This window comes from Chionomys nivalis, chromosome 20 (genome assembly GCF_950005125.1).
Source record: "Chionomys nivalis chromosome 20, mChiNiv1.1, whole genome shotgun sequence".
NCBI lineage: Eukaryota > Metazoa > Chordata > Mammalia > Rodentia > Cricetidae > Chionomys > Chionomys nivalis.
The window spans coordinates 24,031,377-24,288,783 of NC_080105.1; the positions used below are offsets into that span (position 1 = coordinate 24,031,377).

Here is a 257,407-nt window from a genome sequence, read left to right on the forward strand (position 1 = left end):
TATGTTTTTAGAATCTGGTTTGTCTGCTTTAAACTCTAGCTAGCAGGGAAAGCAAAGCTATTTTTAAGTTGCAGAGGCCATTCAGGAAAATTACTGCCTTGTTACGCTTCCTTCGTATGCCCAGAACACGTAGTTCTCACTTCAAAATGTTATTGTATTTGATTTCAAAGGCTTGATATCATCTTACTAAAAATAAAACTTTAAGGAAGATGATAGATTTTGAAATTATTTTAGGCACTCTGTCTATAAAAAAGAATATGTAGATTATAATTGCCATGGCAAATAAGTCTGAGATGGGTTTGCTGGGTCACTAAAGAGTGGACACCAATGGGGAAATAGGAAGTGAAATAGAGGCCTTTTACTGATATAATCTTGTGGGTGGTTCTAGCTTCTCTATGAGTCCTTGAATAACGATGATACTTTTTAACATTCATTGTTTCTGGAAATCATTTTCTTTTATATATGAAGAGCTAAGCTTATATCTTCTTGCCAAAATCATATACATATGCAAAACAAGTGCACATATAATTCTGTAATTTATGTAAGAATGAGTAGATGTGAGACTTTAAAATTTTTAAAAGACCTAAGTGGAAATAATGAATTTTTATTTAATAGAAAGCACAAAATACTACATTTGCATTTTCAGTAGGTCATTTGGCTGAGCCTACAGATTTGCCAACAAAATCAGTTAATATAATTATTTTCTAAAGTAACTTATATAATTTTTTTCTAATAAAAAAGCACCAGACTCATTTGCACATAATAAAATACAGGGAAAAAAACGAGGCTATAAAAAAGAAAATGACAGACAAAAAAAATCTAGGTGGGGTGACACATTATTATAATCCCAGGACTACAGAGCCAGGCAGCAGTACCCTGAATTCAGAGTCAGCTGGAATACAAAGTAATAGACTTGTCTGGGCTATGCAGACTGCGTCTGTATTAAACTACAGAAAAGAAAAATGAACTCCCACCAAATGAACAAAGTTCATATAGTCAGCATCCTAAGTGAATATCACAGAAATTTCTGTCCTACATTGTGGTACATTCTCTCACTTAGGTTTTTAAATTCCTTCATTTTAATTTCATTTTATTCTCTCTAACATTTCCACACATTGTCGAGATTTCACAGGCTGTCAATACACATACCAAGGTGTCCTTTCTGTTTCAATGTTTAATTAGCTCATTTAGAAATTCTTTTTAGATTTAAAAAATAGCAGAAAATTATTGAACAATGATAAAAAGCCCTAAAGTTCTTTTCATGCTAAGAAACTTTAACATCTCGATTATATGTGCTACTAGCAATTGTTTATATTTGACTTGGTAGAATTTTACTCAGATTTTCTTACAAAGCCTTAAAATGATCTGTTGTCTGAACACATTTTAAGATATGTTAACGTGTTTCTTTATGACATTGTATGAAAATTCAAATTTCATTAAAGTAATTACATTTTAAGCTATGCATTTTCTTAAAATAAATGTACTTTAAACTTCTTTAGGTAAATTTGGTTAAGATAAAAATAAAGGCAAATTTATTTGATTTTTCTGTAAATCTTTTTCTATCTCTTAATATTAATAAACATAAATATAACTTAAAGTTGACGAGTACATATTTTATTATTGTAACTACTAATTTTTAATTATTAACATTAACTATATATGTATATACTTCAAAGATAGGCTTCATAGTTTTTATAAAGTTAAAAAATAAAGAATGCTTCATTTAAAAAATATTACAAATAACAGATTAAAAAAAAGTGGCCATGAGTTTGAAGCAGAATGGGGAAAGGTTTATGGAAATGTTTGGAATGAGAAAAGGGAAGTTAGAAATGTTCTAATTAAATTATAAACTCAAACAAACCTTAACATATACTGCAATTGCAATTGGTTTTTCACAAGTGTGGTCCAGAAACCCCTCATTTTGTGAGGTTTTATGTCAGTTACTCATGTCTAATCATGGCCAAAAATAATTGCAAAAAGTTTCCGAAATTCATGAATTTTTAACTGCTGTTATGAGTACTGTGATGATCTGCATTCCACTCTGAATCACTCATTTGTCCTGTGTAATCACTGTGTACACACAACCCATTTGTCCAGTGTATCCACAGTGCACACACTACCCATTTTTCCAGTGTAACTACTGTGAACACACTACCCATTTGTCCAGTGTTACCACAGTGCACATACTACCCATTTGTCCAATGTATCCACAGTGTATATACTATCCATTTATCCAGTGTATTCACAGTGTACACACTACCCATTTGTCCGATGTAACCACAGTGCACACACTACCCATTTGTCCAGTGTAACCAGAGTGTATTTACTACCCATTTGTCCAGTGTATCCACAGTGTACACACTACCCATTTGTCCTGTGTATCCACAGTGCACACACTACCCATTTTTCTGGTGTAACCACAGTGTACTTACTACCCATTTGTCCAGTGTATCCACAGTGCACACACTACCCATTTGTCCTGTGTATCCACAGTGCACACACTACCCATTTGTCCAGTGTATCCACAGTGCACACACTACCCATTTGTCCAGTGTAACCACAGTGCACACACTACCCATTTGTCCTGTGTATCCACAGTGTATATACTACCCATTTATATACATACACACACACACACACACATATATATATATATACGTATATATATACTTACACACACATACATATACCAGTGAATCCACAGTATATGTGCTTCAACAGTATGGCAATTGCTAGAGAAGGGAGAGGGAACCAGAGCCAGAGATAAGAGGCAAAATACAGAGATTATATTTTCTTAATTATTATATTGCTATAGCTGTCCTTTCCATTGTTATTTTACTAATTTTTCATTTATATGACATGTATCCCATATCATAGGTATGCATATGCAAAGGTGAAACATAATGTATATAAGGTTCAATATTCTACAATTTCAAATATTCCTGTGGAATCTTATAACCGATTTCCCAGGAGTAAATTGGAAAGACTGTATCAATGTGAAGTTTTGTTCACATTGATAAATTAAAACAAGTTATCTTATTGTTATACTAAAATCAATAAACTCTGAAAGATATAAAAGCATAAGTATCATTTAATAGGATTATGGAGGAATGACTTTTCTATTACCTTAAAAATGATTTCTACTTGTATAGATATACTTTGAAATATTGCACATGCTTTTCATGGAAGTTCTTGACAGTTTCATCTTGCAATATACAGCAATGCAAGAGCAAAGAATGCAATTTTCCACATCTTATAAAATTAATTGGTAACTCTGATATAATTTCTATGTGACTTTGGCCATAAGGAGAAAAATAATTTACATCTAAACCAAAAATTCTAGAAAATGCAGTTTTTCTATTTCATTGCTCTCACCTTGATAGTTGAAAGGGAATTAAGAAACTATTTTTTTTTTTTTTGCATTTGACTTACATTCATCATTCTTTTTGTTTGTCTCTAAGTCTGTGAAACCCTAGGGAAAGCACAAAGAATAGAAATCAGGCAAGAAAACAAACATGAAAATAGGCAAACAGCATTTTTCCACACAAAATAGCTACAAAGATCTTATTTGTTGACCGTTTGTCAGTCTTACCTCAGTGCATGACATTCACACACAAAACTTTTATTGTGTTGAAGATTCAGATTCCCCTCAACTGAAATAAGACTCTTCCTGAGATAGCAGCTTCTGCATTTGAAAGGACTGCACACACAAGATGAGGAGGAATCAAGACAAACAAAAAAACACCACAGAAACAAAAAATAAGTACACAAAGTACACAAGAGTATTTATTACATTTTGCAAGCACTTTGTTCTACATTTCAAAATTGCCACCATCCAGCTGTCGGCACATATATGTACAAAACAGATCACTCGTAATGCCTGCTACAAAGCACTCCGTGAAAATACAAACCCTAAAACCAGAAATGAGAGCCAAAAGGTCAACATCGTTACATAAATTTAGGAGACAGTTTTAAAAATCATCACAAACTGTAGACACAGAACTGAAACACTATATAATATAGAATTTAAAGAAGCCCATTAATACTTTTGCTGAATATCTTTAATACTGCACATATCAGAAAAATTGTTGAACCAGTAAGATAATCTAAGTGTTAAAAAGCAAAATACCCCCAAATTAATATTATAGAATGCATAATCATGCCACAGATAACGCTAGTAATACCCCCTACTTACTACAAGAACTTGTAAAATTACTGATGATGCATGACTAGTAGTTGTACAAAGATTGTTTCACTCAATAAATTTTATTGGGAATGCACTTACACTGAGGGAGGATTTCACAATGGTCAAATCAGTGCACAACACTACCTAGGTTTATACACTGACAAAATGTCTTGTCAGGCTACATCATTATTTTAAATGACACGTTACAGCATTCTTGTAGCATTAGAAAGAATCAGAAGAGAGTCAAGGTTAAAATAAACACCGAATTTGGTCCAGTAACACTGATTGTTTTTCTTTTCAAATTTACTTGATATAGGTACTTCTTATAAATGAATATGAATGAACATTCGGTTAAAATGACTTACTTGAAATAAAGACACAAATATATCACTACACTCCCAAACAATACATTCTATAGTGGCCTCTGACCACCCTTTAGAAAACACTACAGGTAAACCAACATAGATTAGAAAGCTGCAAGCAAAGCTATTATATTAATGGAAGTCTTTTCAAATATATCATACACATTTTAAGAAATAGCTTACAGAGGTGCAATCCATTAAAAGTTTTAAGTGGGTAAAACAAGTCTTCAGGGGGATAGTGTGCTTATGTTTAATATATCACCTTCATAAAGGTAATTAATTTTCCACATTAGCATATTAAAAGATCCAATCCAGCCACTGCATAAATCACAAAAAAAAGAGATCATTCTCCAACAGTCCACAGGAGTTATTTCCATGATAATTGTTTCTACACTAAACTTTAAAAGGTAAGCCTGGTGTCACAACCTTAGAAAGGCAACTGGCCATGCATTAGCATCACTGTTTCTACATGCTCACAACATAAACATGTGTAATCAGAGAAATACCTTTTAAGTACATCAAGGAAAAAAAAATACAATGTTAACAAAGATAAGAAGCACTTTTTTTTAAAACCTACTCTTATAAATTTAGAAATTGCACCTTAGATTGATGAAAACCTTAACCAGGGCCTATAGCCATGTGGCCACTGATCTCCAGACTAGATTTCCCTATTTCAAGAAGAGTCATCGTGATGCCATCTCTGTCTCTTGTTTATAATGTACAATGGTCCCTTTGAAGGTTACCTGTAGCTAAACTAGTTCCCGAAATCAAAACTAAAAAGTATAAAAAGTTATCTTCTTTTCAAAACATAAGAAACAATGCAAAAAGAGTTATGTGTGATATGTGGGAGGTGATTAAAAATCAAATATTTGCATTTGACAATGTTAATGTCATTGATCTTACAGAACTACTAAATCAGTTTGAGAAATTAAAAAAAAGGCTGAATAGGAGCTTGTAGAAGAGATTTGGTTATTCCAATTTAACAAATTAGGAGACGCAAATGCTAAACAGCAAAGAGTTCTGCTCTGGTGATTCTTTGGTCACCTTACATCTCTTTGATGAGAAGCACTAAGATTTTGCTTTTCACAGGTTGGATGGTTGGATGGCCCTTAATTAAACACCAATGCATTCGAATGGTAAGGAACAGAGAAACTTATTTATGTGTATGCATTGAGCCGCTCTTTGGAGCGAGTGGAATGAATGTCATGAAGCTCTTGCTCCTCCTTCGACTTGATGTCTTCATACTTCTGCATCCGGCAGGCATCTTTCACATAGGCCCAGTTGGCAGACAGAACCATAAGGTAGTGGACCTGTTGGAGATAATATCATTTACACTGGAAGTCTGTTCACTATCAGTATATTTCTGCTGCGATTAAATAAATAACTAAACTATATATCTATACAGGGAAGTTTCACAATTTAAAAATAAACAACATTTGTGTGATAAGGACACTATGACTAAAATGTATTTTCTCAGCGAAATATCTCTTACTCTTTTTCAATTTTGAAATAATCCAACTCTGATTATAAATGCTCTTTAATATTTCCATGTCTATGCTATCATCATATACCCAAATCCTAAGATTGCATGCTTCATATTCATATATCTGTGAAACATACTAAATAATACATAAGCAGAATTACTCTATTATGCAATTCGTATTTTGAATTCATATTGTGTAAGAAGAATGTTCTCAGAAATTCTAAAACAAATTTGTGTATTTAATTATCAAACTAGTTTTCTTTACATTGATTTTGATTGCTTAAATATGACTTTAGGTACTACAAGATAGTACATATTTTAACTTATGGATCTTCTAAATTAACAAGTCTCCCCAATAAACAGAAAAGTATATATAGGAAGGCATTATGTTAAAAAATGAAGCTCATAAGCTAACCCTGGAGGTATAGGCTATATTCACAGCTACTCAGTGAGCTACAGAGGGAAGATTACAGTTTTAATAAATACCTGGATAAAAGTTCAAAGTCAGCTTGTGAACTTTACTTAGACTTTCCCCTCACCTAGTTTAAGGGTCAAGTACTTGCATAGCATTCACAAGTTTCTAGATTCCAGTCTTTATGTGCAAAATTAAAGGTGTCAACATGAAAATTTTTGGTAGATGAGTTAATAACTAAATTGTACTTTCTTCAGGATTAAAAGTGTAGAAAATGTTTTTATTACACATTTAGAAAACAAAATACTAAGTAACTTATTGCTCAACCACAAATATTATCAAAGAAAAATTGGCTATCAATTTGGGAGGGATGGGTGTTATGATTTGAATGAAAATGACCCCATATGTTCTTATATCTGAATGCCTGGTCTTCAACTAGTACAACTATTTGGGAAGGATAAAGAGGTGTGGACTTGTTTGAGGGGTTGTATCACTAGCAATGAGCTTTGAGGTTTCAAAAGCCCTTACCATTCCTATTTAGTTTTGTCTGTCTCTCTGTCTCTGGCTTTCCCTCTCTCTGTGTGTCTATGAATCAGACGCTAAGCTCTTAGCTACTGCCCCAATGCTTGCTGCTATACTCCTTGCCATTGTAGTCATAGACTCTAACTTTCTGGAAAGGTGAGCCCAACCCCAATTAAATGCCTTCTTTTATAAGTTACCATGGTCATGGTGTTTTGTCATTTCAATAGAAAAGTAACTAAGATAGGGGGCATGGGAGGTGTTTGAAAGAGAGTAACTGGAAGGGAGTAGAGGGAGAAAAGTATAGGGGTAGGTAATGTAATTCTATCTCAATTAAAAATTGATTAAAAATTACAAGACACGAGACCAACTAATATTAGAAAGTAAAAGTATACATATACAGTAAAAACTATCCTAAATACTAAATATTATAGTGTATTAGGTGTTTATATTATAACAAAATATTAATTAATTAATTGTAATGTTAATGATCAACCCAAGTTCTTACACATGCTAGGCAAGTACTCTATCACTGAACTATATCAACAGCTCATGTTCCTAATTTTTGTGACAGGAAAATTTAGGAAAAAAGCATAATTTGTTTTGTCATTTTTAGAATATTCTGTTTTTTGAATTTTTACATTTTGTCAAGCATAAGCTATAAGCCTCTTGAGAAAAGGGACTGTGAATAATATTCCTGTATGCTGTGGTATAGATCTTATGTTATGAAAGCTTAAGAAGCTTAAGAATTGTCAGTGTGTGTGGATCAAAGAAAGCTTCCAAGCCCTCAGATTTATGTGAAATTTTGATAGTGTAATTCACCATAAAATGATAGTAAGTCTGATGAAAGAAGAAAATTCTGTTACTAAACTAACACTTTGATTATATTTAGACACAATCCAGGACCAACCACAAATATTTAAAAATTGCAATATGCTCAATCTAAAAGTTTAACTTGTGGTAGAACGTAGAATGACCCAGGGTTTATGGAGACTATAGGAGAGATATTTTATGTCAAAGGACACAAAAATGACCGGAGAGGAAGAACAGATCTGTTCTCTGGCATGGTGAATATGGTTAATGATTGTGCTTTGTATCCTGGAAAAATCACAGAGTGATAGAAAGTATATTTGTCCTTTTACCGCAAAAAGCAAATGAGGTAATATACATGTTCATTAGCTTTAATTTAGGATTTCCAAAACCATTAATGAAATAATATATATTGAGTTTCTATCAACTTCTAAAAGTAAATAATTTATATGAAACAAAATCAAGGGCTAAATACATAATTTTATGTGTTCAAAACCTTCCTCTTCATTATATGAGAAAATATTATCCATAAATTACTAAACTATTAGTTTTCTGCTTGCATGTAACTTATTAAATTAAACATATATGAGTAAAATAACGAAAAGAAATCCAGGACCATTTAGTTCTGAAGTGAGGGAAGAGTTTTAACCCTGATGCCATGCTGTTGCTACCCTTCCCTGGTTGCAGGTGGTAAGATTATCTCAAGATGACTCTAGCATGTGGTCCTTAGATTGTTACAAAATAATTGAGTAGAGAAACTGCTGATTTTAACATTAATCCTGTAACCCTGCCTTAAAATTATAGATGGTGTCATCAATATTTTAATAGAATATAAATCATCTTAATTTTCTCATCTATTTTGTGGAAAAGATAATAAGTATATGGCAAATACAGAACAAGATTGTATCAAGAATTTTTGCTACAAATATTGAATGGACTTGTGTTCATAAATTATTAAAGTACTTTAAAGGGAGGAAAATTTAAATATATGTTCTTAGTTTCAGAAATAGTAGTAGTAGTTATGTTAATCCTGCCTCCTATGACCTGAACTATTATCAAAGTGAAGAAGTCATAAATACTGTTGACATTATTTTATGGTAGCCCAGAATCTTAGAATAATACTAGCCAGAAAGAATTAACCTTAAAAGAATTTAGCAGGGAGGTGGTGGCACAGGCCTTTAATCCCAGCACTCAGGAGGCAGAGGCAGGTGGATTTCTGTGAGTTTGAGGCCAGCCTGGTCTACAAGATCTAGTTCCAAGATAGGCTCCAAAGCTACAGACAAGCCCTGTCTCAAAAAAATATTTTTACACATTTTTTTACATTCTTTCTATTCAAAATAATATTTATAGGTCTAGTGAGATGGCTCAGTGACTAAAAGAGATTGCTGTCAAATCTGATGACTCAAGTTCAAATCCCGTGATCCCCATGGTAGAAAAAGAGAAAACATTCCCCCAAATTGTCCTCTGACCTTCATACTGACCTCACTGTCCCACCTCCTACCAGCCCCTAAATAAATCAGAACATATATTCAAAAACTCTCCTTCCTTTCAAAAATCAGATTTAATTTTATTAGAGTATGAGTATCTTCTCTACATGCATGTGTACCACAAGGAATGACTGGTGCCTATGGTGGCCATAAAAAGGTGTCAGATCCCCAGCTGTAAGCTACCATGTGGGTGTTAGGAATTGAACTCAGTTCCTCTAAAATAGCAACCAGTGCTCTTAACCACTGACCCACATCCCCAGACTCCTTTTTTACTATACTGATGATAACATCTTATAAGGAAAATGTCTGAGAAGCAAATAGCATTGCAATTCAAGTTGTTAAGTCAATCATTAAGCTGTGAGGGGCTTACCATAGCAATAACTGCTGCTCCAGCTCCAGCAAGTGCCACGATAAACAAGTGGAAGGTCATATTCAGCTGCAAAACAAAACAAAACAAAAACCGAACAGAACAAAACATCACACACACACACACAATAAATATAATAAAAAAAACAAGATGAGTCAGTTACATAGAGAAGAGAGATTGGGACTGGCACTATCATATAAAGATGACTTAGTATATCATTAATAGTTAAGAACTCTTGACAAGTAATGCATTTTATCAACAGAAACTTTCAAATATCCTTTCTCTTTCAAATCACTTAAATCATCATAACTGAACTATTTTACTAATATTCTTTATAAAGATGAGACATTACATTTCATAATGTAAAATCCATTGAAAATGATGGATTTTACAATATGGATTTAATAATATATATTATGATATATCTTTATAATTTTCAACCTCTATTGAAATGAGTTTCTATAACAGCTCAAACATTTAGAATAACTGTATATAATATACAAAATAGTTTTTATACTTGTTGTTTGGTAACCTGTAAAACAGTAACAAGTAAAACAAACTGTGACAGGAAAAAATCAATATATTTAATTAGAATATATTCTTTAAGTAAAAAACTGTATGCTAAAATTTTGACAAAACTTTAAAATACTCACCTCAGTAGATTCACACATCCTCATGAAATTCTCAGAGACAGTACAAATTTTCTTTTCCTCTCCAATTGTCACAATCCCTACAGTATGTAGAAAATTATAGGTTAACATTAAATATGTTTTAAAGATCCTCAAGAGAAAATCTTTTGACTGTAAAAAAATTATTTCTCAGATTTTATTTCGATCATTACTGCACCCAGGCTTATGAATATGAGATATAAAATTAACTCAGCAATTTAAAACACTTTTCATGAGGACTGAAGTAATTCTATCCCCTGGATTGTTCAGATTTGATTGTAGCTAGTTCATTAATGTGAAGCATCATAACTACTTGAGTGATTATGCCCCCAGATTGTACTAAGTCAGGATTAAATTTGTTCAGCTTGATCGAGGCTTCTGTTAATTTATAGACATATTGCTCAGAAGAGAGTCCCTTCTTATGATGTTCCTTCTTCTATTAGCAAGTGGTAAAGTTGGGCCTTGATGTAGATTGTTTCCTAATTTTCAGAGAAATCGACAGACTCATTTTCAAAGAATCTGTACAAGTTTGCATTCCTACCAGCAATGGGGAGTGTTACTCTTACCCCACATCCTCTCCAACATAAACTGTCATCAATGTTTTTGGTCTTGGCTATTCTTACCAGTATAAGATGGAATCTCAGAGTTGTTTTGATTTACATTTCTCTGATGGCTAAGGATGTTGAGCATTTCCTTGTCTTTCAGCCATTTGAGATTCCTCTGTTGAGAGTTCCCTGTTTAGTTCTGTAACCAATTTTTATTTCATTATTTGTTATTTTGTTGTCGAGTTTCTTAAGTTCTTTGTATATTTTGCAGATCAATCCTCTGTGCGATGCAGGATTGGTAAAGATCTTTTCCCATTCTGTAGTTTCTTTGTCAAAAATCAGGTGATCAAAGGGTATGACATAAAAGATTTATGATGTGCATTAAAAAGTACTTTTCTCTCATGTGTATAATTGTTTTTTTCTACATGAATGTCTTTGCACTATGTGTATGCAATGCACACAGAAGTCAGGAAAGACATCATATTTCCTGGAACTAGACTTACAGAAAGTTATTAGTCAATATGTGTATGCAGGAAATTGAACCTTCGTTCACTGGAAGAACAGCTAGTACTCTTAACTACTGACTGATCCTTCTTTCCAGCTTTCTATGAAAATTTTAATTTCTTTTTCAGTTATTTATTTTGCATGTACTAACACATTAAGTGTAAATGAAATTATAAAACATTAAAACATAAACAAATATATAACATTATAAATAATTATCCCATATATGTATGAATAATAATTATTTCTATATGAGGAGTAAGTCTTAAATAAGAAATAATAAGGCCTAGAGCATAGCATGTGGTAGGACATTTGTCTGAAACATGCATAAAGTTTTATGGTTCAGTCTTTAACAAGTCAAAAAAAAAAAAACAAGTCAAGTTTTGTTTCCCTCCTGTTCCTTCTCTTTTTTCTTCTCTAACATCCTGTAATTTCATCATTTTTAATGCTAGCTTTTCTTTTCTTACCTTAGAAGACAAAGCAATATGTTATTCTTGGTGATATTCATACTAGATATTTTTCTCAATTTATATATTTACCATGGATCAATGAAATTAGAACACCAATATCAGATCAAACATGAAAATGACTGCTGAGATTAGGAAAAAGAAACCAGTTTTGACCTGCTAATTCCAGAAAATGCATTTTGACAGAACATTCCAATATGAATGTCTATGTATAATGATAACAATTACCTCTCAGTCTTGAATTCCTATCTATTTAAATTTACAGAATGCTGATGGAGGAGGGTCATCTGTCTATGTGTTACTTACATTGGGTAATAAAGAAACTGCCTTGGCTTTTTGATAGGGCAGGATTTAGATAGGTGGAGTAGACAGAACAGAATGCTGGGAGAAAGAAGCAGGGTCAGGCAGACATGATGAAGCTCTGGCCCAAGATGGACATAGGCTAGAATCTTTCCTGGTAAGCCACCACCTCGTGGTGCAACACAGATTATTAGAAATGGGTTAATCAAGATGTGAGAATTAGCCGATAAGAGGCTAGAACTAATGGTCCAAGCAGTATTTAAAAGAATACAATTTGTGTGTTGTTATTTCGGGTCATAAGCTAGCCGTGCGGGAGTTGGGCAAGACGAAAAGCAGGCCTGCCCACAGCTCCTTACTACAGAAGGCCTTGAAGTGGATTGTTGGATAAATTTATCTCTGAGGTAACAAACATGTTGGTTTCAACGCAATTTACAATATTTTAGAGTTAGCTAATCAAAGTAGTTTTGTACTTTGAGACTCTCTATCTACCTACCAAACTGACGAAGGTCCAAGCACAGGTTTGCTCCCTCCACTAGTGTGGTATTTCGGCAGATGGTCCACAGGTTGAAATACATGTACACAGGCAGTGAGGTGAAAGCAGTGACTCCAAGCCAGGCCAGCATGAAGAGGTATGTCAGCATGATAAACTGCAACAGAGAAAACAGACAAAGTGAAAATCTGTAAGCTACCAACAAACAGTTCTGCTTTTAGGCTTCAAAACAAATAACCCCTGCTTAGAACCTTGGTGCATAAATGCTCAAAAGAATGCTGTTAGGAATTATACTAGAATATGAGAATTTGAGAATTTATCTCATACATTTTACATGAGAATTTAAGAAAACTCAAAAAATTACTTTGTCCAATAAAAAGCACGAAGCAGTTTGAAGAGAACTGTGTCCATATTCCCAAATATTGTTTTTAAATGTTTATTTACATTTAAAGAGGGGTATGCTATAGAGCTTTCCATTGGTATGGTTCTTGCTTTTTGAATACAAATTTAAAGTCAATTATGTTAAATGTATATTTCTGCTCTTGATTAAGGTATTGTGTTCATACAGCTCATTTAAAAATGCAATGAGGACTACTGAGAACTTAAGAACAATGGCAATGGGTTTTTGATCCTACTGCACGTACTGGCTTTGTGGGAGCCTAGGCAGTTTGGATGCTCACCTTACTAGACCGGGATGGAGGTGGATGGTCTTTGGACTTCCCACAGGGCAGGGAACCCTGATTGCTTTTAGGGCTGATGAGGGAGGGGGACTTAATTGGGGAAGGGAAATGGCAGGTAGTGGTGGGGAGGAGGCAGAAATCTTTAATAAATAAATAAATAAAAACAAAAAATGCAATGTATAATTAAAAATAGGGTAATAGATAATTATCTATAATAGCCAAGCTTGTAGTCATGTTAGTTAAATTTGCTAGATGTATAGGGATGTATTACATATGGATACAAATTCTTCACATTCTTCAAATTTTTCAAAGATGATAGAATGTGGCGTTAAAAATGTTTAAAGAACTTAGGACTTTTATAGCAGAAGAAACATAATACCAGAAGAAGAGAGAACCAGAATTTTTCTGTTCTCTTCTGATTCAATACTGTCATAATTGTCAGGAAACAGGCCTACAAGATCAAATGGAGTGACATTTGCTGTCACTACTTCTTGGGCCCTGGAGTTGGTTCTTTTCACACGGTAGTTACTGGCCTTACTCTATAATGTGCTGAAGATCACAATTTCTGCTTCTCTCAGCTCTGATCAAGCCTAGATTCAGAACAGGTGCTACAGGAGTGGGCAGGCAGATCTTTGTGGGCTGCCTACCTGCTGCAAAGCCATTGAAGCTTCTTGTGCCAACCTTCTGGTGTGTTAGGCGTGACTGATGACACAGTTGCTACTATTGTAGAAAAATAGTGCAGCTCATGATTTCAATTTAAAAATAGGTATTCTAGAATCTTTTTAAGACTGAATGACAGGCAGAAAACTATCTACATAGATGTGAATTTTCTCTGTGATTATTCTTACTGTGTGATGAATTTACTATTCTGAATGAAACGTCATAATTGACTTCAACTGTGCTGCCACTGGGACATTCTGTGCCATTAAAAATCAGCTTATAGACCCCGTTCTCTTGCCCTTTCACTTCTGTAACACGAACTCAGAACTTCAAAGATGATCTTGATTTTGGTCAAATAAGTCTACACTGACTCAAAGAAGAAAAATGACTTTCTAAGTCTCCCCAGGACACTATCATGAGTTATCTGAATAATAGAGAATCTCATCATTAACTGAATTTATTATACATTACTTGCAAACTAGAAATTAAATTAAGGTCAGAAACTTGTCTTCTGAAGAATAATTGTCTAAATGTTACCATGAACGGAATATGCATACTTCTTAGATCAGTCTAAAATCTTCATGTATATTACTTCTGAATCTGAAATTTGATATTGCCAATCTAAGGAATTTAGGTGGAAATCTCTTTTTTTACAGCCCTGAAGTCGTATTATTAAAATTACAGCTTTCCTCACAAACGTCTATATCACATGGTAGGAATTGCAATATTTCCCCTAGACAGAAATATATGTCCACAACTCATCATAAATTGGTTATAAGTTGTTTATTATAAAGGCTTGCTGGTAACATGTATGTTTATTTTTCCTGTGAGACTGAAGTAATTAATTATTCTCTATTACTAATCACTATCATGTTATAACTTATTTTGCTGCAATTAAACACATGGTCTTATATGTCATGACAAAATAGAAAGGCCAGTCAAGGATGGGTGCTTCCTTGATTCATTTTGGAAAAACTAATCTGCATAAAACATGACACACCACCTTCAACCATATCACATTTGAGTTTTCACTACTCTCATGCATGCTTTGTATCTAATTAATTCTATGTTATGAATATTGATCTGGTTTACTACTCAACACCCCATCAATAAATATTGAAGACCAACAGTAATGAGTTCATAAAAACAGAAATTTTATGAAGTAGTTGTCCTCAAATATATAGCTTAACAAAAAATATTTAAAAGTATTGACAGAAACTTTCATGCATATATATAGGCATTGCCTATAGATGAGGGGAAGGATTTTCTGTTATTTTGTATGGTAACCCAAGGTTCTTTAAAATAAATAACAATAAATGTTTCCTCATGTACAAAGAAAATTAGTTGCAGTGCATAGAATTTGAGAATTTAAAATTGATATTTCACAACAAATACTATTAATTTAGAAATTTTATTTTGAGGTTGTATGAAGAAAATAACAAGAAAATGTTATTACATTAAAGAATGCTTCAGCTATCTGCAGGTGAGTACAAACATCTGCGTGCTGTGGAAATTAACCCACATTTCATACTGAGTGCAGAGAAATTACATACCCAGGCGCTCACACATCTGCCACAGGTGGTGATTTTGAAGTCCCCATAGAGATCCTTGATGGCCCCAGTTGTAAAGAAACCTTCCACCATCAGTAAAATGCCATAGACAAAGAAAGCAGCCGCAATGCCATAGATCACATACTTAAAGATGTCAATCCTGGAGACAAAAAAAGAACCAAAACACACGATTCATTTCAATGCCTTTTTGTAATTTGATTTCAAAAATTGAACCTCATGTGTTCATAGATCTTTGGAAACGAAAGCAGAAGATATGTATAAAATGAAGCATCCAAAACCTCTGCATGGATTTAGGAGGAGATGTTGGCAGTTCATGCCTATTGGGAGAGGGAAAGTCACTTTTCTTCAGGGACATGATTTCTGAGACGTTAGCTAGGCTCCAGTATATGGTCCCACACCCATGCACACGCAGGCAACATTAAATGGACTCAGTAAATATTAAATTAAAGAACAGAGAATGAGAGTACATGAAATTCAGAAGAAAAAAAGTAGAGAAAATGAAAGACAGAAAGGAAGGATGGACTGAATTGAATCCCAACACTGTATTAAATGAAATATTGGATAATAAAACTAAAGTAAAATAACTTTGGTATTCAAAGTGATAGGTGGCTTACAAAACATTTGTGTTTTATATGTCTAATGTTTACATATAAATTCTGCTCTGCCATTTTTAATATTTATCAACAAGGAATCTGAGTATTTTGTATATGTAGACTTTGTCCTCTTCCTCTACAGTCTCTCTTATTCTTGGATCACATTGATAATTAATTATGTAGATAATTAAGAGTTTGCTCAAAGTAATTTGATAAGTGGGGTAATCATACTAATGAAAAACATATCAAATTAATTTGACCCTCTGACTAGCTCCTTTCAATCAAAATTCTTTTTGTTTCTATGAGACAGACTATGCTATGTATCTAATCTAATCAGTGTTCTGTCATATGTAGCTTTTTTCACTTAACGTGAAACTTTTGCAATTCATTCACATCTTAACACATGTCAGGATTTCTTTTCTAATGGTCAACAGTAGTTCATTACCTATACACTATATTTTCTTTACCTCCATATCCATCTTTGGAATTCAAGTTGTTTTAACACCCTGGACAGTAAAAGTTGATGCAATAAACATGGTAGTTCAGCTATTTCTTCAAGATTCCTGTTTCAATCCATTGGAGTAAACGCTCAAGTTAATGCTGGCAGATAAGTAGGGAGGCATCTTTAGAGGTATATTTCTATGTTAATGTAATTTTCAATTGTCCCATGCTTTGGCTGAAGCTAAAGTCTTATCAGGTAAAACAAACTAAGTTTATCCTAAGATACTCTTTTGTTGTAGGTTTAATACAAACAGAAATGTGTTGAGTTTTCCTGTAAATTATCTTTCCGTACTGAACTGAGTTTAAATTGAGCATACTCAATAATGTACATCTTGAATTTAACATGCTTAAAAATCTACCCACTCAGAAAGAACTTTCTTATATATAAGAAAATACTTTTACCTATAATTCATATTTTATATAAATTTTCATATATATAATTTCTAATACATATCTATATTATACGAAATATATTTATATTCATATATAAATATATTATGTATCACATATATTTTCAGGTAACATATACACATGTATTAAATGATTATATATATTTTTTTAGTTGAAAGAAATCATAGGAGAGAATATTGATATGAAGCTAAATCTCATGCCCTCTTTATCTGCTGCATGTAATAAATATTTATTTGTTCTTGTATCTTACGTGAGTTGTTTTGGATTTGCATTCACCAAGATATGAACTCATTACTGTCAATTACAGACTGACAATTTATAATATTGTACTTCTCAGATATTTTGTCTCCATGTAAATCCTTTCAGATTTCTCAATGTTTGTTTATACAACTTTCTAAACAACAGCACATATTTTTACAGAGAAATGTGCAAAAAGAAAAACAAAATTATCAGTGTTCATTCTTTCAATGTATTAAATAAATTTTAATTAAATTCCTTTGAAAATTTTCTTCTTAACCAAAGCATCATAGCTACTGAAATGGAACATATTTTCAGTGGTCTTCATATTTTCAGTGGTCTTTAAAATTATGTCACAAGATCTCCTGAGCAAATTGGAAGCATGGGGACCATGGGAGAGTGTTGAAGGGAAGGGAGAACCAGGGAGGGAAGCCCAGAAAAATGTATAGCTCAATAAAATCAATAAAAAACAAAAAAAATTAAAACTAAAATTAGGGCCATAAAAAATTATGTCACATTTTATAATACGGAGACTCACTTCCCCAATTCTCTACTTTTAACAATGGTATAAAAAATAATGGTCTCTACATCCTACTTCACAGAAAGCATTGTTGAGTCATTTTTATCATCAAAGAGATTTTGAAGAATGTGGTTAATGATCTCCAGATAGAAATATTCTTCTGGAGAAAATCGGCGAGTTCAATGCAATTGTCTCAATCTTTAAAATTAAAGATGTAAGAGTGTCACTATAAAATTCAGAGAGAGATTTCAGGATGCCACATGGCTGGCTTTGAAGATGGAAAGAAATAAGGAGCCAAGAATGCAGGTGGCTTTTGTAGGATGGAACAACTCCAGAGATTCCAGATGGAACATAATTTTGCCAACATCTTGATTTCAGCCCCTTGCAATAAACCTAGTAAGACCTGCTTCAGATTTTGACCTTTGAAACTGTGAAATAATCAATTTCTTAGTTTTAAGAAAAAATAGTTTCTGATTTAGTAAAATGTCTTTAAGAATTAGAAGCCTGAAAAAATTGTTAGTAAAAAATGCGCATCATTCAACAGTTATTTCTGAACTCATCAAGTCAATAAGATTTTGTAGCACAAGTTTTAACTGTGATTTAAAGTGTGCTCCGATTTCTAAGACTAATGAGAAATCTCCCATCAACTCTAACTAGCCTATTCTTGAAGCATTATTGAAAGTGGAAGGTGAAAATGTTTGGGATAACTCTCTATACTGTAGATGAGTAGAAAGAGCTTATAGGCTGCCATGGTGTCTAAGCCTTAGATAGTCATCCTTTGCTATCTTGTTTCCTTACTTCAAACATTAAGATGTTGTTAAGTGCTTTGTATTTCTTTAATTTTCAAAGAATAAATGTGAACAATAAAAATCTTAGACATTATAAATTTATAATGTTACTTTGAATAAAATTAGTCTATCTCAGGTTACTGCTTTTTTTTAAGTATTAAATAGTTCATAATCTGGTAAATTAATTTTTGATATAGTAATGTAAAGTCAGTTATATAAATTTAAAAATAAATTCTATTCTGTCTGAAAGTCAATGTTATCCATCCTGAATATTTATTATTACTGTTTAAAATTCAAGAGTCATTAAGAAATAAATTATATAGAAAGCTTTATTTAGTAGTATAGCTAGCATGTGATCAAAGCTCAGGATATTTATTCAAGATGCCAAATCACTTAATTAATTGTCTTGGTCACCTTTTGATGTATGATTTCAGCCATGCTCTACATTTCATGTCTGAATAATTGTGTTGTGCAGTGGTAAATACTTATCTGCTTCTTGTTTGCTTTGTCAAATAATGATTTAGAATCACAGCAATACCATACTGTCAAAACTTTTTCTCAGTTAAGAGATTCTGAATCAGAAATTGGAAGAGTTACTCTTCCTCACGCAACAAGCCATTTCCTGAATGAGGGAGCCCAAGTGGTTGGTTGTGCTAATATGTAAATGTTGTTGAAGTAGGGTACTAATGGGAGAAGTGGATTAAATTATTAACATTACAAGTTTGGAGCCAACATATGAGCTGGATTTTAGGAACCAAATTGACATATCAATGGCTGAAAAGAGCTTCTGAGAAACCAATGGGTAATGATAGACAAAGATGCTGAAAATTCTACCAATAGATTTAAAACCTATTAGAAATTCTTCCTCTTCTTTCTTTGAAGGATCTGCCACATTGACTGGACCATGCATGACAAAACTGCTTATCATTAACTGAGAAGTTAGAATGTAGAATACACCAATGACATTATTCATGATTACATGTCTGAAACACAATGCAGAAGAAAGAAACAAACTGCAGACTTATCTGTGCAAAGTAAAATTTCATGCCTGGAAGGCAACTAGTAAAACACAATGGTAACATTTCATGGCTACATAATTGCTCTTTTTTAAATTAAAGACTTAGATTTAGTCTTTAGTCTGGATTTTGTTTGAAAACTTGTATGTATTTAGGGAGTTGGGAGAGAAATAAGGGAGAAAAGGAGGAAAATGTAGAGGGAAGAAAGAAGATGGGAAGGAGAGAAGTAATGGAAATTATGTAGGAGGGTCTTCTATCTATCTGTTGCTTTCATTGGTTAATTATTAACAAAAACTGCTTGACCTGATAGGTCAGAACATAGATAGGTGGGGAAGACAGACAGAATTGTGGGAAGAAGAAAGCAGAGTCAGGCAGACGCCATGATTCTCCTGCCCGAGACAGATGGACGCTCGTTAGACTCATCCTGGTAAGCCACAGTCTGGTGGCAATACACATTAATAGAAATGGCTTAATCCAGATGTGAGAATTAGCCAGTAAGAGGCTAGAACTAATGGGCCAGGCAGTGTTTAAATGAATACAATTTGGTGTGGTTATTTTTGGGGTAAGCTAGTGTGGGTGCAAAGCAGGATGAAAAACAGGCCCACTGCTCCATTTACAGGAAAAGAGGGAGGGGAGGGAGGGAGAGGGAGAGAGGAAAGGAGGGAGGAAAGGAGAGAGAGAGAGAGAGAGAGAGAGAGAGAGAGAGAGAGAGAGAGAGAGAATAAATGAATATAAGGATAAAGAAGAAAGTAACTCCTTGGATCCTAAGGAATGCAGGTGGAAATTATGGGTCTTCAGAAATCGTTTTACCTTTATCTTTTAGCTCACTTTCTAATTAAACAGGCCTCTTTTCCCTTTTAAGTAGAAGACAACATATGGATAATACAAGAATTTGTAAATCACTAAAGTTGGCCACATGCTTTCTCTATGATAATTCTTCTACACATCCTTTTCAAAGAACATATTTATAAGCAATACAAATCACATATACACCCCACATTTGCTCCCCAGTGCCTTATAGTTCTTATTTTGCATTCTGTATCTCCTTTACTATTCTTGTTCCTTGGACACCCATCCCTGTAGGCAGCCCTGGTGAGAGTGATCTTCACAACCTTAAAATCTTTACATAATTTATGAATTAATTAGTTCTTTTTCACCACACTTAGAGTTTGATAGTACAACAATCCTCTTTTTTGTTTCAAGGAGCAGGATTTAATCCATTTGGAAGCTCTATGAGGCCTATAGAATGAATTTAAATGATTTTGAACTATGAGAAGAGAAATAATTTGAACCCCCATCAATATACTATTCTTCCTATTTCAAACATACTTTACTGCTCATTCATTTAAAAGATTAGTCATATAGAAGATTAAATGTAAAATTATAAAAATGCATATTCTAAATTTTTTTTCTAAATTCCTCTTCTAAAGCTCCTACAGATATTATCCCCAGAGCTTCTGCAGAGATCTGTGGAATTTGCAAGTTTGTTGTCTAAACATCAAGCATGTAACTTTATAATTTCTAATATACATAGTCACTTATTAGATTTATGGCTCCTTACAATCTTCATGTGCTATAACTGAATAAAGCAGTTTGAATGCAGACTAAATATAGAGAAGCTGTGGATTCAAGGACATCTGTGGTAGCTTAAAATAATGAACAGTGAGAACATATTTTGTCCAGCTATGCTAAGATATAGCTGAAAAGAAAATGTCAGTTTTATCACATTAAAATATATCCATGAAATCATCTTACTAAAACTCTCCAGAACTAACTAGCAATAACCCAGTTGGATCTTTTCTTTTCTTTTCTTCTTTAATTTCTCCAAGACAGGGTCTTACTATGTAGCTCTGGCTGTCCTGAAACTCACTAAGTGGACCAGGTTGCCCTAGAATTCATAGGAATCAGTCTACTTCTGTCTCCTGAGTCCTGGAATTAAGTCATGCCCTACTACTCCCTCATAGACCAGTGGGGTTTTGAAATTACGTTCCATAGGATGAGTATGAGTAATAAATAAAAGCGATTCTGGAAATCAATTAATCATTAGGTAATTTATTTTATTTTGGGTTCTCTCTTGACTCTCCTACTTGATAGACTTTAATCTGTAAGACAAATAAACCCTTTCCTTCCTCAAGTTGCTGGTAGTTAAGGTGTTTGTTATGGCAGCTTAATGTAAACCGGACCAGAAAGAGGCCAGTTCCAAAACAAAATCCAGTTTGACATCTTTTTGAAAATGTGCTTAGAATCTGAGGACCCTTTTCCTAAGGCTAAATTGATTTAAGATGTTTTGTTTTAAAACATCTGGATTGAGCCCGACGGTGGTGGAACATGCCTTTAATACCAGTATTCTAGAGGCAGAAGCAGGCAGATCTTTGTCAGTATGAAGCCGGCCTGATCTACAGAGTGAGTTCCTGCAGCACAGGCAAACCCTTTGAATTGAAATACAGAGAAAAGAAGAAAAGCATTTGAAAGGTTTAATTAATGACATCTTACATCTCGCCAAAATGTCACTGCTATACCCAAAGATTTGGTAAGCGCCTTGTAAGATTGTCAGTTCTTTTGATTAGTGATATGTCAGTGATACAGCAAGCTGACCATGGCATCTGAAACCATGTGAGCTTTAGTTGTCTCATTGTGAGCTTTGTTTATTTCCTTCTGCTGTTTCTTCCTATTCCATCCCTTTCTAGGAACACAATCAGGTTTAATCTACTTTTGGAACCCATACGAAACCTTCCTTGGCAGTCAAAGCGATTTTTTTTCTAAATGAAAATAGGTTCTCCTGAAAACTTAAATCTAAGGTGCTGATAGCTATCAAGTTTTGGTTTTATGTGCTTGCTACTTTTTAACTCTATGGCAATGAGTTATGGAAATACATACTTATTATCCACTTAAAAGCATAGTGATTTGTGAAATAATATTACAATATGAAATTGACAAATTTTAAACCTGCTAAAAAGCATTCATTTGCAAGTTTTGGGGGACATTGATACTTCAGACTTAAGGACTGTAGTTTTTAATTATTTTCTACTTCTTTCAGGTACTATGGAACTGGACCTCATATATATTAGAAGATGCCATCATGCATGCAATATAAGTGTTACAAGTATTCAACTACTGAGCTCTACTCCAGTCTATTTGTGCTTTCAATGTTGAGAGAGACTTATGCTAGTTTTCCTGGGCTGGCATTGAACTTACTCTGCAGTCCAGGTGGGATTTGAATGTGCTCTTCTGCCTGCCCTAGCATCATGAGTAGCTGAGCCCACAGAGCTGCACCACATGCCCTGACGTCTCACAGCTTCAGCAATAACGTCTTCTTCTAGTTGATGCTGGTGGAAGGGCTATAGGCTTCATTTATACTCTTTTAGTTCTCACTGCTTAGAAATTATCAGTGTTTAAAATCTTCAAATATTTCAGATAAACACAAAAGCTAAATATCTTTTCCTTAAAATTTCTGTTGTTTCCTGTTTTCGAAGAACATAACCTTTGCCTCTAAGAGTAGAGAATTGTGGTTTTATTATGTAACAGCAATGTGCAACCCCATTTTCTTCTTTTTCACAGAGAATTATTAATTTAAATTAATCAAAAGATGCAACTTATTAAAATGATTGCTGAAAGCAATGTTTTTTTTAGCTTATGGAGAATAAAGAAATTTAGCCATATTATATACTGTTTTTGAGACAGTCTTTTATATAACTCTGGAACTTGGTATGTAAACCAAGTTGGTTGGAACTCACAAAGATCAGTCTGCTTTTGTCTTTCAAGTGCTGGGATTAAAGGTGTGTGATACCACACTTGGCCCATAATGTTACATACATTTGATTTTGTAGTTGTAAGATCGTTTTCTTCTACTAAAAAGTTTCCAAGGGCACCAAGATCATAGGAACAAGCTTGGATCCATCCGATTTGCACTTGATTATTTATCTGCAAGGATCCGAATAAAAAGCAATGGTTTCATAGCTAACTAGATAACCATTAAGATTTGAAAGTATCAACAATATGATTCCAGAAAATGTGGATAAAAAGAAAAACAACTGAGTATTTTAGAAAGACAAAAATTAAAAAGAAAATTTAAAACACATAAAGCCAAGCAGCATGCCGGGCAATGGTGGCGCACGCCTTTAATCCCAGAACTCGGGAGGCAGAGGCAGGCGGATCTCTGTGAGATCGAGACCAGCCTGGTCTACAGAGCTAGTTCCAGGACAGGCTCCAAAGCCACAGAGAAACCCTGTCTCGAAAAACCAAAAAAAAAAAAAAAAAAAAAGAGCCAAGCAGCATGAAATACATGAAAGTAAATGCAAGTAATTTCAAAGCTAAAAATTTGAGTGGTTTTGGGGTCAGATAGTTCATATTTTAAATAAAAATTTCATAATAAATATGGTATTTATGTCTATGATTATTAAATAACCCGACAGATGGCAAGAATTAACAACTTATTGTAAATTAATACTAAGTACTTGTTCTCTATAACCTTAATAAAAGATTGATGTCAGGACTAAAAACTTTCACTTCCAGGCTGCTAAAATTCTATTTACAAAAACATTATTTCTACATCATCAAGATTTTATAATCCTAGTAGTTTATATTTTAGAGGATCAAAAACATAATTGACATTTTCAGAGAGAAACTTTTAAATATGTAATTTTTGTCTTACAAAAGCCTCTAACAATATTTTCTAAAGTCTCTTACTTTCTAAGGAAGGTAATATATGCATGGCTGAGTTAAAATTGTGAAGCATCTGATTCTCATTAGAATTTTATGAATTTTCTAGGATTAACATCAAAGTCTAGATGGGTGCTTGCCTCTGTCATCTGTCTTTTCACCATTTTGGGAGGAGTCTATGCCCACATTTGAAGAGCAAGGCAAAAATTCCCTGTTTATTGGTAATTTAATTCAAGTCACAGTCTAGGGTAAACCTCTGTTAATTTGGCCTCGTATTCTATGCAAAGTGCCTTGGATTGGTCGATAGATCAATGCTTTTCAGAACCATGTTTGTCTCATGAATTATTTTTCATTCATCATCACCTTACTCAGACACCTCTTTATTTAGAAAAAAGAAAGAGGAATGCAATGCAAACATAAGCTCTCTACAAAACGTGGACATAAAGGCTGACTCACATGGTGAAAACATCCAGGGTGTCTCCAGCAGTCCGTGCCATCTCAAAGTAGGTCTGCAGAATGTTGACGGTTCCAGAAAGGGCTTCATGACCGCAGCCACAGAACAGGGCAACGCCCGCATACAGCAGGATGGTGGCGATCAGAGAAGCATAGGGAATACCTCCCAGGCATTTGATACAGCACTCAAAGCACCCTATAGAAAAGCAACAGAAGAAAAGGTGAAAATTCAGGTTAATTACTCATCTTAGTAAAATATTTCTGTGATCTCAACAGTATAAGGAGTAGTATTGGCACTGATAAATGATCTTAGGTCTACTTTAAATCAAGTCCTTGAGGGAGCTCGAAAGAGTAAAGATGAGGTCCATTCTTACAACCATACTCACAGCCACATGGATGCTTACAGAGCTATGATCGCATCCTCTACTTCTATTCCAACTGATGCCCTTCTTTTCTAACCAGACTCTCACTCTAAACCACTACACAACAGGCATTGCTTTCTTCTTCAAGGCCATTTGTCTCATATTTCACTTTTTATTTTACTTAAGTAATATCTATTTCTTTGAACAATTTGTACATTTTTTTCAGATAATTATTTCAAACCTGTAGTGTTCAATTGTAAGCCTCACTAACTAAATTTTAATCTACAGATTCTGAAAATAGAGAAAAAATAAAAGCAGACAGTATTTGAATCTACAAATATATTTTCATATGAGGCACTGTATAAAGAACACACATATATGAACTCAGAATTCATCTTTAATTCCTTAAATATTTGGAATGTATTCATATACTGTCTCATTTTCTTTCTTCTCTATTTTCAGAAAACATGAACACAGTAGAAAATAGAAAACAGCTCCATCCATTTTCCTGCAAAATTCAAGATGTCGTTATTTTTTTCTACTGTGTAGTACTCCATTGTATAAATGTACCACATTTTCCTTATTCACTCTTCTGTTGAGAAGCATTTAAGTTGTTTCCAGATTCTGGCTATGACAAACAATGCTTCTATGAACATAGCTGAGCACATGTCCTTGTGGCATCATTGAGCCTCCTTTAGATATATACCCAAAAGTGGTATTACTGGGTCTTAAGGAAGGTTGTTTCCTAATTTTCTGAGAAATTGCCACACTGACATCCAAAGGGGCTGTACTAGCTTGTATTCCCACCAGCAATAGAGAAGTGTTCCTTTTTTATTTTGAGTGAGGTAAACCAGACACAGAAAGACAATTATCACATGTATTCACTCATAAGTGGTTTTTTAAACATAAAGCAAAGAAAACCAGTTCACAAATCATAATCCCAAAGAACCTAGACAACAATGAGGACCTTAAGAGAGATATACATAGATCTAATCTACATGGGAAGTAGAAGAAAGACAAGATCTCCTGGGTAAATTGGGAGCATGGGGACCTTGGGGGAGGGTTGAATGAAAAGGGAGAGTCAGAGAGGGGAACAGAGAACAATGTAGAGCTCAATAAAATCAATAAAAAAGAAAACAGAAAACAGGCAGATTCATCCTTTTGATATTATCTTGCAAAAATGGTGAAAATAAGCACACAGTCCCATACTGTTCTTGTAATGATTAAATGAGCCAATATGTAAAACAATACCTGTGAGATATAAATGTTCAGTGCTTCATATGTGTAAGCTGTTATTGCTAGACTTGATTGGTTTGTGTTGATATTTTGTCTCTGACAAAAAGAACTTGCCTGTTGATCAGATGGTGGAACTAGGCACTAATTAACCATAGAGGCCAGGCAATGGTAGCACACACCTTTCATCCCAGCACTTGGGAGGATGAAGCAGAAAGATCAGGAGTTCAAGGCCACCCTGGGCTACAGCTACTCAATCTAAAAAAAGAAACAGAGCCCTACAGTGGTGTCTTAAGCCTTTAATCTCAGCACTAGGGAGGTGGAGACAGGAAGATAAGGTGGGTGAAGGCAGGATTTCAGTGCACTCTGTCTGAGAATTTGTAGAGACAGTATCTTGCCCAATTCGGTTTGAGGTAAGAAGTCTCTCTAGTGGCTGCTGCTGCCTTCCCTGATCTTTCGGCATTCACCCTCGATATCTGACTCAGGGTTTTGATTAATAAGATTAATTAGAATTGTGTTACAGCTGATACTATTATTATTCTTTCATATGGTTGTCAAAAACTCTTTGACCATAACAAGCACTTTTAGTTTTTGAACTTCATCACTGATGCCTCATTTGAAAGAGAGTTTTGAGCATTTAATCTGATATATCACAAAATATATTTGCTTATGCTTAAATGCGATGCCAACATTTTCCTGGTAAATTCCATATACGTTCAATTAAATTAACTAGAAGGTTTGAAATGGTTATTTTTGGCAGTAAGAAGTATTGGTGAGACACTATATGCTAAGCCCTCCTCAGACTTGGTATTTGAAGCTTAGCAACCTTCTGAGATGATCTCATATGTTCAGCTTTACCCCTGTCTTGCCACACATATCTCCAGTCCAGAGATTTACCATCACTCCATTTGAAAATAATTAGCTCAATACCATTTGAATAAGAAAGCTGTTTATGTTATTGATTATGCTTCCCTTTTCTCCAGAAATAAGTAATAAATAAGAGTTTAAGTGGATTGTGATTATTATACTTAAGTCAGTCACAGGGAAAGCTAAGCATGCATTGCGTAGAAGGCATTTAAAGGTTGAACATCACTAATTTGGAGTGCTTGAGGTTAGAAGTGCTTTGGATTTAACAGGCTGGTTTTTTTTTTTTAACTTTGGGATATCAGCATATACACAAATAGCTTGAGGATTAAATTGATTTCCCAACATAAAATACATTTGCATATATACTTTATGTACTTGGTCTTAAAGTAATTATATAATGTTTTAATAGGTCTTCATTCTAATTATATCTTTTCATAGAGGTTAATTGTGGGACTTTATACTGAAGCACCATATCATGGCTGAAAAATTTACATATTTGGGTATGTTTTGTCTTTCAAATTGCATTAGTTTTTGGTTACAGACCCTTGATCTTTATGAATCTATGTCTATACTTATATGCAATAGCATATAAAACAAGAAATTTAAAAGTTTCTGTATGAAATGACTTTATATTTGGAAAATGAACTAGTCTGTTATTTTGATATTGCTCATTAAACAGGTCGTGAGAATTACAGCCTATATCAACTCCCTCAGAAGAAGATTAATTGGGAGCCTGAGTACCTCGCCGGTTTTTTTGCTCTTTCTTTAATAGAAAAATCATTTTCTGAACTTTTTGTACACACACACACACACACAATGTGGGGAAGAGGGAAAGGTTAGAACAGCTTGAAACTTCATACAGTAGAAAAAAAAATTCACCAACAGATGGCTGAGACCAGTGTGTGTAGTATGTGAATGTCATTGAGCCCAGTTTTGGGCAGAGACTAACAGGGTGGCAGAAAAAAAATTAAACCACTTCATTTCGATATTCTATCATTCCCAACTCACTTATTATTTGAAATTAATGGGGGAAACAAATTACAATGGCATCAAAAAGCAAAGATTCAAACTGGCTGGCGGTGGCACGTGCATTTAATCCCAGCACTTGGGAGACAGAAACAGGCAGATTTCTGTGAGTTCAAGGCCAGCCTGGTCTAAAAGAGCTAGTTCCAGGACAGGCTCCAAAGCTACACAGAAAAAAAAAATCCAAATGAACCAAAAAACAGGAAAAAAAAAAAAAAGATTCTCCTAATTTGTCAAGTTTATCAAATGGTCCCAATGACTTCAAGTCCCAGTTTTGTGGTTCTTCTCCATTCCTCTTCTCAAAACATTTGATGGCATCAAGGAAACATCCTATTACAGACATTTGAAATGTCAAAACCAAATTATCATGCTCAACACAATCACCTGATTGTAAGTTCAAAAATAGTGAGATGATTCTAAATTCAGAATACCATCACCTTTATTTTACCCTAGAACACAGAATTTACAGGTGAATAAAATATGACATCAGAGTTACTCAAGAGCAGATAAAATTTTAAAAACCATAAAAGTCATCACCAAAATGGCCATTTAGAACTTCTGGTTAATTTTATTTCCAGTGTGGAACTAGTCTGTACGTAGGTCACATTTTGCCTACAGAGGTGTATACGATCAACATTAGTTTCTGTGCCAGGTTTCATCTCCTCAAGAAGAAATCATGTGCTCATAGACTGAAGCACTATTTGCAAATTTAACTTACTATTTGTTTTCAAATTTAGCAACATATAAGGTAAGTTCTAATACTAGAGAAAGCTAGAGTTAATGATTCTGAGTTATTACACATTTTCCAAATTAGTTTCAGGTCTCCAAAAGATACTGAAACATATCCTTTCTTTCCATTTAAACATTGCCATAAAAATTATTCACAATTATGTTACCTTTGCTGACAAATACAAATTCCTCTAAGTTTTTGTTTCTGCATGGTCTGGGTAGAAAAATTTAATTTAAGTGTTGACCCTCTGTAAAACTTTTGTTCAAATGAAAATCCTTAAGTGTCTCATTGGGAACATATTATGCTTGTCATGGACTACATCCTAATCAAACCCATTCTTTCTATGAGTCTGAGCGGAGTTGCCTGCTGCATTTAAAGAAGTCTCTTTGAACTCACATATGGAGAAGGAGCACATCATTTCAACATTCTCTCCAGCTGCCAGAATCCCACATAGTTGCTGGCAGGGGAGCTTCTTTCCACCCACAGTGAGAAACAGCCTTGGCAGATCAGTAGCATCTCCATGGCAACCATGCCCCTGGGCCAGGATGCACTCCCAATAATCACCCTTGCAGGCTGAGGATTCTGCTGTCCCCCATCATCGTGTGTTTTTACTGAACCGAAAGTGCAAAAACACTCTATTAAATGAATATTAATGAGGCATAGTAAGAGGAGTTCTGGTCCTGGAGGACAGATTTCTTGAGAAAGAGCTCAATAAAAGCAGTAATGATGATTTTGTATATTTTCAACAGTGTAGATTATGAGAGTAGGACCGTTTAATTCTCGAATAAAGCTAAGGTTCAGATATTGACAGGGAATTTGCATGCTATAGCCATACATACACACAGAAGCATTTATTAGGTCTTGTTTCTGGGTGTAGCCTCTCAAGTGAAGTAATGTCTTGTTGTCAGGTTTAAGATGAAGGCGAATACTGAAAGAATCACAAAGCTGTGTCTTCAACACACCTTGCAAAATACTAGCATTTTGCCCACTATTTAGTGAGGGTACAAAACTGACTTCTTCCAATGTAATTTTGCAAGGGAAGCAGAAGCTCCCTTGATACGGCTGTTTTCAAAAGCTGTGCGTTTATCTTTCCGTGGAGTATATAATGCTCTTGTCTCTACTTAAATATTGACAAATAAGCACAATCTTTGCCTACAATTAACTTCCCAAACTGTTCCAAAGTGAAAAGCAGGAAGATAAATGAACAAGAAGAAAAAAGTGCACCAGACAACAGTAAGGTGAGATCAGCAGACTTATGAGTTTTAGAAAATAAATTGGAAAGTGAGGCTGACAACTCACTAAAATTTTACTCACTGATTTTTTTTTTCAGTATCACTTACTAAGGAGATGATTCTTTCTGTATTAAGAAATCCTACCTCAGTCATGATCAGCTAGGCAGAGAGCTGTTTTGGCTTACGGGCCATCTAGTCTCCTAAACGAGTCATTGTCTCTCTGTGTCAATACCCACCGTATCTCAATCATATCATACATCATCACACCACATTAATTACCACATCACATCTCTGTCTTGATTTGTGGTAGAGAAAACTGCTCCAACATATTCATTTCCCATTTACTGCTCACCTGCTTTGCCATATGCATGTTAGAAACCATTTGATTACATATACTTCTTCGGTAGACTCTGGTTGCAATTTTCATATTTACCTCAGAAAAACAAACCTTAAAATATTTTCTAGATTCTAAGAATTCTTTTGCAATGTTGGATGATTTTGCTGATAATCACAGCATCTATGAGAACTTTAACATCTGTGCCTTCCCATTTTTAATTCTTGCTGTCCTCTGTTAGCCAAAATCTCTGATGTGTGAAGAGAAAAGCACCATTTTGTGTTTTGGATGGTAAGGGAGAAACCATGTTGTATTAATAAGTTAATGTTGGCTTATTTATTTAAATGGATCTCTTTTGTATTGAATTCTGTAACATGATTTTATGTCATATATAAAATCAGTTTATGCTACTTTGCTACTTTTCTGTTACCAGCCTTGTCTAATTCCTCCAAATTAAACTTTTATTATTGAAAAAACAGCTGGCATGCAAATTATTTAATATGTAACTGAAATTCTCACCTAAACATTTTATTGAACACTATTTTTTTCATTAATCCATTAAGTGTCAGATTATTGAATTTCTTGATCTTAGTGCATTAAGTATATAATTATTGAATCATTATAGAGATGCCAGGGATTATGCTAATTGCTGGAGAGGCAGAACAGGACAAAATCAATATTAAACATGTTGGAGACAGACAATGAACAAGTTGTTAAAATAGTATTTGTGAGATTATGAGAAGTCTGAAGAAAATTTAGACAGAGAAGACAGATCATGAACGTTGAAATATTGATATCATACTTTAATAATGAGGCCAGGGAAAGACTAAATGAAATTAAGTTTATAAAATATTAAAAAATGTGAAGTTATATTAAATAAAACATCATAACAAAATTCTTCCCTTTAATAGATGATTAAAAGGCAAAGGAAGAAGACCTATGGTAGAGCACTAAATTAAAGACGGAAATTGGAAAGAAAACACTTTGGGAGATGTAAGGACAAGGATCAACACTCATCAGCAAATGGGGGGGTTTATCAATATCAAGCATTAAAACAGAGGTCGGAACTTCATAAAACCATGAGTACAAAAGAGTTTCCTAGCAGCGGAGAGTCTGAGATTCCAGCTAGGCAGAACTCACTAAACTTCCCTTGGCTGGTTGCCTGCCTAGTGGTTGGAAGGTATCACTAGAGCTTCTGGGCACTACGCTAAAACCTAAAGAGCTTGAAGCCTGCTGCTGGATTATGCTGCTTCAAAGATTCTTCAGATTTCAAAAAGACGACTCCAGAAATCATTTCGGGTGTTAGACAAATCTCAGTAATCAATAAGGGCCTCATCATCATCTTTAGAAAAAAAGAAAGGAATATTATCAGCTAAAGGCAAAATATTAAAAAACATGCTTTCACATTCTTCAGCTCTTTTTAGAAATGTCACCTCAGTTTCCAATTTAGCCTTCGGGTGTATTGTGGAAATCTTAAGGGAGTAGAGTCCATCCGATTATCTGCTATCATGTTATATATGGAAACGTATCCCCTGGATAGGAGTGCAGGAACAATGAACCGAACTTATCTGAGCGAAGCTTATTTCATATGCGCACCCCTGTTCTATATCTGGTCATCAGGGAGACAGAGTCACTACTTTAAGAGTCAAAGAAAATTTTCTTGAGTGCCTATTAGCTCTATATGCTTTTTATGTAAAATTTATTAAAACTATGACTTGGGAATTACTTGTTCCTACATATTGATGAGAAAAAAATTTAAAAATTATTTAATGCTTTTTCAGAAACTTCAAAAAATATCATATCAAAATATGTATTAATTAATATGCTATCTTGTGACATTATTTAGCAAATCAGATTCACTGACAGTAGGCTTAAAATTTATAAAGTATAGCATAATTGAAATATAAACAATAATAGTTCAAAATTAAACTTATGAAAAGTATTTACAAGTGAAATGATTGTCATTTTATTAATTGTTAGTATGGGCCATAATTCATGTTTTGCAATATATTAGGTTATGCATCAAGTAATTAAGAATTCAAAAATATTGTCTTTATTAATATTTTTAAAAATATTTCTTTCCTTAAGTCACAAAAACAGAACTGAGCATATCAATAAATCTGTGGTCTGTCATTACAATCATAACCGGCTTCCATACCTACGCACAACCTACTCCATGTTGAAAGTACTATCTAGGCCTTGTAACCCAACACACAGGCAACAGCACCTACCAAAATGAAGCAAAGACGTAATACAGAAAAGCCTATAGTTCTGGGGAAGTCTGTAAATGTACTAACCTTGCTTTTTAGCTTCTGCAATTCTGCTTCTGGCTGTTTGTGCTAGCTGAGGTTTGCTATTTGTTTGTTTGTTTTGGCTTAAAAGCTCACCATGAGATGAGACAGGAAGCTTCAGGATTGCATAGTGGTATGACTGTCTAATAAAGACTGGCTGCCTAATAAAGACTTTCTATTGTCTTAAACCTATGTACAAGTAATCTTCCCTGCAGATATTTCACGATACCATGTTTGTACATGATGTACAAAATAGCATACTCCAATGACAAGTTTGGATTTTAAATATTTTAGTCATTGCTATAATACTGTATTTAAACTACTTTCTAAGAAAAAAATCTAGAAAATGATCTTCTAAATTTGGAAGTTTTCTTTTGTCCTCTTAACTTTGTAGTTACCTACCAAAACCACCAGAAATTATGCCATAGCTAAGTGACCTCAGATTCCCTTTTATTGTGATTTCAAGATTTTTATCTAATGTTTTAACTGATTCCGATGTACAGATGTGGCCCCTACGAACACAAGAAAGCATTGTATGAGAGCATTCATTGTCATGAACTTGCAATGCTTGACAATAATGAGACGTTAAACAAATATCACGATGAGAAATTTAAAAAGCAGTCAGTTGGAATATACAGCATACAACAGACAACTAATGATACTACTGAGTTTTCTGTGAACACCTTCTATGTCACAGAAACATTGTGAAACTAGTCATAACCACTGCATTGACTAGTGAAATTTCCCAGCCCCATATGAGCTATATGATAGCTAGATGACTATTGAGAGTCCATACTAAAATGTATTTCAAAGCCTGATTACTGTGAAATTTTTTTTTCAGAAAGCATTTTCTTTTTATTTGGTAATACCATCACTATTTAAGCTACAGATAGTTTGTTGCAATTATATTCAAATTGTGGAACATTCTGTACTGGTCAAAGTGACTTAGCAAGAATGTTTTGATTAATTAGCTTGTTTCCTCAAGGCAGGAAGCTAATTGCTTCATTAATGATTAGAACCATACACTTCTAGCTGTGATAAATAAGCCCCTGGGGTAAAGGAACAATCAGATGGAGACATGTTTCAGAATCTGAAGAACAGCAACCAAACAAAAGATGTTTTGGGAGGAAAAATGTTTGGAGCATATTAACTCTGGTCTGGCTTCCAAACACATGTAAGGTTTTCATGGACCACCGATTGCTTATTTACACGGTATCTGGAGATCCAGTCAGAATTCTCATGTGTTCCTGAAATGTATTGATTCTTGGGATAAACCATCCAAACTGCATGGCTTGCTCTCTCATGACCTCCAGGCATTTGCTCAAACTATTGCTCATCTATTCTTTTGTTCATCCATGCACTTGTATACTTGCTCTTTTGTTGCAGTGTCCACTGCCTCACAAATTCTGTTAATATGTTTTATCTAAAAACAATCAATTTATTATCGTCTCATATTTTGTTGGGTTTAGTGAACTCAGCAGGGCTGCTTTCTCTGCATACCATTGTGGCTAGGGGGTGCTCAGACTTTGAGTCATTGAATGCAGTAGGTTAAGCTGGATGTGCATGACAATCTTCACCCCAATCACGAAAACAGAGCTAGCATGTGTGGCAAGTCCGAGGTCTTTCTGCTTTCTGTAGTCCTTCCAAACAAAAGGGTAGTCATTGCTCTTCCAATGTGATGAGATAGATGAGATGAATTACAACAGAGTAAGGGAAAGCACAGCTTCTCATCTGCTTAAAGACTGAGCCTGAGGAACGACAGAGCAAATCTCAGCCACCTATTATTGTCAAAGGAGACACAGGTATTTGTCTGAGCCTCTCAACTCTGAGAAGCCTAAACAGCATGACTCCAAAACTGTGTGCAAGGGATGACTGCGTGTGCGGTTATCTTTAATCTGATGTGAGTTTATCCCATTTAAACCCGAACTCTAGATAAAGACTGAGCAGGAGACAAAGATCCACAAGCCAACCCAAGGATCTCTGTCTTGGGACTGGGAGGAGAAAACACAGCACAACCAGTGCCTGGTGGTACTGGGCAGTCAGGCTTTATTATGGAGAACAAATATATGGTGTGGTAAGAAAGAGAGAGAGACAGATCCGAAGAAGCAAAGGGAGTGAGAAGTGGACTGAGACCGGTTGCCTGCTTGCCACCTGGGGCAGTGATGATATGTGGATCTGGGTTGCAGCCAAGGCCCATGTCTGTGGCCCTTCTGCAGCCATGGTCTGATTTGATTTCAGTAGCTCCTGTTACCACCAAAGGCCAAGAGGATAGGCTGGACAGAGTTGGCCCTGCCCATAGCTAGCGGCAACACTAGAGAGAGCAGCCCATGCATCTCACTTAGTCAGTAAAGCAGAGCTGACCCTGTTGACTAGAGAGCAGGTGAGCTGGCCTGGAGAACAAGAGTGAGAGATATAGACCCGCCCTCTCATCTGCCATATGGTAGCATGGGCAGGGGATAGACACCCCCTCCCCACACACATACCTGTCTTGGATGGGAGAGCAGTCCCTGTAGACATGTCCCTATCTCACTAGCAGCAGCACTCAGCAGGGTGGTACCTGCACCTCTCCTGGGCAACACATTAGAGCTGACCTGGTGGTTTAGTTGTAGGTGAGCTGGTCCAGAGGACATAAGAATAGGAGAACTGCCCCCTACCCTTTGCTGATTTCTTCATAGGGTGAGCTAGTCAGGTTGGTACCAGAGACTTTACCCTGGTCAGGAAGATGAGGGAGAGCTGGTGGGCTGGCCAACCCTTCAACCACCCAAATATCACGAGTTGGCCCATTTCAATAGTCCCCTCATCTATGAACTGCTGGAGTACATGTAGGGGTCGGTCATGCAGACCCAAACTTGCAGGATCTCCATGACCTAGGACAAAAAGAAGATGTCCAAATAGTGTAGCAGCAGTGAAGGCCCAGTAGCGACTGTATAGCAGAAACCAGAGGTCTCAGACCAGGATCAATGACTCATTGCAATGAAGACTTGCAAGCAAATTGTATGGACCAAAGGGTAAACTGTGTGACTCAGTGTGTCACACCACAACTTTTATGATGCAATATGTTTTTCTTCTAAACGTTATTTTGTTTTGTCTTGGGTAAGGTATTGCAAGGGCAAAGGGCAGATGGGAAAAGACAGAAGAGATGAGGGGGCTTGAGATGCATGCATGATGTGAAATCCACAAAAAAATCAATAAAGTTAAATTTGAAAGAAAAAAAATGAAACTCTACTTGCTTTCTCTACACAACACTAATCATCATTCAATATATTACTTATTTTACTTATTGATTTGTAAAGCTATGATGTCAATAATTTCTATTGTGTCAATTTCTTTATGCTCGATTCCTAATCTAATATCAAGTATATAATAAGTAATCAATTTGTTGAATAAACTAATTGGAATTTTTATTTCAAAGATAATTGCACCAAATCTGTCCACTCTGCAGAATCCTGACATTGTCTTACTTTGGAACCAAAGATGAGAAACTTTTGCAGTGGCTCTTTAGTTAAAACATTAGTTTTCACTTATTTACCTCATATTTACTTAAAATCACCTAATTTGTATAATTAGTCAGGTTTGCTAAGGAGATAATTTAATAGCTTTCTTGTAATATGTCATTATCTTAAACTTATAGGAGAAAAAAGCCAGAGATAAGACACTTTTTTCAACCTGCTTTGGATACATTTGCTTTCTGCTTTGGTAATTATACCGTAGAGAGGAATTTTAGTATGACTCTGGACAAAACTCAAAATAAAACACAAAACTGTACATCAAGACAGCAGAAGAGCATCTACAAAGGACCTGAAAACTTAGAACACTTACATTCTGAACGAGAAAAATCTAACAACAAAAACAAAAACATTTGCCTCTTAAGACAGCTAATTTAAGAGATAGTTTTTCTTTTTACCTAAAGGAATTTACTACCAACAGTTATTTATTAGTAGTCAAGACAATTTTACATGAGTCTGAAATCCAGTAGTAAATATTGCTGCAGATCACTGTGCCACCTAGGGGATAAGTCTCTTGGACTCAGATACATGTGCAAAAATGGCTGTCCTTTGGCTGATCCCACATGGCACCAATTCAGATCCAGGAACAATATAAAACATTCTACTACATAAATGTATAGCAGAAGACTTATCTTCTTGGTAATAAGGTAGATGTCTCATAATAAGAATCTGTCTTATAACCTATTATTTGCTAATACAAATTAAATTTTACATTACTAATTTTGTTCTATGGTACTGTTACTAACGGTGAGCCTCCCTAGATTTATAAATTGTTTCTTTGAAAAAAATTTTACAATATAGTAGAGAAGTAGTAGATTTAAATTTAGTTTCCACATATTTACATATACATGATAAATTAAAGCAATTGATCATTATTTAGTAGTCTTTTGAAATATATGTTTTGCAAGGAAACTTAGAAACTTAGCAGAACCTATAATGATCCTCTGTAAAGTCGAAATATATTATGCTGATATCTAGACTATTTCATGAGTCCAGCTTGGTCTGCATAGCAAGTGTTAGGACAACCAGGCTACACAGAGAAACCCTTTGAAAGAACAACAACAAGAACGTCATAATAGTAATAATAAGGTTAAAGTTGCCTTGTATACATCACTAAGCTGCTATAATTGTGAACTATTTTCAGTATGACGAGTAAATATGTGAACAAGAACCAATATCTTGATCTGTATTTCTTTGTTACTGTAGTTTGTATTACATTTATGTAATAAATTTTATTTATTAATATGTGTGTTTGTATATATGTGTATTATGAATGCCATGCTGTATGAGTGTGGAGGTCCAAGAACAACGAGGAAGTGGGTTCTGTTTTCCCATCATGTGGTTCTGTGCATGGGACTCAGACACTCAGGATTGCTGGTAGAGTGTTCTACTCTGAACTCTGAGGTCCATTATGATTATTTTCAAACAGTGAAAATAAACACACACAAAAAAATTGAAACTAACTCCAGGAGAATTTTTATATTCTTAAAACCAAACTTTGTCATTGTTCAGGCCATATAACACAAGAGAAAGATATGTGAGAAAGAGAGAGAGAGAGAGAGAGAGAGAGAGAGAGAGAGAGAGAGAGAGAGAGAGAGAGAGATCCATGGACCAGTTTTCTACCAAAATCTACTCTTAACATGCAAAATAAGAACTATTAAGTGATTAAATGTAAATAAGTTTAAAAATTGGATTATGGTTAATATATCACTGAATAATGTGAAGCTATTCTTAAATATAAAAATATAAATTTTGAATCTTAGTGGTTTAAACAGCAAGAAAATAATTCCCAACCATGCATAAAAGCTGTGAAAGTATAATTTGAATTTAAAAATATGGAATGCCTTTTAAATGCACATTCCTTGTAGAGAGTTTGTTCTTTAACATAGCACAGGGAATTAATTCACTGTAGTAGTCACAGATCTAATCATTTTTTCTCAATTATGTCTTCGATGGAATGTGGAATTTTTGAACTTTCCCATTTATTCCAAATTTAAAAGTCTACTTTTTTCAAGGAAGTAGATAGTTAAAATTTTCTTTCATAGTTATTTATTACAGTGTATCAAAGCTGGCTACCAGGCAAAAATTTAGGCTATATTTTCAAGTATTTCTTATATTGAAACGTTACTTCAAATATATAGCAAAGAAAATAAATTTGACCTGATGACCATTATTTATGTTACTTTAGCGTTAGATTGCAGATATAATAACTGGTTCAGGGCAATTAGAATCAAATTTCCACAATTTGTGTTAAAAAGCAAGCCCCCTTCCCTCCTACTGAAGCTCTGTCTGAGAGAGCCTAAAAATAATCTCAGCTCATTTGAACCTGAGAGAGGCTGACGGCAGCCCTTCAAGGTAGATGTGCTGTGGCAAACAGACTTTTCTCAGGAACCAGAGCCTCTGAAAAGCTAAATTGCATTTTGAATCAAGAGAATAATTTTCTTATTCTCTCTCCAAAGCACCCCTTTCCCTTTGCTCATTAAAGGCTCTATTGCCAGATGCCTCCTTCTTTAAAATTCATTCAATACGTTATCTTTTTGAAGGTTTGGAGGAAACATTGGTTTTATCTGAGCCTAGCCTCAGACTGTCATTTTGTTGCTTCTCTTGCAATTTGAATCAGTATCATGATCACAAAAGACAGATGCATGCTCTCTTATTGCTGCAATTTCACCCATAATTTATCCGATACCCCAAATGCTTGATGCCGTTTCCTTCTTTTGATCATATCCCTTCTGCCCCTTAGACACCATGGGCTGAAAAGGGAAGGTTTAGAGAGATGAGAGTGTTACAAAACAGTCTGTGAACATGGCACAGCCGAGCCTGCCTTGTAGCTGTTTTTATATTCTGCTCACCACGGGGCGCATCTTTAGGAGAGCTCAGCCTATGGATGAAAACCTGCTCTCCACATAGATCTTTTTATTTTGAGTTACTAATCCCCAGAATTCATGAATACACACAAAGCTTATTTTCAGCTCCCTCTAGTCACCTCTGGTGATGGCAAAGTATTAACAAGAATTGCTGTAAAGCTGGTAGGAGAATGACTATGGACTATGTGACAAAGCAAAAATATTAAATAAGATATTCATTACTTATTACATCTAAGAGATATAGTTTGGTTTGATTGATAGTTCCTGAGACCTGGGTCCATGTTTTACACATCTTTTTATATGCATCATTTCAAACAGTGTGGCTCAGGAAGATGGAAACCCTAGTTAGCTGTAAGGAGAATGTTCAGCATTTGTTTTGTTGCTGTTCCTTCTGTTGCTTCCTGTAAGTAGGAAGGAACATCAAAATGTCTGCCCATCAAGGTCAACACATAAACCCAGATTGTAATGGGATGGAAACATGTTGATATCACAGAAATTGAATTGAATCTTAAAAGTATAGATCATGTAAAATAGGTAATTTCTGCATTTAGCCATGATTTGTTGCTGAGCTAAGATAAAAGTAACTCATAGACAATAACAAGATTGTTTTGTATATTTGCCTTTCCCAACAGCTAGCCGTCACTTAAACCTCCTTAGCATTTTGTTACTGTTTTAAAGTTTAAATAGAAAAACTGAATTTGGATACACCATTAAAAATTTTAAAAATACAGGCCTGGTTTTATGTTCTCTAGAGCTCTTCCACCAAAAAAAAAAAAAAAAAAAGAAAGTCTTGCCTCAGGTAATTCTTTTATTTTTCAGTTTTTCTTTTTAAATTATTTAGATTATTTTTTGAGAATGTGATATAATTACCTTATTTCACCTTCCATTTCTTCTCTTTCAAGCATTCCATATGCCTTTCTGGTCTTTTTCAAATTCATGGCCTCCTTTATATTAATTGTTGAAATATATATGTGTATATAATAAATATATATGTACATATACATAAGATATATATTTATATAAGCATGTATTTCTAAATGCAGAAATATAGCCTCCTTTGTCTACATAATGTAACTTGTACAGGTAGGGTTGAGACCTCATGGCTTTTCCCCAATACATACACAGAAAGGTATGTTACACGAGGGCCTGCTTGTTGGGGTTTCTGTCCTGCCCAGTTCCCACAGTCGATATGTCCCAAAGAAAATCATACAGAAAGTCTACGTTAGTTATAAACTGATTGGCCCATTAGCTCAGGCTTTGTATTAGCTCTATAACCTATATTACCCCATTATTCTAGTATATGTTAGCCACATGGCTCAGTACTTTTTTTCAGCAGGACAGGTCACATCCTGCTTCTTTGGTGTCTGGACAGGACTGGGGAGGAAGGCTTCCTTCTTTCCAGAATTCTCCTGTTCTCATTGCCCCACCTCTACTTCCTGTCTGGTTGTCCCACCTATACTTCCTGCCTGGCTACTGGCCAATCAGCATTTATTTAAAACATGATTAATAGAATATACAATTGTCCCACACCACAGGTATGAATATTTTGTTTTCACATAATAGACTACAGAATTTCAAGTATTTCACAACCAGGACGGAATCAAGAAAATTCAGGGGAAATATGGAACACAACTGACCTTGATCCTCTCATGATTGTAAGCACCCAGCTCAAGAATATGGGGGCTATGGCTGACCTCAGAAAAACAGTGGAAGTAAAAGCCACTGTCAGAATCCCTTTCTCTTTTATTGTCCTGACTCCAGTCTCAAATATTACTTGATAAACTACACAGATGTAGCCAGTTAATCAGAGATATATTTTCTTGAAATTTTAATTGATGCTGATGTGTGTGTTTCAGATAGTTTGCTAGAAAATTGTATTTAACCAAAGTCCCAGAATTTGACCTTTAAAACTTGTACTTTAATCATCTTAAAATTAAATTAAGATAAATATGAAATATTCATGTAATATCTTCCAGAATGAATATTCTTCTATAGTGAAGACTGGTGGCCTTTTCATATTTAAAGCTATATTAACTATAAATGTTGAGTCTGCTAATGAATAAAAAGAATATTATGCCCCCATTCCTTGCTGCAGGCTGTATTGGATGAGCTAGCCAAAGCGATGCTGGAGAGCTCATCCATGTAGTGATAATGAGGGAAAGCTGGCAGGCTGACCAACCCAGTTACCACCCAGGTCCAGAACCATGGCTATGAGCTGGCCCACTCCAAAAGCTAACTCATCTATGAACTGTGGAGAAGGTGAAGGGGATGAACCTATAGATCCAAAACAGCAGGATCTTCACAGTATAGGGCAATATAAAAATATTCAAGAGGAGCCCCGGGGAAAGCCCATTATCAGTGGTGTGGCAGAAGGCAGAGCCCTCTAGTCAGACCAATGACTTGTGGCAATGAACACTTGCAAGTAAAGATGACTGGAATAAGGGTAAACTGTGTGACTCAAAAGGCCACACTAAAGCTTCTTCCATAACAAGACTTCTCCCCACCCCTCTTGCTTTGTTTCATTTTGTTTGACTCTTGGTTTTTACTTTAAATTTGGTTTTGCTTTGGGGGATGGTTGGCAAGGACAGAGAATGGATGTGATAGAATAGGGAGATAAGTGGGACTGAAATGCATGATATGAAACCCACAAAGAATCAATAAAATTGAAAAAAAATTTAAAAAAAAGAATATCACAAGGGACTGGACAATGATCCTGGTATGCCTGAAAGTTAAATATTGAAAAATCATATTATAAATACACTATTCACGAAATGTGCTATTTAATCATGAGTAATGCATGCTCATGGCAATAAAATTGAACTAGAGTGAGAGTCAGATGCTATTAGAAACAAGCCTGGGCAGTGGGTGATTTACTCCACAAAATGCAACTTGCTATTCTTCATAAATCAATATCTTTATGTGGTTCTTTGGAACCCTGTGGATCTTCTTCCTCATCACCTCTCTGATCTCACCTGTTCACAAGTTCTGTCTCCCTTTATATACTGCAATGACATTCTTGCTGAACAGGAGCACCCTCACGAATTCCTATATGCTGGGTGATCGGTTGCAGGCCTTCCTGGAGATAGCTGATTAACTCCCTAACTCCTTACATGCTTTTGCTAAAACTTCATCCAGTATCCCATTTGCAGACTGCATTCTATTGTATTGCCTGTCTTTCTTCAATTCTACATCACACGGTACTCTTTAAAAAGTGTTTAAATATAACACACTGTATTCGTTTTTAAACGATATATTTTGTGTGTATGTGAGTAGATCTATGCAGTCATGTGATCCCTGCAACAGAAATTACAAAAAGTTGTGAGTCACAATGTGAGGACTGGGAATAGAATTCAGATCCTCTTCAAAAATAACAAGAGTTTGTAACAGCTAAGACACCTCTCTCCAGCCATGGCACACCGTATTCCTGACACTCCGTCTTACTTATTGTTTTTGCATTTCTATGTTTACTTAATTGGATAATAAAATTCATCATTTGCTGAGAGTAGTGTTGAAAAGACTTTGAGGAAAATAGTAGCAGAACTATGTTGTATTTTTTGTGGGGTTTTTCTGCAGTAACTAGAAGAAATTTTAGCTTTTCAGTATCTTTTTTATTCTGAATCCTTTAATGGTATAGCTTACCAGAAAACTAGGTATGAAAAATACACAAATGTTGTTCAATTAATATTTGTTGAATAATATTATATTTTACCTATAAAAAACCTGAGCAAAGTATTAACAATTAAATTTTATAGTTCATATTCAACAAGGAAGAGATCATAAAGAAGTAGTTGAGTATATTAAGTTTATGTAATATTTAATGTTCATGTATACTTGATAATAACACGTATCTTGATTTTAGTAATAAGAACTATATTCATTGTAAATTCATAGAAAACACATGAACAAAAACTTCAACTATGAAAAAAATCAGTAATCATGGAATAAATAATAATTTCACATTAAAAGATGTGACATAACCACAAAGGAAAGAAGTCAAAATCATTTGGATTCTGATTTTCAACAATATTGCAAAAATTATCACAAAACTCCTGGAAAGTGAAATTGCATCAATTGCTGGAGACAGACACTATTGATAATGGAATCCACATAGGAAAGTTCCATTTTTCAGTTTTTCAGTCATGAAATTAGACTGATATGGCTGTTGTTTGAACACAGAGCAGTAAGCATGAAGTTTCTACATTTTCATTCTCTCTTTGTAGAACATTTTTATAATGGGTTATAAGAATAAATGATCCATGAACTCAATGTGTAGAAAGCAAAACACGAGCTACTTAAGAATGATGGCTGAGAAGGTAAAGAAGGCAGGACTCCAGTTGCCAACCGAGGCATGTTAGAATACCCTTTTGTGATAATAGGTAAGTCTCTGAAGGTTCATTGAACAGTTCATGATTCAATTGGACTGAAAAATCTAAGTGTTTTTCTGTATGTACTTTTGATATTTATAAAAAAGAGAACAGGTTTAGTCTTCTAAAGAATGGAAGGTAAACCAAAGTGAATTAGGAACCACACAATTGTTAATACAGCAACGAAGAAGAGATCTGATCAGAAGTGGGACAAACATTGTGTGCATCACTGTTTTCTAATTATCTGTGCACTCAGGAGTCATTCAAAGCATTAGATAAAAGAGGTTGTTAATAAAGTTGGAAGGTACAAAATGTACCAAAGAAATTCAGAACTGAGATAAAAATAAAAAGTATTATGACTATCAAACATGCGAATTTTAAAATATATCCTGCTGAGTACCAAAGACACAGTCTGGGGTGGTAAGAATAGAAGAAATACAAGGATGAGTTAGAGAAAATACTTCGAGGAAAAAGGACACAAAAATTATCAGGCTGAAAGATGAAGGAATCAGAATAGACTCCCTTGTTTTTCTCATTGGAAAATGTTAACAGCATGATACAAACAGAAACAAAGTAGAACCACACATTATTGTTGGGAATGGGTTTTGAATCACTATTAAACCATTGCTGTTACTTCCTTTCTTTTTACTCCACAGTACTTTTATGTAGGATTTTAAAAATAAGCCCTCACAGTTAAGTATGAATAAGTCTTGATATCCAGCAGTGTTTTATCCACTCAACATTGGTGTACTAATTAATTAGAATGATTGACACCGAGGCATCACCACAGTCCTCTACCAAACCAGACCTCAAGATTCTTGACTTTATATCACTCAGCTTTGCCAAACACTGGTATCTTGAAATCCTCTTAGGAATTTGGTTTCTGGAAAGCTCTTAAACAAAATAAGAAAAAAGAAAATCTTGAAGGAAAGGCATTATACAGTAAAATACTATCAGTGAACACTGCATGATTTGTCAATCTATTGGTGTTTGGGATAGGCTAAGGTTTGAGTCACATATACAATAACCTAATATTTCTTTTCTGTCTTCGTTACTTAAATAAAACAAATAGCTTGCAATAATCAGACTACATATAAATCTTAAACTGACAATCAGATTTGTTAACATGACACACATAATTGTAAATAGTTATTTTTGTATCTAAATTCTTCATGGAGAATGTTAAAGTTATCTTCGTGAATCATATTATACTTTGCAAATATCCCATATTTTCCTTAATGCAACTAAGATATCACTGATCATTCAAAGCCATATGTATCCTTAGTTTACTAAGTTTAATTTACTCTCTGTATTTACATTAAAATTTTGCTAAAAATCCCTAAAAGTTGTAAAGAATTATATTTCCTTTTTCCAGGAGTGTTGCTCCTATCTGGGAGAAAACTAAACAAGAATATATCCCAGTTCAGAGTTGTGTGATTTGATCTGAAATGTATTTTACAATCTGTATCTTAGTAGTTAATTTACTAAGACACTATGTTGAAGATGTATATTTTTAATCATTACTCTACACATGTATTCTAGAATTGACTTTAGAGTTTTGTCCCAACAAATGAAATTCCAAGCCCAAGCCATTCTTCTAATTTATTATAGAGAGATGAATACAGATCAAGCATTAGGAAAAACATGCTAGTTTAATTTTATGCAAGAAAAAATTTCCCATCATCCCTCATTCCAATGTTCAGCCCCCCCTCAAAAAGAACTTGGTTAGAATATTCCAATACTATATTTTCTGAAACATGGAAAAACAATATGAGATACTTTCAGTCAGTATAACTGAAAGATAACTTGTTTGAAATCAGTGATGCATGCCATCAAGAAATCACTTACTTTCAAGACACAAAGAACAAATCTTAATTTAATAGCTAATGATAATAAAAGTAACACATTCATTCCTCCTGCCTTTTTTCTTCACCATCCTTAACCTTTCACAAATAGGAGAGAACAAAGGGCAATTTCTGGCTTCTTAAATTAAATACTTCATTTACAAAAGTACTGAATAATCTATGGGGAAAATGTTTAACTAACATAGTCTGGTTTATTATGGATTTTTGCCTAATGGTTAATTGATTAGAAAGCCCATTAGTCAGTTACATAATGCCTCATCAACATTTCTATTAATATATTATAAAGTCTTCCAACCACATTTAAAGAAAGCATCTAAAACAAGTTTGGTTTATTTATTTCTTAAATACTCCTAATAATAATAAAACAAATATTAACTCAGTCTATTTATTATTGCTGTCAAAAGATGATTATAATACTAAATTATGTCCAAGTATTTAAAAATAGCCTTTGGTTATAAAACACACAGACATATGCAAGTATATTGAAATAATTTTCCTATCAAATCATTTTCCCATAAAATATCAATTCAATTTCTCTTTAAAATGACAAACTATGAATGTTCCAGCCAAAGGTGGACTATTCCCTTTGCATGAATTTCCCAATGTCTTTTTAGTATATGGAAGAGAAACAGTATAAGATCTAGTACACTAAGACCTTTCCACTTTCAACACATGATGCTTCTCTGACATTTTCATTTACAGATGTGAAACTCACATGCATGTCGCTAACCCCACTTGCCTTACTTCTGCTTAAAAACAGCAGGTACATTCTGATCTCAAGAGCTTTTATTGGTCACTCCTCATACTTGTCATGCTCATTCCTCATATACATATGACTTCTTTCTACAAGTCTTTACAAAAGTGTTATTTCTATGGTAGTATCCAGTTTCTATGAAATCTTCTGATATTTGTTATCCCACAAATTCTCTGTTATTTTGTTTCTAGAGTTGTCTTGTCTTATAGTTTTATGTTCTTGTTGGTCTGTGCCCTCAAATTCATAAAGACTTTTTGTTTTCTTAATTTTAGCACAGTATTTCTGAATCTTAGAATGGTGTGTGGTTCAAAATATATATTCAATAAATCCTTGTTGATTAAGTTGAAAACCATACTACTGAATTCATTTCTACTCTCTTGGTTTGGTAGTGACGGATCTTATGCGGTAAGTAGCAAATGGATAAGATGTATCATTGCAGGAAACAACATGGTTTTATTTACTTGTTTTAGTTGTGAAGCTGTTATATTTTTAGATAAGTACATCAAATGTTTGTGTCCTCTCTACCAATAAGAAACAAAAATAACCCAAAAAGAGAACCTAAAATTTCATCAGCGTGTAAACTCAAAAATAAAGAAAAGAAAACATAGATTTGGGAATCCACAGCCATTTTTATATGAAAATTAAACACAAAGGAATGTTAGGACATATAAATTTTAATAATTTTAGAACATATTAATAATAAATTTAGGAAAAGTACGATTTAATAATTAATAACTAAAATTAATGAACTTCAATAATTGATAGTTATGCTATTAGTCTTGGCAAATCTGGTTATATAACTAGGCTCTCTTAGCATTCTTGAATGGTATAGGTCTAGGCATGAAAAAGTGGATGCAGAGCGGAAACAGATATTCAAACACACAGGTCAGAATCTTGGGTCAGCCATTCACTTGACAAGTGAATTTAAATCAGCTCTTTGTCCCATTTCAAACTATTTTTCTTGCATGTAATATTCACCTTCAAGTTTTTATAAGTATGATATCATGGTTAATTTTATCTTCACCTTTCATAAGACATGAATAATATGATATTTTTATTAATAATTAAGACAGGGAAGAATCCAAGCAGTTCTAATTTTTTTTTTGATAAACTTACACTGCCTCCAGAACTAGGACATATGTTCATTCCAATTAAATGACACTTTTTGGAAAATCTTGCTGTGCTCATATTTTCAATATGTACTTGTTCGAAACAGGTGCAGCGACTAGTGACTAACAAAGTATCTGCATGACTCTAAGATCCTTGCTTAATTTTCAAATTCTACAATTTCCATGCCTTTTAAAATGTGTAGATAAGCTTATTTATGTAAATGTGTTTATCAGGTGCTTTTCTGTTCCTATGATAAAATACATGACCAAGGCCACTTAAAGAATGAGTTTACTTGGGCGTATGGCAGGGACAGCATGGCAGCAGGCAGCAGGAGCAGGAGGAAGCTGAGGGATCACACATGAACTTTGAGCCCAATGTTGCGAGCACAAATTGAGCTCCCAAACACAAATTAAATGAGGTTATAAACTCCCAAAGCTCATCGCCAGTGATATGCTTCCTTCAGCTAGGGTGCACCTCCCAATGCTCCAAAACAGAGCCAGAAGTGGGGGGCCAAGTGTCCAAATATCTAAGCCTATGGGGGACCTTTTCTTTTTCCTTTCTTTCTTTCCTTCCTTTCTTTTTTTTACAATGCTTATTTAATTCATATTATTTATATATTTTCTTTTCTCTCTAACTTATTTCTCAAGAATTTCATATTTTAATCTTATTAACTGCCCTCCTCAACTCCCCACAGTGCACTTCTCACTACCTTACCCAGCTAAATTTTTTTTTCGAGACAGGGTTTCCCTTCAGGTTTGGAGCCTGTCCTGGAACTAGCTCTTGTAGACCAGGTTGGCCTCGAACTCACAGAGATCAGCCTGCCTCTGCCTCCGAGTGCTGGGATTAAAGGCGTGCGCCAATACCACCTGGTTTCCCAGCTAACTTTGTGTAGTGTTTTTTTTTGTTTGTTTTTGTTTTTTTTTTAAACTTGCTAAATCCAATTTGTTCTGCCCATATACTCTCGAATGTATGGCCTTCCTCTGGAGCATAGTTTATTGAACAGGAGCTTCACTCACAAAAATGCCTCTCCTCTCGTGGCAGCTATCGAATGACAGTAGTCCCTCACCATGCATCTGCTATCACTTCCATTGTCCCACAGGCTTAGCCACATGGTCTGGAGAAGCAAAAAGAGTTGGAGACTTGATAAAAGATTCTGTCAAGAACAATATTACCTAAACAACTGAAACCCATTATATGATATGTCTTTACAAATGTAAAAATAAGGAAAATACTCTGATCTGAACCCATGACCCTCTTATAACTAGCTCAAATCCATAATGCAGTGCTCTATGCCTTGCATTATCAGACACTACAAAAACTTACAGTTTCTGCCTAATATTTCTTTGTGAAATTGATCGTTACTGGCATTTATCTCAGAGGAATATTACAAAGTAATACTCAGATTTACATTTATATTGAATTTGAATTTTGGAGAGATAGCATCTATTAAACCAACTTCTAGGCAAGATTTTTGTGCCATTGTCTGTGTTTTACACCCTGAGGAAACTGAACCACAAAAGTATGAATTTCTTTGCCTAAGGCATAAGCTCTCAGCAGCAGAGGGACGTTATAAGCCAGATGAATTATGAATCAGACCCGTGTCAGGGACTCACAGTATACAGATCAGCGGAATTGACATAACTCATCTCTCATGATGCTGTGGTCCTGTGGCAAAATGGTTTTTTACTGTACAACAGTCTTTTCCACAAAAAGGAAACTGCTTATAAAATAAAACAAAAAGAAATAAAGTTACTTAAACCGTTTAAATTATTACTAACATGATAAGAGCAACTGTCTTTTCTGTTGCTGCTGGTTTACTTCCTTGGGAAGACAATCTCTCAGATGGAGTTTGCTCACCTAAACCACTCCCCTATTTTTAAGTTGCAGTGTAGTTCTTATCAATCTAACTTATTCTACCTCTGAGAGGCTATATAAATATCATAACCCCAAAATACAGATGAAAAAATAGGAGTTTTATATTTATGCAGGTTTTCAGCTTGATCATACATAAGAATTAAGAGTATATAAGTAATTAATTTTGATTTTAAAATTAAATTAAATATAAAATTATAAAATGTTTTATGCAAATTTGAAAAATATTTAATTTGGAGCAACAAAATGTTGGCACAAATAATTATAGTATCTTGGCCCATTTTGTATTTTGTGTGTGTGTGTGTATTCATGTTCTTTGCTCCCATAGGGCACCCATTACCTTCCACATTAGTTAAATATGGCTCATCCAATTTATTATGATGAAATGTGGGTAGAAAATGTTTTGCTGAGAACCTGGCACAATCTACAACCCATAATCTTTATATACCTCAATTTGTAGATGTATAAATCAGACTTCAATAACCTTAAACAAGTATGTTCAAGATTTCAAATGCTTGTGGCTGGGAAGAGGGATGAGTGGCTTGGAGTTCCTACTATTCTTCCATAGGACTCAAGTTTCAAGAACCCACAAGGAGATACTCATAGCGACCTGTAACTCCGACACCAGGAAAACTGGTGCTTCTACCTTCCATAGGCATGTGAATGTATGCTTGTATACACACACACACACTCATAAAAGATAAATAAAGCTAAATAAAAATGGATAAAGAGACAAAGCAGAGTTTGTTACCCATAAGTCTAGATCAAAGTCTTTGTTCTGAAAGCCTGAACAAATTTTGTTCCCTTTACTTAGAAAGTCACAACCATCAGCCATTCCAAATTTATCTGCTCATTACTTTTTACTAAGTCAAATTCATCCTTCAGACACACCGCTCTCCCAGGAAGCTTAATCTGGCTTGTGCTTCTAGAAGTGATTTGTAATATCCTGACATTAACAATAGTGCAATCGTAAGTGTTCTGTGTGATTCTCTAGTTTGGAGAAATTAAATTACATCAAACACCATTACTTTTTAAGTATCAATAAATGTTACTAATATTTATATCAAAACTTGAATAAGTAAAACAGAGTCTGAAGAAAATCTCAAAACTTAAGAGCAAACACAGTTCCATGTATTGTATTTCTATATCAGCCATTTTAAAACATGAAATATTCATGTTTTAGAAGAGGTAACAGGTTTGGAACACCTAATTCAACTACAAATAATAGAAAATTTTATATTTAAATGCTTTGCATAGGAAGCAATTTAGTACTGAATGAACACTGAAATAAATAAAAGGCCTCATATTATTTAAGATGTGAATGAGCCCATGTGTTCTTGTGGTTTTTATAACCCCCCCCCTTTCCTTTCTGTAGTGGAGAGAAGGTTTATGATAATACTAAGTGAATTTACCATTAGCATTCAAAATTAAAATGATTCTTGTCCTAGAACAGTGGTAAAACCATGTGGAATTATTTACTAAGCTTTCTCATAAGCCATCTTGGACTGTCGTCACTGATTATTTTATCTTCAAGGCTAGGACAATATACCCTGCAGACAACGTACGCATGATTCCTGTAATTTAGATTAGATTACAAACTTTTAAGTATTTTGTTTTAAAATCATCATAGCAACTATTATAATTCTCTAGTATTAGTTTTCTTGTTTTGTTATGCAACAGAAATATATATCTTCAAATGTTTTGAAGTCAGTGGATAAGTAATTTAAAAATATGAGCCATTTTTATTAGTTAATTTCTAAAGCCAAGCTGAAAATAATAGAAAGGCTATGATCATAAAAGTATTTGATTTTTTGACTTTGGTCTCTCGGGGATAGCTGATAGCAATTGTGCATTACCAGTCTCGTTTAAAAGGAGCCCAGTAATTAGAAAGCTGTGGCATAATGTCAGTGGTAGATCTCACTTCAATGCCTACCTTTCAAGAATCATTTGGGAACATGGAAATGCTCCCTGGTTTTTCACACTGGCACCCCCAGACATTTTGAGGCCATCTGGCTAGGAAGTAGCACCCACCCCTCATTATTTATTGACAGTCACAGACAGCTCTTCGGAAAATATTTGTCTCTGGTAGTACTCTATTTTGTTTTTAGTGGTAGTGTAAACTACCAATAAAATATATTTTGAATGTCTTTTCTTAGTTTGTTGCAAACAAATACACACAGACATGAAGTAAATAGCAGATGAATTAGATCTTTCATTCCTGACACTCATCAAGAGCATAATGATGAAAGAAACAGTAAAAATGGGGCAAAAGAGATTTCAAATAAATAGGATAAAGTATTTAGAGATAGAAGTTTCCATGACTTGATACTATTTTTATTTTTTACAAAATTTCTTATACTGGAAACCATAGCTTTTGATAAGTAAACTAATGCAAAAACAATTATTCAAAATATAATTCTATTTAAAAGAAGATAGCTTATAAATAATTTAAATTCCAGATAATTTAACCTAAAGGAATTCTATCAATTTTCATTTCAACTGTGTTCTACCTTCCTCCCATACCTACACACCATCTTAGTTCTGTTTTAGATACATAAGGTTATTGGTAAAATAGATATGAAATTGATTTTACAATGTTTATTTTAAAAACTCCCAGTGTATTTTTGAATCCTAGTAGCTTCTACTTTATGCAAAAAGAACATTTCACTATTAAGCTGACATAATTTGTGGAGGTGTTCATATCTTGTTCTAAGAAACCGGAGCATGTGGCGAATGTCTCCCAACTGTGACTGACAGGGTGCTCGGCGAGGAGATGGCACTTCATTTTAGATTTCAGTTGACAGCATAAGTACCTCATGACTCTAAGCTCCTTGTCTGGATTTAAAATTTGGAGGATCGGTTGTTCTATTTACCATATTCAAGTTCAAAATTCCATACTGTCTCCGCATACTCTCTAGATTTTCTCAAGGACATGGAAATTAAATATAATAAACTATCTGAGATTTATCAAATACTTATAGATGAAGGTTTTTTTCCCAGATAGCCCCATATATGAGTGCATCTAGATATTCATCAAAAGAAAACAAGAATATTTGTCTATTTCTAAAAGTAACCTTTTCCCCCAGCTTCTTAATACCTAACATCAATAGCATAACATCACATTTCCAACCTAAAAAACGGCTAAAATTAAGAATAATGAGTTTCTGAAAAGTATGGACTGTTCCTGTTGGGAAAATTCATTATTATAAAATTTAAAGTTGCACAAAGTGCATGGCCTACAGGAAAACATATGTTAACCTGTTGTTTTTCTTTTTCTTTTTTTTTTTTTTTTTTTTTTTTTTTTTTTGACAAGGGGTCTGTAACCTTGGATGGCCTGGGATGGTGGATGGGTAGGAATGGCATTTCTCTAACATCATCATGTTCGCCTGAAGTGAAGACAGAAGTTTACTGATATTTGAGAATAGTAAGATTATATTGGGAAGACTTCTGCAGAGACCGACATAAATTGATATTTGAGCATTCTGCTTATAGTGTAATTGATGGACTTAAGCTGGCATAAGGCCGGGGGCAGAACCTGGTGTCATCGTTAATAATCCAATGAGTGATGACAGGAGCTCCTGTTGGGACAAAAGAACCAGCAACAGGAACTTAAAAAGGAAATGAGTTTCATCATCTGTGTAGGTAAAAGTGGACATTTCTGCAATTCCAGACAGGCTAAAATTTCCATATAATTCATAAAACATTAGCTTTCCCTAAAAATAGCATGCATTCAAATTCAGGTAATTACGAGTTCTAGACTGGTAAATGAGAAAGAATTGGCATATACTGAGGGAGAAGTATGACAAATAAGGAAAAATCTACATAGGACAGTCATAGGAAGAATTTCTGCAGCTTCTCTTGGTTAAGGATTTATTTTCTTTAGTGGAGATGCTTTTAGTTAAGATGACAATGACATTATTTATTAAGATGCTGCTTGGAATTCATATGCTATGGTGAACTCAATCATTTAAAAAAATCCAAAATGGTAAAACATTTAGCATTGTGGTAGGCAATATTCTAAGGTGCATAGTTCTGATAGAGTAAAGCTCTGATATACTGAACAGGAAGTTAAGAAGGATGGAAACCTGAAAAAAATGGACTTTAATATATTTATTTTGTTCCCAGATTTTGGTTTATAGCCTTAAACCTTTCCCCCAATCTAACTTCGTATAAAAGAATTAAGTATACTCAGATAATGATTTAGCCTATCCTAAGAAAATCTTAACTGTTAGCCATGAGAGGAGCTCAGTCTTCATAACTGAGATATTGTGTATATGCATATACATACATATGTGTGTATCAATGCAATAACTGAAGTGAAAATGAAGCCAGTGTATTCCTCTGAAAGGTGACTTATAAACGCCTTGTCAAACTACCAAAATACTCTGTATAATTTCTTATTATACAGACTCTAAAGGAGCAAAACATAATTACAAATAAAATAAAAAACAACGGTGTGTAAAGACAACCAACTACCTGTAAAAATATAATTTGAAAGCTGCATATTCAATAAGGGGTTAATATCCAAGATTTACTATGACCTCAGCAGCAAACAAGGAAAATATTAAAAATTGGCAGAGGTCACACACTTCAAAAACAGACATATGAAAAATGGTGAATATTCCTAATCATGGGAAAATGTAAATTAATAGCACAATGGGTTAGGATTTCACACCTATCACAATAGCTTTTATATTAAAAAGATAATGAGTGTTGATGAGAATGTAGGGACAATGGTATCTTTGTTCATTGCTAATGAAAACATAATTAGTTCAACTATTTGGTAAATGTTATAGAGGTTCTTCAAAAAAACTGAAGAAAAACTTACTATATGGTATTACAATCGCTTTTTAGGGGTTACTTTCTTAAAGGCTTGAAATCAGTTATGTCTAAGAGATGTTTAACTGTCATGATCACTGTATTTCATATTTACATCATATTACAGAATAATATATCATGGCTCTTCAAGAAAATTCATTATATATACTTAGCTTGTGGCATGAAGATTGATCCTTCTGGGAATTATAGTCACAGCCAACAGTATTTTGCTTTTGATTTTAGCTTAATTGTTTAGAAAGCTCTGTTCCAGAATAAGTTGGAATAAAGAGATCCAAATTTTTGATAAAAAATGCACTTGTATAGGTTCCTTTGCACTATGTTATTGACTTTATCTAAAACAGTCCCCAAGAACTCTAATTAATCTAAGAACTTCAGTGTACACGACCTTCTAGGTCCCAACAAGTCCAAGTCCTAACCTAGGAAGGTTCAAGGACCATAGTTTGTGGAGAAACAAGCTCAAACCTTCAACTGGACCTTTGGAGCTCAGTCCAGTGCTCCAATGTAGGTCTCTGTCTCTATCTCCATCTGTCACCAGAAAAAGGTTCTACAATGATATTCAAGATAGTCATCAGTCTGACCACTGGACAAGGCCAGTTCAGGCACCCTCTCCTCCGCTGCCCAGGGTCCTAGCTGGGGACATTTCCGTGGACACCTGAGAACCCCTCTAGAGGTTGAAGAGAACCCCTCTTGCCAAACCCAAAATGTCTCCCTTAACTAAGATATCTTCTTCCCTGCTCTCATATTCACCCTTCCTCCATCTCAACCATCCCACTCCCCTAAGCTTTCCTCCCTTCCCCTTCTCCCTTCCCCCCACCCCACCCCTGTAAGGAAGGGGACTTGAACTTCCCATAGGGCAGGGACTGGAGGGGGGGTGAGGGTGAATGGGGGAGTAGGAGGGAAGTGGGAGGAGAGGAGGAAGTGGAAATTTTGAATGGTATTATTTATAAAGTAATAAAAATTTATTAGAAAAAAAAGAAACAAGTTCACTACTGGGTAAAGAATAGTAAGTTATTTTTATCGGAAATGTAGTTATAAAATCTGACCTTCATGTGCAGAGAAAAGTTGTTGATGCTTTGATAACTGTCCTTCAGGTGTGGGTGAGAGTTTCAGTGTCAGAGAAAGTACTTAGTACAAAGGGCTGGGAAGGCATAGATGATGTGGGAGCTATTTGACAATTAATAAGGGATGTTATTATAGGGATGTTGTTATGAAATAGCTGTCAGAAAGTTGTAGTAGAAGGAACTTACACTGGAATGAAAATGACATTCTGTCTAAACACTGAAGCAATAGATGTGAATTGTTGGTATCTAGCATATTTTACCTAAATGTTCATTTTCGGGTTGGACATAACTGTGACGTTACAGGGATTACAATATGATGCTATGCTCTGTGTTAAATATTTAATCACAGGAAGATTTTCACTTCATGTAGATTATTATTTTAAAATATCATGAAAAATACACTAACACACTTTAAAATGATTTGCTAAATAGAAAGTTAAATGTTTCAAAGCAAAGTAGAGTTATTTAAGGCTCAGAATATACCATTTGTTATATGTATAACTTCCTGTATTCCAAACTTCCTCTTTCAGTATTTTCACTCTCTATTATTGCTTATTTTAAATATGTATTTATCTATGAATCAATATTTATAATATATGTGGTGCAAAGTCACGATTCATGAGTATCATGTGAAATGCACACCAGGCTAGTTAAATACCCATCATTCTTATGGTGAGGACATTTACTCGCAACAATTTTGAACTGCACAGTTCTCTAGTGTTTACCATCTTCATCACTTAGGACACTAAAAACCAAAGATATTTCCCTTTCATCATCACCTTGCATTTCTTGCCCACCTGTGGCCTCTGTAACATGATTCTCTGCTTTACTACACTTAAATCGTATCTCTATTTCCATGCCTTGCTCATTTTATTTAACGCAATATTTTTTAATTCAACTCATGAAAATTGCAGGATTTCGCTTTAAGGATAAGTGTGCATGTGTGTGTGAGTGTGGGTGTGTGTACTTGCATGCACTATGTGTGTTTGTGTGTGTATATACTTTCTTTATACAGTATCTATTTTTGATATTTAAGCTTCTTTTTGTTTAAGATGATCTATAGGAATTGTAAAAATAAAGAGGAAACTGACATAGATTTATATGGTTATACCATGGCCATTAATGGTAGTCAAATTTATATAAGGCATTAATGTTTGCAAGTCAGGTGAAATAAGTTTGTGTTTTATCAGTAATGGTGGTGGAAGGTCTTAAGCATTAGAGAAAGATCAATGAAGAGAACAAGCTCAATGGTTTTGTGAAAAATAAAAAATAAAATACATAACAAATATTAGCCCTATAAATGAGAGTCAAAATATTGTTCTGAGCTTAGAAGCGTTTAAAAGAAGATTCTAGATTCAGCACAATGCCAGCTTTTTCTTCCCAATGTTTTGTATTCTACAATACAAAATTTCAGGAAACATCCAGTTACTAAAAACTATAGAGTATGCCAAATTCTTTTCTTCACTTTAATTAAAATAACCTGCTCATCATATTAAATCTGTTCTATCTAATGATGCTTCCTAAATGGTACTTAACTTCCCTGTCCTTAATTTATGCAGATAATTTGCTATTTACAGAGGGCTTTGCTTCTTTCCTCACTTTCTGAATATGTGCTCTCTTACCAGTCCTGAATAATCATTTAAAAGATGAACATTGTCAAATCTTTCTCTCTGTGAAGTTCTTTCAAGTCCTTCCTTGCCTTCTGGTTACCCTGAGGACAGAATTTAAGCTTGTCAGTGGGTAGCACATTGAATGATTCCCTGATTTAGACAAGTTTATTTGCAAGCCTCTGCTTTTGAACATGCTGTTCTTTCTGCTTGGAGTTCTCCCACGTTTGCTATTAAATAGCGTAGAATATGAGAAGCCTTCCTTTCTGTCATAACGAAGTCTTCACCAAGAAGGAACCATTGGACCAAAGTAAAAGCCCCCACGAGAGACATGCCTTCTGAAAGACAAAGTTTTATTTAAAACTCTGGAGTGCCAAGAATTCCCAATGTTAATGTATTATAATGGAGGAAAGAAGCCTATATGTACTCTGGTCCTTCTGCTTGTTTATATAAATCCTATATGAAAGTACAACTTAAAAGATGTAGGCCTCTTCTTATCTCATGACCGATACTCAGCCTCAATTCTCTGTTGATAACAACAGATGCTCCCTTTCCTTTAAGGGGTTTGGGGACTTAGTCCTGACTGGTCAGGAAGCTCTGTGAAGGATCCATCTGTGAGAAAAGGGAACGCTGCCTGTCAGACCAAGAGTTAGACAGCAACGTATCATGTTTGACAATGTGTGAACAACTAAAGACAGAATGTTCGGTAGTTTCGAAAGCTCCCATTTAATTAATTCCATTAACATTTCCATGAAGTGAAACATAATGTCTGCATTTCCCATATGGGACACGAAGTTGGAGCCACAGAAATTAAATCCTTCTGTGTTAGATCTGCACCCGTATGCCTCTGTGTGCTTCAGTAAACAATCCTGGATTTTTTAACACCATTAATATTTAATCTTCCACATCACCATCCATCAACTATCCTTAGGTTTATAATAGAGTTCATTCGAACATGATGTTTATATATACACATTACAGAAGTAGGTTGGAGAGCTGGTTTTGCAGTTAAAGCATGTGTGCTCTTACAGGGGACCTGGGTTTAGTTCCCAGCATCCACATGGTGACTAACAATTATCCATAACTCCAGTTCTAGGGGATCTGGTGCCTTCTTTTGACCTCCATGGACATCAGGCATGTTTGTGGTTCACAGGCATACATGCAAGCAAACCAATCATATAAAGAAAATAAAAATAAATAAAATTGGACCAATTATTTGAGGAGCATGTTTTAAAAAATAAAATAAAAACATTATCCAGTGATCTCTTACATTTATGATGAGAAAGATGCACTAACATTTATTTGGAAACAATTGTAAAGTTAATAACATAGGTTACAAAACTTCATATATGAACAAAGAAAATAAAAACATATTTCCACCTCAGATTTCAAATGAAAGTAAATTGCATGGGGTATAATTACACGAAGTGAGTTTTGAATACTTTGATGACATACTGACATCCATCTTCTTTTTAGCTCATTTCTGCCATCTGTGTATGTCTTTGGGCAAACTGTCTATGTAAATGTATAATCCATATTCAGATGGCTACTTCTTATGGCTGAATTGTAAAGTTGTTTATACCTACAAAATGGACATAACTAAAGCTGAGTGAAATCAGTGAAACACAGGGATGCTGCCGGAAATGCCTCTGATACATTGTATGTTTGATTCGGGTTAATTGTCAGTTTTTATTTGTCTACACTCCTCATACTGTTGCTGAAATTTCAAGATTACTGTACTTAGTTATGTGGGTGCATATGGGGTCACAGCCCACAGTTTAGGGAGCTGGGGTTTAAGGGATGGCTGTGCCAATTAGGTCAATGGGAAATATAGTTCACTGAATTATAAAGTCACTTCCTTTTGAGGTTTTAATGGGCACAGAAAATCATATATATTAATGAGGTATTATTTGATGTCATGACACATGTCTGCATAATGCAATGTTCAAGTCAGATTGAATAGAACTCTTATCATTCATAAATTAGTCTGAGTTAAAAACATTTTCTTGATGCTTTTTGGAAATATCTAATATGATATGACTTCTTATGTTAATTCTACTTGATCAGTCACTGGTTGGTCACTCCCTCAATCTCTAGTCCACCTTTACCCCAGCACATCCCATAGGCAGGACCCGGTGGAGTCCTGTCCTTTCCTGAACAGAAACATGGGAAGAGTGGACTGGGGTGTTGGGAATAGAGGGAAGTGAGATAGGTGAGATATTGGGAGGCAAGAGGAAAAGGAAACAGCACCCCGTATGTAAAATAAATTTTAAAAGTAATTGATAATATATTGAGGCAAAATGCAGAGAGAAAATTCTTTATAGTGACTATATTAAAGCATACAATTCAATGTATTTAGTATTTTAAATATATTCATCCACAGGTCCTCCAAATAATTTTTCCCAGACTTATCCAAACTATAAACTTAGTGCCCCCTTTATATTTTTAATTGAATAACCCGTTGACTCCAATTTGTGTTGTCCACATACATTTGGGGGTGGAGCAAGTTCAACCTACTACGAGCTACATCCTTAAAGAAAACAAACTCTTGCTGCTCTGGAAGCCACCAACTGCCCACAGTTCCTCAGTCTTCATTATAATTTTTTTAATTAAAAACAATACATTTTACTTCCTTTGCAGGAATGTTTTGCCTACATGTATGTCAGGGTATCACTTGCGTGCATGGTGCGCTGAGAGTCCAGAAAAGAATGTCATATCCCTGGAAATGGAGTAACAGTTGCTTGAGAGCCACCAGCTGGGTGCTGGAAATTGAAACCAGGTCCTTTGGAAGATCAGTTGGTGCTTTAACAGCTGGTCTATCCCCCTAGCACCTTGATTATTTTCTTAAAATCCCAAAATCTAAGCTGTATTATCTACTTTGTTATCCATATTGATCTTTTCTTCAGCATTCTCTAAATCGGAGTGCTGGTCATTCCATTCCTCGTGTGAGGAAGACCAGAGTGAGAGCTATACTTAGCACTTACAACCCTCATTAGTAACTAAAGATAATACAATTTTTAAAATTATGGTAAATCCTTACTCATGGTGTCTCGCATCCTCTTCTGGCCCCTGAAGGCAGACATTGATGTCCACATAGGAAAAACACTCTTGTCAAAGTGTGTCCTCAGGGCTTTTGCATTTGATATGAAAAATATTCAGAAATGGTCTACCTTTCCTATTTTTGCAGGACTTATATAAAACCACTTATCACTTTTGCTCTACACTGATCCTTTCTCTCTTCGGTCTATTGTCTACAAGAAATATTGGAGGAACTCTCTTAAGAAACAAGTTCGTGATAATTCCAGCCACTGTGGCCCTGCTGGTTAAGTGGGTTTCCATGTCTTAGGAGAAGAGCACAGGCCAGAAGCATTAGAATTAGTATTAGGTCTGTGAGAGGACTCTGATTTTCATTTAGTTTAGACAGAAGAAATATTGTTTAGTTTGGCAGCACTATGATTATTAAAGTTGAAGATACCTTAGAGGAAAATGAATTTACATAATCTGCTGTAAATTCCGTGGAGGTTCTTTGCTATTCCTGAACTGGTAACAGGTGCAACTTGTGGTGAATTCTTATCCTCTTGGCTTTCATAGAATGTGGTTTCTAACTTTTTCTCAAGTCTTATCTACTGTAATAACATGTTTTTTATTTATTTTATATATTTCTTTTATTTTTTTGATATGATATGATGACATTATTTCCCGTTTCCCCCTTTTCTCACCAAACCCAGCTATATGTTTTCTTATTAGTTGTTGTAATATTCAGATATGAAATATATATATATATATATATATATATATATATATATATAGTGTGTGTGTGTGTGTATGGATTCCTGATACTTGAATACACCATACTCATCCTATAAAATGCTACTTGTATATGTATATTCAGAGCTGATAATTTGGTGTTGGATTGGAGGTAAAATTCAACTGCAACTTAACTAAACCAGCATAACACCTAACTGATCTAAACATTTGTCCCGGTATCCACAGATAAGTATAGCCCTCGCCCCTCAACAACGTTATCGTTGCATTGCATCTTAGTGTTCAAGAACATTTATAAATAGCTGCAATGATCCATAGTCACTGAAAAACCCTCCATATATCCATTCCCTACATTCTTTCAGGCCTCTACACGTATGATCTTCATATCAGCTTCTAATGTTTCCAGTGAAGGGCAGCATATCCAAATGCTTCTCCTTTGAAAGACCCTAAATCCATGTGTTACTGTCACTAAACTTAGTTATTACTACATATCTGACTGATTATTCATCCAATCTAGTTTTGCCATAACGGACTACAAGATCTCTGGAGATTTCACAGTAAGAAATAAATATTCCTCTTTAAGGTGGTTATATAAATTTTAGTCAGTATTATCCTTGGTTTCAAAAAGAAAGACATCCTACATTTTTAAACGGAAGAAACGATTAGTATTTCATTATTTTTTTTCTTTAGCTGCTCAGTTTTGACGATAATAAAGTCAAAAGGTTTCCAAATAATGGAATTTGAAGAGCAGCAGGTCAACATTTATAGAGAAAGTGGTGCAAAGTAAGATCAGCAAGAAAAAAATTAAAACGAAAAAAGATGTCAATCCAAACTGCTAGAGTGATTCCAGTTAAAGAAATTTTAATTGACCCTAATCAGTTAGCTTGGGTCACTAGCTTCATTTTCCTGTCTTTCTTCTTGTGTTGTAACATGAATGTATTGAATGTTTTAATGTACCAATTTTTAAGTTAAATGGACTTGCATTGCTCTAAACTGCTGTCACCAACACAGGCCATCTGCACCCTGTGCTTCCTGGTTGTGAGTTAGCATCACAGTGCCCCACTCGCCCTTTACAGCTGAGTATCCCATCTAATCAGAGCAGGTTCCAGCAGTTAATGAGACAGTCCCACTGGCTTTCAGCCATTGCCTTTCAGACAACAAAAAAAGAGATACAGCAAATTCAAAATGTGGTGGCCCTTCTTTCTTTCTTCTCATCCTCAGAGAGTCTAGCATTGTTCCTTGAAATAAAATCATAATGGCTTAAATATTCAGTAACCACATCAGTTCTCCTAAAGATACTGACTATTCTTTTAGGAAAAATTAGAGAAAAGAAAAGCTCATGAGCCACAGATGGAACAACTCTTGAAAGCCAATCTGGCCCCCTCTTGGCAGAAGAGAGCCACATATGTTGTAGGGAGGGGACTGCTGTGGGGGACAGGAAAAGAGTTCTCTATACATGAAGATGACTTGTAATCGAGCCGAAGAAAATGTGCTTGGACCAAACAAGAAAGTTTTTGTCAAAACCAGAAGCCTGACTTGGCTGGTCATGTTTTCTAACCAAAGTGACTCCCCATACTCCTCAAATTCATGGTCTAGTCTTAGCAACCAAAGTAGAAATAAGTCTTAGAAACTTATTATCGGAAGAATTTTTTTAATTTTGTTTTCATGATAGATCATCCATAGATCAACTATGTAACCACATGAAACTGAATATATGACTTTATTCATGACGTCAGCCATTGTGAAACAACTCACTTTGGAAAGTTAGAATTTACCTAAACGTGTGCCGCAGACAGGAGACCTGCCACTCATTTATTAAGAGTTAAAATTCTGGTGTAGAGTGAAAGATTTATTCTGGAACATTCAAAGTCCTCCCACTCTGCCAATGGAAGAAGCTACAAACTTGTATGAAACAAATGTCTTTCGATGCCTCCTTTTATACAGATCAAGTTACAGAGGAAGCAAGCTCCCTGCTAGACAAGCTGAGGCAGGTGTAGTTTGGTGAAGTAGAACTGCACCCTTCAGTTCAGATAGTGTGGGCAAACAATGTCTTCAATCTAACCTATATAAGGCCAAAGTGAAATACAGCCAAAAATGAGTCCTCTTTTCATTTATTTGCAAAGTAGAATTTCTGTTACAATTCTCATCATTTAAAATTATTCCTTAACCTCAATATGATAGCACCAAGTTTAACAAATACAGCTCTAAGATAAAGCGACAATACTACCTCGTCAAAAGTGACTTAAAATTCATAATTTTAATCACTCTTTGAAAGAAATATGAGAGTTTTGTGTCAGCAATTAGGCATACTATGCCTTCTGGTTTTCCGCTACTGGAATATATATATATATATATATATATATATATATATATATATATATATATATATTCCTCTGTATACAGTCTTTAAGATGTGATTTATTCTAAATACAGGAAAAACAGTTACCTTCCTGGGGAGCTAAACTCCTACATAATAGATAAATGAGCTGTTCCAATAGCTAGTCTTTGAAGGCTGGGAGAATAAATAGGAAAGGGGGGAGAAGTAAAAAAGGAAAGAGTTGTATACAATTACTAATTTATGTTTTGGTTTTTGGAGACAGGGTTTCTTTGTGGAGCCCTAACTGTCCTGGAACTTGCTTTGTAGACCAGGCCTCAAGCTCAGAGACCCGCCTGCCTCTGCCTCCTGAGTGCTTGGATTAAAAGTGTGTACCACTACAACCGGCTACAATCACTTAATTTAAGTAGCGCAAAGTAGACAGAAAAAGACTGCAGCTGGGTGAGAAGGCCTTTACTTAGCATGTGTGAAGTCTTGAACTTAATTTCCAAATACAGTTACAATGAGATTAGAGAGGCACATGACATAGCTTGTTCTCACTATGTTAAGATCAGGAAACTATATCACTTGTCAAAAATAATTTTAAAATAAACTACTTTTAAGTTTATTTAATTTATAAAATAATAAATGTAATTTATTTGAAGTTTTTAGTCAAAAAACTCTCTGTAGCATATCACAAAAGTTGAAGCTATTTATCATTCTGAACATAAACTTGTAAAGGTAAATGCCGACAAGCATTTTTATTACAAATAAACTGTCTGAATAGTAGTTTTAATGAATATCTAATATATTACTAAATAACAGGACATGAGTTGAGGAACCAGGGGTGTATATTACCATATTTCAAAAAAGTTTTACTTTTTAGTGTCATTTCTCAAATTAATAGTAATGTGAATTTTGATAAGTCATATAATCTTTCGATTCTTAAAAACAGATGCTTTGTTTGTAGGTCTGAGCACAGGTCTCGCTATATAACCCTACTTGCCTGCAACTTTCTATGTAGACCAGGCTGTCCATTGACTTACTGAGAGCTGCTCATCTCTGCTTCGTAAGTGGGAGTGCTGGGGTTACAGGCATGTGCCACCACATCTGGTATGTAACAGTGGTAGTTTTAAAGAGAGGCAAGGCAAGGCACCAAAGCTCTTTGAGAGTATACAATTGGGTCGGGCAGTGGTGGCACACCTTTAATCCCAGCACTTGGGAAGCAGAGGCAGGTGGATCTCTGTGAATTTGAGGGTAGCCTGGTTTACAGAGCAAGTTTCAGTAGAGCCAGGGCTACACAGAGAAATCCTGTCTTGAAAAACCAAAAAAAAAAAAAAAAAAAAAAAAACCAAAAAAAAAAAAAAAAACAGAATCAAAACATAAGAAAGTGTAGATCTTTTTTGATTTAGCATTACTCAAAAAAAATTTTGAAGCCAGGTGGTAGTGGGAAATGCCTTTAATCCCAGCACTCAGAAGGCAAACATATCTCTATGAGTTCAAGGACAGCCTAGTCTACAAAGCAAGTTCCAAGACAGGCCCAAAGTAACAAAAAACCCTGTCTCAAGAAAAAAAAAGCACTGTTGAGGGTTGAGGGTTTTTTTCTATTTGTGTGTGTGTGTGTGTGTGTGTGTGTATGTTCATGTGTTTACAGGAGTCCATAAGGTCAGAAGATGGTGTTGTATTCCCTGTCATTAGGATAGCAAGTGATTTTGAGACCCCATATGTGAGAACTGAGAACTGATATCTGTTCTTTGGAGTGAGCAGTAGCTTCTCTTAACCACAGATTCACCTCTCCAGTCTCTGATGAAATCATTTTAGCATCTTCGCAATTTCATTTTACTTATAGATTTTAGGAAAGAGATACTTACATTGTTTAAACAGCACTCTTGGCTACCTATTTTGCCCAAGTTTAGACTCCCAGCTGCTAAAATTTATCTCTCTGTGGCTATAGTGATGTTTTGAAAATGGTAAGTGTAACATATCACTCATATTATTCCTTTTTCTAAGTATGCCTCCAAACTTGAGAATGAGTTCAAGAATCATAGACTGCCTTAAAATTTCCACTATGGTCTGTTGGTTGTTTAACTGTCTAGCCTCTCTCTCTATTCTGCAATTTATCTTCATTCTTATAGTATTCAATTCCTACTCCTCTATTCAGCACTTTTCTGATATTGAATTTGTGCTAAGACAACTTCTTGATTCTTCTACACCATCAATGACTTTTCTCTACAGTTTTCTATGATCTCTTTTGACATTATACCTTTCTACTAATTCACTGACCATACTTGTCATATACAAAGAAGCATCTTTGCAAACTATTTTAACATGTTTTCACAAAATATTCATACAGTTTTAGCTGATTTTTCTCCCTTACTTCATCATGGTGCTTCAGCAATTAATCATTGCCAGTTTGAGAACTGCTTTCTGTATTAAGTGTAGAATGAAACAGAAAACAGGAAGGAAAGAAGGAAGGGAGGGAGAGAGGGAGGGAGGAAGGGAAGGAGGGATGGAAGGAGGGAGAGATTGAAGAAAAATAAAAATGTTTGTCAAAACATACAGAATATCGAAGATATCTATTAAAATTATGCAGTATTCCTTTTTTGCTCCTGAGTATATGAGGAGAGGCATGCTTTAGAAAGTATTTACCCACTGCAACCCCATATTGTGTTGATTATGGCTTCAGTTTCTCAGTTCTTGCTTCTTTCTCTGCCAGTGTCCGGCCGGCCTTGTTTGTTTGTTTGTTTGTTTGGGGGTTTTGGGGAACTGTAAAGTGATGGTTACTACATGGCGTTTCCCTAGACAGAAAGATCATTTATTCATCCACTAGTTTAACGTGACTATTAATTACTGCTTCTGTTCACGAGACATGGTGTTGGATATGCAGTCGCAAACAACATTGACAGGATCCCTGCTTGACTCTTGGAATAATCAGTACTGCTCCTCTCTGCCTTCCTCTACTCATTCCATTCACCGAATCCTTGTGAACTCTTTACATCCCATATTTTCAATTTGAAAGCTAATTTTATTAATCATTAATCTGAATTAGTTTCTTTTAATGTGTGAGCCCACCAGGTTTATTTCAGACACTTGCTTTGTCATTTGCTCATGAACATTACTAGCAAGTGCCTCTCCTGTCATGCTCTTTCCCATGTATATGTGCTGGTCTTACCAGGCCACTCACAAAGAGAAGGGAGAATGGTCTTCTGAAAGCTTCCTTATTGTGAATGCAGACAGAAGGGATCATCCCACCAACCTTTTAATGGGAGGTCAGTGTATCTGTCAATCAGTTACCACCAGTTACTGCAAATGGGCCACTGCTCCCTCACTTATGCATAATAAGAGCCAGTTTTAATTGGGAGGAAAGTGAAGAAGCCTGAGCAGAAGCCACTTTGATTATAATAAAAGCTAATGTCATCAGAAAAGTCTTAGGACGTTTAAAAAAATGAGGGACAATCATAATAGTGTGTACAGTATCACACTGGCTACTCATTGGGAGAGCATTTGCTCAGCCTGTGAAAGCCCCAGATTCCTCACCCAACAGAAAAGAAAGTAAATTAAAACATACAATCAAGATGGAGTAAAAATAATAAAATCATCACACTGATATAAAGCTTTACTTTGTCTTTTCTCACCAGTATTTCATCTAGATATGACAAGCAGTCACATAAGAAGAAATTTCTGCTCTCCCCACTCTAAATCTTCCCCCTATAGACTGGCCAGCATTTCTTCCCAACTATTGTGCTGGATTTTTAGCTTTTGGGTTTCTGATTATTGACAGAGGGAAGAGGAAGCAAGGAAAACAAGGAAGGAGGTAAGATGAGTCACATAAAAGAATCTACTTCTACTTTGAGTTATTTATCTTCCCTTTTCTGTTTGCTATAATCATCCATAGATTTCTATATTTTTCCCTAATCTATCTTTTATTTATTGCAAAATTGGGGAAGGGAAAGAGAGGAAGAGAGGGAGAGAGAGAGAGAGAGAGAGATCAGAGATTCATCAACATAATTATTCAGTATTTAGAAATCAAATAGAAGCAAGAAAACCAATTAATGTAAAATAACATCTTTAAGGCTCAATTCCCTGAGCCCTCTTCATCAATAATTCACCTTGGATTTTGAATAGAACTGCTGGAATTAATCACCATACTAAAAGCTTATTAGGGCTATTCACTTCCCATTAGGACACTGCATTTTGAAAATCTGATATGAACAAAATGAAAATTCTCAACGTAGATATGAATTTTCACCAAAACATCTTTAATAATTAAACACTAAATAAAGACTTGATACCAAATATGTTTAAATTAGTTAAATTGTAAGAAAATTATTATATTTCATTTACGGTTTGTAGTGAACAACATAAACCAGAAGTATGCATTAAAAATTGTGAACGAAACTAAATTGATTGGGTATCACTGTGAATTGTTGGACCAAATCCTGTCTACTTCAGAATCCTGCATGGTTTCCATGGCAACACAGCAACAGCTAGTCTAAAAGCTATAGTTATCACTAGACAAAAGGCTTGCCCGAGCTTTCATTTCAGTACTCAGAAAATCTGAAGGACAAACCTGAGGGACCTGAAGAAAGAATTGAAAAAAAAATCCATTCCTTTCTAAACAAAATGGAAAATCTTCAATATGTTTAAAGGCAAAATACAACCCTAGCTTGTGTCATGAATACCTTTTACAACATGTTCTTAGAAATCAATGCAAAATACTCGACATTCTATAAAGATATTTTTCTAAAGGCATGTCAGGACAAAACAAAGAAGAATTTTTTGTTTAGTCTTTTTTATGATCTTTTATATCTTTTTATGATCAATTAAAAAAATCTAGATTTTTCCATTAATCCAAATCCTTTATATCTTATTTTAAACTGTCCACTATTCATTGCTAGGTATCTCTTTAATTTCCAATGTTTATTTTTAATCCTAGTGTATATGCTTGGCTGTCAGAACATACATGTGAGTGTGGTGTCTGTGTAAAGCAGAAGTGTTTGTCAGATTGCCTGGAACTGACAGGTACAGGCAGTTGTGGGGCTGTGAACCAAACTAGGTTCCTCTGCAGGAACAGTACTTGCTCTCAACTACTGAGCCGTGTCTCCAGGACTCACTGCCCAATAGTTTATTTCCAAAGTCAAGTGAAAAAAAATGGGACAAGTGAAGAGGAAAAATATGACGACTTTCCCCCAAATGTCTCGTTCTTATATTCTTTTTTTTTGTTTTGTTTTGTTTTTTTTTGTTTGTTTGTTTGTTTTTCGAGACAGGGTTTCTCTGTGGCTTTGGAGCCTGTCCTGGAACTAGCTCTGTAGACCAGGCTGGTCTCGAACTCACAGAGATCCGCCTGCCTCTGCCTCCCGAGTGCTGGGATTAAAGGCGTGCGCCACCATCGCCCGGCTGTTCTTATATTCTTTTAAAGGACTAGGTATTTCTTTTCAAAACCATTAAATGACAAAAATCAATAAATTTCTGGCATTACAAAATGCATGCAAATTAAAATAAAGTAAGTCATGGGTGAGATTCACTAAGCAAGTTTCTCATTCTAATACACAAAAGTTTCTTACGTCAGGGACCTTTTTTTTTCTCTTCTCCACTGTGAATGGGTACACTGGAGAAAATTAAGGTACTTTAAACCAGCCCATTGCAATAGAAGCACAAAAAGAAGGACAATATTTTACTCTGAACGGACTGATAGTGGCCAAGAATACTGAAGAGAAAACTGCGAGGAAAAGTAAAAATGTCAGGAAACACTAATCAATTGACATCTGGTTAAAGGAAACCTTCAGGTTGTGAAAAGCCAAGGACACAATACACATGACATGACTATTAATTTGTGGTTTGAAAACTACCATGAAAATTGTCAGACATTGGAACCAAATGTTCACTCTAAAGCAACAATAAAAGATGATGAGACTGGGGTGTTGATGAGAAAAGACTTTTTCAAAAACATTCTGTGGCAAGAGTTTTAACCAAACTTTCTCAGATTAGGTTTTCGATTCAATAATGTACTGAAAACCTATCTTAAAAGTGTCTCATTTTAAAGAGACTTTGCCCCCTGTGCTAAGTCAATTTATATGTAAATTCTATGGAAAATTAGGTTAATGTGCCTTTTTCATGTAAGAGCAAATGTATCTTGCCACTTGGCTTCCAAACAAAGACACAGCCAGACTGATTTGAGGAAGTTGTACAACAAGCTCAAATTCTGAAAGACCAAACTGTGGCCATTCATGAGGTCAAAACTTGAGCAGCTGCCAAAAAAGTCAGGTGTACGAGGGGTCTCTGAGCTCCTTTTAACTTGTGCAGTCTCTAATATATTCAACCAGTGATCTTGGAAGCAACCACTAGGAAATCAACTGTATAAAAAGAAAATAAGTAATACTGTTGGATAGGATATTTTATTGCTAGCAAGTTATAGTTGCCCCTCTTAAGCTAACTGGTAATCCAGGTTATTTATCCAAATCCTTCACACATTTAAAACACTCTGCTATATTTAAGACCATACAAAGTACAAAGTAGTTGAAATACAAAATAAGTGAGAATGTTAGGTAACAAGTTGGATATTAACAAGTTGGGTGGTCACTGGTTTGTAAATTTTTTTAAAGCAGGGGCAGAATTGGTGGATTCTGATTACTGGCCAAAAGTACGGTATCTACATTGTATATGTGTCCCTAGGTAGAGATTTGATATTCTGAGATGTCTAGAGAAGACGATGAGAAAAATTCACTTACTGTTTAAGAGAAAGGTCATACTCCCTCTAAGAATTATTCTAAATGGACTTGCTAATCACATGGATTGGAAAACTCTTTTCAGGGAAATAATTTATTTTGGAGACTTGAGATTTGGTGATGGTGCAAAGCTTACCTAACATGTAGGTTCAGCTTTTCTTGAGATCTGTAATGATCTATTTGGCTATAGTTCATTCTCACCTGCCACCTCTTGGCAATTCATGTCTGTGCTATAAACATGGGAGGATAAAAGATAGCAAGGAAATTCTTAGGCCCAAGGGGAAGACCTGTTGACGTTGTTTTGCTGAATACTCATATTTCAAATTGCCTTCTAAATATTTATATTTACATTTATAGATTTGTGCTGTTCATGATGTTGGGAAACCTGTCTTATGATAGTGGATAATAGCTAATGAGGAGACTCATAACTGTTTAAAGAATAAAAAACAGAGTACTTAGCCATGCATATGTGGAACATCCATTTCAAAGTCCCCATCCCCAAGTAAGAGAAAACATCTCAGAGGAAGGGACAGAAAGAATGGAAGAGCTAGACTGTGAAGAGGAGTGCTGTGATAAGCTGCCTTGTAGACTTGACATTGCTGCTGCAAACAGGAGCTCATGGCAACTGTGATAACCTGCACAAAACCTACACTACCTCATGCCAGGTGAAATGCCATCATAGAGCTGTTTACCCACTGAGATCACAGTAGGGCTTTTATCAATAGCATGAGGAGTGAGTGTTTGCCTTGAGGACACTGTCAAAATGCATTTCCTCATGTCCCCTAGATCTCAAGATTAAAAGCTACCAATGTAAATCTGAAACAAAACACTCTGAAACCAAGCATGGAAGGTTCTTTATCAAATTTTAAAACATTTTTCTATTAAACACAAAAATTAAACAATTCTCTGTGTGCTGCCATTAGCCATAGTATGCCAATCTGACAATTGCATCATTTTACCTAACAGGTGAGGGTTTTGTAATTCTAGACAAGGAAGCAACAAGGAAGCATGAGGGTATAGTTTTAAAGGAAGACAAGAGGAGAGTATGAGCTCGGAATTAGCAGAAGGAACAATTTGCAAAGAGGAAGCTATGATTGCATTCATTCTGGAAAGCCTAAGAAAGCTGTCATCATATATGGTTACTTAGTGATGACGGAAGAGTTGGTGAAAAGAATAGTTTGAAGTAAGAAAAGTATTTTGCTCTCTCACTTTTGATGAATCACTGAGTGAGCTTCAGGTTTTCTGCTCCGTAAAACAATGCATTAAGACAGCAGTGCTTTGTTTCATCATCTTTGAGAACTTGAAACACAGTAGACATGGAACAAATAATTCTAAGACAACTAAATAGCTAAATTTACCACATTGGTATAGTAAATATACTAATTCCTTTTCTGCAACTATATCGTTAAGTACCTGAAGCAGAGTAAAATGTGAGAAGATGAGCTTTATTTGGCTCATAGTTTGTACAATGGAAGTACAAATAAGATGGTGTTGGCTCTGGCAAGGATCTCCCGTGGCGGCACTGTATGACATTATGGTGGATGGCATGAAAATGCCAGAAACAAATTTAAGAGGGAGTGATCACAACACCAGGTTTGAAGGTAAAGTGTATGGGAGCTATCAATACTGTGACTTCCCACTAATCCTTGGCTATTAGTATCTTAGTACTGAATGAACTCTAAAACTGTAATGTCCATCTTGTCAGCAGTAGTTTTTTGACATAATACTTTGTTCATATCAAGTTGATAAAACATAAATATAGTTATGTTTTCCAGACTGTGCAGTTGATTACAACAGTTTGACTAGGAGAAGGAAAATCTAAACAAGAAAGAGTATTTTATTGTGCAAATTATTAACAAGTATGGGAATCATAGATATGTTATTTATACACTAAAACAGTTCCCATTCTGTTAATAGTACATAGCACATTAAAATATAGCACATAGGTTAAAATAGAATTGATCAATGAATAATTGCTAAGGCTTCTAAAATAATTACTCTTAGTTACTCTTTGAATATATAGTGCAATCATTTGATGACACTGTATATGGAAAGAGACTCCTGAATGACTACTTTTCTAACATGTACATATAAATTTATTTTATTGTCCATGTATTAATTAAAACCAACTCATGGCTAGTTATATTCAGGTCTTCAATATACGCTTTTTAGATTTTATTTCTTTGTATGTATATTATCCATGAGTAAAACTGAGCTTGTGTGTACGTGAGCTTGGAAGGATTAGAAGAAAACATTGCATCTCTGATGCAGTTGCTCCAGGTGGCAGTGAGCTGTGAACTGATTCCTGGTTCTCTACGAGAGCAGCACACACATCTAACCACTGAAACATCTTTCAACCTCCCTATCCAATGCCCTTTGAAAATCACATGTTATGATTTGTAAATAGGTGACTTCTGACAACGCACAGAAAAATAAAATTACTGAGGGTGTTTCCACATAAGCATGTCAGTCAATAATCGCAACAATATCTACACATGTTTGATGGCTCTCCCTCCAAGAAGGAGAGCTTTTTCTGTCCCTTTTTAGGTGTAAGATGTATCTAATGACTTAGTTCTAATGAATATTATATGCCAAGAAAAACCAGAAATTTACTCTGAAACAGAATGAAAGATATTATCCAAATGATCAATATTAATTTTTCCAGTACTAAGTAATACTAATAATATGCTTTTCCTGATACTATGTGATGAGATGTACACTTCAAGTGCTCTAAACTCATAGTCCCAACCTAGTCATGAAGAAGTATATATCACAAAATGTGGGAAACTCTACAAATTCTTTGCCAATAAGCTGAGAGGAAAGAATCATATAATAAAATAATGAAGGATAGAATTACATTCATTTTACAGATGGAGTAAAAACAAGGATATGATTTCTAAGTGCGACACAATACCACTGATTGGATTGTAACACCAAACAAAATCAGTGGACAGAATTAGGAATTTCCGGGTGAGGAGGCTGTCTTCAGTTGGCAAGCACTGTATTTATATAGATTGATTGGTTTTGATTAATTCACAATATGCTAAATATATAGATTTACTAAATTTGTGAATAATTTGTTTTGAATCAGTACCATCATTTCCTCTTTTTTAAAACAATAAAAATAGTAGTACCTACATGTATCAGAAATACTAGAAACAGCTAGAGAAAGCTGCTCTAACAAAAACAAGCAGTAGGGAAGCTGAGTGATGTGTATGTGTCAGAACTTCCTCATTATCTTTGTAACACTTCATAAACTTAAAATTATTTCAAAATTAAATTGTTTCTAGAAATAACTACTCCATGAATCAATAAAATAATGAGTTAGAGCTATAATAAGTATTATTTTATTTATTTGTTATGATCATAACCATTAAGAACTATCATATATTCTCTCTCTCTTCCTCTCCCTCTGTGTGTGTGTTCATGTGTGTTCATGTGCATGTGTGTTCACATGCATGTGTGTGTGTATGTGTGTGTGTCTGCAAGAACAATATTACAAAAAATGAAGCAGTTCTGCTATTTTGAAAGATTATGGAGTGTTTTCTTTTGTCACTTGTCATCTACAAATCCGAGTATTGGTTTTTAAATATGAAAAATAAGAGTATCTAAACATAATAGTCAAAGTGACCTACTCCCAAGTAATTTTCTTCAGATATGTGCATTATTTCTATTATATCAAAAGAAAAATGAAAATTTTCTGATTTCTTTCTCTTGAATACAGACAGTTTTAGGGACTTGTCTTTGCAAATGTAATGTAGTAAAGGTCTTAAGTGTGTAGGGTCACATAGCAAGATGTACAGGAGCAGTTATCTGAGTCCCTAACAGCACACTTACTCTAGTCTTGCTCTCTTTGAGTCCAGCCTCTATCCTTGGAGAAATCAAAGTTCCATCAGAAGTCACATATGGATGTTCAATCACATGCCAAGCTAAACTCAGCCGCCAGCCAACATCAATAGAGACTCTTAAGATATTCCCACACAGTAAACTCCCTACATACCTATACATGCTCAAGTATCTTACAACTAAGGTCACATGGAACAGAGGAATGAATGAACTAGCTCACATAAGCATTAGAATTTTTTTTAAAGAAAATGTTATCTTGAACATTTGGGAGTTGTTTTTTTACGTCAATACTTCCTACAGCTGTCACGATAGCTTTAACTTTTCTTATAGTAATTCTTATCCCCAAATTTTTCTTAATAGTTACCAAAACTGATTACTCGTTTTATCTTCTTCTTTCTATACAATCTAAAATGTTCTTATAATTGAAGATATTACATTTGCAATATGTTTCACAAGGGCAACTAGACACCACTACCAAATAAAGATGTGAGAAATTAATTTTGAGTTTGAAAAATACATGCAGATAAATCAACACTGTATATAATGATTAATTGGATTAGCTCACTCTTGCTTTTAATTAATTAAACAACTAATTATTGAACATCTGCCACTCCCCAATCACCATGCTAGGCATGCTAGATGAAATGGTGAACAAGGTGGGCTTGGTGCTTTCCTTCTGTAGATTGTAGATGCAGTCCAGCCAAAAGACAAACATTACATGAGTAATTATGACAGAGTAATTATATATCTCCCTATACAAAAGTTGGGAAAATATGAGAAGGCTTAACACAAACCGATGGCTTGTAACATGTCACTCAAAGCATAACCAAAGTCTTTCATCAAACCCATAGAATAGTGCTGAGTATTTCAATTTTTAACAGAAAACACAGTGGTATTTGTTAAGATAAAAGTGCTAGGTACTTCTGTTGGTTGAGAAACCAAAAATTAATTTATTGGGACACTAAGATCATTAGTTGGGAAGGGGTAAGGATCTCAAGAAGAAAAACTTAGTATTGATAATTGTTTAAGTCATTAAAGGTTAATTATTTGTTCTCTACTAAAACTAATCACTGGTTAATAGTCAAGATCTGAAAGGTATTTTTCCTCTCCCCTTTTATTGAGTTTCCTCTATCCAACTACCTAAGTGTGGGTATCCATTCCATTACCTTCTCATCTGGGCTTCATAGAGAAAGTCCCTGGGTGAGTATGTCCAGTCTCTTGGTCTTCTGTCTTCTTTCAGTCCATCATTGCCTACTGCTTATTCTCACCACCATGTACTTTGCTAGTGTCACTTGGAGTTAAATTATCTACAGCAAGTTATCTTCCCAAAGACTCCATGACTTCTTCCGCCATTTCTGTTCCTTTCATCACCTATTTTCCATATCACTCAAGAAATGAAAGTATATGCAGTCAAAATCTCCTTTCTCCAGAATGACTCTGATATGTATTTTATCAGTTCTCCTTTCCAATATTTCCTAGAACCAATTTAACTTCCTAGACATTTCCTTTACTTGGTCCATTCCAGCATTTACCTTCCTTTTCTCATTCTCCACTCTACACAACTTTTTCTCTACCAGAAAAATATATACAAGTAATGAATATAAACTTCAGCTAGACAGGGAAAACTTTTTGCAGTCTTTTTTCTATTTTTTGTCCACACTCTCCTGTTAATTTCAGTCTTTACTTTCTTTTACACAACTGTGTACTTATATGTTATATGAATAAATTGTTTGAGAATTTTATACATTATATTTTTCTCATTTTCTCTCAGAACCAGCATCCTATTTCTTGCCCATTAACTTTGAGTCCTCTTTATTGTTTTATTTTTTAATAACCATTAAATTATATTAGTGCAAGCTGTATCTTCTTAGGTGTGTGACATTCTATTGCAACATATTTTACCTACCAAAGGCTACAGCCTTAAAGAAAACTGACGCTCACAGTAGCTATCAAATACAAAGATCTGAGGGGAATTTGGGACTACCTCCTCTCTCCAATCTGGGGATTTTTTTATACGTAGAGCTTGTTCAAGTCTTGAACCTGTTGTCATAACTACAAAAGTCCATATGGGCAACTTCCCTGAAGTATCTAGTAAATGTTTCCGTGTAGTCATCCACCCCCACCACTTCCATTCTTACAATCTCTGCACCATATTGTTCACAAAGAACCCTGAGCCTTGGGAGGAGTTGCTGTGACATAGATGTCCACATTAAGACTGAACACTCCATAGTAGAGTAAAAAATATGTAACACTGTTCAATCCAATTGCTTGAAATTTTTAATCAAAGAGTCATGATAGATGAACAACAAAAACAAAAGCAATATTTGTTCCCAAACTAGACAACAGAATGACAGATGTCCCTGAATTCTTATTAACAGTTTATCAGTACCAACTATATTCATTAGTGTTAGTGATATCCATTGTAGAAAAGTAAAATCTTTCAGAATGCATATTATTGTAAGCTATTTTCAAAACTAGATTTTTAGTTTTAGAAGTTGATTTTTAAAAATAATCCAGTGATAGTTAACTATCTTCATTCATCTTCTAAAGTTGTTGATTGATTTAAATGTAATAAAATATAAAACATGGATATAACAAAATTTAACAGATGCAAAAATTAATGTAGGTGGTAACCTGTTAAAACCTCAGCTATACACAAGCACCCTGAACAAATGTGGAATACTGAAAGAAAACTTATCGGAATCAACACAGTTTGTTATGTTTATATTAAGTGAACATCACATTAAACTGGGAGTGTCATGTTTGACTGCACAGAGACAGGAAGTGGGATTGGAAGGACCTCATCCTGACATTGCATAAAGAATTGCCTCTGCTTGGTGCCCTTGGGGCTTTAGACTGAGACCTGTCCCTAATTAGTTTCTTAATCCTATAGAGTTAATCTCCTCCGGTAGCAAGATGATCTGTTATGCTCTCCTGTCAAAGATTGCTAACATGGACCCTGGTTTTAAATTTCAGCAACAGATTTTTGTAAAAATCTTGAAATACCTCAACATGTTTTAAGAGCCTATATCCATAGTCTATTTATGGACTTGAGTTTTAATATCCATATACATGAAAAGAATAAAATTAAATATATTCCTTTGATTTATCACATATACCAATTTTCTTAGCTTCTAAGTCAAGGGCAGATGAGCAAATCTCTTTTGTCTCCTTCACCTTGTCTTTTGTTCTTTCCTTCACCAGACAGAAGGCACTTACTATCTAAAACAGATGCATGTCAAGGAGAGAACTTCTCCTCCTACCCCAATTCAGCAAGATCTTAGAAATCACAGAAAATGAATGAAAAAAAATACTGCCTTCCATAAAAAATTAACCTATTTTTTATGTTAATAGTTATGCATAAGCCAAAGAAATGAAATATAACCTTAGAAGAAAAAAATACACCTATATGTCACATTATCAGTTTCAACCCACCACTCTCTTTCTTCAATGATCTAACCCTTCAATATCTTCCTTGTCCCTAAACCTGGTTGTGGAGCTCCCGACCAGCAAAGGCCCTGTCTGAGTGCCAAGATGCTTCTGTGAGCCATCTGCAGACATCATCTGCCATTCATTGCACAGAACAGTTTAAAGGGAGAAAGAGCTAAATGCAAATCATTTATAGCCACTGCATTTGTATTGACTGATAATAGCATTAACTACAACAGAGTTACTTAACATTGTAATGCTGTTTCAATCCTTTTATGTCCTTTGAGTTGACTTAAAATTAAAATTGTGTTTTGTAGCCACTAAAGTGAGTTTTAGGCATCTGCTTTTTTATATGTTGTAAGTTTAAGTTATTAATGATGCACAAATAATTACATAATGGTGTCTTTAAAGAAAAATTTTTAAAAATTTCTGCCCAATTTAACATTATTAAGACAGTGTTTTATTCTCCATCTAGTTAACGGCTTCTGAGAAGCCCAGGTTCCCAATTTCTGAGCTTGTTTAATCGACCACTATGGTTGTCATGACAACCAATACAGAGAATTCTGAGCTTACATGGGGCATTTCAATACAGTGACCCAGTTACTATCTGTCAACAAATCCAGCAGCAGAATAAAGGGACTACCACATTAATGAGGTTTCCTGAGTCTGAATGAAATTTTTGAAAAGTGGCCACAATGCAGTAAGTATCACAATCCCAATGTTCTTGTTCCCTTCCTTGGATAGTGTATTTATCAACTTATTTTCCAGAAAAAAAAAATATTACAGCCACTGTGTTTGAGCTGCTTTGGCTTCAAAGCAAATACCTTTGGAGATAAATGTTCTAAAACTAGCAAATCATTAAATTTCAAAATTAACTAAGTTGTTCAAATAAAAAAGAATAAAAATCCCTGAAGCCATGGGTTAAAGAGAATAATCCTGTTATAATCCTGTTAGCTATTGTTTATGAAGCTCTTCTCTCTAAAAAGCTAGAATAGTGTGTGTTGTGGGTGGAAGTCTTTTCATCGAAAGGAAATGTTTTGTTTGTTGCTTATAAAATGTTTCTTTGTTTCAGTGACGAAGACAATAAGCTGAAATATGCTTATAATGTGATGAGATAGCTAACTAATCTTTTACATGTGTACCATATTTTGTATTCATTTGATAATTCTTATATATATGATAATGATCAGCTTTGGGGAAAGAATTCATGTATATTTTATATGTATGAGAAAGCTGGATAAATTTGTAAAATATGAATGCTTCTGCTTTCTGGTAAATTTTTGTTTTGTGTTTTTAATATAATTTATGCATAAACTTTATCAAGTAACATAAATTGCTATTCAGGCAGGTTTATTTTTTAATAATTTTGAATTCCAGAATACTTATTTTATTTTAAAATGTAAAATATGTATAATAAAAAGATTATATTGTTACTGTATTTTTTCTTAAAAACATTCAATTAAAGAATGTGTGATGGAGGAAGGTCATTGGCTAATAAAGAAACTGCTTGGCCCATTATATCTAGCCTCTTTTTGGCTAATTCTCACATATTAATTTAACCCATTTCTAATAATCTGTGTAGCACCCAAAGGTGCGCTTACCGGGAAGATTCTAGCCTACGTCCATCCTGGGTCGGAGCTTCATCACATCTGCCCTGGGGAAGAGCGGCATGGCATCTGGCTCTGAGAGGAGCTGCCCTGTATCTGAGCTCACTTCCTCTTCCTCCCACCATTCTATTCTGTTTACTCCACCCACCTAAAGGCTGGCCAATCAAATGGGCCAAGGCAGTTTCTTTATTAGCCAATGACCTTCCTCCATCAAATGTGTTTAAAATTAATATAGATTTCTAGTCTGACTCTTGAACATTGCAAATAGAAAATTAAGGTCATGGAGTCTTAGTGACTTGCCACATGCTGTCAAGTCAACTGGTGTCAGTCACAAAATGTGGAATATTGCTTCATTATTCAGTATGAATTTTAAAAGTTTAATATCTTCTATTATGTGTTTTATTATATAAAGAAAAGAATTTATAAACGCTAACTTTACATGTTTAAAACTACACTTAGAAATGAAATATGTTCTACATATCATAGCAAAGACTCAAGTACCTTCCATCTAGTGACTATTACTCACGGATGACTGTATCCATATGGAAGCCCTAGCCAAAGCACAAAAATGTATTTAGTACACAGTGACACACACATGTGTATGTTTGTCTCACACTAGTCTAATAAAATAGTGTTATAGTCTCAATATTTTGTGGTCTTGATTATTTTTGAAACAATGGTTTATCCTCCAAAAATCAAGAAAAAATGTGAATCCCTCTTAAAACAATGTGTGTGTATGTGTGTGTGTGTGTGTTATGCATGTGTGTACATGTGTTTTTGCGGTTGTACCCATGTACAACATGCAGGTGGAAGTCAAAGGACAACTCCAGATGTTGCTTTCACTTTTTAAGACAGAGTTTCTCATTGGTCTGGAACTTTTCTTTATACTATAGGCTAGGCTAGCTGGCCGGTGAGCACCAGGGAGGCTGTCTCCTTCTCCCTTCTAGCCATCACTGAGCTTACAATTGTGCTGCTGTGCCCTGATTGTTATATTTGGTTTGGAAATCTGAGGTAAGGCCATCTTGCTGCAAGGCATTCAATTTACTGAATGACCTATCGTCCATCCCCAAAGCCTATTTTTAATCAAATTGGTACCTTGATATCATAACCTCTGGTCATATTCACATATTAATACTACATCTAAGAGTCTTCAGACAACATAGATATCAGTAAAACTGCCATGAAATCTAAAGAATTTATTAATGCAGGTAGCAATGCTACCGACACTAATTATATTTGTTTTGCTGACAGAAGAAAAATAAGTTTGAATGAGTAATGTGATATCACTAAAATGTACATTTATTTAGTTTTCATTTAGAGTTTAAAGGCCTTGTTCATCGCTAGGAACATACAATGTTTGTTTCTTTGGATTATGAATTGGACAGATATCATTATGCCAAGGTGAAGCCAAGTCAAACTCGGAGATATGTTGATTAGGGTAGGGCTTCATCAGTGATTTTTTTTAAACTGGGAAATTTGTCACAAGAGATTTGCTATTGAGTCTTCCAATGTGCATTAATAGAATAAGATATGCTTAAAATGAAGTAAGAAAATGTCAAATAATTATTGTGTAAATTATGTGATTGAAATAAGGCTAGAGAGTTTATTTTGAATCAAATGGTGAAAAGACTGATACACTAAAGTAAAGATGATCAATATATCTTAAATGTATTAAAATAATGTTAGCTATTTAATTATTCATCTATTATTTACTTTATTTTTTACCGTGAATGGGGATAAAAACCCAGGCTTTATTCATGCCAAAGAAACACTATACCACTAAGCTATATTGTGATCCCTAATGAAAGTCTATAAATGACAGAATTCATAGATATACTTAGTTTGACAGTGGAAATAACTCTTTTATGTGAACAGAGACTGAATGAATTGAATCATGTGAGTGAAAACTAAAATATCTCAAGACAAGAATAAATTAGTAGTATTAGCAAATATAAAAAATAAAAAAAATCACTATTGGGAGAAATGACTGAGGAAAAGAATTTGATTGCCTCTTAGATATTGATCAAAGGAAGAAGTTAATAGTCATTAACAATTAACAGTTATTCATAATGGCCCACTGGCTTCTAGCTTGGGAAATATATGGAAGAGATGACTGAAGTGATAAGATCGGAGAACAAAGAATATAAATACATTCAACATAGTAAATTTCATCTGAACATCTTTCAGCTGAGGCACACATTGACATGCATGGTAGGCAGCTCTTAGATGGTATCCAGCAATGAGGCACAATATAGGCCCTTTGCAATATCTTTTACTTGAGTACGTGCTGTGTGTAAAATCTTGTTTATAAATAATAGTACATGGCAAAAATAATGGAATGTTGCTTCCAGTAAAAATATACTGTAGGCTCAATTTTGCATCTCTCTTCTAATCTCTTTTAATCTTTAGAGAAGCCCAAGTCAAAGACTATGCATATAACCCCCCTGCCCAATGGAGAAGTTTACACCAGCTAAGGTACTGTCAAAAGATATCCTGTTAATCGTCTATCAACCCAATACCCTCCTTTACCTCAGCTGAAGTTTACACAAGATTCTGGCCACATCCAACTGCTTGGCTAAACTATTTAATATTTTCATGTATTGCCCAATTTGTTTCAAATGCCACTAACACATTCATAGATATTTACATATGGAGATCAATCTGTAATTTAGTTCCACTTTCTAAAGCTTTATTATCTAGTCTGCTTATTGACAACTGGGAGAATATTTCTGGCTGGTAGCCACCCTAAAATAACTATTTAATTTATTCATTATTAAAATTTATACTTCTGTTACATATCCTAGCAAAATTTTGCAATGGATTTGCAATAGTTTTACAATGCACTGGGACATAATAGTGCTCAATTAATATAAAATACAATCTAAAAGATAAATGTATCATAATTATTTCAATAATCAAGTAGAGAAATATTACCTCATTTAGCAATGCAACAAGTTCAATATATAAACTTTATTTTCCTTGCTGTTTCAAGACAAGCTTTTAATTCTTTGAGAATTTCATACATGTATCAATGTATTTTGATAATATTTACATCACCTCCTCTGCCAAATCCTACTGAGTTTGTACCCATCCAACAAACCCTTCTCAACTTCCTGTCTCGCTTTCTTCTCTCTTTCTCCCTCTCTCTCTCTCCTCTCTCTCTCTCTCTCTCTCTCTCTCTCTCTCTCTCTCTCTCTCTCTCTCTCTCTCTTCCCTCCTTCTCTTTCTTTGATATAAAATCTGTTGAATCTAACTTATGAGCTCATGATTGTGGAGTCATTCACTGAAGCATGTTCAACCTACCAAGGGCCACACCCTGCAAGAAAACTGGCACCCTCTCCTTTAGCAGTCATCAACTGTCAATAATCCTTAGCAGGGGGTCTAGGGCTTATGTGCTAGCATTATTTATCAATGCTGGAACGTTTAGTGACTTCATTCTGTGCTCACAATCCCAGCTGCTATGAGTACATGAGTGCTGTCATGATGAAAGTCAGTCCTACCTAACTCCAAACTCTTACACTAATTCCACTCTCTCTTCCACTACGTTCCCTGACACTTGGTGGGAGGGTGTATGATACAGATGTCAGGATTAAGACTGAGCACTCCCCAAACACTTTTGATATCACAGGTTGCCATATAAAAAAGCACATTTGCTAGATATATTAGTCAGGGAGGCTCCAGACGCTTCAAAAACAATCTAGAATATTAACATTTGTTCTTCATTGTCTGCCAGAGATTAATGGTAAGAGTCTAATGCTGAAAACACCGCTGACTTTGGCCACAAAATGTGAGGAAATCAGGCTGTTACCAATTTGCCAGCTTCCTCTGTGGCAGCCTAGCTTTCAGAGACATGGAAGCTGGTGTGCAGGCTGACAAGTAGAGAAAAGCCAACAACAGTCTCACCCAGCTGTGAATTCTGTGACCTGCCTGGTAATGTATGTCCTTGGGTGCAAAGTTAATGAATATTATTGGGGAAAACATCTACTTTCTTATTAAAATTAAGGCCTGAACTGCAGGAGAAAGTCCATGCCTAGCTCTGTGAATTTGTCTAAGAATCTATGACTGTGAAAAAGGCCCCAGGGGAGAACAAAATGCTATTAATTTGCGGAGTGGACATACTATTATGCTAGCTTCTAAATAAATATTACTCAGTTTTCAGTCTTCTTCAGAAAAATGTCTTTCTGCAGTGGATGGCAATTAATACAAAGACTCACAACTGAATGTGGACAATATGAATCTCTGAAACAGTCAGCCATGAAAGGCACATCCATTTCCTCGCTTTCTACATGGCCAGTATAAGGAAGAATTCGGTTTCCTATCAATATTGGAATATTTCTGCTTACTTTTTTTCTATGCTCCAGTAAATAGTTTTTCATTATGAATAGGTAAGAGTAAAAAACAAATACAAATCATTCCCTTCAAGTTACTGACTTATGCTGTCTTATCATGTGTGGTATTCACATATGGAATTCTGGAAGAAGTACTAAGGTATGGTTCTCAGGGGAATTTCAGAGGAAAAGACAGTTTCTAAGTTCTTCCACTGATGCAAGCTGTTTGCTTATTTGTTTTAGCCTAATGAAGATATGATGAGTCCCCACAGGCATTTTCTTTTTCCCTGAGGAATTTGCTTTGAAAGTTTTCAAATCCAAAACAACAGTTTCAAGAATGGCTATCTGTATTTTGAGTGAAAATCTTTTTTGCTTCAATAATTTTCATAATGAATTTTTTTAATCCTCTCAGATAACTTGGTGTTATCTTCTTTAGAAAAATCAGAGAATTTAGTGTCATATCAATATGACAATCCTCAATTTTACTGCATTTTTATATAACACCTTTATTAATAAAACAATGCCAGAAATGTGTTTCTCGTGTTTTTTTCTAAATTTCTTTTCTTTTTTGAGACAGGGTCTCACTATGGATACTTGGGTGGCCTGGAACTTGCTGTATAGATCAAGCTAGCCTAGAACTCACAGAGATGCACTTAAAGACATATACCACTACAACTGGCATCAAAATGAAATTTTGAAGATATTTTTCAGAATGTGCTTAAATTTCTTATTCTAAAAAATTTCAGTATCTGACTATGTATTTCCCTCAAAACTTAAGTTTTAAAATACATTATTTTGTGTTCAAATATAAATTTAAAATGTCTGCTGCAAAATTTCTTAGAAATGTTATCAATTCTCTAAGTGTGATATAGGACATAACAAGTATAGCATCACCTATAAAGTGCTAGAGCTGAAAAGTGTTAAGCCCTGACCCTTAACTACTGAAATACTAACTCTAGGTTTGTAGACAATGAATCAAAAAATATACTCTAACATTCCACCAAAATATGTAAGACTAATAACTAGAATATGAGACCTACCCCTTTAGATGAAAGTGCTGAATATACTTGTTGAATTAATAGGGATAAATGGATCTCAGAGTCACAAACATTTATTGAAAAATCTAAGTAGTAATAATATGTTTTCAATTATATATTATTCACTTCTAACAATTTAGAAAATAATACTCGTCCTTATTTGTCAAAGGGTAATATTAAATCATTTGATTGATATTAATTTAAGTTTATAATAATCCTAAATACAGATGTTTTAACTACATTCCATTCACCTGTTTAAAAATAATAATACTCTACCTTTGTCATTTTCATTCTAAATACACAAAGGATAAATGAAAAAGGCCCGATTGCTGAAGTTACCTAATAGAACATGTAAAAATCAAAATACTAATTTTTTAACATGTCTTGAGTAATTGCATTAGTTATTGCATCTCCCAAATTTTATATGAGAAGCTTCTTTTTTGTACTAGATGACGAGTAACACAGAAAGCCATAAACTGTTTAGAAGAGAAAAAAGCATAGTGAAATGCTCAGTTCTGAATATGACAGCTCTATCAAGCTCCTTTCCTCTAGGAGGAAAATGGAGCAGAATAATGTAAGAGCATGGTGGCAGATGATTACAAGCAGTGTTTTAGACAAGGTAGGGAAATTGCACATGTGTACTCAAAGCGATTGTGACAACACACACAAGATCTGTTTAAGATCAAGGCAGAACAAACCCAGCATGAAGAGGGCAAACCCTTGGGGGAGGGGGGGCTGTTGGATATTGATAACTGCCAAGAGTGGTTTTCTTTAAGGGTCTGGCCTCTGGTTGCCAACCAAACTCTAGTGGAATACCACTAGACAATAATATTTGGACAGTACAAATTGGACTGGAGTTTAAAAAAACAAAAAGAGGACACAGAGTTGAGTGGGAAAAGGTGGAGGATCTGGGAGAAGTTGAGTGATGGTGAATATTATTAGAATACATTGTATGGAATTCTTTTAAAAACTTAAAAATATGATTAATAAAAGAGAGTGAGATAAAAGGAATCCAGTACAGATAAAGATCTGAGGCTAATATCTTGTGGCTAGATAGGTCACTATTTACTTATTATTTTGTTTTTTACTTTACATTTGCTAAAAAATAAAAAGCAACATTTTTTTCCAAATAACACAGCATAAAAGTTGTGCTGTAGAATGAAGAAAACTTAAGGAGTATGTATTGGACTAAACAATGATTAAAAATAGAGTGACATGTTGCCAGCTACCTTGTATATTTAGAAAAATTCATGCTTCCAAAATCATAAAGAGAAATAAAATTTTGAATTTTTTTTAGAAGAATGGGAGGCAAAAAACTCTTACTCACATTCGGACTGAGAAAGTTTGATTTTTTGCAATTCTTCTTAGTTTCACATTCACTTCTTCAACTTGAATGAGTTCTTCTACTGAGCCAATATCGCCTCTAGCTAAATGTAAAGATTTTGTTTCTTTTTGGCCCATTATAAAGAATCAATTATACAAAGAGTTGGATAGTTTTTTTTTTTTTAAATATCATCAAAACTGACAAAGCTTTTAGCAAATAAACAAAAACTGGAGAGGAACCTACTTAATAAAGGCAGAGATGAAAAATGAGACATTACAACAGACACCAAAGAAATTTAGAGACTATTAGGACATTCTTTTTAAAAAAAATTATATTCCATAAAATTAGAAAGTCTAAAAGAAATGAAGGAATTTTTAGCTATATTTGGTACAAAAATACTAAGTCAACATGAAATAAATAATTTAAATAAACTCATATATTGAGATAGAAACAGTAATTTAAAACATACTAACTAAAAACTACGCCCTGAGACCAGATAGATTCAATGTCGAATTCTACCAAGTTTTCAAAGAAAAACTAACAGTAAAATTCCTGAAATTATTACATAAAATCAAAAATGAAGGAACCCTTCCCAACTCTTTCCTTGAGGCCAGTATCACCCTGATACTAAACCAAGACGAAGACCCAATAAAAAAATGTATGGGCTAATATCTCTGAAGAACACATACACAGACATTCTCACCCCCTCTTTGCAGTGCAGTGAGTTTGGTCATGCAAACAATTTTCCCAGAGGAAATACAAAATGCATTTTCATCCCAGAACAGAAAGAAATATTCAGATTTTTGTCTAGCATGTCCTAAGTTTCATTTCACATGAAAACCAAAAAAGAAGGCAATTGCAAATGTTTGCCATAGGGAAGTTATAATAAACAACTCAAAGATTCCAATGCTCTGATATACAGTGATTAAGATATAGAAGAGTAATACCCTCTTTATATTTTTACTGTTCATTTTGTGAATGAATAACAATATTCCCCCTGAAGCATACTTCAGTGTTCTGCTGCACCTGAACATCATGGAAGTACTCATCAAACTCTTGGTCAGTTACTCAAGGAAGCTTCAGTCAGTATGCTCTACTAGACCCTTACAATCACCAGCACTCTACAAAAATGTATACAATTTGACTTTGGGCTAAAAATTTATTCAGTTTTTAATTCTGAGTCAATGTGATTTGGGTGCAATAGCATCTGACAGAGATGAAGAGTGAGCAATGGTTATAAGTTTTTCAATATAAGGAGATAAGTGAACACATAAATTCTATAACATTTTCCATTAAAAGTTCTCCCCCCTACTTTGCTGAATACATATTTGGAGAATTAGTTGTCTAAAAATAACTCAGTAACCCCATGTTGTACTGGTGTTTTCATAACTGCAGAATTTGAAAGAAAATGGAGTACCAAAGTTAAGACGAAATATTACATTGGTGATATAAAATTTAAATAGGACATAAACATTTATACAATTTTACATGAAGAAATATTTTAAATAATCAAATAAAATAAGCCATAGTTTCGATGTAGATATTATTAAGTATTTTTATGAAAGAGATACATAGACACAGATTAATAACTCCTATTATCCCTTTGTGGTAGACAAAAATATCAGTAATAAGTGTTTGGCACCTCTTTTATGATTAAGTTCTTATCTGGTGTTTCAGAAAATCTCTATTAAAAATAGTTTTTATATTAATAAACATTTTCCAAAAAGTATCTATTTTTTACTTTAACATATAACTGACATCTAAATTATAAAATTATTTTGACTTTTCAAGATTTCATTTTCAACTTTATAAAGTAGTGATTTCACTGGTTCTAAATGTGTACATTTGTAATTACTGAAACAAAATATTAGTTACAAAAATGAGAGGGAAAAGAGATGAACATTAAAATGTACTAAATAAATTATCTTAACTCATAATTGACATGAAATTAATTGCTATGATTTCATAACACCTTTTATTTGATTTAAAACAGCAGTTAATTCCAGAAATTGAAATAATGAAACATGAAATTTAGATCAAGCATAAAAGAAGAAAAATTACATTGTTGACATGGTATTTTTGGAGCTTATTCCCCCAGAAATTGATTCATTAGAAATATTCCATGAAACTCTTATCTTAAAGCTGTCCTCGATAATTTAATATGGTATTTCTACAATTTTGATTCCTTTTATCAATACAATAATGAACAAAGAAAGCCCATGAACAGCAAAATGTTTAAATTGTTGTTCTATTGTTCCTTAATCAACATTATAAAAATGTTTTAAGATCTACATTTTGTTCTAAATTTATGTAGCTATCTGAAGAACTTGACAATTCAATGTGTTTTACTTAATCGCTAGACTTGCAATGCTAAAAATAGGTGGCTTCTTTAATAACAAAAAAGGAAAAAATATATTCAGTCTGCTGAAAGCTGCTATCAAGCTGCCGCATATTATCAGGTTGAAGAATAGGAAATTATTTTAGTTCAAATCTAATGGCATAAAATAGAGTCGAAGCAGAATTTTCCTAAGTCTTTAGCTACTTTGTAAGAACTGAGTCTGGGAAGAGATTTGTTCTATTTTCTTGATTGCTTGACATTATCTTCATCCACTTCTCTTCCTTACTCCATGTTCTTTCCCTTCTCTGTCATCTATTATCATATCTTCATCACCAGATATGAAGGGACATGCTTTGTCAGTTAGACGCAAAAAGAAATACAATTCTTACCTTTAAGTAGTTTGTACTTCAAAACAGCAGAAAAAAAGAACACTTATACATAAGAGTATTAATAATAAGACAGTCTCTGTACTAAATGTTAAACATTTAGAAAACAGCTTTTAGGACAACTCCAAAGAGTGATGTGTTTTTTTCAGTACTTACTTGAGGAAAAGAGCATTATGAAGAGAGGAACAAAGAAGTGGAAAATGAATTTGATTAGTAAACCTTTATGTGCAGAAACAGCCATAGTTCCAGTTGTTCATGATTAAATTCAATGCAGTAAAATAACACGCAATGAAATCAAAATTATAAAACTAATTCTGAAAATGTTGAGTTCTGAAAATGAAAAAGAGTGAATACTCCAAAACAGGAGGCAAGATGAGTGTATGCGCCATCCTTCTCTTGCAGAGAACCCATCGTGGCCCTCTATTTTGTTCAGTTAAACATTCTAAAGATTAATCATATCTTACATGTGTTTTGGAAAGTAATCTGGTTATAACAGCATCCAATGTTTTAATATGTTGAAATTTTTTTTTGTTTTGTTCTATTTTTTTCGAGACAGGGTTTCTCTGTAGCTTTGGAGCCTGTCCTGGAACTCCCTTTGTAGACCAGGCTGGTCTCGAACTCACAGAGATCCGCCTGCCTCTGCCTCCCGAGTACTGGGATTAAAGGCGTGCGCCACCACCGCCCAGCGAAATTTTTTATTTCTAAAGGAATACTTGGCAATAAAGCCAACAGTCCCCTTCCCTTTGTTTTGGGTTCTCAGATTTGTAATATTATAAATTACACCTCAGTGAATTCCATAAATGGTCTCCCATAACTGACTGGTTTTATGCTAAGATCAAAGTTAAACTTTCTATTCACAATTAGAGAAAAATCAGCCAGCTATCATCTGTCTTTCTTGGTTTACAAGCAAAAAGGAAATTTGGTTCAGATAAGATTATACAAGACGAAATTCCTTGCTCAACTTGAGAACAAGTGGGAAAGCAAGAATCTATTTTGTAATGTCAGGAATCTATACTTGTGGCACCTGTTAGCAAGGACGCTATCCAAAGTGAGTTATGAAAATAATTTGGGTTTTCTGCTTTCTATGCATGATAACATTCATTATTTAGAAAACTGAGAAGCATGTGTTTAGGCAGGGAGTGGCTAGGAATGAGAGATGTGGAGAAAGGGAAGCCAAAACTGACATCCTAGGTATATTCTTTGTGTTAGGAATCCACTATGGGCTATTGTCTTCTGGACAATGGAGGAATAATTAATTTCTAAGACACACCACTTTAATTACTTCAGTCTTTCACGCTGTTTTATAGTAACTGCTTAAATACTTCAGCTTAAGTCCAACTTTAAGCAGTTAATGCAGTAATGTTGATACCTTTCACTTGAAAGAGTGAGTAGACACTCATTTTGCTGAACTGGATATGCGTTTATAACAATTCTGCACCTACCCTCCTAACAAGAGATTGGAAACCTGTTAATAAGTATCTTAGGCCGGGCGATGGTGGAGCACGCCTTTAATCCCAGCACTCGGGAGGCAGAGGCAGGCGGATGTCTGGGAGTTGGAGACCAGCCTGGTCTACAAGAGGTAGTTCTGGGACGGGCACCAAAGCTACAGAAAAACCCTGTCTTGAAAAGCCAAAAAAAAAAAAAAAAAAAAAAAAAGTATCATAGAACTGAGACTTTAGAGGTAACACAGGTAGAAAAAGCTTAGCTATTAATTCAAGCAGTAAAATTTTAGAGCACAAAATTTTAAAAAGTATTATATCTAAATGAAAGCAGCCAGCATAACTATAAGAATGAGCATGTTCTGGGAATTGGGAATTACTATTAAATCAATAGTACTTCTAATTTCTTCAACTAAGCATTATCTTAGAGTAACATTTGATAGACGAAAAGGATAAAAATACTTTTTTAGACAAAGGACATTCCTGGTTGGGCCCATTATACTAGTAAAAACAGGGGCATCAAATTGCAGGACAGACTTTTTATATGTTTCATAAGACATGAATTTTGATGGACTTTTGAGGTTTGTTAGCCAAATACTGAGATGACAGCTGAAAAGATGATTTGTGACAGTATTTGTTGAGATGAAGGTTACCCATTAGGTAAACAAAAACAGTTCCATTTTAAATAAGTCTAGGAGTGGTCAACATTGAAAAAGAAAAGGGGTGGTAGCTAAATCCAACATCTTATTAATAACTCAAATTTTTTTCACCTGGTTTGTTACTTTACATTTAATGGAGTAAATAATTCAACATACTAACAATTCTAAATTCAATAATATAAAAGACATATTTGACTGTTCTATAATATATTCTAATTATTTTCAATAATTATAAAAGTTTTGTACCATCAATGTTTATTTGTAAGCACTGTTATTTTTGTGTAATTGTGAATATACTATTCAGTTTATGAAGATAAAAGATGAAGGATGGAAATAATTCAAACTATTAAGTATATGCTAAAAAGCAGAGTTAATTTAAACATCTACAAGGAATACATTTAGTTAACTATCACTCACAAAATTAAACTAAGTATATTCTTTACAGACTTTATACACAAAACCCCTTAATTAATGTTGGTCTTGGTTTCAATTTGAACTGATCTTATGATAACAAATAGAGACTGGCTTGGTTTTGCTGAGGATGAACAACAGTTATGAAAATATGTGAAGAAATCAAGAAATGAACCAAACCATTGTTTTCTGGGTCGCAAAATGAGAGTTAAATTGACCCAGCTTATCTTTTCAGACAACGGTTATGGCTTTCATGTGGTAGGTTGGTGGCCCATATCAATTTCTTTTGCCTTGTGAAGCAAGAATGAAGAATAAGAAATGTAGTTATAAATTCCAGAACATGGCTGATGCATCTGCTAGAAGTGTGTGTTTGAAGCAATCACTATAGAAGGCATGAGGCAGATAGGCAATTATTGGCCCTTAGTGTGAAGTAGCAGTCACTATGGGGAGCATGCAGTAGATAAGCAATTATTAACATTTAGTATGAAGCAGGGTATATTTAAAAGCTCAAATTCTGGTCTCAGCTGTGATGGTATTGAACCCCACTTTAGTACTACTGTCTACTGTGTGAGTTGGGTTTAGTTAATTAACCTATTTGATTTTTAGTTTCCTTAATATAAGTACCAATTAAGGTTACTGTGAAGAGTCAATGAGTTAATTTATGTTAAGTCCTTAGGCTAATGTGTGTTTCTGAAATCACTAGGCAATTATGTCTGCTAACATTCTCTAGTATGATAAAGCCAAGGTTGCCTTCTCTTTTCATAAATCTTCCCATCAGGAATTTTGAAAAACCATCTTTCAATTAAAAAAAATTAAAAACCTTTTGCAAATATTTCAAAGACTTTCAGTCAGCCTATATATGATATATATAACATTTCTGTACAGACTAACTTTTAATTTCAGGTATATCTGCATGTATAATGCAGAACATAATTATGACATTGCATATCAAATGCAAGTGTATATTTTTAATGTTGTGGCTACATTGATGTCATATACACTTTGGTAAGTAACCTTTCTCTTATATTCCTGAAGTTAACCATATACATTCTCTGGTTTGTCTTTGTGGTCCTATCTGGGGGGGAACAGTTGTTTACTAACTTCTCACCAAGAAAACACAACCCTTGACACCTGAAGAAAGTAATGACTTAACCAAGCATGAGTTTGGCAAGAGAAACTGCATGGTCTTTGTCTTGGATAGAAAGACATGCCTCTAAGGGAGAACTGTATCAGGGGCAATAATGAAAATTAAAAACAAAATAGTGTATATTATTCTTAATTATGTGGTTAAGAAATACTAGTATTGAAAATAAACCAAAAGAACTTGGACACTGTTCTTCCATGTATGTGTTGCTGACTTATAGATGTTAAGTGTATGCTGACATACATTAGTTGATAATGTTGGGTTGAGAGAAGAAGTAAGAATGGTGTATGAGAAATCACCACACAGATATCCAAAGGGGCTGTACCAGCTTGCATTCCACCAGCAATGCAGAAGTGTTCCCTTTATCCCTCAACCTCTGCAGCATAAGTTGTCATCAGTGTTTTTGATCTTAACCATTCCTACAGGTGTAAGATAGAATTTCAGAGTTGTTTTGATTTGCATTTCTCTGATGACTAAGGATGTTGAGCATTTCCTTAAGTGTCTGTCAGCCATTTTAGATTCCTTTGTTGAGAATTCCCTGCTTAGGTCTGTACTCCATTTTTTTACTAGCAATTTCTCAGAAAATTAGGAAACAACCTTCATCAAGACCCAGCCATATGATATTTGGGTACATATCCAAAGGATGCTCAATCGTACCACAAGGACATGTGTTCAACTATGTTCACAGAAGCATTGTTTGTCATAGCTAGGACCTGGAAACAACCTAAATGTCCCTCAACTGAAGATAAGGATAAGGAAAATGTGGTACATTTACAAAATGGAGTACTACACAGCAGAAAAAAATAATGACATCTTGAAATTTGCGGGCAAATAAATGGAGAAAGGTAACTCAGACCCAGAAAGAAAATTATCATATGTACTCACTCATAAATAGGTTTTAAACATAAAGCAAAGAAAATCAGCCTACAAATCACAATCACAGAGAACCTAGACAACAATGAGGACTCTAAGAGAAACATACAAGGATCTAATCTACATGGGAAGTAGAAAAAGACAAGATCTCCTGAGTAAATTGGGAGCATGGGAACCATGGGAGAGGGTTGAAGGAGAGAGAAGGGAAAGCGGTGAAAGAAAAATGTATATAGCTCAAAAAAATCAATAAAAACAAAATCAAAAGAATGGGTGTAGATGGAACTGAAATGGGGAAACTGTACTTCATTTATATTTAATTTGACCTTTTATGTCTACTAGTGATACAGTATTTGGAGGTTACCCAAGATTATTGCCATTGAGAAGGCAGAGCAGGCATCAGTGTTGAATAGGAAGCCTGTGGTTGATTGGCTTGTCTTGAAAGTTGGAGACACACACTCATGAACCACAGATACTTTACAATAGGAAAACATGGTGAACAATATTGTGACTGCTGCCGTCTGTATGCATCACTTCCTCTAACCACTGTCTCATCAGACTTCCTCTGTAAAATCCTAATTCACTAATGTCATGACAGAAATTGTTTACGAGCTAAGAGTTATCCAGTTATCTATGTACCTAAATGTGCACCAACTAGCTCAGTGATTATCAGAAATGCTTTAACCTCTTATGCATTTTCCTATTAGGAACTGACAAAATGTCTCAGACATAAATGGGTGTTTACAGATTAAAAATTATGTTCAGTATCCCCTTTTTATTATGTGTGTTTGTGTATGTGTGTTTGTATTTCTCTCTGTGTGGTTGTCCTGATATGTGTGTATGTGTGGTGTGTGCACATGTATGCATATATATGGGGAATGCACATGCCCATGAATGGATGTCAGGTAGCTTGCTCTATCACTCTCTGCCATATTCCTTTTAGACAGACTGTCCCTGAACTTGAAGTTCAGTGTTGCAAGGGAGATTCTGGATCTGCCTGTCTCTACCTCACAGTACATGCCATGCTTTGTTTTTATGTGGATGCAAAGGACTCCTGGCACAGCACATGCTCTGACCATCTCCCCAACCTAGTAGCCCCTCTTATCCAAAGTGTATATATTCTAATATCTGCAGCAGACATCTAAAATCATGGACAGTAGTGAGCCTTATATTTAGAAAAATGTAACAAATAAACAAGGAACATTAAGAGGGCAACAATAACAAAAACTCATAAAACTATTAATATAGTATAACAATCTATATCTTGCATTAAAATTTATGAGAATTCAGTGTTTCTCTTTGTGTGAGTCTCTCAGAATAGCTTAAAGCACTATACTCATTCTTCTCCATGTGACAATGTGAAATGATACAATGTCTATTTAATGAGATGGAGTGGAATAAAAGACTAAGAACTTAGCATGCACTGCAACTACGACTTTTTGTGTGAGAGTTGACAGCAAAACTACACAGATTTTGTACGCGGATGACTCTACATTATCATCAATCTTAGCAACACTGAAAGATGTTAAGGGTCTTCACCTTTCACTTTAAAGATGCCCTTAACAGATTTCTTTGGCTTATATGGATTGCCTGCATTATTCCTTTTGATTTTTGAGATTATTAAGCAAAGTAAGGGTTGCTTGGATACAAGCACACTGATACTGTGATAACCAGTATCCAATATTCAATAGCTAGTCTGCAAATCCAGAGGATGACTGGTGGGTTTGCGATACATACAGCATGAATATGCTGAACAAAGGGAGATTCATACTCTAGGCAGGAGGGGTTAAGATAGTGTATAGTTTCCTGATAGTCCCAGAACAACAGGAAAATGAAAGCTTATATTATTTATTTCTGAAATTTCCCATTTAATAGTTTGGGACTGCAATAGTTTATTAGCATGCGTACTTATACACCAGACTATAGTTGATCATAAATAACAGAAATTATACAAACTTAGTTATACATAAAGAGGATATTATTATGTCTTTTAAATAGTCATAAAAACATTTTCAACCATTATTCAATATCCTTGTAAAACCAGAAGCATCTGATGCCATGACAAGGCCACCATTTTGGCTTTTGATGGCAACTATATCAGTTTATTATAGCCATACCCAAAGGCAAAGTACAAAATAGTCTACTGCTATGCTTCCCCATGTAGTTCTAGAATACTGCTTCTCTGGTTGAACACATGTTTAAAGAACTGGATTTCACTTAGAGAGCATGTTTTACAAAAATAAAATTTTAAAAACATTAGAATCCCAAGGAAGGAGCAACAGATTAATGAATTCCTTGTTAGAACTGTAACAAAGCATGGACTCGTGGAACAGAATGTCTGCCTAAGCCAACCATACTCTTACATTATTCAGCCTCCTGACCTGAATAGTCATCAGCATAGAAATCATCATTGTTCATTCTTGATTGACTTTTCCAGACGTAGGAAAGAACGTATAAGTGTAAAGAAAAACATATTTCTTATGGAGGATCCTTGTTATTCCTTAAGCATCAACTACACATGCGTTTCTGCTATAATCAATTAAACTATTGGATTCAATTTCACAGTCTAGTGGAATGTAAAAGGTGTTATAAGCAAATACTAAAGCAAATTATTCTTATTTATATCAAAAACATAGTTGTCGCTGCTTCCCCTGCAGGAGAACAATTTTCAAAGTTGCTGGAGGAAAATAGGATCACAAATAATGACATCACTTTTCTTGCTATCTGCAGCTGCTAAGGCTTGCTCAGACACATTTAACCTGTTACCACACTCTGCGATTTAATTCAAGCATTCATTTGCTGTATTGCTTCTCTATTTAATATAATCAGGTTTATCTGTGGTTTATAGACTGGTCAAGAAGCAATATCATTAAGTACAATAAAAGGCATTAAATTATAAGAAGTACTGGAAAACATCTTTCAACTGGAAGAGAATGCTGGTATCAGAATTTGTGTTGAAAATCCTACGCCATTTAACAAAATAGGACCAGAGGGAACATAAACTGCTGCCTTCCTCTAGAGTGGAAGGATCATTAACTCTGTCTCCCTGAACTCTTAAACATTTCCAATGATTTTGTCTGCTTATCACATAGTTTTTTTTTTTTTACATTGATCAGTGCAAAATTTACAATTCGTCCTTCCCCATTCCTGGAGAGATTATGTAAATGTAACTTGTCAACATCCAACCTGTTAAAAAGTGTCATGGGTATAGCTGAGGGAAACAGGCTACTCAGGAAGGAAGAAAATGAAATCTTTCCCCTAATTCTTCAACAAGTCAATCCGTCGATATTTTACTTAGAACCTTCATGTACTTTTAGGCAGCCATGAAGATGTTTTTAGTGCATTGTTTTCCTTCACTACTGCTGATTTACTTGTGCATAGGTTCGTGCTGAGACATCCACTGTGACAGATTGTCCTGTCGGTGCACTTCTGCTTCCCCTCTATGAACGATTTTCAGTATTGCCTGAGAACGGGAACCATCATAACATCATTACATCATTTTTCTTGTGCCTGCCTCAACCGTGGCTTGCTGCAAAACATTCAACCTGTTACCATGGGCCATATTTTAACTCACAGTTTTATTTAGTGTAATGGGTGTCATTCATCTACTTAAAATGATTGACCTGTTTTATTTTTGTTTATGAATAATATAACTGTGTAAAGTAAAAAATACATAAGAATAAGAGATTTATTGATAAAATGAAGCAGTCCATTGAAACGTTTGGTACAGAATAGGACAGAAAGTGCTAAAAACAACCTTATGCTTTACAATCTCTAATGAACCCTTAAATTATTTATGGACAAGATAAAGATGTAAATACTTTTATTTTAAAAAGCTCGTGTTATAGTCATGTTGATTTTTTTATTCTCTTTAAATGTGTCATTAACAGGGAAAGCATAAATTTTGGAGATCTCCATTATGTTTATTGTAAATATAACAAACATTTACATACTTAGTCCTGAATGCAAGTGGATATAGCATCTATACCCAATTGTGTGTTTGTATACGTGCATACATGTGTGTTTGTATGTGTGAGTGTTTGTGTGTGTGTGTGTGTGTGTACACTTACAGAAGAGGACCAGCATACTAGAACATTACAACATATAAAAAAGCCTATACTGCACCCTAACCTACCAATGATATCATTTACAAATGCAGTTTTAAAACAAAAAAAAATGTGTTTATATACCTTCAAATTCATTCTTGGAACTGTATCTGTTCCAGTAATTCTCAACTATTTTCTTTATATGTATTATGTAGTTTTATTCTTTTATTCTTAAGAAAACAAGAGTGTTTTCTCTCGCATTACATAATCCTGTGCACAGACGTGAGAGCAAACGCTGCCTCTACTGGGGTAAAACCAATTCCTCATGAAATCCCACTTGATGTCTAAAAACATTCAGAAGCTTCTTGAATCATTTGAAATGGGCAGCATTTAACCAATTTTAATAGGAAAAAAAACCATTTTGCTCCATATACCTAGATATGACTACAAAGCTTTAAAATGCATCTGAAATTTAACATATATTACCCATAAGTCGATTATAGTCAGCCATACAGAAAGGAAAAACTAATATCACTTAATAACCCCCCAATCCATGAGTTTTTGCTCCTTATTTATTAAAATAACACTATATCCGTGAAATGAAATAATTTAAATGAGTACCAACCAAATTATACTAAACGCTCTTGTTCTTTGTTCTATCAGTCGGTTGTGCAAAGGTATTGATAAAGGTTACATCATCGAATTTTTAACTGCAACTTGTGCACCAATTTTGCTTGTGACTCAAATCTGTAATATCTGAACTGAGCTTGACAAACATAAAAACATGAAATAAATGAAGTCTAACAAAGACTAGACTAAGGAATCGTTCACCACACTGCACTCTTCTTATCACTGATGCCTCAGTACGCATTTAGATACTTATACAAGATTTTCAAACAACAACAATCACAGACATTATAGCAAGTCAAGAGCATAGGGAAAAGGAAAGGGAAAAAAATGCCTTCCAAAAGAAAAAGATTCATTAGCCTTCCTGGCAAGTGTCTAAAGCAAACAACGAAAGCGCAAAGCGATCACTTAGTTACAAATAAACCCTTTTAAAAGCACAGTACCTTTTTGTGTCTGTCCTTCTTCCATATTCTCTTCCATGGCTACCTTTCTTCGGGAGAATCTGGCGCACGGAATTAGTCAAAAGCTCAATTAGATGTTGAGAAAGCGAGTGCTTTTTCCCCCTGGGCAGCTCCAGCAGCAGTGGCTTGGGCAAGTCCTTAGAGCTTAGCTGAGGCTCCCTCGCGCCTCTTGTTTGCTTGGAGACTGGCTGTCAAGTGTAATTTCATTCAAATTACTCTTCCGTGAAGATTATCAATTTTTCTTCTCAAAGCTGCCCATTGTGTACCACAGCAAGCAGGTACTCAAACAAACAGCCGGATAATTTGGGGAGGGGGTGTGGAGAGTGGTATTAATTCTAGGAGCAGAGACACTATGATTCATAAGCCTTGCTTTGCATTTAGAATGGGGGAAAGAAATTGAGGTTTGTGTCGAAATCTCAGCTTTAAATTGGAAGCACGCTGAACTGTGAACAGATGGAGGGGTGTCCTCCTAACATGAAGCGGACCACCAACCCATAATTCCCCCCTTTGCTACCACAGTGGGAAAGCCCAGATTCTCGTCGTGTCTTTCTGCTGCAGCAGTTTCTTCTCACCCAGTCAGATTCATTACAAAAATGCCCTTTCCTTTTACCTCCTCACGAAGTGTCTAGTTAATTTGATTTAAAGATGCCAAGGAGGGATGCAATTAGACTATCTCAAGGCTGGTCTGTTAAAGGTTATTATTAAGAAAGGACCTTTAAGCTCGCATATTTTAGAATCAAGAAGGAATAAAGACACGGCTTTTAAACGAGTAAATATAAACCTTTTGTTTTATTAAGTATTTTATTTATTGGCATATGATTTTTACACAATAAAAAGAGAATAAATAATCTATTGATGTCTTCGTAAAATATTATTGGTTCAGTCCAGAGAAGCTGCTGATTCCAGGTGGGAAACTCGTGAAAGGAGAAATTCTAAGGGTGATTATTGGGGACAGGGGGCGAGAAAAAAAAGCGAAGGGATTCTAGATAACGGGAGCATGTTGCAATGGGAATTTGCACTCTGATTTGGAATACAAATCACAATGCTGCAGTCTGACAAGAAATTAGCAATCGTGCTCAACCTATTGAGTGACAGGACACAACCAGAGCCTCAATACTCCACAAAAGGCAAAGGGAGAAATAAACAGTGTCAGGGCTCTGTCAAGCTTTACTGGAGGATAAACGAAGACTCTCTTGCCTGTGTTCATCTCAAAACAAACATGGGGAGACGCACATAGAGATGAATAAGCTCTTGCCCTTAATGGAAATACGAATGTCTTCATGATTCATATCATATACTTCTTGCATTATAAGAAAACTTTCACATAGATTTTTAAAGCATGTCAGCAGCATACTGCACACCGCCCTCTCAATAAAAACAGTAGCCCATTCCAAAGAAAAATGATCAGACAACCCTCCAGTTTATTTACATAAATGAAGGTCTACCTCTCTCTAATAATTGTTATTTCTGTTCTTTTTGTCAAATGGGTTTAATCCAAAGGTAACTGTGATTATAAACTTCTAACCTTCTCTATCTGAATATATATATAAATTATTTATATGTAACATAATATATATTTATATATGTGTCTGTATATATATATATATATACAGACACATATATAATTTTGGGACAGTTGCTTGTTCAAGGCAGATTGAGAGAGAAGCCATAAGGGACATCAGAGCAGCCAAATCATAGCAGTCTCTCTGTTTCAAGCCATCTCAGTTGACATATCCTGGCATACAGACAGAACAGAGTAGAGCCTCCATCCTTGTTTCTTAGCTTTATTCACCTCACGACACAGAAAGAATCAGTGAAGCAAATGATTAACAGTAGCACCTACACTACCTTACACTATCTTATATTTTACAGTTTTTTTTATAATCTTTAAAATATTTCCAAGTGTATTACTTAAGGTAAACAGGGAAAGAATTACTTTCCCCCTGTCAGTTGGAAAATATTTCTGCTACTCAAGCATATCCAGGATCTGAGATAGTAGATGAAGAAGAAACTCTTAGAGCACACATTATCAGCCAATTCTTTGTCTAATACTCCAATGTTTTTAGAACTGTTCTACATTACTACTTTAATGCATCACAGGTGTCTTCAGTGTTCTTTAAAGATCACCTCAGTTCATACCAACTTTTTAGCCACACATATAGAGAAATAAAAAGAGGACAGAATTAAAAATAAACAAATAGAAAATGTTAAAAAAAAAATATTTGCTAAACTGGAGAGATAGCTCAGAGGTTAAAAGCACAGAAGTAGCTCCAGAGAAGCTAGGGAACAAGGAAGACCCTAGAGGGACACATGGATTGCCAGGAAAGGGGAATTACACGAGATCTCCTGGGTAAACTGGGGCGAGGGGCATGCGGTAAAAAGGAAGGGATGGGAGGTGAGAACAAGACAGAACTAGATGGTCAAGGGGGAGAAGGACAGAGTGAGAGAGCAATGAAAGAGAGATCTTGATAGAGAGAGCCACTACGGGATTACAGAGAAACCTGGTGCTAGGGAAATTGGCAAGAATCCACAAAGAGCCCAGCTAAGACCCCTAGCAGTAGTGAAGAGAGTGCCTTAACTGGCTTTCCTCTGTAATCAAATTGGCAAATATTCCAACTATCATTACACAGTCTTTATCCAGTAACTAATAAAACCAGACGCAGAGATCCACAACCAAGCTCCAGGTATCCAATCAAATAGTGGGAGGAGGGGATATATAAGCAAACAGAGGTCAAGATCATGATGGGAAAATCTACAGAAACAGCAGACCCAAGCTCATGGAAACTTGTGAACTCGAGTTGTGAAGCCTCCATGGGTCCAAACTAGGCCCTCTATATGTAAGAGACAGTGATGAAGCTTAGACTATCTGAAAGGCTCCTGGCAGTAAGACCAGGATCTATCCCTGGTGCATGAGCTAGCTTTACAAAACCAATTCCATATGGTGGAACGCCTTGCTCAGACTGAACGAAGTGGGGAGGGTCTTGGTCCTGCCCCAACTTAATGTATCAGACTTTGTTGACTCCCCATGGGAGGCCTTACCAGTTGGGAGTAGGTGGAGGAGGGGTGGGTTGGAGAAGAGGAGAGGGTGGTGGGAAGAGGGGTGGGAGGGAGAACTGTGGTTGGAATGAAAAAAAAATATAGAAAAAAACTAAAATATATGTTGGGCAAGAACAATGGAAAGATGGCTACAACTTCTTTCTTTTGAGGAAACTGCAAGATATCAATACATTTTATGATCACCTTTTTCTCAGGATGGTTTTCGCTATAAAACTAAAGCAACTCATATTTATTTTTAAAATAGACGAAGCATATTCACATGTTGGAGATAATGGAGTCCTTCCAAACTGATGAGAAGAAACAGTGTATTCTTATATCAATAGCATGTAAATAAACTAAGGCTAATTTGTTAATACAGTCACAAAGCTTTTTTCATGAGAGCCATTTTGGAGTCTATACTATTATGGATTTTCAATATATACACAATTATCTGGTATTGTTTCCACCATTCCTTTCTGAAAGCTTTTAATCTCCCCAAAGTGAAGTTCTGTACCCATTAAACACAAATTCCCCATAGTCCCTTTCCCATTTGACAGTTGGAATTGGTGTAGCTAGTTGGCTATTTTAGGACCATTTGTAAAACCTTTTGTCAGTTGAAGTAAAAATACTTAAATATCCAAGTATTTTAAAAGTAGTTTATGAAGGAAACTATACAAGATTTATTTATGAATTTTAAATATAACACATTAACCTTAGTATTAACCTGTCAACAATGTTTTCTCTGTAATCCCGTGTGGTGGTGTAAATGAGAATAGCATCCATAGACTCAAATATTTGAATTCTTGGTCCCCAGATGGTGGAACTCTTTGAGACAAGGATTAAGAGGTATGGCATTGTTGATGAAGAGGTGTCATTGAGGGCAGGCTTTGAGAGTTTCAAGTCCACACCATGTCCAGTTAGTGAACCGTATCTCGTGCTTATACATCAAGATATAATCTCTGAAAAACTGCTCTAGCCTATGCCTGCCATGTGCTGCCATCGTCCATAGCATGATTTCTTTCTTTTTTTTTTAAATTTATTTATTTGTTTATTATGTATACAATATTCTGTCTGTGTGTATGCCTGAAGGCCAGAAGAGGGCACCAGACCTCTTTACAGATGGTTGTAAGCCACCATGTGGTTGCTGGGAATTGAACTCAGGACCTTTGGAAGAGCAGGCAATGCTCTTAACCACTGAGCCATCTCTCCAGCCCCTCATAGCATGATTTCTATGGACATTCTGAAACCATATTCACCAAATTAAATGCTTTCTTTTATAAAGCGCCTCGATCAAGGTGTTTTTCCAAAGCAACAGAAAAATAACTAAAATACTCATTAAAATCTATAAGTTAAAATGATGTTGGTGCCTCACAAATATTCCTCAATTACGCACATTGCATTTTACTTGACTCTGCTTTAGTCCTACTATTAGTATTTTTAAAAGATAAAGGCACACCAAAAAACTATGATCATTAATGCTAAAAGACCATTCTTTGAAATATTATCTGAGATTATTTATGATATGTATTACTTTTTCTGTATAAACTAAAGGACACATTACTTACTTAGCTTAAAACTGTAAGTTCCTCTCAGCCTTCCTAGCTTTAGTTTAGACATATCTGCCTTTAAGAAATGATATCAGCTGAGAAAATAGCTACATATTTCTCAATTATACAATGTATTTATCTTTGTATTCAACTACTTTTTCAAAACAACTATAGATTAAACCTCACATTAATTACTTCCAAGCAAATAAAAAACTAGAAATGTTCATGATCTCAGAGGCAGAGAACAAAGAGGACATGTAGAAAAATGATTATATGAACCAAGTATAGTGCACAGAACCAAAGAACATATACAGTATGGAACCTGTTTTTTGTTTTGAAATCTTTAAAGCTAGACAAAATATCATCTCATGAATGGAATATTTTGATTGGCATTTTTGCTCTATTTTGAAAAAGAAAAAGAAACAAATTAATTGCTTCTATAAAGTAGAGGTTGAAAATCAAATCCAATATTTTCTCCTAGATTCAAAAACTTTAATGAACCAAAGAATATTTTAAGACTATTAAAGAATAATCATGACGGTCCTCAGGGCTATGTACTTATTTAAAACAATCCTTCCATAGAGTGATCACAGCTATCACAAGTCATTGTAAACTTACTTTTCATAACACCTACATTTTATTCTTAATCATACAAATATTTACTAAGCATTCTTGCTCACATTTGGAACTGGAGGTAGGTAAAAATGTCTCTCGCCTTTTATACACACCTCCTAGTAGTTAAGACAACCCCAGATTACAATGATGTATGACAAACACTATGTAGTCAGGGCAAAGAAAATGCAGGAGAGATGACATGAGCCTACTGGAAGAACATCTCACCTACTCCTGATTTTTAAGTTTTTAAGCTTTTTTTAAATTAAAATATATTTACATCATTTTCTCCCTTCCTTTTCTTCCCTCCAGCCCTTCCAATGCACCCTTGCTCTCTCCCTCACTTTCTCTACTTCTCTCTCATACATTCTCTCTCTCAAATTTATAGTATCTATTTAATTAATTATTTTATATTTATTATCACAATTATTATAAAATATATTACTATATTTATATAACAACCTTCTCAGTACATATAGCATTGTATGCATATGATTTCAGGACTGGCATCAAAGAGGCTTCTTATGGAGTTGGTTAGCCATTTGGGCAAGAAACTACTCTTGCCTGGACTGATGCATAAACTGGACACAGAGAACCCACAGAGAGAGGACTGCTAAACTTGCCTAAAGGTGAGATGATCTTTCGGGGTTCCTGATTTATAAAAGAGTCTACGAGACATTCTGCAGGACACAGCAGATAGTGACTAAACTGTCTTTAAAATTTCCTGCTTCATGAAAATGTCTGCTAAATACTATGGCCTGTAGGCTAAAGATGGATGCCCCAATGGTACAAAAGAACTTTGGGTGACTGTCAGGCAGTGAGATGTCTCTGTCATTTCTAGAACTTTGGATTTCTTGTTTGCTTAGGTAATATTATATCCTTCTGGAGTCTTTGATGGAGTTTAAAAAATGGTTAGTTATAGTTATAGTTTTCCTTAATTATGATAAAAGATAAAATAAATATAAATATTGTAACTGTAATTCTTGCTTGATAACTATTTTGTTATATGTAATCTTACTATGTTAAAGTGAAAGCCATTTTTTGTTTAAACAGAAAAAGGGGAAATAATGGAGGTGGGTCATCTTTCTATCTGTTGTTTCATTGGTTAAGTAATAAAGAAACTGCCTTGGCCCCTTTAATAGGACAGAAAATTAGGTAGGCGGAGTAGACAGAACAGAATGCTGGGAGAAAGAAGCCGAGTCAGGAGTCGCCATGATTCGCCCACCAGACACAGACGCAGGTTAAGATCTCCCTGGTAAGCCACCAGATCGTGGTGCTACACAGAATATTAGAAATGGGTTAATCTAGATATGAGAGCTAGCCAGTAAGAGGCTGGAGCTAATGGGCCAAGCAGTGTTTAAAAAAATACAGTTTCCGTGTAATTATTTCGGGTAAAGCTAGCCGGGTGGCGGTGGGAAGCAGCCCTGCCGCTCATATTTCAACAAATAACAAATGAAGAGAATGCACTTAATCGTTTAAAATACATTTTCTTAATTTTTTTTTATTTTCTACTAAATACTAATTTGAACTTCTCTTACAGCAAATCTCAGAGAAATTGTCATGTTTGTATGTAACAAATATTTTTTTGAAGTGTTGATAGCAGAACAATGAAAAAATTTCACAAAGTAGCAAAACAAAAACAAAACAGGAAGATGTTGTTTGACATGATTCTATACAATGGGAAAACTATAACTTCATAATCACTGATTAAGAGAAAAACAATGTAATGACGGCACTCCAGCCCAAAGAAGCCATTTTAAAACAGAATCACTCGTGAATATCAATGCATTTGCACAATAAAAATTTGACACAAACTCTAAAATTTCTATATAGTTTCTATTTTATATGTTCCCAAATTATTAGAAAACAATGCCTTCCTTTAGCAATTCTGAATTTTCTAAAATATAGTAGAAACATACATGGGTGAAAATCTAACTTTTCTGTAGAGAAATGACTAGAACTGGATATTATCAGGTGAGTTAAAAAGAAGCTAAATGCAAGAAAGAAAATGCATGTTTTCTTTCACAGACTGATTCTAGATTAAAGAAAAAGAAATGAATGGGTGTTATTATGGAGCAAGAAGAATAGTCCTACAAGTAGATAATTCATTCATTGGTTAACTACTCAGTAGTAAGGCATTTTTATACAAGCACTTTGTTATTTTTGGTAAAGTTTTGATGTTATGCTGATGGCAATAGAACAAGGATATAGCTTATCTGACAAATGAGTAAAATATTGCTTCCTTCATTCTAATCATAGTTTGATGGTTTAGAAATCCCGGCCTTACATATCCATTGGAAAATGCATATGACAACCGCGTATGAGTAATTCAATAATGAAATAATCCAAAGAGAAAGGTGGAGAGAAGACAGGGAGATGGAGAGATAGGGAACTTGTATAGAAGGAGAGAGGGGAATGGGAAGAGAAAAAAAGGTAGTAGGGGGAAAGAAAAAGAGAAAGAGGGGGGAAAGGCAGAAAGGAGGAGACAGGAGATAGAGGAATATAGATGGTTGGAAGGAGAAGCAGCAGAGAGGGAAGGGAGGAAGAAAGAAGGAAGAGAGAATGAACTTTGCAGAAAGCTGAAAGCCTGTTATGCCCTCTAAATTGTTGAGCAGTGACTTCAGATCTCTGCCTTAGGTCTTAGATGCTTAGATGCAGATGGTAGGAGAGAGCCTCCACAAAACTGACCATACTGCATAGTGCAGAAAAAAGTGATAAGGACGATTAGGATTCAAGTTTCTTAGCTTTACCATGAACATTTTGATATTATTGTTTATGTCTTAGACAGCGAGTTCTTTTGTGAATGAAAATGTGTGCTGAAGTGTGCTCTTACAGTCCAAATAGAACCTTCTGTAACCTAGAAATTCTTATCTAAAAAGAAAACAGATGGGGCTGGAGAGATAGCTCAGAGGTTAAGAGCATTGCCTGCTCTTCCAAAGGTCCTGAGTTCAATTCCCAGCAACCACATGGTGGCTCACAACCATCCGTAATGGGGTCTGGTGCCCTCTTCTGTCCTTCAGGCATATACACAGACAGAATATTGTATACATAATAAATAAATAAATAAATACTTTAAAAAAAAAGAAAAAAAAAGAAAACAGATAACAGATTGGGTACTTTTCTCATCCTTCAATTTGTCCTCGATGACAATATCTGAACTTCTGACTAAATTACTGGACTTTTCTCAAAAGACAGAGTGAATAATCAATCCTTTCTCCTGAGATAAATATGTTTTTAAATGCCATTTTAATGTATGTATGTATCACAATTTTCCCATATGTGCATATGCATTTGTGTACATGTATGTATAAATATGTGTATATAAAACCTCCATTTAATGTTGTTCTAAAAATATGCAAGGCTGACAATAAAGGAAAATGTGCATTGTGTCCAAACGTTCAGAGGTTTTAAATTCCAAGCTCCTAGGCTATCTCACAACAGTGCAAATGCCATCACATAATGTGGGCAGTGCGAAGCTTCCAGGAGCAAGTACAGAAAGACCAAACATAAGCTCATTCTGTAACAACCTCTTTTGTTAGGTAATTGAGTTCTTCAAGATATAACCCACTTCCAAAACGCATAATCACTTTTAAAGATTGTTTCATCAATAACTTATTACTTTTTTTAAGTTCTACTGTTCAAGTTTCAAAAATAACAACAATAATACACACACACACACACACACTGCTCACTACAGTGGAGACTAAGCCTGTAGTGCATTGACTTTTGAGAGAAGCAAAGCATATTCAAGCTATTCCAATGTGTACACATATTTGCAGGATTGCTATTATTCAGCAACAAATCTTCCATTGTGATCTGTTCTGCATTAACGGGGAAACACAAGTGCCCAAGTCCTGAATGTACTAGAAACAGCTAGACAACATATTCTGTGTTTTTTCAAGAAAGTTTTGTTGTTGGTGCAATATGTAATCTATTTAGATAGACATTTGATATTTCATAACTTCAGGAAGATCAAAGCACTAAAAAATTCAAAGAGTACACATATTTCTAGTAGGAAAAGTTTCTTTTCTCCTTGTGTACTATTAGCTTTGATGAACCCTGCAGAACACTGCTAAACTCCATCCCGAGTTTACAGCAATGGCACAATCCATCAGCTTGCAACAGCTCTTCATAGCATTCAGCAGCATACTCAGGTCACCAATAAACATCCCACAACAGTTGTCCTAGATAAAATGCAAAGCTGTTTTTAGCATTTAATTTCACAAATGCTAAGGAAGACATGATTTATTCCTCCCTCCATTCTGTAGCCTGAATTTCAATATATCTGTCTACAGCTGTTATGTGGCAGGCATCGCACATTGTATCAATATTTAATACTTCAGTGTGCATGATATTCATTTCCCTTGCCTATCATTGGGAGCAGAAGCTATGGGATGCAATTGTCTCTCCCTCACAGCTCATGAAGTGAGCCAGAACTTACTGTAAGATGTTCAGTTTTCTGGTTAACTCTTCTCATGTGTGCATGTGGTTCCCTTGTGATCATGCTAGATACATGTTAGGTTTCACTAATTGTATTTACAAACCTGAAAGCGTTTAGTATTTCTTCTAAGTGTTAAGCCTGAAGTTCAGAAAAGAAAATTATCTTCCAAACCCCGTAACTGTAAGCATTTTAAGTTTCATTAGAAGTCTTTTATATTCAGCAATGACTCAGCAATGACTAAATGACAGAAACTTAATATGAAGTTAACTAATTAATTCCTGCAAACACATGCTATAAATAAATATTTAAATGACATTTTTATTTAACAACCTAAAATATTTAAAGGTAATGAATAGGAAACTAATGTAAATTACAAAGTACATATGGAGTGTTATTTCTCTCAAACATTCTCCAATGCATTTTTAGAAATATATGTATATATAAAATATACATTTGGATATAGTAAATTTTGTTAAAGCATTTTTTAAAGAAAAATGAGTGTTACCTCATAGGATTTAGCACATAATGATATTGTATTATGATAAACTGTAGAATTTTATCATTGAAAGGACATTGGTCTAAACCTGAAATATTAAACAGAACTGACAAATATTATTATTTATTTTAAAGGAAATATAAGGTATCTAAGGAAATTCTGGATGTGCATATTTTTTAGCAATTGATTTATCAGCCATATATTGAGAGCTTATCATTGCCCATAGTTAACCTATGTTCTGGGACAAGTCACTGAAAATATGTGATATCAGCAATATAACTATTTTTATAAATTTTATGACATAATAAGGAAAGAATGTAAATATGGGGCTCTGGTATGTAAAATGATAAAATAAATCAGAATAATATATTAAAAATCATTTCAAGTATTAAGATAGTTACCTTAGCTTTTGTAATCAATAAAGACTGTCTTTAAAAAGCCATATGGAAACTTAATGGTAGAAGCTTCCTAAAATCATTTATATACATATGTTAAAATATTTAAATGTAGTTATTTTATAATGAGGTACCAATACCCTTACTAAACACCAGAGGATAGCAAACAAAAATTCCAGTTCTGGGAACGAATGGCTTAGCTATTTTGGAGATGTTGGCCAATGACATTCGACAGACTCCAGATATTACAAGTTATTGATAATCCTCTGGGAGACCCTCCAGAACATGACAATTAAAGCCTTATTGCTGAAGAAGATAACACATACTGGAATCATAGGACATGGAGAAATCAATCTGGTAGAGGGCTAGAAGCTTCATCTTTATATGACTAGTTTTCATAGCTTTTGAGTATGCTATACATGCCTCTTGAGGAGAGGAGAAAAAGAAGAAACAGCCTATCCAACCTAAACGCTGAGAGAAAAATAAGTGACTAGATTGACAAGACATGCTGCTAATACAGTGTTGGCCCAGACATTGTGGAGAAACAAATTCATTTCTGATTAAATTTATAGCTCTCTCTACATGATGAGACACATAGCTGGCACATTATTGTTCCAAAAGTACGATTAGACAGGTCATAAGTCTTAGTAGAGAACCTATTACTATTATTTTCTAAAGTGACAAAGGCATCCAAGTTCATAAAAGAATCATTACTACAGCCTGAATCACCTATTGGTCCTCACATACTGATAGTAGTAGACTTCAATAGTTCGTGGTTACCAATAGACAGGTCAACCAAACAAAAATTAAACAAGAAAATCCCCGAGATAACTGACATTATAAGCCGAATGGATCAATGAATATTTATAGAACATTTCACCCAGACACAAAATAATATACCTGATGGAACATTCTCCATAACTGACCACAAAATAGGTCAAGTCATAACAGATACAAGAAAATTGAAACAGTACACTGGATACTATGTTACCACAATGAATTAAAACTGAATGCTAACAACAACAAAACAACAGAATGCTTACAAACTTGTTGAAACTAAACAACTCATTACTGAATGAAAAAAATTGTCAAAACAGAAATGAAGAAATAATTAAAGACTTTCTAGAATTGAAGGAAAATGAATATACAATATAATGAAAATTATGGAACACAATGAAGGCTGTTCTAAGAGGCAAGTTCATAGCACTAAGTGCCTACACAATAAAAAAAAATGTGGTGTGATTTCATATTAGAAATTTAGCAGCATGCCTGAAAGGTCTGGGACGAAAAGGACTCATACCCAAAAGGAGCAGACAACTAATCCAACTCTGGGGAAATCAATAGAGTAGAATCAGATAAACAAAAACCAATACAAAGAATTAATGAAAGAAAGAGTTAGTTCTTCGAGGAAAACCACTGCACTAGTGAAATAGAAGCGGTCATCAAGAGTCTCCCAAAGCCCCCATACACAAAAAAAGCCAAGGGTCAGATGGTTTTAGTGCAGAATTTTACTAGATTTTCAAGGAAGAAATGACAGCAATATTTCTCTAATTATTCCACAATATAGAAACAGTAGAAACATTGCCAAATTCATTCCACAGGGTCACAATTTCCCTGCTATTCAAACTAAATAAAGACTCAATAGAGAAAATTGCAAACCAATTTGCTTTATGAACATAGATGCAAAAAATACTCGATAAAGCACTTGCAAATAAAATCCAAGAACATAAAAAAAGAGGATCTACCATGATCAAGTATGTTTCATCCCAGAGTTTCAGGGATGGCTCAACATGTGTAAATTGATAAATGTAATCCACCATATAAACAAACTGAAAGACAAAAACCATTCAATTACCCCAATAGATACATTAAAGGCTTTTGACAAAATGCAACACCCATTCTTGGTAAAAGTCCTAGAGAGATTAGGGGTACAAGGAACATACCTAAACATGATAAAGACAGTTTATAGCAAGGACACAGGCAAGAACAACTTAAACAGAAGGAACTCAACACAATTTCACTAAAATCAGAAAGTCTACCAGATCTTCAAGGAGGAACCAGTACCAATACACGTCAAGCTATTATGAAAAATAGAAAAAGTCAGAACATTTTCCAATTTCTTTCAAGATTCTCAAACTTTCAATTAAAGAAAAAGCATAGATTATTGTACCTGTCTTCAAATTATATAGTCAACAAGCTACATCCTGGGGCTTAGAGGACCCATGTGGTATCAGTTTATACAGAAATTCATCTCTGACTCATGTGTATGTGGGAGGGGTGAGGGCTGGGGGATTATGCATACATGGCAGCATATCCATACATAAGCATAGCATGATAAAAATTTTAATGCAGGACGATGTGATTTGAAAGTATCCACACTTTCTATCATAAACTGTTATGTTTTTAGTATATCATCTATCTGATGACTGTTCAACAATTCGGAGTTAGTAATAAAGTGATTAAAACATTTGTTGACTTTTGATTATGTCTAAAACAAAGGATAGTAAATCTGTAGAAATGAATCTTAGAAGCTGATAATGACTAGCCATCTATGAATAGTTTACAGAAAAAGCAAGCAAAACATACTCTTTGCTGAGTAAGATTCAGAATGCCAAGTTAGAACAAATCCAAGCAAGTCTCTCATGGCTCAATAGAACTCCCTGAATTTCTTACTAATAAACATGTCTTATAATAGGCATGCTCATATGCACAATTCAGGAAGTACAGGAACAGAGAGAGCTCATTAGACTCAATTCTAATACTGAATTTTATTATCAAAAGCAACATTTAAGGTACTCTGTTATATAAGAATGTGTATTCCTAGCACATTATATAACTGTAATCAAGGAAGTTTTATCTCTATTTTCTAAAAGAATGAATATATTGATGTGTGTCCATCTTCTTAAGACATTCATACAAGATGCTAGGTACTACCCTCAGGTTTTTATAAAATATCTCATTTTATGCTTCATGTGCCATATCATTTCACAAAGACTCATAACAAAATATGTAACATGATATTATGTTTATATATGATTATAATTTTATAACTGTAGTTAAATATGAAGAAGTACATCATGTACATAAAAATACAACTGTAATTGTCCATAATAATAGAAATCATTAACTAAGTACTACTATTTGACTATCACAGTTCTTAGTATTTTTAGTAACTTTGGGTCTATATAGTGTATCATCCTCAACTTACAGAAGAGAAAACAGATGGGCAAAAATGGCAGAGCCTGCATGAGAATTCAAGTAGTCTGGTTCATAAGCCTGTGCTACGGCTATAGCACTAAAATACTTTGAAGTAAAATGACTGCAAATACATTTGGCTACATCAACAGACTTGGGGAACAATTGGTTAGATTATTTTCCTCACTTAGGTGGCTTTCAACCATTCTCTATGCTCTGGTTAGATGATAGGAATTCAGGTACAGCAGAATTCAAATGATAGCTTTGCTAGCCAGCCCTGCACATTCTCTGCAACCTCTTTACCCTTCAGGCTCTCATTTGTAAAGAAAAAAGGAAGCTTATTCAAAGGTGATTTGTTGAGGATCAAGTGCTCACACAGGTGTGGGCATGACCACAGGTGGCATTTAATAGTTCAAATTCCTTTTTCAAATATCAAAAGTGTTGTCAATGTCATTGATTTACACCCCCTTGAGATGTTTAAGGAAAGATAATAAAGAAACCTCAGATAATGAGAGACTAGAGTTTAAAACAATTTATGTTTTCCTGACTCATTAAGTGAATTGTTTTTGTAAAAATAATAACATATTATCTATAAATAAGTTTTTTTTCTCTCCATAAACCAGTCTGAAATTATTTTTTCAACAGATAGTATATTTGCATAAGACAGGTAGAGAGTTTTGGTTTATCAATTCTTGCATCAACTTTTATGCCTTAAGTTTTCTTAAACAAATTTCTTAAACAAATTTGGTCACACAGTATAATTGTCTTGTGTTATTAGACAGTGGAAGAATATTTAGTACAGTCTGCTAATAAATCACATCAAACATATGTGAATGTTATCAATATTGTAAACTGTTTCCAAGATTTAGTAGAGAAACACTGAAACATAGTATATTTTTGGAAGCCTTTATGACCTTACTTCATTTTAAAAACTTCATTTTTAAAAAACTAAGCAGATACCAATCACATTTTTGTTGTATCAAGACAAGATGGTGCGGGAGAATTGTGTGTATTTTGTCAATCATGTTTTGAATAAATGCTGATTGTCCAGGCAGGAAGTATAGACAGGTTAACCAGAAAGGAACTAAAGGCAGGGCAATGAGAACAGGAGTATTCTGGGAAGAAGGAAGCTCTTCCTGCAGTCCAGCCCAGACCACTGAATAAGCAACATGTGACCTACCCCACTGTGAAAGGTACAGAGCCATGTGGCTAACATAGATAAAAATAATGGGTTACTATGAACTACAAGAGCTAATAAAAAGACTGAGTTAATGGGTCAATCAGTTTATAACCTAATGTAGACTCTCTGTGTGATTTTCTTTGGGACTTGCCGGCTGTGGGAACAGGGAAGGACAGAAACCCCACAAGCCAGCCTGCATGTTACAAGACAATTATTGTTCCTTGAAAAATTATTTTGCCACTTATAAATAAAACACCTACTACAAGAAAGCTATTTTTATAAATTATTGATATCCTTAAGTTGCATTTTTAATTAGAGTCAACAAAATACTTATTCTGCACCAAATTTAGAACCTATTTGTTTATATTACATTTCTAAACCCTAAATCTGTCAATGATTCTTAGAATGCTCAGGTAAAACAACAGTTCAAAACAGTCACTAGCACAGTAATTATTAGAATAACAGAATAACTCATAAAGATTGACCAGACACAAAGTTGTATAACTATAGTTCCATCACTCAGGAATGTAAGACAGGCATTCAAGAACTGCCTGGGCTAACACACACACACACACACACGTGCGTGTGTGTGTCTGTGTTTATATATAAACTCTATATTAAAATAAATTTAAAAATCAAAAACAAAAAGACTTTGGGGCAGTGGTGGTATGTGCCCTTAGTCCCAGTACTCAGGAGGCAGAGGCAGAAGGATCTCTGTAAGTGTGAGGCCAATCTGGTAGTCAGAGTGAGTTCCACCAGAGACAATGCTACACAGAAAAACCATGTCTCAGAGAGAAAAAAAATAGATTTTTTTTAATTACTGACATGTATTAAACATTTTAAGAATGTACTTTATATTATTTATGAGAGGTTGGCATCTTCAAGTAGTTCTTAGTTACAGATACTTAATGATTTCTAACAGGAAAAAATGAAACAAGCTAACTTTAAAATTTATTAAACGTTTCTGAGGTGGTGTTTAATCACTGTCTGATCCTAACTAAGCATAAAGCATGGGCATATTTATTTAATCATATTTGTTATATACATAAATATATAAATGCTGCTTATAAATGTATATAACTATTTAGATCATAAGATAGAAAATTTGATGATTATAATGATATATATGATACAAATCATTATATTGTTCAATTTTTAATTTTGTTTTTATTGAGCTATACATATTTCTCTGCTCCCCTTCCTTCCCCCACCTCCTCTTCTACCCTCTCTTGTATCCCAAAGCTCCCAGTTTACTCAGGAAATACTGTCTTTTTCTCCTTCCTATATAGATACATGTATGTCTCTCTTAGGGTCCTCTTTGTTTTCTAGATTCTCTGAGGTTGTAGAGTGTAGGGTGGTTTTTCTTTGCTTTATGTCGTCTAAAAGTCACTTTTGACTGAATAGATATTATATTTGTCTTTCTGGGTCTGGGATACCTCACTTAGTATAGATGTGGAGTGGAACAGTTTAAAAACATAACATGTTTTATCTCATAGTTAATCTCCCACAGAACTCTGTTAGGTTGTTGCTGACATTAACTCATTTTTCATTGTGTTGAAAGTGGGATAATTTTCCTGAGATTGTTCATAAGTTTCAGAGCTGAGATTCAGATCAAGACTCTAGGGTCAATAACTTCCATCAATTTTGAATAAATATAGCATACACAAAAGAGAAGAGAACAAAAATTAATTATTAAGTAAAATTCAAGATCTCTTTATATGGTGTCCTTTGTTTATGGTAACAACTTTTGGACATAATTTTTAAAATTAAAAGTTAAAACATTAGGGTTACAAGATATAAGTTATTTGATGTCTGACCCTAGAAGGCAATTTATTTTTTACCAAGGCCCAGTGAATCAAATACAAATTCCTTAATTAAAATTAAATTGAAATTTAAAATACCCAATTGAGACAGATGTCAGGAAATAAATATCTTTTTAAGTTTTCCAAAATAAATATGTGTTAATTGGACTTACTATCTTCCCTTTTTATTCTTCTACACTCTTGGGAAATTCTCTGCAATTTTATATATATTTATATCATTGTTTTCATAGAGCCCTTTCAAAATTTATGGGTGACCTTCGAACTTTTCAGGGCATGACTTACCACCTTAATGGTGTAGGAGTTCTTTTGTTTGCGTGTTGCTTTCATTGGTTAATGAATAAAGAAACTGCCTTGGCCTAGCTGATAGGGCAGAACTTAGGTGGAGAAGACAGAACTGAATTATTCTGGGAAGAAGAAAGCAGAGATAGAGAGAAGCCATGGATCTTCTGCCTGAGATTGAAATTTGTTACAATCTTGCTGGTAAGCCACAGTCAAGTGGCAATACACAGATTAATAGAAAGGGTTAAATTAAGATGTAAAAATTAGACAATAAAAACTAGAGCTAATGGGCCAAGCAGTGTTTTAATGAATACAGTTTTTGTGTGATTATTTTGGGTATAAGCTAGCCAGGTGGCCAGGACAAACAAAGGGCCCCCTCTCCCTGCAACAGTTTGACCCTAGTGTATAAGTTCCTTTTGTTTGCGTGTTGCTTTCCTTGGTTAATGAATAAAGAAACTGCCTTGGCCTAGCTGATAAGGCAGAACTTAGGTAGGTGGAGAAGACAGAACTGAATTCTGGGAGGAAGAAAGCAGAGTCAGAGAGATGCCATGGATGCACCATGGATCCGAGGCCAGATGTAGATGTGCTGAAACATTCCTGGTAGGCCACGGCCTCGTGGTGATACACAGATTGATAGAAATAGGTTAAACTAATATGTAAGAGTTAGCCAATAAGAAGTTAGAATTAATGGCCAAGCAGTGTTTTAATTAATACAGTTTCTATATGATTATTTCAGGTGTAAGTTAGCCATGAGGTTGGGAAAAACAAGCGGGCCCTCTTTCTTGTAACACCTTAATTCTTTTCACTTTTCCAAACCTAGTTGTTCGCTCATTGATGGTCTCTTGGTGATGTCATGATCTTTCCTCTGATTATCAAAGACCTGTTTCTCCACCACTTTTTCCTACCTTAAAACAGAGCTTTCCCATCTTTCTAGTCTCTTTATCAAAAAACTCAGCAGTTCATTAAGCAACAAAGAAACAAAATGAGATTAAACCAAATTAAGTTTCCAATCTTGATTTTTACAAGCATTTGAAATTGAAAGCCCAGCTCCAACTTAATAAAAGGAGCTAGAAAGAATGTAAAAGTGAAGCTTTGTCTTCTGGTCATGACATGTCTATTGCTGTCATCAATTCCTAGTAGGTGTGGATACCTGCAAAAGATTTACACAAGATCAAACTGGCCAAAAGTCCAGCATGGTTTGGGGAGGAACTCAATAAGTCTTACTCCAGAAAGGAGTCATTGGCAGTTGATGACGGCTGGAAGAGAGAGAGTCATTTTTGTTTGGAGGGGATGGCCACTGTTTAACTGACTATACATCAGCTTGCCCATGTGTATAGTATATGAGCAGCAGTAATTGGATAAGTTAGAATATACTACAAAGTAAGAATTTTGGTGGACACAAAGTTGAGAGGATTGGCGATATTACAAGAGGATTTGGAGTCAGAAGTGGAGTTGTAGGATAGATACGATCATAATACATTGTATAAATGTATAAAAATAGTATTATGGTAAATTATATTTAAATAGAAATAAAACAAGCAAAAAAGAAAATATGATTTTGATGTCAAATTAATTATCTGACAACAAAGGATAGAGTTATTGCTTTTTTATAAAGACAAGGTGTTGGGTCTCAGGAGGCCCAGGCATGAGGCCCAGTGTAATTTCCTGAGCCTAACTTGAGTTGGCATGAGGCCTATGTAACTTCTTAAGCCTAGCTAAAGTTTGGAGACCTGTCTCTGGCTACCCGACCTAGACCCACCTACGCCCAGCTCCCTCTAATGTGGCAGAATATTATTGGCTCTTGTTCCCTGCTCTGCCTTCACCCATTCCTGGCTTCTTCACCCCCATCACAACCCTATATAAGTCTCTGCTGATACCATTAAATGAGATCCTGTTTTGACAGACTCCCGACTCAGTGGGTATGTTTCTCCCTGGTGCCCGGGGTGGGCTGAGTTGCGACACTCACCATCGCTGCAAATCTCATCATTCCGGTCAGCCCCAGGAGAGTCTGTCTGGTGGATCCTGCTCTACCCCGCTTTTTTTTGCCAGAGAACCCAGCAACAAGGGACATGTAATACAGCATTACACTGTATAATGTAACATAAAATTGTTATTCTGAAAATTTTACTCAAGATAGTACACTATTTCTCTTCAACACTATTGATATGTCTCTTAATATGCATCAGAACTTGTGCTCATTATTAAGACACAGAAATAAACAAAGCATTTTTTACTCCGGCAACTTATAGTCTTTTCAAGTCTTGAAAAGAAAACAGTAATAATCATATCAGTAAGGAAAAAATTAAGATGTATTGTTATTTTCCTATAGTATTTTAATGTACTTAATAGAGACTAGATAATTGGATTGTTTTGTGCCTTGATCTCTATTGTATGATTCTAAAATTCATGTAAACATTTCTGTTCTTTTACATTTTAAGTCATATACAATATATCTGTAATGTATTAGTGTAAACAGCTCTTTTGTTGTAATAGAAGGAAATGCAAACCTAACAAGACTGAAAAACCAAATTGAAAGATTTTTGTTAATGCACATTCACAAAGTGGACAGTCAGAGAAGGAGATTGTCACAACATGCCTGTCCCCCAAAATGCTGAGGAAGGGTCTGAACTTCGGATAATTTCATACAGTAATAGTGCAGTTCATATTCCAGAACTCTTCTGAGTGAGAAATGCCGTTGCCAACAGCTTTTACCTTCAATAGCTATACTTCCAAACAGCATTAGAAAGGCTAATGTTGCTCTTTATGTTGAAGAGAGGATAAAATCTTGGTAAGCAATGATAAATGCATCTGTGGGATAGACTTTCACCAAATGAGAAAAGGTGATAATCACAGCAATGTGGATTAAAAAGTTTTAGAATGAATAAAGAATCTTGCAGGAGTTGTGAGCAGAATATAATTAAATAAAAAAAATAAGAAGAAAAACAAAGCAGAATAATAAATTAAGAACCAATCAAAAACTGACAAATGAGAGAAGCAGCATGTCCAGTAAACCTTGGCCTCGGTTCTCCCCCCACCTCAATTTCTAACTGCTGAAGGAACTCTATTCACACATTCAGAACCACTATATTAATGTAGTCTGTATATGCAGTTTGATTTTGAGTCATTTTTAATACAGCTGTATCTATTCAATAGATAATTCCCTTTGAAATAAGAGTGTATAAACATACAGATAAATTTTTATTCTGGTGGAAGCTTCACCCCCATCCCTGGCATCCATATACCCAGAGTCTGGATGGACTGCTGTAAGTTCCACCCTAAGCCCTCTCTCCCATCTCTTTCCAAATTCTACCGCATCTCAGAAAGCCTGTCAAATGACCCCTCCCCGAGAGATGCTCAAGAACACTCCCACAGGGTATTTAAACTGCCCCCTCAGAAGACATGTGGTTTCCAGTCTCTCTTTCCAGTCTCTTCTCTGGGGAGCTAGAGAGCGTTTTATCCATTTAATCTGGGCTTTTTCTAATGTGGTTTGGTTTGGTCTAATTTGGTTTGATGCGTTGGTGGAGAAGTTTATCAAGGTACAAAAACTTTCTAATTTTCATCAGCCTTAATTGAATTTTCCACTATTTCCCATGGAATTTCTATTTTAGAGAGTCTGAGATTTATCATTTTCCATTTATTGAATAAGAAAATTGAGGGACCAAATAAATTAAGCTGTGTGCCTGGATATGTGAATCATAGGAAGTCACAGTAAGGACTGATTAATCATGAATTTCCAAACTTTTTTCTGTTTGATTATCCCAAACTAATTTTCGTCCCATGTGAGCACCTGAAATCGCTACACCCATCAGTAAACAAACAGGCAGTAGTCAGGTCTAAGAAAGGAAGAATCATAGACAAGATTAAGTTCATAAGGCCTTGCCTTGGCCATCAAGATTCAAACATAGTACCGTGACTTATAAACGAGGCAACGGTGTAAAAGGACTTCAAGATCCTTCCAGGGGAGTATTTGAGCTGCAAGCAACTTTCTAGAGAAATGTTTGAGCAGCAAGGGATGGGGCTTGTGCGCTTCAGAATCTCTAGTCCTGCTGGCTGGAGCTGGTATGCTTCGGAGCACCTGACCCTCCCGAGATCTGTGCTGCTTTCCTCCCAGGGGCATGTGAAACCAGACCTTCTGCGGCTACAGTGGACACCTAGAGCTGCCAGAGACACTGATGCCCACTCCCTGGAAAGGATGTGCTGAGCTTTGCTCAACTCTTTATTTGCCAGGACTCTAATCCGAAAATAAGAGACTGGTCTTCACAAAGCAAAGCGGAAACCTACGATAGAATATCCCTGATGTCTCAATTCTGGCATCCAGCCCAGCACAGGGGAAGGGCTAGCTGTCACTTCTGAAGGACAAAAGACTTTGCCACCCTTAGAATTGCTCAAGTGCTGTTTTTAGTTTGCTTTATTCTTAGCTTGTTTATTTGCTAGGGTAGTTAGAAAAAAGAATCTTTAAGAAGTGAGAAAAGATGCAGAAAGCTGAGCACTCCTACTCAGGGATGCAGTCTGCTAGTAAATGCGCAATGTTCGGGTGCTGACCTTCCCAGATTGCTTTCCCCTTTCCTACTGTTTTTCTATTGAGGGTGTACCGTAAACTTACACAGCACAGTTATATACACAATGTCCCCATTGTGTTTCTAATCCAGAGAAGAATGGATTAAACTATAAGTATTCCCTTACCTGTCCACGGTTCCCTTAACAGGAATTTAAAACAAGGAAAGAAAAAAAAAAAAGCAGTTTTTTTCTAAGATTACACTAGCAAGACCTGAAAGGACCCACCATAGAAAGTGATAATTAAATATAAATTAGAATCAATGGAATCAGTATTGCCATCATTACTATTAAGGCAAAAATCCCTTCTTTATTTTATTGAAACTCTGAGTATTTTACATTACATGTCTCTCCCAAAGATAGGTTAGGATAAGGAAACATAAAGATGAATTGTTTGCATTTCTCTGTAATCTTTAGGTTGCAAACTAGATCAAAAGCCCCAAATCGAGGCGATGATAATCCTGCTCTTGTTGCTTCCTGTCACTCTCTATGAATTAGTTATCCCCTCTTATATGACTCTCCAGTACGTCTTCCCGGCTGGTGAAGGCAGGGCCACAGAACTAGGTCACATTGTCTTGACTGCTTGTGAGCACGGCCAGGTGTCTCTGTTCTGGTAAGCCACAGGTATAGGGTTGCACCTTTGGAGCATACCAACATGTAAACAGCATGTGAGGGTATCATTCACTGAGACCCATTTAAGTGATTAGTAGTCAATTTTGTAGCACGGTGGAGGTTTACTTTCTTAACTCCTAGCTTCTGTATGATAACTTTCACAAAAACACTTTACTCCCTTGGAAAATATAGCTGCTGGAAGACAACACACACCTTCTATTTTATTTTTTAATGTGTGTATATATTTGTGTACTTTTGTGTAAGTGCACCACATGTCTATATATATGCCTATGGGGGTCAGAAAAGGACTCCCAAACCCCTAGAATCAGAGCTAGAGGTGTTTGTGAGCTGCCATGAAAGAGGGTCCTCTGCAAGAGCAGCAAGTGCTCTTAACTACTAAATTATTTCCAGTCCCACATATCATCTTCTTTGGATATTTTATTTCTATTATAAATGTATAGGTGCTTTTTCTGCATGTATGTCTTTGCATGCAGTGTGCACAGGGGCGAGAAGATGGTGACAGATACTGTGGGCCTGAAGTTGAAGATGGTGGTTAGCTGCCAAGTGGATGTTGGGAATCCAACGGGGATCCTGATGAAGAATAACCACTGCTCTTATTCACTGAACCATCTCCCCACATCAGTGGTTTATATAATAATTAAAACGATGTGGGCAGTGTCATCCCTAGGCTGGTATTCCTGGGTTCTATAAGAAAGCAGGTTTAGCAAGACATGGGGAGCAAGCCAGTAAGCACCATCTGTCCACAGCTTCTGCGACAACTCCTGCCTGAAGCTTACTGCCCTGTTTGAGTTCCTGCCTTGATTTTCTTGATGATGAACAGGAATATGAAAGTATAAATCAAATAAACCCCTTCCGCCACAACTCTCTTTCTGATCATGATATTTAGTTGGAGCAACAGAAACCCTAACTAAGACAAGTAGGTACTAATTTTGTGATGTATTGCTGTGACAGACCTGACCATGTTTTTGAGAGGACTGCGCAACTTTTGAACTTTTGGCTAGAAATTACATTAAGTCTTGAAAGCTCAGCGGGATGTGCTGTGGAAACTTGGAAGAATTTCAGAGAAGTGGAGAAGATGGAGGCTTGGCTTGTGATGTTTCAAAGAAAAGTTTAAAGACTCTCAGGACTGTTATTTTGATTTAAGATTATGTCCTTCTGGTTAGCTTGAGTGGTAGATCAACTGTGTTGAATAAGATACCAGAACTAGTAAAGCAAAACCTTTGCTTTGTTGGGATACTCAATGCTAGTTGGTGGGAGCAAAGAATTTAGTGGTGATTAAGAAGGGACGGATACTGTTGAGGTGAAATCTTCTGGGATGTGGCTTCTGAGAGTCAGCACTAAGAAGCTGTGTTCCAGGGGTGGCCAAGGTTGGGCCTCATGCTGGTGGTCAAAATTGGTAACGTAAGGGTCACCCAGGTGGTTTTGAAAGAATAAAAGGATTGTGGAGAGCAGCTGATGCTTGGCTCTGTGAGAGGCCAGGAAAGACTGTTGGTCAAAGGGCAGAGTCAGTAGCAGTTGGTGCTTGACACCATGGAGAGAGCTTGTGAGAGGCTATGGGTAAACGTGTAGCCTAATTACAACAGATGATCCCAGCAGTTCTGGAGATGCCAGTACCGTGGGACCACCACCAATAGCAATGGGAGCCAGCTAGAGCTTAGAAAACAAGCTTTTTGTGCTGCTGAGGCAGAGGAAATGACCCAACAAGCCCCTTAGAGGAACCCAGAAGACAGTGAGCATATCTCTGACATTGGACATCGTGTTTACACCATTGAAGCCTGGTTTTGCTTTGGTTTGCTTATGACTACTCTCTGGTTCTTCCCTGTTGAAAAAGGAAGATATTTAATTTAATTTTGATTTTTACAGGAGCCTACAGCTGAAAGACTTTGAACTTTTAGGATGTTAAGAAATTGCATGTTTTGAAGAGACTGAAATGCTGATGTGTTTGAAACCGGTGGGACTTTTAAAGTTATTTATGTTTTAATGTGAGATATAGGGGATGAATCAGAGAGGGAAGGTTGTGGCTAATGGTGATGTGTTTGTGTGCCAAGCTGACATGTGCTGACTAATCTTAAGTAAAATTGACCCACAAATGAATTATCTGAAACAAAGGAACCTCATTTGAAAAAATATTTTCATACGACTGAGCTGCAAGTCATCTTCTTTACAGAAATATAAAATAATATTTGTGTTTCAAAATTTGTTCGTGAATTAATTGATTTTATATTACCAATATTAAACAAAGAGTAAAATATTTTTTAAAAAACTGAAAATTGGAATTGGATATTGTTTCTACCACCTTTATTTGAAAAGCATCTTTGCTTTTTGAGCCAATAGTTAAACAGATTTATCAAATGTACGTTAATGGATATTAAAACTCCCAATCTCTAGGGTTTTAAAAGTCCTATAGGGAGAAAATATTTAAAAAGATGGTAAAGCCTGGTATTTTTATTTGAAGCCTAAGGATGCTTGTTCAAAACCATCTTGAAATTAGTATAAAAAACAAGGCACAGCAGATAAACCTACTTGAAAATCTATTTCCATGACAACAGAAAGAGAGCATTAAAGGGTCAATACACCTCTTCAGTATGTTATTAAAATATTCAGTCATCTCAAATATTTTAAAGGAAAGATGTATCTTTATCTACATACTAAATTCCAATAATATGTGAATGAATGAATAGAGTTGCCCCCTTTTAACAAAAGAGGGGTAAAAACAGGTATTCATAATCCTCAGAAGTTTTTTTATTTATTCCACAAGATACAGAAAAAATATAAAACATTTTATACTAAATACTTGCTATAGCTTCTATAACAATCACGAAATTTTTCATAAAAAGTCATCCAGATAATCATATTGTTTTATGAGTATATATATCACCATAAAAATTTTAAAAATCAAAAGAATTGATAGAATTCTATGACAAGAGATACAGAAACTCAGTTCTGGGAATGAAAATGTTGAGAATTTTTGGTTTAGCATACAAAAAAATGCTTAAGAATTATTTGGGAAAAACAGCTTTCCTTCCTTATGGTAACAGCAATGTTTTGCCCAGAATTCATTTTGGGTATTATGCTTTCAAGACTTCCTAAACTTAAAAAATTCTCGAAAAGCAAATTTAGCATAGAATTATGGGAGGTAGTTTTGACTATGCTATTTCATGTGATACGTATCACATTACTGTAGTCGTAAGGTGGTATTATATAATAAAATTTGGTCTTTGCTTCAATTCTGTATGCTGTGCTATAGCAGACACCCCTGACATTTCCCCAGCAGGTGATGTTTTTGATGCTCCCAAGAACTACAGTCTATGTGCTTTTAAAAGCAACAGATGACATATTCCTGTAGCCAGTACTTTCTCTAGTCTATGGTGTCACAGTTCAAGCCAATACTCTCAGCTATGTAGTAGCTACATTATTTTAATACAAATATTCAGTATTTCCTTTCACTTAGTCAGTGTCTTTAAGCTGTAATATAGTTCTTTACATGACTTAGCCTAAAGATGAAATAGTAAAAATAAACTACTTAAGGTGACTTCATATGTCATATGACTTCATGCTGAGAACCCAAGGATATTTTTGTACTATTTTATGTCAAAACATGGCACTTAAGATCCATGAGCCAAGACATTTTTCCCTTTTTAGCCTTAAACTTGCATGGAGATATAATACAAATAGCCACAAAACTAAAATAGTTACTCAGCCCAAAATAGAAGACATGTTGGTTAAAGACAAAGAAATAGCACATTCCAATTAACACTAAATGAAATTAATGAATATTTCCCTGAGAAACTAAGATAATGATTTTCATTGGATGTTTCCACTAGGAAACACAGTTTCTGCATGGCCAGAACAATATTCTTCAATGAAACATCATTAATTTTTCTTCTCTATCTAGTTCACTTATTATTTCTTCTTACCCATCATCAGTTTCTGAGAATTTCTCAGATAGTTGTAAGCCACTAGACTAATTATGTAGCTCTCATAGAACTAGGACTGAAAGAAGACTTCTGGTGTATGGTTTTTGATATAACTCCCTGGCCTTCATAGTCTCAGATAGAAGGCCTTAATGAGAGCCCTTTGCCACATGAATAATTTCCTATTTACCTCTGATGAATTCCAATCAGCTGTGGCTGCTGGGATGAATCTGAGGGATAATTTCTTAAATAGAAAGCCTCAGATTTCTTCCTTTTCATTTTAGAACCTATCTTACAGTCTTTAAAATAAAATGTTGCATAAACTTCTGCAAGTTAAAGGCCAAACCAAGCTGTAATTAGTGCCTTAAAAAGTGGCTTGCAGTTCAGTCGCACTTCCTGAGTATAGATACAATGAGGATGAAATCCTACCTTTTGATAGAGGGTATGGCTCAAAAGTTGATTTCTTTTCTGTGTTGCTGGAGGCATGGGCTTTGCCTCCACCACCACCACCAGAGAAGGATTTCGGAAAGTTATCATTCCATTGTAACTTCAATTTTTGAATTAATGTATATAAAATTAGATGATTCACACTAGATCTACTGCAGAATACCATTCTAAAATTCTTGGTGACAATATATATAAGTGTTTGAGATACATATATAATATGAAATAATAAATTTCATGATTCAGTATCTAATAAAGAAAATATTTAATAAGTATATTTGTTATCATCATTAAGTGAAGAAAATGTTAATATTCTAAAATTCTGCTTATCTGTAAATGTTAAGAAAAGCAGTACTTAATACATAAATGAAAAGTAAGAAAGGGATGAGAAAACAGAGTACACGTTCACAAGAGCGAAACTGATAAATCACTCAATTTTAACTTCAGATATTCTTTTGTCAACTGAAGGAATTAGCTGAACTACCTGAGAGATTTCTGCATGCTAATTATTTCTATGATTCCAAAATATAAACTTTAACTTGTTTTTATTGGCTTCACAGGACAAAAAAAATGTTTTCTATATGAAAGCATATGCCATGTTTTCCCTGCAAAGGTAAGAGCGAGTTAATCTGGTGATAAATGGATCCTCCAGATAGCCATGTACTTCCTCATTCCTTCTCTACACCTTCGAATTTGCAATTCGATGTGATTATCACCTTAAGGCTTGGTAAAAAGAGGCAACCAACACTCTTTAGGTGGGCCATTTGGACTAATTACAGCCAATCATGTAGAAGGATAGAATATATGTGTTGCTTCTGAGAAGGGCAAGGGTTTTTATATGGTTTTTTTTTTTGATGAATTTAAATTTACAGGTAATGGAATCTTTTCTTAATGAAACACTGCCCTAAGTTGCAAAGTGGAGCAGAATTCCCTTCTGTCCTATGTTAGATATCAAACTACTAACTAAAAACAATCTATCGATGCCTCAAGGCATGAATATTTGAGAAATAATTATGATTTCAGTATAATCTAGTCTGCTATGGTTAATATACAGATGGTTTCTCAGAAAAAGAAATGAAAAAAATAGCTACACTCCATTAAGACTAATGACTATAGTATTTGGCAATTCCACTACCTGTTTTTCATTTAATAAAGCACATACATTGATCTCATTATATATAAGGTACCTTTCCCATTCAAAGCTATTGTCTCAAAAGAAGGCAGAGACACTGGTAATCACAATAGAACATAAGGTAAGGAAAAGATACGCTTTAATTAACTTTGAAAAAAGAAATATGTGTTTTGGACAAAGATTTCTAAGAAGAGATATATGACTAAAAACTCAAAGAATTGGATGTATTTGGACACAGGTAATAAGAAACAAGACTCCAAAAGAGAGGTTAAAAAGAGAAAAATCATGACTAGAGAGCTGGTTGAGTGAGTCTGGGAAGAATGGAAGATGCAAAAATATTAAATCATCAATGAGTTGCCATGCACTTTCTCCACGCATATCCATAAAAAATAAAAGTAAATCTGACAGTTACTGAATAAAACAACTACAGAGAGCTATGAGAACTTTACTCAAAGTTACACAAGACAGTCTTAAAGGATTTTGATCAGAAGAACACGAGGCTTTAGCATTTTAGTTAGAACAGAGAGGGTATAGAGGCAGGCCAACAAATAGAAGTTTATTATAATACATTCTTTAGGATGTAAAAACAAAAATAATTGGTATATATAGTGACAGCTGAAATACAGAAGAGAGGATGAGAAGAGTGTTTTGTGAAGAGAAATTCGAAAGTTTAAAGAAAGAATAGAAATACAAAGGGAAGGGAGGTCATATGGATGCAAATGATCAAAAGATGCTACTAAACAAATTTTGTGAGTAAAGAACAAACTTGGGAGGTAGGCAATTATATGTTATTCACATTGGCTTTAATAATCTTTGAGAAAATGTAGGCCAAATGCAGTCTAGGAAATACATGTTTATTGCCTGAGTAGTTGGATGATCTGATGTAAGATTCTTCAGGATTTTTATGGATCCTAATAGTTATATTTCTAATAATAAGTCATTGTATATAAAACAAATATCTGCTGTGTATATAGCTGCATGAATATATATAGGCCATATGGAAAAGAACGTGTGAAGAAAAGAGATACTAGTTTTCATATATACTACATATATGAACTAGACCTTTTTGTATGGAGATATTATAGTCTTCTCATTCTACTCCCAACAGCTCTGGCAACTAGAAATACGTCTCCATGGGTAGAGAACGTAACCGCAGCCCTCTGTTGTCTTGAGATTTCATCTCCCAATTTCTCAACAGCTACCCTCGCGGTTCAGTTGGAATGAATATGTTGGTTTCACCGAAGAGAAGTCCCAGCTCCCTCCTTAAATCTTCACAGGAATCAGAATGTAGTGCCTTCGGAATAAGGAAGCCTCCCTTCTTTTCAGGCCCACGGTTAGCTGCACTTCGCAACTGAGGAAAGAGGAAGGCTGACTGCAGTTTGCAAAGCTCAGTTTGCATGGGTGTGAAAATTTTATTCGCATTCACGATCTATTTTGGTTTCCAATGCTATAATGAATTTTAAATAGTTTCCCAAGCTACATTTCACTATATCGTTCTTCATTATCATTGAACTTTCAGGAAATATGTGTTTTAAGTGTCAGACATGAATCAGCATCGACCTAATAAACAAATATTGACAGTGGCCTCACACATGGTAAAACAATATACGAGGAAAGCGCCAGCCCCAGGAAATAGTGATATTAAAACAGCAGTTGGAGCAGGAATCCAAGTAAGGAACAAATACAGACAAATATGCTGTGATGGGAGATGCTGGCCTATCCACAATATTTGGAATGGAAACTTTAAGCAATCTATTACATGTGAAAGGAGCTGATGATAATAGGAGATGAAAATCTCTATTCAGACTGTTCAGTATTGATCTTTGGGGTAATTACATGAAAGGGTAAAAATGGTGAGACTCTGAAGTATAATTTCCTTAGAAAAGAGCAGGGAAAATAAATGGTCATTTAATAGAACAGTTTTATAAGCTTTTAAGGCTGTAGACAGAAGATAAACTGATAAGAAACAAGGAACATTTATAGAAGCTAATGAATGACCAGAAAGATGCAAAAGAAAAGTATTTTCAGTTTTGTTTTGTTCTTTTTGGGGGGGGGAGCTGGGGGAAGAGGACAGGGTCTTGTTATGTAGTCCTGACTCCTCTAGAATTTACTATGTAGCCCAGGATGGCCTCAAATTCACAGAGAATTCTCTGCTTCTGCCTCTTGAGTGTTGGGATTAAAATAATTCACTACCATACCTGGCTAGATTAAACAGTTTTCAAAATGTTAAGTCCTTTTTCATAGTATAGTCTATTTTTTTATTCTTGTTCTACTGTCTAATTAAAAGTCAAAGCAGAAAAGTAAACCAGCCTTAAGGTGTCTGATATCACACCTTTACATGGGTTAGAGTCTAGAATACCTTTGAATTTGTAATAATACCAAATGTTTCTGTACTCAAATATGTAAATATATTAAAACATTTTAAAAACTGAAATGAATAAAAGTTTGGAAAATAACTTCAGAGCACCAATTACATCATAGTAATTATCTCTTTTATTTGACCAATATCCTACTTTTTAAATATTTTTTATTTATTTATTTATTTATTTATTTATTAGAGATTTCTGCCTCCTCCCCACCACCACCTCCCATTTCCATCCCTCAATCAAGTCCCCCTCCCTTGTCAGCCCTAAGAGCAATCAGGGTCTGCCCTGTAGGAAGCCCAAAGACCATCCACCTCCATTCCGGTCTAGTAAGAGGAGTCTAGAAACTGGGGGATTGGGAACCTGGTCAGCTTTTAGAGTATTTGTTTAGCATGTATGAAGCCCTCAGTTAAATCGCCAGCCTCCATACTCAGGAAATAGAGGCTCTGAAGTGCAGGGTTATTTTCAACTACATAACACATTTGACATTAATCTGGGATACATGAAATCTTGTTTCAGCATCATTATCTTCTTCATCATCATCATAATAGTAGTGATAGTTAACCTCTCTTTTGTTCTCAGAGCAATCTAAAAACTTTGATAGTAACGTGAACTTATTAATCAAATGCCTTCTAGTCTTACAGCAAGATGGAAATAAGAGAATAGGTGTTAACCACTTCAAAGCAACTTATGGAACAAAATATAGCAAAGTGCCAGGTAGACACTCAATAATCACTGTCATTCTATTTGCTAATACTGTCTTCCAGTGCACTGCTCAGTTATTGGTGGCATCAATTTCTCCTCTGATTTAACGCCCTCTTCAGAGGACCCAGGACTTGGAAAAGCTTGTGGGGAATTTCAGAGACTGTTAGTTAACATGCTTTGTTTCCCCCATTATTAGTAACTTAAAGGAAGGGCTTCAAATCACTTTGGTGCAAAGAGATTAAAGTACTTTAAAAATAGATTACACTTCTATTCCTAACAGCTAATACATATTTAGGGTGATTATTTCAACTCGACTCAAAACATTGAAAAGAGATTTTTTTTTTTTTTGGCATGTTATCAAAAAGCTTAGCTTGATGCTAAGTTTAAAAGAAAATAGCTAGCAAAACAGTCTTCCCTGTTACCCTAGGAGTGTGTGTGTGTGTGTGTGTGTGTGTGAGAGAGAGAGAGAGAGAGAGAGAGAGAGAGAGAGAGAGAGAGAGAGAGAGAGAGAGAAACAGGTAGACAGACAGAGAAAATGTAGAATGTGGGGTGTATGTGCTGTGCTGTGGGGGGATGCAGTGTGTGTAGGTGTATTGATGTGATGTGCTGTGTGTGTGTGTGAGAGAGAGAGAGAGACAGAGAGAGACAGAGACAGAGACAGAGAGAGAGACAGAGAAACAATTAGACAGACAGACAGACAGAATGTGGGGTGCGTGTGCTGTAGGGGATGCAGTGGGGGGGTATATTGATGTGATGTGCTGTGTGTGTGTGAGAGAGAGAGAGAGAGACACACACACAGAGAGAGAGAGAGAGAGAGAGAGAGAGAGAGAGAGAGAATGTACTGTATGTCTGTGTGTGGAGTGTGTGTGAGAGCATGTGTGTACCAGATTCTAGTAAAAGCTCAAATTGAAGCTTATTTAAAGTACTAAATAAAAGTACAACAAAAATCAGACAAAAAATGGGACTTCAAGTTCTTTCTTTTTACCTTTGGCAAAACCACAGAAACAATGAGATCAAGTAAGAAAATCGGGAAATTTGGATTTCTTTTTACAAAGAATTAGTAAGATTACCTGCAGAGGAATGCTATGTTTTATGTAAGGGATTATGTTCTAAGGAATTAAAACAAAAATTAGAGAGGAAAAGAACCAACAAATAAGTGTCGTGGCAACCTGAGAACTCACATGACTCTCTTAGGTCTTATTTCTAAGCAGTCCTTTTGTGTGAAGATTTTATGGCATTAATACCATTCAGTTACCAAAAATAAAACTAAGAAGAAAAAAAAAAAAAACCTCTTTAAGCCTTCTTAATCAGAGCAGGCAATTGTAAGCTTAAAAATGCTTAACAATTTCAGTACCAAGTAATATTTATGCAAAGTAATTTATAACTGGTCGAGGTTAGTGTGAACTATAGATAGATGTCCACCTTCGAATGTCTAACTACCATCTAGTGGCATTCGGCTATTCCTTCCTGCAGAATATCATCTCATCTGGGATCCTTGATGGCTTAAATTCCTCCTAGAGTATCCAGCTGCCCCCATTCATCTGTTTTATACAACTTTGTCCTAATTGCACCTGGCCTCAGGGACTAGAGTATAAAAATTGAGAAGTCCAGCCTTTGGGGAAGTGGGTGGTGGGGATTGGCAGGTGCTCTATCTTTGTAGCTATGGAGAAGTACAGATGCATGCTGGGTAGGGTTTTCCCAGCACACTCTGTTGGGAAAGTATTCATATTCCCTCACCTTAGCCTTGTTAAGAAGCCCATTGAATGGACTGACTCTCTGGAGAGAGAACCTTAGCAGACCCTGCCTGGGTTTATCTTAGTTTAAGACTTAGCCGAAGGGGTAGGAGTGGACGATATCTCCTGCTCTGAGAAGGGATTTTAGCAATACCTCTTTATCTTAGAAATTTAAGTTTGAAAACTGAAAAAAAAGGCAATTGACTTAAATATTTTAATAATGTACAAAACGAAGGGCTTTCTGTAAAACAGAAATCAGAAGAAAACATAAATTATATTACTTAATTGATCAAATGAACTGAAAAGATTGCTAAACAAAATTCCTGGAATCTGATTGGTTAAGAAAGAAACACGTGTTTTGGAAATATTTTTGAATTGGCGCAAGAGAGCAGAGAATCAGGATATCTAGATAAAGACACATAGACCCTTAAAAATGATTAACCGGACTCGCTGAACATAGCGGACAATGAGGGCTGCTGAGAAATCAAGAACAATGGCACTGGGTTTTGATCCTACTGCAAATACAGGCCTTGTGGGAGCCTAGGCTGTTCGGATGCTCACCTTACTAGACCTGGAAGGAGGTGGGAGGTCCTTGGACTTCCCACAGGGCAGGGAACCCTGACTGTTCTTGGGCTGCTGAAAGAGGGGGAGTTGACTGGGGGAGGGGGAGGGAAATGGGAGGCGGTAGCGGGGAGGAGGCAGAAATCTTTAATAAATAAATAAATAAAAATGATTAAAAGGAGAAAAAGAAGAAAAAGAGAAAGGAAATTAACAATTATGAACACCAGGTTGAATATATAACCTCCAAATTAAATAAAGCTTCTTGGACTTTCAGACACGCGTCCAGGCAAGGACCATTTTATCTCATAACAATGGAAACTCAAGTAGGTAAATCTCCAGGGCTTAAGAAGGAAAAGATTTGTGTGAATGTGTTATGGGTGATTTACAATGTCGTGAACATAGAGGGAGATAGAAAAGAACCAGGGCAAGGGTTAACAACATGTTCCTAAATTACACATAAATGAAAGACAACATACATCTCAAGAGACATTTTCAATGATTTTCGAAACAAGAAATTTAAGACAACTTGTTCACTTTACTTGGCTGCTGAACGTCAGGACCCCCAAGAAATTCCTGTTCCCAAGGTCAGCCATTCAGATAAAAGCTACCATTCCCTCACCGGATTGAAGAAAGTTCCTGCTTGCTAAAAAAGTGCTGCACCCACCTTGGCTCTGGCAAGAGGAACTATAGGCTCTATAGTTAACAAAAGGCTGTGGCTACTAATTTGTCAAGGTCAATGCTAGCCTCTAGGCTCCCTCAATCCCTCTTCACAAGTCCCATTTCTCCCATTCCCATTTAGCCCTGGAAATCTTTCCCTTGCCTATTGCCTTAGTATTTTGGAATAAGCTTTTCCCTTTTCATTCACAGAGCTACATTTTTTTGTTTTCTTTCCTGCTACCATTTTTATTCACAGAAAAATCAGAATTTATAAGAAAAAAATAACTTTTTTATTAACTTTGGTGCCTCGAGTAGATTCCAGCTCTAGGTCATACTAAGCAAGTGTTCCATCGCCTTGCTGAAGATCTCGGTCTAGAGGGAAATTTCCCACTTTAACTTCATTTATTAAAAAAGAAACATATAAAACATATAGCCAACATTTAATCTCAAGATATTAAAGGAAGAAAAACAAATTGAGCCTAAAGCAAGAAGCAGGGAAGACAGAAAATGGGCACAATAAAGTTTGAAAAGAACAAAGCAATAGGGAAAAAAAATCAAAGAGTTGAAACTTTCAAACACTGAAAACAATTAGTAAACCTTGGTTCATTCTTACTAAGGATCCAAGAGAGAGAAGCTGGGTGGCTTTTGGTAAGAAAAGGAGCAGGGGCGTTGCGTTAATCAAACCCCTGTACTCATTAGGTCACTGGAAGATTTTACAACTAGGTGAGTGGAAGAATAAGGAAGATCCTGTGGTCCTCTCTGAAAAGTTGAAAATATAAAGAGATCAATGCCTTCATTGAAAGAGACACAGTAAACCAAAATTTACACAAGAGTTACAATCAGTTTGAATAGCGCTGTGTTTATGAGAGACGTTGAATACATAATCCACAACATTCTAAAAGCAACGAAGAGAAAATAGAAATACCACATACATCTTTTAGAAGACAAATTAGGAAATCAGAGTGTCTATGCACACCTGCATATCCTTATATGCTACTTTGTCATGATTGGGGGAAAACTAGTTTTTGTTGGGCCAACCTTAACTTGGACTTATTGTTATAACAAATCACAGCTAAACTAGGTCTCATATTCTTCTAAATGGCTTTCAAAGGTTGTAGATTCTGCTTTGTCTATAAATACCAGTAACAGTGGTATGCCCTATTTAGTTATTCTATGTCCTAGTAACAGGGAGTCCGGACATATTTGACTTTTCATTTTCTTAATATTTATGCTCTTAATCCCATTTCAATATGTGTTACTAAATAATTTATACGGCTTCATTTCATTTGTATGCTTTAATTATTTATGGAATATTTAAAAAGCAGTAGAATGTTTTCTGCTATGTATACTCTACCTAAATTACCCATGTTTCTCTGACTTTAAAATTGAACTTTGTTTCCTCTCTCTAATACTTTTTTGTTGTTGTTGTGGATGGATAATTCTTCTTTTAATATAAGCTTTAGTGAGACATAGTTCACATAGTGTACAATTAATCCATTTGAATTTTGCAACTTTACAGGTGTGGTAGCACACCTAAAATCACAACACCCAGGAGGCTGAAGCAGGAGGATTGCTAGAAGTTCGAAGGCAGCCTGGTAGATGTGGAAAGAGCCTGTCCTAAATAAATAAATAAAAGAAGATGAAAATTGAGTGGTGGAATATTTACATATTGGTGGAATCTTATAAACCCATGGGAAGCCAACTAAGTCTGGCATATCAAATTGAGACAGGACCAACTTCCCCGCCCCTGTTTCGAGGCTGAGCAAGAAATCCCTCCACTGGTGATGGGATCCAAAAACCAGTTCATGCACTAGGGATATAGCCTGGTCCAATTGCCAGTGGCCCCACAGATTGCCCATGCCTCAGAACTGTCACCCACATTCAGAGGGCTTAATTCGGTCCTATTCCTGCCTCTAATACTTTACCTTAGCTTTTAACAGATAACTGTTATCTAAAGAATCATATTGAAACAAAAAAGTTTTCTCTAAAACTGCAAATAAACATGTTGCTATAGATAAATAAATGAATGAATAATAAATATAAATATATTCAATGAAATCAAATATTATCTAAGAATAAGTTTGTTTTCATACTCACTCACAGATTCTACATGAATATTGAGTCTTGATGAGGCTCATTTTGGAACAGAAGAGAAGTATTGAATATATTGAACTACTCTTCAGTTGTGTTTCCAAGAAAGTGTTAGAACATGAGGGTTTAGTTGGAATAGGGAGAAGAAGGCCGGGTAAAGGAAGGCATAGAAAGGGATAAACACCTTTAAAGAACTTTCAATGGAGTAATATTAAAATTTACTCTTGTAGAAACTTCCTAAAATATATACATCAAAGTTTACATATTTCTACTCAAGAGCAAAGAATAACAAATAAAATACCAGTGCAAGGAATGGGTAACTTCTTTTGAAGTTGTTGGGAAGTGGGCCTGTGAACTCCCCAAATTAAATGCTATTGCAATTGCTCTTAGTTTCTCTCCAGAACTTGTTGGTAAGACCCTATTGCTGAAACACCACACACTTGAATAATGTATCATGTAAATATCAAGCTGACACTGATTTGGAAGCTTAATTCCTACTAACTAGCTTTAATAATATTGGAAGGTGTTATGTAATCTACCAGAGAAGAAATGTATTCGTCAGTCTTAACCAGATGTAAATCAGGTGAGCAACAGCAATGACTGACTTGGCAAGACATGCCTGTTGGTGCAATAGTGGCACAAGAAGTCATGAGAGTAACCAACCACTTTCCATTGGATTCAAGACCTGTTCCAAGCTGGGCAACATTATTGGATCAGAAACCTATGGCTAGGTAGGTCATAGGACCTAGAAGAGTATCTACTATTATTATTCTGCTAACCTCTAGTGAGTTATTAATAGATCAATAATACATCTCTCAATTTTTTTCTGAAAAGTTTCTATTTTCAGTAGACTGTGACTAATACAGAGACTCACAACTGGCCTGGTGAGGAGAACAGGAGACAGAAGAAAGTCCTGACCTAAAGGAAACATAAACTGCAGCTCCTCATCCCCAAACTGAGATTGTTGACAAAGGCATGGCAAAGTATGTCAAAGGTAGCAAACATTCTATTTCCTTGAAAAAGCAGGAAAGCTACACATATTAACTCACAGTAGATATGTATGTACTAGGCCCATGCAATCCAAAGCCAGACCAAACCTAAGCATGGATTTACTGCTCTTTTAGACATGGTCATTGTGATAGTGGATATTGGGCAGGAAATCCCATTCCAGTCACAGTTTGCTATTGGCATTGTTAGCTTCCTTGGAAGAGAGAAAATTTTCTCTAAGAGTGTAGTCCTTGGTAAGTCAATTGTGTCCATGGAGAACTACACATATAAGGATATGTGAACAGCACATTTTAGTCTTGATATGTTTCTCAAAAATGAGGACCCTAAGCAAAGTTGAGTGAGTAGGAGAAGGGATGGATCTGAAAAGAATTGGAGAAAAGGTGAATGTGATAAAAACATATTGTATGAAACCAAAAGAGTAAGTAAATCTACAGAAAAAAATTTCTTCAAGAAACAAGACCATTACAGAAAATTGTCAGGCTCGGAGCCTATGGCCTTAGGCTCTCTGTTGTTGTGATAAAATACTCTGACAAAGCAACTTTGAGGAGAATGCCAAGTTACAGTCCACCAAGCAGTAAGTCGCAGCTTGAGAGAACCAATCACATTAAGTCTGCATCCAGAAGAGAGCAACGGGTGCATTCATGCTAGTGCTCAGTTGGGTCCTTCATTTTCACTTAGTCTGAAGCCAAGCTCATGAAATAGGGCTGCCAACATTCAGCCTGGGTCTTCCAGCACTGTTAATCCAATTAAGAAACTTCGCCACTGACATGCTACGGCCAATCTAGACAGTTCCTTATTGAGGGCCCCCTCCCAGTTAATTCTAGAGTGTGCCAAGATGACAGTCAAAACTAACCACTATAGCTACATTTGCAAATGTGATTCAAAATTTATCTTCTAATTATCTCAGTGAGCCTATCTACCAAATCAGTAAATCAACATGGCAAATCTAATTTTTGCCAGCTTTGTTAGAGAAAATTTCTTACAAAAGAAGTCATTCAATTATACCTGAGGTACATTACTAATAAACTATGTTTTCTCTACCCATTTCTGTAATTGTGTCTCCTACAAGTTGCTTGGCATGTTCTAACTTTACTCCTGAATAAGATAGGTATATTAGTAAAATATTCAAGTGGCTAATATTGTTATCACTTCCCAGGTAGACTTGAGTGAGTGAAAAAACTAATAGTAATCATACAATAATCAATTATTTGAAACAGGACAAGAAAAGAGCACACAGTCTCCATTCCTGACATCACACATCAGTAACTATATGATGATTTATATATACACTTGCTTGTTAGATTTGGCCATAAAGATTCTTGCATTTTAAATGGTCTTGATATCAGATTAACTGTTTCTGTTATTATAAATTAACTTTAGCTTAATTTACATTTCATCTTATATAGAAGTATAACAACCTTGGTAAGTATTAAGTAGTATGAAATAAATACATTGTATATTTTCTTCCTTAAAACCTTTATTAACACATATACTGATATATTATATTGAAAAATATTTCAATATGTTTATTTTCAATCTACAGTTCATAACTGATCTACTAATATCAACTTAACACTTGGAATTGAACTGGCATGTAGATTAATTGGAGGCTAAAACTGTAGTTTATATGCTTATATTTTATTCATGACTTCTATTGATTTGGCTTTTGGCAGAAATTTTGGGATCTTTTAAGGATTTTCTTCAAATGTCTTGCACACACAGAAAAATTTCCATATAAAAGATAAGCCCAAGAGACTTTTCACAATGGATATACTCTTATAAATAGCACGAGTAGATTGCTATGATTCCAATATTTCCTCCAGACCATTCTTAATACCTTATATGAAGGATGATCACTTTTGACTTACAACGAAACATGAGGATTACATGTTCCATGAGCTAATAATCATGTAGAAATAAAATCATGCACTAGGGATTCCTTAAAACTTTTTGTGAGTAATATTAAGCTTAAGACATCAATTGCTTGTGTGCAATAGCCTCAGGGTTGTAGAATATGCTTACGGTGTTGGATGAACTCACTTAGTTCAGTCCACTGATATGAACACTCGTCTATTCTGTCAAGGTTTTGATTACCTCAGGTAGCACCATTGGGACCTTCCTGTTCAAGCCCTTTAGTAAACATTGCATATAGTTTTGGCAGCATATAAAATTTCAGATACGGAACCAGTTTTGTCACCAGTAGTAGAATTAATTGTCTATTTACTCCAAATTTAGTCAAGTGAGTGGTATTTATGGACGTTACTGGGGTGGTTTGTATAAATATACCCCTCATTGGCACACGTATTCAAATAATTGTTACCCAGTTCATGACACTGGAAAGTTGAGGAGGGCCTTGATAGCAGAAATTTATTCCTTTAAGGGTAGGGGGGCTGTGAGGTTTAAAAATCCAAGGTTGTTCTACCTTGCTCTACTCTGCTCTTGCTACTGAAGATATGAGGTCTCAGGCTTCCTTTTCCAGCCACAGTATCTGCCTGCTGCCATGCCTCCCAGTCATGATACCCTTATCCCTCAGGAATCATTAGCTCAAATAAACAGTACCTTCTATAAGCTGTGTTTATCATAATATTTCAACACAGCAACAAAAGAATAATTACTACAGTTGTGCATATTTTGCTATTGGAAATAGGATCATCTCCAAATTGATCTTCTAAAGAGGTTGCATCATATGGAAATATCACGGAGAAAATTATTGTTTTGGATTCTAACTAAAAATAAATAAATAAATAAACTGATATATCAATGACTTTACTGAATGGATTTTTAGCAGATCTGAGCATTTCTGATTCCCTGAGTGCATTTTTCTGGTTTGGTTGGTTTGCTTATTTGTCTGTTTGTTTTATTTCTGAGTTTATTCCAGTTTATATAACAATACACCATAGACTTAATAGAGTATTAGAAACAATTATTTATTATCACCCTCAATTTTTTTACTTATTTTTTTTTCATTTTACATACCAATCCCAGAACTCCCTCTTTCTTTTCTCCCACCCCTTATCACCCCCTCACTCCATCCCCCATGCACTCCTCAGAATGTGTAAGGCCTCCCTTGGGGTGTCAACAATGTCTTATATACCAAGTTAAGACAGGACCAAGCCCCTCCTTCCTGTGTCAAGACTGAGCAAAGTATCTCACCAAAGGAAATGGGCTCCAAAAAGTCAGTTCATGCACCAAGTCTTGTTCCCACTGCCAGCCCGCTCCCAACAGATCAAGACACATAACATTCAGAGGCCTAGTTTGGTACCATACAGGTTTCTTTGCTGTCAGTCCAGAGTCCATGAGCTTCACCAACTAGGTCCGCTCAATGGTCTATGTGGTTTTCCCAGTCATAATGTTGATCCCTCTTCCCTCTCTTCAACTTGTCTGTTTTGATTTCTGTTTCCATCTATTTCTGACTCTCTTTCCCTCCCTCCTTACCCGTCTCCCTTCTTTCCATTGTTCTCACTGTGGGGAATATACAATGCAGACATATTTAGAATCTGTATTAAGGCATAATTTACATGGGCAATCCACACAAACTCATAATTGTTTAGATAAGTATAATTTTGTGGATAGTGCTGAGGAAAAACAAAGTGAAGTTTTACTATCTTGGATTGCCTATCAGAATTTTTATTAAGAGAGTAAAGGTTCCATTGCACTAGAGTTATTACTTTTTATAAGAGTCTATTAAAAAAACAATATTATTGCTTCTGTAAATATTTGATAGAATACCTTAGTGATACTATCTGAACTGCTTTGTGTATTTGTAAAAGTTTTAAACTAAAAACTCAAATTTCTTAATAACTACAAGACTATTGAGTTGTTCACATTCACTTCAATATACTTCAATAGTTTGACTCTAATATGCAACCTTAAATTTTCCCTAAGTTGATGAATTTATTGTCACAACATCCACAGTATTCCTTTTTCTTACTGCTGTGATTTGTTAGTTAGTTGAGTTTTTTTATATTTTAATTTTAAGCATGTTGTATGTGTTGAGATCTCAACTGGTGGGCACCAGGCTGACCTGTGAAATCTCCTTGAATCCCATGACGCCTGGAAGTTTCTTTCACTGTTATCCAAACCCAACTTTTAACAGTTCATCAGTTAAGTTTAAATTTTCCTGTCATGATAATGGTTCCTGATGTTGTTTCCACTCATGAGACCTGTGTTACCTCTTGCTGCCTGTCTGCCTGCCCAATGTACTGGAGCATTTTCCCTGTATCCGCTTGTTTTACTGACACAAGAATTGCTTGTTGATTTTGTTTTCTGTTTTCTGCTTGTTAGGATGTCATGGACCCTTAAAAGCTTCATCTATGGAGAAACACAAAATTACCCCAGGTAAGACCCTAAGCAATAGAGGAGAGGGTGCCCAAACTGGTTTTGCCCTGAAGTCATATTGATGACTGTCTTAAATGTCAGAACCTTCATCAAGCAACCAAAAGAAGCAGAGGCAGAGAGCCACAGTGGAGCACTGGGCTGAGCTCCCACAGTCCAGTTGAAGAGTGGGAGGAATGAGAATATGAGCAAAGAGGTCAAGACCGTGATGGGGACACACCCACTGAAACAGTGTAGCTGAGCTAATGGGAGCTCATCAACTGCAGCCAGACAGGGAAGAAACCAACATAGGACCAAACTAGGCCCGTGAAATGTGAGTGACAGTTGTACGGTTTGAGAATACTCCCAGGCCACTGGCAGTGGGACCAGGATTTATTCCTTGTGCTTGCACTGGCTTTTTGGGACCCATTCTCTGTGGAGAGATACCTTGCTCAGCATAGGCACAGTAAGGAGGGCCTTGGTCCTTCCTCAAAGCAATGCGCCTTACCCTCTCTGAGGAGTGCATGAGGGTGGGGTGGGGGAAGGTGGAGGAAACAGGAGGAGGGGAGAGTGTGGGAACTAGGATTGGTATGTAAAATGAAATAATATATTTTTAAATAAGATTAACACATTACCTTGAGCATTCAACTATCACATTTTATTTATATGCTATTTCAAAATTTATAGCGGGTTTTTACTGTATCTCCAGTACTCAGTTGAATATTAGGCTAAAAATTGGAGATTTTATATATGTGTGTGTGTGTGTAATTTTAATTTTTTAACTTAACCTCTTAAGTTTTTGCATGGCATTTTGTATGTCATGGTTGATCCTTTTTTTTTTTTTTTTTGGTTTTTCGAGACAGGTTTCTCTGTAGCTTTGGAGCCTGTCCTGGAACTAGCTCTTGTACACCAGGCTGGTCTCGAACTCACAGAGATCCGCCTGCCTCTGCCTCCCGAGTGCTGGGATTAAAGGTGTGCGCCACCACCGCCCAGCTTCATGGTTGATTCTTAAGAAGGTTATCTTCTAAGTTTACAACAGTCTCTTTCTATGGCAGGTTTTCTCTGTCTTCTTCATAAGATGACCTGTTCTTTGCGTACTTTCTGTTTTCTTTTATTGTGGTTGTTACTGACTCTAGCTTGGGGTTATTCTATCAATAGACACTTAAAATGTTGACCTATCTTATATTATCACTTATCTTGGACACTGAACAACTATGCTGTTCTTTCAAAACCCCAGATTTGCAACCAAGAAGAACAGTTATTCTAAAGACACATTATGAAGATCAAAACTAACTGCCCCATCATAGAACCTGTGGCAAATAAATAAGAAAAACTTGAGTTCTTTGGTGTCATAGTGCACGCTTTGTTTTCCAGCATTGAGAATGCTGAGATGGGAATGATCATAGCACGAGCCAACCTGGGCTGCATATTGAGAGTCTGTCTTAAACAAAAATGATCAATAACAAATTCTATTATCTTAGTTATGTTAATATCATATTTTGGGACTTTTTCATTATCATCTGGAAATGTTTGATGAATCTTCTCTCTCTTTCTTTGTGCATGTGTGTTCATTTGTATGTGTGAGTGTGTATGTGTGTGCGTGTGTGTGTGTGCATGTGTGTGTGTGTGCGCGTGTGTATAGGCAGGATGTCAGTGTCAGGTGTTTTCCTCTATTAATCTCCACCTATTTTAATTACCATAGGGTCTCTGTTTCAGAGTTTACTGGCTCTGCCTTCCCTGCATTCCATCTGTTCTGGGATTATAGGAACTGATTACCATTTTCAACTAGTGATCTGAACTCAGTTCCTCAAGCTTGATCAGAAACATTTTAATACTAAGCTGTCTAGCTAGAGCAATAGATTCTCAACCTGTGGGTCATAAACTCTTCTGGGGGTTGGAACGACCCTTTCACGGGGGTCACCTAAGACCATCCTACATATTAGATATTTACTTTACAATTCATAACAGTAACAAAAACATAGTTACAAAACAACAATGAAAAATAATTTTATGGTTGGGAACCAATACTCTAGACAGTTCTCTTTGCCATTTGTCTCGCTTGTGTTCATCATGGTTTATAGAATATTTTCAAAAGAATATTTCAGAAAATATTTTCAAAAGAATAACTTAGTCTTAAAAAAGAAAGGGTCTTTCCCCCTTGATTTCTGTATATTTCTAAACTTTGTATTTCTAAGTTGTTCAGTTTTCTCTCTCCTCTTTTTATTACTGTTGTTACCAAAGCAACCATCCTCTATAGTATAATAGATACAGAATCTATGTCCTAGCAATCTATTAAGCAATCGTTTTAAACTCATTTTGGTCTTTCTTAGATCCAAAGATTGCTTATCTTGATATTTCTTTACTAATGATCACGATGTGTTAAGATATTCATGTAAAAGTTGAAGCATTGCCTCTCTTTGTCTTTAAATTAATGTATCTTTGAGTGATTGGATGACCATTTTAACTCAAAATATATGGGATATGCTACAAGTCTGGCTAATTTGATAAAAATTTGATTCTGAGATTTCATCTCCATTATTCTCAGACACCTTGCAACATTTCATTACCAAGGCACAATTAACACATATTTCACATATTTTATTCTTGTTGTTCTTGACATAGCTATCCAGAGAAGATGTTTGGCTCATTCCACCGGAAATTTACAATTATAACTTTATGAAATAAAATCTCTTTTCACCCTTTTTCACCCCATTCTCTAAAAGTAACCTATTCTATCACCTCTCGGTTTTGCAGTTTGCAGCTATGTACACTCACAGGTGTGTGAAGTCCACACACTGCTGCCCTATGTTTGGGACCTACTCAGCAGCACAGTGTAAAATGGTATTCTCTATGTTCTTCCTTGACCAGCACTGCCCCAGACTCACATCCTTCTTCTATAGAAGTCTAGACACTTCCTCAAATGGCTTGGAGAATGTCTTTCATTTGTCTTTTAGGGGGTGAGGGATGGGCATTAGCCATCTGACTTTTTCGCAGGAAGCACTAGAAAAAAAAACTCATCTTACTATAGCAAATTGCTATTCAATATTTATTATAATTAATAAATATTTATTATTTATAAAACTGAGAAAAAAGGAATATTAAAACATTTATAAGGATCATATAAGAAATTCCCTCTGTTTAGATTTTTCTTGAAAATTAAAATCTGTAATATAGCTTTCATAGGGAATATTACATCAATGCTCTTTTTGTAAGCTAAATTATAACTCAGATTTCTTATAATAAAAGTTCTCCAAAAGTATTTTAGGAACACAGGGGTTAATATGTGAACAATGCCAAACTTTATGTGATAAATAAAAGGTGTAAAAAGTTAATGCATTTGAGGCAATAAATTAACATGTAGACAGATGGTATAACTTTTCTGTGAAAATAAGATTCTAAATTTTACACTTCTGTGAAACCAAATGTGATTATCAGAGCTCCTTCTCTAACAAGTTCTATTGGGATTGAAGAAATTGCATCCCTTGAGTTTAGAAAAATGCTAATTAACTGTCATATGGTGCTAAAAAGAAATTACTTACTGGACAAATATATACCTCCTGATTTTATTTATCATGTTGTGGGGAGGAAAATTCAAAATACTATAACATTTTCAGTTTTTGATTGGATATTATATATACTTGTGGGAACGGTTAGTGAAACAAGTAGACTTGGAGACGTGTTAATTTTAAGATGAATAATGAGGGATTGGAAGATTGCTCAGTGGGTACATTGCTTACTGTGCAAGTCTGAGGACAAGAGTTTGGATCCACAAAACCTACACAAATGTTATGCATGGAAGTATTCACCTGTAACCCTAGTGCAGGAGATATGGAGTAGATACAGGAGAATCCTAGGACCTCACTGGCCAGCCAGTTTACCTGAGGTAGTGAGCTCTGGGCTCAGAGAGAGATCTTTCACTAAAAACAAGACAGAAAGCTAATGAAGAAGATACACGACTTCAGCTTTCCTTAAATTAATAAGTTAATGCTAGCAAAACTGTCAAACATTAGATTAGCATTTAACTGAGACTCATACTTAAGTGTCATGTTAAGGTAATAGTACATTAAATACCATGGCACTTTGTTCGCAGGATGTTTTCACTAAGTTTGAAAGACAACTATTAAAAATCATTATCACATTAATTTTATTTTGTTAAAAGATATTTAATTTTGTAAAGATATGACTTCGTCATAGTTTTCAGGATATATTGTTTTAGAATGAATCTCTTAATATTTCGAAGATATAGTCAAGTATAACTTATTTTTTGTTGCTCTTATGATTGATAGATTGATAGTCAATATGGAAAGTTTATTTATAGTTTAAAAAGCCCTTAAACAAGTATATTCAATAAATCTTAGTGTTTGTTATACTTAACAAACTAATATTGTTTCTATTAAACTCCAAATTCTTATATTCTCATTGGCATGACTTTCTTTCAATGTACAAAGGATGTCAACAATATACTAATTACTAAAAAAACAAAGAATAAACAAAATGAAGAAAGAGTCCCATAAATTCAAGTAAACTATCTAAAGTACATCAAAGCTAATTCATTAAAAGTTGGGAAGAAAGCCAGGTGGTAGTGGCATATGCCTTTAATCCCAGCACTTGTGAGGCAGAGGCAGGCAGATCTCTATGAGTTGGAGGCCAATTTGATCTACAAGCGCTAGTTCCAGAACAGGCTCCAAAGCTACAGAGAAAGTCTGTCTCAAAAAAGCAAAGAGAGAGAGAGAGGGAGAGTTGGGAAGAGAGGAACAGAAACATTTCATAAAAGAGGTGTGAGGGAAAAACTAACTGCATTGAGTGTTGTGACTTTATGGCAGCAGGAATTTGTACATTACACCACCAGTTTACTATGGGTTGTGGAATATTGATGCAGAGTGATGACAAATCTGAGCATGGCTCATTGAACTCCCACAAGGAATTTGTTAGAGAAACAAAATGTTCCAGGAAAAAGAGAAAACAGGAAGTTTTTTAAAAGTTTGTAAAATTAAAATGTAATTCCCCAAGCCAAGGTACGAAGGATTGTTTTAAAAAGACATGCTACCTAGGGATGGTACTCTAGGAATTTCAGAAAGCAGTTCTCAAACTATGGTGTAGAAGGGAAAGAAAGTAGATGGCAAAATAGCAAAGTGGGAGAAACAGAATAAAATTTTGAAACTTTTATAGAGAAGTGGTCAATATTTCATGGACTCTCTCATTGGTAAGTGATAGTGGCAAGCTTAGAACAGCAGTATAGCTAGGTGGTAAAATGAGTACTGGATACAGCCTCTTGGAAGTACTAGAAAATAAGTATCATCCCTATTTTCCCATCTGAGGATATGATAAATATCCAGACAAAAGCAGATTAAGAAAACATGACTCTATTTTGGATTATAGTTACAAAAAACAAACTTGAAAGTTTCTGTTGGCTTAAGTTATCACTAAGTATTTGTAGTCCCTACAATGTATCTTTCATTTACCCACATGCCAGCCATCAAGACATACAGCTTGAAGGATGAAGATGGAAAAGCATTTCTTAGTGATGCTAATATAACCACTTGAGTCAACTAGAGGTGACAAAGTATCACCAGTAACATGAAAACATGGTTAAATAGAAATGATAACAAACTTATACTTTTATTATACCCAAATGTAATTAATCATCTATGCAATGATTATTCCATGAACAATATAACTTTTAAAATAACTTGGATGATGGTTTCCCAATTTCATCAAGACATTAGTTTTTTTATAAGTATGTCATATGTGTCCCTGAAGACACCATTACATATATCAATTAAAGACAGTGAATTCAGCTGTTAATATTTCCAGCAGAATTTTTCTAGACTGAGCAATCTGAGAAATAAAGACATTGTAAACGATCCCAATCTCCTAGACACTGCTAAGAACAGATGCCTCAAATGCAAAATTGTACTGTTAATTTCAAGAGCAGATATTTAGAGGGTCAACTCCTTTAGCCTAGATTTTGATGGAACTCTTATTAATGATTAGAAAAGGAATACAGAGCCAGGCGGTGGTGGCGCACGCCTTTAATCCCAGCACTTGGGAGGCAGAGGCAGGCGGATCTCTAGGAGTTCGAGGCCAGCCTGGTCTACAAGAGCTAGTTCCGGCACAGGCACCAAAGCTACAGAGAAACCCTGTCTCGAAAAACCAAAAAAAAAAAAAAGGAATACAGAATCTAGAATCTAGACACCAGAGAAAAATAATTACATGTAAGTATAAGTGCTGGCTATATTTCTAATCAACCATTTAACTGGGTAACTCAGATAACCATCTCTTTTCTTTTTCTTTCTTTACCCACAATTTGAGAAGATTAGACAAATTTTCAACCAGCTCAAACCTTCTAGAATTTTCACTGTGATTTCTCTATGTAGCTTGATTCCCATATGGTGCCTTTATCTGAAAATAGTACGGATGTGGGAAGAAACCTAGGAGGAGTGTGGTGACGGCCCATGAGTATCAGATGAGGAATTTCATGAAGGTGCTTATATTAGAATTCAAGACTATAGACATCCAGAGCTGACTGAGCTATAGGATTAACCACACCCCTCATTCACTGGGCAGTGTCATGATTAAAAGTCATAAATGCATTGGGTTTAAAGTAGTAAGGAAGCTTAAAATCAAAAATTAGACGTTGCATTTTCTAACATATACTGTACTTTTTGTCCTCAAGTTCTGGAGAGAAAATATGTCACTCTATCTATTTTCAGTTTTTACTTCTGTTTGTAGAGAAGATCCACTTCTCTCTGGAAACTGCCTTTTGAGTACCATGGTAACCACATGCTTTCAGTCAAGCCATTCCTGTGGGCTGCGCAATTTAAGACATTTGAAAATGCCACTGAAGAAGATAACACCAAACAGACATGAAAGGGTAGGACTGAACACGAAAGTGGAAGATGTTCTTAGTGTTTGCTTAAATGAAATGCCAAGAATGGGGAGGGCGAAGAGGGTTCAACCAATCCAGAAACTCTGAAGAACCCAATGCTCCCCACCCCCCAGTCTTACATAGAATGGTGCTTGTTCCTTTCCTGCTCTTCAGGATTGGAGTTCAAGACCACGGTTAAGAAGGACAAAGGGCAGAAATGATAAGATTCTAGCTAAAGGTAAGGAGGATTACAAAGACTGGCGGCATAGTCCTTACAAGGCTCTGTATAAGCAGGTTTTCAAGGTCCAAGTGAGAACATATTTCTCCTATGACAGAAACCCAGACTTCCAAATATTAGAAGGACTATGCCTTGATATTCTATATCCTCACACAAATTGAGAGTCATTGACTGTCCAATAATAGGAAGTGACATTTTCGTAAGATAAGTGCAATGGAAAGACATAGATGTGGGGCACTGTGGGGCACTGTGGGGCACCGGCTATAAATAGCACAAGCCTCCAGGGAAGAAGTTTACTTCCACCTCCATTAGTAGGTGGGACAGGCAATTGCAGCCATTGTGTGATAATCAGAAAATGATTGGGTCCAGAGAGGTGGCCCAGTTGCTGAGGTCATTTAAGTTTTTTGTTGTTGTTGTTTCTTTTTTGTTTTTAATTTTATTTATTTTCTTATATACCCACCCCCTCCCACCTTTTCTCCTGCTCTGGTCCAATCTCCCCTCAAACCAACTCCCATCCACTCCTCCAAATGGGTAAAGCCTCCCATGGCTTGATCTTATAGAGGAATCAGGCTTGATTGCCAGCATTTACTTCCTGCATGACTCATAACCTTCCATAACACCGGTTCCAAAGGATCAGACATTTTCTTCTGTTTTCTGCAGGCTCAGGCACACACTTGGCACACAAACATGCGTGTGAGCCAAACAATCCTACACACAAAATAAACTTTTAAAAAAAATGTCTTTTTTTTTAAAAAAAGAAACTATTTCTAAATGTGCAAGGTCAGTAATCAAACTGCAGTATTACATACTTGTATTCCACATGATGGCTGAGAGGCCTTTTGTAGTAACACTATAGTGGTGTGGGAAGTGACTTTCTTCCCTTATTGCGTATTATAATGTAAATGTTCTATGTAGATATTATGAATAATAAATATTTTAAATTTTATTTGCTTTAAAAGTAAGGCTAAGTTATTGAATTCACTAATAATAAAAACAGCTTTTTAGGTTTATTTTATGTGTGTGTTTTTCCTGCATACATTTATGTACACCATATATGTGCCTGGTACATTCAGGTATTAGAAGAAGGCCTTGGATCTGCTGAATCTGGCATTGCTACTTCCATGTGTGTGCTCTGAACTGAACCTGGGTCTCTGCATAATTAACAAGTGCTCTGAACTGCTGCACCATCTTTCTAGTCTCATAACAACATTTCCAGTCTTTTCTAAGCAACCACTTTATCAAGAAACAGTTATATATATATATATATATATGTATATATATATATATATATATATATATATATATATTTTGTAGTAAAGAGGGTTAAACACCTCAGGGAGAAATTGATTAGGATATTTTACATCTGATTTCCCATATTAATAGTCTGCTGTGTATGTATTTTTAGTATTTATGGTCATTTCAATCAATTAAAAATAAAGACTCTATATGTTGCTTAATTCATGTCTAGAAAGTGTACAGCCATAGAGGCATGGTTTTCCTTGTGTCTGACCTAGTGTGTCTCATAAATATTACTGTTATTTTTTCCAGTTGTGTAAATTTTCTTTAACACTTTTAGAAGCTCTGCTGTGTACTTAACAAAATATTTAAAGGTAGTAAATATTTCTGGTGATTTGATGTATGGGTGATCAATGAAAGTAATCAATGCTACTTGATTTTTAATAAAATTTTCAGTAAGGGAAGAAAGGATTCAATAATAACATCATGAATTTTAATGCTTTATTTCATATTAGGTAAAACTAGTCTCTTCTAATGTTATTTACTGAAGATTTTTGACAAATAAGGCTCTTCTTTCAACACTAAAATGATTGTTACAGAGATAGTCTATAAAATTTAGAAACCCCAGGACAAGGCATAATAGCTACAGCGAAACCCTGTCTTGAAAAACCAATAAAATAAAATAGAAACCTTGATATTTTTATTTTTATATTTTTCATTCTCTCTTTAATTATGGAGTTTGCAGGAGAGTGTCTGTTCCTAGGAAAGATTATTCTGAGTGAGGTGATCCAGACACAGAAAGACAAACTCCACATATTAACTATCACCAAGCTCCAAATCTTCAGATGTAAGTATAGAAAGGAGTGTCTGTAGAACCTAGGAAGACAGGATGGAATCATGGGGTTGGCGGACTTGAGGGGAAAGAAAGAATATAGAAGATAGGAAGGGAGGGAACAAGAACTACAGGGGGGCACTGTATTGTGGAGGGAGAAGAAGGTCAATTGCAAAGGATAAAGAAGAAGGAGGGACAAATAATAAAAAGATTGTTGATAAGCCCTCAAAGAAATACATTTTTATTATTATACAATCTACATGTACACACACACACACACACACACACAAATGATGTCTGTCACTTGGGCTGACATTGCTCCCCACAGCAGCCATAGAGTGTCTAACGGCATCAGAAGCAAACATGAAAAAACCTCCACTCTGGTTGTTGGTCAGAGTCATTCAAGTGACTCCAAAAACAATATAGGGTACTGGGGTAGCCCCTGGTTGTCTCTTAGAGCTTGAAGATAAGACCCTATTGAGGAACATACTGCACACATAGGATGCAAGTCTCTTGCATGATGATCTGAGATGGATGTAGACTGAAAGCTTCCTTCCTTTAGTCTAGTTTCCATTGTACCAGAAAGTGCTATTAAAGCTGCAAAGGGAGAGAAGCAATCACAGTCCTATCAAACTATGAAGTCTATGAGCCATAACTACAGCCAGCCACAGCAAGATATTACTAAGGGTGCAATAGTGAGGTTCATATGTTATCACTAACCAACAACTGTCTAATTGAACTTAAGGTCAACTCAACAGGAAGGAAATCATGCCTAGTGCTAGAAACCTAGCCATACCTGGGAGTAGTGAGCTCAGGGATCAAAGAAAACAACTTACTACCTCCAATTTACTTAACCAGCATAACCTAAATACACTCTAAAGCTTATCCTTTTATATTCATAGATAAGTGTAGCTATTACCTTTTATCAGAGAAGCTTCCCTTTATAGCAAAGGAGGCCAATAAAAGAGTCCATAACAAGACACATGGTGGAGATGAACTGATCACAGGAGTGCATGCCCAACAAATACATCACTAGCATAACTCCTGCATCTAAGACTCAGGAACACAGAAGAGAGAGTAGACAGATTGCAAAAATCAGAGGACCAGGAAGTCTGCCATGAGACTGTGTCTTCCAGATATGACTGCACAAACAAGACCTCAACAATGACACTGGCAATAGATATGCTAGTATGGATGTGGGAAAATCTCATTATCCCACAGGTAACCAATGATGTAGGAGAGAGACAACTGGTCTTTTCCAGGGATGTGTCCTCTAATTGGTTATCTAATGCAAAGTCGTCAGTTCCCAAATCACACACACACAAATGACAAAAACAGACTCACCATATTGTATGTATATATTTGTACGCATTGTGGGGGCTTGTGTGTAGCAACAATAAAGAAAAAGAAGCCAACAATTTGAGAAGGAGTGTAGGGAAGGATATCTGAAAGGCTGGTGGGAGGAAAGGGAAGCAGAGAAGTGATATAATTATATTTTAATTAAGATATAGTCACCTACTTTGAAATCAATAAAAATATTTATTAAAAATAAACCCTAACTTTTATATCACTTTGTTTTACTGTTTCTTTAAGGTTTACTTTTTTATACATTTAAAATATTTGTGTACGTGCTATGATTTAGACATATGCTTGTGTCAGGAAATATGAAGAAGATCAAAAGGAATTACTGACCGGTGAGTAAAGAAAATTTTAAAACTATAAAAATTTATAAATGTTATTCAGGGCCATGCAGAAGTGACAATGGCTATAGGGAGCATCGGGATGAACCTTCTATTTGAAAGACTGATGTCACACACAAACAGGTAATACTAAGAGCAGAGTCTGAAAGAGTAACAGAGTCCACCAAGCAGCCAACAAGATGAGGTTTCTAAGGAGCATTTCTGAAACTTCGAAATTTGGATCATGATCAAAAATATTTTTAAAACTTTTAAAGTGGAAACAGCTAAATGTAATGGGTAAAAGAATAGTTGTCATGAGTAGAGAAAGAGGGAGATGACTTTGGTGGAGTCGTGACAGTTCTACAGTCCACTCTTTCATGATGCTGGTGGGAAAATCTAGGGATGAAACAGGCCACTTCTCTAATTTGCTGCATGGTTACTCACTCTGCATTACTCACATCTAATCTATTCCTGTCAATCATCACTGTAGAAATACAATGGAAGTAACACCAGAAACGTAAATTGAGCTATATAAATACATTTCCTAATAATTTTTAAAGTAACAGCAGCCAAAGGGAATAACTTAAATGATACATTTTACTCAACAAAATACAGGACATAAAACAAAACCACTCCAACAGACAAATAATAATTAAAAATCACTTAAAAAGATTGTTCCTGCTGATTTGAAAATCCAGCGCATCTCAATTCATAGGTTAAATTTTATAAGAAGTAAATTATATATATTATATTACATATATTTATTTTTATATTTATTATACAATGCACTTATTAATTATATATTTATTGATATAAAATACATTGTATATGTTATCTATTTTTATACAATATATAAATTAAATATATATTTCAGTGCAATTTATAGTATATTAAGAAAATAAGAGTCACATTCCAAAGTTATTGTAAATAAAACTGATATTTTCACTGAATTGAGTATCAAATTACCTTGTTTTATGATGCACAGTAACAGTTATTTGTTCATTTGTTTTGAAAAATGAATTAAGCTCTTAAGCTAAAGCTTACCATTTTCAAATATATTTGAAAATGTATATCTATTTAAGATAATTAAAGTAACTTGTGTCAGTTCAGCTTTAAAATAATATTAACTAGAGTACTGAATAAATTGAAAAGTTATTCTATACTTATAAATGAAGTATTATTGCCCAAAATATTCTCATAATATTTGTGTCAATTTACAAATTCTACTTTTCAGAAGCAATGTTTTTTCTGCAGTTTTGGTACTGAACCATGGACAGCGTACATTTTATATAAGCATTCTACTACTGGTGTATACTACCAACCTATGGTTAAAACTTACTATATATTAATTGCTATAACAAAAATTTATAAATTCAATATTCTTAATTACACTATAACCAGTTTCAATTTCAAAATAAATTATATCTATATAGCTATATCAAAACATGCTTTTCCTTTCCTTGGAAATTCAAATTTCTTTTATTCATGTAAAGTGTGGTGAATCTTTTAAAAGCAAAGCATACATTTTCTGCCATTTTCATCTCTGATTACTGGATACTTAGAAATAATTATTTTTGTTAAAAGAAATGTTGAGTAAGCAACCCACTGTCTGGGAGAAGATCTTCACCAACCCCGCAACTGACAAAGGTCTGATCTCCAAAATATATATAGAACTCAAGAAACTAGACCGTAAAAGGCTAATCAACCCAATTATAAAATGGGGCACTGAGCTGAACAGAAAATTCTCAACAGAAGAAGTTCAAATGGCCAAAAGACACTTAAGATCATGCTCAACTTCCTTAGCAATCAGGGAAATGCAAATCAAGACAACATTAAGATACCATCTTACACCTGTCAGAATGACTAAAATCAAAAACACCAATGATAGCCTTTGCTGGAGAGGTTGTGGAGAAAGGGGTACCCTCATCCATTGCTGGTGAGAATGCAAACTTGTGCAACCACTTTGGAAAGCAGTGTGGCGGTTTCTCAGGAAATTCGGGATCAGCCTACCCCTGGACCCAGCAATACCACTCTTGGGAATATACCCAAGAGATGCCCTATCATACAACAAAAGTATATGCTCAACTATGTTCATAGCAGCACTGTTTGTAATAGTCAGAACCTGGAAACAACCTAGATGCCCTTCAATGGAAGAATGGATGAAGAAAGTATGGAATATATACATATTAGAGTACTACTCAGCAGTAAAAAACAATGACTTCCTGAATTTTGCAGGCAAATGGATGGAAATAGAAAACACTATCCTGAGTGAGGTAAGCCAGTCCCAAAAAGAGGAACATGGGATGTACTCACTCATATTTGGTTTCTAGCCATAAATAAAGGACATTGAGCATATAATTCGTGATCCTAGAGAAGCTAAATAAGAAGGTGAACCCAAAGAAAAACATATAAGCATCCTCCTGAATATTAACCTTCATCAGGCGATGAAAGGAGACAGAGACAGAGACCCACATTGGAGCACCGGACTGAAATATCAAGGTCCAAATCAGGAGCAAAAGGAGAGAGAGCACGAGCAAGGAACTCAGGACCGCGAGGGGTGCACCCACACACTGAGACAATGGGGATGTTCTATCGAGAACTCACCAAGGCCAGCTGGCCCGGGTCTGAAAAAGCATGGGATAAAACCGGACTCGCTGAACATAGCGGACAAAGAGGACTACTGAGAACTCAAGAACAATGGCAATGAGTTTTTGCTCCTACTGCACGTACTGGCTTTGTAGGAGCCTAGGCAGTGTGGATGCTCACCTTACTAGACCTGGATGGAGTGGGTGGTCCTTGGACTTCCCACAGGGCAGGGAACCCAGATTGCTCTTTGGGCTGACTAGGGAGGGGGACTTGATCAGGGGAGGGGGAGGGAAATGGGAGGCGGTGGCGGGGAAGAGGCAGAAATCTTTAAGAAATAAATAAATAAATTTAAAAAAAAGAATTAACAGAGGGTCAATGAGATACTCAGCATGTAAAAGTCCATCTACCAGGCCTAATGCCATGGCCACTGGGCTAAACTTTTTCCATACTTACATGGAAGAAGGATAGTGCCTGCTTCTGCAAGTTCCACACATGCACATTGCACATGTACTATCCCATGTACAGAACAGGCAAATGTAAAATTTGATTTTTAAGAGAATCAAAGTGTTCAATGATTTATCATTGTGGATGTCCATTTTTAAGATTTATAGATGTGTCTTTCATTTGGAATAACCATAGAGTTTATGAAACTAATAAAGGGCCACAGAGGAGGAGGGGAATCTGTCTCTGATGGGAGGACAGAATATAGTATGATAAGGAAGTAAATGGGAGGAACAGAACAGGAAGAATTAGACAGGGCAGGAGATGGGAAGACAGGATAAATGAAGGAATATGTGAATGGAGGGATAGTTAACAGCAACAGCCTTCTGAAAAATCCTCATAGAAACATACTTCAGTAAAAGTTTCCTAAAATGTACACAAACACATATATGAAAAGAGTTAAATTGTACTTACCCTATAATGAGGGGAAAATACCCTAACTAGACATAACCCAATACCAAATCAAACAAACAAGCAGAAAACACGAACAGGGATAAGTTATCTCTCTTTTATTGGTGGCCTGTGGAGTCCCAGGGACCCCCACCCCCAAACATTACAAACTTTTGCCATTTCTCTTGGTTTCTCTCCAGAATTTGACAATTAGACCCTATTGCTGAAGACACCAATTTCATGAGTCATAAATATAGGGAAGTCAATTAAGTAAATAATCATGTCATCAGGATAATGTAGGATTCTTTAAGGCACAAACAACAAAAACAATAAAGGAAAAGGCCAATATGCTTTATCACATTTACATTTAAAATCCTTAATATATACCATTTCAAATGAAAGATGACAATTCATAAACTGGACATATAATTTGTGTCTAAAACATGGGCATGTAGTAAAAGCATACCAGGATTCAATAATTAAAAGACTCAATATAAATTGGGAAAGTAACATGTAATACATACAAACCACATGCAAATCCAAAGAACAGAATGGCAAAAAGTGTCTCATTGAACACGCAGGTTGTCTAAAGATTACAGAGGCTCTTGTTAAATTCATGATAAGTCTGCTGCACATCCAGAAGACTGGCAACTTTTCAGTTTGAGCATCAGGAATAACTTTCAGAAAGCAAGTTGTTAAGGAACTCGCATATACCAATTAAATCCACTTAAATACAGATTTGTCAAAATCACTCGTAGCATAAATGGCATGCATATGGATGATCACATTTAAATGAATATGTTGATATTGGAAAGGAAAAGCTCTTGTAATGTATGAACAAAATTGGTGCCATCTCACAAGTCATTTTTTAAGGTGTATAAGATGACCTTTATCTTCATCTACTGAATAAAACAGCCTCATAGAACATAAATGCCAACATCAGACAACTCCACTTTGTTATCATTAGACTATGACCAATAGGCTAAACAGCAATTCTGAGTTCATGTTGAGGAAAAGGCAAACTAGGAACGCTTTTCATATCACGGGCATGACCCCCTCTCTTGTCCGAAATGAGTGAGTCTTCTTTCCTAACTGCAGACTGTTTTGCCCTATTATTTACTTTTCATTAATTTTATTAAATATTCAATAATATAATTATTCCTACTTTCTATCATAAGCAAGGCAGAAAAAGACTCATTTAAATCCCATTGTAACTGAACATGATTCCAAATCTGTTATGTACCCATTTCAAAAGCCTCTTTTTGAAATAGTTCACACTCTCCTATGATGCACTGTCTCTAGCATCAAGATATGGTCCTTTTATTCAAACACAACTAGTCTTCCATGTTCCTAGGCACCTTGTGCTTAACCAATGATAAATTTAGTATTTTTCTAAACTGCATTGAATACATCATTATTTATTCTTGTCATTATTCCCCAAACAATAAAGAATAAAGCTATTTATAAAGCACTTACTTGCTACCAGGCATTCTTAAAGTAATCTAAGGTACTTGACCATTCATAGAGACTAATCCTGTGTTATATGTAAATACTGTATCATTCCATAGAAGGAACTTGTTTGGTATTGTTGGGGATCCCTTCAGCATCCATGAATCCTGAGGAATGACTGAGAGGTTCCCATGTGGGTCTTTGTTTGGAAGATGCTGACAATTAGTGAACAAAAGTAGACATCAAAAAATGACTCAGGGCAGTAATTACTCCTTGGGTAAAAAGAGAATGGTAAATGGTGGGAATTTGAACTTTTTCTTCAAAGTTACATTGCTCTTTTCTCTTTAGGCATATAAAGTATTGAACCAAGTTTAAACTTGGAATAGCAGAGTCAGAGACTAGTCTGAAGCTTCAAGTCATAATTTCAAAGCTCATTTAGATAATTATAGGACTAAATAAAGAATAAAAATGAAAAGGCAGGCTATGATTCACAATATTGCAAGCTGTGATGCTGTAATTGCGCCAAGAACAGAGATCAACACACGCAGTACTAAAAATTTCAACATGGCTTGAGTGCACTGTTGTGTTGTATGTTGCATGTATGGAGAGACATACAGAATGGTATCAAAGGGCTTGCTCCAGAAACAGCCAAGTTTAAAAATACTGTCAAGGAAGTAATTTTTCCTTCTTTTGGTAATGGTGTTGAATCACAATTTATAATTCTCATAAATAAAATTAATTAAAAATGAACTTTTACTAATATGAATATGAACGAATTAAAAGATGGCACAGGCATTTATATTTGGATCATCATGATCTGTACATAGGGGCTCAAGTCACTCTGCTATCTCAATCCAAGCTACTTTATTAACCTTCTAAAAAGCCTTAGGTTAAAAATGATTGGACCCTATCACTTCCTATTTTCTTATGTCTGTGACATTTTTACTTGTGCTTTCTTTTGTTAACTAATTGCCTTTTCACTTTTACACATGATTTACAGTCTCTGTGTCTAAAATTTTTAATTCATGTGCCAACTATTTTATGAAACATTCTTGAATAACCACACTGGAAGTACTGGATCCCTCCTGAGAAATTATATAGCTCTCTCTATTTTTATATCTTTTGAATGTTATTCATTATTTACTCAGTTAATATTTTTGCTCACTTTGTAAGTAATGCTATCTCACAGAGATCCTTACAACTATGGCTTCCTTCAAACTTCTCTTGCTAGTAACTTGCTTCCATAGTGGTTCTTTCCCGTCTTGATATACTCCAAACTGCCTAAGCAATAGTCAAGATGTCACATTATCAAGGAACTGCTTTAGAATTTAGATAGATGGTTACTGCACACACAGGTAAAGCTCATTAAAGTCTCACCTTCCTTCTGAAATATGAATGTGTGGAATTTTGTTGTTGTAGTTAATAAAATGTATACTGATGTTATTCTGTTTGGTTTCTCTCCAAAATATCAACGTGGTGGTTTACAGAAGGATGTCCCTCATATCCTCTGGGATTTGAATATTTGGTGGTGCTATCCTGGGTGGTAGAGGAAGTATGGCACCGTGTATAGGTTCTCAGGTTTCAAAGATACTCACCATTCCCAGTTAATTCTCTCTACTTCTTGTTTGCAGTTACAGATGTGAACTCCCTCATGTCTGCTGGATGCTGCCTTGCTTATCTACTATGACCCACTCTTATCCCTTTGGAACATTAAGCTAAATCAGCCCTTCCTTCTATAATTTGCCTCAGGCATGGACTGAGTATTCTGCTATTGAATTTTGGCTGCTCACATGCAACTGCATATTGTTACTGTCTGCTCTCTTTGGAGTCCTAATAACGACCAAGTCGGCCTAGTTTTGGGAACGAAGTTCTGTTCTTTTCACCTGAAGACTCTGCTTTATTCTTCCATTTAATCATCCTTACAGTAAGAATTTTTACTTGCTTTATTTTACTCCTTAATAGATTGTTGTGATGATCGGTTAGCTTTACTGAAAATAATTACACAGAAGCAGTATTCTTTTAAACACTGCTTGGCCCATTAGCTCTAGCCTCTTATTTGCTAGCTCTTACATTTTGATCTAACCCATTTCTAATATTCTGTGTAGCACCACGAGTTGCTTACCAGGGAAGATCTTAACCTGTGTCTGTCTGGAGTGGGAGAATCATGGCGACTCACTGATTCAGCTTCTTTCTCCCAGCATTCTGTTCTGATAGATATTTCTCTCTATACAAGATATTATTGGAGTATAGGGATGGTACAATTGCCTGGTCAATTCAATGAACACATTGACTATTATACAACATCTCGTTTTATTGCAGAATTTTACCAACAACAAAGTCAGAGAAAAGTGATGATTCAGAGGACATGAAATATGGAGAAAATAATCCTTCTTCTAGATATTTTAGGAAAAAGTTTTATGACATAAATTTCCGGCTGCAATAAATCTTTCACAGACAAGTAATAACATGAAAAATCTTATTAAGAAATAAAGAGCAAATTTCATTCAAAATGTGTGCATTGAGTAAGTATTGAATTCTGTTTGACTTGGTTGTATAAAAGGCATTTGAACTATAACAACCTTTATACATATACTCATGTATATAAAAATATATACTTAGGATACAGATTTCAAATACATAAATAAATATACCCACGCATAGAAACATATGCATTCCTAAACTAAAATATATTTAAATTCCAAAATGGTAAAATTATGTTTAGCTCAGAAGTTCCAAATATTAAAATTATTTTAATCTCAAATTCAAAGCAATTTCAGCCAGACATAATGGTTCACACCTAAGGTTTCAACAGACAGGAGACATTGAGGTAGAAGGACATGGATTTGAGACTATTTTGGGTAATAAAATGGACAAGACCCTGTCTCTAAGGGGAAAAAAATATGCTTCGAACATGTAAGCCTTTAGCATACTTAAAAGGGGGTGGGCAGGAAATGACACCTCTCCAATAGTCAACATACTTCACATGCCTGCCCGTTAAGACTGGTTGCCCAGAGATGGTGAATGGGAAGCTACAAAACGCCTTAATCTGTCCTTTGCACACTTGTTCTCGCCTTCATGAGGAAACATTCAAAATTTTAGAGATCGTTAAGATTTAACTCCTTTCCCTTTCATTACTTATCCTCGCCACTAATGGACTTTTGCTCTTCAATGAGAAGACTGAGGCTCTGCATGGAAGAGAAAATTAAACTGTGCAGTAATGAATAATATATTGAGAGAAAATCACAACAAAAACAATGTGAAATCCTAAAGAACGGTTACATCCAATGGTTTACATATCATTTTAGTAAAAGATAATAAATTGTGTGTAACTGACACGACAAAAAAAAATAGGAGGGTCATGTGTAGGAAAGAGTGTGATTGAGTGACCAAAAAGACTCCAGTACAAGTCTGCTCCAGAAAGCTCCCACTCCACAAATAGGAGAGCCAAGGCTCCAGCTCCATCCTACACAAAGGGTAGAGCAACAGAACTGTAGAAGAGGGAAGTCAATCAAATTAGGTACAACTCCATACTGTGAAGTTGCCCTCATTGTGTAGCAAGAATGGCAAGAGAAGAAACTGAGAAACTGCTTGTTCAGTGGCTCACCATAATAACCAGAACAGAACGTAAAGCCATTAGAACTCTTGTCAAGTGCTTGGTGAGAAGAAAAACCAAGCAATTTCCAACAACATGACTGACCTTAACCTACTTAGGTCACCTTTAAAATGGAGAATGGTGCAGGCCGTCAGCATTCATGCAGTTCCGGGCTGAATAATGCCTATGTCTGCTACTCTTTTTCAGTGTAATCTGGGTCCATTAAAAAAAGCTTATTGTCAGCCAGGCAGAGGTTGTTCATATCTTTAGTCCCAGCCCTCGGAAGGCAGAGGCAGCCAGAACTCCATGAGTTTGAGACCAGCCTGGTTTAGAGTGAGTTCCTGGACAGCCAGGGCTACACAGTGAAACCTGTCTCATAAAAAGGAACAAAAAAAAGGGGGGGGAGCTTATTTTCTCTCTGGGGATGGCAAATTGTAAGAAGGCCATTATATTAATAGTATCATGCAAATTAGTGGAAAATAAAGATTGTCATAACATTTAGTGTTCAGATTCCTCTCAGAAGCTGACTGAACAAACAGTCTAAAATCCTATCCGGTAACACATCTTCATGAGATTTATGTCCATATTTAAAGCAAATTCAGGAATAACAGAGGGTTTTTCTGTGTCTGTTCCTTCTTAATTGCTCTCAGCTCAAAATAACCCTTATGTCAACGTGTTCTTGACACCCTTTTATATGGTCTAACATATATATTTAAATACGAGTTCTCATCATGTGTAAGAATGCTAATCTTGGGGAAATGTCAACCGTTGTCATTAGATCGTGAAAATGGAATGCCCTTTGTCCTTTCAGCATTCAGTGGAGCATTTTAGTAAAGATAAACTGAGTATGGGCACTTAGATTTTCTCAATTAAGTTGACACAGCTGATACCGAATGCATCTCCTTGTCTCTCTTCTTACCCGAAGCTTTGGGTAGCAGAAATAACATTTCATCAGGGATTGCTCTTGGTAATGAAAATTGCAGAATTTTTTTTTCAATAACAGTCAAGATTAAAATCCATTAAGTCATCTTTCTCATTGTGCTTAAAACCATCAAATTCAGTGAGGGAATGAATGGCCACAGCTGGATGCATGAGACATTGAAATTCAAGAACCAATGCCATTGCATCAGTGATAATGAGCCCAAGAAGCAGTGAGTGGGTGAAAGATATAAATTCACCCCTGAATTTTGATTGTAGCTCAGCAGTCAGACTAAAATGACTTCAAATTTCACAATGATTCATTAAGCATGGATGGATATAGAGGAGCGAAAGCACATACAATTCTGCGAGTTTAGCCGTGAGCATTTAAGAAGGAATTCATAATTTGATTTTGGTCTTTTCTTAAATCCAGATAATTCTAAAGCAAGGGAGCTTTTCATTTTATCAGACAAATAGATAAAAACCAATCAAAGAGGGAAAAAAATGTTCAAACTCCAGTGCTCTTATTTTTCTCCCCTCATTATTTTTATAGACGGTAACCATGGTGATATTCAGAAACACGGCTCTGTTCCTTCCACAGCTTCTAAGCTTGAATATCTTCATCTTACCACCTCCCCCACAGCAGCCACACTCAGAATCTTTTGAAATGTAGTTTTGCCTCGCTGTATGTCATTTTCTTGCAAGTCGAATTCAATTTGATGTTGCTGATCTAGGGAGACCATCAAGATAGCATCTTTTTTTTTTTTTCTCAGCACTGTAGGCACAGATGCTGCTGCGGACATGGGTAGAAATTTACCCTCGTAGGAATGCAAATCAAGCTGAGACATTTCAGCTGCACGGGATACTAAAACAGGTCACTAAAACAGGCCAGGCTGATGAGCATGGCATCTCTCACCCATCTTCCTAATTCTGTCAAGGTGTAAAATTACCCTTCAGAGTCATGTCTGGACCACTGTCTACCACAAAGACGAATGAGTTGTAGTCATTCCAACTAAATAGCTCTTTTTAAACCTCATACCTGCAGCTGGTCTCTTAGCCATGGTAGTTAACAGGATGGACTTATGATGCCTCAACACTGGTTTGAACTGCATAAGTTACTATAGTACTTTTAATTTATCATGATGCCTCCCCATTATGGTAAACCTTTCAGAATATTTGCTGCCTCAGACCCAGGTAAATATTTATTATTACTCCTATATGGCATTCTTTGACAATTATTTATGCTCGTGTACAAATGAATACATCTGAGAGGACTTCATACTTTTACAAAGAAATCTGTGATCTTAATTTTGCACCTTTTCCATCTCAAGCATCACTAAATTCCCTTTGCTGTTTTTTTAAATAAGAAAGATTTGTTTATATGCATATAAGTGCTTTGCCTATGTGTACTCGTGTACACCATGTATGTGCTTAATGTGTGTGAAAGTCAGAAAATGACATTGGAGCCCCTGGTACTGGAGACAATGAGAGTTTTGAACCACCAAGGGGGTGCTGGGAATTGAACTCTGGACTTCAGAAAAAGAAACAGTGCTCTTAACTACTGAGCCATCTTTCCATCCCTTCCCATTATTCTTTACTTATTCTTTTTTATTTCAGATTTGCATTTACGTGTGTGCATGTTCAGGTGGGGACTGTATGTGTATATACAAGTAGGGAGGTGAGAGTGTAACCTGGTGTGTTGTTCCACAGACATTGTGCGTCTTCTGTGAGATAGGTTTTCTCCCTGGCTTTGAGCTCATCAAGTAGGTTATGTTTCTCTATATATCTTTTTTTTTCCACAAAAATAAATATTACCTGAATATGTCATACTGGAGAACATGCAGCAGAGTCAATGCTTTCTTTTTTCAGAATTGATAAATATCTTTTGTCTACATCTAGCCCTTTTGAAACCATTCTGATATATAAATACAAATGGCAGAAGCTAATTTAGGTCCATTTTATAGGCTTCTAGAAATTTCATGCTAATCAAGCTAAAATTCATTTAATGGATTTTTTCTGAAAATGCTCATGTCAGCAAATCAAAGAGCAATATTTAGAATCAAACATTCTAAAAGAATTGAAGACTATACTACTTTTTACATGTTGAGAAATAATGCAGGAAAATACTTTAAAAGCCTTTGCTTTATGCAATGAAACCATTCTGCTTTTATGAGCTTGAACTCTGAAATCATAACATGCAATAATCTCAAATGAGAACCATGTGTTTCCAGCAACATTTACTGGTTCCATGTTGGTATGAGGACATCCACAGAACATGGGAACTTTATGTGTTGAAAATCAAGATTGTAGCAAAGTGACATGATACAATACATGTTACAGCTGACAGCAACACCTTGGATTTACTGTATTCTTGATTTTGAGTTGTGTTTTAGTCAGGGTAAGTGTGGAAACCTTATACTGTTGGCAGATAGTTAACTAGCCCCACAAGCGATGCACAGTCTAGGAAGTTGTAGGTTAAAGAGGAAAAAAAGACAAGATATCCTGACTAACTTGGGAGCATGGGGGTGACGGGAGAGGCGAGAAGGGGGGAAGAGAAGAAGGGAGAGGAACAAAGAAAAATGTATATCTCAATAAAAACAATATTTTAAAAAGAAGCATTAAAAAAGGGGGATGCTAGCCGGGCGGTGGTGGCGCACGCCTTTAATCCCAGCTCTCGGGAGGCAGAGGCAGGCGGATCTCTGTGAGTTCGAGGCCAGCTTGGTCTACAAGAGCTAGTTCCAGGACAGGAACCAAAAACTACAGAGAAACCGTGTCTCGAAAATCCAAAAAAAAAAAAAAGAGGATGCTGAACAACAAATAACCACACCTTTAATGAAAAGAGAGCATGTGAATTTGAAAGAAGGAAAAGGGGTTTGGAGCGATATGAGAGGGTTTAACAGAAGGATGGGGAATGGGAAAATAATATAATTACATTATAATCTCAAAAAAAACCCACAAGAAAACATGTGACAAATATTCTTTAAATAAGATAAGCAGAATCAAGGACATATGATATTAAGCATGAATAACTCATAAAGTACAGAAAAACAATTTACTTAATTTTGCTGTGCTTTTCAAGTACTCTCTGTGGAGCTGTTTTTATCCAGTGATATGCTAGCAAACTGACTTTCTCAGGGAGAAAATGTCCCGATTCCTAGTATTTACCAATATTGCCATGTGACCAGTTTTGAGCTACAAAAGTTTCAACTGCAGGCTCCTGTTGTTCCCGAATATTTAACCACTGATTGTAGCAGAAGGAGCATGCCAGTAGTTCCTCCTTTACTTTGGATAAATCTGTGGATTTATTATATTCGTCTTCTGGTTAATTCTAGATTGTAAATTTCCCAAAGTGTCACTAGTGAATAGACAGTGAGAGGAAAGGCAAAGCGACCATCTGCACAACTGAGGTGATCCTACACTAATATCACAACTATAGGACAAGGAAATGAAACAAAGTAAACAGATTCTTTCCATGTTAATTACATTTTTGAAATGTCCTTGCTGTATTCATTGGCTATTCCCTCTGTAACCACGGAGATTGTCTCCTTGTTTGGTTTCTATGCTTTCTTCTTTCTGTAGCTTGAAAAGTCAAGTCATAATTACAGCCCCTTTGCTTAAATCTGCTTACTTCTCTAAACCAAGATTCAACCATGTTTTTCTGTTAAAAGCCAAATAAAACATATTTTAGACTTTGTGAGCCAGATAGTCTCTGAAGCAACTATTCAACTCTATTACTTTAGCCAAAAGCAAAGATATATAATATAAATGTATGAACATGGCTCTGTTCCAATATTTGCAAAAAAGGCAATAATATTTGACCTGAGGATCACAGCTTTCCTACTCTTTCTTGAGGCAGCCTTACACAACAAGGATTATGATCTTGTTGAGTCAACCTTACACATAACCCACAGCAAACACTCGCATAACTCTTGCTTTAATAAACCAGAAGAAAAACATAACTCAATACTCTAATTTCTCAGTGCATATTCTTGTCACTGAGATTTACCAGAAATCTTATGTAGTCGTGTGTTATGTGTCCTAAATGTGGAGACACATACTAATCTACCTCACATTGCTTTTAAGATCTTTTCCTTTTTGATTTGATTAGAAGATGAGAAGCAAATGTTTTGGAGAGAGTCAATCAGGAAGGATAAGAATCAAAGCACAAAGCATACACTTAGAAACTCCCAAAAGTCTTCTTGATTTGGACACCTTTACACTTTTTATGTCCTAAACATTGACAGGTGTTTTCCTCCACTACTTTGTAAACACCACATACATACTCCTTCTTGGAGTGTGTCAATTATTATCACTTAAATTTATTATTTACTGTTCTTATCACAGAAGCAACTACAGGAGAAAGGGTTTGGCTCTCAAACCCTTTGAAAAGATACTGTTCTTAGAGGCAGGAGAGCATGGAGAAGCATGTGGAACAATTGGCAGCACAACTTATTCTCACTTTGATGGATTCAGAATTTGAGAACTCAGGCCAGAGTCAGAAGTGGACACTGTTATGATATGCTGGCCTTCCCTGTAAGTACTCTGGCCTATCCGAGTTATGAAACTAATGAAAGATTTCTGGTACAAGTGACCCTAGCAGGTCCCACTACAGCTTGGGGACGGACTGCACGGGCAGGAAACAGAATATGTCATGTGAATAGAGAGTGAGTGTGAAGTTTTATTAAAGGGGGTGTAGGGGAAGGAAGGGAGGGGAGGAGGAAGGGGGGCTAAGGTGAGTAAGGTGAGTTCACCTTAGTAGAGAGAGAAAAAGAGAGAGAGAGAGAGAGAGAGAGAGAGAGAGAGAGAGAGAGAGAGAGAGAGAAGAGAAGAGAAGAGAAGAGAAGAGAAGAGAAGAGAAGAGAAGAGAAGAGAAGAGAAGAGAAGAGAAGAGAAGAGAAGAGAAGAGAAGAGAAGAGAGAGAGCTATCCTGGGAGTGGGCAGAACTTGTGTCATAAAGGGACAGTGTACTGATTGAGAAGGTCAGCCCAATAATAACAGATATACCTTCAAGACCAACCCCATTGGCACACTTAAACTGATTTGACCACAGTCCTAAAGGCTCCACAATCTCTCAAAGCAGTACCACAAACTGGAAATAAATGTCCAAACACGAGAATCACAGAAGCTAAATAATACTGAGGACATTCTTGTCTGGTGTCAACTAGTATCACCTACATTTTACACCAGACTTCCATTGTAGTGCCCAAATATGAAAGTTTACATAGGAAGGAATACCTGCATAGACCATCACAAGTTAAGTATCTCAAGGAAAAAGATTTTTAACTCGGCGAATATCAATGAAGTGTTGAGAGGGCTTTGCGATTGACAGAAGTGATTACTTTCTATAAAAACACAAATTTTGTAATGAGTTGAGTGTATTGAAAATCAGGAGCCATTCTAACAGCAGGAAAATCAAGTAGAAGATTCATACAGATAATACATGGCTCCGAATAAGACTATATGCATGAAAATGGTGGTCTAAGAGGGGTATGTAAAAGACACTGCACGGCCATGAAGAGGACTAATTTTCCAGGCAGTGAAAGGAGACAGAGGGACCTTTGAATATCTACTCCTTTCATGCTTCCATGTCAGAGCATGAAAAGGAGAAACAGAATAATCAGGAAAATGAAAATCCCATTCACGAGAGACTTGGTATGGGGTAATACTAACAGACAAGAGGAAGCAAAAGACGAGACGAAAACTGATGTTTCAATGGGGCCACAGCTGCTAAAGAAGTAGCTGTTGTTGGGAAGTAAATGAGTGAGTGTACATGGCAAAGGGGAGAGAAAAAATAGAGATAAACAAATTGGTGGAAGTGGGGGGACAGAGACAGAGAGAGACAGAGAGATTTTAATGATCCTAGCCAGGAAAAGGAAGGTATAAAAAAGAAACAACCAACAAGCTGAGTTAATTATTAATAGCAATTGTATATGAGAATTCTTAGGAGGAAGTAAAGAATACTCTCATATTCAGTTTATAGCATCTTTAAATATCTGTATTCAGTATGCAATGAAATAAGAAAAACTAATTTATGCAAGTGATTAAGAGTTCATTTACATGTAAGTTCTGGGTTTAAGGTGATAAGTATTTCAGTCCCAGTACCAGGCTACTGACAGTAAATAATATGCACCAGGGAATTTGTATTAAACATCACCTCTTTTTTATAACAGTGGTAATAATACCTATATGTGCAATTAATTATAAGACCAAAAGAGATAAGAAAAGTAATAAAGACACAATACTTGCCATGTTGTATTGAATAAGTGTTGCCTGTCATTTTTATTACCAAAACTAAAGCCAGGGCAATCATACTTCTGGACCCTTACCCTTTGTTGAGTACATCACTGTTGTTTCAGTCCACCTGGGTCTAAACATATAACCCAGACTGTCCTTGAATTCCTCGGCCTTCTGCTTCAACTTCAGAAGTGATGAGACAGCAACTGTGTATCACAACATCTCACTCTGTCTTCTTTTGGACTTTCCCACAAAACTGACTTGTCTTTATATGGGTAGGGCAAAACAAACATCTGGGGTTTCTTTCCCAGACAACTTACGAACTCTTTACATGAAAAACAACATGATGTATGCCACCTCTGATATGTGGGAACTATGTCAGTGAATTTCTGCATCATACCAGTTTTTTTTTTTTTCTGTTTTTGTATCTGTTTTTCTAGACAGGGTTTCTCTGTAGCTTTGGAGCCTGTTCTGGAACTAGCTGTTGTAGATCAGGCTGGCCTCGAACTCCAGAATTCCACCTGCCTCTACCTCCTGAGGGCTGGTATTAAAGGTGTGGTCCACCACTGCCCAGTATTCTTGTTTGCAAAAGTAAGTATTAAAACACATTAAACACGTGTACTCTGAAACTATGAATATATATGCATTGGGCACTCAGGACAAAAGCGCATGAGGTTATTAGTAAGAAATTAATTTACTTATGTAACACTCTTCTTGGAAATTGAGATTGTTGAAAATGTGAACTCAATTTAAAATGATACTGAAATTTCTGCATTATGCCAAGGGTGAGTTTCAACAGATGCTTACCTATAAAAAGGTAATATAATTATAAAAAGAAGAAAAGAGTGAATACAGGACAACTATACTTTATTTTTGTGTGCCCACACTGTCATAGTAGCATGAAAGCTATTAATAATCTACCTAACAGATGGTTTCTTTTCATTCATTCTTCCTGATAAAAAATTCCAGATGGGGGCAGGGTGTCAAAACAATCCAAGATGGACATGTTAAAAAATGGTGAGATCTGGTATGTAGGAGGAATGAATCAGTACGAAAACATATATAAAAAGGCAAGGAAAATAAGGCCGAATGGTTTGAGAAACCCCAACCCAGTGAGACTAAAAATTTCCAAAGTGCTTGCATGCTATAGAGGAACATCAAGATAAAATTACTTTGTAAATATCAGTCAATAAGGATTTATGTACTATGTATGTTTATAATTATGTATATTTATATTTATCATTCTACAACAAACATTAACAAGATTTAATAGAGTACTCATAATTAGTACAGCATTTCTGTTTGCTTATTTATCCCTTTACAACTTCATAAATATGCGTAATGTTGTTTTATCAAAGGTTCCTATTCTCCTCTCTTATCCCCCACTACATTTCTTCTTCCTAAGCCTCCCTCCTACTCGCATATAGAATTTTTGTGTATGATCCACTGCATTTAACTAGAGTTACTTAAATGACATGGTAGAGATTCATTGCCTGAAAGGTGAATGGCTCTATCACTGAAGCAAATGACTTCTCCTTTCCATGAAATATTTGACTGTCTATATATCCTCTGGGACAGCATGGTGTTATAAGCCTCCCCCTGATCTGTGATAAAATATTGATGAGCCCAGACTTGTGTACATAACCTCTGTTGCTATGAATTTGTGGATGCAAGAGCCACGTTGTCTTAGAGGTTCTATCGCTATTATGAAATATCATGATCAAAAAACAAATTGGGGAAGAAAGGGTTTGTTTGGCTTACGGTTCCACATTGTAGTACACCACTGAAGGATGTCAAGAGGGCAAATCAAACAGGGATGAACCTGGAGGCAGGAAGTGATGCAGACACCATGGAAGGATGCCGTTATTGGCTCGCTTCCCATAGCTTGCTCAGCCTGCTTTCTTATAGAACCTAGGACCACCAGTCCAGGGATGGTGACATCCACGATGGGATGAGCCTTCCCCTATCAATCGCTACTTAAGAACGGTCTTACAGCCAGATTTTATGGAGGCCTTTTCTCAATTGAAGTTCCCTCCCTTCAGATAACTCTAGCTTGCACATCAGTTTGATGTAAGTCTAGCCAGGACATAGAGCATGGCCAGAAAGCAGCATTTTATAGTACTCTTTCTCATCCTCCAGCTTGTTTATTCATTCCATGCACTCTCTTAGCTTTTGAGAAAAACAGGAAAAAGGGGAGTTTCCCAAATTCTCAGGAACCTAAGTTAGCTCTCATGGACCATGATCTCCTGAAGGTTCTGCCATTTCCCTATACTTTGACAAAATCATGAGCAAGTCTTTAACACAAAAACTGTGGAGGGTGGGTTCATTGAGGGTCCAAACGACAACATATGACAGTTGTGTAGAAAATGATATTGAATTACATCACAGCAGGCACTACTTCCAAAGGGAAATAATCAAGATCCGAAGGGCTGAAGATAGGTCTTTCTTGCAGAACGTCTGGTGTCTGATTTTTTAGTGTTTGCAATATTATAATGGTGTTTATAATCCTGTTATTTCAATAAAAATAGATGAGAGGTAAATTAATCTAAAAATATAATTAATTTGATCTCTCTTATAAATTAGTCTTTAACGTTTGACCTCCCTTCTGTGTTCCACACAGCAATTCAGGTTTAATTAACTAGAACTTTAAGATATACCATATTAAAACATTACTTGTTATATTCATAAAATATTTAAAAATACTTCCTAAATATATCTCACAATCACAAAACATTCCTAGATCATCTCTCAAGGGAAGTCTTTTGTAAGGGCCACATGAGTTCCTTGGGAAAAACCAATAGACAGACAAGGATAAATCAGGAATTATGCTCAATGTTGAGAAGAGTATCTCTAGAAGGTGAAGAGATAGCAGCTATACACTGTGCGAAAGAAAAAAAAAATCTTGAAACTAAAAATAAGTTTCAAACTGTCTAACATATGCAGAGACAGATTTCATAAAATGCTCTGAATTTATGTCTATTCACAAAAGTAAATTTAAACCACCCTTCTAAAATAACATGGAATATACAATGTTACCAATTATTTTCTTATTAAAAAAGGAAAAAAATGCCTGAAGTTGTCAAACTTTATAGTGCATCACACAGCAGTGTGACAGGAATTTGAACCTGAGTTCATGCTTTCCCAGACACCCTTTAAAACCTTCATTAGCCTGAAGATTGTGAGAAATATTTTCTTCTGTGTTTGGGAAACTTTCAATATTGTAATTAATTTCTCTATCGAAGCTTAAGTTCTAGCTCATCAAAAAGTCTTGGTGGACAAATATAACGAGTATTTATATCATAGTCAGAAAGAAAAATATTTTATAACCTGTTAAGTAATATGAAGTAGCTCAAATATTACGCAATTCCTATGACAAGGAAGTGAAGTCTTAATTTTGCTTATATTATGAGCTTAACTCATTTTGAAGTTCCAGTTTTAAGTAGGAGAATATAGGGTGCATGTGTGTTATATGACAGAAAATATTCAAGGTCTAACAATGATCTATCATTTATTTGCTAAATTCCCTATATTTATTTTTGGAATGGTATTTTATATACTATAGAAGTGTTCCACGCTTCCAAATGTAGCAAGAGAACATAACAAATCAATTATACCGCCTTATTTATCTGGTACGTGCCGCCATTTGAGATTGGTTGTCTTTCTCTGGTTGTTGATTCCTCAATGCTGTAATGGAGGAGGCCAGAGGCAGAACTGGGCAGTAGGAAGATTTGCTTCTAAGATGATCAGTAGGTGATATCATAGTTTATGTAGTAACTGAACATAAGCTTTAAGGACATCAGGAGAATTGATTCCAAATCGTACCAATACACCTAGTATACATGTGACTAAAGTAATATGCAGTAAAAAATGTAATATGAGTAATATATGCAAATGTGTAGTAATATATGTATTGTCTTCCATAGATAATATGGCAATGACATGACACTAGACATGTGACTACATGACGCAGGAAAAACAGTATTGGTTTCCTTCCTAAACTGGTGTCAGCATTAGAGAATTATCACTAAGACAGTAAGTGTCTGGCCTATTCAAATGCCTTGTAGGTTTTATGAGATTCTTCTTGTTAGTCGTGTCATCAAAGACCAGTGCGATAAATTCTCACTTGTCCCATTTGTACAGCATAGAGAGAGGCTGAATTGTCTCAGCACCCCTAAAGATTTTAAACTATTGGCGAAAAATGACTTTCACCCTGTATACTTAAACCAAGCAAGGTAGTTCCCAAAGGCATCACCCTTATCTCTACTCTGAGGCCCACACTTTAAAGAAGAAATTTAATATTGGGAACATAAAAATATTTTCAATTTCAAGGTAAAGTAATGAAATACAGCTGGACGAAATTCAGGAAGGTCAATTTTAATAAATCTTGACGAAACCAACTCATCTACTCTCTCCTCTACTGGAATCAATACAGCATCTAAACACAGGTAAGCTCATTTGAAAATTTAAATAATTAAATAATATTTATATTATATAAATCCTGTAAATGCTAGATACTTCTAGCTTCTCATTAAATCTGCCTAACAAAATATTCTGAATATGCAAAAGAAAAGTCCTTTTTATTTATTCATTTATTTATTTGGCTTGGGTTTTTTTTCTGGATAGGTTTTCTCTGTTGCTGTGGAGTCGATCCTGGAAACTAGCTCTTTTAGACCAGGCTGGCCTCAAACTCACAGAGATCTGCCTGCCTCTGCCTCATGATTGCTGGGATTAAAGGCACGTGCCACTGTAGCCAGCTAAAAGATGTTTTTCATTTAACTCAATTTTCTCTAAGTTGTAGAAACTTCATAACTAAGGTTGCTAACTTCATAATTTGAGGTTGCTTACTAAAATGTGTTCTACAGAGCTCCGTCAATTGGAAAAGTACTAATTTTGAATGTTATTAGTAGATAGTAAAGCTATTCACAGAATCCAGCCTTTAATCATTGTTTTCTTCTATGATTATTCATATGTCAGGATATTTAGTGAAATGCCTTATAATAATATGCCATTTAAAAAATGAAAGTTAGATCAAATAAATGTATAAGCTATTAATAAAAATGGTATTATTTACTTTATAAGTCTCCAGTTTTCATTACTCTCTGTCAGTTCCAATAACCCAGACATATATGCATATTTTACAACTAAATATCTATTTCATATGCATGTAGGAAATGTTTTCAGTCATGTGCAAAACTAGTTTAACACCTAACACAAGAAATCTACAGTTTCTCTTTGAGTCTCCTATTGCTTTGAGTCTCTAATTCCTATGGCTTTGGGGAGGTGATTCTTACTACTAAGAAACAGCCACTTATTGATTTATATATTTGGAACATTTTCTTTATCATTGTAATAAAGCCAACTTCATCATTATGAGTGATCTTTTTGATCTGGTATTGAAATAAGTTTGTAATCATTTTACTGAAAATGTTTGCCTTTATATTCATTAGTGAGAATGGTTTGTTATTTCCTTTTTGTGTGGGTTTTTTTCTTTCTGCTTTGGTATTAGTGAAATACTGGTTTTGTATAAAAGAGTTTCAGAGATTTACTTTATTGTCTATTTTTAGAAAAATAGAAAAAACAGAAAGTAGTACTGATTTTAGAGTCTCAAACATATCAACTAAGTGCTCTACCATCGAGCTATATTTACAGTCCAGGACTAAAAAAAAAAAATTTACAGAGTATGATATATCAAATCAATTTTTAAAATTGACTTTTAAATTTTTAACTTTTTTATTTTTTGGTGTTTTGGTTTTGGATTTTTGAGACAGGGCTTCTCTGTGTAGCCTTCAGAGTTCTGGACCTTGATATGTAAACCAGGTTGGCCTTGAACTCAGAGATCTGCCTGCCTCTGCCTCCTGAGTACTGGGATTAATGGTGTGCACCAAATCAACTTTTGTATAAATGTAAAGTCATTCCAAGAAAATAGAAAAAGTGTCAAACGTTCTTCTCCTTTTTCAAATTATGTAATAATATGAACAGCATTGGTATTAGTTCTTCTTTGAAAGACTTGTAAAATTTTGCATCTAGTTTTGCTCTCCAAGTACTCTCAATGCCATATCAATTATTGAGAGGATATTGGCAGTTTGATTGGTCCTTGATAGCTTCTGGATGAGGGAGAGTTATTCTTTGTTGAGGATGTGGCCCATAACCATGCACATATTGCCAACACTAATTTGGTAGTAGATTTTCCAAGCGCAGAGTAAAGGGTGGTTATGATTCTATTTCATTGTGTACATGCACTTCTGTTTGGCCTTAAGGCTCACAACACAAGATGAAACCCATACCAGGTACAGTTATGAGGGTCAAGAATCTGTGGCTTGGCAGATGAGAGGTCCTAGGGAAGAACACAGTACTATTACTATACCAAAGGAACGCTGTATTAAACCCACTACTAATGAATTCTTGTCACACCCTTGTATTTAGCACATCTCTCAAACCTTATCAGAGAAGCTTGTTTATAGGGTGGCTGATAACTAACACAGAGACTTACAACTGATCAAGGAGCAGAGGATAAGTGTCTGTGGAATGCTGAGCCCCTAATGGGATATCGATATCACACCCTCTCTTGCCAAGATTTGGTAATTATTGTAGAAGAGAAAGTAGAAAGCCTGTAAGAGTCAGAATAGGTGAGTGATAACAAGGAAATGGTGTTTTCCTCAGCCAATAAGGCAGTTGAACATATGAACTCACAGTGGTTTTGACTGCATGTCTAAGACCTGGGCAACCCAGACAAAATCCCAGCATGGAGAGGGGAGGAAGGCAGGAAATCTTAACACTCACTGAGGAACTATTGATAACTGATAACTGTTGAGATTGGAAGAATTAAGTCTTCTTTAATGGAGTGGCCCCTGGTGGGTCTAACATACTTCAATGGATGGCCATACACCCAGGATCACATAGGCTTCACTAATGAAGATATAGATCAATGAGATTTTTTAAAATGAATAAGTATATAAAATTCAGTGGTATGAAGTTGGGGGAAAGGGAGGAGATGAGGAAGGGGATAAAGATAATCAAAATAGGATGCATGAAGCTCTCAAAGACAATATGGATATTTTTAAATAACAAAGAAAACATAACAGAAATATCCATTGTCTCTGAAAGAACTGCGTCTTATCTAGCCATGCCTGGGAAAGGTAAAATATGAGGCTTCCATGGTTCAAAGGGTGATGTGCTCTCACCTTGGCTCAAGGTAGCCAAGACATGTTGAAGGCAGACTATTGGCTTCTGCAAAGAACTGAGGTTCATGGTTGAACTTAATGTCTGTTGGTGGCCAGTGATAATTGAGATATTCCTGCTTCTTCATTAGCTAAGGCAAATGTTTTATTCTGATTGTGTCTATTTGTGAGGCTGGTTAAGAGCCACACAATACAAGTCTTAACAATGAATCTTTCTTTCCACTGCTTTTGTGCTAAAGTGTTAAATCCTCTCGCCGTGAGGGTTACCGATTGGGAAAGCAGGGCACGCATTCTCTTTAGTATTATAATTGGTGCTCATTTCTGAGCAAGCATATGGAACTGGCACTGCTTTTAACAGAGAACATAGTTTCAAAAAGTAGGAAACTTTCCAATCTTTTCATGTATTTATGCTTTCCTTTATAAAATGAATATCCTGTTGTGAACAGATTTTTCAATTCCCAGTGCTAAAGGCTTGGAAAGTTGGTGTGTTATGAAGCTCAATAATTGTCCTCTATGTTAAATTTTTCTCATTAATATCGTGGGGACCAAGGATAAGACGATTGGAATAAATACAGTGAAATACTGTAATGTGCTATTTCAGCTCTCCCAAGCAAGCTTTGCTACAGTCGCACAAAAACCTCGACGGAGGACATCACCCAGCTCTGTGTTCTTTATTGCAAGCCCATAGATGATCCTACCCGTATGCTCTCGTGGCAAGTGCTGTAAGTTAGAAAGGGTAGAACATAACTCTCCATGTCTACTGTTATTTCTAAAATTCAAAAATCAATATTCCAAAGCCATGCTTTAGAGCTTGGTAAAAAAGAAAGAAGTATTTCAGAAAGAAAATATTTACTTCTCAGGCATGCAGTAGCTGCAGAGTCTTAGTTTGCATATGGTAGGTGGGGCAGAGAAATGAAAATTCACCAAGAAACACAGCCAGGAAAACAATGGCTGCTTTGTTATCCTATTTCAATTAAGATATGAAAACTAGAAAATATAAAAATAAGCACTGAACTCTGATTAATCAGATTTTGATATATTGTTTCTCAAAATTATAGTGAAGTGGCTCTAATGAAATGACTTGAGTTAACAGCAATTGATTATGCTCTTGCTCAACTTCCATGAGTAAGTTTTCTCAAAAATATATTCCCTGCATATTTCTACAAATATTATGTTTAACGTTATTACATAATCAATGTAAGGAAGACCTGGAAAAGGATGTTTTGTGCTTTATGTTCCTGTAGCTATAAAAAGACATGTTAACTCCCAGTAGTTTCAGAACTATGATCAAGTGAATGAAATAAACAAAATTTTTAAATGCCAGTAAAATCTAATTCGATGGCCTTCTGACATGGAACAAAAGAACAGGCTCCATTTGGAAACACTAATGATTGCTTCTGTGTCTGAAATAACTTTCATAAGCAGAAAGGAACATTTTCAGATCCCCTAAATCGCCTTGCATTGTCAAAATATTTTGAAAGCTAAAGCTCATAAAGAAATCTCATTATTTTATGCTTTAATTAGCCAGAAGGTAGAAGCATTGGACTGTTCACACATCTATCAGGGCTCTTAGTTCATCTTCTATATAAAGCATAGAACTCTGGGTGGCTTAAAGAAAAATCTATTAGATTATTAACATACAGATAAAATTGTAGTGTTATTTATTGGTAAGTTTCTCCTGACATACGGACAGATGAAACACAGATGTAATTTGCCAATTTTCATTTCTTCCTAAATCGTCTCTACTTTTCTCCTTCTCATCAGCCCTTTTCATTTGGAAGACAGTGACTGTGAGTCTCCTCCTCTCTGAACTATAGGCAGGGGACCAGCCATGGAAAACCACTAGTCCAGCTGCATAGAAATAAAATAAAAATGTGTTTTGGAAATATTGATGCTTTTAGTTTAGAGTTGGAAGAAAGCACACAATCTAATGCATTGTGCAGTAGAATGTCTAAGTTTTTGACGGGTAGGAACACATATAGTAAACAACATAATGATATCAAATGCTCCAGGTGTCTATGTGATCCCTACTTTTTAAAAAATCTCTACCTCTATATTTTCATTGCAAACAACCATGAGCAGTTTTATCTGATGTTTTATATGGGCTATTCAGATGATCAATTTCACAGTCATTAGGCACAGAAACATAGTCAGTCTTAGAGAGACATTCTGCTGTTTATAATAATAAAAAACAAATCCACAAAAACAGTGCTTTTGTTACAATAGAGCAATAGAAATTTCAAAGCAAGGATGCCCAGAGGGGTTTAGTTCATTCTAAAGATTGCTTCTTTGCAAATATTCTTCCTTAGAAAGAAAAGCTATTTAGGCTCCATCAGATAAACCAAAACAAAAGACTAAAAAGGGCTTATGGTAAATCGTCTCCATAAACTTTTCCTCTGTTGTTTTTTGAAAGTTTCAACATGAACTCATCTTTCTAAAGAGCATTTTGGATATTATACAGCTTATTTTCTGCACTTCACAAACTAAATTTGGATAATTATACTCAAGTCTTAATTTAAGTTTTACACATTTTTTTTCTTTCTTGATGAGGCTCTTTTGAGTTTCCAAAGCTGAACCTCAATTTAATCTCTTTGAATTCTTAAGAATAAAGGCTATTCAAATAATTTGAAGATTCCATCTAGAATCCTGGCACTGTTGCTGTAGATATAAGGAGGTCTTCCTTTCTACCCACATACAAAGGGAATACAACTATTTCCTAAGCACAGAGCTTTTCCTTCTCAGCTAATATTGCATGGTTTGTTTTATTATTAAATAATCTTAATCTCATCAATAAACATGTAGTATGATATAAGAATTGTATAATACATGGTGCAAAAATATGCAAATCAATTATCCAACATTGTGATGGCATTGTCTTAAGTCTTCCTACCTAAACTATCAGATACTTGGGACAAGAAACCATACATAACTTTAAAAACAACAACTAAAAAAACTAATGCTCATAAGTGTTGTATCCTGATGTAAGAAATACTATTACTAATACAATATTGATACATCAACATACTGAGCTCTTGGTTTGAGACAAGCATTGGTCGAAGCATTTGTTTTTCGTATGTAATTAATGTTATCATGTCCATTCTACAAGATAAAAAACTGATATTAAGAGAAATATTCAGTAAATATTAATAATCTAAGCATTGTTGAAGCCTTAGCTATAGAAATTGTAGTTTATAATTCCAAACTTCTAGATATCATCTATATTATATATTTTAAAAGAATTTACTTAGAGCCCTTTGGTGACATTTTCTGTTTGGGGATGTAAAACTTAAGTCAATGAGCAAATAAGTGGTCTCAATTCTCTATTTTATAGGTTCTCTATATTTTATTATTAGTTGAATATATAAAAATAGAATATTGTTTTTATAATGCTGGGAATGAGAAAATGCTGGTAACATCAAATTCTGTACATAATAAAGATTAAATAAAGTATTTTTAATATTAATAACGACTTAAATAATCCATTTCTGTTCTACTAAAAATATTAAGAGACAAGCTGAGCGGTGGTGGTACACACCTTTAATCCATGCACTCAGGAAGCAGAACAAGGAGATTTCTAAGTTCAAAACCAACCTAGTCTACAGAGTGAGCTCCAGGACAGGAAAGGCTAAACAAGGAAAGCCTGAGCCAAAAAAATAAACAAACAAACAAAAAATATTATGAGACTGTTTACAGTGAACAGAAAATGATCTATATAGAACTCAACTGTATTCAAAAAATGTATAGAATGCTAGCATGTAATCTATGGCTTGAAAGTGTTTCCTTCAAAATAAGGTGCTTCTGATTGGACAGAGGTCCTTAAGAGATGATTAAACCTTCTTTGTTTATAAAGAGGGGTAAGGAATGTATAAGAGCCTTCTCCTTTGCCCTTCAGCTTTCAACCATATGAAGTCACAGTGTTTCATTTATCCAAGGGACAACTATCCAAGGCACCATTTGGGGATCATTTGAGAGCAACCTGCACCAGACACTGGAATATTATAGTAATAATTTTGGTGTTCCTAGCAACTAAAACTGAGAAAATGAAAATTTCTTGTTTTTAAATGGCCATATGTAAAAAAGTTAAGGCAGCATAAAACAATAAAATATCTCAAAGGTATTTGCTCATTTAAAGTTGTTGTTGATGAATAAGTGATTGTACAAAATAAATAAAAGTATTATGAATTTATAACACATGTAGAAATAAAATAAGTAAAAACAGCACAAGCATGGTGGATCAAAAATGCGCTGATTTCGGATTCTTATACTATATTCACTTGACAATATTGAAGGGAGTCTCTACCAAGCTTAAGCACATATTGGGTACTCTAGAGAAAATATTCAAACTATCATGAAAATTTGAAAAAAATAAAAATTAATAAAAATCAATTGATTCAGAAGAATTTAGGGAAAATGCAATGAACAAAGAATAGCTGGAACATACAGAAAATTAACAAGATGAAAAACTTAAGCCTACTACTAGTGTCAATTTTTTTTAAAAAAATGATTTATTGATATTTTGATTCTATGTGCATTGATGTTTGGCAGGCAGTTATGTCTTATGAGGGTGTCAAATCACTGGGAGCTGGAGTAAGGCAGTTGTGAGCTGCCATGTGGGGGCTGGGAATTGAACCTGGGTCCTCTGGAAAAGCATCCTTACTCTGATCAATTTTAATACTATTTTTAGAAAAATAAAATATACATTATCAACTGTATAGAAAAACTATACCCAAGTATATGTTCTTCGTAAATTATGCCCTTTAGTTATAAAGATACAAGAATAATAGACTAGAAAAGATGTGTCATAAAAATACCAATTAAAAGAAAGTCAGCAATATTTCTTAGTGAGGATATTGACTGCTAGGAATGGTCAAGGTTATACTTTTAAGAACAGTCTAATCAAAAAATGGGTGATTAGCCGGGCGATGGTGGCGCACGCCTTTAATCCCAGCACTCGGGAGGCAGAGGCAGGTGAATCTCTGTGAGTTCGAGACCAGCCTGGTCTACAGAGCTAGTTCCAGGACAGGCTCCAAAGCCACAGAGAAACCCTGTCTCAAAAAAAAAAAAAGATTTATACGATCTGAAGAGAAACCAGAGTATAGGGGAAATGGGATGAGAAATATGAGAAGGGGAGGATGGGAGGAGCTCGGAGGATTGGGATAGTTGGGATATAGGAAGGATGGATACGGGAGCAGCGAAGTATATATCCTATCTAAGGGAGCCATCTTAGGGTTGGCAAGAGACTTGACTCTTGAGGGGTTTGCAGGTGTCCAGGAATATGTCCCCAGCTGGTACCCTGGGCAACTAAGGAGAGGGAACCTGAAATGACCCTATCCTATACTGATGAATATCTTGCATATCACCTTAGAACCTTCATCTGGCTATGGATCGAGGTAGAGACAGAGTCTCAATTTGGAGCAACGGTCTGAGCTCTTAAGGTCCAAATGAGGAGCAGAAGGAGGGAGAACATGAGCAAAAAATCAGGACCACGAGGGATGCACCCACCCACTGTGACAGTGGAACTGATTTATTGGGAGCCCACCAAGGCCAGCTGGTCTGGGACTGAATAAGCATGGGTTGATTCCGGACTCTCTGAGCATGGCGGTCAATGAAGACTGATGAGAAGCCAAGGACAATGGCACTAGGTTTCGATCCTAATACATGAACTGGCTTTGTGGGAGCTTAGCCTGTTTGGACGCTCACCTTTCTGGACGTAGATAGAAGGACCTTGGTCTTCCCGCAGGGCAGGGAATTTGGACTGCTCTTCAGTATCGAGAGGGAGGGGGAATGGAGTGGGGGGAGGAGAAGAGGAGTGGGGATAGGGGGAGGGAAGTGGGGGGAGGGCAATATTTGGGAGGAGGGGAGGGAAATGGGAAATGGGGAGCAGGTGGAAATTTTAATTAAAAAAGAATAAAAATAAATAAATAAGTAAAAAAATAAAATAAAAAAAAAAAATGGGTGATTACTCCCCTACCATTCTTGCCACTATTGCGCTAATGGGTATAGCTTACATGTCTATTTCCATTGTAGCTCCCAGAATTCATAGCCAGATAAGACTTGTGACTTTGTTTTTCCTCTGGTCATGTGTATAGTGACTTTTAGCTGTAGAGTTTAGTTGAGCACCAGATAGATTTCTCTATGTTCTATGTCATAGTATGTAGTGTCTTCAGCAATAGGATCTTGCCTTGAGTTATGGAGGGTATCTGGCAATTTTCCCAAAAGTTAAATATGTTCTCCTATGTGATCTAGGAATTGTACTCTTAGGTGTATAGCAAATGAAATGAAAAAGTATTTTCAGCCCAAGACTTTTATATAACATTCTTATAAGTTTTATTCATAGCTGTCTGAAATGGAAATAACCCATATGTTCATCAGTGTAAATCTATACATTTATATACTACTCAGCACTCAAAGAATTGGACTATTATGATGTAGAGTAACGTGTATAAATCTCAAAAGCTATGTGTGCTAAGAGAAGTCAGATGTGAAAAGGCATGTATAGTTTACTTATTTTGTGTAGTAGGCAGAACTGATCAACAGCTGAAAGGCTGATCAGGAATTGGAATGGTCTAGGGTGTGTAACTACCGAAGAGCAGGGGAAGCTTTCAGAGCGTTGGTGGTAGGCACTAAGGTTTCACTTTTGTCAAACTTCTTTTGCTCTGACTGTAATATGAGTATAATTTACTATAGGAAAATACTTTTCTCCATAAAGTTGACTATAAAGAAAGTTAATTTTAAAGCATTTTCTTTTTTAAACCAGTGGTTACTGAACTCTGGCCAATTAATGCTTAATAAAAAAATAATTATATCTGAAAATCTGGGAAAACACAGATACACTAACTTTTGTTTACATAACAAACAAACATGTAATTTACATCTTGATTAAAGTCTAAATAATTCAATAAATTTGATAATTTCAGGAAGAAAACATATGTCACAAATGCCACTCAAATATAAAGATGCAGAATATTTACATAGACAATATTTGTAATAACCTTCAACTCTATAGTTTTTTAAAGGTACCATTCAAATTAGTAAATTTACATTGTTCAAAGACATGCACCAATCTTTTTGCTCACAGTTCTAAAATTTATGTGTTCTTTAAAATACATGTAAAAGTAAGATATCAGCTTTCTATAGATGCCTACAGATATTCTTTTCATTAACAGCAGGGCAATAATATAATCTGTATTTTCTTTCATTCATAATTATGTTAACATTTATACTTCCAAGTATAAATTGACAAATGATCTAACATTATTATACTTGCCTTCAAGTGCATTTCCACTTTTGAAATTGGTGCCCAAAACTACCTAATTGTCTATATATTCTTATATATAATGTACTCTTATATATAATAATGTTGAAGTTAAGCTATTGTCCTAATGCCATTTGACGTTCAGAGATCACAATTTCGGCTGGGATCCAAAGAGGATATTTAAAACTATTATTTTTAAGAGGAATGATAATTTTCCAATACAAAATGTATGACCACACACATTTCTTGAGTCTGCCAGTGGGGAAACACCATTGCTACAATATCTTCCTTAATATAGTTTAGCATTAATTCACCCTTCTCAAATTGTACATGAAGCCTGAAGCATATCTTTTCAACCTTCCACATCTGAGATAGTCTAAATTAAAATCTAAAGAAAGCTCTATCAGGAAAATGTTCATACAAAAACACTAAGTGGAGGGGAAATCCAAGTTAATTTTATCTTCTTTTCTAACAATGAAAAACTATTCCCACATTGACAAATATTACATAGAGAAAAAGCTAAAATCAAATAATATATTTTCCTCAATAATATGACTCTCAGTGAGACCTACTTAATGTGAAAATTGATGATTACTTCTACAGATGTGATTTTAACTTGAGACAACAAGGTAAGAGCTATTTTTTCTATTTTATGACACCTCTTACTACTGTGTATTTGAATTCGATAACTCAACAAGTTATTAAGATGAGACTAATAATGTTTGCATCCCAAAATCTTTCCACTGTTTATGATTGCCAGATAAGAATATCTGAAAAGTAGTCCAAATTACATCTGTCACACCTCTGGATTTGAAAAAAAAAAAAAACTGAGGAAAACCTCGTATTATTCTAGCAAATGCAATTAGTATAAATGATTGCTGTATTTCCAATAAACCCTGAGGAGGAATAAATTGACAAACACATGCAGCAAATTCCATGCCTGAAATTTCACACCTAGCTTATTAGAATTGTGAATGTGTTTCTGATGTAAAATTTGTTATCAAAATTAAGAGACTTTTATCTCAAATAAGTACAATCAATTAATAGAATGATGCTTTTTGGCTAATTTATGTTTACTGCCAAACGAGGTAAAAATACCACATGAAGAGCCAATAATACATCTTCCCAAATTAGCGAGATGCCACTCTCTATCAAGTCACATGGCAGTTAAATAGCTCACTAACTTTAAAAGCAGTTTCCATTAGCAACAGAATATGCTCATTATATGTGTCCATTAACTGTACTTGGGGCCTACCAGATAGAAAAAGTCAAAATAAAAGTCAACTAAAGACAATATTTAGTTCACAATGAAACATGTCAGAGTGGATACATGTCTTATGCTAGACCTACAATAGAATGATTTAAAAAAAATACAAAAAAGAATCTTGTCTTAATAGAAAGATACTTTTGCTGTTGTTTTAGGTCTATGTGTTTTAACTTTAATGGGTCCATAACACTTGTAATTTGGCAATCACGAGTTTCTCTATAAGCAAAAATAAAGCCAGACTCCTTCCAGACAATACATAATATTTTTAGGAAAATGCACACGCATCACCAAAATCTCCTGCCAGGTCAGGTGGAATGAGAATGGTACATTTATTACTTAACAATGGAAATATATTTCTTGTCTCTGTGACCGGTTTCATCAGTGAAATTGGAAATACCTGACACAAAAGATATTTTAGAGTCAGAATGTTCCCCCAAAACACCACACGATTTCTCAAACAGTATATATAAAGATACAGCTATGTTCAAATGCTGCCTCATAAATTATGCCATTTGTGAAAAAAAATTAACTTTTCACCAAAGATGTAACTCGATGTTAGTATTTCTTTTCGACTCCCTCCCATATTTTCACCTCAATAAACACAGAACTTTCTTGGCTTTTTAAACTTTCTTTTGATTTATTCTTTGTGTTTCACTTATTATGCATCTTGATCCCATCTATTTCCCTGTCCCTTTATTCACCTGCTGCCCTTGCAACCTCCCACCCAAAATAAAATAAGATTTAAAAGGAAGTCAGTCTTGTCATGGAAGCTGTGGTATGACACAGTGAGTCATGCAGTAACTCTTTTGTCAGTAAATCTTTATGTGCAATTGTTCATTGCTAAGAGTCACTGGTCTGGCTTGAGGCCTCTGGTTTCTGCTACATAATCAATACTAGTTTCTTAAAGGGTCTCCTATAGTGGCATGCTATTTGTGTTTTAATAAATAAAGCTTGCCTGAAGATCAGTGTAAAGCAGCCACACTATTCATCCATACAGGCCAAGCAGTGGTTGCACACATCTTTAATGCCAGCAGCCACACTGGCACATAGAGCCCGGGTGATCGTTGTGCATGCCTTTAATACCAGCACTAGAGAGGAATATGAAATGGGAGGAGACAGGTCTCACTCTCGTCTCAGTCTGATGATGCGTGGAGGCAGGATCGCCCATTTTAGGTCTGAAGTAGAGGTAAGAGCAGGGGCTGGTGGCTTTGCTTTGCTGATCTCCAGGTTGAACCCCAATATCTGTCTCTGGGTTTTTTGTACTACAGTATCCTGACGCTATCCTCTTGGATATTCTGTGGGTGCCCTGAGTTGTAGAGATCCTACAGCTTTGGGTCTGTAGGTCCCACCCCTTCATGTGCTCCAGCAGATCACAGATGGAGTGATGCTGGAGTGGGTCAACTCATAACCCTGGTTCTGAGCATGGGTAGTCGCAGGGTTGATCAGTCAAATAGCTCTGCCTTGTCCTCACCACCAGCGTGAGCTCTCAAGCATTACCCTGGTTGTTACCTCACCCCTTGCAGAGTGATAGGGATGAGGGGGAAGGCATCTTTCACTTACCTACACTACCACATGGCAGATGTGGGATGTGTGGTCAGCTACCCCATTCTCACACCCTCACACAAGTGAGGGCAACTCTCCCCAGCTCTTGTCTCTGCATGACAGACAGTAGTTGGGACAGCTCTATCATGCTCACAATTTCAGGGCTGGTTTCTCATCAAGCATCTTACTAATGAATAAATGAAATGTAATGCATTTTCACTAGAATAATATCATAAATTTAAAGAATATGAATTTGGGTTAAAGGGCAACACAGGAGGGATAGGGGTGAGGGGAGGGAGTGATGCAGATGCAATGCTCATATATGACATTCACAAAAAAGAAGTAAAATAATAATGTATGTTTGATGTGGGATTCCCCTCTGTATGCTGTGAAAACCATTGGTTAATAAGAAAACTGTCTTGGGCCTGCACAGGGCAGAATAGATGTAGGCAGGGAAAACTAAACTGAGTGCTGGGAGAAAGAAGGCAGAGTCAGTGAGACTCCATGTAGTTGTGAGAGGGGAAATATGAGAGCTGCCAGCTGGAACCTTGCCAGTAGGCCACGAACATCATGGTAAAATATAAAATAATAGATGGATTAATTTAAGAGATAAGAGTGAGCTAGAAATATGGATAAGCTAATAGGCCAAGAAGTGTTGTAATTAATACAGTTTCTGTGTGATTACTTCGGTTCTGGGCAGCCTGGAACAAGCAGCCTCCTACAACACATGTTAATATGTTGTTGAAGTTTTTCACATCATATAATAGCTATTTATTTACAAAGTAATAATGAAATGAGTAGGAAAGTCTGTATTTTTATGCCTTCTTTCACTAAATTAGTACACCCAGAATTACTGAAACAGGAGCTAAAAGGCTAGATTTTATTCTACCTCATCTCCGTCTCATTGAACAAAACTGGAAGAGAACTCTTGACTCTAGTGAGAGTTTTAAATTCGTAATAGGTACTAGTATCTTAGGGGTACTATTGCTATGAAGGGGAACCATGACCACCACACTCTTATGAAAGAAGACATTTAATTGGGGCTGGCTTACAGTTTCAGAGGTTTAGTCCATTATTATCATAGTGAGAAACAAAGCAGCATGCAGGCAGACATAATCCTGGAGAAGGATCTGAGAGTTCTACATCTTGATCTGCAGGCAGCAAAAAGAAATTGCCATACTAGGCCTAGCATGATCATATAAAACCTCAAAATCTGCCTCCACAGTGACACACTTCCTAGGACAAGGTCACAGCAACACCTCCTAATAGTGCCACTTCCTGTGGATCAAACATTCAAACACATTAGTCTTTGGGGGTCATTCATCCTCAAACTGCCCCAACTAGACTGTGCTAAATGATCTGCAAGATACTTAAAGCTGGAATAGGTACACCCATATATAGGGAATCATCTCTCAAACAATGAGCTCTGGTTCAAAAGCTTAGTCATACTCATCTAGTAATTTTGACTTCTAGATGATTAACATCTGCTTAGCAAAGATTAAATGAGCTTTTGATACATAAAGGACAATATAAATGACATCTCACTTGTAATAATCTTAATCCTGTAAAAAGCTATATTGTCAGTTATTTTAACTCCAGCCACATTAGAGATTTTCATTTTGATAACAAATAGCAGATAATAACATGCCTAAAATTATGCACAAATGTCTTTTTCAGAATATGTGCAAATAAAGTACCAAAAAACAAGCTACAAGCTGTTTGTGGCCTAAGATATGCTATGAATTAATTTTTGTGCTTTCATATACTGTAATTAGAAATGGTTCTGTGCATCATGATTAAGCCAGTAACTATGGTAACAATGAAGGGAAGGATGAGTGCAAGAGGAGAAAGCCTGAATAAATCAATGATGAGCCATTTTTTTAATCTATTTTTTTAAAAGTCTTAACAAACAGAGCAATCTATAAACTGCCTATAAATTTTATTATATAATTCCTTACCATTCATTGGCAATAGAACAAAATGTATTGTTCCTTAAATGCATATACACACACAATAGCAGACTGAGCAGATTTGATTTGTTATCACATTTAGAGAGCATGAAGTTCTTTAAAATTATGATCAAGGGAACACTTATAATATATGCGTGATTTCAAAAGGCTGCATGAAGAAAATGACAGAGCAGAAAATTTAAGCCGGGAATGCAGTTTTTAGAATATTAGTCTTTTTGCCACAGATTTCAGCAAAACCACCTGTCTTATTGTTGGGTGAAGTAATAGATTCTAATTACCAGGCAGCAAACATGAATAGGAAAGCAACAACAACAACAACAAGCAATGCATTTCTTGATGGTGTGTTCTGAGTCTTTTCCACTGTATTCTCTAGATGCAAATCTAGAATTTTCTACTTCAGACAACCCCCAACTGGGTAACCTTCTTGTATATTTCTAGTCTCAAACTCCTGAGGTCATATGAGAAATAATTAAGGTAGCTTCAAATGAGAACATCAATCAAAGCTAATTAGAGGATTGAGAAGCAATTCTTTTGACTCTCAGGCATCCCTTCAATGCACAGCTGATTACCAGCCTTTACTGGTAAATGCTCCAGAATCTTACCCTCCAGTGCAGTTCCCACACTCTTGGGCTAGCTCTGGTCACGAAGCTCCTCTGTACCAAACTTGTCTGCTAAGTTAGCATTTGAGGGGTCTCCAGCATGGGGCACCATTCCATGTTCAGGTCTTACTCCTCTTATTCCAAACTCCAACTGCTCAAAAAGCCCAGCACCTCCCGTCAGAAAACCCACCAAGGGTCAGCTCTTCCCTCAGGGGTTGCTCAACACTACACCTATAGGCTACTTAAGACCTGGTAGTCATGTTTTCCATGTGATTCCTCTCCTGCCCTCCTGAAGGCCACCCAGGAATGCTTTGCTGTGTTCATGAAACCTGGATTTATTAATTTGGCTTGACTGACTTACTACATCAGTATCGGCAGATATCCAATAACCAGGGATTCAAAACTTATCAAGAACCAAGCCCAACTGCACCACATCTCCATTCTGCCTATCTCTGGCCATGGAAATGATGCACCTGCGTTTCCTGGTGAGTTTCCCTATGGCCTTGCCTGCCCCTACTCTTTCTACACTCACAGCTTTAGCTCCATGCCTGTAGCTCCTACACTAACGTTACTTGGAGAGTTTTTCAGAACCTTGCTATCCACCTTGTCTCCACACTCCCTGGCATGGATTTGGTTGTATGGCTCCTTTAGTAACCCAATCAGAAGAATCTAGAATCTCACCCCAAACACACAGCCAGCAAAAGAAGTCAACCAGACCAGGTCATATTAGAAAAACACAAACAACAAAAAAGGCCAAGACATTATGTTCCCCTTCCCCAAATCAAGTAGTCCAAATGCAGTGTGTTCAATGATAACTGCCTAAGACAAACCTCAGGATACAGAACTTAAAAGAACAAATTATAAACATCATCAAACAAATCAAGGGTTTTAAAGAAGACATGAACAAACACCTCAATAAATTTAAAGAGGACAAGAATAAACTCCTGAATGATGCTTAAGAAAACACATTTTTTTAGTTTGTTTGTTAAAAGGAACTCTTCTTGCTTTCAAGAACAAGCATCAATTTAAAGTAAAAGAACTGAAAAAAAAGAGTGTTCAAAGCAATGTCACTTCTTATAACATCAGACAAAATAGACTTCAAACCATAATTAATCAGAAGACATAAAGAAGGACACATTCTAATCAAAGGTACAGTTAACAAAGGAGATATTACTATCCTAATTATAAACAAAACTCTGGTATACTATTTTTCAAAAAGCATTTTACTAGACTTCAAGACGCAGATTAACTCAAACTCATTAATAGTTGTTGTTTTCAACAAGCCCTTTTCTCCAGTAGATAGGCATCTGAACAAAAGCATAGAACAGAAATACATGAATTACATGGCACTGTACATGAAAGGGGTCTCACAGATATCTACAGAGCACACAACCCAACTCCAAAGACATACCTTCTATTCAGCAGTCCATGGATACATTTCTAAAGTGAATCACATACTAGAACACAAACACATACACACAAACACACACAGACACACAGACACACACACACCACCACCACCACACCAAAATAAATCTTAAAATCTTAACAAATTTAGGACGACTGAAAGAGCTCAGTATATACCATATGACTATAATGCCACTGAAGCTTAAAATTAACAGACAACAAATTTTTAAAAAAATCACGTGAATTCATGCAAAGTAAATAATACATTACTGAATGATAATGGCCAAGGAATAAACAGATTTTTAGAAATCTTGGAATAATAAAACATGAAAATACACTGCAACATTAAATCACAGGGGCAAATTAAAAGCAGTTCGAAGAGGGTAGTTTTTAACTGTAAGAACCTGCATTTAAAAATCAGAGAGAGCTAAGTTATGTAGCAATTTCCTCATGGATTAAAATATTACACTCTGCAGGGAAGCTCTTTAGGACTCAGCGTGTTACAATAGGAGGCGGAACAAACAACAGAATGTTCTAAGGGGAGATGAAGCCTTTCTCCTGTAGAGAAAAAGCTGTTGAGTCACAGAAGTAAACAGCTAACTAGCTTCAGGAAGTCACCCAAATGTTGAAATCACAGAAGTCAACAACTAAATAGATTCAGGAAGTCACCTAAACTCATAAGGTTCACTAGGCCCCTCACAGCCTATGCATATTTAAGCAGCAATTGCTGCTGAGACACACTCTCAGAGGAGCTGACCTGCTTAGAAGAGACTCAAACCTGCTGAGATACCTCAAGGAAACACAGACCAGCAAGCTGCATAGAAAAAAAGCAGAGACAAGCAGAGTGACCTGGACAAGGTTCAAACCACAAGAGTTATCTGTATGAGACAGACTGCAACCAACCAAGCTGCCTAGTTGTGTAATGAGCTTCAGGTTTCCAGCATTTGTGAGCTGTCACCCATTCCAGGGTGGGCTTTTGACTCATTTCTGCTTCAGTAAATAACCTCTCACCTACATTCTTATGAATAACCCCAATAAAACTCATTGAATTACCAAGCTTGCTGGTAGCCTAATTTCTAGAGCATCATTGTTTCCCTGTCTGGGATGACTAAATAGTTGTTCTGGTCTCCCCAGGAATAGTGTTATAGAACAAGTACAAAAAAAAAATGTTTAATTATGTCACTCAAGAATTTGGAAGAATAAGAACAAGTCAAACTCTAAGACAGTAGATAGGGAAAAAATAATAAAATACAGAACAGAAATTGATCCAAATAAAAAGAGACCAAAAAAAAAAAAAAAACAGTCAGCAAATTTGAGAGCTGGTTCATTGAAATAAGCAAGATCAATAGACCTTTGGCCCAATTAATCAGAAGAAAGAAAGATATGACCCAAATTAACCAAATTGGCGATGATTAGGAAAGCTTTGCAACAAACACTAAAGAAAGTCAGAGCATTATAAAGGAACATTTTAAAAATATATGTTCCATTAAGTTAGAAATCTAAGAGGGCCGGGCGGTGGTAGCACACGCCTTTAATCCCAGCACTTGGGAGGCAGAGGCAGGTGGATCTCTGTGAGTTCGAGACCAGCCTGGTCTACAAGAGCTAGTTCCAGGACAGGAACCAAAACCACAGAGAAACCCTGTCTCGAAAAACCAAAAAGAAAAAGAAAAAAGAAAAAAGAAATCTAAGAGACATGGAAAAATGTATAGGTTCATCCGAATCAGCAAAGTTAAACAAAGATAAGATCGGCAACCTAGGCAGACCACAACAAATTAAAAGACTGACACAGTAATTAAAAGCCATCCCATGGAAAACGGGCAGATCCAGGCTGATTCACAGCACCTTCCTACCGGATTTTCAAAGAATTATAGCCAATACTTCTTAGGTTATTAAAAAGAACGGAAGGAAGGAAGGAAGGAAGGAAGGAAGGAAGGAAGGAAGGAAGGAAGGAAGGAAGGAAGGAAGGAAGGAAGGAAGGAGAAAGGAAAAATGAGAAAAAGTCCTTCTAGCTACTTATGAATCCCGTATTAATCTAATAACAAAACCAAATAAGGACACACATCAACAACAACAGATGGAAATAAAAGAAAAACACCTCCAAAGAAAACACTACAAGCCAATAACCTTGATGAACCCAGATGCAAAAATTCTCAATACAATCTAAGAAAAGAATGCAGGTATATAGCACAAAAATTATCCACCAATAATGCTCTAGACATCTGCTTGTTCCATTAAATATATGATGCAATTTAATTACAGTGTGATGTAATTTAATTCCAATGTATCTTGCTGTTTTTCTTTCAAATACAGAAATATATCACTTTTCACCTTCCTTTTCCTCCCTCAAGCCCCTTCAGGAATCCTACCTCCAACCTCTCCCAAACATATATATATATATATATATATATATATATATATATATATATATATATATACTCACAAAGCTTCCATTCTTGTGAAACATTCTCACAAGAAATTAATAAACATCAAATAATTCTGAAATTGGGATTGTGATAAGAGTTCTGCAGTTACATACTAGGCAACGTGATGAAGATAACTCACAAAATCTACTATGTTAATTTGGCCATAGAAGATCTCTTTGAGCTATGTGATGTCTGTAAAGAGATGGTCCCCAAAATAGGGCATAGTGAGGTCAAATGCGGAGGCAGGGGGATAAAGATGGCAGCATGCAGGACACCAAATCAAGGCAGGAGGGAATCCAAGACAGGCTTCAGAATGGCAGCTGACAGATAACAGCAACGCTAGTAGGCTGTGCTAGAGGAGTGGAGTTTATAAAGTGCATCCATCCCTTCAACAGATTTTATGCTTCTTGAAACGTTTTCTAAAAAGATGCCTTTTAGAAAGATCAATGGTATCCCTGGGAGGCCTGTTCTGTTCTGAAAGGAAACCGGAGGAGGAGGTGTATCTGGAGGAAGAGGGAGGGGGGAGGAGAAATCGGAAAGGGGAAAGAAGGAAAACTGTGGTCTTTATGTATTGTATGAGAGAAGAATAAATTTACAAAAGAAAACAAAAAAGAAAGACCGAATGTGCTTACTCACATAGAAGCTCTGCTCGGCTTCCTGTGAGGAAGCCAACAACAGAAATTACTGTTGGACATGAAGCCAGGTCAAGAAATCAGGAAAAAATCAAGTAAGTGCCTGTTATTAAATCTACTTCATATGTGTGATGAAGTAGGGAGTGTATGCCTCCATTACTCCTTCTGAGCCTTAGGCATCTTAACCTCTATCTTCACTGAAACCCAGCTGGTATGATCAAAGCAGAAAAAAAAGTTCTAATTTCAAAATATCTTAGTGCCATACTGTCAATTTACAATACAACTGGGTAGGTTTTCTTATATACCGAGACTCTGGCATCTCAATATGTCAGAATATTCGTCGTTCTTTTTAAGCTGTTTAATTTTCATCTGAACATTAGGAATTTTTCATGTGATGTCCCCGACAACCACTAGAGGGAAAACTTCTACTGTAGAAAATAATTTTAATCTGTTTACTTGTTTCATAAGCTTTGAAATTTCGAAAACAATGATGTGTTCAAGACGCCCAGCTACGAGAAGCCTACCTGGAATTCGCATGCATTTTGAAATCAGTCCCAATAACTTCTAGCATTTGTGTTATTAATACATGTTCTGCAAAGGCTTTTATAGCCATTGCCTCATTTGCTATTCAAAACGAATGATTAGTGCAGCAGACCTTATCATGCCATAATAATAATAATGAACATACATTACTTGTACAAAATGTAGATTGTTTAACTAAAGACACCTAATAGCTTCCTTGCTCAATATTACAATTGACGCGTGAGTAGTTTTTTTTTTTTTTCAAGTCACTGTATTTTCTATTCTATTTAGCAGGGTTGTTTTGTGTTTTATTGATGGGTTTTTATATGGTTTTAGAACAGTAAAAGCTATTGACTGTCTTTCTCATCATATTGTATATTTTTCTCAAAATCCTTTGTACATTATACACATTTGGGTAACTGCTTGGTGTATGGATGCTTTATTATATGAATAGGAAGAATAGAAACTCTGCTCTTTCTTGACTGTGCTATTAGCAACACAGAAGCACCTTGTGTTGGGGTAGTTATTGACTTCCCAACTGCACCCATTTCAAAGTTATTAACCATAGGGGTGCCTGAAGCAATTTCTTGTAGGTTATAAGCACAGTGAAGAAGGATTTTTCTCTGTCTTTCCTTCTCAAATATCATGGTATCCTCACGCTGTGGACTAATGTTTATGTGGCCCCTCACTCATACGTTGAAGTTATACTCACCATAGTAACAATAAAAGGTACTGGAACTTTGAGAATTTTATAATTAAGCCAAGAATGTGATGTGTAGGCATAAGTGGCCTACATTATTTTGTGTGAAAAACATCGGTGAAATGATTTTTGTTGTTTCTACCACGTAGGACGTAATGAGATGACAACCATCTGGAAAAGGGAAGTCCCCATGAACCAGGCTGCACTAGTGTCTTGGTCTCTGAAGTTGATTCCACAGAACTGAGAGCCTTAGGCATCTGCTGTCACCCACAGCCTGGTTGGAATCAGCTATAAGTGCTTTCAGGGTTAGCTTCCTCAGATTAATGAGGCCTCTTTCTTGTTCTGCCAACAAAGCTGCATTTGGTGGCCTAAAGCTAAGAAAGAGGACCAGGAACTCTCTTCTGCAACAGCACATAAAATGAGTTCCAATTCAAGTCTTCTACATGATTCTAACATATCTTAATAAATTTTCAAAGTAAATACTATGTAAGAGCAATTACTAGTGGATAATATTTTTCTTTCCTTTTTGATTTTCTGTATTTTCTCTTGTTTATAATGAGAAAGGTAAGATGTTTTTAATAAGAAAAATGATGTTTCTTGTTTCTTTTAAAATGAAAAGTCCAGAGATACAATTTTTGATATCTCACCTTAAAATGACATTTAAGTATGCTTGGCAAACATTTTGTATAAACAGAGTTGTTTATCTTCAACTTGAGGAATGAATTCATTAGGAGCTATCAAATTGAGTGGTACCTAGCTCTCCCTGTCTCTTCTTATCCAGAGCTGGCTTCAGAAAGGAATGCCTTGGAACCAATAAAGAAATGAGGGTGGATCTGTTAGCTGATTCTCCTAGAATCCATCAGCAATTGGATTTAAAATGCAGGAGGAAGATTAATTTAAGCTGGCAGTCGTACTCAGGAGTATCTTCTCATACTCCTCATTCCTGGAAGAGGTGGTGGTGTACACAGCTTGCTTTAAAAATTGTTTCATTTCCTACATTAAGATAATTGGATGAAATAAAAACTAAAAGACTTTTAGGTGCGTGATAAGACATATGTCTAGTGGTTTTTAAAAATCCCTACATGAAATAAAATTCTTAGTATTAAGACAGGATATAAGCACCAAAATGAAAAGTTATTTAGTTAAAAAAGAAATGTAAAAGTCTCACTGAGGAAATCTTAGAGCATACAAATTTATCAAAAGAAAAAATTCATTTCATAATAAAAAAACTCATGGGGATTCGATATATTGTAACAAATTTTAATATGTTTGCTTTCTATAATATTTTAATATTTTATAGATGTACATACCTAGTTATACTATAAAAAATAGTAATATCATATTTGGTGAAACATTCCAATGACACAGTAATTTTTTAAAGATTTATACTCTTTTTAATGAGTATTTATAAAAGCTAAAATACATTACTAGTGCTTTTGACACTTAAGAAAAAAATACAAGCATGACACAATATGCCCTATAAAAAATAATTTTGCAATATTAAAATTAACATATAATACTTCACTATTTTATGTGTTTTTAAACTGGAAAAACTGAACAAAAGAACAAAGCATTATCAATTATTTGTTCTCTGACTATCAAACTGAAGATGGAGATCAAATATTACAATTAGATAGTGATGTCCACCAGGTTCTAATCCGATAGGGAAAACATTGCAACAGGTAGAATTGAAAGGAAAATGAGCCTTTACTGGAACACACCTTCACTCTTCTATTACTTAATCAACTCACTTCCTGAAGCACCAGTGTTTAATTAAAAGGGTCAGATACCACCTACCTGAAGTATGAAAAGTCACTGAAATTATGAAAGGTTATGTATTGGAAATACCTAAAATATACATGGAGGATAAGGAGAAACTTATCACAAATATGAATAAATTACAGCTATTTTTTTAGAAAAAAAAGCATGCAGTTCCACTAAAATAAAAAAAAATGCTTTTATATAAATCAGGTGTTTACCTGAGACAAATTAGTAAAATGTTTGTTCAATATTGGAGTTAAATCACTGGAACTAAAACATCATGACAGCAATTTTTAAGTCAAAGGCAATATAAGTGTTAAGGAGCTATAAGAAGATTCGTTCCTGCATACTTGTTGTTAGGACAACAAAGTTAAGAACGCAAGCATCCGAGTGCTGGAAGCATAATGGATTACCACAGACGACTTTAGCATAAGGCAACGGATGCTCCCTAAGGAACTGAGTGGAAGTGATACTCAACTATTTCTCTAGCTATCCTTTGTGACAAAGGAGCCGAGGCTACAGCTATAAGAATTGGTCTAAGAAAAAATAAAAATATTCAATCCAAATAGAATGTAACTAGAAATATTAGGAAGCATTTATCACTTCACACATTCCACAGATGTTTTTGCTGCATGCAGATATGTGTAAAGCAGCTTCCCAGCAATCATGTATTAAACAGATAACTAGCAGGGTGTGGTAGCTTCATTTACAATCTCAGCACTTAATAGGTGAAGGCAGGAGGAATTTGTTAAGTTTGGGTTGAGACTGGGTTATATGGTGAGTTCAAAGTAGCTTGGGCTTAGAGAGAGAGGGAAGGGAGATATATAACACTAAGGATTTTTGAGAAAGTCACACTTAATCAAATTATTTTATATCTACCAAAAATTATATACAATGCATAAATGTGTTTATGTATACACATGTATATAGTTTAAAGGAAGCCATGCCTCTTGGGGATGATAATGTCTCTTGGGGGTGATAATGCTTTCTTTGAGAGCCATAGGTTATCTTAGAAAAACTATACTATTAGGCAGGAGAAACCTCCCTTCAAATTGTTGGTGGGGGAGCCCGAGAAAATCCTAAATAGCATAGGCCATTGTGTGTTTTCCTTGTTGGCCTCCTAGAAGTTAAAGGTAAGTCACTATGGCTGAAGACACCACATACAATAGACAGAGGACTTGGAAGAATCTAGCTGGATCTCACCTAAAAGTCTAAGAATCCCCTCCCTGAGGACTAACTTCTCATCCTAGAGAAAGAAAAGCTGCCAAGAGAGAGAAGCAATCAGTAGTCCCACATACCAGTAATGCATATGACCTACAACAACGACCAGAACTAAAAGATACCCCTAAAGCTGCAATGGTACTTGTATCTTGATGGTAATTGTGGTGATTTGGAAAAAGGAAAAAGAAAAACCCCAAAGGGAGTGGCAGTATTAGGAGGTGGAGCCTTCAGAGGAAGTGTGACACTGTCAAAGCAAGCTTTGAGGTCTCATATATGCTCCAGATACTGGCCAGCATGTGAGACCACTGCCTGCCTGTCAAGACTCTCAGCTCCAACAACATGTCTGCCTGTACACCACCATGTTGCACCATGATAATGAACTAAACCTCTGAAAATGTAAGCCATCCCAACTAAATATTTTTCCTTTTTAAACACTGCTGTGGTCATCGTGTCTCTTCCCAACAATAGAAATCTAAGGCAGTAACCAAGAGCTATCTAATTTAATTTGAGGGTCCCTCAACAGGAGGGAAATCGTGCCTGGTACCATAAATCTGTCCAACCAATAGTAGCTGATGAGGTTACATGTCCCTGAGTGGAGGAAAACATACCACTCAGACTTTACACAAGTATTATACCTAAGTGCATTATAAATACTTATTCTTTGTTTCTTTACGGAAAGACTTTTTTCTCATATATACTAATAACAGTTTGCCCTTGTTCTACTTCTCCCAGGTCCTATCCATCTCCCCTCCCACTGCTTTTATTTACAAAGCAATTACATTGGAACAGGATAAAACAAACAAACAGAAGTAGAAAAGTCAACTAGAAAGCCCCAATAAACAGGTGTAGATGCAGAGTCCCAGCCCCATACTCTCAGGAATCCCATAAAAACACAAAACTCGAAGCCATTATTTATATACAAATTTATTTTTTTATTTTATTTCATTTATTAATTAAAATAAATATACTTAATAAATAAAATAATACAACTTTTAAAAAGTCCTAACACAGCATTATCTTATCTTTAAACCCACAATTAAGAGTAGCTCTTATCTCTCATCAAAGAAACTTCTCTTTGTAGCAGATGGGAATCATTACAGAAACCCACAACTGGTCTAAAGTGTAGACAAGACTGACCTTGGAATGCTCACAGCCAACCTACACAGCCACAGAAGAACCTCCAACACAAGGAAGGCTCAGAGAACATGATGAATGAAGAGGCAGGAAGATTGGAAGAGTCAGAGAACCAGAAAGTCTGTTTTATGATCTCATCTTCTAGAAATGACACTGAAGCTTCACATGTGATATCATAATAATATGGCTGCCCAAATAAGACCTGAGGAAATACACCACCTATGGCCATGCTAACATGTAACATACAGCCCAGCCACGGACAAAGAATTAAGCCATTAAGGAAGGCTAAGAGCAAGACTGGGAGGAATATTCCTCCCTAGGGATGAGTTTCCTAATTCATTATCCAATATCAAGTAGTCAGTCCTGAAAATGTATTCAGACAAGCAACTCTAAAAGGACTCAACAGGTTTATTTATGTGCTTATGCATATGTATGCATGTGCATATGTAGCAATAATAATTAAAGAAAAAGAGAACACAAATTCTAGAGGCCGTGAGAGGGGCCATGAGAAGGAATGGAGGGAGAAGAGAAAAGGGAAAAATTATATTTTAATCAAACAAATGAAATATATATAATTAAATATATTCAAACAAACAAATGAAAAAAGAATAAATAGAAAGGTTATGGAGAGTTTGCTCAGCAGTTAAGATCTCTGGTTACTCTTTCACAGGACCTAGATTCAATTCTCAACATTTAAATGATAATTCACAGCTGTCTATAACTCTGATGCCCTCTCCTAATGTCTGTGGGCACCAGGCTCACAAGGGGGGCATAAATACACATGCAAGAAAAACATGCATATATACAAAATAAAAATTTTTTAACTAATAATATGTAAATGACTAGACATATTATTCATTAGTAAGGCCAATTCTACTACTATATGATTGACAAAAGGTTGAAAAGATGGCTCAAATGTTAAGAGCACTGGCTGTTCTTTCAGAGGACCCAGGTTCAGTTCCCAGCAATCATACAACAGCTCACAGCCATCTGTACCTCTAGTCCCAGAGATTCTGATGCATAATGGATAAAGAGTTAATAAATCACCTTATTACAAGACTTGCATAACAGGAAGATTCTGCTTTTCCCTTCAAGAATAGACATGCTTTTCAAATATCTATAATCCTAAATTGTGTAAAATAAAAGGGCTATCAAGAGTAGGCAAATTTCTTCTGCATTAAAATAGTCCCAGGACTGTAGTTTCACAGTGATAAACCTGAAAATATACTCTGTTGGAGTTCATGACAATTCACATAGAGAAACATTCTTAAGAAGCAGTACTCTGTGCAATACATGAAAATGACTCAGGAAAAAAAGGAATTCCAGGAACCTGAATTATATCTGTTTTAAAATACATAGCATGAAGGGTTATGAGTATGCAGCCAATTGTCTGCAAGGCTGTTTATGGCAGATATTTCCCTTAACTCGCATTATTCTTAGCTGGTATCATATCATTTCTTTTTTATTATGATGCACTGTACAGCTGGGAGGCCATTAGGACTCATGGAAGACTTGTGCTGTATGTTCTAATTACCACAGCAACTGTTAAAATGAAGTTAGAATATTAACACAGTTTTTTTTAACATTATTTAACAATCATCATAAACACTGACAACCTAGATCTTTTGATGAGATAATTTTACCCAGTTGCCTCCTCAGATCATTCTTGTCTCACTCAGATAACCTGGCTTTTCAACTACTACATAGAATTAAATTTCAAATGCATTTTCTTGGTTCCATTGTCTACATTTGGTGTGTTCAATGCATAGTTTAGACCAAGGCTCTGATTACTGGCAGAAGAAATATAGGATATTTTATATCACCTTACAAAGTCCTACTGTGCAGTACTGTTCTAATGATCATATATGTTGTCCATGTTGCTGAGTCACCTTGCTGTAAACCATGGCTCAAACACTCCATAACTGTAGGAGCTGAAACATATTTCTTCATTTTGTCACAAGTTCCTCACTCATAAAATAAGGGGAGCAGAACAAAAACTAGAGTAACTGGAATGTATAAGAATCATGCAGACTAAAGACTAGCAATCAGTAAAGACATTTTAAGTGTGATTGATTGCTGATTTTATTAGAAGAGGCAATTAAAGTTCTAGAAAGAACTAAAGATTATTAAATCTCAGATGATAAGTTGAATTATTCCTAAAAAGAGGTAGGGATATCATTTGTCTTCCTTTCTTCAAGCCAGAAAAGAATGGCCATATCCTTCTATTTTCTGAGATCATTGTCATTCCATAAATAGTTTCTAGAAACAACCTAGTCTTGTAGTCCAACCATCTTCTAATCACTGTTGCTTAGAGAACTGCATATCCCTCTAGTTATTTAAGACTTAAAAATTACTTGAACTTGTTTTTGTTTTACTAGGAAAAGAGCAACACAGAAAAGAGCAAAACCTTATGGCATTTCTAAAACAAGAGATAAGAATTGAAGTCAATTATAAGGCTTGTTAAGAAAGTGCTTTACAAATTAAGAGGACCTGAAAGACTTGAGTGAAGAGGGCACGAGACAATGATCACTAAACAGATTCATCACCCTCCGTTTGAGACTCTGAGATGAATTCCACAGTCTTCTTTAAGAAAGAGCTTAAGAAGTAAAGATAAATCATCCTTTGTTTCAAAACACAATGCCTGGAAGTTAAATGAATCCCTTGACTTTTACCATGACTAGACAAAATCTACATTTAACATTTGTACTTTTCAGACAAGAGCTTCAAATGGCACTTTTACTTGGAATAATCAGATGAAAACTTTTACTTTTCCTAGAGGCCACGGGTGAAGGGAAATAGCATAGAGCTCATTTGAAAAAGTAGCTAATTACATTGGCTTGGATCCTTTGCTTTTCTCAAAGTAATCCATGAAAATAGAGAACACATTTCAAAAATTACAAATAGTCTTATGGAACCAAGAGACCAAGTTTCAAATCCCAAGTGCACAACTTACTAGCTCTTAACTTGAAACAAAAGGAGTAACAGTAATGAGAGTAGAAGTAGAATTCATTTTTAAAATGTTCAGGTAAATGAATATGTCAAGAACTGAGAATCATGTCTTTGTATATGTGCTCTAATGTAAAGTTAGCTGCAATATGTTTGGGTCAGCACAGAGGTAAGGTGAAATCTTCTCATGAATATTTTATGTTGAAACTTTCAACTTAAAGGAAAAACTGTATTAAATATAGAACCTTCCTCTGGTCTGCACCATTGCTGAAGCATCTGGTCCTGCTCTTGTCTAGTAGTAAGGAAGCGCTTTATACCAAGCAATTGTTGCAATGTAAAATGTAAAACCCTGCAACTTGGTAATAACAACAATAACAAAAATGCTTAGTGAAAGAGAAAATCCTGAAGAGCTTGTTTCCATCAGCATGAAGATAAGCCTACCATTTCTGGAAGTCTACTCTTTAGTATCAGACTTCTTAGGAGTTTGGATAGACCCAAACAGGAAGTGCTGGACTTGGCTTCTCACGTGCCCCTCTTTCTAGTTCTGCCTTTGTTATCACTGAAATCAGCTCTTGGGGGAACATTTTCATTACAAAAAAATTAATAAATGTGCCCTCTCCTACCTATTTGAACATTCTTCAGAGACTGATCAACAGCTATCACATCAATTGTGTTTACACTGAATGCTCCACAGAATGTCACTAAATGAGAAGTCATCAGATTGAGTGAACATTTATCTGGCAAAATCTAGTGCCTTTCTCTATATAGTAGAAGAATCTTTACGGTATTAATTAGTATTCAAATTTTAAAACTTTCTAGTTTTTGAAGAAATATTTGGAAAACTTCTTTCTGATAGGCCAGGAAGATCCATGCTTTAGCATGTGTTTGTCTGCTGGAAAAGGGGCCTTCATTTCCAAAGTTATGAAAACCAGAGGTCACTTACCAATATAGAACTTGACATAGATTCTGCTTAAGAATTTGCACCCAGGCTTCCTTCTTGTTCTGATTTTTCTGTAGCTCAAATTCCTGTCATTGTAAGAACCTTAGCTTTATATTTGCTTGTTCATATTTTAGGATTTATATATACATGTTACTAAATTTTATCATAATTTAATTAATATTAATCTGCCAAAATTATACCATCCAACTTTATTTCTTGATCACATACAAGTTTTTAATTTTGTAGGCACAAACTTAATAAAGTTTTAAATCAGTTGAAATTTAATCAAGGTTTCAGTCAGCTAAACTCAATCAAGAGGTACAAAAGAAACTACCGAAGTCCCTCTTCCAATCTTAAGTTTTCAGTGTTTGTTTCAACCAGATGCCATGTTCCTAAAAATTAGTAAGTAATTTTAATCCAAACTCTCTTTCAAGGAAGCAAAGCATGTATTTATGAAAAAAGGAAAATTGAGAACCATTTCACAGAGGAAACAATGTGATACTATTTGTTATTTTCTAACATGAGCATCAAAATAAAATAAATCACATATTCTACTGTACATGTAAGTGGGAATTAGTTAACAATACACTTTTAGTGGAGAGAATTTACAGAAATTACTATGCCACATAAAGAAATTATAGCTTTCAATAACAAGCCTATTAAAATACAGATAATCCTTAAATTAGAGAAGCTCTAATCCACTCATTATTAAGGTGAAAACATCATAAATTCATTTAAGAAATCTAACCTATAGCTCACTCATTCAAACACTGGAACTAAAAATGCAGTACATCACAGAGTTTGACATCACAGTTTTCTAACCAGAGACTGCGGTTCTTTTAGGAAAAAGCAGAGTTCAAAGTATGGTTTCTACTGAATGCACTCATTTTATCCCATCAAAAAGAAAAGAAACTATATGTCGAGCCAATGTATATTAGGAGCTATCTATATATTTTTAATTATTCACCTAACAAAAAAGAAAGGGAGCCAGGCGGTGGTGACACATGCCTTTAATCCTTGCACTTGGGAGACAGAGGCAGGAGGCTCTATATAAATTCAAGGATAGCTGGGCCTATGCGGAAAAAACTCTATCTTGAAAAAAAAGAAAAAGAACAAAGGGAGGGAGGGAGGGAGGGAAGGAGGGAGGGAGGGAGGGAGGGAGGGAGGGAGGGAGGGACGGAGGGACGGAGGGAAGGAAAAGAAAGGAACAAACTAATCTCTGGCATTTGCTTGTACAGCAACTAGTTGTTGCACAGTGTGCTGGCTCAGAAACTTCTGAAACTTCTGAATTGAGAATTTAGGCTCTAAAGAAACAGTGCACGACACACACTTTTACCCATTATTTGTGTGTGAGGTTTTTCATTGTGATCAGTTTGATTCCAGTCTAAACTTCTCTCTTGACCTACTTATAGATCTACAATCCTGTACCTTATGTTAAGTTTTGTGCCCCAAAATATGTTATGGGAATACTTGATCTGAAGGAAATTCACAGCTAAATTTGCACTTGTACCTGTGTACTAAACTTTCTGTGAAGGTGTTCAGAACAAACAGTGAATAAACTGGGAGATGGTGGCACAGGCCTTTAATCCCAGCACTTGGGAAGCAGAAGCAGGCAAAGCTTAGAAGTTGAATGGCTACATACTATATTGGTTCAAAGAGGTGGGATGCTGAAGAGTGGATATGAAATAATTGGTGTGAAATTCCAGTTCAAAGTAGAATTGAGTTCAATAGGTCTATTCTCTGAAAACATGTTTGAAAATTAATACTATGAAGCAGATGTGAGAATTTGTCTAGCATATGCAAAACCTTGGGTTTGATCCCTAATATTGTAAAATGGGTGAATAATAAACACTATATATGTTACAAAATAGGTCAAGAAATGACCAGGGTGAGCTGTAATTTTTAAAGAGTTTCTAAAGTACAGGGTGAATCACAACAATAGCTTTGAAGAACGAAGAGATAGTTCAGTAGTTAAGAACATAACTTAACATAACCAAGGTTTGATTCCCAACACCCATATTGGATGCTTCATCACTGCCTATGACTCCAGTTTCAAGAGACAGAATATCCTCTTCTGCTCTACACAAGTATGGCACTCACACGATCAAAGCCACACTACCTACACACATACCCATATAATTAAAAATTAAAACTAATAATATCTTTGAACAAAATATTGAAGAGACATTAATAAAAATACAAAATACTTTCAACACAATCTTGTCTGGAACAACCAAAAATTTGTGGGGAAGTACATCACTTATGATAATTAAAACTGTTTCAAAACAAATTCCATATGTGAGTGTCTTTTCTGTAATAGTCACAAGAATATTAAGGTCAATTAAATCTTGTCATTAGAGGAAAACATAAACAAGAAAATTTTTCAGTGATGTTGAATAAGATTTCCAGGTTTATAAAAATATAAAGCAGTAGATTAAAAACATTTGTTAACTCTTAAAAACTAAAGCAATTTACCTGCCTTGTGTTGCCCAACTCTTGAAACTAGTAGTCATACAAACAGCCTAACATGTCTGCCCTTATAACATTAATACAACCATCATCTTAGTTTGTCCCGTGTATTTTCAGAGCATTTTGGAGTAAATGGGAATTTTGGAGCACGATACAGCTTTAAATTTCCTGTAAAAAGTTAGTTGGCCCAAACAAAATATTTGAATGGCACCATTCACCTCAAAATTCTAAATATTAACCAATAAAGAAGAAAACAAAACAGGGAAAATGTTCCAAGTTTAGGAAAGTGATGTTCATTCAGAAGCAGGGCTTTTGTTCTACTGTGTAGAATTAGGCGAAAAGCTATAATTATATTTGAAATGTATTTTCAAAGCTACTGCCAGTGAAAGCCATAAAGCAATTTTCAAAATATACTGTTGTTTGTTTTCAGAGTAGCATAGAAAAACAATGCCTCAAAATGTAGTTTAAAGAGATATTGATCTTCCTTCTACTTTGACCAGAAAAATAAATTTCCACAGGTCCCTGGGGATTTTTTGGTCATTGTGAATATTATCCCAAATCCAGATCATATCTTGAACTGAACTATGTGGTACCTGCCAACATCTGTAGGTCCACTTTTGCCACAGTGCCAATGTTCCCAAAAGGAGACACGGCTTACAATGAAAGAAATTTTGATTTCATCTGACAATTAGCTTCTTGCTGGGGTCCTTACAAAAAAAAAAAAAAAGCTATTCAAATTCATTGCAAAGAAGAGAACCAGGATTTCTTGTTCTCATATGGAGACTGAATTTCACATGCCTACAAGTGTGATAAATCACTGAAGAGTGTAATTAGTGTCTGAATACATAATAAGCTTGATTAGAATAACAACTTTTTAAAATAAAAGAGTCTTTTGTAATGTATTATCAAAAACACCCTCTAGCTGATATGCAGAGTAGATGGAAGAAAATTTATTCTTGGGGGCTGGAGAGATGGCTCAGTGGTTAAGAGCATTGCCTGCTCTTCCAAAGGTCCTGAGTTCAATTCCCAGCAACCACATGGTGGCTCACAGCCATCTGTAAAGAGGTCTGGTGCCCTCTTATGGCCTGCAGACATGCACACAGACAGAATATTGTATACATAATAAATAAATAAATAAATATATATATATATAAAAAGAAAATTTATTCTTTCTACAAAATATGTTCAAGAAATATGACTGAAATATGACTGAAGCCAGAAATGACTGAATGTTTCAGCCTAAGAAATGGCAACTATTTTAGGATATATGTATATGCTTATTCTGATATACAACACACAAACATATAAGATTTAAGTATATATTTAAATATAAAAATGACTAAAAGAAATACTGAAAATAATGAGTGAATAAAATATTAAAAAGAAAGACAAAAACAACGATAAAGAGTAACTTCTTTAAGATGATTGGCATTTCTGTACCAAATTGACTTTGTTTGCTTTTGGTTATATAGTCAGTGGTGGATCACGTGGTACTTCATTTATCTTATTTTACAAAAGCAGTGTTGTTTTTCATAAAGAGCATGCTATTTTGCATTTGTATTAACAAGGTATAAAATTTCTTCTTTTCCCACAGCTTTTCCAGAATTTGTATTTTGTCTTTTTAAATAATGTATTCTAACCAGAATGAGATGATTTCATAGTTTGTTGTACAGAAAGTAAGTTTAAGCAATAATATTTTATCATATAATTTAAGACAGTGAAATCAAAGTTTTTGGAGACTTCTCGTTATTAAGAAATGACGAATGTTTGAGGCTATGGATAATTTCAATATCTTCTGCTGTTTAATATACAATGTATAGATATACTTAAAGATGTATGATGATTAACTTTTGAAAAATATTGTAGAGATGAAGCCAGGAAATCATACCATTTACCAGAGCTTCCTATCTTCATATTTTACAAACAATGTTTTACTCTTCATAATACATTGCTTAATATTTTTGTCTGATAAGAGCTATCAAGATAGCTATTTGAAATGTTAGAAAAATTTACAAACTGTAATTTCTCTAAAAATTATTTTCTGTATTCACAATTGCAGAAATTCCTAATAATTATTGCATGCATCCACATCAGTAACTAGAACAATCTAAGAAGAAAATAAACAAGTAATATAATTTTTTAAAACTCTATACCTTAGTTGTCTATAGTTCTTTGCTGAAGAAATAGTGTTTCCCAAGGAGAAGCCCAATTGGTTATCTAGTGCCAAGTGGTTAGTCCTTCAGCCCTAAAATCATATACCTACAAAAATATATTATTTGACAGCTGGTGGCAACACACCTTTAATCCCACACTCAAGTACTTGGGAGGCAGAGGCAGGAGGATCTCTGTGAGTTTGAGGCCAGCCTAGTCTACAGAGCTAGTTCCAGGACAGCCGGAGCTACACAGAGAAACGCTGCCTCAAAACACAAACAAAACAGAAAAAGAACACATCATATAGACTGAGCAGGATTCTATCTTTCATCTGTCTGTCTGTCTGTCTGTCTGTCTGTCTAGGTAGGTATCCATCTATCTATGAAAAGAAGAAATGCAAAAGCCAATAATTTGAGAGAATGCAAGAACAAGGTGGTACACGGGAGGCATTGGATAGAGGAAAGGGAAATGAGAAACTGGTATAAATATAGTTTAATTTCAGAAAGAATTAAAAAAACAAACAAAAAACATTTTAACTACAAGCTTGATAAAAATAGAACAATTTCGTTAAATGTATAATCTATTAAAAACTCACGTGTAAGGAAACCTTGGTAATCTAAATAGACCTACTATGAACTGGAGTTTTTATGTTATAAAACTTCGTATGTACAAAATCTAATCATAAAATTGTATGACACACTTTAGAAGAGAGTTTTTCAGATCTTATTCAACTGAACACATTCATAACAGGAGTCTACTAATTATATCCGGGAGTGTTGATCAACAAGAATTGAAAGTTATATCTACATAAAGACCGGCATGTGCGTGTTTATAGAATCTTGTTGCATTTGTGGAAATATGAAAACAACAGAAATATCCTCTGATAGATGATTGCATAAACAAATAATACATTGTGCAAAACAATAGTTTACATCAAAGTAGTAAAAAGTGATACAGAACCTCTAAATACATTTGTTAAATCAAAGCAGCTATTACAGACAGGCTAGATACTCTGTACTCAAACCCGTTCTCATTCTAGAAATAAAAAAAAAAAAATATAGAGACAGCAAAAAATTCAGGCGGACAGAGGGACACAGGCAAGCTATGTGATATGTGGCTGTGTTGGTAAATATGCCCTTACACATATGTCACAATCTCCAGACTATGCAAAATAAAGAATGGACCTTAATTTAAATTGTGGGTTTCTCAATAGTAATAGTCTATGAATATTGACTCATCAGTTTCTCCAGAATACACACTGGCATAGAATATAAGCAAAACTGGAAATCAGAGTGTGGAGAGAAAGGATCCCAAGAGGAACTTTCATATTTTCTGTTCGGCTTTGCTGTGAGTTAAAAACAAAAATACTCTTTGAATACAAATAACGCCTACTTATTTAAATGATATTGAACAATGTGCAGTGAGCTCTGAAGATGAGTAATCAGCAAGCTTGAAAGGAAAGTTTTAAATTACTTTTGTTTCACAGTCAATTCAAGGGCCTTTGGATATTATTGTTCTTTAAAACACAATGAAACTAAAATATTGCACTATGCCCTTCCTTTCTATTTCCTTTTTTTATTTTCCTTTTTCATCAAAGAAACATTTTCCTGCTAAGAAGTATTTGGCAAATTCTCTGGAAATAAAGTGACCATGCACTTTGTCACCTCATAATAAACATGTTTGTTTTCACAGGAAAACTGTGGTTTTTTGGCATCTGTGAATATGAACCAGATTTTTGTTTTACTGCAGACAAGGAAACTGAAGGTTGAAGGTCACACTGTTTTACGGGGAGCATATGGACCAATTGGAAGTCAGACACCAGCATTTCAGAGGCACAATAAGGAATTTATATCACATGAAGAAAAAATTCCAGTATACTGTTATAATAAACAGTATAGTATAGATTATATGCATCTACATGTGTGTTTGTGTGTGTTAGTTCTCAGTGGATGTGTGTGTCTGCCATAGTTTTTGGTGGATGTGTGTGTGTGCATGCGCGACGCATGCATGCACATGCATTTAGGTTCATTTACAAATATTTATAAAATACAAAGCTATAAGGAATACACAGCAGAGAAGTCAGCGTAATTCTTTTTTGCAGGAATTCTTTTGAAGCTCATGATTCTCTTTAGCCAAATGAGACCTAAAGAGCCATATACAGGGGTTTAGAGTTTTGCACAATACCCAGTGAAATAAAGGGGGGAAGCAATTAAAGAAAGCCTTTTCTTCAAAGCCACAGAACTGTCTTGTGTTTAAATAAAGGCAAAACAGAGCAGCACTCCCATGCCACTGTTCCCACTGAAATGAGGAAACTCTCAGAAGAAGGAATCTCCTGACAGTCATGTCCCCAGTGCCCACCAAATGTCAGCATCACCTGATATGCACAGCCCCTACAGCCCCACATCTCCAATAGAACACAGGCGGCAGTACAAAGAAGGAAGCCAGTGAGAGGGGAGATCCTGCCATGGACCAGCACCGGGCACTCCTGGGAATTCAGTAAAACTTGCAGAAACAATACAGCCTCAGTTAGAAATGTAAAGAATACAGGCTCTAGGAAGGGTCCAGTTCCCAGGAAATCCTACATCTCTGCAATATCAACCACTTTGACATTTTACTCTGCAGTGTATCCTAACATAAGCCTGTGCAGACTTTCTATAACCCGGATTTCATCATGACTGGGATTAAAATTTTTCAGTGCCCAGTTCCCACTGCCGCCTAACTCCCGTGAATCAGGTCATTCAAGTCCACATTGAGACGTGTTTGCTAGTGTTCTCTGAATAAAGCAAAACAACCCCGAGCAGTGTCAGTTAGTGACAACTGCGGTGTCTGTAGTTTCTACTCACCACAGCCCTAGTTTTGAGTCGTGTTTGTTTAGAGAAACTCAAATATAGCAGGTGTCTAATAGAACTTAACCATTGTATGGATGCATTTTTCTTTGGGAAAAGCCTCTTTATCCTCACTCACGTACAGATGAGAACCAAATATATTGCCGAAGAATCATAACCTGTATCTCCCGTTCTTCATCTGTCCTCTCCTTCTCTATGTGTCTTTCAAATTGAGTCTTATGTCTCTCACAGGAGAGAAAGAAGAAGATAAAGCAGGAGACACCAAAGACTGAGCCTCCCAGAGAATCAGAAAAGACTAGAGGAAGGAGAGAGGAAGAGAAAAGAAGGCAAAGAGAAAACATTTGCTTTCATTTCTCTATAGTTTTTATCTATATTGAAGTCTCTGAAAGAAAATGCTTAGTGTGCCCTTCCAGAAAACTGCAAGTAGGGTAGAGGTGCTAGTGAAAGTTACAGATTTGACGGTAGTAATCAGCAGATTTTGTAGCCTTTGGTTTTTAGAAACAGAAACCAGTAGGAACAAAAAGGAATTTCGTGAATGTAAGCTATGGGTTATCTCGCCTTTGGGAGGGTGGAAACAGTTATTTCCTTGGCATGACACAGTCGCCCCTCGGCTGGGGCAGGCAGCTAAATTCATTGTTCTCTGCTGTCTACTTAACAAGTATTTCCAGTCAGAAGACAGTCATGTGCAGCACATTTGACCTATTCTCCCAAGGCATGCTGCTGTTTGGTCTCCTCTTCTCACTGTATTTAGATGCTTTGTGTATACTTTATCACTCATCAGTGCATGCAAAGATCTGTAGCTTAGCTCTGGCAGTTGCATAAATAGCAAAATGTTTTCAGATTTGTATTGGATACAGATTTTAAGACACACTATGTTTTTTGTTTTATATTTTTCTTTTACTGTAAATCTATTCGGAAATAAGATGATATTCTAGGATATCTACATGAAAATATTTATTTGTATATATTTTGCTCAAAAGTTATATTATTTGTTTAAAGTAAACACATGTTGATCATTAAATTCCTGCCAGTATTATAAGCCTTACAAATAAATTTCATAAAAACAACATCAAATTTATAAACAAAAAGTTCAAAAGTTAATATTTTATGCAAGCTTTTTTTACTTGCAAAGTTTATTAGCAATGATCATTTTGAATTTTCTTTGGTATTTTTATGATTGAAAACTGTGGATTGACACATATTTTTAAAATTATATGAAAGGGAATTTTAAAAGCCTCCCTATGACTTCAAGTAACCTAAGATATGAGAATTGAAGTTTTAGATATTCAGTGTAATCCCTGTAGCTCACAAATTTTGAACAAGTAGCTGTAAAAATCTAAAACACTTATTGATGCCAAATTTTTCTAGCATCCATTTTTATCTAAAGGATGAGAACAAATATTTCTTACTTACTGTTGATCTACTGGGACCTGAGTTAGAGTCTCAAAATATATCTACACTAAAACTTTCACTAATGTGTTCTGTCCACACTGGAACAAAGTAGAGTTAAAAAGAATCATCAAAAGCTATGTCTCTGTTCTAAAGTGAATTTCTGGCTGGAACTCTGGAGATGAAGCGATGGTATTGTCTATAAATACATCTCTGGACACTCACCAGGAGTTTCTACGTTCAGGTATCATCACGATGCAATGCAGGGCTAGCAAACAGCTCTGACCAAGGATCTTGCTGAATGGAAGCAATATTTCAGATAAGCCAGATGTGGTGGTGTGCACACCTCATTCCAGGACTAAGGAAATTAAACCACGAAGATTATAAAGTTGAGGCCAGTTTGGGCTTCATAAAGAGAAGCTTCCAGAGAAAAAAAGAAGTGTGGTCTAATGTGGACCTGATGTCATCACTGTTGTAAGAGTTTGTGCCAACATTTCAACTTTTCTTCAAACTTTATAAACAAGAAAATGAAAGTTACAAAAGAAAAATAACAACAAGAAAGCTCTATGTTCCTTGTGGATGCCCAGGAGTGTAGTAAGAAGTGTCTATGAAAGCAAGTAGATCTGACTCTGCCTTTGGTCATCCACAAAAGTCACATCTAAGGGGGGACCTCAGGATGTACACAGTAATGTAAGAAGCTTTAGAAGAAGGTAATCAAAATAACTTAAAGAACTAGGATTCAGAGACTTCTTATATACCCTATGGTCTAAAACTTAGAGAAAATGTTCTCTACATAGACTACAATAAGACACGATCTGTATCTTTGTTCTTGATATTTATTTTTGCTCTTTTACATCTTTACTTAATGTATCTTCATTTTCCTGTTTTCACACAGTTCTAAACACTCTTATCTAAAGTTTCCTTTTGTGATTATGAAGGGGAAATTACTCTTCTTCTCAGCTGTGGAAAAAGATATATCAATTTATTTTACCATCTTTATATGTCATCAGCTTTGAGTCCAAAGGTCACTGAACAGTGTTATGCCTGCCATGGTTACTCATAGTGGACATGCATAGAAGATTAACACGACTGTCATCCATGACTGTTAATATTCTCACAGAACACTAGTAAAAACAAAGCCATGCATAAGAGAGAGAACTCATTTCACAAAACTGAAAAACACAAAGAAGGACTTATAGAGCTACATGAGACAAAATTAAGAAGAGTTAATTCTATGTGTATTTTTGCCTTCATAGGAAAGCAATGAACAGAAAGCCTTGAAGCATTGCATGCCCACGCTTGGTCTTTATACCTAAAGCAACCCACTAAGACAGTATGTATACAAAACAGAAAGGTTAATCTTTTTTTCAAAAAGATTTATTTATTTATCATGTATACAGTGTTCTACCTCCATGTATGCCTTCAGGCCAGAAGAAGGCACCAGATCTCATTACAGATGGTTGTGAGCCCCCATGTGGGTGCTGGGAGTTGAACTCAGGACCTCTGGAAGAGTAGCCAGTGCTCTTAACCTCTGAGCCATCTCTCCAGCCCCCAGAAAGGTTAATCTTAAAGATATAATATTAATCTAGAAATTGCTTAGACTTTATCAATCCCCAAATGAGTTTCCCAAAACTTCAGAATACAGTTCTGTGGATTGTATCGCTGTGGTTTTCTGCAGGCTTGTCTTACTGAAGATGTGGCTCCTTTGATGTGGTCAAATATCAAGTTTGCAGGAAGCTTACAAATTATCAGAGGCAAAATGAGGTAATTAAAAGGGTCAACTAAATAATTAAAATCAATTTGACTCAATCATACACACTAATAAAATCTTGGGATGAAATTTTCTGTGAATCCCAAACCACACTGCAAAAGGTAATTGCAGTTTAAAAAATGACTCATTACTCTTTAGACCATCTGTTCTGAAATCACATTAAAGAGGTCTGTTTCAGCTCCTCTGTTCACTCTCTGGGAGGAGGTGCTAGTTGCGCGGAATTCACTGAGGAGGGGCTGGTAAAATGAAGCATCCCACGTCTCCCAATCGTATCGTCGAATCAATTTTTGCTCCTGTTCATACCTTCACCTGGTCTATTTTTCCAAATTTAATAAATCGTCATGAGACACATCACAGAGATTGTTTTCACTCATTTTATTGCTTCATAATTTTTTACTTATCATTAAAAGTTTTATTGTAATTTGCATTATTGAAACATCATATCAAGTAGATGCTTGGTCATTCCATTTCTTTCTTGATTACCCATATTCAGTTCCCCAAATAACATTTTTATCTTATTTATTATTATTATTATTATCATCATAATTATTTATTGGTTTTTCAAGACAGTCCTAGCTGTCCTGGAACTTAATTTGTAGACCAGGCTGACCTTGAACTCAATGAGATCTGCCAGCTTCTGCCTCCCAAGTACTGGTATTAAAGGTGTGGGCCACCACCACCTGGTCTATATAGTATTTATTAAACAGCGTAGCTTTGTCTGCTCTCTGATCTCAAAGTTGCTCAATATGTTTCAAAGGTTCTCCAGTTGATTTTGATGTACAGTAAGAAGCAGGAACCCCTGTCAGCCTGTACACTGACTCCTACTAGAGATGATGGTCAAGCCTAGTCCATTACCTATTTCATCAGAGCCCATGTAAAGTGTGAGACTGTCAACTTAGGTCAAAAATTACACACTTGAAAACCAGAACTACTGTAGAAAAATTTTCCGATATTTATTTTTAAGCTCTCCCAATAAATCTGTCTTTAATTCACAGCCTTCTCTTAATTAAAATATCAATGTTATCAGAATGAAGAGTTTGAAGAAAACTTAACTTTCCCTAAGAAATAACTTCCACAATAATATAAAAATAATAGTCTTAGGAAGTACTCATTTACAAACAGCAAAAAGTCCCTCAATTCTATTTTAAAATCAAGAATTGAGATTTGTTTTCAAGCAAACACTAAATTATACTGCTGAATATTCAATCAAAACACTGCATACGAGGTTATTTAAACTTCTTTCCTGTATGTCGTGGAATAAACAGAAAGTACAGGTCCACGGAGTCAATTATTCTGTTCTTGAGTTCTGCAGTCTAATTCCAAACCGAGATCAAAAGCAAACATCAGTCCTATTAAAACCTTCTGCCTGCAGGCCCTGAGTTATTAATGTCACTCTAATAAAACTGCAGCTACAAAAGAAGTTCAGAGGGAAATACGAAGATAAGAGGATGAATTTGACCTCACCTATCCTGTGGAAAATATAAGCGATTGATTGTCCAACCAATATACTGCAAAAGTTTTACTGTATTTGTATTGTTAGTTCAAAATCAAGCACAAATAATAAAAATTAGGAATCTCGGTAGTAATGCTACTACCCCAAATGCAATATTAATATTAATAACATTGGTTATAATACTATGAAAGCCTTCTGTTTCTTACCTTCAAAATGACAGAACTGCTCCTGGCAGTTAGATTTAGTGGCTATGTGGTTTCCCACTTTAGCTATATATAATCAGTTGTACTGTTTCAACAGATAATGAAACTTATACCATTCAGTTTTGAACATCTATCACGCCTCATATACTAGGTGTGATAACTTAGATATGTTTAGATGACTATAAATATAATGCCAGTAGTACCTGAGCCCCAGAAACACAGCAATTTCTTTTGCTTTCTGTGCCAGGTACTATTATTATCATTCATATGTCTAATATTGATTTCCACTAACTGGAATAATCTAGTAAATGTGATATGGGATTTCCCTCTGTATGCTGTGAATATGTTTTATCACCATTGGTTAATAAAGAAGATGTTTTGGCCTATGGCAGGGCAGAATATAGCAAGCCAGAAAATCCTTGAATAGAGGAGAAAAGAAGGCAGAATCAGAGAGATGCCATGTAGCTACAGAAGGTGAAAGATGCCAGAATTGGTAAGCCATAGCCTACAGTGACACACAGATTAAGAAATGGGTTAAGATGTAAGAGTTAAGTAGAATTATGCCTGAGCCATTGGACAACATTGTAATTGATATAGTTTCTGTATGATTATTTGGGTCTAAGTGGCCAGGAAATGAATGCACAGTTTGTTTACATAAATGTATAAATGTTCTCTCAAATTATACTGGCTTTCTTAAAATTAGCATTGGATTTGTTAGGTGGGATATAATAGTAATTGCACTAATGGGTAAAATGCAGAAACAAGATAGGATTTTCACATTTTAATAAAATGACATATAAAATGTTTAAGCCAGCAATAATGAAGTGACCATTGGAAAGAATGACGTGTATATCAGGTCTCAAGATTTCCTGCTGAATAGAATTTCTTTGCATGGCAGTCACAAAATTTGTTTATTTATTTACCAGTTTAAGGACACTTGGATTGTTTTTCAATTATAAATGATATGACTTAAAGTACTATAACATTTTTTCTAAGATTTTTAATGAGGACACTATTCACTACAGACACAGGACCCAAATGCCTCTGAGCTGAAACTGATATGAACACCTCTTCCTTGGGAAAATCTCCGTAGTACCAGAAGGCACTCTGCAAGCTTTCAAAGGAGGGAAGCAACAAACAATCCTACCAAGCTGTGATGTCTGTGAACCACAACAATGACCAGCATAATAACTTGAAGGGTGCAGTATACCTTGGCAGAAACCAAGAGCTCCTCAATTGTACTTAAGACCCAACGTTATTCAAGAAAGAAGTCATATCCGGTACTGGAAACCTAACCAAATACCCATGGCTGGTAAAGTGATGGCACAGTTGCCCATACCTGCCATTCCAGTGCTGCTTCAGGGAAAGGAGAGGTGGAGCCAGGAGATCCTATGAGTGCCGTGGGTAAAGCTAACTTAGTGTATGTATCAATCAACAACAACAAAAACTTGTTCCAAATGAAGTGAGTTGACGGACGCTTGAGGTTGACTTCCAACCTTCACTTACATGTGCTGATATGAATGTGCCTGCACTCCATACATATTCATATATATGCATATATTCTTATACATACATAACATCAACACTTATTCACAAAAATGTGTAACCAAAAATACATTTGCTGAGAAAAGTTAAATTTTTCATTTGTTAAGAAAATAATGAATTAGACAACATAAATTATTGTTTAATTCCTTTTAATGACAATAGTATAATCTTGTTTATCCATTACTCTCCAAGAGAAAAGTCGGAACTTTATGATTTTATGATATAAAAAGAGTTTTCATGTGGACAGAAACTACATTATTAGTCATTTTTAGCACAATAAAAAATCTAGTTAAATCCAGTTTTATCACTTTAAAATAAAAATAAGAGGTTTTCCTAAATTTATGTAGCCTTTGTTGTATTCTCTCAGAATAATTTTATTGACTAAAAATTATCCAAAGTTTCTGTTGAAAATACAATTTGGAATTTGTTGCCTCTGTGGACAACTTTAGTGTTCTTCCTCTGCTGATTGATGCATATGTTTAGCTTGCTAGCCTCAACAATGGAACCGAGAATCTTGGCAGATAGTCAGTTTAAAATTAAAAGATTAAGTCCCTCAAAAGCCTATTATAAAAACTGGAAGTAAAAAAAAATCAAGGAGCCCAAATAATTTCTAAGTTAAAGCTTCAGGAATGAACCTTAGTAAAGAATTCTTAATTAACTCTCCAAAGTTGTTCTCTCAAACATACTCACTTTCTTCAGGAGATGAAACTTTTTTGTAGTTATATTTCCACAGACCAAAGAAACTTAATTGAGATGCCTAAAAGATAGTAAGTGGGACTTGTTGCTATGACTTCAACAACCAGCATTCAGCTAATCAGCATCTATTGCCAACACTGAAAAGGAGCTGGCTATGTCAGTGCCTTAGCTTTCCTTCTGAAGATTCAATGATCAAAACTAAAATTTGACCTAGAAGCAGTTGTGAGTATAAAGATACAGGACAAAAGATTTGGCAAGTATTAATAGGAATTGAAAAATAACAGCCCACAGTCAGATTTCTCAAACTTTGAGGATAGTCAAGTACAATTAAAACTAGCCAAGAGCTTAACAGGCAAAGATGATACCCAGTGTAGCGTGATGGGCAGACTTGTTGCTCTGATTTGTTGTCAATGCTGAAAGACTGGATGTTTTTCCATACTAAACAGCCAATAAATAAATAGTGAGCTACTGCCACTGGGACAGAGGATGAAAGCCAGTGACAAAGAAAGCAGAAGGGCTCAACTTGAGGAAAACAAACAGCCACTTGTACCCCAGTTCTGTAGTCCTTGCAGGAAATGGAAGATCACACAGAAAAGTCCTGTGTCCTGGTAGCAAGATAAAGTCTGTATAGGTCATAATTGGATTTCATCTGTACATAGCAGCACATATTAACTACATATTAACTGAGGAAAGCAAAGTTACAAATACCCAATTAGGTTTTTTTTAATCACCTATTCAGAATGCATTATTTTAATTACGTTGTGTCGTGTCTGGATTTAATAATGCTGTTTGAGTCAGTCCTACTATGGAGGAGAGGAGAGCACTGAATGAGGTTTTCAACCCCAAGGATTATAGCCTTCTTCAAGCATGCACCATTTGAATTTTAAAAACCAAGGAAAAAGCCCAGGAAGTAGAAAATTAGAAAAAAGAAGAAGAGAAAGAAAGTGAATGGAAGAGACTTGCAGGATTCTAGAGTCGTGAAGGTAAGATTGTAAAATTTAAGTAACAAAAAGGGAATCTCTCTTTCACCTTTGTGCCAAGTCAATCACACATGTATTGAACTATTAAGCAGGATAGAATAGGATGACCTTTTACAATGCTCAATAATGAACAATCTGTTGATTCTCTATGTTTATGGAAACTGAACTATGCCATATTTATGTACAACCAAAGTATTTAAATTTTAGATTTTTAAACCTATTTTAATCATTATAATATTCATTAAGTTATATTTAATACTTTATTTTAAATAGTATAAACCATTTAATTTCATAATTAGATCTTTCTCAACTCTAAATCAGATATTATAAATTTCTTATTGGATCATGGTAATGACTTAGTTAGACTTTAAAACTTGTTTGGAAGTTAAAGGTCTATATGAATTCAACCTGGCTGTACAGTCTTAATAAATGATTTTGTTTTCTATAAAGACCATTATCTGATACATCCTCTATGGACGACCATGTAAGACAGCAGGAAGTAATGGAAGGTCTATAAATAGATGAATACAGCAACTTTAAACAATTGGGCCAACAGAAAGTATTCTGAATCATTCCCCTATTTAATTATGGGAATGCAATATAGAGCTTAATTAACTGGTAATTACCAAAATTGTAATATTTTCAGTTTTTACTTATGCTGGTCCTTCTACTTTCTCCTTGTAATGCCAAATTCATCCATTTTTTCCACCCATGTCTTTATATATATAATATATATATATAATTTATTTATTATGCATAGAATATTCTGTCTATGTGTATGTCTGCAGGCCAGAAGAGGCACCAGACTTCATTACAGATAGTTGTTAGCCACCATGTGGTTGCTGGGAATTGAACTTAGGACCTTTGGAAGAGCAGGCAATGCTCTTAATCACTGAGCCATCTCTCCAGCCCCCATGTCTTATTCTAGTCACTAAAAGAACGTTTGTGGCTTTATTATTTGTAATATCTATTTTGCTATTATATTTGTAATCAAATCTGACTGGATAGCTATCTCCCAGCAACGCTACAATCGCATGATTACGAAAGCAATTGTAGGGAGGTAAATGAAGGGGAAAAGAGATAAGCAAATGAAGAGAGAAGGAATGACAGGGAGGAAAGAAAAAATAAGAACTAAATGCAATTGACATACATACATCAACAGGCTATAATGAAATCCATTATTTTATATACTAACTTTAGAAGTTAAGGATAATTTTAAAAAGCTGTGTGTTGATCATATAACTTGTACAGGATAAAGATACTCGACAGGCTACAGTAAGCCTGTTAGCGTGCCTGTGAAGATGAGGGAAGGCTTAGATTTGGAGTGACTGGGTGAGGGAACAGGAAGGATAAGACACTGCTGTTTAGTTAACCCCTTGCCTGGCTCACTCCCAGGGCACATTTTACTTTGTTTATAAGATTCTGGCTAGGTGTGGTCCCACATACCTTTCCAGAGGATGGGAAATTTAGTAGAGAAAAGTTAATACCTTTTGAGTAAAATCTGGAGTGAAAGCAAATGCAGATGTGTCCTGGAGCATGCGCACTCCACACCCAAGGCTGTTTTGCTGCTCTTCACCGGCTGTTCCCACATCCCTACTGGCCAGACTTCCTGACAAAGTTACACGCTACCCCATTTCTCTTCAAGGTACTCTTTCATAAAACCTGGCATGACCATAATCTCTATAGCTCTCTTCCACTCCTGGCCAGCGTTCTAAATAAGCTATTATACTAATCTGCATATCTGCAGCTAATTTTCAGAATAATCACGTGGTTCCCTGTGTGCAAGTTATTTCTTTAATCTCAATAAATAAAAGTGCTTCCTAAATTTAAATTATTCTTACTTTTATTCTCTTCTGTCATTCCATTACCAACCAAAGTGAGCAGGTTGTTCACCCTTAGGAGTACCTGTTCCTTTCCAGTCAAATCAACACTAAGATAAATTCAAGGGCTGCTTTTTGCTGAGAAAAAATACTCTACTACCAAGGAATAGTTTTTGGCCTCATATTATATACAATGAGACATGTGACTTGAGATCGAGATTTTACATTTTTTGACTTTTTTACAATGCCTATTATTTAACATCTCATCTTATTGAACCACGATATACTTATTGTTGTTGGGTAAATAGATATTAATTAAGCAAACTGTTAGAAAAGAAATGCTATTAAGACTAATTTTTTCCCAGTGATTTCTGTTATTTGTATAACATATGAAACACCTAGGTGCAAACCACCCTGATATTTTCTCTCTAGAAACTTCATTCAAATTTTTTTCTCACATATAATTAACAAATAAAATTATTTCCTTCTATTTAGACTTTCTGTAGAAAGGAATAATGTCAGGAAGATGGCAGTGACAGATAACCTTGCCACACCTGTTGTGCTTCTCAAGGGTGTAGTTATTTGCTCTTTCTCTTACCACTTAGTACAGGGACTAAAAGGGAATGCAGAGAACTCCCCAAGTATCCAATGAGGTGTTTTTGTTTTGTTTTGTTTTGTTTTGTTGTCCTTTCAAAGAGAGACTAAAGTATAGAGTAGGCTTATTTTAATGGAAACCATCTTCTAAATGAAATATGCCTTCACAATTCTTTTGAGAGCTTATCTCCGGGTGCTGGAGAGACAGCTCAGTGGTTAAGAGAACTGACTGCTCTTTCAGATAGGCCCGGGGTTCTAGCCCCAGCACCCACATGACAGCTCACAACTGTCTGTAATTCTAGTTCTTAGGGACCTGACAGCCATGGCAAAACACCTATGCACAAAAAATAAAAATAAATAATAAAAAGAAAGAAAGCTTAGCTCTAAAACTTAACTGAACACTTTTGAAATTTAGGCTTTTCTTTAGTAAAAGGAAGACCAAATGCAAAATATTATACCCAAAAATGTAGGTCAGCAATGATCTTTAGTTTATCTGATAGTGTTCTTTTCTCTTGACTTTGATATTTAAATAATAACAAAATGATATCTTTGCTGAGGACCAAGACCTGAGAATTTTACCACGTTATGATGTTAAAAGCAGAGAACATTATCAGTGGCTAAAACACTATTTCTAGAATGGCAAAATGATCCCTGTGGCATCATAATTGCCATAGGACAAGGGGTACTATCTTGTTTGTGTTATATGTTACTTTTAAGGTGTATGTGTGTGTGTGTACCAAATAAAGAGAATGAAATGTTCAAAGTCCCCACACATAAATGGCAATGTTTTTCAAAAGCTTAGGGTGTTAAAATAAATAAAATTTATGCATTAAAATATCAACCAGGACAGCAAAATAGCTCCCCAGGTAAAGATGCTGCTGCGTGAGTCTGATGTCTTGAATGGATGATAGCCAGAATCCACACAGAAAGATGAAAGGAGAGTACCGATACCACAAAGTCATATTCTGCCCTCCACATGCACACCTTGCTATGTGTGCCCTGTAGGCACATACATCATACATACACAAAAAGAATAAAAAACAATTTTTAAATAAAAGTTAAATATCAACTTACTATGTCACATATCAATATACAATAAGATATTTTTAAAATACAAAAATTAATAATGAACTAAGGTAAGCACTGAGTGCATAAAACTATTGATGCCTCTGTTAATGCCTGAGAACGTTATGTGTTTGGTATTTTGCTATTTTCAGGTTCTGTTTTTATTTAATCCTCACTTGACATGGATAAAGAAAAATCTAAGGAAGTATAAAAGAAAAATAACAAAACTTCCTCTGAATTTTAGGACTGCTAGCCATTAGAGTATAGGCAGAGACTACTTGATTATTCCCAGCCACTCAGACCCAAAATAAACAAACAGAAACTGTATTAATTAAAACACTGCCTGACCTATTAGCTTATTTATATTTTTAGATAGCTCTTATATCTTAAATTAATCCATTTATATTAATCTTTGTATCGCCACATAGTTTTGGCCTACCTGTAATGTTTCACCCAGCGTCTGGACTCTGTCTCCTGTGGTAGCTGCTACGTGGTTTTTCTCTGACTCCGCCTACTCTCTCTCTATATATATCCCTTCCAGTCTATCTATATTCTGTTAAGCCATTGGCCAAAAGCAGTTTCTTTATTAACCAATGGCAATAAGGCGTATTTATAGCATATAAAGTGGAATCCCACATCATTAGAAGGCCACGATGGAAACCACACAGAAATTTCTAACAATCAAAGATTTGTGCACTATAAAAGAAGCTTCCTCTGAAGTGGGTCTTCTATCCTAGTTTTTATTTTGTATTGGTTCAAAGATTATTGGGAATCTACAGACTTCTTAATCTAAGTCCTGAATTTACAGCCATGAGACTCAGTAGCATAGATCAACATTATCAGAGTTAGGAGATAAGAATGATTACCTCCTGACATTTCCCTGGCAAGGATTTAGCCATGGTACATTTAATCTCTTTTGATTCACTTACTAGCATAATTTTAGATTATGTAATTTCTATTTATTCTTGATAATCAATGCATGTTACCTCTTAATAAAAATGTAAGAATAATAAATATAATACAGTCATTAAAATGGGTGTTATTAACTCACTTAAAAAAAAATCCTCAAATGGTCAGAGAGTCTTTACCCAGCAACTGATGGATACAGATGCAGAGACCCACAGTTAAACATTAGATAGATCTCGAGAAACCTTTTCAACGAGGAAAGGAAGAATTGTGAGAGACAAGAGTCATAGGCACCACAAGAAAACCCACAGAATCAACTAACTGGCTTCACAGGGCACACAGAGACTCAATTGCCACAAGACTTGCATGAAATTGACCTAGACCCTCTGCACATATGTTACAATTGTAACTTGGTCTTCTTGTGGCACCCCTAACAGAGGGAGGGGGCAGTCTCTGACTCTGTTACTTGCTTTTAGGACCCTATTCCTTACACTGGGTTGATTTGGCCCTACTTAATAGCAAAGTAGGTGCCTAGTCTTACTAAAATTTAATATTTAATGGCTGGCTCATACACTTGGGAGGCTTGCCATTTCTTGAAAAGAAAGAAGGAATGGATTGGGCTGCAGTGGAGGGGAGGGTAGTGTTGCTAGGAGAGCAGGACTTGGAGGAGAATAGAGAGGAGGAGGAATCTGTGATTGGCCTAGGAAAAAAATTAATTTTTTAAAAAGTCCTCATTCCATTAAGCCTTTGGCCGAAAGCAGTTTCCTTACTAACCAATGGCAATAAAACATATTCATAGCATATATAGGGGAATACCATATCACTGAAGAGCCAGGTTGGAAACCACACAGAAATTTATAAGTAATTGATTTTTACTTTCAAAACTAGATTTAGAGAACACGACATGGTGGCACACACTTCTAATATCAGCACTTGGGAGGCAGAGGGAGGTTGATCACTGTGAGTTTAAGGCCAGCTTAAGAGTAAACACAGTGAGTTCCAGGACACTCAGAATTCCATAGTGAACTATTGTCTTAAAAACAAAGAACAAACAAACAAGTCTAGATGTAAGCAATACAAAGTAAGGTTATTATATTATTCCCCAGTAAATTGCTTAGGAGTTCTGTCGTCTTGTTTGACTAACACTAACACCCCATAGTCCTCTTCTAGATCATTCTTTATTATTATTTTGTTATTTCTCCTATTGCTATTATTATTTTTAATTATTATCCTCACAATTCATTTGATTTGTGGTGCTGTGATTACACCAGCACCTTGCTCATACTAAGAAAGTGTTCTACCCACTGAGCCACACATCCAGCATCCTCAAATTCTCTTTCCTGACTATTTTGTTTTCCCTTAACCATGGATCTTCTCTTCATAGTCATTTCTTCCCTCATCTCCATCCCTAGCTCTTTCCCTTCATGAACTATTCTTCTCCTTTCCTTCCTTCATCTTCTTTTTTCTCCCTTTCTCATTCTCTCTCTCATCTCTCCCTCTCTTTACTAGTTCTTAAAATCTTGTCTAATAAGAGAAAACTTCACCCTTTATCCTTTTATTAAAGAGACCTTAATTTCATTTGGATTGTGCAAATTTTAAAATTCCACAAAAGATGCTTTTTCTTAACCCGGAGACACTTGCTCAATCATGTCCATCTCTGCTGTATTCATAACAGACAGATATTGGAAAAATATTTCATGTCCCTCAACAGAAGAATGGATAATGAAAATGTAGCACATTTACAGAAAGAAATATTGTTCAGCAGTTAAAATGATATTTACAGGTAAATGGGTAGAACTGTAAAAAAAATAATCATCCTGAGTGAGGTAATTCAGCCTCTGAAAGAAAAGCATGGCATGCAATAGCTTAGTTATTGATATGAGCTGCTAAATCAATGATAACCAAGCTATAACTCACAGAAACATAGAGGTTAGGTATAGAGTAAGAAACTACAGTTGAACAATAGATCCCCCCAGAAAAGGGAAACAGGTTAGACAGATAATTATAGATGGTGAGAGAGGAATGGAATCAGAGGATGAAGTAAAGAGAGAGAAGAAAGAGGAGGCAGGAATATGGAGAAAGAACCCTAAAATTTAGGGCCATTTGAGGGGATGTACAAATAATATATATATAAATAATAATAATATATATAATTTATATAAATACTATATAAATATATATATATATATAATAAATACTATATAAATAAAATCACCAAATAATGGAGGGGAGATATTCCCAGGTGGACATCACTTGTCAAGCAACGAAATTTCCAGTCCTGGAAATGAGTTACATCTAATGTAATTGTTGGGCAAAGAATTCCTATGGGAACCCCCAAATAACTCAGGATGCTGCCAAGACTGTACGTTGTTCTCTACAAAATGATGGCAAGGCCCTGTTGTTGAAGGCAACACTAATAGAACTTATTGAGTGAAGTCAAGCGGTCGAGCTGGTGCCTACATGGAGTCTTCAGCTGTATGCTCTTAGCATCTTTGGTACAGGAAGCAACTATGAATGCCACCAAAGAAGAAACAGAAACACCAAACTATGGACAAGCAAACCTTGTGCTCTACCACGGTGTCCTGACTGCAAGATATGCTAGTGTAATTGTGACACAAAACTTGTGGGGTTAATCAACAAATACCTGATTTGACTTAAGACCTACTCTACAAAATGCAATCCATAACCGACACTGCTTAGATGATCAAGGAACTGAGACTAGATTGCCCAGGGGCCCAGGGTAACACCATGGACTTCAGTTTTACTAAAAGAATGTATCAATAAAACGAGTCCTTGTGCCACAAACTTAGCCAGAAGATATATTTGAACTGGATATAATGTTGACTTAAGTTCCAAGTGTTTGCACCTTAGTCTCATAGTTTGACCAAATTTTTCTAGCAATGGGCATGCATTTAATAATGCATTGAACACTGCATTCAAGTTTCTTTTACAGAATCTCTCCTTTAACTACAAGTATCTGTTTATATTAGGTACCAGAGGAGGAAAGTAGGCACGAGTGGATGGAGAGAGTGAGCTAGACCTTGGTGGGTCATGTCAGTTTTGAACATACTGATGTTGAAGGGACTGGAGGGGCAGAAGTAGAGCCAGACAGCTGAGTGTAAAAGTCCAGAAATTCATATAACGATGAACAATACCTGAAGCCTTGAGACTGGAAGTCATGAGAAATTTTAAGGGAGAGAGATTTAGCAAACTCTGAAAGAAGAATGCCACATTAGGTTTCCCAGGGGAAAAAGGGAGCATCAGCTATAACCATACTCCGGTGAGAGTGTGATACAATGAAAATGTGAATATCTCAAAATCTAGGCTTTGGTAGTGAATGTTTAAGTAGCAGTGATTATGAATTAATATACTTGATATAAGAAAATGGTTTAAATTGTAATGAGTAGCACAATCAGCTTGCTGAGGAAGAGAAGCATTCTGGGCATTTTATTTCTCAATACAGTCCCACAGTTCCTGACTCAAAATTAATTGAACTGAGCTTTAAAACCATAGGTAGAGGTCTGGACCCCAGGTATTCTGAATATGAGTCTCAGAAGTCTGACCCAGGAATTGGTATTTAATAGGCTCCTTGCTAGTCTAATAAAATTAGAGATTCTGTAAGAAAAAATACAGAATAAGCAGTAAATGGATATCTTAAGAAATTAAAGAATAATTTCCTTCAATTGCTAATCACTTGACTCGTGTGTGTGTGTGTGTGTGTGTGTGTATAAAACTGTCTTGATTCCTTAAGGTGGAGGGATATGTGTTTGCTTTACTTTGAGTAGTAAGCATGTGAAGTATTAAATTATAAACATTCTATATAGCCTATCTCTGATTCTTATTTATTTTTAAAGAGTTGTTAATAAAATGACTTCAATAAACTAAGGTAAGACAGAGTAAGAATCTTATATTTTTTGAATCTCTACACATTTAAGCTGAAATGAACCTTGTCTTTTAATCTAAAAATCTAATTTAAAATAGGTTTTCTTATTTTTCAATTGTCTAGGAAAAAAACCTTCATTTTTAACCTTTGTTACAGCTCTAATCTTTGCCAGTTAAAAATAACACAAAGATTTAGATGAAGTTTCATGAAGTAGAAATTTACATAGATAATTTAAGTGCATCTTCTCAAAGAGAAGTATAATTAAGTATATGTATGTATAAAAATTAATACTCTAGAAAAATAAGATCCTAAATATAACATCAATGATAATTTTTATGATAAGAGGATAGTGAATATAGCTGCTATTTTATCTGCATTTGAACTTATGATGTAAGTTCTATTCTAAATAAATTATAAATAAAACATTAATTTATAATATCCTTAGAATTTCATATTTAAATGGAAATAAGAAAGACTAGCTGATTTTATTGTCACCATTTCAGTAAAGTTGAATCTCGGGATTCAACAACCATATTTCCACTCAGGCCTCAATTTCCACACTCAGTGTTTTGCTGTGAAACCTTGGTGTAACTGATCAGATAGTTTTACATTTCTAATCAAAGATATAGCACATTTATGAGGCATTTATTTTCATAATGAAATAGATTAGTCGGCTCTATCAGTTCCGACTTTCCTTTCGTCAGCCATCATGTACTTGATATCAAGATGATAACCCTGATCTCCTCTATGATTGAGTCACGCTGCTTTCAACTTTTGTGGTCCAGAAAATAAAACAGAATTCATGTCCCAAGGCACTTCCCTGAGGCTAGGTCAGCCCCTGGGTATCTTAAAATGCTCATGTGGGGGATGCTATTTCTTGAAACCCTTCATTTTCTTTCCAAAAAAAGTCCAAAGATGGCCACAGATAAGCCAACAATCAACAGACACTATCAACTGTCAGCCAATTATGAACTCTCTCAGATCACCAAGCTGACAAAGTCTTCAGATGGCTGATTACCTAAACATTATAGTGACAACTCAAGACTGCATATAAAAAAATGATCAGCTGACAGTCAGACCGTAGAACCATGAGAGTTAGCAATGAGTCATTTTCTGGTGTTCGTAAATAACTTACTTATTTTCATTTTATGTGCCTTTGTGTTTTGCCTGTCACATAGAATACCGGATCACCTGGAACTGGAATTTCACACAGCTGTGAGCTGCCATACAGGTGCTGAGACTTGAACGTGAGTCCTCTGGAAGAACAGCCAGGCCAGTGCTCTTAACAGCTGAGTCATCTCTCCGGCCCCAGCAATGAATTGTTTTAATAAACTTGTTTGGAGAATAACTGATTTGCAGGAGGAAACACCATCACACTAATTTATCTTTATCTGAATCACAGTGTCATTTGATTATTATAATTGTCTAGGGAAAATAATATATTAGGGAATTCAATGATCCATAAGCACGATTGTCTATTAATCTAGATTCTAGACTATAGGATCATACAATTATACTGTATTTTTTAAAGAAGATAGTTTGAACTTGTCAGATTCACATTTTTCCTTTAATTATTATTGAATAATAGCCTGAACTACATAAACTTATAGTCCCCATAATCAAATGCCAGAGAATAGAAGATTTTCAAAGATTTACAAGAGTGACCAGTTTCAAGCATTGTCTGTTTGTGCCATCACTGTTTATACGCGTTGCTTTTCCCCTGGAATAAAATCAGAAACTCAAGAAAATATTATGTCTTATTATTATTTGTCCAAATCTTTAAACAAATTTAAATAGTATTAGTCAACTCCATTTTTACTTGAAACTGAATGGCAAAAAAATATCTTCTTCGGATTTTTCTTCTCTGCTGTAAAAGTGTATGAATTTTTGATCTATCACTGAACTTTTGTGGTATCACATATCAAGCTTCTAATCTTAAGACATTTAGTACATAGTTGGTAACTGGTACAGTTTTCTTCAAAACACAGCTTTTCCTTTTTCTCTTGCCCCATAAGCAGTGGTGCCTGTACTCCCTCTTTCAAGTAAATAACTCCTTCTCTTGGAGTATCTTTCACTAAAGATTGGGAATGCTTACATGATTGATTCCCTTGTCATTTTTCCTTATTAACTCCTAGTATGTGCTCAGAACTTATTAAACATTTTCATTTAAACATCTAGCCATCAACTCTTACTTGATGCCTTAAAAATGAAACTCATCAGTTGCCCAGGATAACCAGACAATAAGTCATCTAGTTTATCCTTTAAGCATAGCATCAAAAATCCTACCATCTTCCCCATTGTGAAGCTTTCAGATCCCCAGAGAATATATTCATTTTCCTTGTTATTCTGCAGCATGATTTTGTAGATGTGTCTTCCACTTACCTTCCTCCCTCTGTACTCAGTGACACTGAGCTAGCCTGGAGGTATCATTTCAGTACTGCTCTGATAATTCAGTACATCTCTGCCAGTTTTCCCTTTAAGTGCTGTGGTTAATGTAGCTTCCTTAAACACTAACGTTACAAAGATTTCCTTTACTTCCCATTTCCTATCCTATAATTCAAAATTCCTGCTGCTTTGCATTTGTTTTCCAAAGTTAAGATCTATTATTGACCCAGATTCATGTTTTCCTTCACCACAGCATGTTTAACTCTTTCTGCTTTAGAATCATCCCTTATCTACTTAGGTTATCCTCTCCTTCACGGATCCTTTATCTTCCTTCAAATCGAGTTTAATGCCACAGTCTTTGTTAGTAAGAGATGCCAAAATACTAAATTATAACACCATTTATAAACAGAAAAAAGATTAATACTGCTATGGTACATAATATAAATTATATATATATATATATACATATATCTACACATTCACACATATTTAAGTAAAGCAGTGACTAAAAAGCTTAGAAAAGAAATTTTAAATATCCTTGACCTACCTCTCTATTGGACTCTAAAAACCCACAGTTGGAAAGCATGAATGGTAATTAAAGTTAACCTTGAAGCTAAAATAGTAATATGCTTAGCAAACGGCCCTGCATTTTTTTTAATATAATCTATTTTCTTCAACCATCCTTCAGAGAAGTTTGAGGCGAAAAGGAATTGCTCTAAACCAAACCAAGGACATTGCTGAAGAAGGAAAGCCCAAGAGACCCCCAAAGTCTATTTCCCTACCTTACGAGGAACTTGTTATTGTTGTTGATGATGATGTTTTGTTCCATTTTGGTTTTTGAGAATTAGCCATGTGCTTTATAGCTATGATAACTATGAATTATTTAACCCATTGCTCTCATTCTTCCACAGTGGGAGAGTAAGGAGGTCTCAGACAATTAATGATTGTTACATTCATCCCTACAGCACCATTTTCCTATCTAGACTTCTCTTTCCCTTCCTTGGTTTTTGCTTTTTGCTTTTTTGTTTTGTTCTTTTTGAGAGCCAAGTTTTCTCTGTGTAGTCCTGTCCTCCTGGAGCTCACTACGTAGACCAGGCTGGCCTGAAACTCAGAGATCTGCCTGCCTCTGCCTCCCGAGTGCTAGAATCAAAGGAGTGCACTATCATTGCATATTTTATTTTCAACTATTGTGACATCAGAAGAAGAAACATACAGACTGCTGGGACAGTCCAACATTTTCCTGTACTGTTTCCTCGCTTCCTGGAACAATCTAGACTCCATTTCTGAGTCACTGCCTAACAACATTTCACCAGTCAATAAAGAGGTATTAAGAATTGAAGCTCTGTTCTTTAACAAGTAAATTGAAAGGAAGAGGAGGACTGTAACTTCAATAACAAAGTATATTCTATGTGGTTTCCAGGCATGTTTCTTTACTCCCTTTTCACATTGCCTCTTTTAACTTTTCTGCAGACTGTTTCTCTTCATTTCTATTCTGAGTCTTGGCTTTAGACTCATGTTCTCTTCAACTGTATACTAACTGTTTGCCTTTCTTATTCTATCTTTTCTTTCCTAAGCTGTGGTTTCTCACTTGTTCCTCTAAAGTCCTGTCTCCCAGGAAGTAATTGACATTTACATGAGTTTTTGGGTAATCTCAAATACAAAAGGAACATAGAATCCATTCCTGAGGGAACAGTACTTTTACAAACTAAGACTGAACTCCAGATTATTCCAGCATCGCAGGCACTAACTCCAACTTTGTCCCACAGACTTTCTACACTTGGTTAGTGATTTAGCCACAAGGATCCGAGTAAAATCCAGAGTCAATCGTTTAGTTTATGACTTGAAAATACAAACTATAGAGATAATTAACTTTGAAATGAAAAACTTAACATTTGATAGCCAATCATTTCAAGCATAAGCTGATCAAGGTAAGTAATGTCATGCTTTCTAAACGCTAGCATATTGATGGTTTTTAACAGAGCTTGTGACAAGATTACATCGTCAGTTAATTTGGCTTTTTATTCAAGAAAGACCATTTCCCCAGGTGGTGTTCTCATGCAACTGTTTCTAGCGACACAGAAGTACAACTGTACTTTTAAAAGCCTGTGCATCAACGGGGAAGCGGTTTGTTTTTCTTTTATAACCTGAAAATATTACTTCTGCTTAAAAAAAAAAAATAAATACTCCAGTTAGACCTCATTCTGGAGATCATTCCCAACACTTTTATTCAAAGGACTTAAAAAAATGAGTTTTTCTAAGACTCTTGCAGGGTCATGCAAGAAGAGACTATCAATGTCTTGATCACAGCTAACATTCATAGGCAAAAATGTCCTTCGCCTTTTCTGTTTTCTTTTCTTCCAAGTTGGCCAGTGTGTATAAACCCCACTGCTTAGTAGTCAAAGCATCCCCTAACATTGAGCCTGTGGGAATTTAGGAATTTCTACAGGGGCATGTCAGCCCAAAGAGCTCCTTTGCTCTCGGTGAAATCACTTACAACAAAAGACAAGGGAGCGGCGGGGGAGGGGCGGCTAATGGACTTGGACCGGAAGCAGTGAGTCCACAGGCGTTTGCATAGTAAATCCCCCGCGGCTGGTGGATCACTAATCAGTAACAGTGGAAATGCAATATTACGCGAGCACTTTACGCAGAAACCGTACAACCATAGCCAAGTCCTCAGATAATGGATCACTTCTTCACAGGTTTAAAAACTTTTCTCACACCACTACCTTCTGATGCTGGATTTTTGTCCCCAAGGCAGACTCCCAGTCCTCCCACCTCCATCGCACCCCACAACATTCCTGGGAGTGTGCCAGTCTGCGCCGCCGTACTCCTAAGAAACTGGAGCGAAGCTGACTGCTGCAAGAGCTACCTACCGTGAGGTGACCCAAGCCACTCAGGTTGTCCTTTTAACTAGATCATTAATTTACCAAGATTCTTCCCAGAAAAAGTGAAACAGTCAAGCCTCAACTTTACAACCTCTGTGAAAATGGGCATTCCGTTCACACAGGGGACTAGAAACTACCCCCAAATCTCGCCCTTCCTCTGTGTATTCCTCTACTCAAACCTGTTAGGAGCTGAAAGTTTTCTAAGTTTTCGTTACTTATGACTCAGTTCAACTTGTGCCACAAAGCTTTCATCAGACTTGTCATATGCTGTTCCTCCTGGAATCTGCTTGTTATTTCTAATCTCTCTTTTAAAATCCCTCAGGTAATGTCCAGAGCAAGGTGCAGCAAAGTCGCAGGCACTCACTCTCCCCTCTCTCCTTCCCAGTACAGAGTCAAGCTGTAAGGCAGCCACAGGAGCACACAGCAGCCAATGCGGGAGATCGGCGCAATCAGTGGTTCACAAAGCTTCCCTTTCTGGAACACCAGCTTTTCCTGCCCTGCCGAGCCTTAGAGGTGGGGGTGGGGGCGCTACCACTCACCCATATCCAAAAGTCTTCCTCCTTCTCCTCAGGTCCCCAGAGATGTGTGAAAGAAGAGGCCGGCGCTGCGTGCAGTCCACTCGTCCACGCTGCGCTCTGGCTCCCACTGCCCCAGCCGCTGACAGCTTGGCCCCTCCCAGCGGAGACAACCCCGCTGGGCCCAGCGAAAGCCGCTGTGCCCACAGACCCCTCCCTCTCTCCACCTGCCTCTCCTGATTGAAACCTAGTTCCCTGGTTTCTCAGTTGCCTAGCTCCCAGAGGCCCCTACCCTGACCCTTTTCATTCTCTAAAGAGCTAAATGCAAATGTCCCCATCCCAAACACATTGTCAACATACACATTCTCATGGCACCCCAGGAATCCAGCAATTAACTCTTACCCAAAATAATGGTGGGAAGAGGGACAGACCCAGGAAAAAAAATTTTTTTACAGAAAAATATGACAGCATGATATGAAATTATTCAATGTTGTCTATTTTTTCTGATGTCCTTAGTACGTTTTCTTAATATGGATGTTAAAAAAAACAATAGAAAGAAAAATTTCCTTTATAATATGCAATCTCTTCTACATTAAATGCTTCATTTTGCTATATAACATGACTATAAAATTCTTAAATACACACATTTGCCCACACACAAACACACAGCATGATGAGTAGAATTCACCTAAAAGTAGAGGAGAAGCAGGCTCCTAGACAGAAGGAGGTTGGAGTTGGAACCCTGCTATACCAGCGATACACTGGGATTTGGTTTCCTAATTTGTAAAATAAACGATCTGGAAAAAAAATTACCTCTAACGTTCCTTCAAGCCAAAAGACGTAATAATAATTCTACAGGGATTTGGCCTAATTTTTTCAAGGTTTATCCTGGAGAGGCTATTTTAGTAAATCCCTAGTGTCTTAAGCTTCTGATTTGTGTAGCATACACCTTAAAGTATACAAATTTATACCAAGAACAAGAGAAGAAAAAGTAGACCCTGTTACCAAACGTGAGATTTCCAACCAATGGTGAAGGTATTACACAATACATACATAGTATCTTTAGCAGGACACATGCACTCATACAGAGCAGATCATTCACATGGTTTAGAAACATTTGCTCAGCCTTTTCTCCCACAAAGGAAGAGATGTACTCCTGGCGGGGATGTTGCTAATGCATTTCAGTTCAATGGGAGTAAGAAGTCATTCTTGTGGGAGGAGAAAGGAAGTAGTGGATAATAGTTATCAACTATGATAGTGGTCAACATGTCATTCAGAAATACATCACTGTTCTAGAAACTGATAGACATGAACAGAGCGTGATTACAGCAAAGCATGCAGGTCATTCAGTAACTCTACATAAATAAATTATGAATTTTGAAGACTGGTTCGAAAGCTCAGATCTACAAGCACCCGAGGTCCATTCCAAGACAATATAATTTTAAGAAATTAGAATTTCTTTTGAATTGCTGTGAAATTCCATCATGATTCTGAAATATTAAATAATGATGACATCATAATGTGAATATCACAGCTAGGCAATATTTCCAGGCGCTTGCACCAATTCCTCTATGTAGTAATCAGACAAGACAAATTCACAGGTAAGCACAGATGTTGTAGCGTCTAAGCTCAATCAGTTTACTACACTGTATCATTGTATCCATGGAGATTGTTAGAAGCTTGAGAAAGGGCTGGGTATTCTTTAGCAGAACATGATTCAGAAATTCTTTAAATGTCCCTAAAACTATTAGAAGAATTAAGGAACCCAATTCAAAACATGGGTTGTGGGCCTGAACAGAAAATTATAAGAGATGAAATATAAATGACTAGGATACACTTTAAGTGCATAAATACTATCAGGGAAATGTAAATTAAAACTACTTTAAGGTTCCATGCCATCCCCAACAGAATGGCCATCGTCGGGAATACAAATGACAACAAACACTGGCATAGACACAGAAGGGGGAAACTCACACACTGTCGGTGGGATGCAAATTAGTGCAGCTACTTTGGAAACTACTTTGGCAGTTTATCACAGAACTGTAGATGGAACTGCCATATGACCTGGTCATACCACCCCTGGTCATGCAGTCAAAGCAGGGACTTTATTTCCTACCATGTTCATTGACACTCTGTCAGCTATAACTATGAGAATGGAATAACCTAGATGTTCATCAACACATTAATGGATAAGAAATATGAAGTACACATACATAACAGAATGCCACTCAACTGTAAAAAAAATAAAATCATAAAATTGACAAGCAAATGGATGGAACTGAAAAAAAATATAGTGAGTCTGGTAACTCGGACCCACAGTGAGAAACTCTGCACGTTCGCCTCATTTGGATGTCAGGTCCTTGCTTCAAATCATGGTTTTGTGTCTTTAACTTGGAACACAATGGAAGTCAAGAAACTAGAAAGGGACCTTTTTTGAAGGAGGCGGTGATGCACTGAAAGAGGGAGGATAGTCAATGATTGCTAAAACTTTAAATGTTCAGGGATGGAGCACTGAGGGTAGAAAGACTTAGGCAGGGAGGTTTGTGGAAGTCTGGGAACTTGGGGATGAGAGAATGTGTGCAGAACACGAACATGTGTACAGAAAGTCATGTGCAAGCCTACTGTCTCACATATTAATTAAAAAATATACTTGAAGGGATAGTAGAACATAGGTAATACAAAGGAGGAGAAGGAAACACTGAAGGTTAAAGGATTAACCGGGCATGGACGGGGAACAAAGTTCAGAGGAGATAGAAGATGGACTAACCTAAATTGGGATTGCATTAAAAAGCCACTTGTTACCAAGCTAATTTTAAAATTAAAGCCTTAAAAATTGAGCTCAAGTCAGTTGGAGGTGACACATGCCTTTAATCTCAGCACTCAGGGGAAAGAGACAAGTGGATTTTTTTGAGTTCAAGGCAAGCCTTGTCTACAGGGGGAGTTCAGGACGGGCTCGAAAGCTACAGAGAAACCCTATCTTGAAAAACAAAAACAAATGAAAAAATGAGTTCAAATGGAGATGGAGATACCCTACATAAATAGATGATATTGTTCCCAGTAGATGTAGGTTATTAAATTCATATGCAAAATCACAGGACAAAGCATGATCTATGATCTAGATAAAGGCCCCAGAGATCTCCAAAACAACATAGGCTGTTACCAGCGTCTTGATTACCCACCATAATTACATGACAAATCCCCATTACTGAAGATACAAACACTTTGGCTGAAAGGCAGAAAAATCCATCCCAAGTCAACCAGAAAAACTTCTTCTCTGGTGGCTAGCTTTAATAATTCTAGAAGGTGTTGTGAGCGCTGCAGGGGATAAAAAGATGTTACTCCTCTTACCCAGCGTAAAGTCTACATGGCACAGTGTGGACCTTTCAGGCAAGATATGACCACTGATGCAATAATAACCTGACTGTTGTGGAGTGACTAACAGACTTCTGGTTGGATTTGAGGCCTGTTTCACCAAAGGGAATTTGGTTCCAATTACAGCAATCCTAGTTCAAAGCCAAAGACTGGGAGATGTCATAGGCCCTAGGGTAGACCCTGCAACTGTTAGTTTGCCAAACGGTCATACTGCCAAATTGCCTTCTAAATATTTATATGTATATCCGTAGAGCCTGACTTCTCTAAGTCTTAGTCAGAGGATCTCCTATTCCTGCCGTGGACTGAAGCCAATACTGAGATGCATAATTCTGACAAGAATAAGAGATCGAGTGTACAGTCCTAAACCTTTATCAATTCTCGCTGCTCCCAAGACTCCAAGATCATGGAGGAAGGAGAGGTAGGAAGAATGTAAGGACTGAAGCATCAGGAGGAATGTTGCCAAATGTCTTTTGGACATGACGTTCCTTAGCATTCATAAAGCACATCAGCTGCACCTCCACAAGACCTGTAGAAGATCAAGCCTGCCAAAAGTTTCTCCATAGATATGTGAGGTTGTCTCCAGGCCCCACCCTTAATGAGGAACAATTGGCAGTTGATAACTGTTGGGAAAGGGAAACTCATTTTTTCATTGAAGGTATGGCCACTGATAGTTTTCCTATGATCCAGTGGATGGTCCCACACCCAAGCACATGTGGGTAGTGCTGATTAGACTTGAAAATCAAAAAGGAGAGAAAAAAGGCAGGTAGGAGAGGGAAGTGGTTATGAAAAATGGAGAGAAATGAAAGGAAAACAAGGTGTTTGTAGCCAATATTTTGTTGAAAGATGTATAAAATTTTCAAAGAATAAACAATAATAATAAAGATATGGACTATCAAACACCAAAATATAGTAATCAAAATCATTTTTATTTCTCTTTTAGTCTGCTATACAATAATATATGAAGTTTCAGTGATCTATTTTAAAATGACCATTCAAGTGGAATGCCATTATATTATTTGAGAAATTTAAAAATGCAAAATTTTATATGTAGATTCAATAGAAACACATAAATTAATTCATTACCTCAATAAATGCCTGCTATTTTTAATGTCGACTCTCTTGTACTTCTTTTTATTTATAATTTTAAAAAATTATCTTCAGAAAAGCTTCCTCCTCAGCAGATAGGAATATAGAAACACACAGTCAGTCAGACATTATGCAAAGAGTGAGAGACCTTGGAACACTCATCCCTAAATGGTATGCCTTCCTCAAATCCCTCCCTTCAGAGCTCAGGAAATCCCATGAAAGAGGAGGCAGTAAGTGAGAGGGAAAGGGAATGGAAGATACCAAGGAAACAAGACCTTTCTACACTGTAGGGCTGCCACACATAAGAACTCACAGAGACTGAGGCAGCATACACAGGGCCTGCACCTGTCTGCATCAAATGAGGGCCCTAGAGCTGAGAGAAGTGAGCACGTGCCTTTATCCCTATCCCAGAGGCAACATACAGTTGATAACCACTTGTAAATGAAAATTGTTTTCTTTAAGGTACTCTTGCTTGGGAAACAAACTACTCTGCTGGGTAGGATACACATCTAGCAGTGGATGGCCAACATGAAACAAATTCAGCAGCATCTTCGGAGGTCCTTTGTCACATAAAATTGTGTTTGGGAATTTCTGGTGTTATTATGTTACTCTACAGGTCTTTTGCATATACATTATGGCTTTTGGTTTGTGTTTTTATGGGAGTCCTATGTGTGGAAACGTGTGTTTCTGCATCCATATGTTTCTCCTGTGTTTACTTTGGCTCATTTTGTCCTGTTTGTTTTGTTCTATTTCAACTTGCTAGGTTTTTTTTTCTTATTTTAATTTTTTTTAATTATTCCTTAGATGCCTGTTTATTTTTAAGGAGACACAGAAAGTGTATGGATACAGATGGGAGGTACTGGAAGGAGTTGGGGGAGGGGAAGTTGTAACCAGAATGCATTGTATGAAAACAATCTATTTTCAAAAAAGGAAGAAAAATAAAAATATTTTAAAATTGTTTATTAGAGTGTATATATGTTTCTGATATACGTGTATGTAAACCAGAGATTGACATTGGGTCCATTGTGCACAGCAGGGTATGGCACTCAACATGGAGATCACTGGGTCAACAAGAATCATTAAACAGTAAGCTTTAAGAAACCTCTGGCCCTCACCTTCCAGTACTGAGATTACTGCCAGATCTACCATGTCCCACTTATTACAGGGGTGCTAGAAATCATGGAAAATACTTTACTAGTCAAGCCTATAGACAGAGGGTACTTGTTCATTTTCAGACTGCTCAGACCTGAAAAAAATCACAGAGAAACTATTGCTCAGCCAATAGCTTAGGCATATTTCTAGCTAGCTCTTACATCTTGAACTAACCCATTTCTATTAATCCATGTATCGGCATAAGGCTGTGGTTTACTGGTAAGGATCCAGCATCTGTTTCTCGGCAGCTACATAATATCTCCCTAACTTTCTCTCTGTATCTCTGTTCAGATTTCCCATCTGGCTATACTCTACTAAGCCATTGGCCAAAACAGCTTCTTTAATAACAAAAACCATATTCATAGCATACAGAGGGGAATCCCACATCACAAGTCATTTCCGCATCCCCAACTTTTACCTTTTCATTCTTATTTCCTGTGATGGCTTTTTTGGTTGTCAGCTTCACTACAAAAGGAATTAACTATAACCCAAGAGGCTCGGTATATTTTTCTTAATTAAATTATTTGAAGTGGGAAGACCCACTTTTAATTCTGATCTTTTGAGGTGGGAAGATCCACCTTTTATCTGAGCCACACCTACAGCTGACAGCCTGTATAAAGGACATGGAAGGCGAAAGTTTGCTCTTTTTGCCTCCTTGCTCTTGCTCTTGCTGGCAAGTCCATTCCTTCACTGGCATTAGAGCCTACATATGTGGGATTCTAGGCTATACTGAAGACCAGTTGAAACATCAGGCTTTGTGGATTGAACAACTACGGATTCTTGTACCTTCTGTAGGTAAACAGTCATTGTTGGACTAGCAGAACCACAGATTGCAAGCCATTCTAATAAACTCCTCTTCTCTGTCTATATGTAGGTTAGATTCATTCTATAAGTTCTGTTCCACTATAGAACCCTGACTGCTACACAGCCCAATTGTTCAATAAGTCCCAGGTAGTCATCGTTATAACTTTGTATCATCTCTAGGCAACCTTTGTAACCAGGCCTAAGGAGACATGACTAGAATTCTATTTTAGAATAGGGGAGTTACTAGCATCCTTTTGAATAACAATTGAGGCTTTTGGTGGAACTTTCTTATTCTGAGATGATTAATAATTTTTCATTACACAACCTACGCAGACTAAAGTGGCTTGATAGAATAGCCACAGGTCATAAAATGAACATTTTTTTTGTCCCAGCCAAATAACAATTTGACATTATCAGCGTTTTAAATTCATTGAGGGAACATGATGGGTGAGGAAAGAGAACATATAAAAAGTCAGAAATAAACCAGGAAAAAGAAAAGAAAAGAAAATTTCAAGAAGAAAGAAGTGTGTTTTGACTAGGTGGACATCAACTTGATAGAAGCTGGAGCCATTTGAGAGAAGGGAACCTCAGTTGAGAAATGCCTTCATAAAATGGGGTTGTAGGCTGGCCCGTGGAGGATTTTTTAAATTGGTGATTTATGGGGGAAGGCCAACTCTAAGCCAGTGATGCTGGAAACAAAAGCAAACCCCTTCCTTAACATAACACATGTCCTGATTCTCATTCTGAGGTCAACACATCTTTAAAATATACCAGATGATTTGATTCCACAGTTTTTTTCTATTATCATTGTCTCCTGGCTGCTGTTGTTCCATTATTATTAGCATTTAGAAAAATCAAAGTTAATAATTTATTATGCAATATATTTCTGGAGGTTTTATCATCCCTTACTGTTTATTTAACATATCCTTTAGAGTTCGATTTGATCTTTTTATAACTGCCTGCCCTCTAGGATTGTCTGGTGTACTGGTAATATGCTTTATATTATAATAAATAAGTCATTATTTTGTTTTCTTAGAGACATATGCTGAAGCATTGTCTCTATTTGTACAAGTAAACCCATGGTGACTATAACATCTAGCAAATGTGTGATTACTGAGTCAGCTTTTTCCAAACTCAAAGCAGTTCTGTATTGAAAACTGGAACAGGTATTAATATCAGTGGTGTGGTGTACATATTTTAGTTTTCCAAATCCTACAAAATGGAACACATCCATCTGCAGATTTCATTTCTTGGAGTACCCTTGTGGTTACACCTGCAGAAAGTGGTATTTGTTTGTATAAAGAACATGTAGAACATTCCTTATAATTTCCTTGGATTGTTGCCACGTGATGAAAAGTCTTTTTATTTTAAACCTTTGTTATTGATATAATGATTTTTATGATATTCTGAGGCCTCCAGCACATCTCTAATTAGTATTTTAAATTTCTGCATTACCTTGTGCTAGAGGACCTATCAGGCCTGTATGGGATCAGATGTGTGTTATGTATATGAGATGATTCCTATTCCTGATTATTTCTTATAACTGAATAAATGATAAAGCCATTTCTGTATCATCTGGTATAAATTCATCATTTTAAATATGTAACATAACTATTTCTGTATGTTGCAAATAAGTAACTGTGTTGAGAGGTTCTGTAAAAATACACTAATACCATGAGAAGAGCACATAATTCTGAGTTTTAGACGGAATCATAAGGGCTTATATCTACTTTATTTAAACTTTCTGATTTATAACCTGCCATTCCTGATTTATTTGCAACATTATAAAATGTAGGGTCTTCAGATATTGGTGTTTCCTGTACAATGTGAAAAAGGATCCAGCTAGATTTCTTTATAGATTTCTCTTGCTTTTGGAATATTTGTTGTTAACCTTTTCCCAAAAAATTACTGCAAGTTCTTTGCCAGGGTTCACTTTCTGCCCAAAACTTGTCAATTTCATCCTTAGTTAATGGTGCTACAATTTCTGCTGGGTCTATTCCTGTTAATTAAAAAAATTTCAATTTTCTTCTTAGAATTAGTGCAGAGAAGTTTTCCACATAACTTTTCAATTTTTTACTTGGTTTATGTGGTAAGAAGATCTGTTCTAAGATAATATCTTCCTGCTGTTTTAAAATTTCTGTACGGGAATGCTTGGAGGGTAATATGACAAGAATGCTGTTAAGCTTTGGATCCACATGATTCATATGTGCAATCTGTAATTTCTCTTCCACCAAAACCAATTCTCTCTCAGCTTCAGCTGATAACTTCCTGAGAGTAGTTAAGTCCTTGTCATCATCTATGATTTTGACCAAATTACTCAGCTCATCAGGTTTTTATCCCAATAGTGGGTAATAGATAAAAAATATCTTCTAGCAGTCTTTGAAAATCATTAAGAGTCTTCAAGTGATCTCTCTTAATTTGTACCTTTTTGTGGTCTAATTATTTTATAGCCTAAGTAATTAATAGAATATCCTCTTTACATTTTTTAGGAGCAATAAGGCAAAATTTTCTTTACTTCTTCAAACATTCTTTCTAAAGTATCTATATTTGAATCAGATAATAAAATGTCATTCATGTAGTGGTAAACTATAGATTCAGGAAATTGCTTATGTATCATTTCTAATGGCTGCCATACAAAATATTGGCACAGGATAAGGCTTCCCTGTGGGAGAATATTCTATTGATATCTCTTAGCAGACTGAGAATTATTGTAAGTGAGCATTATAAAGGCAAGTTTTTCTCTTTCTTTTTCTTGTGAAAATATAGTGAAGAAACAATCTTTTAAAGCAATAATTTTAAGAGGTTATCACTTAGGTGATAGAGAGTGCATAGGAATGACAACCTATAGAGAACCCATTGGCTGAATCACCTTAGTAACAGCTCTTAGATCTATTACCATTCTCCATTTTCCAGATTTATTTTTAACAACAAATACTGGAAAATTCCAAGGGCTGACTGATTCTTCAATATGCAGAGCATCTAGTTGCTCCTGTACCAGCTGTTCTAAGACCTTCAGGTTCTCTGTTGTTAAAGGCCATTTCTTACCTCATACCTGTTTGTCCGTCAACCATCTTAAAGATGGGGCTCTTGGTGCCTTTGGAAAGATCAACAGCTGTTGTACTCTGTTCTTTTATAACCTGATGTTAAGTGACCCTTTTTTATAATACCTTGTACCATTCTTCTGAGAAACATATGCTAATTTATGGCCTAAAAACATATATTTATGGTTTGTTCTTAAGATTGGGGTAATGTTAATCTGAATAGTCTATTGGGTACATAACAAATCATGTTCCCACAAATTCATTGCTATGTAGTCACATATGGCTTGGATTTTCTTCTCTGTCCTTCGGGCCCTATACATTCCATCCATCTCATGCTCTGTTTTACCTGAGATAAAGTTCCAATTCTTAAATGTTGAACACATACCTCCTGAAGAGGTTAATTTAAATGCTAAGATTCTGGTACAATTATTGTTACATCTACACCTATGTCTACCAGATCATCATCTATTTGTATTCTTAATTTTGGTATTTGTTTATTTATAAAAGTTTTCCAGAATACTGCTTTATGGTTTTTCCTGAATTTTTTGTTCTCTCTTCTATAACTGTTCTATTATTCAGAGCAGTATGGTTCCTTATGCACAGACTGGACAACAAATGATACAACTACATCTCCCAGGAATTGGAGATGTAGTTACCTAAATATTTTTTCTTTTCAGGAACCCCTAAAGATATCTTCACCCCGGAGAGCATGAAGTAAATTTAAAAATATGACACCCACATCCCCAAGAGTTGGGGTAGGTGTTTTTTGGTTATTCAATGAGTTATAGATATTTTTCATTGTTTAGGTGGATTGATAGCAAGTTGTTATTGGTAATGGTGGGGGGAAAAGGTTTAACAGAGAAGATTAGACTCGGGGTTATTTTTTGAAAAGATAAAAAGGATATAGATATGATAGGATAAAAGGGTAGATTATTGAATCCACTCTCAAAAGAAAAATGGGAGTATACAGAAATGATAAAAAAAAGTAGACATTTGAATCTACTTTTAAAAAGCAACTACTTGTTTCAAATATTTTACACTGAATTGAACCTTTGTATATTGTATATAAGTTTTGTATATTGATACAAATTTGAAATTAATTTTGTTAGAACATACTGTATATACATTTCTACTCTTGTTTAAGGTAATGTGCATATACAGCTTAATTAACAATGTAATGAAAACTTTAATCCCTTGAAAGCTACTATTACAAATTATTTAGGATATTAGGAAAATGTAGATTAGTAGTTACCTATTATATTCCAACTTGTATTCAGATTAGGTACCTGAAGTTTACTTTCTTTGTGGCAAAAGTAAGATACTAGGCAAGAAAGTGCTTCAATTATTGGCAGTATGCTGTCCAAATTGGACAAGCAGGACAAAAAATAAAGTGACCAGATGACTACAAAACCTTGTCAAGACCAGGCAAGACAGTCCTTCAAAAATCCTGCTTCATAGAAAAGTCTATTGAATATTCTAAGCCTGTAGACCTAAGATGGACACCTCAGTGTTGTAGAGGAACCTTGGGTGACTGTCCAGGCAGACAGTTATTTTTGTGATTTCTCATATTTTTTTTAGAAATCACTTGCTTGTACTTCCGGCTTACTCAGTTAATATTTCCTTCTTGGGTCTCTGAGGGCGTTAAAGACTACATAGTTATAATTACAGTTTTTCTTGTTAATCAGACTCAAAAAAGACATTCTCTAAAGAAATATAAAGTATATAAGGTTTAGAGAGACATAAAAAGATAATTTTAAGTTGGTAATTCAAGTTAGAGTAGAAAGTAAATTATGTACAACACTTTGGACTCACTAAGATAGGATAGGTAATGGAGTATTTTCTCTGAATTTGTCAAATACAAAAGGAATAGACATTGTTGATGCATGTGTTGCCTGTATATATTTATGTATTTAATGTTCTTATTGCAAGTAGATTTTCTTATATCAATTATAATCTTTTTACATTATAGATAAAAGGGGAAAATATAATGATATTTTGCTTATGTTTTAACAACTGAAGCTTATCTGAAGATCAGAGTACAGAACTAAACCATTAGAGGGCAGGGAGTAAAGATACACACCTTTATCTCCAGGACTCAGGAGACAGAGGCAGAAGGATATCTGTTAGTTTAAGGCTTCCCTCGGCTACACAAGACTGCATCTGTCTAAAAGAGAAACAGACTTCACACAAAAGTGATCCCAGCACTTGGGATCCCAAACCTTTGATCCCAGCACTTTGGGATTTGGGTTAGGGTTAGGGTTAAGAGACAGGAGTGATATGCCTGAGCAGAGAGATGAATATAAGGCTGGGGGAGACATGAGCAGTGCTTGAGGTTTGGTGGAGACAGCTGCAGTGTGAAGTTTGGTGGAGACAGTTGCAGCCTGAGGTTTGGTGAAGACGGATGGAGTCTGGAGATGTAGTCTAAGGACAGGGTTACCCCTTCAGTCTGAGCATGCACAGTAGTAAAAGAACGCACTAATAGCTGGCCTCTCTGCTTCTCTGATCTTCAGCATTAACCCTTATGTATGATTCTGGGTTTTTATTATTGAAACCAACTTAAAGTCATGCTACAGGTAAGTGCTAAAACAAATAAGCATGGTCAAACAAAACGGAAGAAAACCTGAAGAGAACAGAAAGTTTCATTGCCTGGAGTATATAGGGAAAGCATGGTAATTATTCCCAAAGTAATAGCCTCCTTGTAGAAAGAAACATACAAACTTTAATAAGAGAGTCTATGAATGTTCTCATAATATAACTTTCAAGTCTTGAGAGTCTCAGTTAAGTAGTGTGTCCTTGAATGTGCTCAGTTTGAGGTTGTAGTTTAACAAGAAAGAATGATAGGTGACTAAATTCAACAGTCACAAAATAGAAAAGTCAAAATGATGGACAGGAAAGCTTTGAGGCACGTTCAGCTCTGTCACTAAGCCTTTCATAACCAAATTTTAGATAAAATGGACATATATAAGAATTGCATTGATATAGAGATTTGCAGAAAAATGGGTAGGGAAGTAAGGTATATATAGGGTCAGGAAATGCTCACTTTTTGGAAGCTAAAGTAATTGCGGCAATGTTTAGATAAATAGTGAATATAGAGATGAGACACTTAAAAATCTACTTCTGTTCTAAAACAAAGGATAGATAATAACCTGGAGATGAGGGAGGAGAGTTTAAATGTCTGATAAAGAATTTTGAAAAAAAAAATGATTGGTAAAGAGAAGAAAATTGTAAATAAATACAGAGCTTTGAGGCAGAGGTAGAGCAACATAGTCTTCATCATCTCAGCATCCTTTGGGCATTAGGAGAAACAATTGCTGTTGTAGTTCAATTGGCAGAAAGTAAGGAAGCTTGCCAAAGCTGCCACAATGAGGGGGAGGGGAGGGGAGCATGGTGTATAAAAGAAATACCAGGCAGCGTTGGGACACCAGCAGATACTGGAAGAAATTTATGAAGGAATAAGCTATTGTTTTGTGATTATTTCAGCACTTTATAATATCCTGGACAGAAGAGATGAAGCGAGTAAGTGTATTAATAAAAGACTGAGAAATTTTGTCCATCTTCTAGAAGACACATGAGAGGAAAAACTGTTATGAAAACGAGATACAAAAAATATAAGAAGAAGAGAGGAGGAGGATGTGTTCTTGTTGTTGTTGTTGGTGGTGGTTGTGCTGGGGTTGGTGGTGGTGATTGTGCTGGTGGTGGTGGTAGTGGTGATTATGCTGGTGGTGATGGTGGTGGTGGTGGTGGTGGTGGTGGTGGTGGTGGTGGTGGTGGTTGTGCTGGTGTTGGTGGTGGTAGTGGAAAAAATTTGTTATTCAGTCTCAGCCGTGGTGAAGTTGAGGCAAAACTGACAGATATTTTAACTCAGCCTGGGCTTTGTATTGAGGTCAAAGCCAGGCTAAACTATATAATTAGAGTCATTCTATAAAACAAACAAAATATGCATGTGCTCACATGTGTGTGTTATCTGCATATGTTTAATGTGTGTCTATATGTATGTGTCAGTGTTTGATTGAATGTCTGTTAAATAATTCTCTTTTAGTCTGAGCTCAGTTAAGAAGAAAGAGGACCCCAGAACAATATCAATATATACTGGAATAAATATTACGTCAAGTTCCTTAGTGCATAAATGAAACTTTCAAGCAAATTCAGTGGACATAAAACATGAATGGTAGTGAGGTATGAAGTTGATGCTCTACTGTTATTACATAAGAATTCAGGGTTATGGAGGATGTAAACCTTGGAATTAATAGTGAAGTTCATTTATAAAGCTTGGTGGACATAATCTTCATTATAACAAGACAAGACTTTGTAGATGAATATTAGGAATGTTATAGGTGTAGTGAATTATGTCCCAGGGATAATAGAATTTGGAAAGGAGAACACTCATAAATAATATTTAAGTAGCAAAATTCATTTGAAATACTGAAAATATAAAGTTATACTACTTTAAATTACAATTATGAATATGAATTATGATATGGAGATAATGGGTGAAATTTCTCATGACTTGTGGATGGTCACAAAATAAAAATGGTCATGATTTATACATAAAAACCCAAAAATTTGGGACTGGAGAGATGGCTCAGAGGTTAAAGAGCATTACCTGCTCTTCCAAAGGTCCTGAGTTCAATTCCCAGAAACCACATGGTGGTTCACAACCATCTGTAATGGGGTCTGGTGCCCTCTTCTGGCCAGAGGACATACACACAGACAGAATATTGTATACATAATAAATAAATAAATAAATAAATAAATAAATAAATAAATATTTTTTTTAAAAAAAACAAAAATTTATAGATGCTTGACCAGCATATAAAATATTGGAAACAATGCAGAAAGACAGATTAACCTGACTTTATAAGAAGTGAAAGTTTACTCACAAGACACACTTGTTTTAGGTTTATTTATTTTATTTTGTGAAGGTTTTGCCATGTATATATACATATATATATGTATGTATATACATATGCATATATGTATGTATATATGGACCAGCACATGTATGCTTGATGACTACAGAGGTCAAAAGAAGACATCAGATCTCTTGTAACTGGAGTTATGGATGGTTTTGAGCCACTGCATATGTTCTGGGAAGTGAGCCCTGTCCCTCAGTAAGAATAAATGTTCTTTACTGAGCCAGTAACCCAAGATGTCATTTTGTTGTGTTTTATTTCTCACTTTCATTCATTTGTTTTAGTCTTATTGGAGTGTTTGTATGTATTCAGTTTTCTGCTGCTTGACAAATATTCCTGGGATAATCAATTTATAGAATAATTTTTTTTGGTTTGCTTTTTCAAGACAGGGTTTCTTTGCATTGCCCTGGCTGTTCTGGAACTCACTCTGCAGACCAGCCTGGCCTCAAAATCATAGAGATCCATCTACCTTTGCCTCTGGAGTAATGGGATTAAAGGTGTGTGCCACCATGCCTAGCAAGGAAATGTTTGTTTAGACTCAAGTTTTTAGAGGTGTCAACACATTTCTTTGACACCATTGCCTTTCACCCTGTGGGAGGACAGCACGTTATGGCAGGAAACATGAAGCGGTGTGAAGCTCCCCCATCCTGACTGCAAAAAGGAAAATAGAAAAGGAAAGGGGTTAGGGTCTCTGTGTTTCCTTAAAAGTTTTGAAGAGACTTCACTTGTCCTCTACTGGCTACAGAAGCCCTTAGACTTGATTCTAAAGATCTTAAAAGTGTGGATATCATCTTAATTTGAACCTTGTAGAGAAAATACATTCAAGACAGTGTGGACGACTTTATTCTCCAAAGTATAAAGTGTTCATTGTCCACTGGCTTCTGCAGGCACAGCATCTTGTGCTTCTTATTGAGCTTCCTCTAGCAGTTGTCTGTGTGCTGTCCTGGCCCAATCTTCCACACCATTACATTGGGCCCCCTGGCTCTCAGGAGCCTCCTGCTTCAAGTAATGGATATTGTTAGATTATTTTATTACAGACGTCTACCTTTGCTGCCTTCCATGTTGTTTGATTGCTTAATAAGACTTTCAGCTTCATTCTAGTCTCTTTCTCTCTCTTTTAACTTAAAATGCAGATTCATGTAGGTCAAGGTGAAGACTATCTTACAAAGGCCCTGTAGCCCTGTGTAAGGATTGGCTTTTGGCAGCAAGGCTGAAGTCCCTCATTCAGGCAGATTTGGTTCTTCACCTACTCAGATTGGGAAGACTGGAGACTGTTTCACTTGTGAGATACCCTGTTCAGGACAGCGATTCTGATGTGGCTCTAACATGAGCTGGTGCTGGGGTGGAGGGGAGTCCACTGAGCAAGAGTGAAAGGCTTTGTAGGAATGGTCTTTATCTCTAGCAGAATAGGGTTTTAGCAGGGATCCTGAAACTGATTCTACCTTTCTATCATGATTCCTGCTCATTCTCGGGCCAGGAGATCTAACTATTTAATGAACAACACAAAGATCCATCCCCTCTACCCCCACCCATGCATGACTTCAATGCTGGTTTGTATTTATTTTCTTTTTTCTTTTTATTTTTTTGAAAATAGGTTTTGAAAAATACAATATATTCTGATTATGGCTTCCCCTCCCTCAATTTTTCTCAGATCCTCCCCACTTCCTCACACATCCAAAATCCACACCCTTTCTTTCTCTCTCCCACAGGATACAAACAGGCAACTAAAAATTTAATGATAATAGATTAGATCAAATAAAAACAAATACGCCATAATAGGACAAAACAAACAAACGGAAGAAAAAGAGTCAAAGGAAATGTTGTGTGTTGACCACTAGGAACCAGTCACAATGCCTAGAGAAGGACTCCCAGGCGCCACACATCCACCACTGTTGATTACACTTTTGGCACAGGGAGAAGCCTAGAGAAGCAGAAAAGAGATTGCTGACGGAAAATAGCAAACTTGATGAGCAGACAGTTTCCATATTAGATTTGTATCTTTTTTGTCTTTAGGTCCCTGGGCATAATACAATTTTAGTGGCAATACATTATATGTTGCACACATTATATGGTAGAAATTTTTTTTGTGCTTGCCTGACATCTTTCTGTCCTTTCTTCATTTTTTATTCACATTTAATACATTTTATGATGGTTTTAGATTCGCAGAATACTGGACTGAAGGCAGAGATTTTGCATGTGCTTTCTGTCTCCTTAATATTTCTGTCTACATATATGATGGTTTAACTATATTTCACCTACTAAAGACGCTGTATTTGCTTCCACTTTTGGCATATATATGCTTCTGCACCGGCATATACAAGTCCAAACACACATACACCAAAAACCCTCCTTTCCTAAAAAATAATAATATTGACATTATTCATATAAGAGATGGAAAAACTGGGGTTAAATATGCTGTATTCTTTCCCATCATATGCAACCACTGGATTTCAGAGTAAGAACTGGTACTGAAATCCTCATTCCTTCCCCTGAGCAATGCTGAGCCTAATCTAACTTTATATCTCTTGATGGTGACTTTGTTCCTCTTCTGTGCTGATTCTCATTATTACATCTATTCCCTGCTTTTGCTGCCAAAAATGTGCTCCTTTGGTATCTGACATACATCCATAATTATTCTATAACCACACTGCTTTAGTGTTTGCAACTGATTATAGTTTCAGGGCTTTAAAAGTATCAATCTCAGACTGTCTTTTTATTCCATTGCTTGATTTTGCATTTTTGAATATTTAAAATCATATTATATTTCTTACCATGACCTTGAGGCAATGGACATTTTTAAAAAACATTTGAGAGTCTCTCTTGAGTTAATTTCATTTGTATAACATAAATAAACCTGATAATGACAATATAGCAATAAAAATCCCATGATAGATAATCCCCACTATAGTTCAGATCTTAAATATCCTTCAAAGACCCATATGTAAAAGACCTGATTCTTAGCTTATTGTTACAAGCTGTGAGAGGTAGTGGAAAACTTTAAGCTGGAAGGCATGTCGGATGGTTTTCAATTGAGTGGGTATGACTTCAAAAGGAGACAGCAGGATCGTGAATGCTTCCTCTTCTCACTCACAAGGTGAGTGGCTTTCCCTGTCCTATTGCATACACCGACAATGATGTGCTGTAGCCCCAAAAGCAATGCAGACAACTGGATACACAACAAGCCTTCCAACCACTTAACTAAAATAAATCCTTTCTCTGTGAAATGTTGATTTATCTCAGACATTTATTATACGAATGAAAGGCTGGCTAACACAGGCATTCGGTATAAACTCCAGTCCTTTTTTTTTTTAATTTTTCATATGTAACGTAATTTATTTTCAAACTTCATTTGCTTTATCTCCAGCCGACTGTTGTGTGGGAATGTCATAACTGTGTTTATACTCTCAGCAAGCTACTGCCACTCAACGTTCAGTAGACTTGCAATAAAACAGTAGAGTTACATAATCTCTCAGAATTCACTTAGTCCCAAGCAAAGCACCTGGAATTATTAAGTACAATTAACGGGGCTCTAGCTGAAGAGCTGTTCCAAGGCATCACAGATATTGTATTCTGACTGGAGTATCCTCTTGGTATTAATATGCATCATGTTATTTGCTAGTCATGTTTCTCATTACCTTTCCTTTTCTACCCAAATTATTTTGTTGTTGTAAATGGGAAAAGTGAAAGGAAATTTAAATAAACTCATACAGGGTCACAGAGATACTCAGGAAGTATGATTCCATAACTCATGCTGTATGATTATCGTCAACCGTCTTCTAAAAAGCCACAGATGATAATTCTTGGCCTGGAAGGTACATCTGTCAGTCCAAAGCTGTGACTTGGAATGCAAAAAGGGTAATGCATACTTTTATACTTGACTATGCTTCCCTGATAGATAGGTTCTAAACAGAAGATACTCAAAAGATATAAATCAGTGCTGGGAAAATGTATCCTTTCGCTTATTGATCACTATTTAGAAAACGAAGTTTTAGAAACACATATATCCCTATTTAGAAAACGAAGTTTTAGAAACACACATATCCCTGATGGAATGACCAGTCTCCACTGACAACTCATGAGATTTAGAATCACCAAGAGACAAAATTTGAGGAGCATCACTTTCTAAAAGGGGTTAACTAATGTGTGAAGAGACATCCTGGATCGGGGTGGTACCATTTCATGGGTTCAGATGCTGGAATAAATGAAAAAGCAGGTAGGCACCAGAAGTCTCCTGTCTGTTACCTGAGCTGACACAATACTGTTTCCTGAGCTATTCATACTCTTGCTACCACAGGAAGCTGTGAAAGATGGTACCCCGAAGACATGAAGCTAGCATGAACCTTTCCCCCTTCAACTTGGTTTTTGTCAACTATTTTTCTAGAATAATGAGAAAAGTGACTAGTAGTGAGTAATTTATGTTGCTGATAAAATAAAAATGATACTTGCAAATTTGAAATTCTTATCTGAAATTTGTGCAAAAGTCTTCTTAGGTGTTTGACATTAAATGGGAAGAAAAACAATTGAGAAGACCATGACTATAATCTTATACAGAAATTGGTTACATAATGCATCTTTTCATATACTGTATAATATAAAAAAGCATAGCCACAATCACTTTTAAAAGTCATATAAAAATTTTAAAAATACAGAACCTTCCAGATAATGAAAGTGAGTGTCAAATACAGAATTTAGAATGACTTTTTGGGAACAGCAGGTTTTGCATTTTTAAAAGAAGGATTAACAACATGCAATCTTGTATGCACCCAAGGGTATGGGAGAAAGTTAAGAGTTCATTTTAAATCTATTGAAAAACAAACAACAACAACAACAAAAAACCAATCTAATTGCCGGAAGTAAATTAGACTCAAGTTTTCTAGTTTTAAGTGTTATTCATATACTGTACAGATAAAATGATGTTATGATTTCAGTAGTGAGGTTTTATAAATTCAAAGATATTTGTACTATAAGAAATTACCTCAATGTCTTAAAAACATTTTCACTAAAATAAAATTCAAATGAGTTTTACATTTGATGTAAAAGATGAAGATATATTTTATCTAGAACAATATTAACATTTTCATCATGAAACAGAAAATAATGTAATTAATTTATGTATATTCTACCGGATGATGGCAGCACACACCTTTAATCCCAGCATTTGGGAGGCAGAGGCTGGTGGAGCTCAGTGAGTTTGAAGCTAGTCTGGTCTACAGAGCAAGTACCAGGACAGACTCTAAAGATACACAGAGAAACCCTGTCTCAGAAAACCAAAAACCAAAACCAAGCCATGTTATGTCAGTCCTACCTCATATATTTCATTAACAAAAAGAAGCACTTTCAAATTTCTTTATTTGTTTCTGCCCTTGGAGATGCTTGGTATGTTTTTATGACAGCTTCTGTGTTATGATTCTGCCTCTTGTGCTGATAAACTTAGATACAAATATAACACCCAATTAATGCAATTTTGATCAGGTAATCAATCCCAAGGAGTTAGAGTTATATTATTTCCCTCAAATCTTATGAAAAAAGGAATTAAAAATGTCAGACTGGATGTAATTACAGATACGTTTTTATTGTAGTACTTTCAATAAGTCTATAACCACAAAAGTATAATATAATCCTCTCAATAAACTAAAATGGATATGAAATTATAGTAGCTTATAATTGCAATGCAGTTTGTACATATGAAGACAAATTCAGAGGAATTATTCAATAGTGATACAACTCTGATATCCCTCAAATTATCTCCACTAAATGAGAAGAATAAGATTCTTTACTGACCTCCAAAAACATTAGTGGAAGAAAGATGCTACTGAATGAATGCTTTGTAAATGAGTACTGGTGAAAGAAACAAATAGCTATGAGACTACCACCAAGTTCTAGTAGTTCCTGCTCATGTAGACTATAAGAGGAATAGCTGGAGCAGTGCAAGATAAAAGATCTTGTAATATAGCTGCTGAAGTAGAGTACAGGCAATACAATGTATCGGAGCAAGAGAGACTGTTGGAACTCCTCTGCTTACCCACACGGGACATCTTCTTAATTAGCTGTACTTGCATACCATCAATTTATCCTGTGTTCTACAGCTTAACCTAACTTCTTAAATCTATAAATCAAGTTGCAGAATATCCTAACAATACCATACACCGCATACTGAAAGGAAATGAAACCCCTTTAAATGGCCTGTTGGGCCCTTTCCCCATAGGGTTACCCTAGTAACCGCAGTCTCCTCTTTTGGTTGTGATTTCCTTCTTTAATATTTATGTTCAACCTTTATGATCAATTTTATTTCATTATGTTTCTACAATTTAACAAGCTTTCCCTCCATGCAGGGCTTTGACTATTCTGTTATTTCAAGGAAATACCATTATCCCCTCACCAAATAATCTCTGATATCCTGTATTTGGTTTTGACAACATCTTTGTTTTCATTTCTCAATATTGATATGGTGATAATCATGACCTTAAGACTTGGATAAACACTCGTTTTTCACAGGACCAATCTTTCTCTTTATTTCTGTGTCTTCAAGAACTTTGAGCCATAAAAGTGAAGACAGAAATTGACTTGTGGTCTTACTTAATTCATTGTTTTTAATTTGTTAAAAATCTTAATCTATTCTAAGTGAATACAATCCATCTTAATCTCCTTTATGTACACAAAGGAATCAGTAACAATGCAGAAAATCATGGGCTAGTTCTGTCTTTGAGCATGATGGTGCCAGCTCCAAGTTACAGATGTGACTTTCTGTCATTGAATTCAGCCTCTGACAGATTTTCTATTTTATTAGATCTATCAAGCAAAATCACTATAGCTTCAACTTATTTAAGAGAGAGAATAGGGATCTCACTTTTCAAAAACACCAGAAAAATGAACTTTAATCCACTCACATGACTTTCATTTAGATCATGCTTTCATTCGTGAACTCATAAAGAAAATAATATGCTGGGGGGTATACTCAAAACAGATGGACTGAAGCTAGGAAAACAAAATAATTGCTGCCAAATGTGAGAAAGAAACTTTGCTAACATAAAAGTCTGCCTTTTTACAGTTAGAAAAGTATCTAACAAAATGTCCCTCCTTTCTATGTACATATAACATTCATGTAAATGAGATTTATTTTTCCTACCTTTGAATCAGGTTGAATTTCTAACCTGTTCGCTCAAAAGAATGCATTGGTAGCTACATTCTACCAGGGCCAGAAGACACTGTGTTTCACTAGATTCTTGAGCCACTAGATAAAATGTCCAGAATATCATGGTTTTACAAAGGAACTGGGCAGATTAAACACCACACGGAAAATGAGATGCCTCAGCAGTGGCCAGCCCTAAAGTCCCTTACTGAGAGAAGGAAGCACCGAGCCAGTCTCCTGCTAACAAACAATGGTGAAGGAGAATACAAATGGAGCTAAGTCCATCAATCAACTCATCATTCTCAAAGCCCCTGGTTCCTAACTGGTTTACTACCACCTGTGATATTGGTACTTAACTATGAGTCAAGCGTATATCATTGAATAAGTATCTTGGACTCTTACAAAGTATAAATTAGAACTTTTGAAGAAAAAAATCATTTCAAAAAAATAACACTAAAACCATAACCTGAAAATCTGTGTAAAATAAGTTTTTATTATCTGAACTCACCAGAGGAGACTAATAAAATTAAATGATGGTTTACCTCACAGAAAATAAATAAACTCAAAAGACAGGTGTCATGCTGTAAAGTTCTCAGTGTCATTACTTTTCTTTTATCTAATTGATACTTAAATTACATAATACTAACTCAAGCTGTACCAACAAATCACTTTATCAAAATAAGAGACATCATGTAGCTGTTGGTTATGGTCCTGTAAAACTTACATTTATTAATAATGCATAATAAAATTATAACAACATTGTTGTTTATAAAAGTTCATATTTATATCAAGACCAATAGTATACTTAACAGTATAATTGCTTACAATTCACAAAACATTATTTTAAAATTAGGGCATTCTAAATCTTTTCACTTAAACTTACTTAAGATTTTTTGCCAGCATTGAAATTTTTCTTGATGATTAGAATAAACACTTCATATCCTGTTCCAAAAATATATTCAGTCTGTGAAAATTATATATTCTGAACATATATCTCTAAAAATAAAAATAGTTCTTAATGAACAGAGTACAAAGACAATGCCCAGGGTGGGAGAAAATCTCCACAAAGCATGTTTGAGAAGGGAATAATATCAAGAATATAGAGAATTCTGAAATCTCAGTAACAAACAATTAGATTCAAGATGTGAAAAGGACTTGAATAGATATTTATTCAGAGATGATAAACAAATTGCCAATAAGCACAAGAAAATGCTCAGAATCACTATTATAGAAATGCCAATCAAAACTACAGGGAGCTAGCACTTCAAATCTATTAATATAGAAATTATAAAGAAGAAAATGACAAGTATCAGTGAAGATGTGAACTCATTGAACCCTTGTACACAGTTAATGGGATGTAAAATTATACAACTTCTATGAAAACACTGAATATTTCTTAGCCTGGTGGTAAGGTTCTGTGGCTGAAGAAAGCACTTTCTTAAGTCATTGAACACAGCGAAATTGAGCTGGTGCCTAACTGGAAGCTTCAGGACTATGATATTGGAAGATACTCTGAATACTACCAGAGAGGAAAAATAATCATCACCCAGCTACAAACCCTGAGATCTACAAAAACAATTCGCTTGCAAGATACACTTGTGTAATCTTGGCACACGTGTTAAGGGAGTAACCAACCACTTTCTGATTAGAGTTAAGACTCACTCCATGAGAAGGAACCCGTACCTAACAAGTACAGTATTTGAGAACCTAAGAGTAGATAGGTCACAGTCCTAGTCAAAACTCATTAGTATTATTCTGTTAAAGAAACAGCAATAAAATAACTCCTAATGACATATGACTATACCCATAGATCAGTGCCCTGTTCAACTCACATCAGAAGTACTTCCTCTTTTAGTAGATGGGAATTAACTCAGTCACTAATATTGTGGAATATTACTTTAACTACGCAAAGATGAGTTACATTTGTTTATGTAACTTCTGTTTAATGATGTAAATAGTGTTGTGTTGTCTGCCTAAGGTACCCAGTTTGTCTAATAAAAAGCCGAATGGACAGTAGCTAGACAGTAGAAAGATAGGCCAGGCTGGCAAACAGAGAGAACATGTAGGAGGAGGAAGCCATGTTCAAAAGAGTGAAATGAATGGGGGAGAAACAGAAGGAGGTGTCTGGAGTCGGCCAGCTAAGCAGCCACCAGCCAGCCAGACACGAAAAGCAGGAGTAAGACCTACAAAATAAAGGAAATATAAAAAGACCCAAGGAAAAACGTGGATAAAGAGAATTTGTATGATTTTCTAACATTTCTTCCTCTATTCTTTTTAAAGTGGACTATAAACTTTGACAATGATTATGTTTTAATATCCAGAGATTAAATGTGTATAGCTTTTGAGCAATGTTTGCCTATTGGTAAAGGTTTTCTGTCCATCATATCTTTCTATTATATGTATACATAGAGAAAACTTTAGAATGCAAGCAATATCTAGCATTTTAGTTTGTTTATTCACGTTGGTAAATTTAAATGCTACCATCTCTATAGCTACTTGATATTATATTCATATATACGTATGTATCCACATAGTTACAGATTATTACTCCCAACATGCCAGAATCCAGTCAAAAGAATGACATATGATGAGCAACGCCTTGGGGAACTGTAAGAGAGGCTCCAGGAAAAAAGACAGAGAGGGCCTTTTACCTCAGGTGCATTTTGTTTCCTGGATGGTTCTTGGATGTGTTTTTACGGCTCCTGCGTTAAACATTCGCATTCAATCTGCATGACATATTTATTCTTGTCGGATGTCAGAACATAGCTAAAGAACCCAATCTGTCCAGTATACCCTGAATCTGGGTATGGCCTTCTGCCTTGCTTTGATGCCTTCCCAGACATAATCTATTGTCTATACCAGGCAATTATATTTAGATTGATTTGTCCTGAGAAAGCTCTACTCTGTCAACATTTAGTGTGCACTCTCTGGTATTTATTAACATGTTTTTATTTTCTGAACTCAAGCATCCTCCCTTGGATTGCTGTCTTCTTACGTTTGTGGGTAGAAGTACAGTGAAACTGGATTAAGGTTGTCCACAGCATTAGACTGTGCTGTGTGCCCCATACTGAGTCCTCGCATCCCAGGTCTGCATAGATCAGCAAAAATCGACAATGATATAATTAGAGAAAGAATATAGCTTAACATAAAGACAGTGACTATGCCATTCAGCCTTCCAAAGCTGCAAGGAGGCACTTGAGACACATCAGTTTATGAAGATGCTTATTTTCCTTGGTCCTTGAAGATACACATGATCAATGTACATATACGATGTCAGGTAGTGAGGACAATAGTAACATATATATATATATGTGTGTGTGTGTGTGTGTGCATGTGTGTGTACATATATGTGTGTTGTAAGAAGTACTCTTGCCATCAGTACTAAACCATACTTTCTGTAAACTCACATTCAACATATAAAAAAATTTCTATCTATATCATAAAACACATCGTGAAATACATTTCAGAAAGAAGTAAATTCAAATGAAAGTCATTGTAATGAAATGACTAAGAACTCTGCTTTGCATGGTTATCATATTGTCAAAATATAGGCATGACCTGGTGAATTTAATGTTTTGGGGGAAATCTAGCCCAAGTCATTTAATGGAAAACATTAATTTGTCTTTATAATGCCACATTTCATATTTAAAAATTACATTCTAAAAGATTTGCTGCATCTTTATTTGAAAAATGTTTAAAATAACTAAAACAAATAATGATTTTTATGTGGGAATGTAAATGAGCCTATAAAATAGCTTTTGACCAAACGAATATCACAATGTTTAGAAAATTTCTATGATTGGGAAAGAAATGGAAACATCAAAACCCATTAAGAAAACAATTAAGCCAAAAGAGCATAAAAACAATTATAAAATCTATCTTACTTCTGATTAAAACAAGACTATTAAGGATTAGATAATCGTGTTTTGGTAGCCATTATACTGCAATTGATTCCAAAAGAGTCATTACGAGATACTAAAATTGTGGATGAAGATCTGATGAGTAAAAGAATATTTATATCTTAGTTTCAAATGTTCTCTTATTATACACTTAGTTAGGAATGTAATATAACTTAATTTGGAGGCAACTGTGTCAGTCAGTGTTCCAAAGCTATAACAAAAAAACCGAGGTATATCAGCTTTACTGGGGAAAGTTTATTTTGCTTAATGTTTTAGAGCATTCATTCCTTGTTTGTTTGGCTGACTTTTCACCCTGTGATCTGTATATTATGGTGGAAAGGCATAGTAAAAGAATTTTTCATTTCATTCATTCATTTTCAATTCATTTTCATTTTTCATTCATTACATTTCATCTCATGCCAGAAAACTTGCATGAGCAAATCAAGAAGTCCTGGGAAATATTTCAAACCATAGTAAAAAAAAAAATTCAACTGCAAATATTTGGTCAGGAATTTATTTGAAATTACTGAGAAAGATGAAAATAAAAGTGCCTGGGGACTGGGTAACAATCTCAATATTGAATTTCCAATTTTAATAGTTATAATTAATTGGTTAATAAGATACTGTTTTACTTTCATGAACTATTTGCTGAATACTTAATAGCAAAGGAACACACTGTGTGCCACCTAATTTCTGAAGAATGCAGCTTCTCAATAAGGGATAGAGTCTAGAGATCACCTCTCCAGCCTGCTGGGATATGGATCAAGCTTGAGTAGGTCTCATGCAGGTAAACACAGCTACTGTGACAGCTGTAGCCTCTGGAGTCCAGAGGATTGCATTTCATACAACTTCTCACCATAATCTGGAATTATAGTCTGGCATTTATAGCACTTCTGTCTCCATATTGCTCCTTGGGCCTTGAGGAGTGGGGTTCGGAGTTGAAAAGGTCATGCCATTTAGGGTTGAGCACCCAGGCTCTTTTTCTTGTCGTTTGGACTGATTGTGTACTTCAGTATTGACTATAGGCCACTTCACAAAGAAGCTTCTCTGACTAAGATGGAGAACTTCCCTAGGGTCTATAACCTCCCCAACTGTCTTAGCTAGGTTTCTATTGCTGTCATGAAACGCCATGACCAAATGCAAGTTGAGGAGAAAAGGGTTTTGGGGGTGAGGGGGTTACAGTTCCGCATCATAGCCCCTCACCAAATCAGGGCAGGAAACTCAAACAGGGCAGAAAACTGGAGGCAGGAACTGATGCAGAGGTCACACAAAAGTGCAACATACCAGCTTGCTCCTCATGACTTGCTCAACCTGCTCTCTTATACAAGCATGACCAACTAGCTCAGGGATAGTCTTACTCACAATGACCTTGTCCGTCCCCCATTAATCACTAATTAAGAAAATGTCATACAGCTAGTTCTAATGGAGACATTTTCTCAGTTGAGGTTCGTTCCTTCCTTACAGATTAACTCTCACTTGTGGTAAGTTGGAACAAACTAGCCAGCACACCAACCTTGGGCTTTTGGCAAAAAGTACCGTGCATGAAATTCTTTCCTCTAGAACAGGCCTTGAATTCATTCCAAATGCAGTTAATAACTCCATAACAGCCATGCTATTTCTGCACCATTGGACACATCTGGCCTGGTATAGGTCAGTATTGTGGTATGTAGGATACACTGACTGGTAAGGTATCTTGGTGCCTTTTCTTCTCTGTAGCCTGCTAACATTTTCTGGCACTATGAAAGCTATGAGCAGTGGAGAGTTGCTAGAGGAAGGAAGGAGAAATTTTTTCTAAGGTGTGGTCACTGGTAGATTTCTTATGCTCCAGTAGATGGCTCCACACTCAAACACATAATGGAAGGACTAATTGCTCTTAGTGAATTGGCAAAAAACAAAATAGAACAATAATAAAAACTGTTTTAAGAGGACATGACATTGGAAGGGGCCATTTTAGAAAAGAGAAAGTGGCCATGAATATGGTTGTGTTTCACTGTTACATGTGTGAAATTCTCAAGTTAAGTTGCTGGCCTTTGGTCTGGATTCTGGCATTTGATTAACTAACTGCTCTATACAAGATACGCACACAGCTTTTTAGGTCAAAAGTTTTGCATTTACCCTAACTTTTCCTTTGATGATGTACTCTCTGTGCTGCAGGAAATCCTACAGCCAGAAGTTACCCACGCACTGGGGCGTGGCCTCTTATACTATTTATGCCAGTGTAGAGCATGCATCCATCCTCTTCTCCAGCTGTGGGATTTAGTTTCTGATCTGCTTTCCAGCAGAGGATTCTGATTTGTGAGTCTACCCCTAAATAAATAATCGTCTATTTCTCAATTCTGAGCTACTGTGGGATTTCTTTTAAGTGTCCTTCTTCATCTCTGAGTTTGACATTAGTCCATGGTGGCCCACTAAGCAGAGTGTCCATTTCACACATTCTGGATTTGCACAACTTACCTTCATTTTACGTAGTCATATTGCGGTTGGCAAGTCACCATATGCTTATAAAATATGGCATATTTCTATGAAAATTCATGCTGTATCAGTTCTAAGTTTATCGCTAGTTTTGACGCTCTACCGGGAGACTTTGTAGACACAGAGCAGAGTTCAAGTGATTCTACTTTGCTCCCAAACCCACAAGTTGTCCAATTTAAGCTGCAAGGCAGTTTTAAAACTTTTAGCTGTTACCTCTATTGTCTCCTTGCCTTACAGTAAAGTATGCCCTCTTCCCAGGTATTTCTATGGCCATTCTCCCGACTAACCTCACTATGGATGGGGATGTACAGACCTTGCTGCCCTTACCTTCAATAAAAACAAGTACACTGAACACTTAGTATTAAAGAACTTACTGCTGACTGATTCTGTTCACAGACTATTTGAGACTGTTCCTTTAGAATGGGAAGAAACTGGTAGAATTGCTCTGGGTACCAAGTAGAAAAGGAAGGTTGAGGATGGTGGTGGGGCCAGGCTACACCGAGGACCAATGAGGTGCCAAGTATGACAGTTGAGATCATTTCCATAATTTCCTCATGAAAATCATTAAGTACTATTTGCTGTTTCTGCATTATGTTTTCTAAAAGATGTTCTAAAAGCTTCATCTTACACAACACCAGAGAAGATTAATGTAAAGCATTCAGTCTAAATATTCAATTCACTAGTCATTTTCTATTTACATATTCATTCAAAATATCAAGTAATTTTTTCTAATTGCTAAATACAAATATTTAGTAAAAAATTACCTAGTCATATTTGCAAGTAATTTAATGGTGCTTTAAGATAAAATTATAAGTATTTTTAAATTTTCAGTTTTAATTTATCATAAATTTCAATATATATGAGATATAAACATAAACTTTTGGGGTTCCCCAATAATTTTTAAGAATATAAAAACCAAGGTCATATGTTCCTGCTTTTCAATAAAGACCTGGGTTAAGGGACTCAAACAGCTATATTGTGAACAAATAAAGCCTATTTTCAGAGACTTAAAATTTCTTTTATGTATACACACATATAAATGTGCATACAATATACACATTCACAAGTGCATGTATGCTACATATGTACATATATATACATGCATGTATATAACTAATATATACATCATAAATATGTTTTATATATGAATGCAACATTGGAGACATGTTAGATTGTTCATATTTGCAAGTTTAATATGTTGATCCTCAGCATTATGGAATCAATCTGAGTGTGTTAGAACAAAATACTGACATTGACGATAATGAAACGAGCGGCTTAACTTCAAGACAGGAGATATATAGAAATGGCGGCATCACTGGTTCCTGAAGTATTTAGAGAGAAAAACACTATGCCAGGAAATAAGGTCCTGAACACAGTAGGGAGTTGTGAGGAGAAATGACATGTGAAAACAGATTATCATATCAAAAGGACAAGGATGAGGCTTAAACAAAAAGCTGTTGTTTCTGCTCACATTCCTTTATCCTCAAG

The 257,407-nt window shown here is 35.6% G+C and overlaps 1 protein-coding gene across 2 annotated transcripts; it reads right to left on the reverse strand.

Annotated features, from left to right (window-relative positions):
- Positions 1-3,773: 3,773 nt before the first annotated feature.
- Positions 3,774-228,222, reverse strand: Gpm6a (glycoprotein M6A). Of its 2 annotated transcripts, none has more exons than XM_057752789.1 (7): positions 228,076-228,222; positions 24,693-24,885; positions 15,494-15,650; positions 12,604-12,757; positions 10,280-10,356; positions 9,630-9,695; positions 3,774-5,858 (listed from the first exon to the last, which is right to left on the reverse strand). In XM_057752789.1, the coding sequence occupies exons 1-7, from the start codon at positions 228,077-228,079 to the stop codon at positions 5,706-5,708; spliced, it is 804 nt and encodes a 267-aa protein (XP_057608772.1). In that variant the 5' UTR covers positions 228,080-228,222; the 3' UTR covers positions 3,774-5,705. The 2 variants fall into 2 exon arrangements, with proteins under 2 accessions (XP_057608772.1, XP_057608771.1); XM_057752788.1 differs by lacking the exon at positions 228,076-228,222 and adding an exon at positions 97,345-97,930.
- Positions 228,223-257,407: the final 29,185 nt, after the last annotated feature.

Coding starts and splice junctions, on each gene's coding strand:
- Gpm6a (XM_057752788.1), bottom strand. CDS start 97,381: ATGGAAGAGAATATGGAAGAAGGACAGACACAAAAAG. Junction 15,651..24,692: donor ACCCTGGATGTTTTCACCAT/GTGAGTCAGCCT, acceptor TTTTGTCTCCAG/GATTGACATCTTTAAGTATG. Junction 9,696..10,279: donor GGATGTGTGAATCTACTGAG/GTGAGTATTTTA, acceptor TTTGTTTTGCAG/CTGAATATGACCTTCCACTT.